Source organism: Pseudophryne corroboree, chromosome 5, assembly GCF_028390025.1.
Source record: "Pseudophryne corroboree isolate aPseCor3 chromosome 5, aPseCor3.hap2, whole genome shotgun sequence".
In the NCBI taxonomy this organism is placed as follows: Eukaryota; Metazoa; Chordata; class Amphibia; order Anura; family Myobatrachidae; genus Pseudophryne; species Pseudophryne corroboree.
Window position 1 is genome coordinate 409113180 of NC_086448.1, and position 288358 is coordinate 409401537.

At 44.0% G+C, this 288358-nt stretch overlaps 2 protein-coding genes and 2 long non-coding RNA genes across 7 annotated transcripts in view; 1 reads left to right on the forward strand and 3 right to left on the reverse strand.

The window, feature by feature from the left end:
- Positions 1-1516: 1516 nt before the first annotated feature.
- On the forward strand, positions 1517-103880 carry CFAP90 (cilia and flagella associated protein 90). Of its 2 annotated transcripts, none has more exons than XM_063922766.1 (3): positions 1517-1734; positions 94870-94986; positions 103559-103880. In XM_063922766.1, exons 1-3 carry the CDS (start codon positions 1585-1587, stop codon positions 103736-103738), a joined length of 447 nt encoding a protein of 148 aa, XP_063778836.1. In that variant the 5' UTR covers positions 1517-1584; the 3' UTR covers positions 103739-103880. The 2 variants fall into 2 exon arrangements, with proteins under 2 accessions (XP_063778836.1, XP_063778837.1); XM_063922767.1 differs by lacking the exon at positions 1517-1734 and adding an exon at positions 59793-59965.
- LOC134927795 (uncharacterized) lies at positions 70890-109072 on the reverse strand. The gene is made up of 3 exons (XR_010177731.1): positions 108937-109072; positions 94124-94215; positions 70890-71342 (listed from the first exon to the last, which is right to left on the reverse strand). It is a non-coding gene; the product is annotated as an uncharacterized LOC134927795 (long non-coding RNA).
- Positions 109073-116466: 7394 nt separating this feature from the next.
- On the reverse strand, positions 116467-171232 carry LOC134927796 (uncharacterized). Of its 3 annotated transcripts, XR_010177734.1 has the most exons (5): positions 169962-171187; positions 129390-129522; positions 129037-129205; positions 117373-117427; positions 116467-116626 (listed from the first exon to the last, which is right to left on the reverse strand). It is a non-coding gene; the product is annotated as an uncharacterized LOC134927796 (long non-coding RNA). The 3 variants fall into 3 exon arrangements; XR_010177733.1 differs by lacking the exon at positions 129390-129522 and having other exon boundaries at positions 169962-171182; XR_010177732.1 differs by lacking the exons at positions 116467-116626; positions 117373-117427; positions 129037-129205; positions 129390-129522 and adding an exon at positions 158649-159393 and having other exon boundaries at positions 169962-171232.
- A 56503-nt stretch (positions 171233-227735) lies between these two features.
- ADCY2 (adenylate cyclase 2) overlaps positions 227736-288358 on the reverse strand; it is a 1664414-nt gene continuing 1603791 nt past the window's right edge. Inside the window, exons 24-25 of the mRNA XM_063922769.1 lie at positions 271852-271976; positions 227736-228147 (exon numbers count right to left, since the gene is read on the reverse strand). Of these exons, the coding sequence (XP_063778839.1) occupies positions 227995-228147; positions 271852-271976 (278 nt within the window). The 3' untranslated portion in view covers positions 227736-227994. The remainder of the gene's footprint in view (positions 228148-271851; positions 271977-288358) is intronic.

Sequence of the window (288358 nt, forward strand, 5' to 3'; positions counted from 1 at the left end):
TGACTTTGAACACATTGGTGCCACGTGGTTTAAACGAAAATTACGAGATCACCCCCTTTATTAGGGAACGCTAGTGACCCGTGGGCTTTTCTCCTTTTTTCTCCTGCAAGCACCTAATGGTTTGTGGCTGATGACAACGTTCAGCCTGTAGCTTTGTTTAAAGCTTATAAATAATGCTTCTAACTGATGTGTATAATTCTGCTAACAACAGAAGGTGTGGATCCTTCGGATTTATTTGACCCAATAGTCTATAGAACCTGTTTGAGATACTGATTAAAAAATGGGAGAAATAATATCTGTTCATTTAAAGCTATGCGGCATGTGATAATTGTATTTTTTGTCCTTTTGTCTTGTGTGCTATATATCTACATCTCTAAATATAGGGAATATAGTCATTCTTTCATAAATTTATTCTTAATATAGATACTTCTTCAATGACTATATAAGAAAGATATATATATATATATATATACTTCGTTTTAAAATGGAGAGTGCAATATATGCCTGTCTTTACTTATAAATGGGATCTTACAGATTGTGATTTTCTCCTCATGATAGGAATAGTGATTAACTTACAAATATACAGAGACATGGAGGCGGTAGAAATGAGACATATGTGCTTCCAGGTTACTAAGGGAAACCACCATGTATGTTTGATGTGATGTTCCATTTAGCAGTCAATGAAAAATATTTTTCCTTTTTATTACGTGTTTGTTTATGATGTATTATTTTTATTGTGTTTTATATTGTTAAACAGTTTGTCTGTTTATATACTTTTATGCAGATGTTATTATTACCAGAACCCACGCACTATATATCTATGTTAAAACTGTCTTTCTGAAGCGCTTTGGAGACATAAATAGTCATTGATGATTCATACCACCTGTGTTTAATTAAGATGGGGGCTTTTAAATAGATTACTGACGTCTGACAGGCCAGCCTCCTGACGAAGTATCCACGAAACGCGTTGGGGCGGAGCCTGCCAGACGTGTGTGCTTCTGTTCCACTCGGCCTTCTTCTCCCTGTGTCCGCTGCAAGTGGCCAGACGGGTCCGGATTATCGGCGCGGTGCATGGTCCTGGCGTTCGTACACAGAGGCGGAGGTTTGCCTGGTGGATGTTTTTTATGCTCTGTGACTGGCCCAAAGTGTGGGTCTTATCTGGTACGGGAACACACTTACCTTTTACCTGTTTGTGTCTAATGATGCATGCATAAAATAAAAAATGATTTGCACTATGGGCGCATTCTCCTAAATTCTTTTTCCAGATAGATATATATATATATATATATATACAGTATATATACATTTTTTTTCTAGATGTGTTTTTAGTTTAATGAAATTACCTTAATATAAAGCAATACAAGAAAGAAAGATATTCATTTTCATAGTGAATAAGACAGCTAGACTATGTGGAGATGTTTGTTTTAAAGAGCATTCAACATTGTAATTGCCTCAGGCAGAGTTGTGCTGTGTTGGATCCTAGCAACCAGGCAACGCTTCAGTAGTTTTAGGTGCACAGGAAAGAAGGCAGTGAGATACAGAAAAGGCTTCATACACATTTGTTGCTGATCGTTAGAGCAGAACATGGAAGCAAAAGAAGAAAATGAGTTCAAAGCTGAATATTTAACAAAGAAATGTCGGCAGCCACATCTCTCCTCTCTGTCAGCATTTTCGCATGTACCGGAGGAGAGAAAGAACCCTAAAAACCTGAGTTACTTCTTTCAGCAGTGTAAGGTAAGTCACTATTCAGCTAATTTGAACTCAGATCTGTTGACAGTCACTGCTAGCGGATATATACAGTATTTTAGAATGACATAGAAACAGAGAATTTGACGGCAGATAAGAACCACTTTGCCCATCTATCTGCCCCTTTTTGTAACTTCAACCTTATTTGATCCTTAGTTCTTTGTAAGGATATTCATATGCCTATCCCAAGCATATCTAACTTAGACTCAGCCAACTCTAATTGGAGGCTATACCATCTATCCACTACCCTTTCTGTGAAGTCATTTTTCCTTAAGGTTCCCCTGAACCGCGCCCCCCACCACCCCTTCAGTCTCAGTGCATAGCCTCATGTTTCTTAGACTTCTCTTCCTTTGAAGAATGTTTCCCTCCTGGACCTTGTAAAATCCCTTGATACTGTATATTTCAGAGTTTCCATTATGTTCTTCCTTTCCCTACTCTGCTCCAAACTGTACATGTTAGGATTGTCTATTCTTTTTACATTTTTATATCAACTATGTTGTTTAAGCTTGCTGTACAGCAATTCTAAGGAAAGTTTTTTTTTGTATGCTAATATGAATGACCCCTTAGAACATGGTATTGCTTCAATCTTTCTGGGCAATATGGATGGGATAATGGTTAGCATCGTTGGCATAACTACCATAGGTGCAGGGGATGCTGCTGCTATGGGCTGCACAGGCATTCGCACACTTGCAAAGCTAAAATACAGTCCCCTGTGGGCGGCGACTATGCGTTCGCACGGCTGCAAAAAACAGCTAGCGAGTGATCAACTCGGAATGACACCCCAGGTCAAGTCACTGCAGCAGTGACTATAGTACTTTTCCTCTATTCCCCCTCCCCCTCCTCGCCTCCCGCCGGTCAGCGCTGATCTGGAGCTAGAGAGTGGAGAGAAGCAGAGCTGGCCCTAAGCAATATGATGCCCTAGGGAAGATTTTGGCTGGTGCCCCCTAGCATAAATAGGAAAAAGTGCACACATTCAGTGCACAGCCCAAAACGGGGTGTTTTCTTACTGGGAAGGGGCATTGCCACACAGCAGTGCAACTTTATTCACATTTTATCATGCGATAGTGTCCCTAATTCACGTTACATCACACAGTAGTACCACTTTACCTTATATATGTTACTCCTCACAGTAGTGCCCATATTCACATTATACCACACCATATTGCTCTTTATTCATATTAGACCACACAGTAGTGCCCTTTCTATACATTACGCCTCACAGTAGAGCACCTTATACACATAATGCCACACATTAGTAATGCATTTATACACATAATACCACACAGTAATGCCCCTTACACATATGACACACATATGACACACATTAGTAATGTTCTTATAAACCTAATGCACCTTACACAATATGCCAACCTTTATTAATGCGCTTATACCCATAATGTCTCTTATACATATGCCGCACATTATTAATGCCCTTATACACATAACTACACACAGTAATGCCCCTGCACATATGATACACATTATTAATGTTCTTATAAACATAATGCACCTTACACATTATACCAACCTTTATTAACCCCTTCGGTGGTATGCACATAAATCTTCCGGGCTAGCCACCACTTAAAACGCCCTGCTCCATCACTCGCCTCCCTGCACCTTCCCCTCCGCTTCCATGTCAATTTAAAAACACCCCCCAGGGTGTGTTTTTAAACTGAAAACTCACCACTGAAGAGGTTAATGCAGTTATACACATAATGTCCCTTACACATATGCCGCACATTATTAATGCCCTTATACACATAATGACACACAAAATGTCCTTTTCACATATATAGCACATTATTAGTGCACTTATACACATGACACACATAGTGCCCCTTACACATTTGCCGAACATTATTAATGCATTTATACACATGATACACATAATGCCCCTTACACATAAGCCAAACATTATTGCACAACCAACCCACCTGTACACAGCACTCACATGGCTGTTAACACTGTGAACTCTGCCTCACCTTGGATACAGGTGTGTCCTCATACATCTTGCCTCAATACACCATGCAACAGGAGATGCCTAGCATGAGTCAGCTGGTGCCTTTTTTGATGAAAATGCATCTTATTTGCATTACTACTGTATGTGGCAAGGATGCACAAGCAGCTTCTGTTGATTGAAATGATACGTAGCATTTTGTATGCAGATACAGCCACAGTCATAAAAACAGAGCACAGTCATGTAGCTTATCATTTTAATCAGCAGACGCTGCTTGTACCCCTAGGTGTACCAAATACCCTAGGATTTTGCTTAGTTTGCCTATGCCTAAGGCTGGCTCTGGAGAGAAGTCCCGCCTACATACCTCACAGCTGAGCTCAGCTTCTCACTGATTGTTCCTGCATGAGCTGATGCCTGGGCTGCTGCAACAAGTCTCTTCTTCTCCCACTGAGCGGCGCCACACTGAACCACAGGGAAATAGACTCAACAATCTTGCCAGTGAGTCTGGGAGGGATTACGCCTGCTACAGTACATGCACCACCACCCTGTAGCAGCCGGTGGCATTGACCATTTCAGCAATAAAACACAGTGTGCACATACATCTGGGTGAGAGGGAGAGCAGCGGTTAGGGAAACACACAGCTGCCACTGTAGCTTGTTAGGTAACCAAGTTTGGCTTTCACTGGTTTTGTGACAAGCATCCAGGCCTCTGAGCCCTGGCCTGGAATTGCAGCATCCCCTTGGCAGCAGATAATGAACTCAGTTTAAAAGGGAAGTAGAGACAGTCCGGGTGAGAGGTCTTGTGATTTCATTTAGTTTTGTAGTTTGACAGTATTTCCATATAAGGATCTGTTTATTTATATATTTAAATATAGGTGTTATTGAGCAAGGGGGACACAAGTGAATACTGTACTTAAGGAGAATGCTGAGTGGCTGCTCATAGTGCTGCTGTGTGTGCATGTGGTGCTGCATAGAGTGTGCCAGGCAAGCAACCTCAGGTCAGTGCTACCATCCCCTGTCCCAGCCCAGTGCCCCCCACCTAACCATCCCAGTGTCTCCTCCTTCTTTCCCCAATTGGCCAACTGCCCCCTGCCAGTACAGTGTTTTTCAGTCTCATTCATAGTGTCACCCTCCTTTCCCTGCCTAGTGTTTGCCCCTCCCACCTCCATTTCACTGCTCCTCTTCCCATCAAGCCCAGTATCCTCTACATATATCACCCCCTCCCCTCTCTGGACTCTTAATAATTAATGGAGGGATTGCCGGCTTTGAATATTTGCAGCCAGGCACACCATGCAGCAAGACACTTTTTGGGTTTTGTGTTTTGGTTTTGGATATGGATCTCCTTTCGTGTTTTGGATCTGGATTGGTTTTGCCAAAACTATCCTTTTGGGTTTTGGTTTTGGATCTGTCCAGGGCAATTCCCGACGTGTTTCGTCTTTACAGGCAAGACTTCATCATGGGGTGTCTTCATCAAGTCTTGCCTGTAAAGACGAAACGCGTCTGGAATTGCCCTGAACCCTCTTATGATGGACAGATAAGCTTTTAAAACTCTTGTTTTTGTACGTGTGATACCTGCTCATTTTAACCTTGGATTTATTTATGTACTAATTAAACATATGTAAAAATGATCTCTGCTATATTATTGTGGAGTGTGACATTTTGGGATTATTTCCATTAACACCCACTTAGTAGCAAAATGTTATGAGTACATATAGGTTAAAACAGTACACACTATTTGTTGTTTCTTCTCTTTTACATATCATTGTGAATACTACTGGTCTAAGGACTGAAGATTTCCACTTGAGAAAAGTGTGTGTTTTAATCTCTTCACCACCTTAAGTTCACTGTACCGTAATCTGTTCTCCCACCTATCTTTTCTGAGCATTAATAGGCACTGATTACTTTCATAACAAAAACAGAAAGGAATAAAAAATAGCGCTTGATGGAAAAAAGCAGCCTAGATATATTCTAGTGATTCCCAATCACCAATATAAAGCTAAAGAAAAATAAGTAATTGAAAATATCTTTGGCGCTACCACCTTTATGTTAGTTAATGATGGAAAAGTCTATAGGATTGTCCCATAAGTTTTCTCTGTAACTGAATTTTGATCTTGCTGTCTTCCAAATTTCTTCAGATCTTACGATTCCTTATGGATAGGTATACATATAAACAGAGGAAAGAAGAATATATAGTGTAGTATTTTTTTTTAAATAAGTTAAAATTTATTTTAGATAACACAAATGATAAAAAGCATTTAAAAAGAATTTACAAGATATACAAGAAACTAAAAACTGACCCCACACAGCGTATAAAAACAGATTTTCATAAATTCTTGACCAAACATCTAGAAAGTGGAGCAATCACAAAACAGGAATTTGACTTTCTCCTTATAGAACATCCAAAGACTCCCAGCATCTATATCCTGCCGAAGGTGCATAAGGATATATCGGCACCTCCAGGCAGACCTATAATAGCAGGTGTTGGGAGTCTTACTAGCAATCTGTCAGAGATGATAGATTGTTTTCTACAACCATTGGTCGTAAAAAATAAGTAATATATTAAAGATACGACTGATATTATCAACAAATTAGAAAACATACCTGCTTCAGATGGTACCCTTTTAGGAACTGCGTATGTAACATCATTATACACTGCCATTGAACATGAAAAAGGTATAGAGGCAGTCAGTTGGTTTTTGAACCAATCCACCATCTCGTCAAAAGTAAAAGATTTCATTATCGAAGGTATCAGATTCATACTTAAGAATAATTATTTTTTCTTTGAAGGAGAATATTATATACAACTGATGGGGACTGCCATGGGGACCAAGTTCGCGCCCAGCTACGCTAACCTCTTCATGGCGCATTGGGAAAATGCCCATGTTTGGGGAAATGTGGCTGTGGCGTCGAACTTGGTCCTCTGGCAGAGATTCATCGATGATATCATACTGCTATGGGAAGGGCCAGAAAATGACCTATTGACATTATGTCATGATTTCAATATGACTGATGCAGGCATTCATTTGACCTTTGATATCAGCAAGACAAGTATACATTTTTTGGATATTACCATCTATAAGGAAAACAACCGGCTGAACACCAAAGGGTACACGAAACCTACTGATTGCCAGCAGTATATAAATAAGGAAAGTCAACATCATCCAAACTGGATTAAAGGCATACCAAAAAGTCAATTGATACGCATAAAAAGAAACTGCAATAGCCCAGAAGAATATATTCAACAAAGTGAGGCCATGATGGACAACTTTCGGTCACAGGGCTATACAGAAGAACATCTAAGAAAAGCAAAGGAAGAAGTGGAAGCAATGAATAGAAGGGATTTATTACAAAAAAGGAAACCAAACCATCAAGAAAAGGATAGATATAATTTGGCCTTTATTACCACCTGTGGAGCCAATTATAAAAAAGTAAAATCAATCATCCGAAAACACTGGTGTATCCTTAGAAAAGACCCAGTATTGAGGGAGATAATCCCAGACAATCCCAGCAATCAGGCACACCTGTGCCACACTTTTATAAAGCTCGTTAGGGCAAGGCTCAGGGCTCCTGATGTCAACAAGTGGCCAGGTGATAGAGGGCGGGCCAGTGGGTTAGAGACAGGGAGCCTGAGATTTGTGTACATGCTGTTTGTGGACCGGTGCCTAAGGTACCCAGTAAACTTGCCGTGATAAAGACCTGTTTGCTGTGCTGTGGAAGTAAATAGACTGCTTTCCCTACACAACTTTGTCAGCATCTTGTCTGGTGGAAGGTCGCTTTGTTAGAATTGGTGCCGAACGTGGGGCCTTCTACTGGACGCACTAAGCGCAGTGGGAACCCAGTGTCTGCAGGAGCCGCCGGAGCTGTGACAGTCTCCACAGACTCTGCAAACTTCCTCTGGTCAGGTTAGTAACCAGCCAGGGTGTGTGTGTCAAGTGTTTTTTTTTCTGTTTTATTGGTTTGGGATTTGGTGGTGTATGTTAAGGGATGCGAGGTTCATATATCATGCTTCCAGCCCGTCTACCATGGGCAGAGTTGTTAAGGGCCCTAACTAATGTGGCTGCGGGGCAACAATCCCAGATGCAGCTTCTCCAAACACAAGTACAGGCTCAGCTGGAAACATTGCGCCTCATTTGTGATGAAGTGGGTCTCCTGCGACAGCATCACCAGGAGCCTAGGCCGTTGCAAAAGATGTGTCCCACAGACGATGTGGAAGCCTACCTGGGGACCTTTGAGCGTGCGGCAGCACGCCTGGGATGGCCAGAAGATAGCTGGGAGAATAAGATGGCCCAATATTTCAGGGGGATCCCCAGAAAATGTACCATGACCTCCTGGCAGTCCAAGCATCCACCTATTCGCAGCTTAAAGCTGCCATATTGGGTCTCATCGGCGTAACCAAGGCCTCCAGGACTGGCATTGGACCACGACAGAGAATTCTCAAATCCAGCTGGCTGAACTTCTAAAGATGGCAAGGTCTTGGCTTCAGCCGAAGAGGAATACGGCCTCCCAAGTGGTGGAGACCATAGCCATAGACCACTGTGTGTGTGGGTCTTAGACAGAGGCGTGCAGAGGTGGGTTCTCCAGGCTGATCCCCAATATATGGAGGACCTAGCAGCCGCAATTGAGAGATATGCTATGCTGGGAAAAATGGCTAAGCCCTTAGACTGAGATACTCGACCAGTTCAAAGACCTCGGACCCTTCTAACTCTGGAAACGGGGGCCCGGACCAATCTGGTCATCTGCTATGAGTGCAGGGAACAGGGCCACATCCGAAAGGACAGTACCAAACAGCCTGAGCCTATGGAGTGCGGAGCAGGGAAATCAGGGCAACCAGCCTACAGCTGTGTCAGAAGCAAGGGTTCATCTGTGCCCTCCCTGTTCCAGGTGACCCTCCAGATCGCAACATGGCCAGTCCAGTAGCTTGTCGATACCAGGAGTGAATTGTCAATTATCTCTATGGGGTCGGTCCCTGAATGCGCTGACAAGGTCTTACTTGCGGTTGAGGTGCTCTGTGTCCATGGTGCCACTCGTAACTACCCCAGAGTGCAGTTTCCAGTGCAACATCGGGGACAGACAATCCAGCAGGTGGCAGCCGTCACCCTGCACTCAGCCTACACTTTGATCATGGGGCGGGATTTCCCTGACCTGTTGGAACTGCTGGAGCTTCAACTCAAGGAGCTGCCTTCCTCTCCCAGCTTCGTAGCTCGAAGGTAGAGTAATTCTTCAGGAGCCGACTGTCTGTGTGGAGTCAGTATGTCTACTCTTCAAAGTGCGCCCAACATGGCTGCCCCATATGGTACACTTGTGGATGGGATGAAAAATACATGGACCTTGTGGCTTTTTGTTGGAACCCTACTCTAAACTGTAGGACTCTGAAATCACCCCCATTTTGTGTCATCTCTTCTAGGGGTGGACTATTCCACCTTGGGTAATCCTACGCTGAGCGCCCAAGATGGCTGCCGCACTTGGTACCTTGTGAGGGTGGAATACACAACCCTTGGAAGTTATTACCCAAAATGCCTACACCAATCCTGCATTATGCATTATGCTTTCTGTGTGCTCAAGGTTTTCTTTTATGTCTGTGTGGCTTATCTATTGCTGTATTACTTAAATCTTCTGTATTATGTGTATTGTTTTTGATGTCTGTAAAGCGCCTTGAGTCCTGTTGGAGAAAGAGCGCTATATAAATAAAATTATTATTATTATTATTATTATTATTAATAATTATTATTACTCCAGAAGAGCCAACCGACCCAGAGGAGGCGAGTAACAAAAGGACATTAAGAACTGTCATGCCGCTTCAGGATTTCGGATGAGACCAGCGGGAAGACCCTAACTTTGCAAATGCTTTCCAGAACATTTGTCGTTATAATGGAAAAAGTATTTTGCCCTTACCCGGGAGGAGGCAGCTCTTATGTCATAGTAGAGAAGGATTTACTATATAGGGTTGTTGAGGAATGGGGTAAGAAAGTCGAGCAGCTTATAGTGCCACGGTGCCTGGCCATTCACAGTTGTGGGGAGGACATTGGGGGAGGAGAAAACTCTGCAGAGGGTACAGCAGCAGTTTTTCTGGCCAGGAATCCGGACGTCAGTAGCAAAGTACTGTCAGGATTGTCCCACCTGCCAGCGTACCGCACCAAAGCCCCAGTACAGAGCTCCTCTCACACCTCTTCCGGTAATCTCCGTCTTCTTTGAAAGGATTGGGATGGATATTGTGGGACCGGTGGAAAAATCAGCAAGGGGACACCAGTATATCTTAGTCCTCTTTAAATATGCCAACAAGATACCCTGAAGCTATACTTCTATGGAATATGAAGACAGCAACCATTGCCAAACAACTATTGCTGATCTTCTTCCGCCTGGTCATACCCAAGGAGATTCTCACTAACCAGGGAACCCCTTTTATGTCCCGGCTGATGAGCAACTTATATCGGATGCTCGGGGTTTAAAAAATTTGCACCTCAGTGTATCATCCCTAAACTGATGTCTTGGTGGAGCGTTTTAACTGCACACTCAAGCAGATGCTCAGGAGGGCAGTCGCCCAGGACAAAAAGGATTTGTTCATCTCCTACCTTTTCAGATGTTCGCCATCCGAGAGGTTCCCCAGTCCCCTACTGGCTTTAGCCCCTTTGAACTGTTGTACGGCATACAGCCCTGGGAAATTCTGGACCTCCTAAAGGAGAGGTGGGAACAACAGTCGTCACCAGAGCCAAATATAGTACAGTTCGTCCACCAGCTCTATGAGCGGTTCCAGCAGCTAGCACCATTGGTCAGGGACCATATGACTCAGGCCCAGTCTAGACAGAAATATCATTATGACATCCTGGCTGAGAAACAGAGTTTTAACCCTGGGGACAAGGTCTTGGTCCTGGTACCCACAGTGAAGGGCAAGCTGTATGAACATTGGCAAGGGCCATATACAGTACTCGAGGCTGTGGGGCCACTAACTTATCGTGTGAGCCTACTGGAAAATAGGAAGCTTGCACAGATCTATCATATAAATCTGCTGAAGCCTTGGAAGGAAAGCTCAGAGACAGCAACTGCAAGAGTGGCCAAGATCTCATCATGTGCAGTCCCAATTGACAGATGTCTCGACGAGGTCAAGACGCGTCAAGCTCAAGACATGGTCAGGTGGAATTTAGACGTCTTTTCAATGATTCCAGGGAGGACTAAGATCATCAAGCATGACATTGTTACTCCTCCGGGGGTAGTGCTCAATCTGTGGCCATACCGGATAGCCTAGGGGTTATTGAAGAGTCCACCAGGTGGAATAACCCTATAGTGCTAGTTCCCAAGCCATCTGGAGCACTGCGGTTCTGCAACGACTTCCGCAGGCCGCAGGTTGTACCAGCTGTCTAACTTTTATGCCTATCCCATGCCACGCGTTGATGAGATAGATGATCGAGCAACTGGCCCAAAGCCAATACTTGACCACTCTTGACCTTACCAAAGGCTATTGGCAGATTCTGCTCACTGAGGCTGCCAAGGCGAAAATGACCTTTTCCACCCCAGATGGCCTATTTCAGTATCGAGTCTTGCCATTTGGTCTTCACGGGGCCAGGCCACATTCCAGCGGGCAATGAATAAGTTCCTCCAGCCCCACCGAAAGTACGCAGTGACGTACCTAGATGACATTGTTATCTTCAGTGACGACTGGGCATCTCATCTTGCCAAAGTGGAAGCCGTTTTAAAAACTCGGCACTTCCACAGCTTCAAGGCCAACCCAGAGAAGTGTGCGATAGGCATGTTGGAGGCTAAGTACTTGGGGTATGTGGTGGGCCGGGGCCAAATCTTACCACAGGTCAATAAGATGGAGGCGGTTGCTGCCTGGCCAAGGCCTGAGAGGAAGACCCAACTCAGGGCCTTCTTAGGCCTGGTGGGATATTACCACTAGTTTGTTCTGAACTTTGCCACCAGAGCAGCTCAGCTCACTGATTGCTTGAAAAAGCAAAGTTCGGACAAGCTTGTGTGGAAGTTCCAGGTACATGAGGCCTGGAAGGACTTAAACAGTGCCCTGTGGAAAGCACCAGTGTTGATAGCCCCAGACTTCGGTAAAAGGTTCATCCTGCAGACAGATGCTTCAGTAACAGGCCTCGGAGCAGTGTTGTCTCAGGAGATAGGTGAGGAAGGAGAGACCAGTCCTCTACCTTAGCAGGAAACAGCGATATGCCTCAGTAGAGCAGGATCGCCATGCTACCAAGTGGGCAATAGAGACTCTGAGGTACTATCTCCTGGGATGTGAATTCACCTTAATCACCGATCATGCTCCGCTCCAATGTATGGGCCTAAATAAGGAGACCAATGCCCGGGTAACACGGTGGTTCCTTGCCCTCCAGCCATACCGCTTCAGGGTTCAGCACAGAGCAGGAGGATTACAGGGCAACGCGGGTGCCCTTTCGATGAAGTTCCTCTCCTCAGAAGCTGTGGAGCTCTGTGTGGAGAAGCTAGTGGGGAGAGGAGGACTGGGGGAGAGACCGACCCAAAAAGGGGTACGCCTGCTGAGATTGGCAAGCAGGTATGTTCACCAAAGAAGGACTCAGCTTCACCTGTAGGCTCGAAGCTTAGGAGGGGATTGTGGCAGCCCAGTCCGGATTCTACCCCGGGTTGCAGGACAGGGCACAACAGTTCGGGTGCCCCGGCCAAATTACCTGGGTTTAGGAATGGACCAAGAGGAAGCCCCAGGGAGGTGTTGGGACACAGCAGGTTGTCATTTGGCCTTAGCATGACCGGTTTTGGGTCCCTGGAGTTTGGATGGGAGAGAGAGTGGGCGGGCACCCATCCAAGCAGGTCCGTTTCAGGTTTTGGAGCAGACAATCCCATCAATCAGGCACACCTGTGCCACACTTTTATAAAGCTCGTTAGGGCAAGGGCTCAGGGCTCCTGATACCAACTAGTGGCTAGGCAATAAAGGGCGGGCCAGTGGGTTAGAGACAGGGAGCCTGAGATTTGTTTACATGCTGTTTGTGGACCAGTGCCTGGTTAAGGTACCAAGTAAACTTGCCGTGAAAAAGACCTGTTTGCTGTGCTGTGGAAGTAAATAGACTGCATTCCCTAAACAACTGTGTCAGCATCTTATCTGGTCGAAGGTCGCTTTGTTATATATATATATATATATATATATATACAGTATAGGGATCTAGTTATGTGACCCCCTACATCCCTCCCCCTCACAATCCCGATGGTCGGCATGCCGACCAACAGGGACTATTCCCACTCGTGGATCACCGCCGGTCATGCATACCACACCCATATATATATATATAGATGTACTTATTTTTTAAACACTGATAGTGCATGTATAATATTGTACCAGACCAATTACAGCAATGTAACATACATAGTAACATAGTTAATGAGGTTGTAAAAAGACAGATTGTCCATCAAGTTTAACCTGTATTATAATTCTTAAAATTCTTAAAATATTCTGTATATAACTAATGACCCAGATGAAGTTATGTTTTTAAGTCTAACAACTGTAATTCGTGCTTTTTCTAAAATAGACTCCTTTTAAATGCTTGGATATTTCTTTCAGTTAGGAATTTATCTAATCCATTTTTAACATATTGACTGAGTCCAACATTACAACCTTCTCTGGCAGAAAATTCCAAATCCTTACTGCAATTACTGCAAAGAACCCTTTTCTTCATTGGGTGTGAAATTTTCTCTCCTCTAACCTCAGAGGATGTCCACGTGTCCTGTGTAGATATTTTTCAATAAACAAATTGCCTGATAGCTTCTTGTAATGTCCCTTTATATATTTGTAAATACAGGTTGAGTATCCCATATCCAAATATTCCGAAATACGGAATATTCCGAAATACAGACTTTTTTGAGTGAGAGTGAGATAGTGAAACCTTTGTTTTTTGATGGCTCAATGTACACAAACTTTGTTTAATACACAAAGTTATTAATAATATTGTATTAAATGACCTTCAGGCTGTGTATATAAGGTGTATATGAAACATAAATGAAATGTGTGAATGTACACACACTTTGTTTAATGCACAAAGTTATAAAAAATATTGGCTAAAATTACCTTCAGGCTGTGTGTTTAGGGTGTATATGTAACATAAATGCATTCTGTGCTTAGATTTAGGTCCCATCATCATAAGATCTCATTATGGTATCTAATTATTCCAAAATATGGAAAAATCGGATATCCAAAATACCTCTGGTCCCAAGCATTTTGGATAAGGGATACTCAACCTGTATTAATAATGTCTCCTCTTAGATGCCTCTTTTTGAGTGTAAAAATATCTAACCTAGTAAGCCTTTGCTCATAATCCAGTGCCTCTATCCCCTTAATGAATTTGGTGGCTCGCCTCTGAACCTTTTCAAGTTCCAAGATATCTTTTTTTGTAGTGTGGCACCCAGAACTGTACACAATATTCATGGTGTGGTCATATCAATAATTTATACAGTGGCAGGATTAAACGCTCATCCCTTGTCTCAATTCCTTGTTTTATACATGCTAACACCTTCTTTGCCTTCGTTGCTACACTTTAACATTGGGTACTGCTACTAAGTCTATTATCAATGAGCACCCCCAAATTTTTTTAAACTACATTTTCCCCATTTAATTTTTAGGCTGCATGATTATTTTTAGTCTGAAACTGCTTAACCTAACATTTTTCTATATTAGGCCTCATTTTTCATTTATCTGCCCAAACTTCCAGCTTAAATAAGTCATTCTGTAGAAATCAACATCCATGTCTGAATTAATTGCGCTACACAGTTTAGTATCATCTGCAAAAATTTACAGTGTTATCCAGACCTGAGTACGGACCCTTGCAGTATTCCACTGAGCACTGAGGCCCAGTCGGAAAACATCCCATTAACCGCAACTTGCTGTTTTCTGTTACCCAGTCAATTACCCAAGTACAAATAGTGTTTCCTAAGCCAAGTTCTCCTAATTTGAAAATCAGTCTTATGTGTGGCACTGTGTCTTAGGCTTTAGCAAAATCTAAATAGACCACATCCACTGCTTTTTTTTGATCAATATTATTCCTCACTTTCTTACTGAGACTGGAGGGGGGAGGTTCAGGGGAAATAGAGGAAAAATTACTTCACAGAAAGGGTAGTGGACAAGTGAAATAGCCTCCCATCAGAGGTGGTAGAGGCTAAGACAGTAGAGCAATTTAAACATGCATGGGATAGACATAAGAATATCCTTACAAAGAAATAAGGATCAAATAAGTTTTGAGATAAAAATATGGTTAAAAAAAGGGCAGGCTAGATGGGCCAAGTGGTTCTTATCTGCCGTCAAATTCTATGTTTCTATGTTAATTAAGTTAGTTTGACATGACCTGTCCCTTACAAAACCATGCTGGTTCCTATTAATAACTATTGAGGTGTCCAAGTACTACTGTATGCTATCCATTATTATACCTTTCAGTATTTTCCCCACTATAGATGTCAAACTTATCGGTCTATAGTTACCAGGATGAGTTTTAATTCCCTTTTTAAATATTGGGACTACCTCTGCCAGTGCTTTGGTATCATGCCTGATGTAATTGAATCATAGAAAATCAAATATAAAGACCTTGCTAGTTCTGAGTTAAGCTCCATAAGAACCCTTGAGTGAAGTCCATCCGGACCAGGAGATTTATTTATCCTAATTTTACTTAGTCTATCGCGGACTACTTCCTCCTTTAACCAAGTACTTAGCAACAGGATGTTATCATAGCTTTGTTGTGCACTACTCCTACCAACTGATCCTCTCTAGTAAACACTGATAAAAAAATTGTTAAATAAATCTGCTTTATCTTTGTCATCATTAATCAATGGTCCTATATTCTACTTTTTTAACCTTTTACTGTTTTTATACTTAAAAAACTTTTTAGAGTTTGTTTTACTCTCCTTGGTGATTTGCTTTTCGTTTTCTATTTTAGCTGCTTTGATTTCTTTTTTGCATATTTTTTTACACTCCTTGTAGGACTGGAATGACCCTGCCTTCCTGTCAGATTTAAATGCTTTGAAAGCATGCCTCTTTTTATCCATTTGTTCCTTAACCTTCTTATTAAACCACATTAAATCTAATACTCCTGCGTTTGCTCCCCAAGGGAATGAACTTATGAGTGTACTTTTCGAGCAACATTTTAAAAGCAACCCACATGTCAGCCATATTCTTACCATGAAACAGAATTTCCCAATCAATATCCCTTAGTGCTCATTTCAGCATGGTGAAATTTGCATTTCTAAAGTTAAAAGTCTTAGTTGGACCCTTTTAATGCTGTTTTTGAAAACTAATATCGAATGTGACCATATTGTGATCGCTATTTCCCAAGTTCTCGCTTACCTGAGTATTTGATATAATCTCCACATTATTAGTTAGTACTAGAGCCCAGTATAGTAGTGATCTTTTAGCATGTTTAAGAACCTGTTTCCCCTAGCTGTATCACCTGATTCGGTATTCCAATTTATGACCAGATAATTAAAATCCCCAATTATTAGGACATCCCCCAGTCCTGCAGCTTTTTCTATTTGCTACAAGAGTTGTAATTCATCAGTCACACTAACATCCGGTGATGTGTAGCATGTCCCTATTAGTAACTTTTTTGTATCTTTACCCCCACTAGAAATGTCAACCCATAATGACTCCACGTTATGTCCAGTCTCCTCCTAAATAACCTTCTTTAAATACGGATTTAAAAAGGGCTTTACGTAAAGACATACACCCCCTTTCTTTTGTTAGCCCTGTCTCTCCTGAAGAGAGCATATCCCTCCAAATTTGCTGCCGAGTCATGGGAATCATCCTACCATGTCTCTGTAATGCCTATGATATCATATTGATCATTTAGTGCAATTGTTTCTAATTCCCCATTTTACTTTTTACTTTTTAGGCTTCTTGAATTTGCAAGCATATACTTTAGTTTAGTTATTCCCTGGTCTTTATTTTTTATTGTTAATATTGTTTCCTTAGTTATTTGTGTTTTCCTTAACTTACCATTGCTGACTGTTTTTTCCCCCCCCCCTCGCCACTCCCATTATACCTTATAGATCCCTCCTTTCTACTCTCTCGGATTGTCCCATTAAATCTTTCTAATCCCTCCTTCCATAAACCTAGTTTAAAATCTTCTAACCATCCCTCCCCCAAGCACTGCTGCCCTCCCCACTCCTTCAGGTGCAATCCATTATGACAAAAAAGATGGGGCCTGACAAAGAAGTCTGCCCAATGTTCCAGGAAAACAAATCCCTCCTTCCTACACCAGTCTCTTAGCCACTATGTAGTGATTACACCATAGTCCTGTTCAGTAGAATATAACATATGTATAATATAATGTATTATTCAAGTGCACAGTCTGGAACTTGAGCCCTAGAGGTGGGAGTGATCCCTCAGGCAGTGGGTCCCACCGGGGGTTTACCCTATACACTTGTAGGACAGTCCGACCCTGTCTGGTTTCTTCCAACACTCCAAAAATATACAAGTAGGTTCATTTGATTACAACAAAAATTGTGTGTGTGTGTGTGTGTGCGCGTGCGTGCGTGCGTGTGTGTGTGTATGTGTGTTTGTGTGTGTGTGTGTAGATGGGCCAAGTGGTTTTTATCAGCCATCAAATTATATGTTTCTATCTTTAAGCTATGAGGTCTATTTAAGAAACCCCCGCAATTGGCAATAGCTATAGCCAGGTGTTGCTGGAAGCCTGGCACTAGTCTTTGTTGGCAAAACATGGAGAAACCTATTTAAGAAGCATTATGGTGATACAAGTACAACTACAATACTACATGGAGATAGCCTATGTTCTGTAGAGGAAAAATTGCTTTATTATATAAATTAAGCATTTTCTTATAAAGTAACAACATAAAAAAAATTGATTTCTATTTAAAAAAAAAAAAAAATTATATTATCATATTGTTCCAATACATATGCACGAAGGTCCTAAGATTGGTGAAAGATATCCGTGATATCTCCTGGATTTTCTTAGTAATGAACAGTGTCGGACTGGGGCATGAAGGGCCTGCCGGAGAAATGCAGTGGTAGGGGCCCATGCTTAAGGGTGTGGCCAGGCCACCATGGGGTGTAGCCCACCACCACCGAGTTTTGGCTAACCATTAGAGAGTACTTGGTCTGGGCCTCTTGATATGTATAGTAAACACTGCTAGTGCATGCATGATAATGTATCAGATTAATAACAGTAATGCACTGTAGAAAACACACCATAGTCCTGTGCAGTATAAAGTAACATGTATAGTGTATAATTAAAGTGCACTAGGATAGAGGGCCTAATTCAGATCTGATCGCAGCAGCAAATTTGTTAGCTAATGGGAAAAACCATGTGAACTGCAGGGGGAGGGGCAGATATAACATGTGGAGAGAGAGTTAGATGTGGGTGGGTTATATTGTTTCTGTGCAGGGTAAATACTAGCTGCTTTATTTTCAAACTGCAATTTAGATTTCATTTTGAACACACCCCACCCAAATCCAGAGGCGTAACTAGGGTTTTCAGAGCCCAGGGCAAGATGAAGAGTGACGCCACCCCCCAAAAAAAACAAAAACAAAATCAACTGTGTGCCGAAAAAATGGGTGTGACCAAGCACCAGAAGGGGCATGGTCACATACAAGAAGGGGCATGGCCACTGAAAATGGGGCGTGCCAACATGACTATCACCTACCCCCTGCGTTGTCTCTCAGCATGCTACCACCTACCCCCTGTGTCATCTCTCAGCACACTATCACCTACCCCCTGCGTCGTCTCTCAGCACACTATCACCTACCCCTTGTGTTGTCTCTCAGCACACTATCACCTACCCCTTGTGTCGTCTCTCAGCACAATATCACCTCCCCCTTGTGTCGTCTCTCAGCATACTATCACCTACCCCTTGTGTCATCTCTCAGCACACTATCACCTACCCCCTGCATCGTCTCTCAGCACACTATCACCTACCCCTTGTGTTGTCTCTCAGCACACTATCACCTACCCCTTGTGTCGTCTCTCAGCACACTATCACCTCCCCCTTGTGTCGTCTCTCAGCACACTATCACCTACCCCTTGCGTCGTCTCTCAGCACACTATCACTTACCCCTTGTGTCATCTCTCAGCACACTATCACCTACCCCCTGCGTCGTCTCTCAGCACACTATCACCTACCTCTTGTGTCATCTCTCAGCACACTATCACCTACCCCAGCACACCTTCATTCAGTTTTTGCACATTACGGCAGTAGAGTTACCTATTTACACAGTACACAGGCAGAGTCCCCTTTTTACACAATACACAGGCAGAGTCCCCTTTTTACCTAGTACGCAGGCATAGTCCCCTTTTTACACAGTACACACAGAGCCAGATACACATTGCCCCACAGTGCCAGATACACAAATTCCCCAAAGTGCCAGATACATATTACCCCACAGTGCCAGATACACATTGCCTCAATGTGCAATGCAAGAGACAAATTACCAAGTAATTGGTCTGGTGCTGATTATGAGCTAGTTCTGCTAAAAGCAGCCAATGAAATAGGGATAGTTAGTCCCAATGCAAATGAATATAAAAACTGAAATAAATTAGCGCTAATAAACTGGATGTTTAAAATTACATACATTCATTACATATTCCACACAATTGATTGTTGCAACAAATATCTAAAAAAATGATGATAAGGGATGTCAGAGCACTGCTTATATTTGATTTATTAAAATCATGAACATATGAGCTGGGACTTGTAGTTCATTTTAGGAGTGCAGCCACAGTCCTGGGAAATATAGATGATGCAAAGATTATATTACCAGCTGTATTGGAGGTTGCGAGACCTCTGATGGCTTGATTATGGACTCCACTTTGTCCTAGTGAAAGCTCCGGAGAGCTGGGCATACTATTGGATTAATCTTTACAATTGGAGATAAGCCTAGAAGTCCAAACAGGGAATATTGCAACTAAGTGGACATTTGCAGTGAACCGAAGCTTTCACTAGGACAAAGTGGAGTCTATAATCAAGCCATCAGAGGTCTCGCATCTTCCAATACAGCTGCTAGGGGCAGGCAGAGCAATAGCGGGGGCAAGTGGGCATGAGGCCCTGGCCGCCGGCAGAGCCCCCCTCGGCGGGGCCTGCCAAGGTGCCCAGGGCACGTGCCCTGTTCGACCCCCCTTAGTTACGTCTCTGCCCAAATCTAATTCTCTCTACACATGTTATATCTGCCCTGCCCCTGCAGTGCACATGGTTTTGCCCATAAGCTAACTTAATTTGCTGCTGCAGTCATATCTAAATTATGTCCTGAGTCTGGAACCTGATGCCTAGAGGAGGGGGTGGACCCACAGGCAGTGAGGCCCACCGGGGGATAGCGCTGTTTCCCTGTGGGCCAGTCCGACCCTGGTAGTGAATGGTCCCTACACTTAATTTCTGCAAAAGTAGGTGACAATGTTAATTATCACCTACTTTTGTAGAAATTGTGGGATAACGAATAGACCTCCTTGTTTCAAATAGTGTGAATGGTCTTTAAGAGTTGTACCACATTGTACCTTTCCACTTAAGGTTTAAATTAAAGCGTGTAATCATTCCAATGTAAAATCATTCATTTTTAGCAGTGAAATGGCAAAGGATGTTATGTGAGCACTTTCATCAACTAATTGAACCACCTGACAGTAGCATTTTAGACAAGTATCTCAAATCACTCAAGAAGTTCCCTAAAATACAAAAGTGAACAGATCAATTGATTTCACTACTAAACAAAAAAAATCAAACAAACTTCATTCTAGCTACACCCCAAGCTCAATAGTCAAGGATGAATTATTATTATTATTATTATTCAGTCTAGACAGATACCTAGATCTCAGTGGGTCCTGCTGAGAGGGGTGGGAGCAGGTACTCTTTTCTCGGGCCTGAGCATGCTGGAGGGGACTGGGCGGTCTGGGCGGTCCTGGGCCCCACTACCCCCCTTACCTGTTGTAGACAGTGCACTTGGAGCTAAGGAGATAGAGGACATTGCTGCAGCAGTAGCCTCTCTCCCAACTGCACTGGGGAGAGAGGCAGCTACAGCAGCAGTGTTTTCTCTCTCTCTCTCTCTCTCTCTCTCTCTCTCTCTCTCTCTGCATGATGTGCGAGGGAGGAGCAATTGCACCCACTACCCCCCAGCAGCCTCTTCTGTGTCCTCACCTGGTGCCTCCCTCATGCAGTGTGTGGCTGCGACAGAAACTTTTTTTTTTAGATTTCCTATGGAGGAGGCTGGCCACACCTCCCTGCGTTGGCCATGCCCCCCTATGAATATCTGGGCCCAGCACAGGCTTGTTGGCGCGCATTCCAATTTCCTAGGGAGGGATCCGGTCAAAGTACAGACACTGGAATTTCAACACTTTTCGGAATGACGGCACCATCATACCGATATGGATCACAGTCCCGGTGCTAAGATTCCAAATGAGGGTTTGCCGGGGCTGCGGAGTGGTAAGCCTCAGTGCATACAGTGTCAGTGATAGAGATGGATGTCACTGCTGTGTACTGTATGGTGTTCCAAGGGTTGCTGTCTGTCCTATATGGTGGTCACTGGTATGCTGTCTGTACTGTATGGTAGTCACATGGATGCTGTCTCTCCTGTATTGCAGTCACATTGATGATTTTTGTACTGTATGGCAATCATGTATAAGCTCTCTTTACTATGCCGCAGTCACAGCTATAATATCTATTCTATGGTTGCTAGGGCTGTTTCTGTGTTATGGTTGAGTTTCGCCTACAGTTTCTTTGGATCTGCACACTAGAAGCACCTTCAGATATTTTTTTCCAGGGCATTTTAAGTTCCCAATCTATCCCTGATTATTTGTCTTTGTATATTATATGGTGTGTATCTGTATAACATTAATAGCATCCGGGTGCTATTAAAGTCAAATAGCAAAACACTGCTGGAAATCTATTGGTGGTTTGTACCTTGTCCTGTTCAGTGGACAGTTTTAGTGATGCCATACTGATACCTTTGGATATTTGACTTCGGCACAGCCTTCATTTCCATCTCAATAGTACAACCTCAAAGTCGAGTCCTAATTAACAGTGAGTGCAATATTTTAGGCTCATAGATTAGGTTCATGTCCATATTTTGAGGGTTGAATTCTTGGCATCCGAGAGCACCACTTGAGTATGATATGCACCAAGGGTCCCATCAGTGGCAGAACTAGAAAATGGTGGGCCCAGGTGCAACAATATGCATTGGGCCCCCTCCCATATTAAAAACAGGGAAATGGCATCACCCAAAATACAGTGTTTTGTCTCACTAACAAGGGGTGTACTCCGAATTCACAGTATGCCACAAAGTAGGGAGCCTTATACACAGTACGCCACACAGTAGAGAAGCTTATACACTGTAAACCACACAGACGAGAGCCTTATACACGTTGCACCACACAGTAGAGAGCCTTATACAGGGTACGCCACACAGTAGAGAGCCTTATACACGTTGCACCACACACTAGAGAGCCTTATACTGGGTACGCCACACACAGTAGAGAAGCTTATACATGTTACAACTAGAGATGAGTGGGTTCGGTTCTCAGAGAACCGAACCCTACCGGACCTCGTGCTCCGAGCCCGGATCTGAGTCAGGCTCGGGTTTTCCCGCCTGACTTGGAAACCAGAACGAGGCAAAACTTCAGCATCCCGCTGTCGGATTCTCGCGGGGTTTGTATTCCATATAAGGACCCGCGCGTCCGGCATTGGAGAGTATAGTGAGAGGTCGTGTCTCCATTCTCTCAGTGTCCTCAGTGTCCGTATCTTGTGCTGCATCTGTCCAGTCGCAGTGGTTGTGTCCTCTGCTGCCATATGTCCAGTGCTGTCCAGTGATGCTGTGTTGTGCTGCATCAGTTCAGTGGTGGTGTGTTGTGCTGCATCAGTCCAGTGGTGGTGTGTTGTGCTGCATCAGTCCAGTCACAGTGGTGGTGTCCTCTGCTGCCATATGTCCAGTGCTGCTGTATAATAAGTCCATTACAGTGTTGCTATGTTGTCCTGCATCAGACCAGTGGTAGTGTCCTGTGCATCAGTCAGTCCAGTGACCAGTCACAGTGGTGTCCTCTGCTGCCATACGCCCAGTGCTGCTGTATAGGATGCTGTGTTGTGCTGCATCAGTTCAGTGGTTGTGTGTTGTGCTGCATCAGTCCAGTTACAGTAGTGGTGTCCTCTGCTGCCATATGTCCAGTGCTGCTGTATAATAAGTCTCTTACAATGTTGCTGTGTTATCCTGCATCAGACCAGTGGTAGTGTCCTGTGCATCAGTCAGTATAGTGACCAGTCACAGTGGTGTCCTCTGCTACCATATGTCCAGTCCTGCTGTATAAATCCAGTCCATTGCAGTGATGCTGTGTTGTCCTGCATCAGTCCAGTGGTGGTGTCCTTGTGCTGCCGTATATGTCCAGTGGTACTGCCGTAAAATTCCAGTGATCCTGCCGTATAATTCCAGTAATCCTGCCGTATAATTCCAGTGATCCTGCCGTATAATTCCAGTAATACTGACGTATAATTCCAGTAATCCTGCCGTATAATACCAGTAATCCTGCCGTATAATACCAGTGATCCTGCCGTATAATTCCAGTAATCCTGCCATATAATTACAGTGATCCTGCCGTATAATTCCAGTAATCCTGCCATATAATTACAGTAATCCTGCCGTATAATTACAGTGGTACTGGAGTATAATTCCAGTAATCTTGCCGAATAATTACAGTAATCCTGTTGTATAATTCCAGTGATCCTGCTGTATAATTCCAGTGATCCTGCCGTATAATTCTAGTAAACCTGCCGTATAATTACAGTGATCCTGCTGTATAATTCCAGTAATCCTGCTGTATAATTCCAGTGGTATTGGCGTATAATTCCAGTAATCCTGCCATATAATTCCAGTGATCCTGCCGTATAATTCCAGTGATCCTGCCGTATAATTCCTGCCGTATAATTCCAGTGATCCTGCCGTATAATTCCAGTAATCCTGCCATATAATTCCAGTGATCCTGCCGTATAATTACAGTAATCCTGCCGTATAACTCCAGTGGTATTGGCGTATAATTCCAGTAATCCTGCCGTATAATTCCAGTGATCCTGACATATAATTCCAGTGATCCTGCCGTATAATTCCAATAATTCTGCCATATAATTCCAGTGATCCTGCCGTATAATTACAGTAATCCTGCCGTATAATTACAGTGGTACTGGTGTATAATTCCAGTAATCCTGCCGTGTTATTCCAGTAATCCTGCCGTATAATTACAGTGGTACTGGTGTATAATTCCAGTAATCCTGCCGTGTTATTCCAGTAATCCTGCCGTATAATTCCAGTGATCCTGCCATATAATTCCAGTAATTCTGCCGTATAATTCCAGTAATCCTGCTGTCTAATTACAGTGGTACTTGCGTATAATTCCAGTAATCCTGCTGTATAATTCCAGTGATCCTGCTGTATAAATTCCAGTAATCCTGCCGTCTAATTACAGTGGTACTGGCGTATGATTCCAGTAATCCTGCCGTGTAATTCCAGTAATCCTGCCGGATAATTACAATGATTCTGCCGTATAATTACAGTAATCCTGCCGTATAATTCCAGTAATCCTGCCGTCTAATTACAGAGGTACTGTCGTATAATTCCAGTAATCCTGCCGTATAATTCCAGTGATCCTGCCATATAATTCCAGTGACCCTGGCATATAATTACAGTAATCCTGCCGTATTATTACAGTGGTACTGGCGTAAAATTCCAGTGGTACTGTCGTATAATTCCAGTAATCTTGCCGAATAATTACAGTAATCCTGTTGTATAATTCCAGTGATCCTGCTGTATAATTCCAGTGATCCTGCCGTATAATTCTAGTAAACCTGCCGTATAATTACAGTGATCCTGCCGTATAATTCCAGTAATCCTGCTGTATAATTCCAGTGGTATTGTCGTATAATTCCAGTAATCCTGCCATATAATTCCAGTGATCCTGCCGTATAATTCCAGTGATCCTGCCATATAATTCCTGCCGTATAATTCCAGTGATCATGCCGTATAATTCCAGTAATTCTGCCATATAATTCCAGTGATCCTGCCGTATAATTACAGTAATCCTGCCGTATAACTCCAGTGGTATTGGCGTATAATTCCAGTAATCCTGCCGTATAATTCCAGTGATCCTGACGTATAATTCCAGTGATCCTGCCGTATAATTCCAATAATTCTGCCATATAATTCCAGTGATCCTGCCGTATAATTACAGTAATCCTGCCGTATAATTACAGTGGTACTGGTGTATAATTCCAGTAATCCTGCCATGTTATTCCAGTAATCCTGCCGTATAATTACAGTGGTACTGGTGTATAATTCCAGTAATCCTGCCGTGTTATTCCAGTAATCCTGCCGTATAATTCCAGTGATCCTGCCATATAATTCCAGTAATTCTGCCGTATAATTCCAGTAATCCTGCTGTCTAATTACAGTGGTACTGGCGTATAATTCCAGTAATCCTGCCGTATAATTCAAGTGATCCTGCTGTATAAATTCCAGTAATCCTGCCGTCTAATTACAGTGGTACTGGCGTATAATTCCAGTAATCATGCCGTGTAATTCCAGTAATCCTGCCGGATAATTACAATGATTCTGCCGTATAATTCCAGTAATCCTGCCGTATAATTCCAATAATCCTGCCGTCTAATTACAGTGGTACTGTCGTATAATTCCAGTAATCCTGCCATATAATTCCAGTGATCCTGCCATATAATTCCAGTGACCCTGGCGTATAATTACAGTAATCCTGCCGTATTATTACAGTGGTACTGGCGTAAAATTCCAGTGGTACTGTCGTATAATTCCAGTAATCCTGCCGTATAATTCCAGTAATCCAGCCGTATAATTCCAGTGATCCTGCCGTATAATTCCAGTAATCCTTCCATATAAGTACAGTGACCCTGCCATATAATTAGAGTGGTACTGGCACAATTTTCCAGTAATCCTGCTGTATAATTCCAGTAATCCTTCCGTATAATTACAGTGATCCTGCCGTATAATTACAGTGGTACTGCCATATAATTCCAGTAATCCAGCCGTATAATTCCAGTAATCCTACCATATAATTCCAGTGATCCTGCCGTATAATTCCAATGATCCTGCCGTATAATTCCAGTAATCCTGCTGTATAATTCCAGTAATCCTGCCGTATAATTCCATATAAATTCATATAATTCCGTATAAATCCAGTCCAGTCGTGCTGATATATAAGGTTAGTGGTGCTGTCTGGTGCTGTATATTATTTACTCCAAATAAAGGGGTTATTGATATTTAATCCAAATAATTTTTACAGGGTTTGCCCTGTGAGGTGTAGGGGTATGCTTTCCTATGCCGCATATTGTGTTATATAACTCCATAAAAATAATGGAGAACAAAAATTTGGAGGATAAAATAGGGAAAGATCAAGAACCACTTCCTCCTAGTGCTGAAGATGCTGCCACTAGTCATGAAATAGACAATGAAATGCCATCAACGTCGTCTGCCGAGGCCGATGCCCAATGTGATAGTAGAAGGCATGTAAAATCCAAAAAGCCAAAATTCAGTAAAAAGACCCAAAAAAAGAAATTTAAATGGTCTGAGGAGAAATGTAAACTTGCCAATATGCCATTAACAACATAGAGTGGCAAGGAAGGGCTAAGGCCCTGGCCTATGTTCATGACTAGTGGTTCAGCTTCACATGACGATGGAAGCCCTCTTCCTCCCGCTAGAAAAATGAAAAGAGTTAAGATGGAAAAAGCACAGAAAAGAACTGTGCGTTCTAAAATGGTATCACAAATCCCCAAGGAGAGTCCAAGTGTATCGGCGGATGCGATGCGTGACCTTCCCAACACAGGACGGGAAGAGGCGGCTCCTTCCACCATTTGCACGCCCCCTGCACCCACAGTCCAGTTTCTGATATTCAAATTGAAGATGTCACTGTTGAAGTACCCCTGGATGAGGATATGGGTGTTGCTGGCGCTGAGGAGGAAGTTGACGATCAGGATTCTGATGGTGATGTGGTTTATTTAAAAGTGGCACCGGGGGAGACACCTGTTGTCCATGGGATGAAGAAGCCCATTGTGATGCCTGGGCAAAATACCAAAAAAGCCAACTCTTCAGTGTGGAATTATTTCTCCACAAATCCGGACAACAGGTGTCAAGCCGTGTGTTGCCTCTGTCAATCTGTAATAAGTAGGGGTAAGGATGTTAACCACCTAGTAACATCCTCCCTTATACGTCACCTGCAGCACATTCATCAGAAGCCAGTTTCAAGTTGTGAAACTTTGGGTAAGAGCGTAAGCAGTCCACTAACACCTAAATCCATTCTTCCTCTTGTACCCAAGCTCCTGCAAGCCACACCATCAACTCCCTCCACATCAACTTCCTCCTTAGTCAGGAACGCCAGTAGTCCGGCAGGCCATGTCACTGTCAAGACTGAGAAGTCCTCTCCTAACCGGGATTCCTCCGGAGGATCCTTCAGTGGTATGCCTGCTGTTGCTGCCGCCGCTGCTGTTGTTGCTGCTGGCAGTTGATCGTCATCCCAGAGGGGAAGTCAGAAGACCACTTGTACTACTTCCAGTAAGCAATTGACTGTCAAACAGTTCTTTGTGAGGAAGATAAAATATGACTGCAGTCATCCTTTTGCAAAGTGGATAACTGAGGCCTTGACAGCTATGTTGGTGTTAGACGTGCGTCCGGTATCCGCCATTAGTTCAGTGGGACCTAGATGGGTATCAAATCCCATCTAGGTTCCACTTCTCTAGGCAGGCGATATCGAGAATGTACAGGGACGTCAGAAAAAGTGTCGCCAGTGTCCTACAAAATGCAGTTGTACCCACTGTCCACTTAACCATGGACATGTGGACAAGTGGAACAGGGCAGACTAAGGACTATAAGACTATGACAGCCCACTGGGAAGCTGTATGACCTCCCGCAGAAACAACAGCAGCGGCACCAGTAGCAGCATCTCGCAAACACCAACTCGTTCCTACGCAGGCTATGCTATGTATCACCATTTTCAGTAAGAGGCACACCGCCGACAACCTCTTACAGAAACTGAGGGACCTCATCGCACAATGGCTTACCCTACTTAGACTCTCCTGGGGATTTGTGATGTCAGACAATGCCCCCAATATTGTGTGTGTATTACATCTGGGCAAATTCCAGCACGTCCCATGTTTTGCACATACAATTAATTTGATGGTGCATAATTTTTTTTAAAATGACAGGGGAGTGCAGGAGATGCTGTCGGTGTCCCGAAAAATTGCAGGCCACTTTCGGCATTCAGCCACCGCATGCCGAAGACTGGAGCACCATCAAACACGCCTGAACCTGCCCTGCCATCACCTGAAGCAAGAGGTGGTAACGAGGTGGAATTCAACACTCTATATGCTTCAGAGGATGGAGGAGCAGCAAAAGGCGATTCAAGCCTATAAATCCACCTACGATACAGGCAAAGGAGGGGGAATGCACCTGACTCAAGCGCAGTGGAGAATGATTTCCGTCTTGTGCAAGGTTCTCCAACCTTTCGAACTTGCCACACGTGAAGTCAGTTCAGACCCTGCCACCTTGAGTCAGGTCATTCCCCTCATCAGGCTTTTGCAGAAGCAGCTGGAGAAATTGAAGGAGGAGTTAAGACAGAGTGATTCCGCAAAGTATGTGGGACTTGTGGATGGACCCCTTCATTCGCTTTGCCAGGATTCAAGGGTGGTCAATCTGTTGAAATCAGACCACTACATTTTGGCCACCGTGCTCAATCCTAGGTTTAAAGCCTACGTTGTATCTCTCTTTCCAGCAGACACAAGTCTGCAGAGGTTCAAAGACCTGCTGGTGAGAAAATTGTGAACTCAAGCGGAACGTGACCCGTCAACAGCTCATCCTTCACTTTCTCCCGCAACTGTGGTTGTGAGGAAAAGGATATCATTTCCAAGCCCCTCCGCTGGCAGTGATGCAGTGCAGTCAGGAGCGAGTGCTAACATCTGGTCCGGACTGAAGGACCTGCCAACGATTACTGACATGTCTGCTGTCACTGCATATGATTCTGTCACCATTGAAAGAATGGTGGAGGATTATATGAGTGACAGCATCCAAGTAGGCATGTCAAACAGTCCGTACGTATACTGGCAGGAAAAAGAGGCAATTTGGATGCCCTTGCACAAACTGACTTTATTTTACCTAAATTGCCCCCCCCACCCTCCAGTGTGTACTCTGAAAGAGTGTTTAGTGCAGCCGGTAACCTTGTCAGCGATCAGCGTAGGAGGTTACTTCCACAAAATGTGGAGAAGATGATGTTCATCAAAATTAATTATAAATCCCTCTCGGAAGACCTTTACCAGCAATTGCCTACAGAAAGTACACAGGGACGTGTGATGGTGGATTCCAGTGGGGACGAATTAATACTCTGTGAAGAGGAGGATGTACACAGTGAAAGGGGTGAGAAATTGGAGGATGAGGATGAGGTCGACATCTTGCCTCTGTAGAGCCAGTTTCTGCAAGGAGATATTGATTGCTTCTTTTTTGGTGGGGGCCCAAACAAACCAGTCATTTTAGCCACAGTCGTGTGGCAGACCCTGTCGCTGAAATGATTGGTTTGTTAAAGTGTGCATGTCCTGTTTATACAACATAAGGGTGTGTGGGAGTGCCCAGGGACAATTCCATCTTGCTCCTCTTTTTCTTCTTTGCATCATGTGCTGTTTGGGGACTAGTTTTTTAAAGTGCCATCCTGTCTGACACTGCCGTACAAGTCCAGGGGTACTGCCGTATAAGTCCAGGAGTTCTGACATATAAGTCCAGGTCCAAGGGTGCTGTCTTGTGCTGCATCAATTCAGTGGTGGTGTCTTGTGCTGCCATAAGTCCAGTAGTGGTGTCCTGTGCTGTATATTATTTACTCCAAATAAAAGGGGTATATACAGATGGGTCCATGTTTATCTTGGCCTTTAATAGGACTAATTGAGACTGGGCAGTCGGACCTAATCCCCTGCTGTAATGACTTAATCCCCTGCTGTATTGTTCTCTGTATTGTATTTCAGCTGAGAACAATAGATGAAGGTTTTATGTAAATAAACCATGGTATGCCTTAGAGATGAGCGGGTTCGGTTTCTTTGAATCCGAACCCGCACGAACTTCACTTTTTTTTTCACGGGTCCGAGCGACTCGGATCTTCCCGCCTTGCTCGGTTAACCCGAGCGCGCCCGAACGTCATCATGACGCTGTCGGATTCTCGCGAGACTCGGATTCTATATAAGGAGCCGCGCGTCGCCGCCATTTTCACACGTGCATTGAGATTGATAGGGAGAGGACGTGGCTGGCGTCCTCTCCATTAGAATAGATTAGAAGAGAGAGAGAGAGAGAGAGAGATTGTGCAGACAGAGTTTACCACAGTGACCAGTGCAGTTGTTGTTAAGTTAACTTTTATTTAATATATCCGTTCTCTGCTATATCCGTTCTCTGCCTGAAAAAAACGATACACAGCAGTCACACAGTGTGACTCAGTCTGTGTGCACTCAGCTCAGCCCAGTGTGCTGCACATCAATGTATAAAAGCTTATAATAATTGTGGGGGAGACTGGGGAGCACTGCAGGTTGTTATAGCAGGAGCCAGGAGTACATAATATTATATTAATTTAAAATTAAACAGTGCACACTTTTGCTGCAGGAGTGCCACTGCCAGTGTGACTAGTGGTGACCAGTGCCTGACCACCAGTATAGTAGTATATTGTTGTATACTATCTCTTTATCAACCAGTCTATATTAGCAGCAGACACAGTACAGTGCGGTAGTTCACTGCTGTGGCTACCTCTGTGTCGGCAGTCGGCACTCGGCAGGCAGTCCGTCCATCCATAATTGTATAATTATATACCACCTAACCGTGGTATTTTTTTTTCTTTCTTTATACCGTCGTCATAGTCATACTAGTTGTTACGAGTATACTACTATCTCTTTATCAACCAGTGTACAGTGCGGTAGTTCACGGCTGTGGCTACCTCTGTGTCGGCAGTCGGCAGGCAGTCCGTCCATCCATAATTGTATTATAATATATACCACCTAACCGTGGTTTTTTTTTCATTCTTTATACCGTCATAGTGTCATACTAGTTGTTACGAGTATACTACTATCTCTTTATCAACCAGTGTACAGTGCGGTAGTTCACGGCTGTGGCTACCTCTGTGTCGGCAGTCGGCAGGCAGTCCGTCCATCCATAATTGTATTATAATATATACCACCTAACCGTGGTTTTTTTTTCATTCTTTATACCGTCATAGTCAGTCATACTAGTTGTTACGAGTATACTACTATCTCTTTATCAACCAGTGTACAGTGCGGTAGTTCACGGCTGTGGCTACCTCTGTGTCGGCAGTCGGCAGGCAGTCCGTCCATCCATAATTGTATTATAATATATACCACCTAACCGTGGTTTTTTTTTCATTCTTTATACCGTCATAGTGTCATACTAGTTGTTACGAGTATACTACTATCTCTTTATCAACCAGTGTACAGTGCGGTAGTTCACGGCTGTGGCTACCTCTGTGTCGGAACTCGGCAGGCAGTCCGTCCATCCATAATTGTATTATTATAATATATACCACCTAACCGTGGTTTTTTTTTCATTCTTTATACCGTCATAGTGTCATACTAGTTGTTACGAGTATACTACTATCTCTTTATCAACCAGTGTACAGTGCGGTAGTTCACGGCTGTGGCTACCTCTGTGTCGGCAGTCGGCAGGCAGTCCGTCCATCCATAATTGTATTATAATATATACCACCTAACCGTGGTTTTTTTTTCATTCTTTATACCGTCATAGTGTCATACTAGTTGTTACGAGTATACTACTATCTCTTTATCAACCAGTGTACAGTGCGGTAGTTCACGGCTGTGGCTACCTCTGTGTCGGCAGTCGGCAGGCAGTCCGTCCATCCATAATTGTATTATAATATATACCACCTAACCGTGGTTTTTTTTTCATTCTTTATACCGTCATAGTCAGTCATACTAGTTGTTACGAGTATACTACTATCTCTTTATCAACCAGTGTACAGTGCGGTAGTTCACGGCTGTGGCTACCTCTGTGTCGGAACTCGGCAGGCAGTCCGTCCATCCATAATTGTATTACAATATATACCACCTAACCGTGGTTTTTTTTTCATTCTTTATACCGTCATAGTCAGTCATACTAGTTGTTACGAGTATACTACTATCTCTTTATCAACCAGTGTACAGTGCGGTAGTTCACGGCTGTGGCTACCTCTGTGTCGGCACTCGGCAGGCAGTCCGTCCAACCATAATTGTATTATAATATATACCACCTAACCGTGGTTTTTTTTTCATTCTTTATACCGTCGTCATACTAGTTGTTACGAGTATACTACTATCTCTTTATCAACCAGTGTACAGTGCGGTAGTTCACGGCTGTGGCTACCTCTGTGTCGGCAGTCGGCAGGCAGTCCGTCCATCCATAATTGTATTATAATATATACCACCTAACCGTGGTTTTTTTTTCATTCTTTATACCGTCATAGTCAGTCATACTAGTTGTTACGAGTATACTACTATCTCTTTATCAACCAGTGTACAGTGCGGTAGTTCACGGCTGTGGCTACCTCTGTGTCGGAACTCGGCAGGCAGTCCGTCCATCCATAATTGTATTACAATATATACCACCTAACCGTGGTTTTTTTTTCATTCTTTATACCGTCATAGTCAGTCATACTAGTTGTTACGAGTATACTACTATCTCTTTATCAACCAGTGTACAGTGCGGTAGTTCACGGCTGTGGCTACCTCTGTGTCGGAACTCGGCAGGCAGTCCGTCCATCCATAATTGTATTACAATATATACCACCTAACCGTGGTTTTTTTTTCATTCTTTATACCGTCATAGTCAGTCATACTAGTTGTTACGAGTATACTACTATCTCTTTATCAACCAGTGTACAGTGCGGTAGTTCACGGCTGTGGCTACCTCTGTGTCGGCACTCGGCAGGCAGTCCGTCCAACCATAATTGTATTATAATATATACCACCTAACCGTGGTTTTTTTTTCATTCTTTATACCGTCGTCATACTAGTTGTTACGAGTATACTACTATCTCTTTATCAACCAGTGTACAGTGCGGTAGTTCACGGCTGTGGCTACCTCTGTGTCGGCACTCGGCAGGCAGTCCGTCCATCCATAATTGTATTATATACCACCTAACCGTGGTTTTTTTATACCACCTAACCGTGGCAGTCCGTCCATAATTGTATACTAGTATCCAATCCATCCATCTCCATTGTTTACCTGAGGTGCCTTTTAGTTCTGCCTATAAAATATGGAGAACAAAAAAGTTGAGGTTCCAAAATTAGGGAAAGATCAAGATCCACTTCCACCTCGTGCTGAAGCTGCTGCCACTAGTCATGGCCGAGACGATGAAATGCCAGCAACGTCGTCTGCCAAGGCCGATGCCCAATGTCATAGTACAGAGCATGTCAAATCCAAAACACCAAATATCAGAAAAAAAAGGACTCCAAAACCTAAAATAAAATTGTCGGAGGAGAAGCGTAAACTTGCCAATATGCCATTTACCACACGGAGTGGCAAGGAACGGCTGAGGCCCTGGCCTATGTTCATGGCTAGTGGTTCAGCTTCACATGAGGATGGAAGCACTCAGCCTCTCGCTAGAAAACTGAAAAGACTCAAGCTGGCAAAAGCACCGCAAAGAACTGTGCGTTCTTTGAAATCCCAAATCCACAAGGAGAGTCCAATTGTGTCGTTTGCGATGCCTGACCTTCCCAACACTGGACGTGAAGAGCATGCGCCTTCCACTATTTGCATGCCCCCTGCAAGTGCTGGAAGGAGCACCCGCAGTCCAGTTCCTGATAGTCAGATTGAAGATGTCAGTGTTGAAGTACACCAGGATGAGGAGGATATGGGTGTTGCTGGCGCTGGGGAGGAAATTGACCAGGAGGATTCTGATGGTGAGGTGGTTTGTTTAAGTCAGGCACCCGGGGAGACACCTGTTGTCCGTGGGAGGAATATGGCCGTTGACATGCCAGGTGAAAATACCAAAAAAATCAGCTCTTCGGTGTGGAGGTATTTCACCAGAAATGCGGACAACAGGTGTCAAGCCGTGTGTTCCCTTTGTCAAGCTGTAATAAGTAGGGGTAAGGACGTTAACCACCTCGGAACATCCTCCCTTATACGTCACCTGCAGCGCATTCATAATAAGTCAGTGACAAGTTCAAAAACTTTGGGTGACAGCGGAAGCAGTCCACTGACCAGTAAATCCCTTCCTCTTGTAACCAAGCTCACGCAAACCACCCCACCAACTCCCTCAGTGTCAATTTCCTCCTTCCCCAGGAATGCCAATAGTCCTGCAGGCCATGTCACTGGCAAGTCTGACGAGTCCTCTCCTGCCTGGGATTCCTCCGATGCATCCTTGCGTGTAACGCCTACTGCTGCTGGCGCTGCTGTTGTTGCCGCTGGGAGTCGATGGTCATCCCAGAGGGGAAGTCGTAAGCCCACTTGTACTACTTCCAGTAAGCAATTGACTGTTCAACAGTCCTTTGCGAGGAAGATGAAATATCACAGCAGTCATCCTACTGCAAAGCGGATAACTGAGTCCTTGACAACTATGTTGGTGTTAGACGTGCGTCCGGTATCCGCCGTTAGTTCACAGGGAACTAGACAATTTATTGAGGCAGTGTGCCCCCGTTACCAAATACCATCTAGGTTCCACTTCTCTAGGCAGGCGATACCGAGAATGTACACGGACGTCAGAAAAAGACTCACCAGTGTCCTAAAAAATGCAGTTGTACCCAATGTCCACTTAACCACGGACATGTGGACAAGTGGAGCAGGGCAGGGTCAGGACTATATGACTGTGACAGCCCACTGGGTAGATGTATGGACTCCCGCCGCAAGAACAGCAGCGGCGGCACCAGTAGCAGCATCTCGCAAACGCCAACTCTTTCCTAGGCAGGCTACGCTTTGTATCACCGCTTTCCAGAATACGCACACAGCTGAAAACCTCTTACGGCAACTGAGGAAGATCATCGCGGAATGGCTTACCCCAATTGGACTCTCCGGTGGATTTGTGGCATCGGACAACGCCAGCAATATTGTGTGTGCATTAAATATGGGCAAATTCCAGCACGTCCCATGTTTTGCACATACCTTGAATTTGGTGGTGCAGAATTTTTTAAAAAACGACAGGGGCGTGCAAGAGATGCTGTCGGTGGCCAGAAAAATTGCGGGACACTTTCGGCGTACAGGCACCACGTACAGAAGACTGGAGCACCACCAAAAACTACTGAACCTGCCCTGCCATCATCTGAAGCAAGAAGTGGTAACGAGGTGGAATTCAACCCTCTATATGCTTCAGAGGTTGGAGGAGCAGCAAAAGGCCATTCAAGCCTATACAATTGAGCACGATATAAGAGATGGAATGCACCTGTCTCAAGTGCAGTGGAGAATGATTTCAACGTTGTGCAAGGTTCTGATGCCCTTTGAACTTGCCACACGTGAAGTCAGTTCAGACACTGCCAGCCTGAGTCAGGTCATTCCCCTCATCAGGCTTTTGCAGAAGAAGCTGGAGGCATTGAAGAAGGAGCTAACACGGAGCGATTCCGCTAGGCATGTGGGACTTGTGGATGCAGCCCTTAATTCGCTTAACAAGGATTCACGGGTGGTCAATCTGTTGAAATCAGAGCACTACATTTTGGCCACCGTGCTCGATCCTAGATTTAAAGCCTACCTTGGATCTCTCTTTCCGGCAGACACAGGTCTGCTGGGGTTGAAAGACCTGCTGGTGACAAAATTGTCAAGTCAAGCGGAACGCGACCTGTCAACATCTCCTCCTTCACATTCTCCCGCAACTGGGGGTGCGAGGAAAAGGCTCAGAATTCCGAGCCCACCCGCTGGCGGTGATGCAGGGCAGTCTGGAGCGACTGCTGATGCTGACATCTGGTCCGGACTGAAGGACCTGACAACGATTACGGACATGTCGTCTACTGTCACTGCATATGATTCTCTCAACATTGATAGAATGGTGGAGGATTATATGAGTGACCGCATCCAAGTAGGCACGTCACACAGTCCGTACTTATACTGGCAGGAAAAAGAGGCAATTTGGAGGCCCTTGCACAAACTGGCTTTATTCTACCTAAGTTGCCCTCCCACAAGTGTGTACTCCGAAAGAGTGTTTAGTGCCGCCGCTCACCTTGTCAGCAATCGGCGTACGAGGTTACATCCAGAAAATGTGGAGAAGATGATGTTCATTAAAATGAATTATAATCAATTCCTCCGCGGAGACATTGACCAGCAGCAATTGCCTCCACAAAGTACACAGGGAGCTGAGATGGTGGATTCCAGTGGGGACGAATTGATAATCTGTGAGGAGGGGGATGTACACGGTGATATATCGGAGGGTGAAGATGAGGTGGACATCTTGCCTCTGTAGAGCCAGTTTGTGCAAGGAGAGATTAATTGCTTCTTTTTTGGGGGGGGTCCAAACCAACCCGTCATATCAGTCACAGTCGTGTGGCAGACCCTGTCACTGAAATGATGGGTTGGTTAAAGTGTGCATGTCCTGTTTTGTTTATACAACATAAGGGTGGGTGGGAGGGCCCAAGGATAATTCCATCTTGCACCTCTTTTTTCTTTTCTTTTTCTTTGCATCATGTGCTGATTGGGGAGGGTTTTTTGGAAGGGACATCCTGCGTGACACTGCAGTGCCACTCCTAGATGGGCCCGGTGTTTGTGTCGGCCACTAGGGTCGCTAATCTTACTCACACAGCTACCTCATTGCGCCTCTTTTTTTCTTTGCGTCATGTGCTGTTTGGGGAGGGTTTTTTGGAAGGGACATCCTGCGTGACACTGCAGTGCCACTCCTAGATGTGCCCGGTGTTTGTGTCGGCCACTAGGGTCGCTAATCTTACTCACACAGTCAGCTACCTCATTGCGCCTCTTTTTTTCTTTGCGTCATGTGCTGTTTGGGGAGGGTTTTTTGGAAGGGCCATCCTGCGTGACACTGCAGTGCCACTCCTAGATGGGCCCGGTGTTTGTGTCGGCCACTAGGGTCGCTAATCTTACTCACACAGCTACCTAATTGCGCCTCTTTTTTTCTTTGCGTCATGTGCTGTTTGGGGAGGGTTTTTTGGAAGGGACATCCTGCGTGACACTGCAGTGCCACTCCTAGATGGGCCCGGTGTTTGTGTCGGCCACTAGGGTCGCTTATCTTACTCACACAGCGACCTCGGTGCAAATTTTAGGACAAAAATAATATTGTGAGGTGTGAGGTATTCAGAATAGACTGAAAATGAGTGTAAATTATGGTTTTTGAGGTTAATAATACTTTGGGATCAAAATGACCCCCAAATTCTATGATTTAAGCTGTTTTTTAGTGTTTTTGGAAAAAAACACCCGAATCCAAAACACACCCGAATCCGACAAAAAAAATTCGGTGAGGTTTTGCCAAAACGCGTTCGAACCCAAAACACGGCCGCGGAACCGAACCCAAAACCAAAACACAAAACCCGAAAAATTTCAGGCGCTCATCTCTAGTATGCCTAGACGCAGCAAAGAAGCCAAGATAACAGTGGATCTATCTGTACATTACTTATATTATTATCCAAATAATTTTTACAGGATTTGCCCTGTGTGGTGTAGGGGTAAGCTCACCTGTGCTGCATATTATTATAATAGCTTCAAATAAAAGGGTTATTATTATCCAAATTAATTTTACAGGCTTTGCCATGTATGTGTTTGGTTTAGGGGTACTCTATCCTGTGCCACCAATATTGTGCGTGTATTACATCTGGGCAAATTCCAGCACATTCCATGTTATTTGTGCCGCACACTTGTGTCGCTTAGCTTAGTCATACAGCTACCTCATTGCAGCTTTTTTTCATCTTTGCATGATGTGCTGTTTGAGGCCTTTTTTTTTATATCTGCCCCCCTGTCTGACACTGCAGTGCCACTCCTAGATGGGCCAATTGTTTGTGTCGGTTAGCTTAACCATGCAGCTACCTCTTTGCACCTCTTTTACTTCTTTTTCTTTGCATGACGTGCTGTTTGGGGACCAGTTTTTTTAAGTGCCATCCTGTCTGCAACTGTAGTGCCACTCCTAGATGGGCCAGGTGTTTGTGCCGCACACTTGTGTCACTTAGCTTAGTCATCCAGCTACCTCATTGCACCTCTTTTTCTTCTTTGCATGATGTGCTGTTTGGGGCCTATTTTTTAATCTGCCACCCTGTCTGCCACTGCAGTGCCACTCCTAGATCAGCCAGGTGTTTGTGCCGCACACTTATGTTGCTTAGCTTAGTCATCCAGCTACCTCATTGAACCTCTTTTTCTTCTTTGCATGATGTGCTGTTTGGGGCCTATTTTTTAATCTGCCACCCTGTCTGCCACTGCAGTGCCACTCCTAGATCGGCCAGGTGTTTGTGCCGCACACTTATGTTGCTTAGCTTAGTCATCCAGCTACCTCACTGCACCTCTTTTTCTTCTTTGCATGATGTGCTGTTTGGGGCCTATTTTTTAAAATCTGCCACCCTGTCTGCCACTGCAGTGCCACTCCTAGATGGGCCAGGTGTTTGTGCCGCACACTTATGTTGCTTTGCTTAGTCATACAGCCACGGTGCAATCGGTGCAACCTTTTGGCCTAAAAACAATGGGGGTAATTCCAAGTTGATCGCAGCAGGAATTTTTTTTAGCAGTTGGGCAAAACCATGTGCACTGCAGGGGGGGGGGGCAGATATAATATTTGCAGAGAGAGTTAGATTTGGGTGTGGTGTGTTCAATCTGCAATCTAAATTGCAGTGTAAAAATAAAGCAGCCAGTATTTACCCTGCACAGAAACAACCCACCCAAATCTAACTCTCTCTGCACGTGTTATATCTGCCACCCCCTGCAGTGCACATGGTTTTGCCCAACTGCTAAAAAAGTTCCTGCTGCGATCAACTTGGAATTACCCCCAATATTGTGAGGCGTGAGGTGTTCAGAATAGTCTGGAAATGAGTGGAAATTAATGTTAATGAGGTTAATAATACAGTAGGATCAAAAATACCCACAAATTATGTGATTTTAGCTGTTTTTATGTTTTAAAAAAAAAATCATCAAGATCTAAAACCAAAACCAAAACACGAAAGGGTGGTTTTGGCAAAACCAAGCCAAAACCAAAACGCAAGCAGGGAATTAGAACCAAAACACAAAACACGAAAAGTGCCTGCTGCACATCTCTAGTTACAACACCAATTATTGCTGGATTTTTCATCGTCTAAAAATGGTCAATTATTGGTCGTTTTTAAGGCGAATGACATTCCTCCCTATTCAATGCCTGTGCAGGATTTTTCAACTGGTCAAAAAATCCAGCACTAGTGAAAACCTTGTGGATTGGCAAATTTTCTGGTGATCCACATGTTTTGATGAATTTGCAGGCATTTTCTCCCATTTTCTCCCATGCCAAAAAAAAGTGAAAAGTCATGGGTGAAAAGGGATTCAAAAACAGGCGTAAATGCCTGTAATTGAATACCCATGGTTGAATAAGTACCATTTTTTTGTCTAGCCGAAATTTAGTACCCCCCATAATAGAGAAGCTTATACACATTACACGACACAGAAGAGAGTTTTATACACATTACACTACACAGTAGAGAGGCTTATACACATTACGCCACACAGTAGAGAGGCTTATACACGGTACGCCACACAGTAGAGAGGCTTAAACACGGTACGCCACACAGTAGACAGCCTTATACACGGTACGCCACACAGTATAGAGGCTTATATACACGGTACGGTACGCCACACAATAGAGAGCCTTATACACTGTACGCCATACAGTAGAGAGCCTTATACACAGTACGCCACACAGTAGAGAAGCTTATACACTGTACACCACACAGACGAGAGCCTTATACACGTTGCGCCACACAGTAGAGAGCCTTATACAGGGTGTGCCACACAGTAGAGAGCCTTATACACGGTACTGCACACAGTAGAGAGCCTTATACACGATACACCACACAGTAGAGAGGCTTATACACGGTACGCCACACAGTAGACAGCCTTATATATGGTATGCCACACAGTAGAGAGCCTTATACATGGTACGCCACACAGTAGAGAGCCTTATACACGATACACCACACAGTAGAGAGGCTTATACATGGTACGCCACACAGTAGACAGCCTTATATATGGTATGCCACACAGTAGAGAGCCTTATACATGGTACGCCACACAGTAGAGATGCTTATACACGGTATGCCACACAGTAGAGAGGCTTATACATGGTACGCCACACAGTAGAGAGCCTTATGCACAGTACGCTACACAGTAGAGAAGCTTATACACTGTACACCACACAGACGAGAGCCTTATAAACGTTGCACCACACAGTAGAGAGCCTTATACAGGATGTGCCACACAGTAGAGAGACTTATACACGGTACGCCACACAGTAGAGATGCTTATACACGGTACGCCACACAGTAGACAGCCTTATATATGGTATGCCCCAGTGTAGAGAGCCTTATACATGGTACGCCACACAGTAGAGAGCCTTACATATGGTACGCCACACAGTAGAGAGCCTTTTACATGGTACGACACAGTAGACAGCCTTATATATGGTATGCCACACAGTAGAGAGCCTTATACACGGTATGCCACACAGTAGAGAGGCTTATACACGGTACGCCACACAGTACAGAGCCTTATACATAGTACCCGACACAGTAGAGTGACTCACGTGTCAACATTTACAACCAGGAATGTGAGATAGATACAAGTTTAGCCAGCCTCATCGTTGCCGCGATGTGTTGGAACTGGCATACGTATCACAGCAAGCTGCATTGAACGCCGTGCTGTGGCTAGTCACAGACTCCGTTAACTCCATAGAAGTCTATGGCTTGCGTGCATCCACACACATGCGCTTCATAGACATGGGCACCCTAGTCGCGCCATCCATGCCGTGATGCATACTTATCGCGGGTTGGATGAGTGTGGCTACATCTGTAGATATGGATATACACACACACATGGTAAAACACATATATACAGACACACCTACAGAAAACACACACAACACACATAAATACAGCTAAACACAAATAGTAAAATACATATACAGTATATACAGAAACACCCACCCACCCATATCTTAACACACACACACACACACACACACACACACACACACACACACACACACACACACACACACACCTAGCAAAACACACACGTGTTTTCTTTTTCCACAAGTTCCACACTCTCCACCTCCTGGCCCTGGCAAGGCTCCTCACTGCAGGGGCTGAGTGCACTGACGTGATGTCTCCTCACTCTTCTGTACATACAAACTGCTGCCGTGCAAAATGGCAGCTCACTTTACAGCGCTGGGGGTCACAGCAGCGCACAGGATCTGGCACCCGGCAGCCCTGCAGGTGAAGCTATGACCAGCTCCCTGGACTGGCGAGTATTTTTATGGTGCGTGGGGGTCCGCGGCGCATGGAAGGGTAGTTGTGATGGGGGGGGGAGGTCAACCCTGCATCGGTGATAGCGGTGATGTCCGCGGTAGTTCACGAGAAATACCCCGATGATGCTGTGGACAGGCATGTGATAATTGATACATCCGTGCAATGTAATCAATTATTGCAGTGCAGATTTGGACTATTTTATCGCCTCATATCCACACCCTTGGATGTGGATGGTGATAAATAGGCCCCTAAATCTTTGAATTAATAAAAGTAAATCTTGTAAAAGTTTTTAAATAATGTAATAATGTCCTATTGTGGAATATTTTTTGCTTTATTCAAATGTATAGTATTAAGCCTCCGTCAGGCGCACCTCTGGGACTCCCAGGTTCAGGTGCAGTGCGCCTGACAGGCACCTGTTAGAAAATTGTCATTAGCACCTAATTAACTCAATTATAATGCTCTTAAAGTGATCAGCAGTGACCTTCATTAGGACGTACGAAGAGAGAATATTCAAAATCTGATTAAAACCCCTCATTTATTAACCTCAAAGAAAGTAAAACAAAAAATACTGAAATTTGAAGGTGCAGTGTGCCTGAGAGGCCACCCTGGACAAACCTACATATTTCCGCAAGATATCCACAACCTTTTCATTTTCAGTCATAAAATGAGCAAAATAAACAATTAATAGATGAAAATAAAAGGAACCTTCAAAAGTCAGACGAGTTTGGTCACAATGGGCCTGTGAGGCCAGGAGGGTCACTTCTGCACTCCACGCAAAACTGACTAGGGGGGTTTTGAACAGCACCTGCAGATAGGAAGGTACAAGGAGGGACAGACCCCTGCACCCCCTTGGGGCAGAGAGGGGAGCGAGAACAGCTTTGCAGCGCCTGTCAGGCGCTGCAAAGCTGTAGGACCCAAAACTGTAGGACCCTTAGTGAAGCATTTGTGCTACTAACTTACTACATATATGTGTATACTCATTAACCACTTGCCTGGCATGGTCGCATCAGATGCGAGCATGCCTACAAGTGCTCTATCCATACTTGCCTACCTGACCCTCTCCATGAGGGAGAAAATGCTCTGTTCCTGGACTTCCCTCTTAATGTATGATTGCCATCACCTGTGGTGAAACACCTTTCTTATCAATTAACTAGCTCACCACAGGTGAAGACAATCATACATTACCAGGAAAGTCCAGGAACAGAGCATTTTCTCCCTCATGGAGAGGGTCAGGTAGGCAAGTATGGCTCTATCTGACCTGGTCGCACAGGATGCGACCAGTCAGATAGAGAGTGTTGGCAGCGGCAGGGAAGGGAAACTTCCCTCCCCTGCTGCTGTCAGAGGGACCGGAAGGTCCCTCTGCCTCCCTGCACTCTCCCCTTGTTTCTGCCGTGCTGTCGATCACTGCTGATCGGTCAGCACGGCAGGATCCCCCCCCTCCAGCGGCTGCACACTATGGCAGCCGCTGGAGAGTGTAAATAAACCCTCCCTAGCTGCCCCCAGACCCCCCTGCATACCTCGAGGCTGTGCCACCTTTCAAAATGAAAGCCGCGATGTTCCGATGGTCGCAATGTTCCCAATCTATGTTTCGATGTTTGGGGGGGAAATAATTTTTTTGTAAAAAATAACATTTTCTTTTCTTTTTTTTAACTAAAATCATTTGGGATAGTGTTAAATTCATGTTCTTCACCTAATTTATTCATTAAAAAAAACGACAATTTCGGAGCGGTTTTTGGCAAAATAAATAGTCAGTTAAGTGGTTAAAGGGCAATATATTTTGTTAAGGCTTTTCCCTATCTTCCAAAGGGGCATATTTATCATGGGTGATCTTCAGGTTGCCGGCGGCCGGGCTCCCGACGACCACCATACCGGCGCCGGAATCCCGACCGCCCGACCGCCGGCATACCAACAACTTTTCTTCCTCTTGGGGATCCATGACCCCCCTGGAGGGAGAATAGATAGCATGCCACCGTGCCCACAGCGTGGCGAGCGCAGCGAGCCCGCAAGGGGCTCATTTTTGCTCACCCAGCTGTCGGTATGCCGGCGCCGGTATGCTGGTCGCCGGGAGCCCGACAGCCGGCAACCCATACTACACCCATTTATCATAAACCACATTTTAAATGCAAATTACCACACAAAATTAGTAAGAAGATTTTTGCTGGGAGATGGGCTCCAATATCACTCTGCTCTCTGTTTCGGCATCTGTGGCCTTACAACTTACTGCGCGTGCATGGCCATAGGCTACTATAGGCTATTGGGAATCAACAGCATGGCATCCTGTATAGAATCCTATGGGGGCATCTTTGCGGCCAGAAATTTAGGGGCAGTGGCAGATATAAGAAGTATCTTCTGCAATCCATCCATGGTACATCTGAGAAATCCTTAAAATTTGCGGGTACCCGCCAAAAATATGTTTTCAGGGTATAGCCCACAAATATTAATTGATAAATAGGCCTCTGTCTAGACTATGGCGCAGATGAAAGTACAGTAAAAATTATGATCTTTATCATCTTTGTTGAGTAGTCTGAGCAACGTAAAATCAAGTCTCATGAGTGTGTACAATGGCCCTCATTCCGAGTTGTTCGCTCGCTAGCTGCTTTTAGCAGCATTGCTCACGCTAAGCCGCCGCCTACTGGGAGTGAATCTTAGCTTTGCAGAATTGCGAACGAAAGATTCGCATAATTGCGAATAGAATTTTTTTTCAGTTTCTGAGTAGCTCGGGACTTACTCTGCCACTGCGATCAGTTCAGTCAGTTTCGTTCCTGGTTTGACGTCACAAACACACCCAGCGTTCGCCCAGACACTCCCCCGTTTCTCCAGCCACTCCCGCGTTTTTCCCAGAAATGGCAGCGTTTTTCCGCACACACCCATAAAACGGCCAGTTTCCGCCCAGAAACACCAACTTCCTGTCAATCACACTCCGATCACCAGAACGATGAAAAATCCTCGTTATGCCGTGAGTAAAATACCTAACTTTTGTGTAAAATAACTAAGCGCATGCGCTCTGCGAACCTTGCGCATGCGCAGTAAGTGACTAATTGCAATATAGCGAAACTCGGCAACGAGCGAACAACTCGGAATGAGGGCCAATATTAACGGATGTTGTTTAAGATTGTGAATACAGGCAAAATATAAGTACCGTATCTCCAGGATGTACAGTATGAAGGGGTAATTGCAGAAGATATCAATATTTTAATTTGCAAAAGAAACCCCTCTATGGGTGCTGCTAAATCAGGTGAAAGATGCAAAAGCGATCACATTTTACTAATTCACCAGGACTGGTTCCTATTGGAGCCCCTGTCGCAGTGTCTTCTATATCCTTTTATAAATTCTGTTGAAAAAGATTCCATATTGCCACAATTAAGAAGTCCAAAAAAAAGGTTGGGGGTGCTCTCGTCCAAATATGTGAGATGCTCCACTCCTGCTCACCTGGCATCCATTCTTCCTACTTAATGTGCATATTTGTCCGTGAGGAGTATGTTTTATTGTATATGGTTGAATACCTGCAAATGTCTGCACCATCATCATGTCTGTATTTAATTGACCTTATATGAGTTACTGTGTACCAATCATGCTGTGTTGAATAGGTTTGTGTGCTTGTGATCCTTATCCTCCCTATTGAACCTGTGCTGCATGCTCCAGGCCCTAGATTGGATTCTAAATTTCTACCTAGGCACCCTGCTCTTGGCCTTTTTCCAAGATTATTCAGCCTGTCAGTCATCATTTAGTAACGCTAGCCTGTTAGCTGTGACCTTTTTGTGTCAGCACTCTTTTGCTATTGTCCCAGGTGATTACCAGGGTTCTCACAGGTTATTTGCTGTATACTGTAGCACCAAGTCAGTTATTAGTACTGTCAGACTGTGTGCCTTTCTCTTATTAACCATACTTGCCTACTCTTCCGGAAGCTGTTGAAGAATCCAGTTAGTAACATAGAATTTGACGTCAGATAAGAACCACTTGGCCCATCTAGTCTGCCCCTTTTTTTAACCATATTTTTATCTCAAACCTTATTTGATCCTCATTTCTTTGTAAGGATATCCTTATGTCTATCCCATGCATGTTTAAATTGATCTACTGTCTTAGCCTCAACCACCTCTGATGGGAGGCTATTCCGATTGTCCACTACCATTTCTGTGAAGTAATTTTTCCTCAAATTTTGCCTGAACCTACCTCCCTCCAGTCTCAATGCATATCCTCACGTCCTTGTGTCCTATTGCTTCTCTTCATTTGAAGAATGTTTCCCTTCTGGACTTTGTTAAAACCCTTAATATATTTGAAAATTTCTATCATGCCCCCCCCTTTCCCTGCTCTGCTCCAAACTATACATATTGAGATATTTTAGTCTTTCTGTGTATGTTTTGTGATGTAGGCCATGCACCATTTTAGTTGCCCTTCTTTGTATTGTCTCTAATGTATTAATATCCTTTTGAAGATATAGCCTCCAGAATTGAACACAGTATTCTAGATGAGGTCGTACCAATAACCTATACAGTGGCATTTCTTTCTTCAGCTGATTCCTCTCCCAATGCAGCCAAGCATCTGACTAGCCTTCCTCATTTCTTTGTTACATTGCTTACCTGCCATTAAGACACTTGAAATAGTGACTCCTAGATTGATAACTTACTATCGCAATATGAGTTTCGTTATTCTTCTCTCTCTAAATGCAGATTTCATACATTTGAAACAAATCGAGCAAAATGCTTTCCAATATATTACGAGAACAACACCCTCCTTCCATCATTAAATCTCTTAAGACCCCCACCAGTACTCGTGTTACCTCAGGGAAACAGGTTTCTGAAGTCCTCCACTCATTTTATACAGAGTTGTACTCCTCTCCACAGACAGATGATGCCAACAGGTCTGCCTTTTGGAGTTCATTGCGCTTACCTCAAATTTCACATGATCTTGCGGATTCCTTGATAGCCCCAATTACATTAGAGGAAGTTTTAGCTGCCATTCGCTATCTTAAGACGGGAAAAGCACTGGGTCCTTATGGCCTCACAAATTATTTTTATAAAATGTTGGCCCCTAAAATTGCTGAATCATTGTTGTTGGTATTTAATACATTGCTGTCTGGTGATCTCACTCCATTGTATTTTAATTCTGCACTGCTTAAAGTTCTACACAGTTCTGGTCGTGATCCTGACTTCCCGGCCTCCTATAGACCGATATCCCTCTTGTACACCGATTACAAATTGTTTACCAAAATCTTATCTAACAGATTTAAGATTATTCTACCGACTATAATTCATCCTGACCACTCGGGATTTATTAGGGGGAGACATTCGGTGGTCAACATCAGGAAAGTTCTCATGGTTATGCAAGCGCTGGAGTCCTCTGGGGTGTCTCGGACAGATTTTTACACAGATAATATATTCCACTTTAGCGCTCTCCGGGTTTAACACGTCACCTTTACATACACAATTCTTCCAAAAGGCCACAACCTGTATAGTATGTGTCTCTGATGGCATATACCAATCAGAGTACACACAAAAAGAAACAAAATATTTTCACTGTATTACAACTTTCTTTTATCGTGTTTAACACTGGATTTGATTTTTTCCTTTTTAATTTTATATGTTTTTTCCTTAAACCTCCTCTTTTCCCTCTTTTAGTTTTCTTACTTTTTTTGAGAATAAAGGGCTTAACTACAGCTATTCCCTCCTCGGGGTTCTGAGATCCCAATCTAAAAAATGTTGTTGCTGCTGGTCTTTTCTCTTTAATGGTATTTCATTATCATATCTATTAGTTGTTTCTATATTATATTCCCTTCTTTGTTCATCCCTCCAGGGTTCCTTCCTAGTGTTTTCCCAACTATATGTCGTTCTCTGGTTATTTCTCCACACACTTTTCCTATTATTTTCCCTCCATTCATCCCTCCATTGTTCTCTCGGTCTTACATTATAATGAGAATTTCCCCAATTATAATTTTCTCTTCTAGATTTTCCATATCCAGAAAAATAATTTTGTCGTCTATTCTGATAGTTGGACCTATTTATTTTGTTTTCCCTTTGGGCCGTAGTCCATTGTCCTTGATATACATTTGGTTCTTCTTCACTAGGGTTTTTATCCTTCATCAATTGATTAATAGGAGTGCTAATATTTTTGTCCCTCAAATATTTTTTTTGTTTTTTTATTCTTAATTCTTTTGTATTTTTTTCGATTTTAGATATAATCTGTTTTTCTGCATTCTTAACATCCTGTTGATCTCTAAAGGGAATAATCAAACTTTCCAGATTCTTAATTTCCTCATTTAGTTTCAAGAGGTCTGATTTTCTCTCTTTCACAATTAGCTCCATTAATGATGTGGAGCAATGTTTTAAAATTTGTTCCCAATTCTTAACAAACTCTTCATTTGAGCTGTTAAAGCTGGGTACTTTAGAGATCATCAGGCCTTTCGGAACCATATGTTCTGCTAAATATTTTTCCATGGTAACAAACTCCCACCATGTGCGATTTTCTTTCAAAATAACAGTCTCTAATTTAGACAGTAAATTACATAAATCCTCATCTTCTACATTTTCAACAGCATTATATTCAAAAGTATCTTTCAAAAGATCTTTCCTTTTATCTTGATAAGTGAACATGCTTGCCGCACTAAAAACCCCTTTTAGTGAAAATAGAATACAGGAGAAATATAGAGTTTAAGAGGTTCTAGAGTGCGCAATAAAAAATCCAGAAATCAGCTCAGTGATAAATATAAATGAAGTTTCACCTACTTCACAGAATTTTCACAATTTTTACACAGATAATATATTCCACTTTAGCGCTCTCCGGGTTTAACACGTCACCTTTACATACACAATTCTTCCAAAAGGCCACAACCTGTATAGTATGTGTCTCTGATGGCATATACCAATCAGAATACACACAAAAAGAAACAAAAGGCATACAATAGTGTAGAGTCTTTTTGTCAGATGGTGGTAATTCTTATTTCAATACATCACACTCACAAAAATCCATGAGATCTTAAGCATATCGTGGTTTCTTTATATCAAAAACGGTCTGTCCCATTCCACAGAATTAATGGAGGAGGGGGAGGGCCACTTCGTCTGAGGATTCAAGCTCCTGCCACTCCAAATACCATAAAAGAAAGAAAGGCAAATAGTGCAGCAAGCCCTTACACAACACGGGTATTTATTTTAAAAAAATGCACTCACATATAGACACAAATAAAAGGCATATCACACAACGTTATTCCCGATCTTCCAAAAGACACCTCACTGGCTCACTGAGATATTTTTCAGCAGGTATAGTCAGAGTCCCGGACACTCGCGGCTTTCCTTCCAGGTGGTGAATATGGAGTCTCAGGAACCGTCAGGATATCCGTCACAATCCCGCTTAACGCGTTTCGGTTATTACCTTTCTCAAAAGCGGATTGTGTTACACTGAAAACTTCCCCTATATATACCCCCTAAAAGTCCTTTAATAAATTTCAGGTGTCTAAATTGGAATTACAATGTTTAAAAGCACCGCCGCACCTCAGCGGCTGTCACTTACGGTCACATGGTACTGCATCCTCCATCAACTTCCGGTCACCGGCATATTCATTTCCGTGCGACTCAAGATGCGTTCCATGGTACTGCATCTCCCGTCAATTTCCGGTCAGCGGCGCACTCATTTCCGTGCGGCTCGAGATGCGTTCCAGCTCAAATTATGTGATTTTCAGCCGCTACATATGCATTCTCATGCTGTTCAGATATATTTTAAGGTCCTCTAACATCATTACCGGATATGCATCTTACAGAGTCGTTTCTCTTCATATAATAATATTTGCGGGTCAGATGCGTTCCGGAAGTGATTCATAAATATAATTTTAGCAGTAAAGCATCATAAAGTGCATATAGGAGAAAAAACAAGAAACAAAGAACATATCAATAACAAATAAAATATATGTAAAATCCCTATACTAGTAATTTATAAAGTGCATTTTTTTATTTAAAAACCATTTCAACTCAAATTCCCCGTTAAGGCCATGAGGTACTAATGTCTTCAAATTAAAAATCCACTTCATTTCCGTTTTTGCCAGCCTAGTCTCAATATTTTTATTTTTCCATGTACCCTTAACCTGTTCAATACCCCAAAAGTTTTTTATTGCACATTCCTTTGAATTATGATGTTGTTTAAAGTGCATAGAAAGGGTATGTGTTTCTAAACCCTTTCGGATATTATAAATGTGTTCGCACAGCCTAGTTTTTAACATTCTTGTAGTCTTCCCCACATAAATTAGACCACATTTACATTAGTGATGAGCGGATTCGGTTTTACTCGGTTTTACTCGGTTTTACTCGGTTCTCAAAACAGCATCTTATTGGCTCTCGGATGTCACGTGTTTTGGATAGCCAATAAGATGCCGTTTTGAGAACCGAGTAAAACCGAGTAAAACCGAGTAAAACCGAACCTCGCTCATCACTAATTTACATTCAATGGCATAAACGACATTCTTCGATGTGCAAGTAATAAAATGATTTATTTTATAGCTATTCCCATTTATCTTTATTTCTCTATATTTGGATGTATTGGTTTTCACAGTTTTACAAACTAGACATGACCCACAACGATGAAAGCCCCGCACTCGGTCACTACTTCGTTTTTGTTCGCTAAGGGAACTCTTAACAAGTTTATCCTTTAATGACTTAGATTTCTTATATATAAAAGATGGCCTAGTAGGAATTTTCCCTTTTAAAATGGGATCTTGTTCTAACAATTTCCAGTTATTTTTTATAATTGTCTCTATGTCTTTATGTAGACAGCTATATTCAGAGACAAATGCCCATTCAAAATTTTCTTTTGGTTCTCTTTTAGGTTTTTCAATTAGAAGTTCATTTCTCACTAATTGGGCTGTCTTATCTTTTGCTGCTATTAATTTATGTCTTTGATAACCTTTTTCTTCAAAGCATTTTGACATTTCGGCTATTTCCACATTACACGTATGTGGATCAGAGCAATTCCGTTTTACTCTAACAAACTGGCTGAAGGGTATACCCTCCAACCAGTTGATGGAGGATGCAGTACCATGTGACCGGAAGTGACAGCCGCTGAGGTGCGGCGGTGCTTTTAAACATTGTAATTCCAATTTAGACACCTGAAATTTATTAAAGGACTTTTAGGGGGTATATATAGGGGAAGTTTTCAGTGTAACACAATCCGCTTTTGAGAAAGGTAATAACCGAAACGCGTTAAGCGGGATTGTGACGGATATCCTGACGGTTCCTGAGACTCCATATTCACCACCTGGAAGGAAAGCCGCGAGTGTCCGGGACTCTGAATATACCTGCTGAAAAATATCTCAGTGAGCCAGTGAGGTGTCTTTTGGAAGATCGGGAATAACGTTGTGTGATATGCCTTTTATTTGTGTCTATATATGTGAGTGCATTTTTTTTAAATAAATACCCGTGTTGTGTAAGGGCTTGCCGCACTATTTGCCTTTCTTTCTTTTATGGTATTTGGAGTGGCAGGAGCTTGAATCCTCAGACGAAGTGGCCCTCCCCCTCCTCCATTGATTCTGTGGAATGGGACAGACCGTTTTTGATATAAAGAAACCACGATATGCTTAAGATCTCATGGATTTTTGTGAGTGTGATGTATTGAAATAAGAATTACCACCATCTGACAAAAAGACTCTACACTATTGTATGCCTTTTGTTTCTTTTTGTGTGTTCTCTGATTGGTATATGCCATCAGAGACACATACTATACAGGTTGTGGCCTTTTGGAAGAATTGTGTATGTAAAGGTGATGTGTTAAACCCGGAGAGCGCTAAAGTGGAATATATTATCTGTGTAAAAATTGTGAAAATTCTGTGAAGTAGGTGAAACTTCATTTATATTTATCACTGAGCTGATTTCTGGATTTTTTATTGCGCACTCTAGAACCTCTTAAACTCTATATTTCTCCCGTGTCTCGGACAGATGCCATCCTATCTTTGGAAGTCGAAAAGGCTTTTGATATGGTCACATGGGAGCATCTGTTTGATACACTTCAGAGGTTCAGTACTCCGATGGCTTTTATTTCTGTTCTTAAGCTTTATATTCTGGGTCTACAACCCAAATTTTGAACAATGGTTATTTAACTCAATCCTTTTCCTTACACCGGGGAACTGGACAGGGCTGTCCTCTTTCTCCTCTTCTTTTTGCTATGTCTTTGGAGCCCCTAGCAATAAAATTACTTACTTCACCCCTTTTTTCTGGCATCTTTATAAGAGATCAGGAAGTTAAGCTGGTCCTATTTGCCGACGACATGATATTGTTTGTTTCAAATTTGTCCACATCACTGCCCGCTATTATTACAATGATATTACGATGATAGATCATTTTGGTGCCTTTGCCGGTTTCAAAGTAAACTATAGAAAGTCACAGTTCTTCCCTCTGGGACCTAATTGCGATCTACATACTTCATTTCCTTCCTCTTCTCTATTCTCAATATGTACAGTAGAACGATACTTAAGTACTTAGGTATTTTAATACCAAGATCTTTGGCCTCTCTCTATAAAATTAATATTCATCCAATACTATCTTCTCTTACCACCCTGCTTTCAAATTGGATGTTGCTCCCTTTATCACTGTCGGGTAGAATTGCCGTCATAAAAAGTATAGCATTCCGGAAATTGTCATATTTGTTACAAATGATTCCCATGTCTCTCTCCCAGAAAAACCTTAAAAAAATGTAATGTTCTTTTTTCTAAATTCATTTGGGCAGGGAAAAAACACAGAACTGCATATGGTAGATTACATATCCCAAAATCAAAGGAAGGCTTTGGTGCCCCTAATATTAGCTTCTTCTTCTTTCATTCCACTTTGTTTCGGTACATATTGGTTTACACAAGGCTCTGCATATACAAATGTTCGACTGGAGGAAAACCTTTTCTTTCCATTCTCACCTAGTGCTTTATTGCATACCCCTAGAAAATTACTTCCTTCTCATATTGCTACAAATGTCTTATTTAAGGATACATATAGGGCATGGTGCCCCATTAACAAAACTTTGGGAAGAGTCTTCTCTAGCTCTCCCTTCCTTCCATGCTGGGGGAATCCTTGTTTTACACCTGGTTTAGCTAACAGTCTCTTTGTACAGTGGAAGATGGTTGGTATTGCTGCTATTAAAAACATATCCGACCCTGGGGGCACAATACATAGTTTTGCATATTTATCAGATACGTTTCAGCTACTACCAAACAGTTCTACATGTATCTTCAGGCTAAATATTTTGCTTTTTAATTGCCTCCTGAGTTCCCCTCCACTGTCATAGCAGATACTATAATTTCTCTTATTTCTCTGGCCTCCTCCAGGGGCTATAGAATCCGCTAATTATACTCAGGTCTTATAAATGTTAAAGTTGACACTTTGTGGTCATCACCTTACACAAACTGGGCTTCTGACATTCCGGCCTTGCCTCCATTGCCTCAATTGTTATCCAATTGTGAATCCACTCTTAAACATTTGAAATCTGCAGTATTACAAGAAGTGCATCTCAAAATGATAAATAGAGCCTACATCTCCCCAGGGCAGTCGAGAGCCAGGCTGGGCCCAGGTACTTTTCAAGGGGCATGGCCTAATCACAGGAGGCGTGGCCATGCACCCTTAGAAAAAAATACTAAAAAAAATAGTATTTTAAGCATCCCCAAGGCCAAACTGCAGCCCAGTACACAGCAGAGTGAAGAGCTGCAGCTGTTGCTGCCAGTCAAAGGGGAGGGGGCCTGGGCTCTTACTGGACCCTCACTGAGCCCCTCCATCAGTCCTGGGCCCAGGTAATTTGTACCCTCTCCCTCCTCTCTCGGCACCACTGCATCTCCCCTGCACAACGTCGCTATATGGTAACTGACGAATTAGGCTGCTGCCCAAACTGGAAACTAAATAATGCTTCTTTTTATCATTGTGTCTGGGAATGCGGTGTTATTAAAAAAGTTTGGAATAAATTAATGGATTTATAAATCATGTATTTTACCCCAATCTTTTTAAACATCCTACTCCTTGTTTACTACTACATTTTATCGACTGGGACCTAGGTCCTGATAAGAAAACTATAATTCCCCTGCTAACACATATTATAACGATTGCTAGGAAAGTGATCTTGAACTAATGGATATATAGGAATATCCCAACGATCTCTGAGGTTAAATCTCTGCTTTTGATTGTTAATACTCTGAACTCCAGGCTACGCTACCTGATATCGAGCATGGCGTTCAAAGATATTATAAAAAATGGGATATATACATCCACCAATTAGATAAGATGACTCAAGCACATATACATAAATTGTTTGAATCTACCTGTTGGTATTTCTTACGTCAACTTGATTCCTTACATTCATGATACCTGTTGTTTTTTTATGTTTTGCTCAACAACAGATCTGTATTGATTGTGTGTCACCATCTTCCTCTCATACATGGTTTAGTCTTGTGTCTCCCCCCCCTCCTTGTTCTTCCTGTTCCCAGTCTCTTATCTCCGTTTTATTATTATGTTGTACAGTGTTTTGCATTATATTGAGGATTGTCTATATTTTCTGTGCAGATACTTACTGTAGATGATATTGTTCTGGAGATGCTTCCTCTGAAAATGCCGACATACCTCTATGAGATTTTTCTATGTTCTTTGCTGCATTTACTTTTTGTATGGCTAACTTTTACGTATCTGCACTACCTTATTGCACGTGTTGACATTGTACCTCATTATCAGTGATGTAAGTTTATTACACTGTATTCTTGTATTTCCACTTCAAAACTTGAAAATTAATAAATATTTTAAAAAAGAAAAGCACTGGTCCAAGTACAGATCACTGGTGTACTCCACTGGTAACTTTTCTGTCCCCCTCACCGAATTGCTTCATTTTGCCACTTTGGGGGTAGGACCACCTGCATCTCCTCTACATGCTTCTCCTGGAGAGGAGAAACTAAAAGTTGGCAAGTATGTTATGTTATTAACTCATGAGGCCTAAACTCCTCCACCCTGCTGTATATTCTTAAATTGTAAGCTCTCACAAGCAGAGATTGAATACGTAAGTCAGGCTGTAGTGCTGGCAGCTGTTGAGTGCCAGCTCCAGCACACGCCTGTGTATCTAGTCCCGCACTATTGTACGTGTAACCCATCATGATATATGATGTCAGACACTATGGGGTATACTCAATTGTAGTCGAAAACTGCCGTCTGTTTTTTTGGTCGAATCCTGATTCAACATATTCAATATTTAGCAAAAATTTTCGACAAGTCGATAAATTCGACTTGTCGAAAAGCACGTGGATCGGCGGAATAGCTGCCGATCCACGTGTTAATGTCAGAAACGGGGCCAAATCAGACAGGTTTTGGCCCCCTTTTCGACCATCTCAGTCCGACATCACAATGATGTCGGAATGAGATGGACCCAGAGGAGGGGGGGGGGGAGCCGCAGGGAGACGGGGGTCAGCCGGCGGGCATACAGGGAGATCAGCGCTACAGTAGCGCTGCAGCTGGATGTCACTCACCCGCCCGACCTCACGGCAGCTTCCACCCGGTTCCAGCACGCTGCTGGAGCTGGGTGGAAGCTGCCGTGAGGTCGGGCGGCTGAGTGACATCCTGCTGCAGCGCTACTCCGTAGTGCTGATCTCCTCTGGCTGCCGCCGGCTGTCCCCCGCGGCTCGCCCCCCCTCTCCTCCTCTGGGTCTCATCTAAATTCAACTTGAAAAAGTCGAATTTTAGATGGGATTGAATAGGGGTTGTCGGATCCATTCCGACAAATACATGTCGGAATGGATCCGACTTTAATTGAATATACCCCTCAGAGAGAGGAGCCGGGATGCGCACAAAGAAAAATTATAAACTCTTCCGGTGTACTTTATTACAGTATTTTTTTCATTTTGAATAACATCTGCATACTTCAAATTCCAATCAGGCGGTTGGGGGGAGGGGGGAATCTGGTGGCCAGTGTTGTTTTAAGTACAGTGTATAACGTCTGCCTGCTATAATCATGGATGGGGGGGTGGGGGAGGCACACACTGAATGGTGATATATCAGTATGCTCTATTTTAAGTACTATCATGTAAAAGGTGTGACCACACCTAGAGGCTGCCCTATGGAGACAGCCCTGGTGAGGCTGTAGCAGTCAGACAGTCCAGAAGGGACTGACGACCAGGTGGCTTAGATGGAGCTAAGTCAGTGAAAACTGCAGGCCAGGAGTCAGAAGTCCTTATCTGCAAGAGGCAGGGGAGACCATAAGATTTTGGAGACTTTTTAGACCTTGCACACAGACTAACTGCCCAGCATAATAAGGGGTAAAGCAGTAAGGTAGGGCCCTGCATGTGGGCTAGGTAATTAGTTTTTTCATTTTCATTTAGCTGACAATAGTTAAGCATTATTGTCATTGATTTAATCCTGGAAAGCTGCATGTGGGGGTTATATACTATTTACTGGCGGGCAGGATACCGGCTGTCAAGTTCCCGACAGCGGCATCTCGCCCACCAGAATGCCAGCAGTGGGGCGATCGCTAAGAGTTCCCTTGCGGGCTCGCTGCACTCGCCATGCTGCGGGCTCCATACGCACACGCAGGGGCGGTTCCGAGTACCTAGAAACCCCCTCTTAATGCCGACCCACCATCGCAGCTGATGAGTTTTAGTTTTAATCAGAGCCGCAGAGCAAGGCCGTAACTAGGTGTGAGCGGAAGGGACACCGGACATAACGCTGAAGGGTAGGGGGCGCTGTTAGGTACACTTGTCAGTTTTAATTGCTGTCACTTGGAGCTTACCCCCCTTTTTGAAGCCCAGCATCTCTTGACCACCCATGTCTTTGACCCTGACCCCTTCTGTCGCTAATACCTATACAACATTCATGAACTCTCCTTTATTACATTTGAAGTTGCTGACATACCAGGGATTCAAACCCATTGCCTGTGGCAGTGCAGTCAGATAATCTATTCATTGAGCTATCTGTCCTTGCAAAGAAAGGTAGATAATTCTAAGTTAGAGAATTCTATCTATTTGAAGCTTACCTTGTACTTTGTGAAAAAATGATCAGCATTGCAGCTGGGCAGATCTATGCAGTGTGTGGCTGCAAGAGATTGGATGTGTGGCTGCACACTACATAGATCTGCTCAATCGCAATGCTGATTATTTAAATAGCTCAATGAGTATGGTGTTCGATTACAATTCAACAGGTTATAGGTTTGAATCCTGGATATGGCAGTATATTGAAATGTATTATACAATAAGGGGTATTGTAACTGAATAACAACAATCTCTCAGATAAAGTGTATGACTGTGGTATAAAGAGGATTTGTGTCTAAATCCATTTTCTTGCAGTGATTTATAAATGTGTGTGTATGATGTGTATGTGTGTATGTGTATGATATATGGGCTTTCTTTGGGATCAATCTCGTCATGCCCCTTCCTCATAAGGCATGCGCCTTATGTCCCTAGTGGAAAAATGGGGGGGAGGGGCGCCAATTCTCTCTCTGGCATAATGCACCAAAAAGTCTAGTTATGGCACTGCCGCAGAGAGACTGTGAGGCTGCCGGTAGCTGACTCCATACACTGATTGAGGATGGAGGCAGGCTGGCTGAGTATAGGGGGAGTTAGCTGCAGCTTCTCCTAGGCAGTTCTCCCATGTGACAGAGCTGGGTAGCCAGGTGAGGAAGTAAATCTCTGCAGTGCACGGCAGCTGAGCACAGGTGTGTGTTTCATGTGCAGGGGGGCTCAGTTATGCTGACCGGGCAAGGCACCCACTGTCCTAGTGTTTGAGGGGGGGATATGCTATGTGTGTATATGCTGTATGTATGCATGCTATGTGTGTATATTCTATATTCTGTATGCTGTGTGTGTATATGCTGTAAGCATGTTATGTGTTTGTATATGCATGCTATGTGTGTGTTGTATATACTGTTAATTTAGTAGCAGGAGACGTATATGTATGCTATATGTATGTATCCTATGTGTGTGTATATGCTGTATGTATGCATTACATGTATAAGTTGTATGTATGTATGTATGTATGTATATATACTATAAGTGTGTGTTGTATATGCTGTGTATATGTATGCTGTGTGTGTATATGCTGTATGCATGTATGTATACTATGTGTATATGCTGTGTGTATATGCTATGTGCATATATGTTGTATGCATGCTGTGTGTGTAAATGCTTTGTGTGTATATGCTGTATGTATGTATGCTCTCTGTGTGTATGTATGCATGCATGTATGCTCTATGTGTGTTATTATTATTATTATTTTTACCAGTTATTTATATAGCGCACACATATTCCGCAGCGCTTTACAGAGAATATTTGGTCATTCACATCCGTCCCTACCCCAGTGCAGTTTACAATCTATAGTCCCTACCACATGTACACGCGCACACATTCATACTAGGATTAATTTTTGTTGGGATCCAATTAACCTACCAGTATATTTTTGGATTGTGGGAGAGAACCGGAGTACCCGGAGGAAACCCACGCAAGTACGGGGAGAATATACAAATTCCACAGAGATAGGGCCATGCAGGGAATTGAACCTATGACCTCAGTGCTGTGAGGCAGTAATGCTAATCATTACACCATCCATGCTACCCTGTATGTATGTATATGTATAGAAGTGTGTGTGTGTGTGTGTGTGTGTGTATATATATATATATATATATATGTTACACGATTACACGACATACAATACGTACATGCTTACATGTATGGAAACCCCCCCAAGAAAGTCCACCATTTGCCCCTGGGCTTGGTGGCTCGCTGTGCTCGCCACAGGTTCTATTCTCACTCTATGGGTGTTATGGACACCCATGGGATTCCGGCTGTCAGCATTGCTGGCTGTCGGGTTTCAGGTGTCAGTATCTTGCCCGCCGGGATCCCGACAGCCGGCAAATTGATTGCATCCCACATATGGGCCCTTATTGAGCACCTAGACACTGCACCACTGATTACTTTGAGATACCGAGATAATTTCCCCAGATTGCCATAGTATTCAGTCATCACTAGCTACTGTACATGATGTTTTAAACTATTCATGTATTAGGACATTTGCATAATTGCTGTGCATAGCCTTTTTAATGAGAAATGTGTTGTTTTATCTGAAACTTGATTGTCTATATATAAAATATTTTTATTTTATTTTTTATAATGTTTATGTGTATTTATAAGACACCCAGTCAAGGATACTTTTTTGCACGTTACATAGAATTTAACACCTCCAAGAGTCAGGGATCTCCATAATCCAAAAGATTTATTTATCATCTAGGTAGAAGGAATCCCAGGTAAACATATCCCTAAAGGCTGCTCTAGTGATATTATTTTTTAGGAGAAGCGCCAATATACTTTGTATACTCTGCCAATTATTCAGATTATAATTCTGCTTGTTTCTGTACTCGGTTTTCTTCTGTCATTAGTATTCAAGTTAATCAGCCTTGACAAGTCATCAATTATCAAACATATCTGCATTGCTTATGTATGTACATTACCAGTTGCATTACATTATGCAGTTTCCAGTAACCTGTGATTTCTTAGTTTGTCTGCATATCAAGTTTACCTGCACTCTTTTGCCATTGTAATTTTCCTCCATAAACCTCATCCTGTATTCATACTACATACTACATACTACAATTATGTGACTTGTGGTTTAACCAGAACCCAGGGGGTTCATAACATAGTGACCCAGCCCCAATCAGAGAATGCTGGAGAGTGTATTACCCTGCTTTCTCCCAGGCAGCCCATTATTGCAGGACTTTCTGGGGTGCTTTGGTTTCTCTTCGGTGCTTTGGTTTCTCCTCTGTGAATCCATTTTTTCTGAATTTGTCTAAAATATCTCTGCATGCTCTATTAGCACATTCTCCTGATTTCTGGTCAGAACTCCACCTGAAAATGTTCACTACCCTTCTTTGACTGTTGGAAGGAGTGCCTGCTAGTAGAGAGGGACTTCAGCTTCAGCGCCTGCCAGTTCCTGCAAGTGTGCTGTGCCACCATCTTGTCTCCATTGGTCCAAGTGCTGCCCCACCGGCACTAACCTGAGTTTTTAGCAAAAACATTAAAATTAATTACCAACAATCCATCCTTTGATTACACTAAACAACTTAGTTGGATTTAGACAAGAGAGGAAAAATCATCCTCCCTTTCCCCCAAGTCCCCTCCAGGGAGTCAGGGGTATTATGTTGGTTGGCATATGCCTGTTTTTAATTTTCTATTTCTTGGACATATCTCTGAACCACTTCTTGTGCATTATCTGTTTCATTAGTAATAAATGTACAACACAGTCTTGGAGTTCTCTTCATACATATCTAAAAGTGTCATACTCTATTTTATAGTATGTATTTGCTCCAAAGAAATCTATAAACCCCATACGCTCATATGTAAGGGGGACAAATGTCCATTCCCTTCCTTTTCCAGATCTGGGCCCATGTGAGCCCAGCATCTCTTAACTAACTGGTATCTTTGAAATCCTAGAGATTTCATGATTTTTACTTTAACTTGAATGGACACAAGATTTAGTGGCTGTGATACCACACTTCTTACATACTAAAAACTGGTATGTAACTTTGGATTGGTGGACATGCCAGTCCCTGCCCTCTCCCATGAGGGATATAGAGTATATTATGACTACAATGAGTACTGAAGTTCCCAATATAATGACCCATAGTGGCCTGTCTGGTTTAGGCCCAATTAGCCTCTGCATGTTTGTGTATTTCATTGTTCAAAGTTAACTTGGGCAAGTTTGCAGTGGGACCCAAGTCTCTCTCTCCTTAATTTTCACAGAAGTGGGCGTGGTCAGCAACACTCGATATGGACCATCAAATCTGGGCTCAAGTGACTTTCTCACGTGTCTTTCCAGATACAGCCAATCTCCTGGTTAAAGCTTGTGGGGATTCAGATCTGCTCCTGAATCTGGGAGAGAGGCAAAAACTAGAGAATACAGAGGTGTCAGTTTCTTCAGTAAGACCTTTTTTTTAACATATGCAGTCAAATTACCATATTTACACTGTAACTCTTGTGGATAATAACATCCTGTCTTAGGTATGCTATCAAACAATATTTCATAAGGTGAATAACCTGTGGTTTTACTGAATATGGTTCTACTATTAACCAGTACTAAAAATAAACACTTTAGCATCCCTTTCTGGTTTCTGTGACACACTCATTAATCTGCGGACGATACAACACATGGAATACCTGTTGTATTCCCAAATCATACATTATGTACGACAATGTTTCTTCAATGAAATGAATACCGCTATCTGATACTATAACTTCTTGTACTCCATATCTGCAAATAACTTCTGAAACTAATTTTCTAGCTATTGATTTTGCTGTAGCTTTTGCCATTGGGCAATAACTGAAACTGTCTGTGACTACCAATACATTTTTGACAGCTAAATATAGTCAATATGCAGTCTTCGAAATGGAAAATAACTTTTGGGGATTGCTCCAAGGGTTGTCTTGACCTTCTGTTCTGAATTGGACATTTCCACATATCTAGCAGGCTTGTACGAACTTGGTTGCATCTGGATAAAATTCTGGAACTATCAATCTTTTATTAACTAATTTTCCCATTTGAACCTTTCCCTGGTGTGTGAGTCCATGGCTGACTTGACACATAAGTGGATATAAGCTTTTGGGTAAGCATAACCTCTCTTCTGATTTCCATAAGCCAGTTTCTTCTTCTTGTCTGGCTCCTCTTCTCTGCCATGCTGCTTTTCCTTCAGGACCTGCTTGTTCCTCAAATTTCTTCAAATCCTGTAGATTAGGCATTTGAGGCTTTACTTCTTCTGTATCTTCTGTCTGTGTAGTGTAGATTACTACCTTCATTGGTTGTTTGGCTGCTTTCTTTTTTTCCCAGGCTACTTTCTCATTCTCTCCTACTTGGTTCTGAAGTTTAATCAGTGTAGCATAATCAGACATTTGATCTGGCACTGGAATGGTTACTGTATAGGCTTGCCTTTTCTGCTGGGGGCATTTTGCTGCCCTCTTGGCTTCAGCATCTTGCCAGATTGTTGCCTCTTGTTTCAGAATTTTAATTTCTTGTGTGTGCCTGGATCTTCATTACTGCAACATTTTCTGTGTCCCTTGCAGAGTTCTGAACTGGTGTCTGATCAGTGAAGCATGTTGTATGTCTTTGCCACTTGCCTTCTTGAAGCCTATGCTTTTCCATATCTGGCCCACACTCTTGTACTGGGATGGTAAGGATCCTGCATCCACAACTTCCTGTTCAGTGGTTACTACATATCCTGTATAAGGAGTTCCATTCTCATAGTACCTTGATCCATCCATATATAGCTCATGCTGAGCATTAGGTAGGGCTGTGTCTGTAACATACTGTATGGCAAAGTTTGAATTACTTGTTCCATTCCACACAATCATGGGCATTTTTTTTTTAATTAGAACTATCATCTTGCTCTGGACCATCCCTCTGGTCCTGCGTCCATGATGATCTGTCTGTATCTTCCTCTTATGGACCACCTTCCTGGTCCTCATCATCATCTTCTTTCTTTCTCCCTCCTTTTGAATCTTGAGATTCAACACCTTTATTTATTGATGCTGGAAAAAGGGTTGCTGGGTTGAGGGTAGTACATCTTCTGATGGTTACGTTGTTGCACTTAGCAGTGCTACTTCATACTTGGTCAGCCTTGCTGCTGACAGGTGTTTTGTTCTTGCTTGTTGAAGCTTCTTTGTACCTGCATGTGGTACCTGGATGATAAGCTCATGATTCAGCACTATATCCGTGCTCTTGTCCTCTTCTTGGACTGCTGCTGCTGCCACTGCTCTGATGCCGGTAGGTGCTCCTTGAGTAATGTTGTCAAGCTTACTTGAGTGGCGGGCCACTGGTCTTTGTCTTAGTCCATATTTCTGCGGAAGGACTCCCATGCATGGCCTCCTTCTTCTATAGTCAGGTAGTCCTAAGGCCGGAGATGAGGCAACTGCTGCTCTCAATTGTTCAATTGCTTCACTAATCTGGTGTTGTGTAGGCTGTAGACCCTCCCTCCCTTTCACTGTTGTCATACAATGCTTGCATGTAGACTGATGTTAGAGGTATCCATTTTCTGCAGTATCTTACTAGGCCCAGGAATGATCATCTGACTTGCTTGACACTAGTTGGCTTGCATCTTGGCTTGCATTATGAATTTCTTTCTCTCTTCTGTTAGATGTCGGGTACCTTAAGTATCCTAGGAAGATTACCTTTTGCTTTGCTAGCTGCAATTTCTCCTTTTGATGCTCTGCAGTCTTGTTCTTCCAAAAAAAATCAGTAAGGACACTGTCTTTTCTTGGCATCTTCTTTCAGTGGTGGTGGCAATCAGCAGGTCATGCACATACTGTATTAGCTGTGTGTCTTTTGGATAAATCACTTGGTGATGTAGCCCCTCCCTGGGGTAATCTGGTCTAGTAGTATTGCTTATTTTCTTCCACAACTGGTACTGCATGAATGAGCCAATACTAAACTTTTGTTCCAACTTTCTTCTAAACGGTTCTGTACCTCCTTTGATAAGTTGCTGGAGAACTCAACTTCTGCTGGGGTGTACTGTATTCTCGCGTGGATAAGCTTCAGTACATTATGTCCCAGCAAAGCCACTGGACATGTACTTGAGGTCAAGAACTGGACTGGTATTGGTGACTGTAGTTCTTGCATCTCTTGTCCCTTCAAGTGTTTCTGATATCATCATTTCCTGTGGTACCTCCCTCTGCTGTCTTCTGCTGGCTCCAGTATGATTAGACACAAACATTCTTCTCCAGTGGGCAAGGTGACTGGACCATGCCTTCTGTTTATTGTACTGTTGGAGATAAAAAAACCTTCTGTTGTTTCTTCTGGAGACATTATGTTCACTGGGAGGTACCTGGAGAAACCTGTACTTCATATTGGCAGAAGAAGTATCATTCATCTGTTTTCTGGTACTTCTTACGTCTTGTTCTTTAGTTCTTGATTTAACTCTGGAGCTGCTGGTGCTTCAAATCTTCTGGTCATGGCATCACCTCTGTAATCTTGCCATGAAATACTGACCACTGTCAGATGTCTTTCTTTGTCTTTTTCAAAACAGACTTTCTTTTAGTCTTCAACCTTTCATGCGACCTTCATATTGCTTCTCAACTTTTCTTTTTCCAATCACCTCTCTTTATGATCCATCTATTATCCTATATACTTTTTCCTTTCTTCACTTGCCCTACATACTTTTCCTTTCTTTACTTGCATATCTTTTCAAAATACACTGGAAAATGCGCCATGCAGCTATTGATAGTAACGATATCTTTGCCTATAACAAATATACTCTACTCCTCTCCCTTTGTGATAACCTTGTCACAAAACAAAAATTGTTTGTTATATGGGCAAATAACCCTTGGGTAACTACAGGATCATAAAAGTTTAAAACCAATGTCTGGGGTTGGAATGTCTGATTAATTTTCCCCTGCATCAAAACTGCATTACAAAACTTTTAGTATTTCAAATAATAGCAAAGGAAATGAGTACTATGCTATTGTCTTCAGCTACCTAACAGCTGAGAATTCTTTTCTAAACCAAAACTAAAATACACATTGCATATATGTAAAATGACTTTATGGAAATATATACATTTACATAAGTATGCATGATCACCCATTAATATAATTTGCAGTAGCATGTTCTATGTAGCTAAACTTGCTGCTTTATAATTATCTTTAAAACCTTATAAGACATTCAGGAATAAAGTGAGTTATTTTCCCTCATGCAACTTTTACTTACTATCATATTATCCATATTTTGCAGTCAAAAACATTTTACATCCGTATGTATGTACCTATTACAGTATGCTCTTCCACGTAGAAGCATTTTCTATACATACTGTTCCTTTTATCCTTTTTCAGCCACATTAAATTAAATTTTTAGCTTGTAGCAGTGAAACTGCAGTTCTCATTACATGTACATATTGCTGCTTCCCTGTACATATACAGTGATGTGCATGTAATATAAAAATTATAACAAAGGATTAAATATTGTTCTTTGGCCAAATTTTTACAGTGTCAGAAAAAACCCTTGTTTTATTAATCCAGTGTTTGTTTTAAATTTCCTTCATTGGTCAGCACTTCCCTTCCTATGGGAAGTTTGCCCCTTAAAAAAATTGCACCAATACCATGAGGTGCCTGTCTCTCTCTAGCACTGATCTTTAGGGGCTCACTGTTATGCGGTCCCTTTGCATAATTGATCAGTTCACCTTTGCGAAATCCTTCTGAGCCGCACCTTTACTTGTACTGCGCAGTATCGAAAACCAAAAGTCAGTGCTTCTCAGCATAAAAGATCTGCTCTTTCAAACATTACTCTTAAGTGTTTATTTATAGGGAGATCCTATACCAACAATCAAAGGGTCAAATGAAGCAAACACTCTGGATCTTAATCTTTGACACAACAAATCAAAACTTTGGGGGTAATTCCAAGTTGATCGCAGCAGGAATTTTTTTTAGCAGTTGGGCAAAACCATGTGCACTGCAGGGGAGGCAGATATAACATGTGCAGAGAGAGTTAGATTTGGGTGTGGTGTGTTCAATCTGCAATCTAATTTGCAGTGTAAAAATAAAGCAGCCAGTATTTACCCTGCACAGAAACAAAATAACCCACCCAAATCTAACTCTTTCTGCACATGTTATATCTGCCTCCCCTGCAGTGCACATGGTTTTGCCCAACTGCTAAAAAAATTCCTGCTGCGATCAACTTGGAATTACCCCCTTTGTTATTACTGACTTGACTCTACCTAGTCCACAAAGACCTCTTTAACCACTGAGTCATACGTTTTTCATATATGAATCATATTACCTTTGTCAATAATAGCTTTAACATCTTCTAACAATGTTCATTTCTTTGAATCAGCTAGAAATAAATTTTAAGTGACAAAAAGGTTTAGTATACTTTTCAATGGAAAACTGATACCGCTATTACCAAACCCTGTATGTTAAATCTTGACTGCAGTTTCCTTATATTAAAAGAGACACACAGTCCCTGGCTGTATGTGTCCCGTACACCCTGGACAGTTATATCTGAGCCTTCTTTCTATTGACTCTGACTTGCACTTAGGGCAAAGATACTCGAACTCCCTTTCCATTGATTCCATATTACTCTTATATCCTGAAACTCAATTTGACCTCAAAAGGTTACCTTATTTGTCTACAAAATATACTGGATTAAAAAAGGCTGAGTATGTGAGTGTTCAATGTCTTAACCTAATTCTATGCCATCTGGTTAAACGTTGTTTATAATCAGTAGAATTTCCTTCACTAACTATAACTCTGGGACCAAGGGGTAAGGATGACAAAGGCTTAGAACAAACCAATTGATAAATTCCTGGTATATAATTAACAGGTAACTTATCTAGACAATACGGAAATTTATCACCAACAAATTTTTCTATTATTTCTTTACTGATATGGCAACCCACAATAGCAGTAAAACCTGTTTCAATGGTACCAGCAAAACTAAAATCACTCTTTTGCAATGTACCTTTAAATTCACAATAATCGGACTCTATAGCAGGATTATACCACAGAAATATTGTCATTTAAAAATAAAACCAAATATTTCCTTGCCAAAGTGAAACTGAAATTTATGCACGTACATTATCAGAAAAAAACACAGAACAGAAACATAACAAAAATATGTACTTTTAAACAGACAAAACAGGTTCAAAAAATAACCACGTATAGCTTACCTGCCTATGGATGAACAGGCTGACAGGCAGTATACACAGACTGATAGAGTAATCAAGATGAAGATCAAGCTTTTAGATTACTCACCCCAGGGATTTTGTCAGTGTCTGCATACGGCCATCAGTCGTGTTGTCATCCACCAGCGGCAGCTGTCAGTGATCGTGGACAATAGCCCCCAAGTACTGTTAGAGATGAAACCTTCTGCCATATCAAGTTCCTTTGGTTGTCTGTTTAAATACCAGTAACCAATCGACTGGGAGACTCAATCAACACACATCACACTTGGTTATGTAGATCAGAATGAGCCCACTTTGGTTTATTGTCTAGGGGTTCTTATAGGTATATACAGGAATTTGTTACACGCCACAAAACATAAGCATAGGCGTCATTTCTCACACATTGGAAATTATGAGACATTACAATCCTTGAGAGTCAGTCTGCAGACACTGTTCCCAAAACATCACTGTCCTCAAAAACATGTTCCAGGAGATAAGCGATTAGTTTAACCTTGGTTCTCAGAGGAACTTCTTTCTAACTAATAAAATGTCAGTATTACTTACAACCTTAAAGCAAAAGCATTTCTTTATATTCAAACATATGGCTACTGTTATACAAAATGGCTGAAAACTATTCTAGCATAATGCTGTCTTTCTCAAGGTTGAACACTAATGGTCGACATGCATTAGGATGACAGGGTCAAAAGGTCAACAATCAAAAAGTCGATGGGTCAAAAGGTCGACAGTGTCAAAAGATCGACAGTCAAAAGGTCGACAGGGTCAAAAGGCCATTTTGACCATGTCAACCTTTTGACCCTGTCAACCCTTTCGACCTTCTGACTGTCGACCTTTTGACCATATCGACCTTTTGACTATTGACCTTTTACTGTAGATCTAATGACTGTCTATATTTATAATGTCTATCTTCTGTATCGGAACCGTTTTGTTTTGCTACAGGTACAAGAGGTGCCTGTTGCCATTTTGGAGGACCAAGAGATGCCCATTTTGCCAGAGTTCCAAAGGAAAAGGGGATTAAGGCATCTTGAATTCACCTTGACATAATTTTAGAAGTCTGTTTTGCTGTGTTTTCCCAGCAGTATGTTTCCTCAGCACAAAGGTAGCCAGGGCTTCTGTTGTTTGAGCTGCAGTACTGGTCTTTGCTAGAGGTGCTGCTCTTTGGATTGCACTAAGGTGTTGGGTAATGGGTGATTTAATTACCAACATGGACTACACCTGCATGCTGCCTATTTAGTCTGTCTGATCCTAGCACTCAGTGCTGGATTATTTATATTCACTGATGTTTAATGTTACCTGTTCATATTTTTTTGATCTGCTAAGCCAAGAAACCTTTCATGTTCTGCCAAGATTCCTGGATACCTGCTTCTGCTTATGTTCCTGTGAGCTACTTTGGTTGCCAAGCTAAAGGAGCTCTGACATTAATTAGGTTACCAGTCTGCTTTTGTTTTTGAGACTGTTTGCTCCTGTCATTATTATTCAAGTTTTCCAATTCATCTGCTTTGCCAAATTCATCAGCCTCGGCAATTTCATTAAATATCGAATATATCTGCATTGCTTATATACCCACATCCCCAGTATTTAGTGATGCTCTACGTGCTGGCTATGGGAGTTGTAGTTCTGAGAAGGGAGGGGGAAGTGGGGGTACTGTGATAACTGACAATACCTGTCACACCGTGCAGATGTGCAGGGTATCACACATGTGGAGCTTGTGTGGCCCACTATGGATCTGGCAGTGGCAGGGCACCAAACCCTAGGCAGCTGCATATGCTGTCTATGCCTGAGGCTGCCTCCGAGGCTATGAATTCATATTTTCATACAGCATATTTTTAAAGTGAATTTACATTTCTGCATTCTCTAAGTTCAGGCCTCGGAGAAAAGAAATAACATTTTAATTAGAAAATTGAGCCCTTCAAAATTTGGGAAACACAGTAAGACAATTTTCTTGTTTTCTTAGGCTTAAGGCCTTCCCACCACACACATTGCTGCAAAAGGAGTAGATGCTGGTAAGCCTTTTACATTCCCATTATTACAATCCAGAATGTTATTCTGGATATATATGCTACAATAAAAGCAAGCACTTCATGAATAAAAATTCCATAGATATATTTAAGTACTTTAATATTTACTTAAATACAATACTACTTGATATTTATTTACCATTAACAAAGCTGGCCTTAACCAATTTGATGCCCTACAGTATGCAAGATTTTGTCTGGGGCTCACTAGCACTGCTGCTAGTTCCACGTTTGACCCAGCACCCCCTACCAGCACAGCACCCATCACCAGGCAGCACAGATCACAGCAGCAAGATGCAGAACAGATTGAGATGGAAAACTAGCCTGGGAAATTTATGGAAGCAGCCCTAATGGGGGCAGGGTCTGCTGAGGGGGTGGGGTATGTCAGGAGGGGCAGGATCTCAATTCATAGGACCTGATTCTGAGTTGCATGCAGTTGTGGAATTCCCTGTGTATTTTGCTGCAGTCGTGTCTGCAATTTAATGCTAATGCCACTACATGGCCCTTCCCCGGTGTACATCTGTGCATCCAAATGCCCACTTTCAGTGTCTACTGACGCTGCAATCAAACTTTGTGTGTCTTTATATGCCACCATTGGTTGCACCACTGCAACTTTCGCCTGTCCTATGCTAAGTGCTGATCATCTGTCTTAGTATGTGAATGTGAATGATGCAGCATCTCTGAATGCAACCACTTTCAGCAACTCACCCATGTCTCGTCAATAACACGCTCTTACAATTGTATGTTACAGCTGTGTCTGAATAACCAACCCCCTGTAAGCGCTCGGAAAGCCCATTTCTAATACACTCTTTGGTACAATAAGGCCTAGAGCACAAGTTCCATATACTCTGCGGCTGCTGGGGGCAGTCTGGGAGTAGTAGTAGTGGGGAGCAGGGGGACAGGCTAGGAGTAGTAGTAGTGGGGAGCAGGGGGTAAGCTGGAAGTAGCAGTGGTGGCAAGAAAAGGCAGGCTGGGAGGAGTAGTGGTGGTGACCTCGAGTCTGGCCAGAAGTAGTAGTAGGAAGCAGGGGATAGGCTGGAGTAGTGGTATTGTGGATAAGGGGACAGGCTTGGATTAGTAGTGGTGGAAAGCAGGGGCAGGCTAAGAGTAATAGTGGCGGGGAGAAGAAGTTAGCAGTGTCAGTAGTGATGGGGATCAGGCAAGTAGTAGTAGTGGGAAGCAGGGGGACAGGCTGGGAGCAGTAGTGGTGGGGAGCAGGGGGCAAGCTGGAAGTAGTAGTGGTGGTCAGCAGGGAGAAGGCTGGAAGTAGTAGTGGTGTGGAGCAGGGGGCAGGCTGGGATTAGTAGTAGTGCAGATAAGGGGACAGGCTTGGAGTAGTAGTGGTAGAAAGCAGGGGGCAGGCTTGGAGTAGTAGTGGTGGGGAAAAGAATGCAGCTATGGCAGTAGAAATGGAAAGCAGGGGGCCATTGGGAGTAGTAGTGGTGAGCAAGGGGCAGGCTAGTAGTGGTAGTGTGGATAAGGGGGCAGGCTGGGAGTAGTAGTGGTGGGAAGCAGGGGGCAGGTTGGGAGTAGCAGTGATGGGGAGATGGCAGGCTGGAAGTAGTATTGGGAAGCAGGGGCTGACTGGCAGTAGTTGTGGGAAACAGGAGTCCATCTGGAAGCAATAGTGGGAGAAAGGGGTATGGCTGGGAGTGGTAGTGGTGGGAAGCAGGGTGCAGGCTGGGAGTAGTTGTGGTCAGGAGCAGAAGACAGCCTGGAACTAGTAGTGATGGGGAGAAGAAGGCAGGCTGGAAGAAGTAATGGGAAGCAGGGGACAGCTGGGAGCAATAGTAGGAAGCAGGGCAGGATGGGACTGGAAGGAAACAAGAATCTCACCTCCTTTCTTCAGTACCTGGGTCCCGGCAACCATTGCTCCCTCCATTGACAGCAGCAGCCACACACAGGAGGGACAGCTGCAGTGTGATGAAAAAACTCCCATGTCCTGCTCCTCTGGCTCCTAGGCAGCAGTGCCAGCATAACACTCTCCCCACACCGCTTGGGTCAGCTGAGCTCACCTCCTCAAGCAGACCAAGGGGACAGCGGGACTCATCTCAAAAATACATGGGGGTTGGACAAGCGGCAGAGAATTAGGAAGGGGACACAACTTGGCACTGTTGACAGAGCTATTTAAAGTCAGAGTTGGGAGCTTCTGGTTTACTGCAAGCTGTGAAGCTGAGCCGGCCCTAGGCTTGGGGTGCATACCCCATGGATTTGTAAATGCCATAGGTATTTGCATAGTTTGCATATGTCTAGGACCTGCTCTGCCCATTAACAAGATAACTAACATTTCATCACTACTATAGCTGATATATCCAGACTGGTTGACAGTCAATGTCCCAGATGCATCTCTCTGACTCCTATAAATAGGTCTTAGTAAAATGATGACCCCCACCAACTGGACCGCCCACTCCCAGATCTCCAGGAGAAAAAATAAGTAATTCATGAGGGGCTGTGAGTTGGAAGATAGATGAGAAGCTGCAATCTCTGCAAATGATTATTTTTTCCTATTGGCCTGCAAAGTCACACTTCCCTCTCTACCCATATCCTTACTTGCTTGTCCTCCCTGAATGGATGGGTTGCTCCAGAAAATCGTGTGAAACTCCTAGACCCCGGAAAGGTGCGCAAGTCCCTTGCATCCCAGATCAGCTGTTTGCAGCCACTCTGCTTCCTAATTCGGCTGCCCCTACCCGCTATACAATGTCTGTTTTATCTGCTCTGTATAGCTGGGGTGAAGCTACAATTATACAATCATGCAACCACACAACCCACCTTCGCAACTGCCACTCCCTTATGTGACAACTGGCCTGACCCCTCCAGATAAGGGGGCAGCAAAGTATGTCCATATTTTTTGGCTACTAAACCCCAAGCTAAATTGTTCTATATACCAGCCCCCTGAGGCTTAGCTGAGGCAGGGCCAGATTAAGACTTAGGGGGATCGGGACCTTGTGACCAAGGGGCCTGGGGGAGGAGGATGTATATTAGATTGTGCATTCCTACCTACATGACCCATTCCAGGAGGGACAAAATGGTCTCTACCTGGACTTCCCTCTTAATATATGATTGGCGTCACTTGTGTTGAACTATTTAATTGATAAGAAAGGTATTTCAACACAGGTGATTGCAATCATAAATTAAGAGGGAAGTCCATGTAGATAGCATTTTGTCCTTCTAGGAATGTGTCATGTTGGGAGGTATGGATTGTGTATATTATATTAAAATAAATGGTGTATATTAGATTTAAACTAAAGAGGAGGATCCAAACATTGCGATCCGAGGGGGGATCTGAGTACAGCTTGTGGGTTTTGGATTCTATCTAAGGCCTCTGTCTACATAAGGTGCTCTGTCCATGCTGTGTTCATCCAGGGGTGCTGCAGTGTTGTCCATCCAGGGGTGCTGCAGTGTTGTCTCTCAAGGGGCTAGGGCTGCTTTGACTAGGGGTACTCTGTCAATGCTGTGTCCATCCAGGGGTGCTGTGTTGTCCACCCAGGGGTGCTGCAATGTTGTATGTCCAGGGATGCTGCAGTTTTGTCCATCAAGGACTGAGGCTGCTTTTGTCCTCCAGGAGTGCTCTGTCCATGCGGTTTTCATCCAGGGGTGCTGTGTTGTCCATCCATGGGTATTCTGTCAATATAGGGGTGTGATCCAAGTTTAGAAAAAAATAAAAGCAAAAAATATATATATTTTTTTTCATTTTGTGCTATACCCCAGTGTATTATACTATTATTTTTCTGTGGCACTGCTAATCAGACCACGGTGTATCATACAAGTATTGTGTGGCACTTCAGGTGATCTGTCCCCAGGTGTGCTTTGTTGTACATAAAGGGGTGCTGTGTCTGACAAGGGGCTGCTGTGTTCATTCAGGGATGCTCAGTCAATCTAGAGGTGTAATCCCAGTGTAAAAAAAATATATATAAGCAAAAAATATAATTAAAGAAAAAAAATATATACTTTCGTGCTATACCCCAGTGTACTATACTATTATTTTTCTGTGACACTGCCGGCAGTATATTATACAGGTATTGTGTGACACTGTAGGTGGTAGTGAACTGCAGTGTAGTATTTATTCTGACTCATACACGTATTGTGTGACACTGTAGGTGGAGGTAAATCACAGTGTGATATTATTATTTCTGACTCATACATGTGTTGTGACACTGTAGGTGGTACATTTTTAGTAGAAATTGTGGTGTGTGCTGTACCTCACTTCGTTCATGTTTGTTGATAGATATGGAGGACGATCAAGTGAGAGGAGAGCAGGAAGCGCATACTAGTGCTGCAGGTTCTGTACCCAGTCATGAAGATACAAGTCTGTCAACGTCATCCCCTAAGGCCGATGCCCAAGGGCATAGAAGGCTTAAGTCAGGGCATGTAAAATCAAAGAAGCAATATAATTTTTCAGTGGTAATATAAAAAACATCAAAAGTAAAGTTAGCTACAGTGAAACTAAAAAAATGGCTATAAGCCATTTACCACACAAAGTGGCAAGGAACGGCTAAGGCCCCGGTCTTTTTTTATGCCTCTTATGATGATGTAAACTTTTCTCTCTGTAAAAATGAAAAAAAAAAAATTAAACTTGTTGAGGCACAGGAACCAACTGTGTGCTCAGAAACATCACAAATCCCTGTGGAGAGTCTAAATGTGTTCGTGGTGGCCCTGTGTGTGCCTGACCTTTCCAGTAGTGTAGTCAAAGAGGATGCTTCTTCCACCATTTGTGCGCTCGGTCAATGTGTGTTTGAGCAGCACAAGTCAACATGCTGACATAGAAATTGAGGATGCAAAAACAAAAATTGAAAACCTGACCAGTGCGCAAATAGCTGCCTGTGTGAATCGGCTGATGTGGAGCGTCACCTACACTCCAATAATACAATACAACACCACAAAGACCATTAACCTCGATTCCCTTGGCGCTCAAGATTACGGTCCAAAGGTCCTCTGACTCAAAGTGAATGTGAGTCATGCGCTCAGAACCTTAAAAGACACAAAATGACACCTCATAGGGCAATATATCCAATTCTTCTATATCAGTGCAATAGTGATAAGTGAGGACTCCTACCCCTTGGAGTGGTCTACGTTTTAGGTAGACAAAAGCCGCAGGTAATATTTCTAGTAGTACGGCCCACACTGGATACTGCATGTATTCATCCTCCAAGAGAAGAGATAATCCCAAAATAGTATAATACTGTTTTTAATAAAATATACAATAAAAGAACAGTGACAGTGATGCTAGCCTCTCACCCGGTGAGTGGTCTACTCCAATAAGGGCAGACAAATGAGCATGAGAATGGAAAGTCCAGGCGTCCCTGCAGGCTCCAAAACACACCAGGCTCGATTCAGGACCACCGCTTTCTCCCTCCCCCAACGCGTTTCGATACTTCCTGTATCTTTGTCAAGGCATGGAGGAAGTAATGACTCCTTGGGTATTTATACCTTTCATAATCATTTTGTAAAAAACCTATTTCCAGACATAGACTACTAACTCTAAAACAATCCTATAGTAAAAATGGGGCACATTCCCGTATGGGTGGTCGGTCCATGATTTCAATCTATCCCGTATCGTGGTGATTGATTAACTTCAGCCGTTTATGCCCGCGAGAACGCTGTATCGAACGTCCCTCTCACTTCCTGTTTCCGCCGGAAGTGACGTATCGTGCGTTCCACAGCGGCGGTCGATGTTTGACGGTCATTCTACTTCCTGTATATACCGGAGGTGACGTTCTCTGCGTTTCACCGGCATCTCATGTTTTCCCCAAACTTCCGCTATTCTTTAGTTCACACATGATGTCTTATACGGAGATATTTGCAGGTCATCCGTCATTCCATTGTTCCATATAGATATCTCCTTCAAAATAATGACATACATTTGTATTATCTATGCATATGAAACATGACCCTATAATGCCTTAAATAAAATGCCCAACGATATGCATAAGTTAAAATCAGAGAAACCATTTAACCTCAAAGTCTTTATTTAGACCGGAGGGAATTAAGGTCTTATATTTATAAATAAAACTCATCTCCTCTTTGGCTAACTTCGTTGTTATATCTGTTTGTCTCGGATTTAGACTCACTTTTTTTAGCCCATAAAATTTTTTAATTTTAGATACGTCACAGTCATGATCAATTTTAAAATGTGCCGACAAGGCATGGGTATCCAACCCCTTGCGGATATTTCTGAGGTGTTCACTTATTCTGGTTTTTAAGGGTCGACTAGTGCGACCAATATAAAATTTACCGCATACACACTCTATTCCATAAATTACATTTTGTGTGTGGCATGTTATGAAATCTTTAATCATAAATTGTTTTTCATTGATTGTTACATTCACAGCTTTTTTTCCAAAATTGTTTTTGACACCCCTACATCCCAGACATGATCCACATCTGTGGAACCCAGATGAGATACTGTTTTTATTAGATATTGTTGTATCATGGAAACTCCTAACTAGCTTATGTTTGAGATTGGGGGCTTTCCTAAAGATGCAAACTGGATGGTCAGGTAGTTCAGATCCTATTATGGGATCTTTTTTTAGGATCCCCCAATGCTTCCTAAAGATTTTTGTGACCTGATTATGTTGAGTTGAATAATCCGATATGGATGCCCATTTTAAATTATCCCTATCATGGGGTACCTTTTCTTTATTTGTTCTTTTTAATAGGTCCCTATGATCGATTTTTGATACTGATTCAATGGCCAGATCAATCTCTCCTTCGTTGTAGCCACTTGCTCTAAAATGAGTCTTTAATTCTTGGGCTTGTTCCATAAATTCAAGCCCAAGAATTAAAGACTCGTTTTAGAGCAAGTGGCTACAACGAAGGAGAGATTGATCTGGCCATTGAATCAGTATCAAAAATCGATCGTAGGGACCTATTAAAAAGAAGAAATAAAGAAAAGGTACCCCATGATAGGGATAATTTAAAATGGGCATTCATATCGGATTATTCAACTCAACATAATCAGGTCACAAAAATCTTTAGGAAGCATTGGGGGATCCTAAAAAAAGATCCCATAATAGGATCTGAACTACCTGACCATCCAGTTTGCATCTTTAGGAAAGCCCCCAATCTCAAACATAAGCTAGTTAGGAGTTTCCATGATACAACAATATCTAATAAAAACAGTATCTCATCTGGGTTCCACAGATGTGGATCATGTCTGGGATGTAGGGGTGTCAAAAACAATTTTGGAAAAAAAGCTGTGAATGTAACAATCAATGAAAAACAATTTATGATTAAAGATTTCATAACATGCCACACACAAAATGTAATTTATGGAATAGAGTGTGTATGCGGTAAATTTTATATTGGTCGCACTAGTCGACCCTTAAAAACCAGAATAAGTGAACACCTCAGAAATATCCGCAAGGATTGGATACCCATGCCTTGTCGGCACATTTTAAAATTGATCATGACTGTGACGTATCTAAAATTAAAAATTTTTATGGGCTAAAAAAGTGAGTCTAAATCCGAGACAAACAGATATAACAACGAAGTTAGCCAAAGAGGAGATGAGTTTTATTTATAAATATAAGACCTTAATTCCCTCCGGTCTAAATAAAGACTTTGAGGTTAAATGGTTTCTCTGATTTTAACTTATGCATATCGTTGGGCATTTTATTTAAGGCATTATAGGGTCATGTTTCATATGCATAGATAATACAAATGTATGTCATTATTTTGAAGGAGATATCTATATGGAACAATGGAATGACGGATGACCTGCAAATATCTCCGTATAAGACATCATGTGTGAACTAAAGAATAGCGGAAGTTTGGGGAAAACATGAGATGCCGGTGAAACGCAGAGAACGTCACCTCCGGTATATACAGGAAGTAGAATGACCGTCAAACATCGACCGCCGCGGTGGAACGCACGATACGTCACTTCCGGCGGAAACAGGAAGTGAGAGGGATGTTCGATACAGCGTTCTCGCGGGCATAAACGGCTGAAGTTAATCAATCACCACGATTCGGGATAGATTGAAATCATGGACCGACCACCCATACGGGAATGTGCCCCATTTTTACTATAGGATTGTTTTAGAGTTAGTAGTCTATGTCTGGAAATAGGTTTTTTACAAAATGATTATGAAAGGTATAAATACCCAAGGAGTCATTACTTCCTCCAAGCCTTGACAAAGATACAGGAAGTATCGAAACGCGTTGGGGGAGGGAGAAAGCGGTGGTCCTGACTCGAACCTGGTGTGTTTTGGAGCCTGCAGGGACGCCTGGACTTTCCATTCTCATGCTCATTTGTCTGCCCTTATTGGAGTAGACCACTCACCGGGTGAGAGGCTAGCATCACTGTCACTGTTCTTTTATTGTATATTTTATTAAAAACAGTATTATACTATTTTGGGATTATCTCTTCTCTTGGAGGATGAATACGTCCAGTATCCAGTGTGGGCTGTACTACTAGAAATATCACCTGCGGCTTTTGTCTACCTAAAACGTAGACCACTCCAAGGGGTAGGAGTCCTCACTTATCACTATTGCACTGATATAGAAGAATTGGATATATTGCCCTATGAGGTGTCATTTTGTGTCTTTTAAGGTTCTGAGCGCATGACTCACATTCACTTTGAGTCAGAGGACCTTTGGACCGTAATCTTGAGCGCCAAGGGAATCGAGGTTGATGGTCTTTGTGGTGTAGAAATTGAGGATGCTTCTGTGGAAGTGCACCAGGATGAGGAGTATATTTGTGTAGCACTAATAAGGATGTTGATGATGAGGATGTTATTTGTGTAAATCAAGCACCAGTGGAAACAGTTGTTGCCCATGATATGAAAAGCCCATTGTTATTCCGGTTAACGGTCATTAGGTCGACAAGACTTAGGTTGACAGTCATTAGGTCGACCACTACTAGGTTAATATGGTCATTAGGTTGACATGGTCATTAGGTCGACATTGTCACTGACCTAGGTTGGGGGTGTTGTGAACTCGGGGGTTCTCCCGATGGTAGGGGAGAGGAACCACAGTTGGGTCGGAACAGAGATGGCTTGATATAGGTCTTCCTCATACAGGACTCTGACAGTAAAGCTTGGTGAAAATATTAAAGGACTTTATTGGAGGAAGAGAGCAACACAATGTCACATAACAGAGAAGGAGCGTATGGAGAAATGTCCAGGAAGTACTTGTGAATGATGGTAAAAGATACTGGTGACTGAAGAATTTGAGAGCGGTGGTTAAAAGACACTGATGATTTGAAGAACTTGAGAGCGGTGGTTAAGACTCTGATGATTTGAAGAACTTGAGAGCGGTGGTTAAAGACACTGATGATTTGAAGAACTTGAGAGCGGTGGTTAAAGACACTGATGATTTGAAGAACTTGAGGGTGAGGGTTAAAGACACTGAGGACTTGTATAACTTGAGAGCGAGGGTTAAAGGCACTGAGGGCTTGTATAACTTGAGAGCGACGTTCAACCTGCAGCCCACGCTGACTCCAAGAAGCACTGGTGACTAGAGCACAGTGGAACCCAGCAGCGGCTGGGAACGCTGGAAGCTGTGCAACAACTGACACCTGGAAATGCCGGAGACACTGGGGTATGCTGCAGAGAGATCCGCCGAGAACAGAAGCACTGGCCTCCACTTCAGGGGAAAAGACGATACTCAGGCGCCGAAGCGCTGCCCGGCGTCTGCCTTTGAATCTCCCGCCTCTGCTGGATTGGCGGAACAGTCTGATGACGTCACTTGCTCCCCGCCCACGTGATGCCGGGTGTCATGGCAGCGCCCCTGCCCCGGGGAACCGCCGGGAGCCGCGCCAGCCAGGCGCCGGAGCCCGTGGACCACCGAAGGCAGAGGCCGCAACACAGACCAGCAGGCACGCAGGGGTAAGCACGGTGAACTCCGCCTATGGCGTGTGACAGTACCCCCTCCTCTAGCAGTGGGCCCCGGACACTTTCCAGGTTTTGTTGGATGTCTGGAATGGAAAAGCCGCACCAGTCGGGGAGCCATAACTTCAGTAGCCTTGACCCAGCTCCTCTCCTCGGGGCCAAAACCTTTCCACTCCACCAAATACTGTAGATTCTTGTGAAGATAACGAGAGTCAAGAATAGCTTTAATTTCAAAGTTTGTTCCAGCTTCAGACTCTGCAGAGGTTGGCCTTGGGGACTTTGAATGGAACCAGTTTAAAATAAGGGGGCGAAGGAGAGAAACATGAAAGGAGTTTGGTATCCGGAGGTGGGAAGGCAATCCCAATTTGCAGACAACCGGGTTCAGGACTTGTAACATGGGTAAGGACCAATAAACTTTGGGGCGAACTTCATAGTGGGCACCCTTAACCGGAGGTTGCGGGTGGAAAGCCATACTCTGTCACCAACCTTGTATTGGGGAGCTGGTCGACGCTTCCTATCCGCAAAGAACTTATAGCGGCCAGAAACTCTCTTGAACTCGACTCCAAATTTGGCTGAAGTGCCGAAGAATAGAGGCTGCAGCAGGAACATCCTCCAGAGGACAAATGGGTAATTCAGGAACTTGAGGATGGAACCCATAATTAATGAAAAATGGGGACTCACCAGTCAAAGAGTGGTATAGATGATTATGGGCAAACTCGGCCCATGGCAACAGTTCCACCCAATTATCTTGCGAGGGAGAAAGATAAACACGGAGAAAAGTCTCTAAATCTTGATTGACGCGTTCAGTTTGCCCATTGGTTTGTGGATGGTAAGCGGATGAAAACTTGAGTTTTATTTGTAAGGCCGTACAGAGAGCTCTCCAGAATCTTGCAGTGAATTGTACCCCCCGGTCAGAGATGATTTCCTGAGGTAAGCCGTGCAGGCGGAAATGTTCTCGGATAAATAACAAAGCCAACTTGGGAGCTGATGGTAACCCGGTCAAAGGTACAAAATGTGCCATCTTAGAGAAACGGTCGATAATTACCCAGACAGTATTGTGACCCTTGGAGAGGGGCAATTCGGTGACAAAGTCCATAGAGATATGGGTCCAAGGCCTCTGAGGAATGTACAGTGGATGCAACAACCCCGCAGGAGGCAAACGAAAAATTTTGTGCTGAGCACACTGAGGACATGAGTTGACATAATCTTGAATATCCTTCTTCATAGTGTCCCACCAGTAAGACCTTCGTAGAAACTCCCACATCTTTTGAACTCCAGGATGACCGGAAAACTTGGAAATATGAGCCCACTGCAACAACCTTGGTCGAAATTTAGCTGGCACAGACATTCTCCCTGGAGGAGGACCCAGAGTGGTGGGAGCCGCTGACATAGAAACTGGACTGAGAATCAAAGCCTTCTCAATGGAATTCTCCTCATCCGAAGCTGTTAAGGAACGGGATAAAGCATCAGCCTTGGTGTTAAAAGCCCCAGCCCGGTACTTAATAACAAACGAAAACCGAGAAAAGAAGAGCGCCCATCTAGCTTGATGGGGATTCAAGCACTGGGCCGTCTTGAGGTACAGCAAATTCTTATGATCAGTGAAAATTGTAATTAGGTGTTTAGCACCTTCCAAAAGATATCTCCATTCCTCCAAGGCAGACTTTATTGCCAAAAGCTCTTTGTCTCCAATGGTGTAATTCTGTTCCGCAGGAGAGAATTTGCGAGAATGGAAACCACATGGATGTAACTTCCCATCTGGAGCGTACTGCGAAAGCACGGCACCTATGCCTACCGTGGAAGCATCAACCTCCAGAAAGAATGGTTTTGAAAAATTTGGTTGTTGAAGTACTGGAGCGGACATAAAGGCTGCCTTTAGCTGAGTGAATGCTGCTACAGCTTCGGAGGACCAATGACTTGGGTCAGAACCCTTCTTGGTTAGGGCAGTAATAGGTGCCACGATGGTTGAGAATCCCTTTATTAATTTCCGGTAGTAATTTGCAAAACCCAGAAATCGTTGTACCGCTTTCAAGGAAAGAGGCTGAGTCCAGTCCCGGATGGCAGCGAGTTTCTCTGGATCCATACGAGGCTCCGTGACCGAAATGATGTAACCAAGAAATGGAATAGAAGGAACCTCAAAAGTACATTTGGAAATTTTGCAATCGAAGAAGTACCTCTTTGACCTGTATTCTGTGCTCTGTGAGATTTTTAGAAAATATCAGAATGTCATCCAAATATACCACTACACTTAGGTATAGCATATCCCGATAGACTTTGTTAATGAATCCCTGGAAGACGGCAGGGGCGTTGCTGAGGCCAAACGGCATTACCAGATACTCGTAATGCCCGTCCCTGTTATTGAAGGCCGTCTTCCATTCGTCCCCCTGTCGGATACGTATCAAATTATAAGCTCCCCTTAAATCAAGCTTGGTGAAAACTCGGGCTACGCGAACTCTATCAAAAAGCTCCGTAATGAGCGGCAAATGATACGTATTCTTAATGGTGACATCATTTAGACCACGATAGTCAATACATGGTCTCAGTCCTCCGTCCTTCACAAAAAAGAAACCCGCCCCCGCCGGGGAGGTAGAGGGGCGGATGAATCCTTTCTGCAGATTAGACTTGATATAGTCCGACATAGCTTGGGTCTCGGGCAGTGATAAGGGATAAGTGCGACCCCGAGGTGGCATTGTCCCCGGAATGAGCTCAATGGGGCAGTCCCAGGGTCTATGCGGTGGTAGCTGATCGGCCGCTTGCTCCGAGAACACGTCAGAAAACTCCCGTTAGACCTCCGGAATGAACCCTTCATCTGACTTGGAAGATACACGAAGCGGATAGAAGGGGGTGAGACAATTTGAATGACTAAAAGAACTCCAAGATGTTATATGTATCGTACTCCAGTCGACGTGAGGGTTGTGAAGTTTAAGCCAAGGAAGGCCAAGAACCAGATCATGGGGCATCTCACGAATCACTAGAAACTCCAGGTGTTCTTGATGCAGAGCTCCCACTTGCAGTTTGATTGGTACTGTGCAACTTGAAATCGGACCGTTAGAAATTTGGGTACCATTGATAGCAGTCAACGTAATAGGTTGTTCGACCGACCGTAGCTGAAAACCCAGATCCTGGGCACAGGAAAGGGAAATAAAATTCCCTGCAGCCCCTGAGTCCAGCAGAGCCTTAACGGGTTTGGCTATTGACTCGGAGAACAGAGACACGGAGAGTAAACAGTCCACTGGCGGAGAAGGTTTAGAAGAAACCCCTAGCTCGACTCCTCCGGAACTAGCTAGGACTGCCCGTTTCCCGGGCGAGACTTGCAAAACTTAAGAAAGTGATCCGCGGCTCCACAGTAGAGGCAGAGTCTACCCTCACGACGACGCTGACGTTCTTCTGGGGCCAGCCGAGATCGATTAATCTGCATAGGTTCATCAGGATTTGGAATAACCGTTTGCTTAGACAGAAGAGATCGGACCCTTGATCGATCTGACCGACTACGTTCACAACCTCGTTCCTGCATGCGAAGATCCACCTTTACACAGAGCGAGATCAACTGTTCTAAAGAATCCGGCAAATCTCTAGTGACCAACTCGTCTTTTAGACGATCGGAGAGCCCGTTCCGAAAGGCAGCCCGAAGAGCATCATTATTCCAGTGCAGTTCTGAGGCTATGGTCTGAAAATTAATCACATACTGTCCCACTGAACGAGAGCCTTGTCGGACACGAAGCAAGTCTGCAGAGGTAGCGGTCGTCCTGCCGGGCTCATCAAAGATCCTCCGGAATGACGTAATGAAATTGGTGTAACTAGAAACCAATGGATCAGATCGCTCCCATAACGGAGACACCCAATCCAACACTGAACCCTCAAGCAAAGAAATAATGTATGCCACCTTGGACCGATTAGTAGGAAAGTTATGTGAAAGCAGTTCAAAATGTACCTCGCACTGATTGAGAAAACCACGGCAATTCTTTGGATTCCCATTATAGCGAGAAGGAGTAGGGAGCTGAAGGCGTGACCTGGTTCCAGAGGGAGGATGGAATATTACTAGAGACAACCACTGGAGCGGGTACTGGAGCTGGGGCCGGTACTACTGAAGTCAGAGAAGTCTGAATTTGATCCAGCCGGCCAGATAATTCCTGGAGATAATGCATCACCTGGCCCTGTGCTGCTTCCTGACTTTGTACTCGAGAAATCAAGTCCTGGATGGTACTTGCCTCTGGGCTCCGATCCCCCGGGTCCATGAGGCCTGAGTATACTGTCACTGACCTAGGTTGGGGGTGTTGTGAACTCGGGGGTTCTCCCGATGGTAGGGGAGAGGAACCACAGTTGAGTCGGAACAGGGATGGCTTGATATAGGTCTTCCTCATACAGGACTCTGACAGTAAAGCTTGGTGAAAATATTAAAGGACTTTATTGCAGGAAGAGAGCCACACAATGTCACATAACAGAGAAGGAGCGTATGGAGAAATGTCCAGGAAGTACTTGTGAGTGATGGTAAAAGATACTGGTGACTGAAGAACTTGAGAGCGGTGGTTAAAAGACACTAATGATTTGAAGAACTTGAGAGCGGTGGTTAAGACTCTGATAATTTGAAGAACTTGAGAGCGGTGTTTAAAGACACTGATGATTTGAAGAACTTGAGAGCGGTGGTTAAAGACACTGATGATTTGAAGAACTTGAGAGCGGTGGTTAAAGACACTGATGATTTGAAGAACTTGAGAGCGGTGGTTAAAGACACTGATGATTTGAAGAACTTGAGAGCGGTGGTTAAAGACACTGATGATTTGAAGAACTTTGAGAGCAGTGGTTAAAGACACTGATGATTTGAAGAACTTGAGAGCGGTGGTAAAAGACACTGATGATTTGTATAACTGGAGAGCGAGGGTTAAAGACACTGAGGACTTGTATAACTTGAGGGCGAGGGTTAAAGACACTGAGGGCTTGTATAACTTGAGAGCGAGGGTTAAAGGCACTGAGGGCTTGTATAACTTAAGAGCGACGTTGAACCTGCAGCCCACGCTGACTCCAAGAAGCACTGGTGACTAGAGTGCAGTGGAACCCAGCAGCGGCTGGGAACGCTGGAAGCTGTGCAACAACTGACACCTGGAAATGCCGGAGACACTGGGGTATGCTGCAGAGAGATCCGCCGAGAACAGAAGCACTGGCCTCCACTTCAGGGGAAAAGACGATACTCAGGCGCTGAGGCGCTGCCCGGCGTCTGCCTTTGAATCTCCCGCCTCCGCTGGATTGGCGGAACAGTCTGATGACGTCACTTGCTCCCCGCCCACGTGATGCCGGGTGTCATGGGGGCGCCTCTGCCCCGGGGAACCGCCGGGAGCCGCGCCAGCCAGGCGCCGGAGCTCGTGGACCACCAAAGGTGGAGGCCGCAACACAGACCAGCAGGCACGCAGGGGTAAGCGCGGTGAACGCCGCCTATGGCGTGTGACAGACATGAACAAGGTCAACATGGAAATATGTTGACGTGTTTTTAAATTTTTTTGAACTTTTTCATACTTTACGATCCATGTGCCGAGCGCAGCGAGACACCTTGCCTGAAGCATGGCGAGCAAACATGGTGCACTAATTGGGGTTCCTCATCACTTTACGAAGAAAACGACACAAAAAAGTAAAAGAAACTCATACCGACCTTTTTCCATGTCGACCTAATGACCATGTTGACCTAGTGCATGTCAACCAATAATGGTCCTAATGACTGTCGACCTAAGTCTTGTTGACCTAATGACCCATACCCGTCATTCCTGGGTAAAAGACAAAAAAATCCTCTTATGTGTGGATTTATATCTACTTATATCCAGAAAATAATTGTCAAGCAATATGCATCCTTTGTAAAGCCATAGTAAGTAGAGGTAGGGACCTTAACCATCTAGGAACCTACTTCCTGTTAAATCACTCACAGCGCATTCATCAAATGTTTTTGACAAATTCAGAAACTTTGACAAAAAAAGTAACAACTAGTGCAGCATCACCTAGCTTCTTGCTCTCTGTTAGATCCAAGTGCCTGCAATCTCCACCACCAGCACCTTCATTGTCAATATCCTCAATCATGATTGAAAGTAGTCCTGCATCCAATTTCATAAGCATGACTGACTCCTCTCCTATCTGGCCTTCCACAGAAGGATCCTTGAGTGCTATGCCTGTTGCTGTTGCTAGTGTGAGTGGATCTTCATTACAAAAGGGGACCAGGATGACTACTTGTAGTATTTTATCAAAACAGCTGATTTATATAATCCTTTGCAAGGGAAGCAAGTATGACAGCAATCACTAAATTGCACAGCAGATTAATGACGCCATAATAGCTATGCTGGTATTAGATGTGCGTCCAGTATATGTCATTAATGCAGTCGTTTTTACACATTTAATTGAATTCCTAGTATGTACAATGAAGGTAATAAAAACTTAATTAGTGTCCTCTGAAATGCCATTGTAGTCACTGTCCACTTAACCACAAATATGTGGACAAGTAGAAAAAGGCAAACTAAAGATTACATGACTGTGACAGCCCACTGGGTAGGTGTACTGCCTTCAGCAGCACCAACAGCAGCTACAGCAGCATCTAACAAATGGCAGCTCATTCAGAGGCAGGCTACACTGTGTATAACCAGTTACACTAAGAGGCATACCACTGACAAAGTTTTAGAAAAACTCAGGCAAATCATTGCAAAATGGTTTATCCCGCTTGGACTCTCCTTGGGATTTGTGATTTCGGACAATGCTACCAATATTGTGAGAGCATTACAGCTGGATGAATTCCAAAATGTCCCCTGTTTTGCTCACACAGTTAATTTGGTGGTGCAATTTTTTTTAAATGACAGGGGTATGCAGTTGATGCTCTCTGTGGCCTGAAAAATGTCAGGACATTTTCGACAATCAGCAAGTGCATGTCGCAGATTGCAGCACCTGGAAATACTGTACTGTTGAATTTGCCTTGCCATCAACTGAAGTAAGAAGTAGTAATTAGGTGGAATTCTACCCTTTATATGCTTCAGCGGATGGAGGAGCAGCAAAAAGCCATCCAAGACTACAAAACAACCTATGACATAGGGAAAGGAGGGAGAATGTACCTTACTCAAGCATAGTGGAGAATACTTTCTGTGTTGTGCAAGCTTCTCAAACCCTTTCATATTGCCACATGTAAAGTTATTTCAGACACTACTAGCTTGAGTGAGGTAATTCCTCTTATTACACTCTTAGAAAAGCAGCTGGAGATACTGAAGGAGGAGGAGAAATAAAGTTATTCTGCTAAGCATGTTAGACTTGTAAATCAAGCTCTTCATTCGCTTCAACAGGATGCAAAGGTCGTCAATCTCTTGAAATTAGATCACTCTCTCTCTCTCTCTCTCTCTCTCTCTCTCTCTCAATATATATATATATATATATATATATATTTATTTATTTTAACCATTTATTTTTTTTGAAAAAACATCAAATGTACATGTACAAATACGAGGATTCCATTGCATCCAATACATTAAATACTGAGCCACCAAGACTGGATATCAAATAACATAAGATGTCGGTCAAGCATATAACATCCAACCATTTTTTAGATATTAAGCAAAAAACAAAGAAGGGGAAGGAAAGAGGAAAAGGTGTGTGTGTGTGTGTGTGTGTGTGTGTGTGTGTGTGTGTGTGTGTGTGTGTGTTGATGGGGGACATGAGAGATCAGATTGACTGGCTGTAAACTTAGAATCACATAAAACACATTTTACAAATGCCTGAGTTTGCTGATTTCAAGTACCTGTTCACAGATTCCAAACATAGTCACAAACAAACAAATGAGACCTCCAAAATATAAATCATTAAGGTTCTCCATGAATGTAAACCAGAACATGCTATGCAATTAAGTGCTTCAGAACTTAGGGAGAGAGATTTTATTATACGGAAACCAAGGTTCCCAAATTATATCAAACTTATCCGATCTATCAAACTTATCCGATCTATCATGCAGTGATGCGGTGATCTTCTCCATAGTAGAAATGTACCAAATTTTAACCATTACCGTGTTTAGCGGTGGGGGTTTGGGTTTTTTTCAGCATTTAGCCACTGTACATCTAGCTGCATTAAGAACACAATGAATAAGCTAATTAGCATTTTCATTAAGGCCAACAATAGGAAGACTCAATAGCGCTGACCAAGGACTAAATGAAATTAGGGTATTAAAGATGTTTCTTTTGAGGGCTTCAACTTGATTCCAAAATGTACACATTTTGTGACATTTCCACCAAATATGTGTAAAGTCACCAATTTGGCCGCATACCCTCCAAAACATAGGAGCGGATGCATGGAAGATCTTGTTCAACCTTAAAGGAACTCGATACCATCAAACTGAAAACCCACCTATTTATCAAAGCGTTCCCCTCCAATGCATAACCTAGTCCTTAGGCTGCTCCTCCATCCCCCTGCTCCATGCCTTGAACATCTCTGCTTTGCTTGCATACTACCATCAGGCTTCCTCCCGCTTGCTTGCACCTCATGTCATCTGTCTGTAGCCCCTCCCCACTAGATTGTTTCCTCTTGTTGTCAAAGCCCTCTTCTCGACACACTTCACTCGCAGCTCTCTCCTACTCAGCGACCATTTTTACCTGCTTTTTCTCCTACTGGTAAAGGCTCATCTCTATCTATGGCCGCCAGCCCCAAGTAGTACAATGATTACTCCCTTGCTACTTACATCTAAGCTGTATTAAGTTTTTAGAATTGTGGTGCTCTTTGTTACCTGTACTCTATTTTTGTTATTTATTTACTGTAATACTAAGTTTTGTCTCCCTGTATTGTCCTTTGTACGGCGATGCGAAACACTTGTGGTGCCCTATAAATAAAATGTAATAATAATAATAATAAGTATAGAGTTTATATAAATAATCCTTAATTAAGGAGGAAATAAACCTACTATGCTACATACTGCCCAATGACTTTCCACGCTTCCTCCTCCAGGGGAGGTCCCAGCTCATTCTCCTACTTGCTTTCATGTGAGAGAATACATTTCGAGTCCGAGGAACATAATAAACCATAAAGTACAGAGATACCACCCCGCCTCATTGGTGAATAAAGACACAGTTTTTCGAAGGGATTTAATTGCCGAAGGACCTTTGCCTTAGGGAGGGAATGTAAATAGGAGAAAAGTTCTAAATATAAAAAAAATGCAGTGCGATGAATTCCATATTTATTAACTAAAGAGTCTAGGGTGCACCAAGAATTACCCTCAATAAAATAAAAAAAGGTGTGATGGTAAGTGTAGCCATGAGTGTGACTTCAGAAAAAATCCCAGGGGGAAATACGGGTTGTCCCAGAATGTGGTAATAGGAGAAGGGCTTGAAGATAGGCCATAGCGTCGGATGCAAGAAAGCCACACAGAGTAGGTAAATTTAGTAGCAGGAGTACAAACCCTCATTGCCTGGTGTAATCTAGCTGAAGAAAAAAGAGAAACTAATGTAGAAACTTTGGCTTCTGCCAATGCAATTTGTATCCTAGGTAAAGTAACAGATTGTGGAAACCAAGTAAGTTCTTGACTTATATTAACTAATATTTTTAAATATCAGGTAGCCCTCTACCCCCACTTAGTGGGTTTCTGATTAAGAAATACATTTTAAGCCTAGGTGGTTTGTCTAGCCCAGGGGTGGCCAACCAGTCAGAGACAAAGAGCCAAGAAATCTTGTTAGGTACATCAAAGAGCCGACTTCGAGCCGAAGGCGCACTTGCAAAAATGGGGTGTGACCTTGTGCCTGCTAGGCCATGCCCCGGTATAAAATACATTGAAAAAGCCAGATCCAACATAAAATACAATGAAAAAGCCACTTCTACATCAAATAATTTAAAAAGCCAGATCCGCAGAAAATATATTGAAAAGCCAGATTCACATAATACACTTCAGTTCCCCCATGTGTCACTCCAGCCAGCACGCGCCTGTGTCACTCCAGCCAGCTCCCCCATGTGTATTTGGCTCCCTCAGTTCTCAGTCTACGTAGTGCTGCTTCATGTCTGGCTGGAGTGCAGTGGTTTACAGATCTCTTGTGGTCACGTGACTTTAGAGTGTTGGGAGCCACATTTGAATAAAGAAAGAGCCGCATGTGGCTCAAGAGCCACACGTTGGCCACCACTGGTCTAGCCATATAAATTTCAGTATGTCACTTTGCATCGGACTCAAAGCCTCCCTGGGAACATGCACCGATTTTGTTTGCATCAGATATGACAATCTAGGCAATACATTCATCTTTATTGTAACTATGTGGACAAGCCAAGTAATTTTCTGTGACCTCCAGGTTTGTAAATCAACTGTAATATTATTAAAGAGAGCTGGGAAATGTTTTTCACATAAAGATCCATAATGTATATGCCTAAATATTGTAGTTTCTGGGGTCGCCATGTAAACATTTTTGCTAATAAAGACCTAGTATCCTCCTCAACATGTAGGGATAGGGCTTCATATTTAAGAAAATGAATATGATATCCTGATAGACTAGAATATGAGGATAGGATCTGAAACAGATTTGGAATATATGTATGAGGGGAGGCAAGTATGAGTAGGACATCATCTGCAAATAATGATAACTTGTATTCAGTGTCCCCTATCACAATACCCCTTATATTGACATTAGCACGTATCAAGCAGGCCAAAGGCTCAATTGTCATTGCAAACATTAAGGGAGATAAGGGACAACCTTGTCTGGTACCATTGCTAATCACAAACGTGTTAGAATCTTTGCCAGTCACCCTAACTCTCGCAGTTGGATTAGAGTACAAAGCGTGAACACCCATTAGTAGGCTTCCTCCCAGGCCGAATCTATGTAGAGTAACAAACATAAAAGGCTAAAAGATCTTATCAAAAGCCTTCTCTGCATATAATGACAGTAGGATAGAGGGCGTCTTATACTTATTAATCACATGAACAAGATTAATTGTTCTCCGGATGTTATAGTTAAATAGATAAATAGTTAATGAGGTTGAAAAGAGGCAAAATGCCCATCGGGTTCAACCTGTAATCTGTCATATCTCTTGCATGTCAGCCTGGGATAAAACACACTTTGTCCACGTGAATCAGTTGTGGTAGAATCAAGTTGAATCTTAAAGCTAAGCAAAGAGTTTAATGTCATTATTGAGCAGCGAGATAGGGCGATAGCTAGAGCCAGAGGCGTCACTCACCTCTGTGACACCCAGTGCGGCAGCGAGGAGTAAAGAGGCGGGGCTTCGTGGGAATGGGCGTGGCTTAAATAGAGGGCGGAGCTTCACGAGTGGAACCCGTTTTTACACCATTGCAGGTACGCAAAGGGGGCGTGGCTTTGCGGAGGGGCGGGGCTTCGCGTACCGACACCCGTTTTTTTTTTCACTGGGGTGTGTGGGAGGTGAGGGCTGACTCTCGGGAGGTGCTGTCCCTGCAGTGCTGGCTCCTACAAAGTGACAGGAGCCGAGTGCTGCACATAATATAACAGTGCAGCACTCGGCTTCTGTCACTCTGCAGGAGCCGGCATTTTGGTGTCACCCCTCGGCGGGTGACACCCGGGAGCGGGCCGCACCCCCCGCACCCCCCTTGTGACGCCACTGGCTAGAGCATACATTTGGATCTTTCCAAGGCTTATGAATCAAAATAATATGGGCTTCCAAGGTTCGTGAGGACATGGAATCGTCCACAAGAAATCCATTAAAAAGTCTACACAAATGAGGCAATAATAAAGTGTTCAATAAGTATACCATCAGGCTCGGGAGCCTTACCCGATTTCTGAAGTTTCCTCAAGAGTAATCTCAGAACCTAACTGAGAAACTATAGAGTGACTCAGACTGGGTAACTTACATTTATCAAGAAAAGATTTAATCCTGTCATTTAGCATTGGAGATGGAGAGGCATTAACACCAGCATTATACAGTGCTTTTACAAAAAGCCTCAAATTCTTTAAGAATTTGTTCAGGATCATGAGTTAACTCCCCAATTTTAGTTTTGATAGTTAAGATATTTATAGATGATATCTGAGCCCTTAGTTTCCTTGCTAGGATTTTATCAGCTCTATCGCCTTTCTCGTAGTATAATTGATTAAGTCGCCTAAGGGATTGTTCAGTTTTATGAGATATCAGCAAATTAAGTTGGCCCCTGACTTCAATAAATCGATCCAGATCAACTGGGTCAAGAGATGTTTTATGCTTTACCTTTAGATGTAACACTTGGTCAGTTAGATCAAGTATCGCCTGGGTACGTATTTTTGCCAATTTTGAGGCGATCTGAATAAAATTACCTCTTACGACAGCTTTATGCGCCTCCCACAAGGGTCATATTGCTTATATCCAGGGTCTGATTTATATTGAAGTAATCCACTAAAATCTGAGTGGCCTGGGCTACAACATCCTTATTCTGAAGCAATGCTTCATTAAGACACCAAGAAGGAGCGGATGAGTTACGCGTTATACCCGATAAAATTAAAGATACTGGGGTGTGATCTGACCAAGATACATGGTATATAATAATCATTTGGATCTTAGGAGTCATATCACAACCCAGTATTATCATATCTATCCTAGTATATATTTCGTGGACAGGAGAGAAATAGGTGTAATCCTTTGCTAAGGAATCTTGAACCCTCCAAGAATCAAAAAATAACTGATTTTTTAGGTGTGAGTGTAGCACTTTGGAGTTCCGCTAATTAATATGAATCTGAGAATTAGGGAGTAGATGGGAATGGTCCAATCTGTGATGAATCGTATTGAAGTCCCCAGCAGATCACTATATTTTGCTGACTGTACTTGATCCTAGGTTTAAGTCGTACATTCCATCTTTCTTTTCAACAGACACAAAGCTGAAGAGATGCAAAGTGCTGTTGGTGAGCAAATTGTCAGCTCAAGCGGAACATGACACGGCACCATCTCCTCCTTCAGTTTCTCCAGCAACTTCGGCTACCAGGAAAAAACTACATTTTCCAAAGAGACCCACTGGTCATGTCGATCAGCCAGCAAAAGCTTTTGACATCTGGTCAGGACCATGATTTCATATCATACAGACACCATTCATAGAATGGTTGATGATTAGAGATAGCATCCAAATAGTCATATAAGACATTCTTTTTCACTACTGGCAGGAAAAGAGGCAATTTTGAGGCCCTTGCACAAATTGACTTTGCTTTACTTAATTTGCCCACCCTCCAGTGTGTACTCAGAAAGAATTTTCAGTGCAGCCGGGAAACTTGTCAGCAATCAGCGTAGGAGGTCACTTCCCCAAAAAGTGGAAAAGAAGATGTTCATAAAAAAAATTACAAATTCCATGAGGAAGACCTTTACTGGTAATTATATAAAAAAAAAACCCCAGAGGTGTCTGAACTGGTGGATAACAGCAGGGATTAACTAATAGTTTGTGAAGAAGAGGATGTACACACTGATGAGGGTTAGGAATCGGATGATGATGATGATGATGATGATGATGATGGTGGCGACATCTTGCTGTATAGAGCCAGTTTGTGTACGTAGAGATCATTGGCAGTTTGTTTTGTTGGGGCCTAAACAAACCAATAATTTCAGCCCCACAGGTGGCAGTCCCTGTCGCTGAAGTTATTGGTTTGATAAACTGTGCATATCCTGTTTAATATATACAACATAAGGGTGGGTGGAAGGGCCCAAGGATAATTCTATCTTGCACCTCTTTTCTTTGTATTATGCATGGAGCATTGCTGACTGTCTTCTTTTGTAGATGACAAACATTTTTATAGTTTATTAAACTGCCAACCTGTCTGCCACTGCAGTGCCATAATGTTTTCTAGATATGCCATGGTGGAAGATTAAGTACCACATGTTTGTGCTGCCCACTGTTGTCGCATGGCTTAGTCATTCAGCTACCTTGGTGCACACTTTTGGCCTAAACTGGATGAAAATAATATTGTGAGCTGTGAGGTTGTCAAAATTGACTGGAAGTGAATGTGTTTGAGGTTAATAGTACAGTAGGAACAAAAACAGGCCAACATTCTGTTATTTTAGCTGTTTTATGAGTTTTGCATAAAAATACAGATCCAAACCAAAATCCACAAGAGCAGTTATTGCAAAACCAAATACACGATGGAGATACAGATCTAAAATCCATGATTTGGGCCGGCGCACATCCCTAATTTAATAGTTAAGTATGCCTGGTTACTGTTTATAGCTCCACTCAATAGAGAGACAACAATTATATACATTTTCTTGTAGTGGAACAAAGACAATTTAAACAACCTTAAAATACACAGAATAGCAGCAACCTCTGTACTACTTACACACTGGGACAGGACTCAGGAGGACTCTCCGTGTGTGTGTCTCTCTCTAGATGGGAATGATCTCATTACATAGAACTAGATATCTGCACACTCAAACAATCAGTATTGTAATGATCTTGGGTGAATGTATATGATTCATCACCATACATTCACTTGTATGACCCCTATTTTATATTGTACACAATGTTGATTAAATTTAGGGGGTGCAGTCAACTACAGTTTATCAAGACTGTTTTAGAAGAAAAAGAAGAGGGAATTCTGTATTGTCGACGCACAGAAAAAAACTAATTCTAAAAGATAGCCTTTATTAGATATGTATTAAAATATGAATATGATTAATTCATTCCCAACTACAGTGAAACATAGAATTAAAATCACAGACAAACAGGTAAGTGAATCTAAACAAAAGATTGAAAATGTGTGAATAAAGATTTTAAAAAGCGTGTCCACGTGTGTTTGCAAGTATGTCTTAGTATTCGGGGATTACTATATTGGTACAGATACCATCAATGTTTCTACATCCATCCAATATTATTCGACTACTGTCAACATCAACAGTGTCGGTACATACATATAATGTCGACCACTAGTAGAATCTAAGATGTCTATATCTAATGTTCTGAGTTCAAAACACTTTGGGATCGTATATAATGTGAAGCTTCAAATTCCTCAATTTTGTTAATTGTGGTGACTATAAATCATCTGTAGGTATACTCACAGATCTGATTCCCTTTAGATCTATTTCTGATATATTGAGAGCCTCTCACACTGGCTGTCAATATTATTGGGGTATCTATTTATGCATGGAAACATATAGCTTCAGAGGGTATAGTATTCCCTGCTTATATAGAGAGTAACTGTCTTATACAGTGATGTTATTTATATATATGGTGTCCACCTGTGTTACACAGATTTCAAGGATACTGCTTATGTTAGGGGTATTGCAGCCCCAATTGTACTTCCCAAGCAGACCGTTTATCAATACGGTTTATTCCTTATACATCAAATATTGGCCATGGTGTCCAGCTGTATTACACAGATTTCACAGATACTGCTTATATTAGGGGTATTGCAGCCCCAGTTATACTTCCAAAGCAGGCCGTTTATCAGTACGGTTTATTCCTTATGCATCAGATATTAGCCATACCATTATAGTTGGCTACTGATGTTATTAAACTGTATAATAGTTTCAGTTTTTAAACAAGCTGATTCTCATGCATAGTACTCTCAATTAACAGTGAGGAATAGATCTTATTTACTTATATAAGTCAAGGGGTGGTCAGAAATTATCAGAAAGTGGTCAAAAGGTATAGTGACCTATATACATATTCATTAGATCCAAATTTATTAAACTCAGAATAATTTGTGTTTTATTACAGATATTTATTAGTATTTATCCTTGGATAGAGTTTTGGATTTACACTGTGCCCCAAATTCTAAGATGTCTATTGTTGTTGGTAGTTATTGCATCACAATATGTTTAATATATATTAATAAAATTTGTGAGCTTCTCATATACTGCTTTTAGCAGTAGTCACTTCAGACTATTGAGTCTGTCTATTAATATGGCAGACTTTTTTGCTACAATGTGTGGCACTTAATGTATCTTATTCAGAGCATGCAGCTGCTATGCTCCTGAATGTTGCCAATTGTTGCAATGTGATACTTTATAACATAGGCTGCTTTACTAGTACTTGCTTCAAACTGCTGTTAGGATCTGTACTATTACAGCTGCACTATTGTTCATATAGATTGCGGTAGTGTAAAAGCGCTTTAGCATTCTCATTACATAACAGGTTACTTAGGACCTGGATACCCAGTGGGGAGGAGGAGAAGGTGGGAGCCCTGGGTCACTTACAGCTCTCTCCCCCTTCTATCTCTCCTCTGGTCATGATGCTCCATCAGAATCTCATGAAACCTGAAACTCCTCATTTCTGCCTGCACTACATATTGTCCTGCTCGCATTCTGGCTGCCTACTTCAGCTGTTCCACAAGAGTGAGTTGTAGTTATGTCAATGTGCTTCGGTTGGGGGAGGCCCATGGCAGAGTGAGGCCTGTGGTACAGAATCCCCTGCGCCCCCTTTATTCTGGCATAAGATGAGGTGAACGTCTGGTAGGGTTATTTAACACTCTTGTATGAAAGATGTGGGAAAGAAGCAGGAAATTAAGATAAAATTAATTACTGTGTGAGTGATTTAGCCAGTCTATTGTTGTTAGTAATGTGAAGAGGTTAGGGGTGAGATATGCTCAGTGGTTTAAAAAGTGCATCAAAAACTGACAATTAAAAACATCTGAGGCCTTTTCTAATGATTTTCAGTATACAATAGACAATTGTTTAAAATACCCTCATCTCTGCAGTATATCAGAATATGGAGTCCTTTCCCCATCTTTTCTAGTACAGAAATATAGGTCAGATATATTGCTTCCCTGCAGTGCCTGTTAAAAAAAAAAATCCATCCAAGAATGAAAATGTTACTTAAAAGTTCTAGATTATTTCTAAATACTTCCGTATGTCACAACTTCATTTACATTTTATTTGCAATTTTCACTAATATTTCAGAAAATATATTTCTATAGAGATCAAGTCATGTTGATCAAATTGTTATGCATATTTGTGGTTGTACTATTTGTTATGTTATCATACCTCCCAACATTCTGGACCAGCAACTCAGCACTTGCATGCCCAAAGAGGAGGCATGCAAAGGGGGAGTGGGTTTGAGGAAATGTCATGATCGCGAGCCACCCATCTCGTTTTCATCAATGTGGGGGCATGTCGACTGCTCTGTGAGCTCCTGGGCATGCCCCCAGTACCTCTGTCTCACCCATGAAGAGGCAGCATCTATTCACTGCTCAGTGAGTGACAGGGGGCCTCCCATCTTCCACCCCACCATGGGACACTGTGGCCTGCTGGTGGGACAGCGGGACAGTGTCCAAAAAACAGGACAGTCACGTGAAAATCAGGACAGTTGGAAGGTATGTGTTATGTAGGTATCAAGATCTGATAATATTTAAATAAAAATTTCTGTAAGTTCAGTTAATACATAATTACTATTTGTTTCCTCTTTGTATTACAATTGTCCCTATTTATAGGAAGAATATATTCCAACGTATGACGCCATATTTAAAAGGCCACAAGATTATGATGAAAAACTCCACAGGGATGACAGGAGGTTTGCGAAGCATAACAGTTTGGATCATCATACAGAGGTACTAATATTTTATTATTAATAATTATTTCCGACTACAAGATGCCGAGATTTAAAAATAAAAACAAAGGAATGTGTGACATCAGTCCATAAGGATCAAGAGTAATTGTGGTAAGCAGGGATTAAAATTATATTAGTATATTATATAGTATATATAGTTGCTATCAACTATCCCAGTGACACAGCTGGAAAACATTAGTACATGTGATTGCCCCCATGGCTTAAATGAGTATAATAGTTTCCTACCATTCTTATGAGATGGATATCTATATGTAACATCAATGATAAATCTCGGGGTAAGAAATCAGCCCATATAGTATTTTCTCTCTTTCCCCCCTTTACATATATTCATCATACCAGAATAAATACACTGTATTACTTCTTTTCTCATTGTGATACGATTAAGGTACTAGATAGAAGAATGACACTACACTGATTCTACAGTATTTATTCTCTAAATTAATTTAGGACAATTTACAGTTTCCAGGCCAGATTCCTGCTATGCAACCTAGGTGCCCGTCTTGGGCCCGGTAAGTCTCAAGGGGCCAGTGGACGGGCCCCACAAATTCCGACCCTACTGCTGAGTGACAATAGGTGTGTGCACGGGTGGTGCCTTCTGTGCACAGGCACCCCCTAATGCCAGCGCTAGCCTACTAAATGCATGACGCCACTCACTGGGGCAAATGTATTAACCTGGAGAAGGCTTAAGAAAGTGATAAACCAGTGATACGTGCAAGGTGATAAACACAACAGCCAATCAGCTCCAATATGTAAATTGACAGTTAGGAGCTGACTGGCTGGTGCGTTTATCACCTTGCACTTAATACTGGTTTATCACTTCCTTATGCCTTCTCCTGGTTAATACATCTGCCCCACTGTGCGATGCCATCCGCTGTCAAAGTGGCAGAGGAGGAGGTGTACGGAGCAGTGCAGGGTCTGGAGACAGCGGATCAGCAGTCTGACTCTTCGTGCCCATCATCACACTCTCCCATGGTCCCGGCTCCCCACCCCCCACTCCCACTGTGATCTGTGTCTCCCGCGGTGGGCGTTAAAGATGAGGAGAAAGTGAGCAGCCCTGGTGTGCTCCCAGCCCTATCCTGTGCCACAGAGCCCGGCACTACAACGGATGGGGTTTTAACAGAGAAGGGGCGCACTCTGGCAACTCGGGGCTGACAGCATGCTGGGCCCCCTGCATCTCCTGTTTTGGCTTGCCCTCTGTAATTACCCAATACTGCCACCAGCACTCCCAATAAGAGGCAAAGAGTGGGGCCGGGGGAGAAGACTCAACACCAGCACCACTCGGTAGCCTTACAGTTAAGTACAGTTTTTTATGTCATTGTCAGATGCTTTAGTGTCCCCAACATGTAGCTTCCTGTTTGTTGTGCAACAACAAGTTCCTATATATCATGCTGGGATATGTAGTTCTCCAACAGCTGGATAGCCTTAGGTTGACCCCCGCTGTGGGTTACATGTAATGTGCTATAGATGTCAGTTCTGTAGACCATGCTGGGACTTATAGTCACACTTACATACACACTGTGTGTGCACTGCAATGGGGGCAGTGTGTGTGTGCATCTATGGGGGCAGTGTGTGCAGCTATGGGGGTAGTGTGTGTATGTGCAGTTATGGGGACAGTGTGTGTGCAGCTATGGGCAGGGCTGTCTTAACAGCAGTATAGGCCCCTGGGCAAAGCAAAGCACTGGGGCCCCTACCCATCCTCCAGTGGTAGGGGTGGGAGGTGCTATCAGTGGCAGCTTTGATATCCCGCTGGAGGTAGGGGGTGTTCTATCTTCCACTCAACATGTTGGACCTAGAGCAGTAATATCTGCTACTTACTCCTTTACTGCACAGCTGGTGGGAGATGGGGCTGGAGGGAGAACACTAAACTGTAGAAGGGTCTATTGGGCTGAATGAAGTGAATCCGGTATATGATTTACAAGGAGGTAGGGGGTGTTTAATATGTAGGGAAGCGGTGGATAGTGGAGTCGGCATAATATTCATAATTTTCCAATGGGAGGGAAGATTGCTTGACTGCAGATAGCTACAGTTCCTGGAAATACTGGAAATATATTTCTTAGGTTTCAACTAGAGAGTCCCACCTTTCAGGAGGTACAGGGGACTTGGAGATCAACGTTCAGTAGCCAGAGCAATCCACCGATGAATCTCTAAACCTATATACCAGGTGTGTGGAGCTGATATCTCTGGTTCTGGGCATAGTAGAGACAAGCTGCCAGTGTCCACCAAATGGGGAGGGTCCCAAATTTTGAAGTATACCCTCAGAAAAACTCAGTCAGACAGAACCCGAGACATCTGGTGGGGAAGAGAGGCTCGGATAGGCACCACTGCTTTGAAGTCAAATATCTCAGGTTCCCTATTGCCGATTTTTAAAAATAATTATGCTCCTGGGGTCCTTGGGTAACTGCCCATTGAGCCATATGTAAAGCCGAGTGTGCGGCTATGGGGACAGTGTGTGCGGCTATGGGGACAGCATGTGTATGTGGCTATGGGGGCAGTGTATGTGGCTATGGGGCAGAGTGTGTGGCTACTGTATGAGGACAATGTGTGTATGTGGCTATAGTGCAGAGTGTGCAGCTACTGTATGGGGACAATGTGTGTATGTGGCTATGTGGACAGTGTGTCTATGTGGCTATAGGGGCAGTGTGTATATGTGGCTATGGGGGCAGTGTGTGTATGTGGCTATGGGGACAGTGTGTGTATGTGGCTATAGGGACAGTGTGTGTATGTGGCTATGGGGACAGTGTGTGTGTGTATGTGGCTATGGGGACAGTGTGTGTATGTGGCTATGGGGAAAGTGTGTATGTGGCTATGGGGGCAGTGTGTCTATGTGGCTATGGGGGCAGTGTATGTATGTGGCTATGGGGACAGTGTGTGTATGTGGCTATGGGGAAAGTGTGTGTGTGTGGCTATGGGGGCAGTGTGTGTATGTGGCTATGGGGACAGTGTGTGTGTGTGTGTGTGTGTGTGTGTGTGTGTGTGTGTGTGTGTGGCTATGGAGGCAGTGTGTGTGTGTGTGTGTGTGTGTGGCTATGGAGGCAGTGTGTGTATGTGGCTATGGGGGTAGTGTGTGTATGTGGTTATGGGGACAGTGTGTTTATGTGGCTATGGGGACAGTGTGTCTATGTGGCTATGAGGGCAGTGTGTCTATGTGGCTATGGAGGCAGTGTGTGTATGTGGCTATGGGGGCAGTGTGTGTATGTGGTTATGGGGACAGTGTGTTTATGTGGCTATGGGGACAGTGTGTTTATGTGGCTATGAGGGCATAGTGTCTATGTGGCTATGGGGACAGTGTGTGTGTGTGTGTGTGTGTGTGTGTGGCTATGGGAGCAGTGTGTGTATGTGGCTATGGGGACAGTGTATGTGTATGTGGCTATGGGGACAGTGTGTGTATGTGGCTATGGGGAAAGTGTATATGTGGCTATGGGGGCAGTGTGTCTATGTGGCTGTGGGGGCAGTGTATGTATGTGGCTATGGGGACAGTGTTGGTATGTGGCTATGGGGAAAGTGTGTGTGTGTGTGTGTGTGTGTGTGTGTGTGTGTATGTGTGGCTATGGGGGCAGTGTGTGTATGTGGCTATGGGGACAGTGTGTGTGTGTGTGGCTATGGGGGCAGTGTGTGTATGTGGCTATGGGGACAGTGTGTGTATGTGGCTATGGGGACAGTGTGTGTATGTGGCTATGGGGACAGTGTGTGTGTGTGTGTATGTGGCTATGGGGGCAGTGTATGTATGTGGCTATGGGGACAGTGTGTGTGCGGCTATGGGGGCATTGTGTGTATGTGGCTATGGGGGCAGTGTGTGTATGTGGCTATGGGGGCAGTGTGTGTATGTGGCTATGGGGACAGTGTGTGTGTGCGGCTATGGGGGCATTGTGTGTGTATGCAGTTGACAGATGGGGGACCCAAATTAATATCTTGCTTAGGGCCCAATAAGGTCTAAATTCGTCTCTGAGTTTAACCTCATTGAATGACGACCAACATGTCATCTCTCCCTATGTATATGCTAATATGTAGATGGATGATACTAGTGATACATCTAAAAATAACCGGTCTGTTTCCATCTCTGTAGTGTCTTAGAATCTGAATTTACTAGTTACATACTTACCTTAGAAATATACATACTGTTTATTAGGCTCAATTAACGTCATGATATGAAAATAAGGACTCAATCTATACTACAATATTTAGATAGATCCATATGTTCTCCCAAATACTTACATTTATTAATAAATTGACAATTCATATTTATTCACTTGTGCACATTGGACAACACATGGTTTGACACAAATTACAGTTTTATTATTCTCACATACAATGTTTATTTCACATAGTATTCAAAGTGATTTCTATTTACATTTATTTTTATGATTATTACTGTATACCACAATTACTCAATTATCACGTTTCTCAGGCACTATATGTGTTTATTCTAATAACTTAGCACTCACAACTATTCGTGTTTAAATATTTTTCTTCACTCTTCTCTTAAAAAGCACAGGATAAAAAATGTATTAAGTTCTCACATTTAGGGGGTCATTCCGAGTTGTTCGCTCGTTATTTTTTTTCGCAACGGAGCGATTAGTCGCTAATGCGCATGCGCTATGTTCGCAGTGCGACTGCGCCAAGTAAATTTGCTATGCAGGTAGGTATTTTACTCACGGCATTATGAGGTTTTTTCTTCGTTCTGGTGATCGTAATGTGATTGACAGGAAGTGGGTGTTTCTGGGCGGAAACTGGCCGTTTTATGGGAGTGTGTGAAAAAACGCTACCGTTTCTGGGAAAAACGCGGGAGTGGCTGGAGAAACGGGGGAGTGTCTGGGCGAACGCTGGGTGTGTTTGTGACGTCAAACCAGGAACGACAAGCACTGAACTGATCGCAGATGCAGAGTAAGTGTGGAGCTACTCAGAAACTGCTAAGAAGTGTCTATTCGCAATTTTGCTAATATTTCGTTCGCAATTTTGATAAGCTAAGATTCACTCCCAGTAGGTGGCGGCTTAGTGTGTGCAAAGCTGCTAAAAGCAGCTTGCGAGCGAACAACTCGGAATGAGGGCCTTAGTTGTGCCGTTGGCTGCAAAAGCGTTTGCACACTTGCAAAGCGAAAATACACTCACCCATAGGCGGTGACTATCTGATCACAGCACAGCAAAAAGTTGCTAGTGAGCGATTAACTCAGAATGACCCCTATGGTTTTGCGCCTTAGCTAACAGATTTGCTGCTGCGATTAGATCTGAATTAGGCCCAATACTAGATAAACCCTGATGATTTAGTCCGACCATATTTAGCATAAGTACTGATGGAATTATAACTCAATTAAAAAACACAGAATCACTGGTAATTATATTTACTCAGACACCAGAAGCTACTAAGAGTCGGGTGTGTGAAGAGTCTAACCAATCCCGTTGATAGACCTATGTGCATTTAGGAATGACAACCAGGTCACTTTACCTATAACTAATTGTATTCAGATATACTATAATTGAAAATCCTATTTTGAGACATAAAGATCTAGGGACAAACCATCATCTTTGGATGTATCCAGCTCTGAGACACAGCTAGCTGTTCATGATATACAGAGCTGCATGTCCTATTAAAGGGCTGTGAGATATGAAGTTCCTTCAACTCATTTCAGTTCACATTATATTTTATAAGACATAGAATGGCTTAAAGTAGGGATTATATTAAGCCACACAGTGCAGTCTCAAATACTCATTAAGCATCATAGCATTTGATGTAACACTTGATAACTCAGACTATGAGGACAGTGATTCTGCCAGCCAATAAGTCATTATGTAGAGCGGCAGCACCTACATTACATAATTGCTATTCAATGTATAACTACACGAAGTGTCTATAGAAACAATTGTTCCTTTTACATCCTTATAGGAAGATAGATGTGATGTGTTCTGTTTACAACTAGAAACTAATCAAATCTGATCAAATGATAAGCTCCTGATTTAACAGAATTTAGATCCGTGTTAAATTATAAGCAAACTGACTAGATTGCTTAGAAATTAAGCACAAATCTTCTCTCCGTGTATATGCCCATAGCGATAGCGATGCGCGGCCCCTCCCGTCGCTATCGCTGACTCTATATTTGCTGCCCCGTACACATGGGGGAGATGTGTGCTGAGTGATCTAGCACAGACGGCTCAGCACACATCTTTCCCCTCACTCAGTGCGATGTGTGCTGAGTGGGGGAAGGGGGGGTGCGGAGGGGTGCGGGGGGGGGGGCGCTCATTTCACCCACCGGTGAACTGAGCGATCTGCTAGATTTGACATGCATGCATGCCAAATCTAGAGTCAGCGATAGCGCGCATCGCTGTCGCTATGGTTATACACACGGAGAGATCTGTGCTTGATTTCTAAGCAATCTAGTCAGATTGCTTAGAATGTAAGCACTGATCTCTCCGTGTGTAGCTCCCTGTACTCTGCAAACACTAAAGCAAGTTGTAACATTGTTTACACAATATAATGGTTAGAAACAAATGTATCTCTATTACCCAAGACACAGAGCTTGAAAATACAGGTTGCTATATTAACAGTATCCATTACTGACATTGGATACAAGATTTAAATAACCAAAGCAAAATAATAATACAGATCACACTTATAATAATGTAAAGTCTATTCACTGACCTCAATTAATTCAGTCACGTGAGAAAATGTATACATATGAAACTTACTTTATTAAAGATATACATATTAGAGCTGAATTTACATACACATATGGAGAGGGTGGGATTTTAATACAACCTTCACTCTTTATTCACGTTGTCACGTTCTTATGTTTTTAATATTTTTACAAACCAGGCAATTTTTAATATAATTATCAAAAGTTATATTTTAATACTTAACTTTTTTCCTTATTGTGCACCTCTATAAGACACCTTTATTTATTTCGAGTCATATTATATGGTACGTGGGTAACCGCGTTGTCTTTGGCAGTACTTCCGAAATTAATTCAATTTAACAGCCGTATGAAAGATACGGGGTTCGATCAATAATTTCCTCATTCTCTACCCACGTAGTTTCCAGTCCCCATTTTCCCTCTACTTTTTCATGTTATTATAGGCAAAAAAAAACAAAACATGAAACTAGAAGTCAGTAGACATCTGACATCATCCTGACATCATCCTGACAGTCCAATAGTACACACAGTAAATGGTTTTGATACACAGTAAAATTACAACCTGCAACTTAAAATTTTAATTTGATCCTGTAGATGCTTCTACAATTTTTATATTTGGACAATATTTTTTAAAATGTAAATATAGCATTATGGGCCCTATCTAGAGATGGATGCAGATCGTTGCATACGCAGCCAGATCTGTGTCCATCTCCCCACATGCTGAGGGCCGCCCAGCACATGGCAAGGTGGCCCAACATGTGTGAATACGCCTCCCGATGAATTGCGGATTCATCAGAACTAAGGATGACCCAAGCTGCGCTGTTAGGCGGTCCGACGCCATTTTTTTAATCGTAATGGTTGGTTGTGATGTCACACAGCCACCCTGAAAATGGTCCCGGCACACCCCGTTCAGCCCGGCATGCCCCCTCTACACCGCGAGGACCCCCCTAATGTCCGCCGCTGTCAATCACATTGTGGTCGCATCTATCAGGAATACGACCACAATTTGTGTGCCCACACACCAGCAATGTGCCTGCTGCACGTGCGCAGTTTGTGCAAACTGTATTAGTGGCCGGTTCTGAATTAGGCCCTATGCACAGAATCTGTTAGGCATAGCTTTTAAACAAAATTAGAATTAACCATTTCTGAACAAATGTTACAAACTGAAGAAGGTACAGTATATTTCTAGGAAAACAGAGCAGCAAAGGCTACTTTGTGCCGCTGAAGATGTGATCTCTCATCCTAAGCTTCTTTTGTCTAGGTAAATGTAAAAATGTGTCCTTATAGTATATTGACCACCGGGATCCAGTCTGGAGGTCAATTGACTGCCTCCCTGTTAGATTTTTATAATACATTATTACCATTGTTACTATGGAGTATATTCAATTGCTGTCGGGTCCTTTCCAACGGAAAGGACCCGACAGCTCTCTATTCAATGCTGGGACAAACCCAACAGGTTTGGCCTGTTCCTGACAGTGTCAATCCGACTTCTTTTAAAGTCGGATTGACATTGTTGGAAACTGGGCTAAAACCTGTCGGAACTGGCCCCGCTTCCGACAATAAACGCGGCTCGGCAACTGAAGCCAACGATCTGCGAGTATTCCAACAGCATTCCGACAAGTCAGATTTCCCGACTTGTTGGAAAAACTGAGCCCGGATTGCATAGGTCGGAACCCCTTCCGACCTATTCCAGTCGGAAACTGTCGTCTTTCCGATAAGACGGCATTTTCCGACTCTAATTGAATATACCCCTATATGTCACAAAATTATAGACTGCTTTATTTTATGAAACAACATTAATTCTAAGTATATTTTTACCCAATACATTAATTGTCTAAAAAAAATAAAATTATTTTTTAAAATGCTGTCAAAATGTGAACTTGTGTCACAATAACATTCTGACATAACAAATTGTTATATTCTTTGTAGGAAATATCTCGTCCCGTGCCAGTACTGAGCTCTTCCATATATGGACGACATCTTCAGCACCACATAGATAAAGTGAATAGAGATCATGTTAGAATTGGGTTGGTACGCTTGGACTTCTACCGCAAGAATGGAATAAGTAAATCTGTGGATGAAGGCTACGGTTCCGTAGTTCCATCATGAGGCTACTGAGAAGTAAACTCATTCGGCATTGCATAAATGTGAATTAAGTTTTGTAAACATAACATTAGCCTTTTTGGAGAATGACTGATTTTCTATGCAGGGCACAATCTTCAGATGAATAAAGAAGTTATCAAATTAGTAATTCTTTGTTTTTTTACAAGACTATGGTGTTAAAACTATGTAGTACAGTGGGGTAATTAATGGCGGTGCAGAATGAGCATTGTACCGGGGTCTGCCACAATCAAGGGGCTCACAGCTAGCCCACCAGCATTATAATGAGTCACACATATTCCTAATACACTGCCTGCCACTGTGCTGCGGACTGTGCCTGTAGCGGCCGGAGAAGAGGAGCAGAATTTGAGACGCAGCTACAGGGGGAGGGAAGGAGGTACAAGGAGGTGGAGCAAGGGGGAATTGGCCGGGTAACCTGCATTGGCCATACCCCCTTAGCCAGTGGACCCCAGAAACAGCACCTGATACAGAGGGAGACAACAAAGACTCTTTGTTTCTGGTGGGGGAACCTGCTTTCCTCCTGCTGCCACATTGGAAAGAACTCTGCCAGCAGCTACAATTGGGAGAGCGGTCACAGGGACACAGCACACTGTAGTAGAGGTGTCAGGGTACTGAAACAGTGGCACCTGACCCCCATCGTGATGTGCCCAGCACTATCCGGGGCTGAATACAGTAATTATTTGCCACTCCAACAGTCTGCTCAGTAGCGTGGCTCAATTTCCAGCTCCTCACCTCCACTTAACACCTCCCCCATGATGTGTTATATGAAGTGGTGCAAGTTTGCGGGTACACTTGGGTACGGAGTACCCTTAAGAATTTGGCAGTGGGTATGCATTACCACCTGCCACACACTTTGCACCCATGACCACCATTACCACAATTATAATGCGCCACAAAGCAACAAGACCATGGTGCTTGGCAGCATGACGGCATCTCCCACTTTGTCAGGGATACTGGAAGCGCGGCGGTGATGTCATGACGTCACATCATGCTTCCTCCTCTGGCGGCTGTGGCTAGTGTGAAGAGAGGATCCTGATTGCACTTTTCCGCAGCGTCACTAGCTGGGAGCAGCAGTGCAGCTGTTTCAATTCACTCAGCTCATGTGACGCATCGGCACTGAGCAGCTTTTGTTCTTCCTAGGCTGGGCTGCTGGGCATGTCTCTGGCTTCACTGTGTGGGGTAATTAATTTATAATATAATGTGGACACTACTATATATTTCTATTATTATGGGGGTATTACTATATATTTCTATTGTAATGTAGACACTACTATATATTTCTATTATTATAAGGGCAATACTATATATATTTTCCTGTTATAATGGAGACATTGCTATATATTGTTATTAAATTGGGGGCATTGCTATATATATTGTTATATATATATATATATTTATTATACTGGGGGCATTACTATATATTCTATTATACTGGCGGTATCACTATATATTTCTGTTGTGCTGGAGGCATTACTATATATTTCTAGCCTTGCCTCCAGAGTGCAAAGAAAGTGGTCTCTGTCATGTGGCCACACCGCTAGTGTCCTGTAGCCACTCACACTAGTGACATGTGGCCATGCCCCCTAACAACACATGTTACGCCCATTTTTCGGCACTCAGTACCACTTAGAAAATATTTCTACTTGCACCACTGGTTATGTGTGCACTAGTGTGAGCTGTTGCCTGAAACCAACCAGCCTCCAACCCCCACCCTAAGCAGTGAGTTCTCCTTTAACCAGTCTCCAACCCCCCCCCCCCCCCCCCCCAACTGTGTTGACTGCTTTAGCCAGCTTCCAACTCCTCATCCCTGGCCCGCCAGTATGCACTACAACATTCATCCACCCCTAAATTATGCACTCCTCTACTCAGCCCGCAACCCCCTCTTCATAGTGAGTACCCCTGTAGCCAGGCTTCAGATACCCTCAATAGTGTGCACTGCTGTAGCCAGCCTCAAAACTCATCAATAGTGTGTACCCACGTAGCCAGGCTCCAGACACTCTCAATGACATGCACCACTGTAACCAGCCCCCATAGTGTGTACCCCTGTAGCCAGGCACTAACCACTCCCCATAGTGTGCACCCTCTAGCCAGCCATCAAACTCCCCTCATACTGCGTACCCCTTTAGCCAGCCTCCGGCCATCCCTATAGTGCGCACCCCTGTAGCCAGGCTCCAAACCCCCCTCTCTGAAGTGTGCACCCCTGTGGCCAGCCTCCAGCTACTGCTCTGGAGAATGCAGCACTGTAGCTAGCCTCCCCTCCCAGAAGTGTACACCTCTGTGCCAGCCTCCAAACCCCCCTACCCGTAGTATGCACCTATGCAGTCATGACGTCACATTGTGCAGCAGCATATTTGTTGACACACACTGAGGGTAATTCCGAGTTGATCGCAGCTGCAAATTTGTTAGCAAATGGGCAATACCATGTGCACTGCAGGTGTGGCGAATATAACGTTTGCAGAGAGAGTTAGATTTGTGTGGGATATTTTGTTTCTGTGCAGGGTAAATACTGGCTGCTTTATTTTTACACTGCAATTTAGATTTCAGTTTGAACACACCCCACCCAAATTTAACTCTCTCTTCACATGTTATATCTGCCCCCCTTGCAGTGCACATGGTTTTGCCCAACTGCTAACAAATTTGCTGCTGCAATCAACTCTGAATTAGACCCACTGGCCACTGGTGCGAGGAGCCGAGGATGTGTGGGCAGTGTTATAGCTTTTATAACATGGATGGCATGAGATCTGGATGTTGTTAGACATACAGTAGTTACTGCGGAGACCGACGGCAGCCAAAAGAATCAGGGCAGCTACAGCCAGGAATAGACTGCAGCCAGGTAAATACCTAGCTGCCTTCTCCTTCTCTGACTGGGTATAGTACACTGTGGATAAGTTACAGCTCTCACTCTCTCTCTTTCTTTCTCTGTACCATTTACACTTTTCCTTTCCTCCTGTCCCTTTCTGCCATCTCTTGCTATTCCTCCTCTTTCTCACGTCTCTCCTATTTCTCTCTCTCCCATCTCCCCCTATTCATCCCCATTTCCTACTCTCTCCCTTCTACCCTGGATCCTCTTCTTCCTTCTCCCCCTATTCTGCCTCTCTCTCCCTTGTCTTCTCCTGTTCCTCCTCCTCTTTCTCTCCCGTCTCCCTCTATTACTCCTCTCACTCACTGTCATCTCCCCTCTATTCCTCCTCTCTCCATATTCCTCCTCTCTCTCTCATATATCCCTCTATTCTTCCTCTCTCTCTCTCTCTCTCTCTCCTGATTCCCCCTATTTCACCTCTTTCCATATTGCTCCTTTCAATCTCTTGTTTCCCTCATTCCTCCTCTCTCTCTCCCATCTCCCCCTACTCCTCTCTCTCTCCCGTCTCCCCCTAGTTCTCTCTCTCCCATCTTCCTCTATTTATCCTCTTGCTCTCTGCCATCTCCCTCTATTCATCTCTCTCCTGTCTCCCCCAATTCCTCCTCTATCCAGTTCTTAAAGTGGTCCTAGAGAGGTTGTGGAACTCACCCCTTCCCCAGCACCCTTCACGGTGCCTACTAAATAAAGGGACTGCCACAAAAGGGGGCGTGGTCTCAAAAAGAAAGGGATGCCATCACACAGTAGTATCCCCAATTCAAATTATGCTGCAAAGTAGCACAATTATATTCACACAAAGTAGGGCCCCTTTTACACAATGTCCACATTAGTGCCCCTTATACACAATGCCCATGGTAGTAGTGCCACTAATACTCATACTGCCCACTGCAGTAGTACCTCTTGTACAATGCCCACAGCAGTAGTGCTCTTTATGCAATGCCCACTGTAGTGGTAGTGCCCCTTATGCAATGCCCAAAGTGGAAGTGCCCCTTATGCAGAGCCCATAGTTGTGGTTCCCCTTATACAGTGCCCCTTATGCCCCCAGGAGTGATGCCCCTTATGCAGTGCCCCTATTAGTAGTGCCTCCAGTAGTAATGCCCCCTGTAGTAGTGCCCCCAGTACTAATGCCCCCTGTAGTACTGCCCCTTACACACAAAACAACCCCACAATACTTACCTTAAGCCCCACTTGCTGCTGTCTGTCTGGCCGCCTGCTCCTTGGAACTATGGGAGAGATGTCATGATGCCTCTCCCATAGTGCACACTGTAGGAGCTGGAAGCTGGAGCTCAAGAATTAACTGTCTCTGATTGCCACTGTGGGGAAGGAGCCAGGAGCTGGCTGGTAACAAAATCTCAGCGGGTGCCTGGCATCTCCCTGCTGCGCTAGCTGACAATCTGGGGTAGGTGGGCCGGAAGAGGCGGGACTGGTTTAGTCTCCAAATGGAACTGACAGCTCATTTTATTCCCTGCCTCTATCCATATTCCTCCTCGCTTTCTCTAATATCCTCAGATTCCTCCTCTCTCTCATGTCTCCATCTATTCCCCTGCTATCCATATTTCTAGGAACACAAAGAGTCCCTAATTTGGAGTTGGGGGAGGCCCAAAGCATTTTATTGCACCTGGGCCCACCACTCACTAGTTCCGCCACTGATGTAGTAATCATTTTTTCTTTACAATTCATGTGGAATAGCTTGTGAGCGAGAGAGACCAACAACACAAAGTCTTCCTGGAGTACTCTTTTATTTAAGTCAGAGAAGGATAAATAATGACACATTAAAATCTAACTTTTAATATATTTTATTAAAGATTATATAGATGATTTAAAAGTAGGAACCCTTTGGTCCCAAATATATTGTGTGTATAAACTGGTAAATTTGTAGTTATGAAAGAGTTCAAATACTCAGAATACAGGTGAAAATTTATGAATAATGACTCCTATCAATAGTCAAGATTGTGTACCATATTTTAGCATTTAAGGAGTCTAGACATTCACCAAGACGCTGTTTCCCTGTTTCATAAATCCTAATTCCCTTGATCCAGTCAGAATTATTATTCAGAATGGGAGTTGAAGCCATAAACCAATCTCTCCTTAGAAAAGATGAGATCTCAGAGAGGCACCGTAAATTTTTGGGTATCCGGTCTCTAGGTCGACCACACTTAGGTTGACATGCATTAGGTCGATCACTATTGGTCGACATGCATTAGGTCGACATGGTTACTAGGTTTACATGTTCTAGGTCAACATGAGTTTTCTCACAATTTTTTAAATCATTTGAACTTTTTCATACTTTACGATCCACGTGGACTACAATAGGGAATGGTAACCTTACCTGAAGCATGGCGAGCAAAGCGAGTGAGCCATGTGAGAGGACGCAGTGCACTAATTGGGGTTCCCGGTCACTCTACAAAGAAAACAACACCCAAAAAATTAAAAATACTCACATCGACCTTTTTCACATCGACCTTGCTCATATCGACCTAATGCTTGTGTCGACCTATTTTAGGTGTCAACTTAGTTACTGTCAACCTAGATACTGTCAAAGTAAATGTGGTCAACCCTATGATCCACACCCAAATTTTTTATAAATTCCATTTTGTTTATATCACAACACAATTATTTTATGTTTGACAGCGCCTATTATCTTCAGCGTATTGGAACGGCCATTGGGACATGGTTTGCCCCCAGTTTTGCGAACCTCTGTGATGGAGGAGGAACATATATGGGGTTCGGATCTGGTGGCAGACCTGGTCCTCTATGGCTGTTATATAGACGACCTTTTCTTTATCTGAGATGGGGATGCCAATTCCATTAATGAATTTGTTACTAGTTTAAACAATAACAAATTTAATTTAACCTTCACTAGCACTTATCACCCCTCGACGATCAACTTTTTGGATATAACCCAGGAGGTCTGAAATGGGGAGATTACGTCATACACGTATAAAATAAGAAGTAGATGCAAACACATATATTGACTATTGTAACATAGTCAGTGAGGTTGAAAAAAGAATAGTATTCTATCGAATTCAACCTGAATTATATTGTATTCCCTATTCTATTCAGGTTAAAGGCTATATCCTCGTATATCTTTTTCCATTAGAAATTTATCTAACCCATTTTTAATTGCATTGACTGATTCCACCATTACAACCTTCTCTGGCAGTGTATTCCATATTCGTATTGCCCTTACAGTGAAGAATTCCTTCCTGCGCTGTGTATGGAATTTCCTCTCCTCAAGCCTTAGTGGGAGTCGCGCATTTTGTGTAGAGGTCTCTTAGTAAACAAATCACCTGATAACTCCGCATATTGCCACTTTATATATTTGTAAATATTAATCATATCTCCTCTTAGTCATCTCATTCCTAGTGTAAATATATCTAACCTAGAAAGCTTCTCCTCATAGTCCAGTGTCTCCAACCCCTTAATCAATTTGGTAGCTCGCCTCTGAACCTTTTCAAGTATGTCTCTTTTATAGTGTGGTGCCCAGAACTGTACACAATACTCAAGATGCGGCCGTACCATCGATTTGTGCAGTGGCAGGATTACTCTCATCCCTTGTCTCAATTCCCCTTTTAATGCATGCTAACAGCTTATTTGCCTTTGTTGCTACCCTTTGACATTGTGTGTTGCTACTAAATCTACTATCAATGAACACCCCCCAAATCCTTTTCTAATACAGTTTCCTCTATATTTCCCCCATTTCATTGATTGGTTTCATGTTTATTCTTAGTCCCAAAGTGCATAACTTTACATTTTTACACATTAAACCTCATACTTCATTTTGTTGCCCAAAACTTCCAGTTTAAATAAATCATTCTGAAGAGACTCCAGATCTGACATGATTACCCTACATATATTTTAGTATTGTCTACTAAATTGATTAGTATTGAGCTACTAAATTGATTAAAGGCCTAGAAGGACTGGACTATAAGGAAAGACTTACTAGGCTGAATATGTATACACTAGAAAAGAGGAGCCTAAGAGGAGATACTATTAATATCTTCAAATATGTAAAGGGACATCACAAAGAGTTATCAGAGGAATTATTTATTAAAAGAACACAGTTTAGGACACGTGGGCACTCGCTGCGACTGGAGGAGAGAAAGTTCCGAACTCAACGTAGGAAAGGGTTCTTCACTGTTAGGGCAATCAGGATATGGAATTCCCTGCCAGGGAAGGTGGTAATGGCAGACTCTGTAATTGGATTTAAAAAAGGAATGGATAAATTTCTGAATGAAAATGATATCCAAGGTTATAATACTTAAAATATCAACGTGGTTAATCTGGGGGTAACATGAGTTATAGTAGCTAACTAGACATAAAACATTATTCAGCAAGTATGTAGAATCATCACAATTTAAAACAGGTTGAACACGATGGGCAATTTGCCTCTATTCAACCTCAAATACAATGTTACTATGTATGTCTGCAAAAATTGACACTGTGCTTTTTAGTCCTTCTCCTAGATCATTTATAAATATATTAAACAATAGTGACCCCAGCACAGAACCCTGCAGTATTCGAACATAAAGGGGAAGGGAAATAGGGTATGCTCTGCACCAGCTAAATAATTGATAATGTCTAGTTGAAAAAGAAGACCCCAATTAATATCCATCAGTAAATAATTCCCTTATAGCTGGATGTTCGGGGGTGCAGCCAGAGACAATTAGATTGTACAACAAAGAAGGTAGAGGAAAGAATGTCTCTTTGTTGGCGCACGTGAGATAATATTAAAATGTAACTTTTATTAGATACATTAAAATAGTCCAAACACGAAATAGAACAGTGCAATATGTCAAATATTACAAAACGGTACACAAACCACACATAGTGAATAAAGTACTTAATAAAGTGAATTTTAAAACTAAGGCTCACTACCTGTGTTGTGTCTTTTATTTTTCTGTTTGATTGTATCTTATTACGGATCCGAATGCTCTGGGATAGCTATCTAGTGCTCCAAATATAATATATTGGTGAAACTATGGTCAGTCTATTAGATTGAGTATCTAAATAGTTGTCCTATCAATATCCAGAGATTATAATGCTAAGAGCTGAATTATAACTGAGCAGAGTCATCAAATATTCTGCAATATTAAGTTAATGTATGTAGTTCAATCATTCATAAAGATAATTTGTCCTCATAGCATTAAATAGTACACAACAATGTCCAGTGTTTTGCTGAGTATTGAATAATCACAGCAAAATATTATTCAAAATTATTCTATTGCTCCATGTTATGAATTAATACTCATACAGTGAGCGCATAATGGGGGTAATTCCAAGTTGATCGCAGCAGGATTTTTGATAGCAACTGGGCAAAACCATGTGCACTGCAGGGGAGGTAGATATAACATGTGCAGAAAGAGTTAGATTTGGGTGGGTTATTTTATTTCTGTGCAGGGTAAATACTGGCTGCTTTATTTTTACACTGCAAATTAGATTGCAGATTGAACACACCACACCCAAATCTGACTCTCTCTGCACATGTTATATCTGCCTCCCCTGCACTGCACATGGTTTTGCCCAATTGCTAACAAAAAACCTGCTGCGATCAACTTGGAATTACCCCCAATGACCGTGCTACTAATATCTAGGGATAATATCTATTGTAGCAACATTAAGTTCGTCACATCTTGCCTCTATTACTGGCATCTGTAAAAAATGAGAATGTGTGATTGTAACTTCCTTTATTGCAGATAGAAACAAATGTATCTTTCAGCAGATGGTTGTACTGCTTGCAAGTGCATACATTGTAGCTATTGAAATGAGGTCACTGAGTCTATCCCCAATTCCTGAGTATGATAAATAGGGTGCTTGTCCACTGCTAGTAACTAAGTAAAGATATAAATATGTGTATATCATGTATTAACTAGCTCTTTTATTAATTAGTAGGTGCTGCAGCTTTTAGAATTCACACTCTGAAATATTTACATTAATTATTCGCATTCATCATATTCACTGATGCTTGTAATGCTAGTATCTTTATATGTTGCTTATTATGGCAACCTTAAATTATTCATATATTGCCTTTATAATCAGCAGCTGTATATAGTGAGAGTATAAAACTATAACTCCATCTATTACAAATAGATTTAAATATAATCTTGGCAAAGGGCTATATTATTCACAATTATATACAGTATAATTATTGAAATAGGGGTCACCATATTCATATGCAGTGGGGTAAGGCTGCCAATATACACAATCATATAGATATAAGTATGATGTGTTAATATATGTGCAGTGATCGGTTCACACATTAATTTTCAAAGGGAACATTCTGTTATTCCAGCACTCTGAGTTCAGTGTGTGATTTCAGCAGTATTATATAGCAGCAGCATATATAATAAGTGCTATGGCTGTTAGGTTGTCCCTCTGCAGTAGTTTATGTATGCACATTAATCACATTCTCATACAATGAGGTAAAGTTGCTAGTATATACAGCTGAATGAATATTAGTATATTGTAGTAGAATGTGCAGTAATCAGCTCTCTCATATAAATTGTCAGGGGAAACACTGAGTAGCTTCAGCATATAAAACCTAATGTCTCCTATCAACAGTGTTTACACAGCAGCATTCATATAATCTAATCATATCAGATCCGTTTATCAATCTTTTATATCTAATACATTGGTGCATTAATAAGACCAGGTAGCGGCCATAGCGCCGCTGACACATGTTTCGTCTTTTGGACTTTCTCTAGGCTAATCCTGCGGTATTCCACTGATTACTTTAGCCCAGGTGGAAAACATCCTATTAATCTCCACTCACTGTTCTCTGTTATCAAGCCAATTACTCACCCATGTACTGTACAAATAATGTCTCCTATACCAAGCTCCCTTAATTTGAAAATCATCCTCCTGTGAGGCACTGTGTCAAAAGCTTTTGCAAAATCCAGGTAAACCACATCTACTGCATTACCCTGGTTGATATTGTCAGTTACTATCTCATAGAAGCTAATCAAATTAGTTTGGCATGAGCTATTTCTAACAAAACCATGCTGGTTCTTATTAATAGCATGGGAGTTCTCCAAGTAATCCTGTATGCTGTCCCTTAGTATACTTTCCAATAGTTTCCTCACTATTGATGTCAGACTAACCAGTCTGTAGTTACCAAGATGAAGTTTAATACCCTTTTTAAATATTGAGACTGCATCCGCTATATGCCAGTCTTTTGGTACCATACCTGATGTAAGTGAATCAGTGAAAATCAGATACAGTGACTCTGCTATTTCAACATTTAGCTCCATCAGAACTAGGATGTATGCCTTTATTAGTCTTAATTTTTTTTAATCACCCATGGACTACTTCCTCAAACAGGTAAGTATCAAGCAACGAGCCTTTATCATTACTATTATTATTGTTACTCACTATTCCCACAATCCGAACCTCTCTTTGTGATGAAAAATATTGTTCAATCCTTCAGCTTTTTCTTTGTAGTAATTTATCAAGAATCCCAGTTCTCTTTTTAATGGTCCTATATTCTCTTTTTTTTATCCTCTAACCATTTATGTACTTAAATATTTTTTTAGGGTTAGTTTTACTCTCCTTAGCAATTTGGTTTTTGTTTAATTTTAGCTGCTCTGACTTCCTTTTTGTATTTTTTGTTACATTTCTTGTAGTACTGGATGACTCCGCCTTCCCGTCTGATTTGAAAGCTTTGAATGCTTACCTCTTTTTATCCATTTCTTCCTTTACTTTTTTTTGTTTGTTAACCACATTGGTTTGAATTTAATACTATTATTTGCCCAAGGGGGTGCACTTATGGGTATATTTGTCCAGCATTATTTTAAAAACATCCCACATTTCAGCAGTGTTCTTTACCTGAAACAAAGTTCCCCAATCTATGTCTTTTAGTGCGTGTTTCAGCATGTTAAAATTTGCTTTTTTAAAGTTAAGCATCTTAGTTGTACCCTTAGAGTGCTGCTTTTGAATGCCAATGTGGAATGTGATCATATTTTGATCACTGTTACCCAAGGTCTTGCCTACTGTGGTATTCGCTATTATCTCCACGTTGTTTGCGACAGGTAGTTACATTCAGCATATTTAAGAACCTTTTACCCCTAGCTGTATTACATGATTCGCTGGCCCAATTTAGGTCTGGATAATTAAAGTCCCCAATGATTAGGACCTCCACCATTCCTGTAGCTTACTAGCAACCATCACAAAAATTGTCTGTCAAGCATTCAACTTATACAAATGTGCAAAATCAAGCATAACTGTTCCTCCCAGACAAAATTTAAGGAACAAGTAGACCAACTATGTGAGGCATTTGAGGAGAAAGGCTATCCAAATAAACTGATTTTGGAGGCCAAAACTAATGTTCAAACCATTGATAGTGATTCCATTCTTTCGGTACCTTCCCATAAACATAAAAAGATAGGGGTAATTTGAACAACTTTGATGCCTCTATGGTCTTTTCAGCAAAGTGTAATAATTCTGCAGGTGAGGTTACTAAAATCCTAAAAAATAATTACCCTCTGCTATGATTATAGTACCCTATATGAGTACACTGATAATACAGCAGCTCCTTTATGGATGGAGAGAGTACCCCTGAACACAGCAGCCCAGGACACAGGTACCCCTTTAGCAGACCCACTCCTCTGATGGACAAAAACAGCACCCCAGGACAGACACCGCAGTGACATGTCTGTTCACTACAACCTCCACAGCCAGAGTAAAATAACATGATAACTGGGGGCCTTATATATAACCCAAAACCTGCGAGAATCCACAGTGTGAGGATGAGGTTTACCTCGATTTTGGATCCGAGTCAGATGGGAAAAACCTATCCAGACTGGGATACTGGCTCGGATTGTAATGTCTAGCTCTCGGAGAACCGGATGTGTTCATCTCTAGTAACAGACATTGCAGGTTAGACACAGTGTGGGTCGGCTATAGTGTGTGTTGGATACAGTGTGGCTGTGTTGGCAGTGCCAGGGTGCCTGTGGTGTCCTCCGTGCAAGGGTGCTGGTGGTGTTGGCTGTGTTAGGGTGCCGGTGGTGTTGGCAGTGCCGGTGGTGTTGGCTGTGTTAGGGTGCCGGTGGTGTTGACGGTGTCCTCTATGCAGGGGAAGTGGATGTGTCTGCAGCGTGGGAGTGCCTGTGGTGTCCTCTGTGCTGGGGTGCGCATAGTGTTCACAGTGCAGGGGTGTCAGCAGTGTCCTCAGTCCTTGGGTGCTAGCTGTGTCGGCTGTGCAGGGGTGCCGTGGTGAGGGCAGTGTGGTGGTGCCATTGGTATCATCTGTGCTGGAGTGCCAGCTTTGTCAGCAGTACAGGGGTGCCGACAGGGTCCTCTGTATGGGGGTGCTGGCGGTGTTTGTAGTACACAGTGATGGTTGTGTCTTCTGTGCGAGGGTAACGGTGGTGTTGGCACGGCAGTGTTCTCAGTTGGAGAGATTGGTGGGGACCGGTATCTTTAATGCTGTGCATATTGAACTCTATGGGCAAGCACTATTTGGCTGAGAGCTGTGACAGTTGGCTTTCTCATCCAATCAGCGGTCAGAACATTCAATTCAATGGGACTGCTGTCCAAGGCAAAACCTCAAGATCCATCAGTAGGCAGTGTGGCTCGGATCACCTTGGATCCCCTATGTTCAGGTGAGTCCGATTCTCAGGAAACCGGACCAGCTCATCTCTAATTTGTTCACCTTCGTTGGGCCAGTTCTTCCTATTCAATTTCGATCTCTAACGTAGAAGTAGGTTGGGTGCAATGTTAAGCATCTTGTTCAAACATATCAAACTAGAGTATTTTCCAGTTTTGGATGGGGAGTACACATGGTGAAAACAGTGCCCCAAATGACCAAAGTAATTACATTTGGCATCAAATGATTTTTATGTTGTTATGTTTTAATGTTTCCTTTTTTTATAGCAATGAAGCATCAAGAATGTTGACTATGCATTTTATTACTTGTTAGCAATACTTGCATTTTAAAGATACACCAAGACATCACATCTCCTCATTGCCATTCTCGTTCCCTCCCTAGTTCCTGGTCACATCTCCTTCAGTGCTGATGGATTCTTAAAGATATAATACCTCATGTTACTGCTACTTAATAATGCACATAAACTATACATATAAGTCATTACATCTAGAGGTAATAATAATAATAATAATAATAATAATAATTATATATATATATATATATATATATATATATATATATATATATATATATATATTTATTTATTTATTTGTGCTACAGCCCAGTGCACTATACCGTTATTTTTCTGAGGCACTGCCATTCTGAACACAGTGTAATAATAATCATACACATATTGTGACACTGTAGGAATGTGGAACCCCAACTGTAGGTAGTCAATCCCCAGGGGTGCTTTATTGTACATAAGGGGTGCTGTGTCTAAAGGCCCGTACACACTGGTCGATGTATCGGCCGTTCTCTTGAACGGCCGATACATCGCGGGACCGTCGGCCAGTGTGTACGGGCGATACGTCTGTGAACTCCGTCGTTCACAGACGTATCGCGTCGGCCGCGCAGCACAGCCGACAGCCAATATATCTAACGATATATTGGCACGTCGCTGTGTGTGTACGGGGCGGTCGGCCGACCGCCCGTACACATTCTGCGGCGGCCGGCGGTGATTGACAGGTGAACTGGGCGGGCGCGAGCGCCCGCCCGCCCAGTTCATGACGTCAGTCCCCCGACGGATCGGGCTGTGTGTATGCACAGCACACTGCCCGATCCGTACATAGATATATCTGCAGATCAATTGATCTGCAGATATATCTAATAGTGTGTACCCACCTTAACAAGGGACTGCTCTGTCCATCCAGTGGTGCTCCATCAGTCTAGGGAGGCTCTGCAAAAACAGCAAAATACTGTATGTAATTTAAAAAAATATATAAATATTTATTTTTTTGCTCTACCTCAGTGTACTATACAGTCAGACTGCAGTGTAATAATTAATAATACATGTATTGTGGCACTGTAGGTGGTACACAAACTGAAGGTGGTCCATCTCCAATGGAGCTTTGTTGTACATAAAGGGCTGCTATGTCTGACAAGGGGCTGCTGTGTCCATCCATGGGTGCTCTGTCAATCTAGGAGTGCTTTGCCCCAGTGTAAAAAAATAAATTAAAATAAATAATTAAAAAAAAAAATATATTTTTATTTTTGTGCTATAGACCAGTGTACTATACTATTATTTTTCTGTGACACTGCTGGTCAGACCACAGTGTATAGTCATACATGTATTGACAGTATAGGTAGGTGGTCTGTCCCCAGGGATGCTTTGTTGTACATAAAGGGGTGCTGTGTTGTCCATCAAGGGGCTGCTGTGTCCAACAAGGGGCTGCTGTGTCTGTCTGTCAAGGGGCTATTGTGTCTGTCCACTAACTCTGCTCCAGTGTAAAATTAAAATAATAAAATCTGTAACCCAATTTTTTTATTTTCATAAGTACTGTGACACTGCCAGTCAGACTGCAGTGTAATATTCTCTCTCATACATGTATTGTGTGATACAGTAGGAGAAAGTGAACCACGGTGTTATATGATTATTTCTGACTCATACATGTATTATATGACACTATAGGTGGAAGTGAACCGCAGTGTTAAATTATTATTTCTGACTCATACACATATTTTGACACTGTAGTTGGTCATTTTTTTTGTACAAATTGTGGTGTGTGATCAGAGGCATAAGTTCATACCAGGTGCCCGGAGGCGATATAAACAGTGGTGCCCCCCCCCCCCCCACACACACACACACACACAGCATCTGTGACTCCCATATACTACCGACAGCATTACTGACCCCCATATTCCAGAAACAGCATTTGTCGCTGCCATATGCTATATCCCTCAATATAATAAAAAAAAAAACTTGGGAGCCTGGAGCATCGGGCCAAACACATCAAGGTGCGCCGGACACATTATAATGTGATATATATATATATATATACATACACACACACACACACACACACACACACACACACACACACACACACACACACATATATCTCAATACACACATACCAATACACACATATTATGTATATATAAGTATGTATATATATAGATAGATATCTCTCATAAATATATATATATATACATATACACAGTATATATATATATATATATATATACACAAGCTATATATACCCACATGTGCCAGGGAGTACTTTTGTGTATAACATTCAGTACTTTGCTAGGATGTTACTGGGAGCCAATCCACCGCTATGTAGCTCGGAGAGTGAAGACCTGAGGAGGTAAGGGGCTGGCAAAATCCTTATAACCTCAGAAAGAAAAGGCTGAGCTGTAGATCCGTGCGTGCAGACCCCAGACTGACCCTAGGATCAGACAGGACACACGCGCTAGCAATGACTCCATTCAGAGATCTGAGCTCCCGGCCAGCAACATTCAGTTCCTGCTCCCAGCAACCCAACACACGCGCTCAGCGGCGCTGATAGCAGCGCTGAAGAGGGAGCCTCCCAGCCACAATAGCAAAACCCCCCTCCCCTCTGTCACATGGGCCAATGCTCTGTTAAGGCTCGCGACGGAGGGGTTCAACACACGGCCTCCCGGGTCTCTGCTGTCACACAACTGCAGCAGCGGCAGGTATGCTACCGCTCACTGCAGAAGTGTCCTGCTCCTCTGTGCCCCCCTGGTGGCTAACGCCCGGCGGCAAAAGGCTCCATTGCCTCCGGGAGTTACGCCACTGTGTGTGATGTACCCCACTTCGTTCATGTTTGTGGCTAGATATAGAGAACGAACAATTGAGAAGATTGCAGGAGGCACATACTAATGCCACAGCTGCTGCCACCAGTCATGATGATACAAGTCCGTCAACGTTATCTACTATGGTCGATGCCCAAAGGCGCATAAAGATGGCCGCTACACTGTTAATACCATGGATGTCTACAATAAAATGTCCGCCGCTACCTGAAAACTACTACTCTCTACAGTCCTGCTCTTCAAGCCCGCGACGGGCGCATGCTCAGTAACGGACTGGAAGTTGGGCGGAAGTCACGGACGCGCCTGTATACCGGAAGAGGGGCGGAAGTACCGCTCTGGCCGCCCGTACAACACCAAGCACTGTATTTTAAGCTCCAAGGAGCAATCGTTTTTTTACACTGGCATTGTGAATGATACTCATTACATAAGTTACCATTTAGTGTTTTCAACCTGTTTTTTAAGCGCAGTTTGGTAACAGCTAATTCCCAAACAGGAAGTGATGTCACAATTGATCCCTGATTGTTATCCCTATATATAGTCAGCTAGTCCCATTCTACCCCAGCCCTGTGATGAAGTCCAAGTGACGAAACGCGTTAGAAGACCTGTACTTACCTCATACTCAGATAAGGATAATCTGTTTTACTTGATCTTACTGTAGTTTTTATACATTCATTTTAAGTGCTTTTAGTTCAGCTGTGATTGTATTGTTGTCCCATTTTATATATATGTCCTTTTTCATGTCTCATTTTTATGGTAATAAATAGTTTATTATAATATCGGCAATTTTTATTTTATTAATTGACACCTTGACCGCTATTTATCCCTCATCCCCCCATTTCTCATATATATATATATATATATATATATCTATATATCCATAGACAATGTCCCATTAAGGCTTCTTAATGCAGCCATTGCGCATTCGCACCCCACAAACTAATTCAGACTGCGATCGCTGCAGTCTGAATTATCCCGTGTTTCTTTGTCAACCCCCATCAATGCTGCTTAGTCTTCCCTCTATCCACACACCCCCATCCACAATGCTCTGTCTTCTCCCTCCAATCAACAACACTCTTACCTCATCCGAGCAGCTTTGTCTTCCGCTCAGACCTTCAGTTGCATAGACTGCATGTGTGTATTCCAATGAGCACACAAATCTGTGAATTAGCAGCTCCACCATTGTGTGAGTGACAGCAATCTCACTCTGTGAGAGTGCTGAATCTGCACTTACCCACAGGCTGTGATGGCATACCATATCTGTATTGCGCAAGGAACACGTCCATTAAGGCGTCAGCCTTAATGATCGGAATTTCATTGCTTTTTGGAGTTTGAGTGGAAGAGTTACAACAGGTTTCTGAAATTTCGATCATGTCTAAGAAGCCTTAATGGGACATGTGAAACAGTAAGTTTTTTTGTCTATGGAATTTCATAGCTTTTTTAAAATTTATTTTTTAAATTCAGAAATGTAAAAATTTCACTGTAAGAATAAACATTTAATTTTTTAAATGTTTAATGAAAATGTTCGTATAACATCACTGTTCTGTGCAAAATGCAAAAATAATTTTATTTACCAAACAGAATTGATATTCTTTTAACTTTGGTCAAAATACTTTGCTGCCTTTGTGGATGATGCAGGGAGGGGGTAGGCGGCAGCAGCCTATGACTGAGGCTGGAGGCATGTGTGAAATGCATTGCGTGTACGTGTGAGGTGCCGTGTGTGTACGTGTGTGTGTGTCAGGTGCCGTGCTTGTGTATAATATATATATATATATATTATACACGTGTGTTTGTCAGGTGCTGCATGTATATAATGTGTGTGTTTCAGGTGCCGCGCGTATATATGTGTGTTTGTCAGGTGCCGCGCGTATATATGTGTGTGTTTCAGTTGCCGCGCGTATATATGTGTGTGTTTCAGGTGCCGCGCGTATATATGTGTGTGTTTCAGGAGGCGTGCGTATATATGTGTGTGTCAGGTGCCGCGCGTGTACGTACACGTGTGTCAGGTGCCGCGCGTGTACGTACACGTGTGTCAGGTGCCGCGCGTGTACGTACACGTGTGTCAGGTGCCGCGCGTGTACGTACACGTGTGTCAGGTGCCGCGCGTGTACGTACACGTGTGTCAGGTGCCGCGCGTGTACGTACACGTGTGTCAGGTGCCACTCGTGTACGTACACATGTCAGGTGCCGCGCGTGTACGTACACGTGTGTAAGGTGTCGCACGTGTACGTACACGTGTGTCAGGTGTCGCACGTGTACGTACACGTGTGTCAGGTGTCGCGCGTGTACGTACACGTGTGTAAGGTGTCGCACGTGTACGTACACGTGTGTCAGGTGTCGCGCGTGTACGTATATGTGTGTCAGGTGTCGCACGTGTATGTACACGTGTGTGTGTGTCAGGTGTCGCGTGTACGTTCACGCGTGTCAGGTGTCACATGTGTCAGGTGTCGCGCGTATATATGTGTGTGTCAGGTGTCGCGCGTGTACATACACGTGTGTGTCAGGTGTCACGTGTGTGTGTGTGTCAGGTGTCGCGCGTGTATGTACACGTGTGTGTGTGTCAGGTGTCACGTGTGTACGTACACGTGTGTGTCAGGTGTCGTGTGTGAACGACACATGTGGGTCAGGTGTCACACGTGTGTGACAGGTGTTACACGTGTAAGTACACGCGTGTGTGTGTCTAGGGTCACACGTGTACGTACACGCATGTGTGTGTCTAGTGTCAAAAGTGTACGTACACAAGTGTGTGTGTAAGGTGTCACGCGTGTACGTACGCAAGTGTGTGTGTCAGGTGTCGCGCGCGTACGTACGCGTGTGTCAAGTGTCGTGTGTGTCAGGTGCCGCGCGTGTACCTACACGTGTGTGTCAGGTGTCGCGCGTGTACGTACAGGTGTGTGTGTGTCAGGTGTCGCGCGTGTACGTACACGTGTGTGTCAGGTGTCGTGCGTGTACGTACGCGTGTGTCAGGTGCCGCGCGCATACCTACGCGTGTGTGTCAGGTGTCGCGCGTGTCGAAAAAAAGCAAGAATAGAGGATTGCGCTCGTTTGCCTTTTCTAATCAATTAAAGCTGCTAGGAGTATATATGAGGATATCCACAATCCCCACAAAGATACTGATAGAAAGAAAAAAAGAAGATTTCTCCCAGCGCTAATATAATTAGGTATATAATAATTCTTAGTGGCAGTATAGGCTCAAGCAATAATATTCATAAAATCAATGAAAGTTAAAATATAATGTTTTATTAACACATGAAAAAACATGAAAAAACACTTTTCCAAGGATATACTTTTCCCTAAAGTGATCCTAATACCGGTATACACAAAACAAATACACACAACAATTAACATATAAGAATACCAGTGATACGCTAAAATAGCGATTTATTCACTGGATGAGAGTTCATATCCCTCAGGTGAAAGTAGGCATATATATGTATGGTAACTGTATAAATAGGAATTCCTTAGGTGAATGCAGGTATATATATGCAGTAGCTGTATCACAGTCCCTTATCATATAAGGAATAAGTCCAGAAATCTTGATTGATGTCAGCTAATTGCTATAAAGTCCTTTCAGAGTGGAAATCAGCACATTGGGCCAAAATCCTGAACTCCTAAGCAAAAAATGTCCAGAAGTGTATAAGGCACTTACTTCAAAATAGCAGGATAGTTACTAGAACGGGTGTCTGCCGGCAGACATATCCAATAGCTCCGCAATCAACTAGTTTCACTTGACACCGCAGGCTTCCTCAGGATGGCTGAGCTATACCAACACCCCGTTCTTATATCCTATCCTGTGTGTTCGTTGTCATGGTGACTAATTTCTTTCTTTTGCGCATGCGTGTATAACCCGACGCTCCGTTCACGTCCTCCGTCTATAAGTTTCTCGTTGTTATGGAGACCGTGCGTACTGACGTGTCTCACTCCGTTTCCTTCCTCTCACTGGAGCGCATCTGTTGTCAGGGCAACCACGTCTCCGTCTACGTCTTCTGTTTGTTGGTTGTCATGGGAACCGGACGTCATTATGTGTGTTAACTTCACTTCTCCCTCGGTCTGCTCCTCATACAGGGCTCTTTTGTCATGAAAGACAGCACTTATTTGAGTTTTAAATCCTCTCCTTCATATGCATATTCCTGTAGTATCATGCATAGTGAGATTTATTTCTTATGTGTACATATATACTCCATATTAGTTTGCCATGATTTTAGTTGCTCCTATTTATCTAGAGGAGCAATTACACACAATGAACTCCAAGTGTATGATGTGTTATTGTACACTAATAGTTGAACACAAAACACAGAACACACACACACACACACACGGACAGTGATTTAAACCCCTGGGATTTTTAAAAATGATAAAATGATCAAAAATGATAAAAAAAAGGGGGGGGGGGCAGGGGGGGATATATAATATAAGACCTAATAATCTATCTATAGTAAAATCATCCTATATCCCATAAAATCTCAACCCTTTGGTCCTATTCTATTCTTTTAGGAAAGGCAGAAGGTCCCATTCTATATTTAGATCCTTAGGTATTAAAGTTTCCAGTTCAAAAATGGTTCTTGCTTCTTCTTTTAGGAGTGTGTTATCCCAATCCCCTCCTCTCCATGATTTTTCTATTAGTTTGATTCCAATGAACTCTAATCCTGTAGGGTCACTATTGTGCATCTTCATAAAATGTTCAGGGATACTATGATTTTCTTTATTGGTCCTGATATTATTTAGATGCTCATTGATCCTAATATATAGACTTCGGAAAGTTTTTCCTACATATTGTAGCCCGCATGGGCATGTCACCAGGTAAATCACACCTTTTGAATTGCATGTGATTTTATCTTTTATGCTGTATTCTTTACCTGTACTCCTGGACGTATATTTATCTACACATTTTGTCGTAATCTTTTTAGTTTTCTTACATACGATACAGTTGTTGCATTTGTAAAACCCAGACTTCATTTCTTTCAGCCAGGTTTCTCCTCTTCTGTTATTGTTTTTATAGTAACTCCTGACCAAGCTTGTTTTTAAATTTGGTGCTCTTTTGTATATAATTTTTGGTTTTGTAGGCAAAATTTCTTTAAGATCATCATCTGCAGTGAGGATGTGCCAATGTTTATAAATACTCTCTTCTAGAAGTTTTCGTTGACTAGAATAACCTGTTAAGAACATAACCTCCTGTTTCTTCTTTGTATTTTTATCTTTATATTGAAGGAGGTTCGTTCTATCTACCTTCTCCACCTCGTTTTTACTTTTTTCAAGATCACCCCTGATATAGTGTTTCTCCTCGAATTGCTCCATCAGAACCTGCACTTGTGTATCGTAGTCCTCCTTTTTGGAACAGTTCCTTCTTAGTCTTTTCATCTGACCTTTTGGGACATTGGATAGCCATTTGGGGTGGTGGTTACTTTTAAAATTCAAGAAACTATTACAGTCTACATCTTTTCTATATGTTTTGGTTTCAATCTTATTTCCTTCAATAAAGATGGTTAAATCCAGAAAGTTGATATTGGTGTCACTCGCTTCATATGTGAATTCCAGATTGTATGAATTATCATTAATAGTCTTAATGAACTGTTCTAAGCTTTCTTTCGTACCCCTCCAAATGATGAGCACATCGTCTATATATCTTGCCCATAGGGCAAGATATGGAAGATATATGTTATTGTTCCATATATATTCGTTTTCCCACTGGGCAAGAAAGAGATTCGCATATGAGGGTGCAAAATTTGTACCCATAGCGGTCCCTTGAATTTGTTTATAGTAATTGCCCCCATACCAGAAGAAATTGTGTTCGAGTGTGAATTTGATGCCCCCCATGATGAACTCAATTTGATCCTTCTTCATCTCAGATTCGGTCATGATGATTTTCTCAACATTTTTCATTCCTTGATCGTGTTGAATGGATGTATATAAAGACTTCACATCGCACGTGGCTAATAGGCAGTTTTCTTCCCATGTTATTCCATTTAGAATGTCCAGAATATGTACAGTGTCTTTGATATAGCTTCGTTGGGTGTTGACCAGTTTTTTCAAGAAGACATCAATGTAACAGGACAATTGTGAGGTTAGTGACTGGATCCCCGCAACAATCGGTCTTCCTGGGGGAACTTTTTTATCCTTGTGGATTTTGGGTAGATGATAAAACACTGCCACTTTAGGGTATTCAGGATATATGTATTTAAATTCCTCTTTGCTGAGAATACCTTTGATCAATGCTTCTTTTAAAATCTTCTCCAACTTCACCTTATACTCCTCCATTGGTTTTTTTTGTAGTTTTTGATAGGTATGGGTGTCTGTAAGCAACTTGACACACTCTGCATCATATTTATCCTTGTCTAAAATGACAATCCCCCCCCTTTGTCCGCTTCTTTGATGACAATTTTGTCATTTTCTTTGAGATTCTTCAATGCTTTCTTTTCTTTAATGCTTAAATTCCATTTTCCTGCTGTTGTAACTTTTTCTGGAATTTCTTTAATGTCATCTTCTACCAACTTGTCGCGCGTGTACCTAAGCGTGTGTGTCAGGTGTCGCGCGTGTACCTACGCGTGTGCGTCAGGTGTCGCGCGTGTACCTACGAGTGTGTATCAGGTGTCGCGCGTGTACTTACGCGTGTGTGTCAGGTATCGTGCGCGTACCTACGCGTGTGTGTCAGGTGTCGCGCGCGTACCTACGCGTGTGTGTCAGGTGTCGCGCGTGTACCTACGCGTGTGTGACATGTGTCGCGCGCGTACCTACGCGTGTGTGTCAGGTGTCGCGCGCGTACCTACGCGTGTGTGTCAAGTGTCGCGTGCGTACCTACGCGTGTGTGCCAGGTGTCGCGCACGTACGTATGCGTGTGTGCCAGGTGTCGCGGACGTACGCGTGCCTGCCAGGTGTCACGCGCGTACGTACGCATGTGTGTCAGGTGTCACGTGCATACGTACGCGTGTGTGCCAGGTATTGCGCGTGTTCGTACGCGTGTGTGCCAGGTGTCGCGCGTGTTCGTACGTGTGTGTGCCTGGTGTCGCGCATGTTCGTACGCGTGTGTGTCAGGTGTAGCGCGTGTTCGTATGCGTGTGTGTAAGGTGTCGCGCGTGTACGTACGCGTGTGTGTAAGGTGTCGCGCGTGTTCGTATGCATGTGTGTAAGGTGTCGCGCGTGTACGTACGCGTGTGTGTCAGGTGTCGCGCGTGTACGTACGCGTGAGTGTCAGGTGTCGCGCGTGTACGTATGCGTGTGTGTCAGGTGTCACGCGTGTTTGTACGCATGTGTGTCACGCGCGACACCTGACACACACGTGTAGGTACACGCGCGACACCTGACACACACGTCTTGGTACACGCGCAACACCTGACACACACGTGTTGGCACACGCACGACATTTGACACACACGTGTTGGCACACGCGCGACACCTGACACACACGTGTAGGTACAGGCGCGACACCTGACACACACGTGTAGGTACACGCGCGACACCTGACACACACGTGTAGGTACACGCGCGACACCTGACACACGTGTAGGTAAACGCGCGACACCTGACACACACGAGTACGTACACGCGCGGCACCTGACACACACTTGTAGGTACGCGCGCGGCACCTGACACACACGTGTACAGACATGCGCGACACCTTACACACATGCGTACATACACTCGCGACACCTGACACACACACTTGTGTGTGCGTGTGTCAGGTGTCGCGCGTGAACGTACACGTGTGTGTCAGGTGTCGCACGTGTGTCAGGTGTCACACGTACGTACGTACACGCGTGTGTGTGTCTAGGGTCACACGTGTACGTACATGCGGGTGTGTGTGTCTAGTGTCACGCGTGTACGTACACATGTGTGTGTGTGTAAGGTGTCGCGCGTGTACGTACACAAGTGTGTGTGTGTCAGGTGTCGCACGTGTACGTACGCGTGTCAGGTGTCACACGTGTACGTACGCGTGTGTCAGGTGTCGCGCGTGTCTGTACACGTGTGTGTCAGGAGCCGTGCGCGTACCTACACGTGTGTGTCAGGTGCCGCGTGCGTACCTAAACGTGTGTGTCAGGTGTCGCGCGCGCGTGTGTGTCAGGTGTCGCACGCGCGTGTGTGTGTGTCAGGTGTTGCGCGTGTGTGTCAGGTGTCGCGCGTGTACCTACACGTGTGTGTCAGGTGTCGCTCCTGTGTGACAGGTGCCACACGTGTAAGTACACGCGTGTGTGTGTCTAGGGTCACAAGTGTACGTACACGCATGTGTGTGTAAGGTGTCACGCGTGTACGTACACAAGTGTGTGTGTCAGGTGTCGCGCGTGTACGTACGCGTGTGTAAGGTGTCGCGCGTGTCTGTACACGTGTGTGTCAGGTGTCGCGCGCGTACCTACACGTGTGTGTCAGGTGTCGCGCGCGTACCTACATGTCTGTGTCAGGTGTCGCGCACGTACCTACACGTGTGTGTCAGGTGTCGCACATGGGGACTATACGGGGGAGGTGACACGCAGAGCACAGGGCACTGTATGGGAGGTGACACTCAGGGCTCAGAGTACTGTACAGGGGGGGTGACATGCAGGGCGCAGGGGACAGTACAGGAGGAAAGGAACACGCAGTGTGAAGGGGACTGTACTAAAGGGGGTGACACAGAGCGCAAGTGACTGTACTGAAGGGGTTGACACGCAGGGTGCTGACTGTACAGGGGTGGGCGACATGAAGGGCGCAACGGACTGTACGGTGGAGGTGACACACATAGGGCGCAGGGGAATGTACCAGAGGAAAGGGACACGCAGGGCACAGGACTGGGTGAAAGCGACATGCAGGGGACTGTACGGGGGCGACAGGCAGGGTACAGAGTACTGTATGGGTGGGGGGACAACACACAGGGTAGTGTACGGGGGTAGAGTGACATTCAGGACACAGAGGACTGTACATGTAAGGGGGGGGTGTGGCACGCAGGGAACAGTGCAGGGGAAAACGACGTGCAGGGCACAGGACATGGAGAAAGCAACATGCAGGGTGCAGAGGACTGTACTGAAAAGGGGGCCACGCTGGCTGCAGGGAACTGTGTAGGGGGGGACGACACGCAGGGAGCAGGGGACTGTATGGGGAGCGACACCTAGGGTGCAAGGAACTGTATGGGGGGCAACACACAGGGCACAGGGGTAGCCAACACGTAGAGGGCTGTATGGCGAGGCAACACATAGGGACTGTACGAAGGAGCGTAACGCAGGGCGCAGGGGACTTTATGTGGGTAGCGACACGCAAGGAGCAGGGGATTGTACAGAGGATGACACACAGGGAGCAGAGGACTTAATGGGGGCGACATGCAGGGGACTGTACGGGGAGGTGACATGCAGGGCGCAGGGGAGAGTACTGGAGGAAAGCGACATGCAGGGCGCAGAGGTCAGTACCAGGGGAAAGGGACACGCAGGGCGAAGAGGGCGACATGTAGGACGCAGGGGACTGTACTGAAGGGGACGAAACACAGAGCACAGGGGACCGTAGAGGAGGGCGCAGGGGACTGTATGGGGGGCAGCATGCAGGGTGCAAGGGACTGTACTGGGGGGGGTGACATGCAGGGGACTGTACGGGACAACACGCAGGGCATAGGGGACTGTATGGGGAGGTGACACACAGGGCACTGTATGGGTGGGGGAGACGCGCAGGGGACTACCAGGGAGAGCGACATGCAGGAGACTGTTTGGGGGTGCCATACACATGGGGGAGGGGATGACACACAGGGTGCAGGGGGCGATTTGTAACAATCTGGGCAGCACTCACCTGGTGAGAAGGAGCAGGAACAGGCATGGAGGAGTACACCGATGGTCATTCCCTCTTTAGAGTGATCCCAGGAGCGCCCTGTCACCGGCTCTGCTGTAAGCGTTCTTCGACGACTCCTGTCAGCATGCACTGCTTGTATGACTGCAGATCAGTGGTTCTCCTCACACCCCTATATAAAAAATGTTTTATTTATATATATATATATATATATATATATATAAAATCAAATGTGTTTCAGGCGGCACTCACGGCTTGAAGAGAGAACCACAGGAATCAACCTGAACGTGTCAACGTTTCAAAGTTTATAATAAAACTTTTTCGTCAGGACAAGATACATACAAACAGTGACTCACCTATATACCCCGCAGGTCTGTCCGTGGCGGGCCGCGGCCGGCGTCCCGGCTCAGTGAAATGACGTCATCGCTGGTTGCCCGCCTGCAGCGCGTCACGGAGATTCCCAACTGAGGGCAATCAAAAGTGAACAACCTAGAAAGAAAAACCCAAGTGAAAAACAAAATACAATGCATGTGACATGAACATCAACATTAAATAAATGCTGTCACACTGTGCACATTAGAGCATAATGATAACCAATTTGATACAGTACAGTAATATATCATCAAAATTGCGCCTGTAAGGCGGAGATAAAACCAAACGTTGTATACACCTTTCTTTCGGTGTCTATATAAAATAGAGGTCTATCATAAGCTACTAGTGTCACATCACCTGTAAAAAAAACCTCTACAGTATGTGAGCTGACCTACCTATACAGAACAAGTGCTATCTGCATTTGGGAAAAAGAGAATTATTTGTAATATCTCAAAGGACGACATTGCCATCAAAATCAGATGAACCTCAATTGTAACTCACAAACTAAAGTGCAACTGTTATAGGAAACATGAAAGGCCAGAGTGTTCATTCAACCCCCGGGGAGACAAAGTATCAAGGTGAAAAATCCACCTAGCTTCAGCTTTTAACAATAGTAAGCCACGATTACCACCTCGTATCAGTGGGGGGATGTGATCAATGATACAATGTTTCAACACTGCTAATGAGTGCCTGGCATTAAGGAAGCGCCGTGCAACCGGTTGGTCGCTATGACCTGTGGCTAATGCTGCTCTAATGGACACGCGGTGTCCCGCCATTCTTTCCTTGAATGCACATTCGGTCTTCCCCACATAGTGGAGACCGCAAGGGCAGCTTAATAAATAAACCACAAATTTGGTTGAACACGTTACCCGATGTTTAATTTTAAACCGCTTCCCTGTGTATGGGTGGCAAAAGGTGTCCCCAGGAATCATATGGCTGCAGGTGGTACATCCTAAGCACATGAAACATCCGGGTTTGGATGGATTTAAAAAAAATGTCATAGTGGCACTATGTTTCAACGGAAATTGTACATTGGTTTTAACCAAGTGGTCACGGAGATTTTTTTCCCGTTTGTATGCGGGCATAAGACGGGTGTTTGACAATGAGGATAGGTGTTTGTCTGATTGGATGATCGGCCAAATTTTTTTACTGTTGTTAATGGCCTTGCTCTGGGTGTTGAACTTGTTCACCCAAATAAGTCTTTCTTTGGCAGGCTTTTTATTAGATGGACACAACGTTGCATTACGTGGTATCCCTAACACTTTACGTTTAGTGGCCCTTAATTCATGCAATGGATATCCCCTAGCGAGGAATTTAGAAACTAAATGATCCAAAGTGGATTCAATTTTATTCTCATCGCTAACGATCCGTCTGGCGCGTAGCATCAAAGAATAAGGAAGTCCCTTCCGTAAGGGTACTGGATGATGACTAGAGGCCAAAAGTATATTGTTCCTGTCAGTAGGTTTGACAAACAGGTCTGTAACAATTTTACGATCAACAATCTCAATATGGACATCTAATAATCAACCATTCTTGAATGGATATTATATGTGAATTTTACCGGCGAGGGAGACAGGTTATGGTCAGATAAAATTTTCTCCAATGATTCTTGTGATCCTGTCCAAAACAGCAATAAATCATCTATATAACGAAAATAAACCAACATTTTTGAACTAATCTCAGTTTTTGAAAAAAAATAAATCATCTTCTACCTGAAGCATAAAAGCATTTGCAAAAGATGGTGAAACGTTGCTCCCCATGGAGCAACCCTGGAGCTGTAAATAATAATTGCCATTAAACAGAAAATAATTACGTTGTAATGTAAGTTGTAGCAGTTGTAAGAATAACTCAACATCAGGTCCCTCATAATTGGTATTGTCGATAATGAGAGATCTCACCGCCTGTAACCCCTCTGTATGAGGGATGCAGGTGTAGAGATTACACACATCGATCGTAGCCAATAAACAGCCTTCAGGTACAAGATCCATAGCACATAAGCTGTTAAGTAATGTGGTACTGTCCTTTAAACATGTCGTTCTTGCCTGGATGCTTGGTTGTAACCAATAGTCCAGATATATGGAAATGTTCTGGAATAACGACCCCCGTGCTGATATAATGGGGCGGGCTGGAGGGAACAAACTGTCCTTATGTGGGAAGTGAATATAAGATGGGTGTTATTGGAAATGAAGTGATTAATGCATCATATGCTGTTTTGTGAAGCCTGTTCTCCTCTAAGGCAACTTTCAAAATGGTATCAAGTTCTTCTTTGAACTGAATCGTGGGGTCCGAAGAGAGTTTTAAATAGGTACTTGTATCTGCAAGTAACCGGTAAAGTTCTCTAATGTAATCTGAAGTGTTTTGGACCACTATGGCCCCGCCCTTGTCCGCCGGACGAATCACCACATCCTCATATTTGGACATCTGTATGAGGGCTTCCCACTCTGTTTTGGAAAGATTAGAATATACTCCATAATTGCCTTTAGTACTCTTGACTACTTGATGGTCAACTGTCGTGCAGAATGTTTTGATCGCCTGATTTTGAGATGGCGGATCAAATTTAGACTTGCTTTTTAACATCGGTGGAATCACCAAGGTCGCCTTTTCAGTAGATAGCTGCGCATTAAAGTGTTCTCTGAGTTTTAGCTGCCGTTCCAATTTAAAACGTTCTACCTGCTATTCAAATGGGTTTAATTTGTTAGTAGGGACAAAGTTAAGACCTAAGGAAAGAATCTTATTTTCCACAGGTGAAAACACACGATCCGAGAGGTTAAAAACTATTTCCGTTTGGCATACAGACGCTTCTTTGCGTTTTTCCCTTTGCCCTTGGCCGCCCCTCTTTGAGTAGCGCCGTCCGGATCTGCGATTTGTGCTCTGGTGAGAACGCAACACTCAGGGCACAGGGGACTGTACTGAAGGGGGCAACAAGCAAGCAGGGGACTGGACGGGGGCGGCACGCAGGCACGGGACTGGACGGGGGATCGACTCTCAGGGGATCAGTACTAAATCCCGCTGGATGGGAGCCCGGCGGTCGAAATACTGACGCCGGAATCCCGAACACAGAATCCCGACAGGGGTGGCGAGCGGAGCCGGACACACAGCGGGAGGAGGGAGGAGTGGCCGGACACACAGTGGCGGGGAGGTTGGCCGGGCACACAACGGGAGAGATGGGGAGGGAGGGGAGGGGGGCCGGACACACAGCGGCAGGGGGCGGTGGCCGGACACACAACGGGAGAGGAGATGAGGGAGGGGGTGGCCGGACATCTCTTTAGAGTATCCCCTTAATTGATGTTTTAATTGGTAAATTAGTAGTAAGGGGATACTCTAAAGAGATGTTATTACAGACTAAAGAAAGAGTCTTAAAGATAGACCGCACCTCACTGCTAAAAAAAAAAAAAAAAATTAAAGAGAGAAGCAAAAAGATACCCATAGTCAATCGGTTTAATACACAAGCAAGAGAGGTAAACTCGATTATTAAGGATAATTGGCATGTTATCAAATCAGATCCACAATTACCATTTAAAGATGCGGACCCTATGCCATGTTATACATGTGGACAAAACCTTAGAGATCTATTAGTACATGCAGACATAGGCAATTGTGACCAGGATAAACCAACACATTTTCTTTCTAAGAAAAGCTTTGGTTGTTTCAAATGCGGTTGTACAACTTGTAGTTTCCTAATACCGGGGGATTCTTTTTACCATCCCCACACAGGTAAAAAATTCACAATACGTCACCATCTTACCTGTAATTCTAGTTATGTGGTTTATCAAATAATCTGCCCCTGTGGTCTTTCGTATATAGGAAAGACCCAGGGAAGATTTAAAGACCGCATGGCGATGCATAGGTCTGCTATTAGGGCTGCACTGGCAAGCGATAAAAAATCGGAGCAGCCAGTGGCCCGTCACTTTGCAGATTTAAAACATTCTATTGCAAGCATACGATATCGCATGATCGATTGGGTTAAGAAACCAATTAGAGGTGGGGACCGGAATCGGTTATTGTTACAACCAGAGGTTCAATGGATCCATCGTTTAGATGTGTTAGCCCCTCGGGGGTTAAATGAATATCTGAGCTATAGTTGTTTTGGACAAAAGTTTTCTTAAATGTATATGGAGCTTATACATGTTGGATAGATGTCTTGTTACATTATTATAAGCATGATTATATTTTTTAGAACCGTTGTTACATGTTTACTTGTTGCTATGGTGATGGGTGTCACTTGAAAATGAGGTCATCAAGGTCCGCCGGAAAGGAGGAGGTTTACCTCGGCTCCAGGTGCAGCATGAATCACGGGTGTATAGGTATATAAGGTATGTAATTTGCTTTTTTGAACTTTATAAACCTGACGATAGTGCTTGCGCGCACTGAAACGTTGTTTAAATTCAACTGGTTTCCAGAGTCTTTGTTTCAGCAAGCTGAGTGCCGCACGGTGGTAAATATATTATTGTACAAGCAGTACATGTGAGGGCACCAGCGCAGCAGTTTATTTATCGAGGAGTGCCGGACCGATGCTTTATTTATATATATATATATATATATATATATATATACAGGTTGAGTATCCCATATCCAAATATTCCGAAATACGGAATATTCCGAAATACAGACTTTTTTGAGTGAGAGTGAGATAGTGAAATCTTTGTTTTCTGTGGCTCAATGTACTCAAACTTTGTTTAATACACAAAGTTATTAAAAATATTGTATTAAATGAACTTCAGGCTGTGTGTATAAGGTGTATATGAAACATAAATGAATTGTGTGAATGTACACACACTTTTTTTAGTGCACAAAGTTATTAAAAATATTGGCTAAAATTACCTTCAAACTGTGTGTATAAGGTGTGTATGAAACATAAATGCATTCTGTGCTTAGACATGGGTCCCATCGCCATGATATCTCATTATGGTATGCAATTATTCCAAAATACGGAAAAATCCGATATCCAAAATACCTCTGGTCCCAAGCGTTTTGGATAAGGGATACTCAACCTGTATATATATATATATATATATATACAGTGGGGCAAAAAAGTATGTGGACAGTCACCGATTGTGCTAGTTGACCCACTTAAAAAGATGAGAGAGGTCTGTAATTTCCATCATAGGTACACTTCAACTGTGAGAGACAGAATCTGAAACCCCCCCCCCAGGAAATCACATTGTATGATTTTTAAACAATTTACTTGTATATTCTTGCGGAAAATACATTTTTGGACACCTACCAAGCAGCAAGATTTCTGGCTCTCACAGACTTGTTACTTAAGAAGCTCTTCTATCCTCCACTCGTTACCTGTATTAATGGCACCTGTTTGATCTGGTTATCTCTATAAAAGACACCTGTCCACACCCTTAAACTGTCCAAACTGCTACCTCTCCACCATGGCCAAGACCAGAGAGCTGTCTAAGGACACCAGGAACAAAATTGTAGAGCTGCACAGGCTGGGATGAGCTACTCGACAATAGGCTAGAAGCTTGGTGAGAAGAGATCAACTGTTGGCGCAATTATTAAAAAATGGAAGAATTACAAGATCACTGACAATCTCCCTCGACCTGGGGCTCCATGTAAGATCTCACCTCGTGGGGTATCAATGATCTTGAGAACGGTGAGGAATCAGCCCAGAACTACACACAGGGACCTGGTCAATGACCTCAAGAGAGCTGGAACCACAATCACAAAGGTTACCATTAGTAACACAGTACATTGTCATGGATTGAAATCCTGCAGCACCCGAAAGGTCCCTCTGCTTAAGCCATAACATGTCCATGCCCGTCTAAAGTTTGCGAGTAACCATCTCGATGATCCAGAGGAGGATTAGGAGAATGTAATGTGGTCAGATGAGAGCAAAAGCGAACTTTTTGGTATAAACTCCACTCGTCGTGTTTGGAGGGAGAAGAATGATGAATGGCATCCCAAGAACACCATACCCACTGTGAAGCATGGGGGTGGAAGCATCATGCTTTGGGGCTGCTTTTCTGCAAAGGGGACAGGACAACTGATCCATATTAAGGAGCGGATGAATTGGGCCATGTATTGTGAGATTTTGGGCAAAAACCTCCTTCCCTCAGTAAGAGCATTGAAGATGGAACGTTGCTGGGTCTTCCAGCATGACAATGACCCGAAACACACCGCCCGGGCAACTAAGGAGTGGCTCCGTAAGAAGCATTTCAAGGTCCTGGAGTGGCCTAGCCAGTCTCCAGACCTCAACCCAATAGAAAATCTGTGGAGGGAGTTGAAAGTCTGTGTTGCCCAGCAACAGCCCCAAAACAGGACAGATCGAGAGAAGATCTGCATGGAAGAGTGGGCCAAAATACCTGCTACAGTGTGTGGAAACCTGGTCAAGAACTACAGGAAACGTTTGACCTCTGTAATTGCCAACCGAGGTTATATTACAAAGTACTGAGTTAAACATTTTGATTTTCCAAATATCTATTTTCCACAAGAATATACAAATAAATTGTTTCAAAATCATACAATGTGATTTCCTAGGTTTTTTTTTTCAGATTCTGTCTCTCGCAGTTGAAGTGTTCCTATGATGGAAATTACAGACCTCTCTCATCTTTTTAAGTGGGTCAACTTGCACAATCGGTGGCTGGCCAAATACTTTTTTGCCCCACTGTATGTATAAATATATATATATATATATATATATATATATATATACCAAATGTATATCCAGACCATTGATCCAGAATAGAGGGCACTCACCAGTCCAGCTTCAATAAAAAAGTTTTATTGGTACATCAGAATCAACTCATAGTGTTGAAGCTGGACTGGTGAGTGCCCTCTATTCTGGATCTATGGTCTGGATATACATTTGGTATATGTGGATGTCCGTATTTGGGCTTTCTTGAGGAGCACCCCGATGGTGACTATTAACTGCTGTGAGTGCGGACATTACAAATCGATATATATATATATATATATATATATATGGAAAAAGAGATAATACTGCGCCACTTGTGTTGATACCAATGATAAATAACCATAAATATATAATATAACCTTATATATACAATAGTACTGACACTCCCTAGGACCTATAGGGCGTCTGCTTGCCCCCCAAAAAACAGGGATGGTGGTTCCCTGTAACATGAATTTAGTAACACACACTGAATACATTCATTGTTATTGTAAATAAAACAATAATGGAACAACATCATGTCTTAGCTGGAATGTTTAAAATTAACAGGAAAGTGAGCAATATATAGTAACATAGTAACATAGTATCTAAGGTTGAAAAAAGACAATTGTCCATCGAGTTCAACCTATTTGTGGTCTCCTATGCACGATTATTTTGTATAAATTTTGACTGAAGTTGATGACTGCCGTTACGTTTTACCCCTCTTTTTAATAATAACCATAGTGCGTGACTATGCCCCGAAACCCTGGATATCCTTATCCATTAGGAATTTATCTAACCCATTCTTAAAGGTGTTGACTGAGTCGGCCATTACAACTCCCTCAGGCAGGGAATTCCAAACACGTATCGTCCTTACCGTAAAAAAGCCTTTACGCCGTATTGTGCGGAATCTCTCCTCTAACCTGAGCGAGTGTCCACGAGTTCTCTGTGTTGATCTAACCAAAAACAGGTCCTGCGCAAGATCTGTATATTGTCCCCTTATATATTTGTAAATGTTGATCATGTTCCCTCTTAATCTCCTCTTTTCCAGTGTAAACATGTCTAGTCTTGCAAGCCTTTCCTCATATTCCAGCGTCTCCATTCGCTTAATTAGTTTGGTCGCCTGCCTTTGAACCTTTTCTAGCTCCAGGATATCCTTTTTGTAGTAAGGTGCCCAGAATTGTACACAGTATTCAAGGTGTGGCCTTACAAGTTAGTTATATAACGGGAGTATAATACTCTCGTCCCTAGCATCAATTCCCAGTTTTATGCATGCTAATATCTTATTAGCCTTCTTTGCTGCAGTCCTACTTTGGGTACTACTGCTTAGTTTGCTATCTATGAGGACACCTAAGTCCTTTTCCAGTACAGAATCCCCTAATTTTACCCCATTTAGTAGGTAGGTGTTATTTTTGTTCTTGTTACCACAGTGCATTACCTTATACTTGTCTGTATTGAAGCGCATTCTCCATTTTGCTGCCCAAGCTTCTAATTTAACTAAGTCGTTCTGAAGCGACTCAGCATCCCCCTCCACATTTATAACTTTACACAATTTGGTATCATCTGCAAAAATTGACACCATGCTCTCTAGACCTTCTGTTAGGTCGTTAATGAAAATATTGAACAACAGTGGTCCTAATACTGAGCCTTGTGGCACACCACTTAGCACTTCAGTCCAAGTTGAAAAAGATCCATTAACCACAACGCGCTGCTCCCTATTATCTAACCAGTTTTTGACCCAAGTGCATATTCTGCTTCCTAGCCCTGATTCTTGTAGCTTGTAGATAAGTCTCATGTGTGGTACAGTGTCAAATGCTTTGGCAAAATCTAAAAAGATTACATCCACCTCTTTACCCTGATCTAGGTTTGCGCTTACTGTTTCATAAAAGCCAAGTAAGTTGGTTTGACAGGATCTGTCCTTCATAAACCCATGTTGATTCCTTTTAATGACCTTATTGACTTCAAGGAACTTCTGAATACTATCTCTTAGAATACCTTCCAATACTTTCCCCACTATAGATGTAAGACTAACTGGTCTATAATTACCTGGTTCAGCTTTACTTCCCTTTTTGAATATAGGCACTACTTCCGCTATATGCTAGTCTTTGGGAACCATACCTGATATTACTGAATCCTTAAAGATCAAAAATAGCGGTTTTGCAAGTTCAGAGTGAAGCTCTATTAGAACCCTTGGGTGAATACCATCGGAACCTGGTGATTTATTAATCTTTAAATGTTTTAATCGGTCACAGACTACTTCCTCGCTTAAATAAGTACCTATCAGTGGGATATTCTCATTATTGAGATTATGTGTTAGTCCCTGAATTGGGTCCTCTCTAGTAAACACTGTTGAAAAAAACTAATTTAGTGTGTACGCAATGTCATTACCATTTTTGCTTAAGACTCCCAACTTGTCTTTTAAAGGGCCTACACTCTCCTTCTTTAATCTCTTGCTATTAATGTATTGAAAGAATTTTTGGGGGATTCGCTTTGCTTTCCTTTGCTAGTAGTTTTTCAGTTTCTACTTTAGCCGCTCTTATTTCCTTTTTGCAAATTTTGTTACATTCCTTATAGTGCTGAAATGACTCTGCTTCCCCGTCAGATTTGTATTTTTTAAATGCTCGCCTTTTCTTGCCCATAAATTCCTTTATCTTTTTGTTAAGCCACATCAGTTTATGATTTTTATTCCTTTTTTTGCTGCTCGTAGGAATAAATTTGAGTGTATTTTTAGCTAGCAGGAATTTTAGTACCTCCCATTTCTCCGTAGTATTTTTTCCTAAAAACAAACCTTCCCATTCAATATCCCTGAAAAATATCCTCATCTTTTCAAAATTCGCTTTGCTAAAGTTTAGAGTCCTAGTTGAGCCAGTATAGGGCTGTTTATGAAAACTGATATTGAATGTGACCATATTGTGGTCGCTGTTTCCTATGGGTTCCCCTACTATAATACCTGATACCAAATCCCCATTGTTTGTTAATACCAGGTCTAAGATTGCATTGTACCTAGTTGGTTCCTCAATTAGTTGAACTAAGTAGTTATCATATGTGTTTAAAAACATATTGCCCCTAGCAGTATCACATGAATCGTTTTTCCAGTTTATCTCTGGATAGTTAAAATCTCCCATCACTACTATGTCTCCTACTCCTGCTGCTCTTTCAATTTGCTTTAGTAACAATTCCTCATCAGATACGTTGATACCAGGCGGCCTATAGCATACACCCAATACTAACTTTTTTATTCCTTTTTCCCCACATGCAATTTCTACCCATAATGTCTTGACAGTGTCAACAGTCCCCTCCTGAATATCTTCCCGTATATCAGGTTTTAAAAATGGCTTTATGTAAAGACACACCCCTCCACCCTTTTAATTTAGTCTATCTCTCCTAAACAGTGTATAGCCCTCTAGATTGACTGTCCAATCATGAGATTCGTCCCACCAAGTTTCAGTAATGCCTATAATATCATACTGTTTGCTTGCTGCAAGTATTTCTAGTTCGCCCTTCTACCAGTAATGTTTCTAGCCTTTACATACATACAACTAAGATAAGTATTTTCCCTTGCGTTAGGGACATCTTTCACCTTGTGTAGCAATGATGACCTGTAATCGTCATTGGTTAGCGCTTTGGTAAAATCTCTTTTAGTACCCATGTTACTAACCTTACCGCCTGCTCTTACCCTCCCCCCAACTTCTCCCCATTTCGTTTACTACCGCCATCCCCACTATTCTCACTGCATGACCCGTAGTTTCTAACTAAACCCTCCCCCCAGGCTCCTAGTTTAAAATCTCCTCCAACCTTCTAACCATCCTTCCCCCCAGCACCGCTGCCCCCTCCTCAGTAAGGTGCAATCAGTCAGGACAAAAGAGATGGCACCTGACTGAGAAGTCCGCCCAGTGTTCCAGGAACACAAACCCCTCTTTCCTGCACCAATCCCTAAGCCACACATTTACCTCCCTAATTTCCCTCTGCCTCCCTGGACTAGCGCGTGGTATGGGTAATATTTCTGAGAATATTACCTTAGATGTCCTTGCCTTAAGTTTCTTTCCTAAGTCCCTATAGTCTTTCTTAAGGACATCCCACCTTCCGCTAACTTTGTATCAGGTATGGTTCCCAAAGACTGGTGTATAGCGGAAGTAGTGCCTATATTCAAAAAGGGAAGTAAAGCTGAACCAGGTAATTATAGACCAGTTAGTCTTACATCTATAGTGGGGAAAGTATTGGAAGGTATTCTAAGAGATAGTATTCCGAAGTTCCTTGAAGTCAATAAGGTCATTAAGGTCACCAAGACCGCCGGGTCTTTCCCAGCCCCTCCCAACAATTTATCTACCCGGTCCGCGATGTGCCGTACCCGAGCACCCGGGAGACAACAGACTGTACGGCGATCACGGTCCCGGTAGCAGATTGCCCTATCTGCCTTCCTGATGATAGAATCCCCTACCACCACCATCTGACTAGGTACCTCACTATCTTTTATCCCAACTGCGCCAGAGGGACCGCTCCTCTGGATGCTAGAGGGAGCAGTCTCCTCCGGCACCGTCATTTCTTTACTATCGTCCTCCGATTCCTCGTCCAGTTGGGCAAATTTGTTCGGGTTTGATAGTTCGGAGATGTCGAGCCTCCCCCTTTTTTTCTTCCTTCTAACTGTGACCCAGCTGGCTACCTGATCATCATCCTATTCTACCAGTGACCCCTCCCACAACTCCTCCACCATTCTGTCTAAACTTCGCTCGAGATTGTGAATCTCCCTCAGTTGCGTAACGGTTTGCTCTAGATCAGTTACCTGGGCTTCCAGGGCAACCGTTCGCACACACCTCGTGCAGATGTAATCACACTGGCGCGTTAGCTCCAGGGGTGCATACATCTTGCACGATATGCACTGAGTGAGGTCCCCAATCACAGCTCCTCCCATATTGTTTGTAAGGTCTAACTCCCTGTTACTCTCAAAGAAAAAGAAGCAAAAAGAAAAAGTAGAAGACAAACAATCTCACTTATACAATAATTAATCTGGCTTATACTTATCTATCTTTGTGCGGTTCTTGGTCCTTCACTTTTATGCAGCCGTAGTACTCTCTCCTGCGGCACTGATAATCCATTTAGCAGTTGCAGTTGTTCCAGCTCACTGCACCTTCTTTTCACTCGGCTTACAGCTCCTTTTGCTGTTACCAACTCACATACACTTACAAATCCAAGCAACACTTTAAAATACAAGCCCTTACAATGAGCCAAAGCCCTTACAATGAAAGGGAAATATAGATGCTGGAGGTTTACATCCAATTCTTAGTAAAACATACCTTGATTTTTAATAAAGCCTACGTATGTTGGTGTACATCTTAGGGGAGATTCTAAGATTGATTAACAATCAGAAGGACAGACTTTTTATTTACAGCAATAACCAATGCTCCTTATTGGAATGATATCTCCATAATTCATTTAGGGGTCTATTCATGAAGCAGTGAAAAGTGTGAAGAAGTGAGCATGTGTAGAAGTTGCTCATGGCAACCAATCTGCTGCGCCATACAATTGTACAGTATGCAAATTATTAATGTTACTTAAATGCTGATTGGTTGCCATGGGCAACTTCTCCACTGGCTCACTTCTCCACACTTTTCACTGCTTCATGAACAGACCCCTTAGAACCAGTTTAGTCCATTAGAGGACAAGTCTCTTACCCAGACTTCTAATTGGGCCTGCAACCTTGGGTATAGGTTCAGACGTAGAGTATATAGTTCTTTTGTAATAAACTAGTGATCTATCAAGATGGGATGTAGTTATGTGGCTGGCGGCCAGGTCCCTCTACATCCTGAATGCTTACAATACCGACATTCAGTATGCAGACTAGCAGGGACTATTCCCACTTGTGGGTGTCCACGACACCCATCGGGTGGGAATAGAACCTGTAGCTTGCTGCGCTCGCCAACAAGACCGCAAGGGGCTTATTGCACTCGCCCCCACACCGGCATACTGCCGCCAGGATCTCACCGTTGGTATGCTGAACGCCGGTCTCCTGGGAGTATTATTCACCCAGAACCCCCAGCGTATTCTTTTAGATCTATGGTATTCCGATAAGAACTGACCATGGAGCATAAGTTCAGTCTCTATCCTATATTCACAATCAGGCCATACTCACATCTTCCAAGGGGATTTCAACTGCTGGGGTGTCCACACAATACCCAATAGGGGTATTCAAACATAGAAAAACAAACATGGGGGCACTCTCCAGACTATTGTAGCAGATTAAATAGTGATTTTAATTTTGATTAAGGCATACTCAACTTATTGTCCTAAACATTTTCGGTCCTACCAGGAAATCTCCTTGGAAGATGTGAGTGTGGCCTAATTGTGAATATTTATGAAAGTGGATCCCGTTATTTAGAACTATTTTCTGGTCTGACACCCATCCATGCCTTTGAATTAAAAATATTTTTTTCTTTTCCCCCCTTTCCAGTCAGTTTGAGTTGGTCTACCTTGTGGTGAAACATATGGTTTTAACTTTTACAATTTCGTTTTGGAAGTGTATTGGTCCTTTTTCCACTTACTGTTTTATATCTTCATGTGTTGTGTTTTTGTCTATCACATTTTGTCACAATCACCATCATTTACCCTATGGGATTGTGATCTTTTATTATTTTATTATTATTATTATTATTATTATTAGCAGTTATTTATATAGTGCTCACATATTCCGCAGAGCTTTACAGAAAATATTTGGCCATTCACATCAGTCCCTGCCCCAGTGGAGCTTACAATCTATATCCCCTATCACATGTACACACAGACACATTCACGCTAGTGTTAATTTTGTTGGGAGCCAATTAACCTACCAATATATTTTTGGATTGTGGGAGGAAACCGGAGTACCCGGAGGAGACCCACGCAAGTACGGGGAGAATATATAAACTTTCTTTGCAACTAAATTTTAGTGTGACATCTCACTCTTTGTAGAACTGTGATCGTGTAGACACTAGAGGTATCAGCGCTCTTGAGTGTTGAATAAGCTGTCGGTAGTGAAGTGGAATCGACAGTACATATGTCTCAGGGTGGTATTGTAGGCTTTCATGAAGGGCTCTTGTCTCTAGTTGAAAATGAGGTGGTGTCACTCACTGATGATGATGCAGAAAAAGTGTGTTTTAATCACTTTGAGTTCACCAGTTTACCTGTGGAGAAGTCAGTGGATCTATATAAATAGAATTTTGTGATTAAAGAGTAGAGAAACTGAATTTTTGGTCAGTTCTTATCAGAATACCATATATGTAAAAGAATATCCCAGGGGTTCTGGGTGAATAATGCTCCCACCATTGGTAGAACGAATGCTGCATTTTGCAGTAAGTGGTGTGGAGTTCTCAATAAATTTTCTTTAGATCTCATTCTATTGGTAATAGAGGAGGTAGGCAATGAGTTGGTTAAAATTTGTGACAAAATTACTAAGTTAGAAAAAGCCCATCTTCCGTCTCTAAAAAATTATAAGTCTGATACTGTAAGTGGTGCAAAAAATTACAGTCTCAATTAGACACATTTAGAGATGATCTGGTGACTTTAAGGTGGAAGAAACTACAGGCAGTCAATCATTATCATACTACTAACTAGGTATATAGCTGGTTATTCGGTAATGCGGGTAATATCAAGCGCTTAAGTTCGTTCAGGACCTTTAGATCCAGAGTTCCTTATACAGCTGATTCATCTACAGTATGTCACAGTCAGCATCTGATTCTGAAACATTTGCCCCACTCCCCCCAAGTTTTTTAGGCCAAGGAACCAAGGTACCCCTAAAGGCCCGTACACACTGGTCGATATATCGGCCATTCTCTTGAACGGCCGATATATCGCGGGTCCTTCGGCAAGTGTGTACGGCCGATACATCTGTGAACTCTGTCGTTCACAGACGTATCGCGTCGGCAGGGCCGAAACTAGGATTTTTGTCACCCGGGGCAAGGTAGTCATTTGACCCCCCCCCCCCCCCGCAAAAAAAATAAAATTCTTTTATAATAAATAAATAAAAATAATAAAAAAAAAATTAAAATAAATAAATAAATGAATACAAATATTTGCGGCAGGAAAAAGTGTCCCCATTTTACACATTGCGGCAGACAGGTGACCCCATTTTACACATTGCGGCAGGAAAAAGTGTTCCCATTTTACACATTGCGGCTGGCACGTGTCCCCATTTTACACAGTACGCTGGCAAGTGTCCCCATTTTACACATTGCGGCAGGAAAGTGTCCCCATTTTACACATTGCGGCAGGAAAAAGTGTCACCATTTTACACATTGCGGCAGGAAAAAGTGTCCCCATTTTACACATTGCGGCAGGCACAGGTCCCCATTTTACACATTGCGGCAGGAAAAAGTGTCCCCATTTTACACATTGCGGCAGGCACAGGTCCCCATTTTACACAGTACGCTGGCAAGTGTCCCCATTTTACACATTGCGGCAAGCACAGGTCCCCATTTTACACAGTACGCTGGCAAGTGTCCCCATTTTACACATTGCGGCAGGCACAGGTCCCCATTTTACACAGTACGCTGGCAAGTGTCCCCATTTTACACATTGCGGCAGGAAAAAGCGTCCCCATTTTACACATTGCGGCAGGCACAGGTCCCCATTTTACACATTGCGGCAGGTGGTGGAGGGAGAAAGAGAGAGAGAGAGAGAGGAAGGGAGAGGGGCTGACTTACATTTGAAGCGGTTCTCGCCGCTCTTCAGCCGCCTCTCCCTCCTCGTCCTGTCTGCGCGGCTCCCCCTTCTCCCTCCTCCGGCGGGGTTTCGTGGAATGACGCGTTTGCGCCGTGACGTCACGACGCAATCGCGTCATTCCGCGAAACCCCCCCCCCGAGCTGTGCACTCGGGAGAAGGGGGTTTCAAAGTCTATAAAAGTGCCGCGGCGGGTGTTAGGGGGTCTCGGCGCCCCCTCCAATCCGGCGCCCAGATCGCCTGCCCCCCTAGCCCCCCCCTAGTTTCGGCCCTGGCGTCGGCCGCGCAGCACAGCCGACGGGCAATATCGATATATTGGCGCGTCACTGTGTGTGTACGGGGCGGTCGGCCGACCGCCCGCACACATGCTGCGGCGGCCGGCGGTGATTGACAGCTGAACTGGGCGGGCGTGTGTACACGCCCGCCCAGTTCATGACGTCAGTCCCCGACGGATCGGGCAGTGTGTATGCACAACACACTGCCCGATCCATCCATAGATATATCTGCAGATCAATTGATCTGCAGATATATCTATTAGTGTGTACCCACCTTTAGTGGCATCCCTAGAGACCACATAGGCCCCACCAGAGGTGAGAAAGGCACAAGGAGAAGGGGACTGAGGAGAAGGAGTTGAGTAATATATTTAACTTTTCTGATCATATCCTCACTACAGGAGAAATTAGTGAGGATATGATGAAAGGGTTGTCCCTATGAGTAAAGGGTTGTCTTTTGTGCCCACTTTTAGACATGAGGAGTTCAACCTAGCTGTTGATCATTTTAAATTTGGCAGGAAAATTCGCCTAAAGGAATATTTTATGGATAAGTCTATCAACACTCTACGTGATGTGATTAACACATCTATATTAACTAAACCACAAACTAACAATGCTAGTGTACATACTTTTTTCAAAATGAAAGACCAGGATTTTAACGCTGACACCTCTAATACTCAATTCAGCAATTTGACACCTGATCAGAGACAGGCTCTCGATCCTTATGTGACAATGTGAAGACTGTCATCTGCCTTGCAGTAAGGGCAGGGCAATTGCTATACAGAACTCTACTGATGAGGACAGGAAGATCAGACAACAACTTGCTGATACCTCTACTTACACTAGATGTTTTTCTAATCCTATGCCTATGATTAAGAGGAAGGGGGACATTTTAGTTGACCTGGCTGTGAGTAACGGTTGGCTGACTGATCAGATATTGCATTTTTTGAAAGTTGATTATCCAGTTTATCCTCTGATTTATACCTGCCGAAAGTTCCTAAGACTTTATTTGACCCCTCTGGCAGGCCAGTCATCTCTGTCAGGGGGTCACTACCACAGTCTTTGGCTGTATTTGTGGATAGCCTCCTTCAGGAATGAATCCCTGTCATACCTAGCTACTTCAAAGACACAGGTGATTTTTTTGAAAAATTCATAGTGATGGGCGATATCCCTGAAAGGGTGCTACTAGGGACACTTGAGGCTAAATGTACAGTAATAGGGTGTGATTTCGGAAAAAGTGCGATTTTTACAGCAAATTTGCACATTTTCTGAAAATCGCAACTGTAATAGGTTTTTTTTGGGTCAAAATTGCAAGTTTTTTTAACATATACCAAAAATTGCAAGTGCAAAATCGCATTCCAGATGTTTTCCTATTGAAAACAATTAAAACTGCAAATGTAATAGGGTGCAATTTGTAGAATCCTTACCAAAAATTGCAAACAAATAGACCAGGTTGCCATTGGCGATTTTGAAGGTAAACATCATAAAAAAACACATCTGACACAAATTTTCACAGGAAAAACCCCTAATCTCCAATTAACAACCTATATATATGGCTGGTGAGGTGACACACTGGGACACAGAAACACGTGGTGACCAGAAGCGGAAGTAACTTGTGCAGACACAGATGGAGCTGGGAACAAGGGGCAAAGAGACGTGAGTGGGGAGCCGGGATCGAGGTGCGGCGGAGCCAGAATGTGAGCCGGGACAGATCCGGAATTCCCTAAAGCATGGCTGTGTGAGGGACGGTGGTACTGGGAGACTGAGCCTGAACTGCAGCAGCCTTCATCAGCAGGTTGACCCACAGAAAAGAGAAGGAAAGAGGTTCCGCAGGAGAGGGCCTCCACAGATATGTATTAGCTGGACTACCTACTTTGCTTTATTGTGTAAGTTAAATGTTTTCTTTTCTCTCTCCAATTGTCCTTGATTGACTGTATTACCAATTACTATTCTATTGTGATTTTTGTTTCTCTTCACAGCTAGGCCATAGTGCAGTTTCGTATTGCATAGTTTGTATTATTTTTCTGAGGCTAACAGGGAGTTAGAGTTTTCAAACATTATGGGTGGGGCCATGATTAGGAATCTCACTCAGTGAGTGTCATGCAAGATGTATGTACACCTGGAGCAACCGTCCCAGTGTGAATACATTTGCGTGAGGTGTGTGCTGGAAACCCAGGTAACTGATCTAGAGAAAGCCGTCACAAGACTAAGAGATATTCACAATCTCAAGCAAGGCTTAGTTAGAATTGTTTAGGAGTTGTAGGGGGATTCACCGGTAGATGAGGACGAAAAGGTAGCCAGCTGGGTCACAGTTAGAAGGAAGAAGAAAAAGAGGGGGAGACAGGACATCTCTGAACTTCCAAACCCCAACAAATTTGCCTGATTGGATGAAATTTCTGTGGATGGCAGTGAAGAAATGATGGAGCTGGAGGAGACTGTTCTCTCTAGCAACCAGAGGAGCGGTCCCTCCGGCACAGATGGGATAAAAGAAAGAGAGGTACCTAGTCAGATGGTGGTGGTAGGGGATTCTATTATCAGGAAGACAGACAGTGCAATCTGCAACCGGGACCGTGATTGCTATACAGTCTGTTGTTTCTCGGGTGCACAGGTATGACACATTGTGGACCAGGTAGAAAGATTGTTGAGAGGGGCTGGGAACAACCCGGCTGTCTTGGTGCACGTTGACACCAATGACAGTTAGTGGCAGGTGGGATGTCCTTAAGAAAGATTATAGGGACTTAGGCCAGAAACTTAAGGGAAGGACATCTAGGGTAATATTCTCCAAAATATTCCCTGTGCTACACGCTAGCCCAGGGAGACAGAGGGAGATTAGGGAGGTAAATGTGTTGCTTGGAGACTGGTGTAGGAAAGAGTTGTTTGTGTTCCTAGAACACTGGGCAGACTTCTCAGTCAGATGTCATCTTTTTTGTTGCAATGGGTTGCACCTGAAAGAGGAGGGGTCAGTAGTGCTGGGGGGAAGAATGGTTAGAAGGCTGGAGGATATTTTAAACTAGGTGCCTAGGGGGAGGGTATAGCTAGAAATTTCAGGTCAAGCAGTGAGAATAATAAAGATGGAGGTAGTGAGCTGAATGTGTGTGGAGAAGGGCTGGGGGGAGGGGGAAGAACAGCCGGCATGGGTATTGCCAAGGGTATTACAAAAACACTTATTTATGATGAATGCGGATCACCAATAATAAGAAAATTATGTTCCTACCATAAGAGCGAACACTTCTCTTAACTGTATGTATGTAAATGCTAGAAGCCTTACAGGAAAAAAGGGTGAACTAGAAATCCTTGCAGCAAATAAACTGTATGATATTATAGGTATTACTGAAACTTGATGGGACAAATTTCATGATTGGACAGTTAATCTGGAGAGTTAAATGCTGTTCAGGAGAGACAGATTAAATACATGAGGTGGAGAGCTTTGTCTATATGTAAAGCCGCTTTTAAAACCTGACATACCGGAAGACATTCGCTAGGGGACTGTAAAAACTGTGGAGACTTTATGGGTAGAAATTGCATTCGGGGGAAGGGGTACTAAAAATCTACTAATAGGGATATGCTACAAGCCATCTGATATTAATTTGTCTGATAAAGAAGTGTTACAGAAGCAAATCGAAAAAGCAGCAAGAGTAGGAGAAGTAATAGTGATGGGAGATTTTAACTATTCAGAGATTAATTGGACAAATTTTTCATGTAATACGGCTAGGGGTAATAGGTTTTTAAACACATTAAATGATCACTACTTACTTCAACTTATCGAGGAACCAACTAGGTACCATGCAATTTTAGACCTGGTATTAACAAACAATGGGAATATGATATCAAATATTAAAATAGGGGAGCCCATGGGAAACAGCAACCACAATATGGTCACTTTCAATATCAGTTTTCACAAGCAGCCCTATATAGGCTCAACTAGGACTCTAAACTTTAGCAAAGCCAACTTGCCATGATGAGGGAAGCTTTAAGGGACATTGCCTGGGAAATTTTGTTTCTAGGTAAGAATACTAGAGATTTGGAAGGTATTAAAAGCATTGCTTGCTAATTATACTTGTAAATTCATTCCCATGGGCAGCAAACAAAGGAGTATTAATTCCAAACCAATGTGACTTAACAAAAAGATTAAGAAACTAATGACCAAAAAGAGGCGAGCATTCAAAAAGTATAAATCAGACAGGAAGACAGTGTCATTTCAATACTATAAGGATTGCAACAAAATATGCAAAAAAGAAATCAGGGCATCTAAAATAGAAATGGAAAAGCTAATAAGAAAAGAAGGTAAATCAAACTCCAAAAAGTTTTTGGAATACATGAACAGCAAAAGATTAAAGAAAGAGATTATAAGCCCTTTAAAAGGCAAGTTGGGCATCCTAATCAAAGACGATAATGACATAGTGAAAAAATTAAATGAGTTTTTTTATCATCTGTATTCTCTAGAAAGGACCAGATGGAGGGATTAACGCATAATTCCAGCAATGATAATGTCCCACTACTAAATGCTCATTTAAGTAAGGAAGTAGTCTGTGACCGATTTAAAAAAATTAAGATTAATAAATCACCTGGTCCCAACGGAATTCACCCAAGGGTTCTCATGGAGCTACACTCTGAACTAGCAAAGGCCCCTGTATTTGATTGTCACTGACTCACTTATATCAGGCATGGTTCCCAAAGACTGGCGTATAGCGGAAGTCGTGCTGTTATTCAAAAAGGGAAAAAAAACTGAACCAGATAATTACAGACCACTAAGTCTTACATCTATAGTGGGGAAAGTACTGGAAGTTATTTTTTGGGATAGAATACAGGAGTTCATTGAAGCCAATAAGGTTATTAATAGGAACCAACATGGATTTGTGAAGGATAGATCATGTCAAACTAACCTAATAGGCTTTTATGAAACAGTTAGTGTGAACCTAGATCAGGAAAAAGAGGTGGATGTAATCTTTTAGACTTTGCCAAAGCATTTGATACGGTGCCTCACATGAGACTTATCTATAAATGACAAGAACTGGTACTAAGTGGGGTGCCACAAGTGTCTGTACTTGGACCACTTTTGTTCAACATTTTCATACATGACATTAAAGTAGGTCTAGAGAGCATGGTGTAAATTTTTGCAGATGATTCCTAACTGTGTAAGGTTATAAACTCGGAGGGGGATACTGAGTTTCTTCAGAAAGATTTAAACTGGAAGCATGGGCAGCAAAATGGAGAATGCGGTTCAACATAGACAAATGTAAATTAATGTACTTCAGTAGCAAGAACAATAATACTACCTACATACTAAATGGGGAAAAACTAGTGGATTCTGTACTGGAAAAAGATTAAGGTGTTCACATAGATAACAAACTTAGCTGCAGTATCTAAACTAGGAATGCAGCAAACAAGGTATTAGCATGCATAAAGTGGGGAATTGATGCACAGGATGAGAATGTTATACTCCCATAATATAAATCCCTAGTGAATTATGGGCACCATACCACGAAAAGGATAACCTGGAACTAGAAAAAGTTCAGAGACGGTTGACCAAATTGATTAATGGGATGAAGATGCTTGAATACGAGGATAGGCTTGATAGGCTAGGCATGTTTACACTGGAAAAAAGATTAAGAGGGGACATGAGTAACATTTACAAATATAAAAGTGGTCAATACACAGAGCTAATAGGGGATTTGTTTTGGTAAAATCATCACAAAGGACACTGGGACACCTGCTTAGGTTAGCGGAGAGGAGATTTCGCACACAGAGACGGAAAGGTTTCTTCACAGTAAGGACAATATGTGTTTGGAATTCACTGCCTGAGAAAGTAGTAATGGCGGACTCATTCATTGCTTTTAAGAATGGGCTAGATAAATTCCTATCGGATAAGGATATACAGGGTTATGCTGGCTAAATCAAGCACATAGTATAGTAAAAAAAAAAAAAGGATTAGACATAATGGCTAAACATTCAGCACAGTTAAAATTCAGTCTTAAAAATATTACAGTGATCACTAATAGGTTGAACTCGATGACCAAATTGTCTTTTTTCAACCACAGAAGCTATGTTACTATGTAACTATACACCTTAATCAATGACACCTGTGAGGGTATTTGCAATGGAGTTCATGCAGTCTGGGTTGGAGTTGTATGTGAGTGGTTTGACCTGCATTGCAGAGCTGCGCAGGAGGATGTGGCAGAACCCGAACCAGGCCCATCTTATGCTACATGCTCCAAGTACCAACAGGGCAAGGGTGGACCTGGACTCCCTCTCAGATCAGGAAGTGGTTAGTCTTTTTAGGCTCCACCGCACAAACCTCCTAAACTTATATGAGCAGGTGAGAGATGATTTGGAGCCTTTGGCTGGTAGCAACTATGCAGTGTCTGGACTGCATACATTAATATGTGCCCTGTACGTTTTTGCCACAGGCTCATTTCAGTCTGAGCACTACACAATCCACTTTCTCAAGGTATTTAACTCAAGTGTTGGGTGCCTTTAAGAAACTGTGGTGAACATACAGTATGTCTCATTCCCAAGTTGTGAGTCTGAGTGGCAGGACCTGAAGGTAGCGTTCTGTAGGCTCTCAGCATTACCAAATGTGCTGGGAGCCATAGATTGCACCCACATTGGGATACGAGCACCGCACTTCAGGGGGTATGTCTATGTAAATAGACATGGCTACCACTCCCTCAAAGTGCAGGTGGTCTGTGATGCTAACCTGCGTATTCTCAGTGTGGTTGCATGTTACCCCGTGTCTTGCCATGATGCCTATATCCTGCACCATGTATCCCTGTGGGAGAAGTACCAAGGAGGAGACATGTCAGAGGGATGGTTAATTGGTAGGTAGCATTTGCATAATACATGAACATGTATTAATGTTCAAGGTTTGTCTGTTATATAACCTCCATATATAATTTGTGTTTGTACTGCAAAACACACTATGTTGTTGCACATTTATCACCTATACCTGTGTATTTTTTAAATGGTATCCCTATATTAAAACCCATGACAGTAGTATGTAAACATATTTGCAACAATTTAGAATGTTCATTTAGCTTTAAATGGACCCTGACACGAGTGTACTACATGAGTTGTGGTTATTTTTTGTTATAAACACTTCATTTTGACCTATTTTTACCATATTTCTTTAACAGGTGATTCAGGATATGGGTGTCAAACTTGACTCATGACACCTCTGTTGAGGCCACATGGACATTCACAGCACTGATACAATGAAGCACACATTGGGACCCGCAATGTCATCGAGCAGACCTTTGGTGTGCTGAAGATCAGGTTCCACTGTTTGGACTGGTCGGCTGGCATCCTGCTTTATCATCCCTATAAAGTGGGAGAGATAGTCCAGTCATGCTGCATGCTCCGCAACATTGCCTTAGGCCAAGGCTCTGGTGATCTAGGTGACTTTGCAGCAGTTGTGTATGAGCCTGACCTTATACCATCTGAGGGTGTGGTTAATACACAGAGGGAGAATGAGGTACGGCAAAGATTGATTCGCCAGCATTTTTCAGGTGAGTTTTTTTTCCCTTTCACATTCAAAAAACCCTCAAACAAATAACATTTCACATAGAATTTAACTGAATTTGCATTTTCTCTCAACTAAGGGGTTTGAGGGCCACCCTTGTGAAATGCAACTATAAATATGAAACTCCTACTTCAAAAAGTTATGGCAAGTGATATGACAAATGACACAAAGCATATAATATATTTGTGGGTTTTAATTTTCTTTGCTAAAAGATATATTTTTTCAATAAACAATTTTATTAAAGTTTAGAAAAGTTTACAAAGAAAGGAATCACATTCACACTGATAATAAGAAACACAAAAATAATTATTGGTAAGCTAAGTGATTACAAATAGATCCACTGGAAGGGGTAGGAAAACTTCCTTAAAGCATATAATTCTACCAGCCATGAAAAGGCACATACTGAAGTGCAGTGGGAATAGGGGGAAAAAAGGGGGAGTGAAGAAAGGGGGAGAACGAGACAAAAAAAAAAAAAAAATAGAAAAAAAAAAAAAAAGGCAGCTCTGACATGTCATGAGATCCAAAACAATTTCCCTATTAAACAGAGCTTCAGTATGAACAGCAGAAATCTATAGGAACATTCAATATGGGTCATGAGGGAGTACCTACCACTGGTAATCAGCAATCAATCCTTAATACATCATGAACATACTACAAGAAGGGTAATACCTTTAAGGGTTCGTATCAATTCGTCTAACTAGGTACCATGAAGTGGACTCAAATAATTTATAAATATGCGTTTGCACATCTGAATCAAGACCATCTATATATCTTCCCCATTTTTTAACAAATCTCTTAACCCCAGATTCAATATCCAGAAGCAAGGCTCCCCTTTCGAAGTATAATACTCGTAAAACCATATTTTTAACTGCCATCAGAGAGGGGGTAGCTTTTTTAATCCAGTGAGTGAGGATTTGCTTCTTAGCAATTGTTAGTATAACCGAAATCAAACAACAGAAGTTTGCCTCCCGGGTCAAAAATGTCTCTTATGGCCGAAATCCCCTTATCTTTCCAGGTAAGAAAATGTGAATTTTCAAGCCCAGGGGTAAAACATTGGTTACCACAGAACATCTTATAGGAAGATATGTTTGAGCATCTGCCTAATTTAGCATGTGAGGACTGCCATACAAGATATGTATGACAGAATAGAACGTTAGTCTTATACTCACAGGGGAGCTGTTGTTTAGGTGTATGTAGCAGTGCTGCTGGAGAAAAAGGATGGAAAATAGCAAGTTCAAGTGCAGAATTTGTAAATATGGACCTGCCCCAAAGCCAGTCTGTGATATAATGGAACATTGCTGCTCTGCTAAACATAATTATATCTGGAATCCCTAAACCACCCTCATCTCGGAGCAATTGAAGTCTGGCAAATGTTATTCTAGATCTCTTACCTGCCCACAGAAATGAAGTAAAACATCTATTGACAAAAAGAACATCCCTTCAGAGGAGAGCAATTGGAAGCATAAGCAAGAGGTATGATCATTTATGAAACACTACTCTTTTAACAACCTCCGCCCTTCCCAAAAGCGACAATGGCAAGGTCTCCCAGTCTTTAATTATTTTGGCTAATTTGGATATTAAAGGGCTGAAATTTACAGAATATACATTTGAGAGAGACATGGGGATATGTACCCCCAAATATTTAAGACTGTTCTGTACTATAGGAAAGCAAGCCAATACTTGATGAGAAGAGAAAAAAAGAGAGATCTTCTGACAGTGGGAGGAGTTCAGATTTTGAGATATTCATTCTATAACCCACAAAGGATCCAAATTTCTCAATTAGGAACACTATTTTGGGTATAGAAACTACAGGATTTGATATAAACAAAAGTATATCATCTGCATATAATGATAATTTAACCATGACATTATTAATTTTAATTCCAGTAAATATAGTAGAATTTCATAAAGACACTGCAAGGGGTTCCAGTGCCAGCACAAAAAACAGGGGAGATAAGGGGCATCCCTGGCATGTACCACTCTGAATGAAAAAAGGAGGAGAGAGCATACCATTACTTAACACTTGGGTAGAGGAAGTCTTATAGATACGAGTGATCAAGGAAACAAAGTCATCAGGGGCTCCGAACCTCCGGAGTGTTTCAAAGAGATGATCCCAAGTGACAAACGGGGGAGTGCCTTGGCAAACGCTGGGTGTGTTTGTGACGTCAAACCAGGAACGAAACTGACTGAACTGATTGCAGTTGCAGAGTAAGTGTCGAGCTACTCAGAAACTGCTAAGAAAATTCTATTTGCAATTTTGCGAATCTTTCGTTCGCAATTCTGCTAAGCTAAGATACACTCCCAGAGGGCGGCGGCTTAGCGTGTGCAATGCTGCTAAAAGCAGCTAGCGAGCGAACAACTCGGAATGAGGGCCATTGTGCACAACACTAGGAACTATAAGTTTCAGCCTATCGGAAATAATTTTTGTGAACAATTTATAATCCGTGTTCAGGAGCGATATCGGGTGATAAGAGCTAAGGAGTTCAGGGTCACGCCCAGGCTTTGGGATAACTTTTATAACTGCAGAATTAAAATATTGTGGTAAAGAGTCGCCTTTTAAAAAGGCATTAAATAATCTAGAGAGAGGCTCAACAAGCTAAGGGGGAAAAAAATCTTATAATAGTCGTTGGATAGGCCATCCGGGCAAGGAGACTGCCCAGTCTTAAATCCAGCTATCACTCCAGAAACCTCCTCTACTGTTATGGGTGTTAGCAGAGAAACTCTTTGCTCCACAGACATTTGGGGCAAGTCAATACTATACCAAAAATGGAATTTGTTCACTTGATCAATAACAGGCTCAGAATAAAGCATAGAATAGAAGGATTGTAACACAGTTATCTGCGCAGAGGTACATACCTTAGTACCCTCAGTGGCAAGCAAAGATTGTATGAGCACCTGAGGGTGTTTACCTTTTAATAATCTAGATAAAAGCTTGCCGGACTTGTTCCCATAGCTGTAAATGCTACAATCCTTGGAAAAGGAATATTTGTCTTCCAGCTGAGTAAGTAAAGTATCAAACATTGTTTTCAGTTTAAGATATTCCATCCTGGAGGAAGGAGTAGGGGAAAATTTAAATTCTTGGAAGGAGTGGTTAAGGGCTGATTGGACTTCTAGATACATTGCATTTAAATTTGAATCCCTTTTTTTTGCTCTAGGACAGTATATGGCCTTTAAGAATCGATTTAGACGCTTGCCAATATAAAGCAAGGTCACCGACCATAGTCTCTCCATTGTATGAGTGATATTCCAACCAGGCAGCATCTGGGGCAGAGCGAAATTTAATAGAATTTCCCAAATGAGTGGGGAAATGCCAGGAGCAAAAAAAAGGGCTTTTTTACGATGTGAGAACCAATCTTATCCAACAAAAAGCAAGGTCTGAGATACATATATCTTCTATTTTTGAATCTGCCACTTTTGAAAAGAGGGATTCAGATAGTAAAAGATAATCAATTCGCGATAGTGTGTGATGTGCTGCAGAGAGGCAAGTGTAGTCCCTTCCCAAGGGGTAGCAAGTGCGCCAAACATCCACTAATGATAACTGAGAACAGATATGGGGAATGCCTATCCTCGGCAAAGATGAGCGAGAACGTGTGTGTGTGTGTGTGTGTGTGGGTGTTATCCATTAATGGGGAAACAACCGTATTAAAATTCCCGCTTAAAATTACAGGTATATCAGTGTAGCTGAGCAATTGAGTAATAATGTGTGAGTAAAATGGCTTAGAATAGTTATTGGGAGCATATCTATTGCATAACAAAAACCTGGAATTAGCTAGTGTAACATCCGCTATTACATATCTGCATTATGCATCATCCAAAATAGTGTGTACAGAAATCAGGACAGATTGTTTAATCAAAATAATGACATCACGGGTCTTTGAAGAAAAGGAAGAAAAGGCCACCACAGACCAACCCAGAGTATTTAGTTTAACCACTTCTTTAGGCATGAGGTGGGATTCCTGAATGAAGGCAACATCAACCCTCTTTTTTAGAAGATAAATAAAAATCATCTTACATTTAACTGGAGAGTTGATGCCCCCCACATTCCAGGTACCTATCGTCAAACTAGACATCCTGCAAGACAGTAAAGTACATAGAGACCCATAATACACATAAAATGAACATCCAGGGATATATGCATTGGACTTCTGAGATATAAAATAAAATAAAAAAATAGAACCTTATTGAAACCAAAGGCGGATACAAGACGAGTAGGGAGTGACACTTGAGGAGAAATGAGGGTGGGGGTGGGGGTGAGAAAAAGAGTAAACAGCAACTTATAAAAGGAAGAGGACAATTTGGAGGGAAGGGGTCCTAAGTAGCATAGCAACCAGAAACAACCGGTTTGAACAAGCACAGATGTTGTATAAACAAGAGCATAAAAATGTCAGCATTAGAAATTAACAAATGCAATAAGGGAGTCATTCTCAGTCACCCCCAGCAACATATGAAAACACTGAAAAACATAACAATGTAAAAATAATAAAACAATAGAGCACACAGAGCAGTAACAAGTGAACAAAAAGAAGTATATCTCCGCCAACTGTAAATAAAGGGTCAAGGGGAGACGTTTGGTTACGTGGCAGTCCATAGCAACAAATGACTGTCAGGCATCAGAATCCTGGGGTTAAATTGAGAATAACAACTACAACAACCCCTATAAGAGCATCCAGGGAAACAGCTCGGGAAATGGTATCAAGCCACAGGGGAACACTCAGTCATGCGGATCCTGAATATTATCAGCCTGGGAGGAGTGTTCGACAGCTTCATTAGTTTCAGAAATGTAATCTTCTGCATCAGCCACAGTGTTAAAGTCTTTGAATGAAGAACCCACAAAGAGATGAAGTCTAGCAGGAAACAGCAAAGCAATTATTTTGTTTGCCCGGACCAGACAAGAGCATAGGGGAGAGAATTTGCGTCATGCGCGGGATACCTCTGCTGAATAATCCTGAAAGATGGCTAACCGGGTGCTCTCCCATTGTAAATTCCTATGTTTCCTAGAAGCCATCCAGATCGCCCCCATGTGGACAAAGTTCAAGCATTTAAAAATAACCACACATGGGGTAAATTTACTAAGATGGGAGTTCTATTTAAGATGGGATGTTGCCCATGGCAACCAATCAGATTCTACTTCTCATTTATCTAGCACCTTCTAGAAGATAATACCTGAAATCTGATTGGTTGCTATTGATAACATCCCATCTCAAATAGAAATCCCATCTTAGTAAATTTACCCCATGGTCTGCTATTAGGTAAAGTGCGAGGAGGCCCAAGCCTATGGGCTTTCTCAACAACTAAGCTAACGCATTCCTCCTCAATATGCATTAAATCAAGCAGAGATATTTGCATGAAATTAACCAGTTCAGGACCTTTCAAAGATTCTGGGAGCCTCAGCACTCAAAGATTCGATCTTCTGGATCTATTTTCAAGAGCATCGATTTTATTAGTAAGTTGATAATGGTATTTTTGTAAAACATAATTCGTGCTTGAGGTCCTTAACGTCCTGGAAGGTCTTCCCTAACCTGTGTTCATTAGTAATAACAGTCTTAGACAATTGCTTGAGCTGTGATTTAAGGTCTCTTACTACTTACTGCATTTTGGAAGCATGTGCCTCCATGATAGGCTCCATTACATCTTTGACAGCCCACACTACATCTGAATAAATCACTGGAGAGTCAGGGGAGCAGTCAGACCCACCTGAGTGTTTCTCTTGCGGTGTATAAGCCTGTTTATCACTGCCAGCAGCTTGCAGGTTTTTTGTGAGCTGGATGCAGTGGCCATCTTGGATTCTCGAGGCCGCTTTTCAGACCTTGATCTTTGCACTTTTGGGGGCATGGATGAGGACAGAAACTTGTCCATTAAGTGCCCAGCTCTCTCCCCGAGATCCGGTGAACAAATGGTGGAGATGCGGTGTGGGATGGGGGCTCTGTGCGCCCCCGTTGCCATGGGTGCAGGAGAGCTGCAGTGATCAGCGTCTCCTCACATGGGCGCCGGAACCTGAATTTCTAAAAGATATATTTTAACTTTCAAGTAAAACATGTGTCCATAAAGAATATGTATGAATTTGGCTACGTACCCTCATGTATTTAGTGTAATGTATGAAATATATTGTAACCATATATTTTAACTAAAAGAAACAAAGAAGTGGTTAACACAACTTTACTTTGTAAATAATGTTTAACAAGTCATATTATTCAGAAATATGGTTTAATTTTTTAGCCCTTAAGACATGTATTTTTTTGTGCCAACATTCTTTAATAAAAAAATGTGTTACTACTCTGCTAGGCCACGACCTTTGCCTTGGCCTTTAACTCCTCCTCGTGTGCGTACACTATGTTGGGTTGGGGTGGGGTGGTTGGAGACACAGTCACAGAGGTGGAGGCCAGCCTACTGGCACTTGAAACTGAGTGTCATTGGACACTTGGTTGTGGTGTAATCATGTGCCTTTGTAGTGCAAGCATTGTATCTGTTTGCACTTTTATGGCTTCAGTTTGGGCGCGAATCACCTCTGTTAGGGTTCTAAGTGCCTGAGTTAGCTCAAACATCCGTAGGTCAATGTTGTTGTCCATTTGGGTGCGTGTGCCCTTTGCAACTCGGCATGAAGTGGCAATTTTGTGCAACTGGTGTACCATGCCTTGTTGGTGTTTTGTTTGTGTCTCCATAAAATCAAACTGTTTGTTGCAGAAGGCATCTAGTGACAGGGCAAGCTCATCAGCAGTTGGAATATGTCTTCGTGGTAGGTCATGTGAGGGTGTGTCCTGCTGCCTTCTCTCTGATGTGGTTAAGTTGTTCTTCAGGCTGCAATGGATCTAGTGGCTCCAAGATAATTTCAGTCATGTCTGCAGGAACAACATCAGGCCCTTGTGTTTCTGCAACCAGATATGATGGGCCTACAATGACAATGAAAGTGGTAACTGTATCACAAACTTTTTTTTAGGCTAAACCAAAAATGACAACTGATTAATATCCTTGTAGCCTTAACAATGCTTATGCATAGTTGTTCAAACTACACACTTTATAAGTTGGACAAATTTTGAGGAAAAACCCTTTAATTCCAAAAAAGTGGCAGGAAGTATCTTAGGGATGTGTGTCGGTAACAAAACACACTTTAGCTCAATTATTAAGTTAGTACCACACACTGATGTTACAGCTTACCTACAATACGTCAATGTGTTTTCGTAGTGTACTAACAAACAAAGTTAAGGGGTGTGTGGCCTGACAGGCAAAAGAGGAAAAGAAGTGTGCGGGCTGAGCTCCCACAGCTTTAGGTCTAAATAGACTAATACTTCTCAACTGTGGGGTGTACTTGCTATACACCTGCCATCCCTAGCAGTTTTAGGATGCTAGGTAAGCCTCCTGTGACCCGGGACCCTTTCCTGCTCCTTTTCCGGACCTCGGCCTACCTGCCCCTCTGAATCCAGGAGCTGGAGTTTGGAGGGTGGCTGGGACAGACTTCCGTGAGCCGCAGACAGGAAATGGAGACCCGGCTGCTGACATAGCCCTACTACAGCGGCATTCACTCGCTACTGAGACCTGCGGTGCCTGGCTCCTGATCACTGGCCAGCGGGAGAGTGGTAAATAAACCCATCTGTGTGTGGTTGTGGCTGCCTGGAGGAGCTCCATGTCTGCAGAAATGGCTCCCGGCGGCCATTTTGGAGTGACGCTCCCTCTCAGCTGGATCAAGGGGGAAGACTGTTGGGTGCCTGGTGCAGGGCAAGATTGTGTCACTAGCTGATCTGTGACTTGTCTGTGCTCTCCCTGTAGACCCTCCTACCTTATAGTGTACACTGCTGGCTGCTAACCATGGAGGAGGGTAAGTTCCTTATATTGCCTACACGTGTCTGCTATTTACCATACAGAGCGACCTTTCATTAAGGAACTGTGTTACTATGCTACTCGCTCTTGTTTTAAAGTGACCAGTCTACTTTTGCTATATGTGCAGAATCTCCTCCTCTGACACACTTCCAAGTTGCATTTTACAATCCTATTCTCATCCTATTCTGTAAAACCTATAGCAGATTACTGGGATGGAATAATTGAGCCTGGCTCTCCCTCTAGTGGCCCGTTGAGAGAATTGTATGCCTTCTACGATTGATTTTACAAATCAGCTCATATAGAAGATTTTTCCAGCTTTGCTTATATCTCTCACATTTGTTATCACCATTGGAAATGTTGAGCTGCTACAGCTTTGCCCGCTGATTTGTCCTGTGTGATTAAGACTGACTGCCCTCTGACAGGTCTTCATGCCGCAGAATTTGCAGGTTCCTGCGATGATCTGAAGTTACTTGCGTCCATGCAGTGACACTTATTAAATAATTAAGCACTAATTTTGTCAATTGTACCATCTGAGCTGGCTTTCAAATAACTCTACTCTGTTCTAGTTTTGCCTCTATATCAACATGCCGGTCAAACGGGAGTCAAAAGCACCACGACTTCCAGTGCCAGTACAGTTCCCTAAGACTGTCAACATGGCCCAAAAGTCCTCCACCTCACCATCAATGAGATATTCAACCCCTTCCACCTTGTTTAATTCTACAGCCCCTGCCGCATCTTCTAGCATGGATATGGACATTGATTCGCAAGCTCCTCTGACCACACAATCCATTCTCAAGATGTTCACTGCCTTTAGGTCTGATATTCTTTCCGGTCTGGAGTCCTCTATTCAAACTCTCAGAACTGACTTGGTTGGGATAGCAGGGTGTATGGAACACTTAGAGGACAAGATGCAGGACTTGGTGTCATCACATAATGACCTCCTTATAGCTCATTCTGAGCTTCAGACAGAGATGACCACAATGCAAGATAAAATTGCAGATCTTGAGGACAAATAATCTTAAAATTAGAGGCATTCCTGATTCTGTGACCCCTGTGGAGTTGAAAGCCTATGTAACCAAACTCTTCCAGAAACTGATCCAATCAGTGACATCCCAAGATCTAATAGTGGACCGCGTTCACTGCCTTCCCAAGCCGAGGGGAGGTTACGCCTCTAACTATCCTAGAGATACATTACTAAGAGTCCCCTTTTTTCACGACAAGGAGGACATCTTGAAAGCTACCAGACAAGGTGAAGGTACAGATACTTTGGGATGTCTTCAAATTTACCCATACCTTTCACAATACACTTTAGCAAAACATCGAGCTTTACAAACTGTTACAGCTGCTCTCCACGACAATAACATTAATCACAGATGGGGATACCCTGTTAAGCTCATCATCAGGAACGATTCCTCCTCATATGTGATCTCAACTCTGAATGCTGGAATTAAACTTTTGGCGGATTGGGACATCACAGTACGCCAATCTAAGTCTAGATCTTCCTCCCAGCCTCTGGCAGAATGAAGTGATGTCTTGATATCCTTTAATATTGCTTGACTTTCCACATGGACTTATGCCTGGTCAATACATTGAGTTTATTTTTTTTTTGTTAGTCTGTAGCCACTAGTTGACCTAATGATTATGGTCCCTATACTGCAGTTCGGTTATTACTCAGGGACCAGTCGCATTACAGATAATTTCTATTCCAATATATGTGCTTAAGTTTACAGCTCTACAGTTTATTGTATGTGTTACTGCATGGGGGCACCCTGCCTTGGCCACCCCCAAATGTGTTTTGTTTTGTTGCCCTGTTTTTTTTTTAGGAGACATTCACTGTAGCCCTAACTTTAGGGCTAATTCAGTTTTTTCTTTTTCTTTTTTTTCCTTTTCTGTTTTTCTTTTCCTATTCTATACTCATGCCTTTCCTTTCATTGTGCTTCTTGTTATTCCACCCCCCTCCTTGGAGTACAGATATGAGGTTTGACGTATCTCTCCCTGAATATCGGGACTATTGACACTTCATGGTTTAGTTTTATTCCGTAAATGTCCATGATTTGAACTCCCCTAATAAGAGATGATTGGCTTGAGAGACCTTCCATAAAGAAAGGTGAAAGTGGTAGCCCTTCAAGAAGCCCACTTCTCTTTGATTGCCACTCCCCTCTTTGTATAATTCTCACTACCCTATGAGTTATTTAGCAAATGGGCCTTTTAAAAGACACGGTGTGGCAATTCTATTTAAAAATTCTGTCCACTTTGAGTTGTCTCATCAAACCTCAGATAAGGATGGTCATTATTTGATCTTAGTAGGGAAGTTGGAGGATAAATAAATAACGATAATGTCTTTGTATGCCCCAAACTCCCAGCAAATTACTTTTCTGAGGAAACTATTTGAAACTTTGCATAAAGTTCAGAAGGGCCACTTAGTTATTATGGGCGATTTTAATTTGGTCTCTGATGGGAAAATTGATAAAGCTCCATCCTTTAAGAACTACGAAACTAGGCTGTCCATAAAAGCTGCAACTTTTATTTGTGGAGTTCGATCTCTATGATGTTTGGCGTATCCGCTCTCCCACTGTGAAAGACTATACTTTCTTTTCTCATATACATAACCTCTATTCTCATATTTATTTGATTTTATTGGATTGCAACATACTCGTAAATCTACTATTAGCCCGGTAGTTTGGTCTGATCCTGTGGCAGAAACCTGGTCATGGGACTGCTATAGCTCAAAAATCCCTCCACGCCCATGGCGATTTCCAGAGTACTTATTAACTTCCCCTGAAGCACTTATGTCTATCACTGATACTGTGTCTTCTTATCTAGCCACAAACTCCCCTTCTGACACCTCTGTACCCACCTATTGGTGTGCCTTGAAGGCTGTCCTGCAAGGTTCAGTTATCCAGGTAGGGGCCAGATTGCGAAGACAATATCTTAACAGTCTGATCTGGAAGAGAGACTACTCCAAGTATCTTTGAATAGAGCCCAACCTACTCGCTCTTTGAAATGTGAATTAGTCTCAATTTGTAATCAACCTTATGCATTGTTCCTAAATCGCATGAATCACACGTATGCTAAAATGCAACAAAAGTTTTATTCCTTAGATAACAAAGCGGGTAAATTCCTAGCATGTAGGCTTAGATTGAGACAGAACGAAACAAATGTGCTTCACCTGCACTACCATGCACATAAGCAGCTTAAAAACACTAATTGAGCTCGCCCTTAAAAACCGCTATATCACATTAAAACCAAAACATAAGAGATAGTGTTCTCATTGCTGTGCCAGAGAATTTCCAAATGATTGTGCATTGTCCGGCAGTCACAAGTGCCCGGATTCTGACTTTTGGAAAAACATTTTGATTCGGGTTCACAACCGTAAACACTGAAAGGTTTCTTTAACAACTCAGATGAAATCAATGCAGCAAGCCCATCACTGGAAATACACTTACATTTATATCCTCTCTCGCATTCCCATAAAGGTATCTTTCAGCAACAATCCAGATAATCCCACATTTCTTTAATGTCCAAAAACAATATTAAATATTGTTGCAAAGTTAAAAACTGACAAAATCACACCATGAAAGAAGACCCATAAGCAACATGGAAAAAGATGTCCCGGTCAATCCGGCTGCAGACATGGACTGGATGAAAATGCAGCAGCAGCCTCAGATGTTCCCGGCTTCTCGGTCTATCTGGTCTGGTCAGTGGGGGCAATAGCTAAAACACGTTTCAAGGGTTTTCCCTCTTCATCAGATAGTCGACTGACGAAGAGGGAAAACCCTTGAAACACATTATAGCTATTGCTGCCACTGACCAGACCCGAGAAGCCGGGAACATCTGAGGCCGCTGCCGCGATTTCATCCAGTCCGTGTCTGCAGCTGGATTGACCGGCGCATCTTATTCCATGTTGCTTATGGGTCTCCTTTCATGGTGTGATTTTTGTCAGTTTTTTTTTTTTACTTTGCAACAATATTAAATATTGTTTTTGGACATTAAAGAAGTGTGGGATTATCAGGATCGTTGCTGAAAGATACCTTTATGGGAATGCGAGAGAGGATATAAATGTAAGTGTATTTCCAGTGATGGGCTTGCTGCATTGATTTCATCTGAGTTGTTAAAGAAACCTTTCAGTGTCTACGGGTGTGAACCCGAATCTAAGTGTTTTTCCAAAAGTTAGAATCTGGGCACTTGTGACTGCCAGACAAGGGCCCTCATTCCGAGTTGATCGCTAGCTGCTTTCGGTCACAGCACGGCGATTAGTTGAAAAAAGCATCATTTCTGCGCATGCGTATGGGCCGCAGTACGCATGCGCAAAGTACATTCACACAAAACTATGCAGTTTTACACAAGGGCGAGCGACGCTTTTCTGTCGCTCTGTTGATCGGTGAGTGATTGACAGGAAGTGGGTGTTTCTAGGAGGTAACTGCCCGTTTTCAGGGAGTGTGCTAAAAAATGCAGGCGTGACAGGTAAAAACGCAGGCATGCCTGGGGAAACGGGGGAGTGGCTGGCCGAACACAGGGCGTGTTTGTGACGTCAAAGCAGGAACTAAACTGACTGAAGTGATCGCAAGGTAGGAGTAGGTTTGTAGCTGCTCAGAAACTGCGTGAAAATTTTTACGAGCAGTTCTGCTAACCTTTCGTTCGCACTTCTGCTAAGCTAAGATACACTCCCAGAGGGCGGCGGCCTAGCGTTTGCACTGCTGCTAAAAGCAACTAGCGAGCGATCAATTCGGAATGAGGGCCAATGCACGATCATTTGGAAATTCTCTGGCACAGCGCTGAGAACACTATCTCTTTTGTTTTGGTTTTAGATTGAGACAGACTAGGAACAGAATTAAAATGTACAATCCTCCGAGGGGAATTTGGTACACAACCCGCAAGATATTGCTGTGGCTTTTGCCCGCTATTATGAGAAATTATATAATTTACAGTCTGACCCTTCTTTAATTCAACCTAATTCTTCTATAATCTCTTCCTTTTTAAACAACATACACCTCCCTAGACTTCCATCTGCAGCTCTAGATGTTTTAAATTCAGAATGGAACGATGAGGAAATTAAAACAGTCATTGCCTCATTGCCAATGGGTAAGTTCCCGGGACCTGACAATTTTACCAATTCATTTTACAAAAAATTTGCTTCTGACCTGACACTTTCTCTTACTAGCCTTTATAGATATGCCACTGACCGTGAGTCACTGCCCACGGAAATGCTACAAGCTCGGATCATTACTATTCACAAACAGGTTAAGGACTCTTCATTGTGCCCAAACTACAGGCCCACAGTACTCCTTAACACGGATTTAAAAATGTATTCTAAGCTCATAGCTAATAGATTGTCTCCTCTTATTCGCCAGCTCGTGCATCTTGACCAAGTAAGCTTTGTGAGGGTCAGACAAGTTTCTGATAATACAAGAAGAGTATTTGATTTGGCGGAATACCTCAAAAAAGTGGGGAGGGAAGATGTTTTTCTCTCTTTAGACACTGAGAAAGCGTTCGACCGCCTACACTGGGGATTCCGTAAAGAGGTATTATTGAAGGCAGGTTTACAAGTGTAACCCTCCTTAGTGGGATCTTTCTTTAGGGTTACTAAGTAATCAACTCTTATGTAGTGCCTCCACCCAAATTTATGATAGATAGTGGTATATTGTGAATGGGTAAATTTGGGAAAAACCCAGTAACTATCTTTGTTTTTTTAATTTTTTTTTTTTTTTTATATTTCAGTTACCAAAGTACCTGGTATTTCTCTGATACTCTCCTATAATCCCTACAATAGGTAAGTAATCACCACTCAATAGATGGGTTGTTTTTTTTTTTTTAATGTAATTATATATATTCTATTACTTATGCATCCACATGACAAAATTAGTATACTTATCCTACATACCATAAATAACGATACAATAAATATATATTATCTCTGTGTACAGATTTAAAACTTAAGACCATTTTACATTGAAGGTATCTACATTACTCCTCTATGTAATATTAATACATTACATCATATTACAATTAATTATACATAACGGTCACTATTACAGTCTCTGTTGAAGTCTTTATATCTGTTCAATAAATTTATATATATGCATATATATTTATATGTACTTTCTAATCTGAGTGATACCGGTAGATCCTAGGTATATGGAATATATATATATATATATAAATATATATATATATTCAACTGTGCAGGTGGTTTTCCTCCAACTATAGTTAATATCCTTGTCACATATAGCAAAGGCTGAGTGTATCACAGTACCACTAGAATAATCCAGACTATGGGGTATATTTACTAAAATTCGTATTTTTCCGTTTGAGGTCAAAGTTCAATCACGATTGACATTGAAAGTGTAAAATTGCAACTTTTTTAATTTTGTACGACTAATTTACTAAGCTGTCGTATTCTGCACTTTCGGATTTACCGATGTCGATGTCATTCGTTTTTTTAGGCAGTGTTTTACGTGAGTGACTTGTAAAACACTGCCGACTTTAATACAATGAATCTCGGCCGGATCTGAGAGATCCGTGCTGGGCTTCATTGTGCACCTTTTTAAAAAATAAAATCAGTGTTAAAATCCCCAAAAAAATTGCGTGGGGTCCCCCCTCCTAAGCCAAACCAGCCTCGGGCTCTTTGAGCCGGTCCTGGTTGCAAAAATATGGGGAAAAAAATGTCAGGGGTTCCCCCATATTTAAACAACCAGCACCGGGCTCTGCGCCTGGTTCCAAAAATACGGGGGACAAAAAGCGTTGGGGTCCCCCGTATTTCTGAAACCAGCACCGGGCTCCACTAGCCAGATACATAATGCCACAGCCGGGGGACACTTTTATATAGGTCCAGGCGGCCCTGGCATTACATAACCAACTAGTCACCCCTGGCCGGGGTACCCTGGAGGAGTGGGGACCCCTTCAATCAAGGGGTCCCCCCCCTCCAGCCACCCAAGGACCAGGGGTGAAGCCCGAGGCTGTCCCCCCCATCCAAGGGCTGCAGATGGGAGGCTGATAGCCGTTTTGTAAAAAAATGAATATTGTTTTTAGTAGCAGTACTACAAGTCCCAGCAAGCCTCCCCCGCAAGCTGGTACTTGGAGAACCACAAGTACCAGCATGCGGAGGAAAACCGGGCCCGCTGGTACCTGTAGTACTACTACTAAAAAAATACCCCAATAAAAACACAAGACACACACCTTGAAAGTAAAACTTTAAGGCATACATCCACACCTCCATATACACATACTTACCTATGTTCACACAAGGGTCGGTCCTCTTCTCCATGTAGAATCCATGGGGTACCTGTTGGAAAAATTATACTCACAAAATCCAGTGTAGATGGCTCCTCTTGTAATACATTTGAAATCCAGGTACTTGGCAAAATAACAAAACGGACACCCGACCACGCACTGAAAGGGGCCCCATGTTTTCACATGGGACCCCTTTCCCCGAATGCCAGAAACCCCCTCTGACTTATGTCTAAGAGGGTTCCATCAGCCAATCAGGGAGCGCCACATTGTGGCACCCTCCTGATTGGCTGTGTGCTCCTGTACTGTATGATAGGCAGCACACGGCAGTGTTACAATGTAGCGCCTATGCGCTCCATTGTAACCAATGGTGGGAACTTTGTGGTCAGCGGTTGACCGAAAGTAACCTCACCGCTGACCACAAAGTTCCTACCATTGGTTACAATGGAGCGCATAGGCGCTACATTGTAACACTGCCGTGTGCTGCCTGTCATACAGTACAGGACCACACAGCCAATCAGGAGGGTGCCACAATGTGGCGCTCCCTGATTGGCTGATGGAACCCTCTTAGACATAAGTCAGAGGGTTTTCTGGCATTCGGGGAAAGGGGTCCCATGTGAAAACATGGGGCCCCTTTCAGTGCGTGGTCGGGTGTCCGTTTTGTTATTTTGCCAAGTACCAGGATTACAAATGGATTACAAGAGGAGCCATCTACACTGGATTTTGTGAGTATAATTTTTTCAACAGGTACACCATGGATTCTACATGGAGAAGAGGACTGACCCTCGTGTGAACATAGGTAAGTATGTGTATATGGAGGTGTGGATGTATGCATTAAAGTTTTACTTTCAAGGTGTGTGTCTTATGTTTTTATTGGGGTATTTTTTTTAGTAGTAGTACTACAGGTACCAGCGGGCCCGGTTTTCCTCCGCATGCTGGTACTTGTGGTTCTCCAAGTACCAGCTTGCGGGGAGGCTTGCTGGGACTTGTAGTACTGCTACTAAAAACAATATTAATTTTTTACAAAATGGCTATCAGCCTCCCATCCGCAGCCCTTGGATGGGGGGGACAGCCTCGGGCTTCACCCCTGGTCCTTGGGTGGCTGGAGGGGGGGACCCCTTGATTGAAGGGGTCCCCACTCCTCCAGGGTACCCCAGCCAGGGGTGACTAGTTGGTTATGTAATGCCAGGGCCGCCGGGACCTATATAAAAGTGTCCCCCGGCTGTGGCATTATGTATCTGGCTAGTGGAGCCCGGTGCTGGTTTCAGAAATACGGGGGACCCCTACGCTTTTTGTACCCCGTATTTTTGGAACCAGGACCAGGCGCAGAGCCCGGTGCTGGCTGTTTAAATATGGGGGAACCCCTATCATTTCCCCCCCCCCCATATTTTTGCAACCAGGACCGGCTCAAAGAGCCCGAGGCTGGTTTTGCTTAGGAGGGGGGACCCCACGCAATTTTTTTTCATAAAAATAACACTTTCCCATCCCCTTCCCACTGATAAACATGCACGGATCTCATGGATCTGTGCATGCCTATCCAAACACGGGATAAAAAAGCAGGTCTGTTTTTTTTTAGCACTTTTTCACGAATTGTATTTCAGCACGGCAGTGTTTGGCTATTGTCGGCAGTGTTTGTGATTTGCACTTTTTAGTAAATTACCGATTTCTACCAAATTGCAGGCGTATTTGACCGATGGTGTATTGATTCGTAATTTTTTCCTAGAACTTCCAAAATATTACGAATGCCCTCATCACTGCCGAGATTTTTGCTTAGTAAATTCTCGACATGACACTTTGAAGAAAAAACGTCATCTCGGTCAAAATCGGGACCTTAGTAAATATACCCCTATGTATCACATTTAAGAGAGTATTACTTGTTTCACTGGCTTCCTGCTTGCTTTACCAAGTTGTTATTGTATCCAAATAGAAACTTGTTTAGTAGCAGTGTATCAAAAAACCAAAGAGGACAGTTCAAATTCTCCCCACTAGATGTCGCTGACACTGAACTTAGCAATCTATATCCTTGATAGCTATGCTGGATATAAGGGTATATATCTATATATCTATATATCTATATAGATTTGTTATTCCTTTGTAGTAAGGACATAAATTTTAAAGTAGCCTTTACTGTAATAGGAATACTCCTTACCCAGCCGCTAAGTTATAGATAGTCTGATCTCTTAATTTGCTTCTAATATTTTTCACTTTTGTGAGGTAGGTATCCGCAAAAGATTAAACAAAATAAGTGCTTTTGAGATGTTATAAGTAACTTAACCTCCAGTCTTGTGGCTTGTCTAATAATTTAGCAAATCTCTCCTATAATAATAACACAGAGAGAGTCACAGTACCATAAAGGAGAGACTGGGTGTAATGTGAGTGACTAACAATTGCGTGCAATTGGAGGTATATCACAGACCTTAGCTGTCTTCACAATGGGCTCCTGCTCATTGCCTCTATACTTCAATAGTGGCCACACCCCCGTGTAGTCTCATTGGTGAGCAGTTGAAAGTTTTCTAGAGGCTTGAGGTTAATGGGTGGTGCTTGGTGGTCAGTGGATGGGTCACTGTCCATAAAGTAAGCAGACTGTATCAATGGCTGTGCGGCCCTGACCGGAGGGTTTTGAGAGCAGGATCTAACATGTCGGCCCCTTGGAACTGTAGTGTTTAGCTGCGCTGGTCAGGGGCACTGAGTGTTGAATGAGCACTGGTGGGAGAAGTTCTGTATACGGCCTCTATGCTTGGCTGTTTAACATGAGCGGCACTGGCAGGCGGAGTTTAGCAGCGGAGCCGCTTATGCCAGGTGGAGCTTAGGAGGCAGCCTCGATGTTATATAAGTTACTATGAGGCAGCGCCGGCAGGCGGAGATATAGACGGAAGGGGCGCCGCCGGGTGGAGCTTGATAAACGGCCCCTAATTTGTGCCAGCTAGTCTGGGCGGCTCCGGCAGGCAGAGATAAAGTTAGAGGAGGCGCAGCCGGGCGGAGCTGGGGAAACGGCCTCTAGGCAGAACCAGTTACTCTAGGCGGCTTCGGCAGGCGGAGATAAAGTCGGAGGAGGCGCGGCCGGGCGGAGCTGGGGAAGCAGCCTCTAGGCAGAGCCAGTTACTCTAGGCGGTTCCGGCAGGAGGAGATAAAGTCGGAGGAGGCACGGCTGGGCGGAGCTGGGGAGGCGGCCTATGTACGGTGGTGTATACAGAGAAGACTTGTGGGTGCCGCACTGTCAGCGGAGGCTGCAGCAGTGGGGCGGCGCTGGATACAGGCACTCTGTAGGTGGGTGATCTTACCAAAGATGTACCACTTCTGGGTGTTGTCTCCCGATGCGCTCGCCTTCCCCGTTTCCTGTCTGGATGGTCTCTTCACTCCCGGCGGCTCCGCTCTTCACTTCCTCTCCCCCAGCTGCCTCCGATGCAGCTCCGTGCTTATTCTGGTCGCCGCTTGCTTTCAATCTTCGGGTGCTTTCCTCCGGACTGAGGCTCCTTCCTCTCCCCTGCTCCTGCTGAATGTTTACAGCACAGCTCTTTTGAAGCAGAGCAGGGAGAGAGAGAAGTCACACTCACCAAAGGGCACCAGTGTGTTCAAACTGCGCTGTGATCCCCTTTTTATACTAGTCTTTGGGGGTCTCGTGGGCAGGCTTTTCCCGCTCAGTTCGCGGGACACCCCTCGTTTGTACAGTCTCGTGCTCCACCTACTATGTACTGAGTCAAAAGGATTACAGGGCTCGTGGCTGGTAGTCGCGAGACAAGGGCCTTTCCCTCTCCACACTAAAAACTACTGAGCCCATGTGGAACTATGACATTTTATAATATTTTCCTCATTAGCAGCACTATATATATTTATATATTTACTTAGTCAGGGAAATGGTCTTTATCATAAAGGTAGGGATTATACCCTGCCCATTCCATGTATCTATAATAACCTTTCAGGGTCACATTTTATCTATAATAACCTTTCAGGGTCACACAAGGGCCAATTTTATCTTCAATATTAGCATTATATAGCTTTCCCTCAGCCTCAGTGTTTGGTAATGGTTTCACGTACTCTCCCTTTCTAATTTCAAACGGCACCAGACAGGGATGCCCCTTATCCCCCCTTATGCATGTTCTTGCCATAGAACCTTTAGCAGCCTTTTTGAGACAATCTTCACTTTTTCTGGGAGTATGTGTGGGCTCCACTAAACAAAAACTAAGTCTCTTTGCAGAAAACGTTCTTGTCTTCATTACTGATCCTGACACTTCGTTCTCAGTACTTCAAGAGGTGATTAAATGCTATAGTGAAGCTTCTTACTATAAACTCAATACATCTAAAACAGAAGCTTTGCCATTTAATCTTAGCCCTCAAAAACTGACCAGACTTAAATCCAAATATAAATATAATTGGAAAAAAGATTACATACTTTACCTTATATTGCCTAGTGTCTATACCTCCCAACTGTCCCAATTTTCGCGGGATAGTCCCATTTTTTGGGGACTGTCCCGCTGTCCCACCCGCGGGCCGCAGTGTCCCGCGGTGGGGGGGGGGGGCCAGTTGGGAGTCTCTGTCTCTCGCTGCCCTGCAGAGCAGCGGTGAATAGACGCTGTGCGCATGCGCACAGCGTCTATTCACTGGAGACAGAGGGAGAGGGAGCATGCCAGCGGCTCACAGAGCGCTGGGCATGCCCCCTCCCGCAAAGCCACGCCTCCTTTTCGTAGGCCACACCCCCTTTTCAGGAGCTTCGCCGCGCGTGTGTCCCTCTTACTGCAAGGGCAAAGTTGGGAGGTGTGAGTGTCTGTTATTTACCACACAGAGCGACCTTTCATTAAGGAACTGTGTTACTATGCTACTCGCTCTCGTTTTAAAGTGATCTTAACCCTGATAAACTGACCAGACTTAAATCCCAATATAAACACAATTGTAAATAAGATTACATACTTTACCTTGGTATCAATATCCCCAACACATTGTCCACGATAGCAAATACTCACAAATAGATCAGCTCCTAAAAAGATGGGGGCGTCTGGAGGTATCGTGGCTCGGCAGGGTAGCAGCTTATAAAATGACAATCCTCCCAAAATTGATGTACCTATTTCTCACAAGCCCTAATTTAGTTCCGCAGGAGTTTATTAGCCAAGTCCATTCAGTGATACTTTGGTATATTTGGAAGAATAAACCTCTACGTATAGCTTATAGACACCTAGGGGTAAATTTACTAAGATGGGAGTTCTATTTAAGATGGGATCTTACCCATAGCAACCAATCAGATTCTACTTCTCATTTATCTAGCACCTTCTAGAATATAATACCTGGAATCTGATTGGCTGCTATGGGCAACATCCCATCTTAAATAGAACTCCCATCTTAGTAAATTTACCCCCTAATGAGAGCTAGGAAACAAGGGTGGTTGGAAGTACCTGACTGGAGGTCGTATTAAATTACATGCCTAGTAGCACAAGCGATTGGTCTCTTTTGGAGGGTATGAAGCAGTGGGTAGATTTAGAGAAAGACTTATACCCTATTTTAATCTTTTAGACCTACTTTGGATTACAGTTCAACAGAGACCTTCTCCACAAAATATTCCTCGTACTATCTTACTTAGACTCTCTCAAAGCATGGGACGTTATGGTAACTTCTTCAGAAGCTCTTTCTCTACCTTCCCGTAAATTATCCTTAGAAGCTCTTTCCAGATTGATCCAAGATTTAAATGTTTCTTAATGGTTGCTCTGTGGTATCACTACCATTGCCGATCTAGTTGATGGATTTACCATTACCCCCTTTCCCACACTACAAAGCTAATTTCATTTTCCACATACTGAGATATTTACATATAACTTCATAACACATTGGATTTCTAGTTTGATAAAAATCCTCAGGGCCACTACTGCTCCTTCCTCCTAATATACTATCGAAACTGTTATCTGGTAATGGTAAAGGTTCCATTAGATTTTAGTATACTATAATTCAAGACGTTCTGTTACAAGACAAAACTCCAGCTCAATTGCAGTGGGAAACAGATTTGGGTTGCACGTTTACGCGGCAACAATGTGAGCCAATTTACCTTGCTACGCATGCTGGTATCCGGTTTCTAGGTCGACCACACTTAGGGCAACAATGTCTAGGTCTACTGCTATGGTCAACAGTAAGTAGGTCGACATGGTTTCTAGGTCAACAGGGACTCTAGGTCGACATGTTCTAGGTCAACATGACAAAAAGTCATCATGAGTTTTTCACATTGTTTTTTTCATTTTTTGAACTTTTTCAAACTTTACAATGCATGTAGACTACAATTGGGAATGGTTACCTACAGAGTGAAGCGAGTCATGCGAGGGGACACTGTGCACTAATTGGGGTTCCCGGTCACTGCATGGAGAAAACGACACCAAAAAAGTGAAAAAACTCATGTCGACCTTCTGTTATGTCAACCTAGTACATGTCGACCTAGAATCACTGTTGACCTAGAAACCATGTTGACCTACTTACTGTTGACCAATAGTGGTCGACCTAGACACTGTCGACCTAAGTCTGGTCAACCCTACATGCCACACTGCACATGCTATATCTAAATGCAATAACCACAAAGAAATGCATTTCAATCTCCTGAATAGATTGTATTTTATGCCAGCCAAACTACACAAAATCTGGCCTAGCCACTCAAAGTATTGTTGGAGGAATTGTTCAGAGATTGGATATATTTTCAATGAATTTTGGATATACCCTAACAGCTCTGGAGTGATGTGTTTGCTTTTGCTTCTAAACTATTTAAAGTCACTCTCCAAGAGTCTCCATTATTGGCTCTTTTCTACGTTTTCCCGACAGACTTCACCCATTTCAATTGCTATGTGTTGGGTCATAACATCATAGCCTCTAGGACCGCAATAGCCCAAATCTAGAAAAGTCCTTAAAATGATCCATAAAACCCACCAGGCCCTTGTGATGGAGACCCAAGGTTTACCCTACACGTTTAATGCAAAATCCTATTGAGTCAGGTGGTATAGCTAGCATGAATATTCACGTACCAGAGAAGGAGCCAATTCTTTGCTTGAATTAGATGATTAATTAGCTATTGGTAATCAAGATGTTGCTATCTACTTTTTTCCTCTATTGCTGTTTCTTATATTATTGTGTAAACTGGTCTATATATTACAGCTGACCATTATGTTTGTGTATACTCTATTGTATGCTATGTGATTACTTTGCATGACTCCCCCCCCCCTTTTTTATTTCTGTACCCTTACCCTTTCCGTATACATGGAACAAAACTGTAATAAAAATTATTGATGGAAAAAACAAACAATGTTAAACAGTTACTTTGCAATGATTTGTTGTATGTGCTGACTCATTCTAATAATGGCTTACAGTTGTGCTCATAAGTTTACATACCCTAGCAGAATTTGTGATTTTTGTTGGTCTACCTGACTGTGATTTGGTTTCCACAGAATCCCTCATTTTCCACTTCTTAATTAGAGTTTGAACACTGCTGATTGGCATTCTCAATTGCTTGGATATCTTTTTATAGCCCTTTCCTGTTTTATACAGTTCAATTACTTTTTCCCGCAGATCCTTTGACAATTCTTTTGCTTTCCCCATGACTCAGAATCCAGACATGTCAGTGCAGCACTGGATGAAAGATGCAAGGGTCTTTCAGGAGTCCTGAAACTCACTGACCTTTTATACACACACACACTGATTACAAGCAAACAGATCACAGGTGAGGATGGTTACCTTTAGTAGCCATTCAAACCCGTTTGTGTCAACTTGTATGCATGTTATCAGGCCAAAATCTCCAGGGTATGTAAACTTTTGATCAGGGTCATTTGGGTAGTTTCTGTTGTCATTATGATTTAAAAAGAGTAAACACAGTTGTTTGACAATAAATGGCTTCACCCAACCACTAACCATGAGTGAAAGAAAAGTTTGTGAGTTATCATTCATATTCTCTGACAAATGGCCAGAAAATCACAAATTCTGCTAGGGTATGTAAACTTATGAGCACAACTGTATTTTAGTATTTTAGGAATCTCACCTGGCACATCCTGATGGGCACATGGACGTGTTCTCTTCTGTGGACCTTTGCCCTGTCTTTGTTGTGGAGCTGAACATTCAACAAGAAAATACAAAATTTAGAAACAGTGTGTTAACTACAATTTTTTTTACAAACAAAAAACATGACATAGCATGCAACATGAATGAAAAAAAATATTTGTCAATAAACTACTGTTTAAACTTATTTGTTCACATTCTATGAACATGTATTTTACAGTGTGAACCGTTACTGCAGAAACATCTTGCTGAAAGTAATATTTTTTAAACCACACATTTGCTCCTCTTGCACATTAGTGTGGATAATCCTCATGGCTATAGCTGCTGTGGCACAACACATACCAGCTTGTCCTTAAATTGTTATATTTCTCCTTAGCCTGACAAAGTATCAGTATGCTGAGTTGTGTTGTTCTCCAGCAGCAGAAGCTGCTTACTACTCACGCCTGGCATTACAGAAACATAAAGCATAATGACTAAATGACACACACATGTAAGGTTATTACATTTATATGTACTCACCAGAACGCTGTGGGGAGGCAGAGGAATCCGGATCAAGCACATGCACCCCAGGTAACACTTCTGGAGGAATTACTTGCTTCAGCTCTTCCTCAAATGTTGTGTAACTTGTCACTATCCTGCACCCACACCCTGTCCTGCGTGCTTCCTTCAACTCTGATGCCATTTTCAGCTTCAGGATCCGCTTAATATCACTGAAGCGCTTCTTCACATTGTAAACAGTGCACTTGCACGAACTGACTGCATTACCTGAGTCAGTTATAGTCTGCCACATTGCCTTCTTCCTTGAGAGGGTTGTATTGTAAGCATACTCACTTAGGAGCTGGGGGAAGACAGTCACCATGGCTCTCACCATTGCACAATTCTCGTAGGAGAACCTAATATTGTGCCCACTGGGAGTTTTCCAAAACATAGAAGTTGGTTGCTCCTCTACCTCTTCCTCCTCCTCCTCATGCAACTGTGACTCCTGCACCTCCTCCATATCACCCTGCATCAAGTCTCCTCCTGCTCCCTATAGCCTGCCTGGGAAACTCCTCCTCCTCCACCATCCTCTGCTGAGCAACAGCTCTACTTCTCCCTGCCATGCTGCACAAAAAAATAACCAACACTCTCACTCTGACTATACAATACCTCCTCTCCTGCTCAAAGCACCTCACACCCTATTAAAAGACAAAATGGTGGGTGTGGGGTTTATAAAGGGTGTGGAGTTTTGGGGTCAAATTGGTGTTAGTCTTACGAACCAGTACAGTCCCAATGTATCTCAAATTCCGGTTCGTCAAAAAATTGCATCTTTTTCTTTACTAAAATTTGCACCTTTTCCTTACTAAAAATTGCATATGGATGGCGTTTTTCAACTAAAAACTGGAATCTATTACATTTTGCGATTTTTTTTTTTTAGCAAAAATCACATTTTAAAGTTGCAAGTTGATGCGATTTTTAGTAAGCCTAAAAATCGCACCCTATTACATTTAGCCTTTGATGTTTCATCTTTGTATACAATTATACCACACACGTTGGGCATGGAAGCAGTAAGAAAGCTCATGAGCTCCTCTGGTGGCTCAACACTGCTGGTTGAATGTATTTTCAAGATACTTAAGGTGATATTAGTGAATAACCATTTTATGTATCGGAAGAGTACTTCATCCAATGCTCAGGCATGGCAATGGGCTCTAATGTGGCCCCTGCCACATTACCCATGCAGGTATTTTTATGCATCACTACGAACTAGTCCACCAATATTTTATCTATCTATGGCACCAAAATTATATATTATAAACATTTTATAGATTATATTTTTTGTTGTGAGATGGCACTGAGAAGGAGTTTACTTTGATATTGGATGATCTCAATAGAATAGAGTCAACGGTGTGCTTTATGGGAAATTTTAGTTTGGAGTCCATTAATTTTCTTGATGTGAAAGATTTTCGGGATAATTGAAGGTTGGGCACCACTCTCTTTAGGAAGGAAACTGACCATTATACCACCCTGCATGTATCAAGCAATCACCTGCCAAGCCAGAAAGCCAGCCTCACCATATCACAATTTATGTGCATATTGTGCAACAATACAAACTGGATCCTGCCTGATGGACAGATCTTGGATATTAAAAATTGTTCACTCAGGGTGAACAGTAGCAGTGTGCTCAGGTGCCTTTCTGAATAGTAATATAGATACACCAGCAAAGTTGTCAGCTCTCCAAGTCAGTCATCACAATAAAATAGACACCAGCATACCTTTATACTGTAGCACACCTAGAGTACTCCCTCACATCTCAGCAGGTCCCAATGGAGATGCTTTGGCGCAGTGGTGTGCCGATATATATAAAAGACACACAAACGCCTCATTCACTTAAAAACACACACACACAAACACCTCTTCCACTTAAACACACACACAAATGCCTCTTCCACTTAAAAACACACAAACGCATCTTAAACTTAAATACACAAATGCTTCTTCCACTTAAAAACACACAAATGCCCCTCACTTAAAAACACACAAATGCCTCTTTCACTTAAAAACACACAAACACCTCTTTCCCTTAAACACACACAAAAATGCATCTTTCCCTTAAACACACACACAAACACATCTTTCACTTAAACACACACACACACACACACACACACACACACACACACACACACCTCTTTCACTTAAAACACACACACAAATGCCTCTTTCACTTAAAACACACACACACACACACACACACACACACAAATGCCTCTTTCACTTAAACACACACACACACACACACACACACACACACACACACACACACATGCCTCTCTCACTTAAACACACACAAATGCCTCTTTCACTTAAACACAAATGCCTCTTTCACTTAAATACACACACATATACGCAAATGACTCTTTCACTTACATACACAATCACTTACATACACACACAAACACATCTTTCACTTAAACACACACACAAATGCCTTTCACTTAAACACACACAAACGCCTCTTTAACTTAAAAACACACAAACACCTCTTTCACTTAAACACACAAATGCCTCTTTCACTTAAACACACACACACAAATTACTTTCACTTAAATACACACACAAATGCCTCTTCCACTTAAAAACACACAAACGCATCTTAAACTTAAATACACAAATGCTTCTTCCACTTAAAAACACACAAATGCCCCTCACTTAAAAACACACAAATGCCTCTTTCACTTAAAAACACACAAACACCTCTTTCCCTTAAACACACACAAAAATGCATCTTTCCCTTAAACACACACACAAACACATCTTTCACTTAAACACACACACACACACACACACACACACACACACACACACACACACACACACACACACCTCTTTCACTTAAAACACACACACAAATGCCTCTTTCACTTAAAACACACACACACACAAATGTCTCTTTCACTTAAACACACACACACACACACACACACACACACACACACACACATGCCTCTCTCACTTAAACACACACAAATGCCTCTTTCACTTAAACACAAATGCCTCTTTCACTTAAATACACACACATATACGCAAATGACTCTTTCACTTAAATACACACACAAACACATCTTTCACTTAAACACACACACAAATGCCTTTCACTTAAACACACACAAACGCCTCTTTAACTTAAAAACACACAAACACCTCTTTCACTTAAACACACAAATGCCTCTTTCACTTAAACACACACACACACAAATGACTTTCACTTAAATACACACACAAATGCCTCTTCAACTTATACATGCGCACAAATGCCTCTTTTACTTAAATACGCACACAAATGCCTCTTTCACTTTAAAACACACAAACGCCTCACTTAAAAACACATAAAATGCCTCTTTCACTTAAACACACACAAACACCTCTTTAACTTAAACATGCACAAACGCCTCTTTCACTTAAACACACACACAAATGTCTCTTTCACTTTAAAACACACGAACACCTCTTTAACTTAAAAACACTCACAAATGCCTCTTTCACTTAAACACACAAACACCTCTCACACACATGCCTCTCACTTTCACCTGCCTCTTTCACTTAAACAAACAACACACACACACACACACACACACACACACACACACACACACACACACAGACTTTCACTTAAATACACACACAAATGCCTCTTCAACTTATACATGCACACAAATGCCTCTTTTACTTAAACACGCACACAAATGCCTCTTTCACTTTAAAACACACAAACGCCTCACTTAAAAACACATAAAATGCCTCTTTCACTTAAACACACACAAACACCTCTTTAACTTAAACATGCACAAACGCCTCTTTCACTTAAACACACACACAAATGTCTCTTTCACTTAAAACACACAAACACCTCTTTAACTTAAAAACACTCACAAATGAGGCATTTCACTTAAACACACAAACACCTCTCACACACACACACACATGCTTCTCACTTTCACCTGCCTCTTTCACTTAAACACACACATGCCTCTCACTTACACACACACACACACACACACACACACACACACACGCATCTTTCTTTTAAACACACATGCCTCTCACTTACACACATATGCCTCTCACTTACACACACACATGCCTCTCACACATACCTCTTACACACACACAGACACACACACATGCCTCCTTCACTTAAAACACACACAAATGCCTCTCACTTACACACAGACACACACATACACATGACTCACTTACACACACACACACACACACACACACACACACACCTCTCACTTACACCCACACGCACACACAACACACACACACACACACACACACACACACACACATGCCTCCTTCACTTAAACACACACAAAAACACACACAAACACCTCACTTCAAAACATGCACACATAAAACAGTGCTGCCAACATTTATTAAAGACCCACCAGCACCCTCCTCCAACTACACCCCCCCCCCCACACACACAATGCAGCTTAAGGCAAGTGCTGCCAGTGCCTACCTGTGACTATCAGCCAAATGAGGAGGCAGCTTCCGTGTCACTGACACAGCTCCTCTGCAGTGACCGATTGTCAGGCAGTGGGAGACAATGGAGGAGATGTGCCCCCTTGATGTTAGGAGCCCAGCAGAGCCAACTCCACTGCCTCCCACAGTTCTGCCACTGATTGTGCCACTGTTGACTATATCTGTCAAATATAATTTCCTCGTCTGCTCGCTGTGCTTACTGTCACATCTATAATGCACACGAGGTAAATCCCATAAAGAATTGTTTCCTTAAGAGGGGGTACAAGAAGAGAACTATTGAGGACTGTCATGTTTAGGCACTTGCCAGATTAGTGACAAACTTGAGAAAGTAAGACGCATGATCTTTGTCACACAGATTGTTGTATTTTTTATGTGGGCAGAGATGATATTCCACTCTACTAATTTAAAAAGTGTATCACATTACAGCATGAGTGAAGTTGAAGTTTATGGATGGTGTTAGGTGCCGCGGTCCGCGGTGCCGCTCGGTCTGCTTCCGAGCGACGCTCACGGCCGCCGCACCTCCCTCCCTGCCCGCCCGGTGCCTAGCAACGCCAGGACGCCATGCGTACTGTAGCCGCCGGGTCCCTGGCAACGCTAGGACGCCGGGCGTCCTCAGCCGCTGGGTCCATAGCAACGGGGACGCCATTGGCGGACCGCGTTCCCCGTTGCCAGATAGGATTGATTAGTTGCTCGTGCAGCAGGGCAGCTGCACTGCAACTAGTAATTAGGGTCTGGGGGCTGGTCTTGCTGGCCCTCCTGTCATTGGCCAGCAGGGTCTTTTTATGGGAGCCAGCACACTGCAGCCTCGCCGGTGATAGCTTCCTGTATGCTGTTCCTGCCTTGCAACGTCTGTTCCTGGTCAGCTGTATCTGGTCGATCCTGCTCCCTGTGCTCCTGAGTTCTGGAGTTCTGAAGCCGGTCCTGGGAATCCTTCCTGTCCAAGTGAACCTGTTGCGGTCATCTGGGGGTTCTCGCTTGTTGGGGTTCTCTCCCGGTTTCGTGAGTAGCGGCTTCTGCCGCATGTTGCAGCCTAGGCCACTTAGTCGTTGTTTTACTTTTGTATTGGTGGTTTTTGCGGAGGTTTCCGCTTTTCATTGTCCTCCCCGGAACTCGGCGGTGCCGTGTGGGGGAGTGGACAGTGGTATCTTTTGTTGTTCTTTTCCTTTGGCGGCGTGCCGCACATATATTTAGTTTTAGGGTAGTTAGTAGCCCCTAGCTTCTGTTTGCTTTAGTTAGAGGTCCCCTTGTTATTATCCTGTCTCGGTTCACGCCTTGTCTCACTCTAAGACCTGGGGGCATCGGAGTTGGGCAGACCTAATCCGCCCTTCAAACGCGGCTGCCGTGGGCCCAAGAAACCATAGTCACTCAGGCGTGAACGGACCACACGGGTAAAACAACGGAGGTAGGGTGCTAGGGGCTATTCCAGTACCATCCCTTATTTCAGCGTCACGTCCTGGTGCTCTGGACTTTCTACACAAACATCTCTCCAGTTCTTAACATCAGGAACGTAACAGATGGTTATTCAATGTGTGAGCCTGTCTTAACAGCAATTAGACAGGCTATTATATAACACAGTTGATATTTATTTATTTATTTATTTGCTATGCCTGCTGACGACAGATGGTCATGTATATTGTACAGTGCATAGAAGAGTGGGCATTAATAAGAAAAACACTCCTTCAAAAAGTAGCAGTAAGGAAAGATACTCCTTTGCTAATAATGGAGTTAGTCCATATACAGTAGATCTATTATTGCTGATATATAATGAGACTGTCCTGTTATAAAGTGTATTTATTGTTACTATACCTGCTGATGCTGACTATATGTCATGTCAATTACGCAGAAAATTGGAGAATTCTTACTTTCTTATTGGTGGTACTATTGTGCCCAGTGGTGTAAGTTCACCCCAGTCGCGCGGAGGCATGATAAATGTTGGTCCCCCCCTACATATACACACACCATATGTAGCTATCCGGCACTCAGGGTGAACAGTAGCAGTGTGCTCAGGTGCCTTTCTGAATAGTAATATAGATACTCCAGCAAAGTTGTCAGCTCTCCAAGTCAGTCATCACAATAAAATAGACACCAGCATACCTTTATACTGTATCACACCTAGAGTACTCCCTCACATCTCAGCAGGTCCCAATGGAGATGCTTTGGCGTAGTGGTGTGCCGATCAGAGGCGTAGCTAGGGTTTTCGGAGCCCAGGGCAAGATGGAATATGGCGCCCCCCCAAAAAAACAACAAAAAAAACAAAAACACACAAAAAGAAGAATGTGCGCGCGCGCCAAAAAATGGGCGTGGCCACACTCCAGAAGGGGTGTGGTCACGCTCCAGAAGTGGTGTGGCCACTGAAAATGGCCCACAGTGCCAGATACAATGCCCCACAGTGCCGGATATATTGCCCCACAGTGCCAGATACATTGCCCCACAGTGCCAGATACATGCCCCACTCAGTGCCAGATACATGTGCCAGTTACATTGCCCCACAGTGCCAGTTACATTGCCCCACAGTGCCAGTTACATTGCCCCACAGTGCCAGTTACATTGCCGCACTGTGCCAGATACATGCCCCACTCAGTGCCAGATACATGTACCAGTTACATTGCCCCACAGTGCCAGTTACATTGCCCCACAGTGCCAGATACATGCCCCACTGTGCCAGATACATGCCCCACAGTGCCAGTTACATTGCCCCACAGTGCCGGATACATTGCCCCACAGTGCCGGATACATTGCCCCACAGTGCCAGATACATGCCCCACAGTGCCAGTTACATTGCCCCACAGTGCCAGTTACATTGCCCCACAGTGCCAGTTACATGCCCCACAGTGCCAGATACATGCCCCACAGTGCCAGATACATGCCCCACAGTGCCAGTTACATGCCCCACAGTGCCAGGACCCACTCAGTGCCAGTTACATGCCGCATTTGGTGCCAGATACATGCTCCACTGTGCCGCTACCGCCCCCCCCCGGTTACTCACCGGCCGCTTGTTGATATGTGAGGGGAGGAAAGCGCAGCGCCCCTCCTTCCCCTCACCGCTCCAGGTCTCCGGCGGCTGTCTGGCACTGGTTCGCTAGCCAATCAGAGCTCGCGGACCGGCAGCCAATCAGGAGCCGGTCCGTAAGCTCTGATTGGCTAATGCCGGAGACCGGACATAGCAGCGCTGCTGGCAGCGGCGGTGAGGGGAGGGAGAGACGTTGCGCTCTCCTCCCCTCACATTTCGGGACAACGGGGGCGAGTGGGGCAGGATGCCCTGGCCGGCGGCGGCGCCCTCTCTCCTGGGCCTGCCAAGGCGCCCACTCGCCCTACCCTAGATACACCACTGGGTGCACCCCCCCATGTAAGATAGGGGCAGTGTGCGCCATAGGCGTGCCAAAAATATATAGTAGCGCCACTACACCAGGTAGTGCCCCTTTTACACATTATGGCAGACTGCGTCCCCCTTTTACACATTACGGCAGAGTCCCCTTTTTACACATTACGGCAGACAGCATCCCCTTTTTACACATTGTGGCAGACAGCGTCAGCACTCACCCGGCTGAAGGTAACAGTCCACCTAGGCTGCGCAGGTTCCTCAGACACTGTAGACACTCCACATATACAGGAGTATGGGTGAGCCGGGGAGGCAGCAGGAGCAGCCACAGTAGGAGCTGGGAGCAGCAGCTGCGGAGGACCGGAGGTGTAATGTTCAGGTCACATGCGCGGCTTCTGGCCTCACACCATCACTGCGGAGTTGAGAAAGAATACCGCCCGTCCCTGCCGCCGGCTTACTTCCGCCGCTACCACCATGGTGAGTGATCATCAACAGTGGCTAGCGAGTTGTCCCCGGTCAGCAGCGAGAGCTGATGAGGGACTGCTCGACGGCGGCGGCGCCGTGACCATGGAGGGCAGAGCTCCGGCGGTGGTGTTCGCATGGGGCGAGTGGGCCGTGCAGGTGCCGGTGGCGCCCCCCTCTGCTGGGGCTGCCACGGCGCCCAGGGCATGCACCCTGCTCGCCCCATGCTAGTTACGCCTCTGGTGCCGATATATATAAAAAAACACACAAACGCCTCATTCACTTAAAAACACACACAAACACCTCTTCCACTTAAACACACACACAAATGCCTCTTCCGCTTAAAAACACACAAACGCATCTTAAACTTAAATACACAAATGCTTCTTCCACTTAAAAACACACAAATGCCTCTTTCACTTAAAAACACACAAACACCTCTTTCCCTTAAACACACACAAAAATACATCTTTCCCTTAAACACACACACAAACACATTTTTCACTTAAACACACACACAAATGCCTCTTTCACTTAAAACACACACACACACACACACACACACACACACACACACACACACACGCCTCTTTCACTTAAACACACACACACACACACACACACACACACACACACACACACACACACACACACACACACACACGCACACACACACACACATGCCTCTCTCACTTAAACACACACAAATGCCTCTTTCACTTAAACACACAAATGCCTTTTTCACTTAAACACACACACACATACACAAATGACTCTCACTTAAATACACACACAAACACATCTTTCACTTAAACACACACACAAATGCCTTTTTCACTTAAAACACACACACAAATGCCTCTTTCACTTAAACACACACAAACGCCTCTTTAACTTAAAAACACACAAACGCCTCTTTAACTTAAAAACACACAAACGCCTCTTTCACTTAAACACACAAATGCCTCTTTCACTTAAACACATACACACACAAATGACTTTCACTTAAATACACACACAAATGCCTCTTTTACTTAAATACACACAAAAATGCCTCTTTCACTTAAACACACACAAATGCCTCTTCAACTTATACATGCACACAAATGCCTCTTTTACTTAAACACGCACACAAATGCCTATTTCACTTTAAAGCACACAAACGCGTCTCACTTAAAAACACATAACATGCCTCTTTCACTTAAACACACGCAAACACCTCTTTAACTTAAACATGCACAAACGCCTCTTTCACTTAAACACACACACAAATGCCTCTTTCACTTTAAAACACAGAAACACCTCTTTAACTTAAAAACACTCACAAAGGCCTCTTTCACTTAAACACACAAACACCTCTCACACACACGCCTCTCACTTTCACCTGCCTCTTTCACTTAAACACACACACACATACATGCCTCTCACTTACACACACACACACACACACACACACACACACACACACGCATCATTCTTTTAAACACACATGCCTCTCACTTACACACATATGCCTCTCACTTACACATACATGCCTCTCACACATACCTCTTACACACACACAGACACACAGATAAAAACACACACACACACACACACACACAAATGCCTCTTTTACTTAAACACGCACACAAATGCCTATTTCACTTTAAAACACACAAACGCCTCTCACTTAAAAACACATAACATGCCTCTTTCACTTAAACACACGCAAACACCTCTTTAACTTAAACATGCACAAACGCCTCTTTCACTTAAACACACACACAAATGCCTCTTTCACTTTAAAACACAGAAACACCTCTTTAACTTAAAAACACTCACAAATGCCTCTTTCACTTAAACACACAAACACCTCTCACACACACGCCTCTCACTTTCACCTGCCTCTTTCACTTAAACACACACAAACACCTCTTTAACTTAAACATGCACAAAAGCCTCTTTCACTTAAACACACACACAAATGCCTCTTTCACTTTAAAACACAGAAACACCTCTTTAACTTAAAAACACTCACAAATGCCTCTTTCACTTAAACACACAAACACCTCTCACACACACGCCTCTCACTTTCACCTGCCTCTTTCACTTAAACACACACACATACATGCCTCTCACTTACACACACACACACACACACACACACACACACACACACACACACACACACACACACACACACACATCTTTCTTTTAAACACACATGCCTCTCACTTACACACATATGCCTCTCACTTACACATACATGCCTCTCACACATACCTCTTACACACACACACACACACACACACACACACACACACACACACAGACACACACACACACACACACACACACACACACATGCCTCCTTCACTTAAAACACACACAAATGCCTCTCACTTACACACACAGACACACATACACATGACTCACACACACACAAACACACACACACCTCTCACTTACACCCACACGCACACACAAACTCACACACATATGCCTCCTTCACTTAAACACACACAAAAACACCTCACTTCAAAACATGCACACATAAAACACAGTGCTGCCAACATTTATTAAAGACCCACCAGCACCCTCCTCCAACTACACCCCCCCCACACACACACACACATTGCAGTTTGAGGCAAGTGCTGCCAGTGCCTACCTGTGACTATCAGCCAAATGAGGAGGCAGCTTCCGTGTCACTGACACAGCTCCTCTGCAGTGACCGATTGTCAGGCAGTGGGAGACAATGGAGGAGATGTGCCCCCTTGATGTTAGGAGCCCAGCAGAGCCAACTCCACTGCCTCCCACAGTTCTGCCACTGATTGTGCCACTGTTGACTATATCTGTCAAATATAATTTCCTCGTCTGCTCGCTGTGCTTACTGTCACATCTATAATTCACACGAGGTAAATCCCATATAGATCATACATATAACTATTGCTGTGTTTATATTGAACATCAATATTTATTCACTTCCAACTGTCTCATGACTGAGGTAAACTTGGGCTGTAAAGAAAGAGAGCAGTGTATACTTGTACCCAGAGACGGATTTACCACAAGACAAACATGGTGGCTGCTTAGGGCCCTGTGGGTCCCAGGAGGCCCTGTGGGTCCATGGGGGGGCCAGCCAATAAGGCTGTATGGAGGGCACTTCCGGCAGAACATGTCAGCCATAAAAAATGTCAGAGCACTGGGCTGGCTGAATACTCGCAGCAGACTGTGATTAGACAGCTGTTGGATGCCAGCTCCAGCACATGCCGGTGTATCCAGTCCAGCAGTGTTGTAAGCCTCGATCACTCATATACAATGCAGTTAGTGGGGTAAATTTACTAAGATGGAAGTTCTATGTAAGATGGGATGTTGTCCATAGCAACCAATCAGATTCTACTTTTCTTTTATCTAGCACCTTCTAAAATATAATACCTGGAATCTGATTGGTTACTATGGGCAGCATCCCATCTTAAATAGAACTCTCATCTTAGTAAATTTACCCCAGTGAGTGAGGGTGTAATAATGGGGTATGGTGACCTGCTAAATTCAGTGAGGGGAGCATTGATCTAAAATGCAATAACTGAGTGGTGTAATAATGGAAGTTAGAGGCATTGGGACATGGTACAATCAGTGAAGTGGAAGTAATATATTGTAATAGAATATAAGGTGAAATAGCAACAAATAATGTAAGAGGAATAAAGCAGGAATGAAAAATAATTAAAATATAGTTCTATTATTGTTCTATATAGTTCTATTTATTGTTTGAGGGAGGGGGCCCCTAAATCAGTATATTAGGGCCCGTGAGGTCTAAATCCACCTCTGCTTGTATCTATCTTCTCTCTTAGTGATGCTATGTCTGGTGCATCTCTATTGCAATTACCGTGTGGATAAACTGATCTGCTAACTTAAATATTACATTGAATGTTTGGAACAAAATGTACAGTATGCCCCTATGATGATGTAAATCAAATTGACTGCAGCTATGTAACTGAAAAACTCTTTAATATTATGCTCAAAAGACATTCATAACTATTGCTGCTGTTATTGCTGCAAATATTCCTCTTACTCAGCTGGAAAAAAGTACATTCATATATTGTGTATCAATGTGTGCTAGGACAAGTGAACCTTGCAACATAAGTAGCATTTATCTCCTCTGAGAAGACAAGGTGATTATTATGGGTGTGGGGGCCCAAGAAGTTGTTGTACGGGGCCCAGGATTTCTCTTGGCAGCCCTGGTAATAATCATGCTGTAATAGCTTTTAGAGACAGTGCATAGTGCGCGTATTGTAGGAGACAATAAGCACATGTTTCACAACCAGCTTCATCAGGAAACTTTTGTTTGAGTCCTCTCTTTTATTAGATGGCTATGTGAACTGTATGAAACCTGAACTCCAGACGGCAGCATTAACGCTCACTGTGTAATGTAACAATATACAGTAAACTATATTTAGTGAACTTGTAAGCATCATAATTGTTAGATGCGCACCAAGCAAAGTAACAATTCCAGGCCCTATGGTAAATCTGAGCAGAAGCCGTTTTCCAGGCCTTCAACATGATTTGAATGACTGCCTCAGAAATTCTTTTGGACCTCAAGACAGCAGCTTCAAGAGCCACACCGTCAAAGCCAACCAGGCTAAATCCTGATATACACAAGAACCCTGAATGAGGAGATCTTGGCACTGTGGAAGTAGAAGGGGATTGTCACGATCCGGGTATCTGGACGCCATTACTTACCCTTCAGATGCCTCCTAAGGCTGGCTCAGCGTTCCAGGACCGGATCCCGCTGTTCCTGAGTTTCCACATGCAGAATGTCAGAGTGGTGATTTCATCAGCCGCGGCCTCCGCTGTGCCCGCGTGGTTAAATGTGCGCTTGTCAGTCTGGCGTCTCCTGTCTCCTGTGGCCGGCGTCGCCATTACTGTTTCAATTCTCACATGGATTACAAACCAAACTTCCCTCCAAGTGTCTGCATGGGCGCAGCCATCTTGGATTTTGTCATCTGATTATTTCCACCAATCTGCTGTCTGTATTGTTGATTTGCATAATTGCCTAGCCAACCCCTTCCTTGCTGCAGGTATAAGTATGCTGTGCCTGAGCAAGGAAGGCGTCAGTGCTTTGGTTGTCTAACCTAGTTCCAGTTTGTCTCTCTCCTGTGGTTGTCTTCCAGGTTCCAGCTCCTGTCTCCAGACTTCTGCTATAGAGACCCGCACCAGCATTCCATCTGCGGTGTAGCCTGACTCTCCGATCCATTCTGGACTCACCTGTTTCCAGCTCAAACAATCACCTGCTTCCTGCCCAGCTTCCAGCAGTGTACAGCTTCTCTTAAAGGGCCGGTGTCCTTTCTGCAGTTTACCACTCTCCACCGGTATTATTATTTCACCGCTCTCAAACAATCACCTGCTTCCAGCCCAGCTTCCAGCAGTGTACAGCTTCTCTTAAAGGTCCGGTGTCCTTTTCTGCAGTTTACCACTCTCCACCGGTATTATTATTTCACCGCTCTCAAACTCCAAACTTCATTATTATTTCATCGCTCTCAAGTTCGTTTATTATTTAACTGGTTCCAGCCAGTATCCACTCCGTACCAACAACAGTCTGGTTCCAGCCAGTATCCACAGCAGCCGTTTTACCTTCAGCAGCCCAGCCTTTCCTGGAACATCAGCTGGTACGATCCTGGGTTCTCTCCATTGCTACAGTCAGGCCTGGTAAGGACTTTCCAACTAGAAGATTATAAGAACTGTCTCACACTACCAGTGCCTGTGGCCCTTGCCACCCTGTAGTACCCAGGAATTGTATTTATCCTCTGTTGACTTTTATGTTTCCTTTTACTGCTGCTGTGTTACGGAGTTTGTCATAATAAACATCATTGACTTTTATCCTGGTTGTCGTGGTCACGCCTTCGGGCAGTTATTCTACATGTTACTTACATGTCTAGGGGTCTGATACAACCTCCCAGGTTCTGTTACATTTCAGCCCCTACAACTGAGGCTGCCTCCCGTCAGCTCAGGCCCTCTGTTGTGACAGTAAGCACTGACCTAATGAATCCAGCCGGAGACCAGGATCAAGCGGCCTGGCCGATGCAAGAACTGGCAGCCCGACTTGAACATCAGGAGGCTGCACAGGGCCACATCATCCGCTGTCTCCAGGATCTCTCTACACGGCTGGATGAGATTCAAACGACCCTCCGTGGACCTGGCACGTCCGGTGCGTCCACTACAGTGACACCAGCTGTAACCCCACCCACCTTACCCATTTCCAGTCCACATCTTCATCTTCCAACGCCAGCAAAATTTGATGGATCTCCAAGGTTCTGCAGGGGATTTCTCAATCAATGTGAAATCCACTTTGAGCTTCTACCTGGCAATTTCTTCAGTGACCGTACCAAAATTGCCTATATCATCTCCCTTCTCAGTGGCTCAGCCCTTGACTGGGCATCACCTTTATGGGAGAAGTCTGATCCCCTGCTATCCTCCTATACTGACTTTGTAGCTACATTCAGGCGCATCTTCGACGAGCCAGGCCGGATAACATCTGCTTCATCTGAGATTCTCCGTTTACGCCAGGGAACACGTACTGTGGGACAGTATCTTATACAGTTTAAAATCCTGGCATCCGAACTGGCATGGAACGACGAGGCCCTGTATGCTGCATTCTGGCATGGCTTATCAGAATGCATCAAGGATGAGTTAGCTACCAGAGACTTGCCCTCTAAGTTGGATGAGCTAATTTCTCTTTGCACGAAGGTTGATCTACGTTTCAGAGAGAGAGCAACCGAGCGAGGAAGATCATCTACTCCTAAATCTTCTGCTCCTCCTCCTCGTCAACCATCTCCATCCAAGGATGAGCCTATGCAAATTAGTCGTTCCCGTCTATCTCCCGCTGAGCGCCGAAGACGTCTCTCTGAGTCTCTCTGTCTCTACTGTGCAGCTCCGTCGCACACTATCAATGCCTGTCCCAAACGTCCGGGAAACTCCAGATCCTAGCTCGCCAAGGAGAGGGCCGGCTAGGAGTAATGATCTCCTCTCCATCTCCTCATGACTGTAACCTCCCAGTGTCGCTCCAAATTGCTCAACGTTACAGGAACGTCATTGCCCTCCTTGATTCCGGAGCAGCTGGGAATTTCATAACCGAAGCTTATGTTAAACGGTGGTCCCTACCCACCGAGAGACTGTCCTCGTCCATCTCTTTGACTGCCGTGGATGGCAGCAAGATTTTTGACGCAGTCATTTCCTTAAGGACTCTTCCAGTTCGTCTGAGAGTGGGAGTTCTTCATTCTGAGTATATTTCTTTTTCAGTGATTCCAAGAGCCACACATCCAGTGGTTTTAGGCCTTCCATGGCTCCGTCTCCACAACCCATCAATTGACTGGACGACTACGCAAATACTGGCATGGGGTCCCTCCTGTGCTGAGACTTGTTTAGCCAAAGTTCTTCCTGTTTGTTCTTCCTTCCCCAGGTCATCTGATGTTCCGCCTCCTCCATATCAAGACTTCACGGACGTGTTCAGTAAAGCCTCTGCTGATATCCTTCCTCCTCATAGAGAATGGGACTGCCCAATCGACCTCATTCCAGGGAAGGTTCCACCGCGAGGCCGAACTTATCCGTTGTCTCTGCCTGAGACACACTCCATGGAAGAGTACATCAAAGAGAACCTGGCGAAGGGTTTCATCCGACCATCTTCTTCTCCAGCCGGCGCAGGCTTCTTCTTCGTTAAGAAGAAAGACGGTGGTCTGCGTCCGTGCATCGACTACAGAGGTCTGAACGACATTACCGTCAAGAACCGATACCCTTTACCCCTGATTACCGAGCTCTTTGATAGAGTTAGTGGTGCAACTATTTTCACAAAGCTGGACTTGAGGGGTGCCTACAATCTCATCCGAATCCGTGAGGGTGACGAGTGGAAGACCGCCTTTAACACCCGTGACGGACATTATGAGTACCTCGTCATGCCCTTCGGATTGAGCAACGCTCCAGCAGTCTTCCAGCACTTCGTGAATGAGATTTTCAGGGACATCTTGTACCGCCATGTCGTGGTTTATCTAGACGACATCCTCATCTTTGCTAATAATCTCGAAGATCATCGTTTCTGGGTAAAAGAGGTTCTTTCCCGTCTCCGTGTCAATCACCTCTATTGTAAATTGGAGAAGTGTGTGTTTGAAGTTAAAACCATTCCGTTTCTAGGTTACATTGTGTCCGGTTACGGACTAGAGATGGATCCTGAGAAACTCCAAGCAATCCAGAATTGGCCTATACCCTTAAGCCTCAAAGGGGTCCAGAGGTTCTTAGGGTTCGCCAATTATTATAGAAAATTTATACGAGACTTTTCCACCATTGTGGCGCCTATCACTGCATTAACCAAGAAAGGTGCTAATCCGTCCAAGTGGTCCGAGGAAGCTACACAGGCCTTTCACCTTCTGAAGCAACGGTTCATCTCTGCACCAGTTCTGAAACAGCCCGACACCGACTCTCCTTTTATCTTAGAGGTAGATGCCTCCTCCGTTGGAGTAGGAGCAGTGTTATCCCAGAGGGCCAAAGATGGACATCTACATCCTTGCAGTTTCTTCTCCCGGAAGTTCTCCCCAGCTGAGCGCAACTATGCCATTGGCGATCAGGAGTTGCTAGCCATCAAGCTCGCTCTGGAGGAGTGGAGATACCTGTTGGAGGGAGCTTCCCACTCAATCACCATACTTACCGACCACAAAAATCTTTTATATCTCAAAGGCGCACAATGTCTGAATCCTCGTCAGGCCAGATGGGCACTTTTCTTCTCTAGGTTTGACTTTAAACTCCAGTTCTGTCCGGGTTCTCAGAATCGTAAGGCCGATGCCCTTTCCCACTCATGGGAGCAAGAAAATGAGTCCGAGTCTGCAGACAAGCATCCTATTATTAATCCGTTGGCATTCTCCACGGTAGGGATGGACTCTACGCCTCCACCAGGGAAAAGTTTTGTTAAGCCAGTTCTAAGGAAGAAGCTCATGCATTGGGCCCATGCTTCCCGTTTTGCTGGACATACAGGCATTCAGAAAACCCTTGAATTTATTTCTAGGTCCTACTGGTGGCCAACTCTGAAGAAGGACGTTATGGAATTTATTGCCTCCTGCCCAAAGTGTGCCCAACACAAAGTCTCCCGCCAGTCGCCTGCGGGGCAACTGGTTCCATTATCTGTTCCCCGTCGACCTTGGACCCATTTGTCGATGGACTTTGTTTCCGATCTACCTATCTGCAACAAGTTTAATACCATCTGGGTGGTAGTTGACCGGTTCACCAAGATGGCACATTTCATCCCTCTCACCGGTCTTCCGTCAGCTTCCAAGTTGGCTCAAGTGTTTATACAAGAGATCTTCCGACTTCACGGTCTTCCTGAAGAGATCATCTCGGATCGTGGAGTACAATTTGTAGCCAAATTTTGGCGAAGTTTGTGTCAAGCCCTCCAAGTCAAGTTAAAGTTTTCCACGGCTTACCATCCTCAGACCAATGGTCAAACCGAGAGGGTGAATCAGGACTTGGAGGCCTTCCTCCGTATATATGTGTCTTCCTCTCAAGATGACTGGGTTCAACTCCTTCCTTGGGCCGAGTTCAGCCACAACAATCAATACCATTCCTCATCTTCTTCTACACCATTCTTCATTAATTATGGATTCCACCCTAAAGTTCCAGAATTCCAACCGCTTCCCGCAACTTCTGTTCCAGCAGTGGATGTCACCTTGCGTCAGTTTTCAAATAACTGGAGGAACGTCCGCGCAGCCCTGCTTAAAGCCTCATTCAGGTATAAGAAGTTTGCCGATAGAAAGCGTAGAGCGGTTCCTGCTCTCAAGGTGGGTGATCGTGTGTGGCTGTCCACGAAGAATTTGAGGTTGAGAGTTGCCAGCATGAAATTTGCACCTCGCTACATCGGACCCTTCAAGATTGAACAAGTCATCAATCCTGTTGCCTACAGGTTACAGTTACCATCCTTCTTGAAAATACCCAGGACATTTCATGTTTCTTTGTTGAAACCGCTGATCCTGAATCGGTTTCATTCCGCACTTCCTCCAGCTCCCAAAGTTCAGACTCAACGGGGAGTCGAGTACGAGGTGGCCAAGATTTTGGACTCGCGTTTCCGTTACGGTCAGTTACAATACCTCATTGACTGGAAGGGCTATGGTCCTGAAGAACGCTCTTGGACCAATGCCTCAGACGTCCATGCTCCTGCCTTGGTCCGAAATTTCCACGCAAAGTTTCCTTTAAAGCCTAAGAAGTGTCCTGGGGCCACTCCTAAAGGGGGGGGGTGCTGTCACGATCCGGGTATCTGGACGCCATTACTTACCCTTCAGATGCCTCCTAAGGCTGGCTCAGCGTTCCAGGACCGGATCCCGCTGTTCCTGAGTTTCCACATGCAGAATGTCAGAGTGGTGATTTCATCAGCCGCGGCCTCCGCTGTGCCCGCGTGGTTAAATGTGCGCTTGTCAGTCTGGCGTCTCCTGTCTCCTGTGGCCGGCGTCGCCATTACTGTTTCAATTCTCACATGGATTACAAACCAAACTTCCCTCCAAGTGTCTGCATGGGCGCAGCCATCTTGGATTTTGTCATCTGATTATTTCCACCAATCTGCTGTCTGTATTGTTGATTTGCATAATTGCCTAGCCAACCCCTTCCTTGCTGCAGGTATAAGTATGCTGTGCCTGAGCAAGGAAGGCGTCAGTGCTTTGGTTGTCTAACCTAGTTCCAGTTTGTCTCTCTCCTGTGGTTGTCTTCCAGGTTCCAGCTCCTGTCTCCAGACTTCTGCTATAGAGACCCGCACCAGCATTCCATCTGCGGTGTAGCCTGACTCTCCGATCCATTCTGGACTCACCTGTTTCCAGCTCAAACAATCACCTGCTTCCAGCCCAGCTTCCAGCAGTGTACAGCTTCTCTTAAAGGGCCGGTGTCCTTTCTGCAGTTTACCACTCTCCACCGGTATTATTATTTCACCGCTCTCAAACAATCACCTGCTTCCAGCCCAGCTTCCAGCAGTGTACAGCTTCTCTTAAAGGGCCGGTGTCCTTTTCTGCAGTTTACCACTCTCCACCGGTATTATTATTTCACCGCTCTCAAACTCCAAACTTCATTATTATTTCATCGCTCTCAAGTTCGTTTATTATTTAACTGGTTCCAGCCAGTATCCACTCCGTACCAACAACAGTCTGGTTCCAGCCAGTATCCACAGCAGCCGTTTTACCTTCAGCAGCCCAGCCTTTCCTGGAACATCAGCTGGTACGATCCTGGGTTCTCTCCATTGCTACAGTCAGGCCTGGTAAGGACTTTCCAACTAGAAGATTATAAGAACTGTCTCACACTACCAGTGCCTGTGGCCCTTGCCACCCTGTAGTACCCAGGAATTGTATTTATCCTCTGTTGACTTTTATGTTTCCTTTTACTGCTGCTGTGTTACGGAGTTTGTCATAATAAACATCATTGACTTTTATCCTGGTTGTCGTGGTCACGCCTTCGGGCAGTTATTCTACATGTTACTTACATGTCTAGGGGTCTGATACAACCTCCCAGGTTCTGTTACATCTCAGCCCCTACAACTGAGGCTGCCTCCCGTCAGCTCAGGCCCTCTGTTGTGACAGGGATGCTCTATCGAGAGACCCTGTAGGTCTGAGAACCAATGCCATCTGGGCCACGCGGGAGTGATCAGAAGTAGGATTCCTCCTTCTTGCTTGAACTTCCTTATTACTCTGGGCCAGAGTGACACCGGAGGGAACACGTATGGCAGCTGAAAGTTCCATGGAATTGCCAGTGCATCCACGAATGCTGCTTGAGGATCCCTTGTCCTTGCTCCGAAGACCGGAACCTTGTGATTGTGTCGAGATGCCATCAGGTCCACATCTGGAAGGCCCCACCTGTCCACAAGAAGTTGAAACACTTCTGGATGGAGGCTCCACTCTCCAGCATGTACGTCCTGATGACTGAGAAAGCCTGCTTCCAAATTTAGGACCTCCAGAATGAATACTGCCGAAATGGCTGGCAGATGACATTCCGCCCACTGAAGAATCCATGATACTTCCCTCATTGCCATGCGGCTTTGAGTGACACCTTGATGATTGATGTATGCCACCATGGTGGCATTGTCCGACTGTACTTGAACAGGTCTGTGCTGTTTTAAATGCTGGGCCAAGTTCAATGAGTTGAACACTGCCCGCAACTCTAGAATGTTTATCGGGAGGAGAGACTCCTCCTTGGTCCACCGACCCTGAAGGGAGTGTTGTTCCAACACCACGCCCAAGACTCTCAGACTGGCATCCATTGTCAGAAGGATCAAGTTGGAGATCCAGAAGGGACAACCCTTGCTCAATCATTGGTCCTGAAGCCACCAGCTCAGTGACAGATGGACCTCCGGAGACAAGGAGATCATTTGGGACCTGATCCAGTGAGGCAGGCCATCCCACTTGGCAAGAATCAGCTTCTAAAGAGGGCGGGAATGGAAATGAACATCCACCATGTCGAAAGCTGACACCATGAGACCTAGCACTTGCATCACCGAATGTATCGACACTTGCGGATGAGATAGGAAGCATCGAATTCTGTCCTGAAGCTTCAGGACTTTTTCCTGAGATAAGAACAACCGCTGGTTGTGAGTGTCCAACAACGCCCCCAGGTGCACCATGCTCTGAGCAGGGACAAGGGAAGATTTCTTCCAGTTGATGAGCCAGCCGTCATTACCGCCATGACCATGGTGTAGACTTGCAGAGCAATGGTCAAACCAAAAGGTAATCCCCGAAACTGGTAATGGAGGTTGCCAACCGCAAACCCCAGGTATTGCTGATGCGACATTGCAATAGGAATATGCAGGTAAGCATCCTGTATGTCCAAGGAGACCATATAATCCCCAGGTTCCAAGGCCAGTACAATTACTCTGGCCTTGGAACCTGGGGCGGCCTGCCCCGTCATGCGGCAGGCTTGTCAGTCTTGGAAGCAGCCCAGGCCCATTTGGGTTTGGGCTATGTAGGTTTGGAAGTGTGATCCTGTTTCGGGTACGCCTGACCCTTTGCTTTCCCTGAAGGATGAAAGCAGCGAAAGGAAGTACTCTTAGCCTTCCCTGTACTGCCACAGTGTCCACGCCAGCGCATGTGGCCCGCCTCCCACTGGCAGTGCCGGATCGCGATTTCCCATGGGTCCTGCCTGGGGGACCCTCTTACCTCCTCCCTGTGTGCTGCCACGCGATCCAGGAAGGCAGCGGTGGTGTGTGTGACTGACAAAGAAGAAGCGGAGCCTTCGCTGTAGGTCCCTGGCAACCAGGGCGTGGGAGTGTACAGCGCCACTGGGGGAGGCAATGGAGCTGCAGCAGGAGATGTCTGACTGACATCTAACACTTACAGTGCCTCTGCTGCAGCCCTTGAAGTCTTCATTTTTCACTTTGAAAAGCTCTTCTCAGTGCTGCTGGAGCAGCCCCCCTGTTGTATACCGCCCTGCACTGCATGGCACCAACTACAAAACTGAGCTCCTGTGCACAGAGGCAGAGTTATAGAGGAGGCAGCGCTATGCATTCTGGGAACAGTCAAAGCTTTTAGCCTGTTGGTGCCTCAGATCAAGATCCTACTCTACACCCCAATGTCATTCCCTGTGGAGCCCAGTGTACCCTGCTGCAGAAATATTAATGTTTAATATAAGCACAGCAATAGTTGATCTATAGTATGATCTATATGGGATTTACCTTGTCTGCATTATAGATGTGACAGTAAGGACCACAGTCAGCAGGTGAGGAAATTATATATGACAGATATAGTCAACAGTGGCACATTAGTCCCACCAATAAGAAAGTAAGAATTCTCCACTATCACTCTGTTGTTGAATTTTCTAAAACCTCCGTAATAGACATGGCATATAGGGGGAGATTCAAATGTTTAAAAAGTCAGTTGGGAGTCTGTTTTTTCCTATCTAATAGACAGGAAAAAACAGACACCCAACCAACTTTTCAAACATTTGAATTCCCCCCATAGTCAGCATCAGCAGGTACAGTAACGATAAATAAAATAAGATTTTACTCACCGGTAAATCTATTTCTCGTAGTCCGTAGTGGATGCTGGGAACTCCGAAAGGACCATGGGGGTAGCGGCTCCGCAGGAGACTGGGCACAACTAAAAGAAAGCTTTTAGACTACCTGGTGTGCACTGGCTCCTCCCACTATGACCCTCCTCCAAGCCTCAGTTAGGATACTGTACCCGGAAGAGCTGACACAATAAGGAAGGATTTTGAATCCCGGGTAAGACTCATACCAGCCACACCAATCACACCGTATAACTCATGATACCATATCCAGTTAACAGTATGAAACATAACTGAGCCTCTCAACAGATGGCTCATAACAATAACCCTTTAGTTAACAATAACTATATACAAGTATTGCAGACAATCCGCACTTGGGATGGGCGCCCAGCATCCACTACGGACTACGAGAAATAGATTTACCGGTGAGTAAAATCTTATTTTCTCTAACGTCCTAGTGGATGCTGGGAACTCCGAAAGGACCATGGGGATTATACCAAAGCTCCCAAACGGGCGGGAGAGTGCGGATGACTCTGCAGCACCGAATGAGAGAACTCAAGGTCCTCCTCAGCCAGGGTATAAAATTTGTAGAATTTAGCAAACGTGTTTTCCCCTGACCAAGTTGCAGCTCGGCAAAGTTGTAAAGCCGAGACCCCTCGGGCAGCCGCCCAAGATGAGCCCACTTTCCTCGTGGAATGGGCTTTTACTGATTTAGGATGCGGCAATCCAGCCGCAGAATGCTCCAGCTGAATTGTGCTACAAATTCAGCGAGCAATAGTCTGCTTAGAAGCAGGAGCACCTATTTTGTTGGGTGCCTACAGGATAAAAAGCGAGTCAGTTTTCCTGACTCCAGCCGTCCTGGAAATATAATTTTTTAAGGCCCTGACTACCTCCAGTAACTTGGAATCTTCCAAGTCCCTAGTAGCCGCAGGCACCACAATAGGTTGGTTCAAGTGAAAAGCTCAATTCTGCCCTATCCATATGGAAAATCAGATAAGGGCTTTTACATGACAAAGCCGCCCATTCTGACACACGGCTGGCCGAAGCCAAGGCCAATAACATGACCACTTTCCACGTGAGATATTTCAAATCCACAGTTTTAAGTGGCTCAAACCAATGTGATTTTAGGAAACTCAAAACCACGTTGAGATCCCAAGGTGCCACAGGAGGCACAAAAGGGGGCTGAATATGCAGCACTCCCTTCACAAGTGTCTGAACTCCAGGCAGTGAAGCCAGTTCTTTCTGGAAGAAAATCGACAGAGCCGAAATCTGGACCTTAATGGAACCCAAGTTTAGGCCCATAGTCACTCCTGACTGTAGGAAGTGCAGAAAACGACCCAGCTGAAATTCCTCTGTTGGGGCCTTCCTGGCCTCACACCACGCAACATATTTTCGCCAAATACGGTGATAATGGTTTGCGGTTACTTCTTTCCTGGCTTCTATCAGCGTAGGAATGACTTCCTCCGGAATGCCCTTTTCCTTTAGGATCCGGAATTCAACCGCCATGCCGTCAAACGCAGCCGCGGTAAGTCTTGGAACAGACAGGGCCCCTGCTGTAGCAGATCCTGTCTGAGCGGTAGAGGCCATGGGTCCTCTGATATCATTTCTTGAAGTTCTGGGTACCAAGCTCTTCTTGGCCCATCCGGAACCACGAGTATCGTTCTTACTCCTCGTTTTCTTATTATTCTCAGTACCTTTGGTATGAGAGGCAGAGGAGGGAATACATAAACCGACTGGTACACCAACGGTGTCACTAGAGCGTCCACAGCTATTGCCTGAGGGTCCCTTGACCTGGCGCAATATCTAGTTTTTTGTTTAGGCGGGACGCCATCATGTCCACCTGTGGCCTTTCCCAACGGTTTACCAACAGTTGGCAGACTTCTGGATGAAGTCCCCACTCTCCCGGGTGTAGGTCGCTCCCGGAATGAACACCGCTGACAGTGCTAAGACGTGATTTTCCGCCCATCGGAGAATCCTTGTGGCTTCTGCCATCGCCATCCTGCTTCTTGTGCCGCCCTGTCGGTTTACATGGGCGACTGCCGTGATGTTGTCTGATTGGATCAGTACCGGCTGGTTTTGAAGCAGAAGCCTTGCCAGACTTAGGGCATTGTAAATGGCCCTCAGTTCCAGAATATTTATGTGTAGGGACGACTCCTGACTTGACCAAAGTCCTTGGAAATTTCTTCCCTGTGTGACTGCCCCCCAGCCTCGAAGGCTGGCATCCGTGGTTACCAGGACCCAGTCCTGTATGCCGAATCTGCGGCCCTCTTGAAGATGAGCACTCTGCAGCCACCACAGTAGAGATACCCTGGTCCTTGGAGACAGGGTTATCAGCCGATGCATCTGAAGATGCGATCCCGACCACTTGTCCAAGAGGTCCCACTGAAAGGTTCTTGCATGGAACCTGCCGAATGGAATTTTGCTTCGTAAGAAGCTACCATTTTTCCCAGGACTCGTGTGCAGTGATGCACCGATACATGTTTTGGTTTCAGGAGGTCTCTGACTAGAGATGACAGCTCCTTGGCTTTCTCCTGCGGGAGAAACACTTTTTTCTGTTCTGTGTCCAGAACCATCCCCAGGAACAGTAGGCGTGTGGTAGGAACCAGCTGTGACTTTGGAATGTATAGAATCCATCCGTGCTGTTGTAGCACTTCCCGAGATAGTGCTACTCCGACCAACAACTGATCCTTGGACCTCGCCTTTATAAGGAGATCGTCCAAGTACGGGATAATTAAAACTCCCTTTTTCGAAGGAGTATCATCATTTCTGCCATTACCTTGGTAAAGACCCTCGGTACCGTGGACAGTCCAAACGGCAGTGTTTGGAATTGGTAATGGCAATCCTGTACCACAAATCTGAGGTACTCCTGGTGAGGATGGTAAATGGGGACATGTAGGTAAGCCTCCTTGATGTCCAGGGATACCATGTAATCCCCCTCCTCCAGGCTTGCAATAACCGCCCTGAGCGATTCCATCTTGAACTTGATTTTTTTAAGTATGTGTTTAAGGATTTCAAATTTAAAATGGGTCTCACCGAACCGTCCGGTTTCGGTACCACAAACAGTGTGGAATAGTAACCCCGTCCTTGTTGAAGTAGGGGCACCTTGACTATCACCTGCTGGGAATACAGCTTGTGAATTGCCTCTAGCACAGCCTCCCTGCCTGAGGGAGTTGTCGGCAAGGCAGATTTGAGGAAACGGCGGGGGGGGGGGGGGGGAGATGCCTCGAATTCCAGCTTGTACCCCTGAGATACTACTTGAAGGATCCAGGGATCCACCTGTGAGCGAGCCCACTGATCGCTGAAATTTTTGAGGTGGCCCCCCACCATACCTGGCTACGCCTGTGGAGCCCCCGCGTCATGCGGTGGACTCAGAGGAAGCGGGGGAAGAATTTTGATTCTGGGAACTGGCTGACTGGTGCAGCTTTTTCCCTCTTCCCTCGTCTCTGTGCAGAAAGGAAGCGCCTTTTACCCGCTTGCTTTTCTGAAGCTGAAAGGACTGTACCTGATAATACAGTGCTTTCTTAGGCTGTGAGGAAACCTGAGGTAAAATTTTTTTCTTCTTAGCTGTTGCTGTGGATACGAGGTCCCAGAGACCATCCCCAAACAATTCCTCACCCTTATAAGGCTCTATGTGCCTTTTAAAGTCAGCATCACCTGTCCAGTGTCGGGTCTCTAATACCCTCCTGACAGAATGGACATTGCATTAATTCTGGATGCCTGCCGGCAAAATATCCCTCTGTGCATCCCTCATATATAAGACGACGTCTTATGTTCGCAAAATAGTATCCCTGTTTGACAGGGTTACAGACCACGCTGCAGCAGCACTATCTGCAGGTCTCAATCTAGTACCTGAGTGTGTAAATACAGACTTCAGGATAGCCTCCTGCTTTTTATCAGCAGGTACCTTCAAAGTGGCCGTATCCTAAGACGGCAGTGCCACCTTTGTTGACAAACGTGTGAGCGCCTTATCCACCCTAGGGGATATCTCCCAGCGTAACTTATCCTCTGGCGGGAAAGGGTACGCCATCAGTAACTTTTTAGAAATGACCAGTTTCTTATCGGGGGAACCCACGCTTTTTCACACTTCATTCACTCATTTGATGGGGGAACAAAACACTGCCTGCTTTTTCTCCCCAAACATAAAACCCTTTTTTAGTGGTACTTGGGTTAATGTCAGAAATGTGTAACACATTTTTTATTGCCGGGATCATGTAACGGATGTTCCTAGTGGATTGTGTATATGTCTCAACCTCGTCGACACTGGAGTCAGACTCCGTGTCGACATATGTGTCTGCCATCTGAGGGAGAGGGCGTTTTTGAGCCCCTGATGGCCTTTGAGACGCCTGGGCAGGCGCGGGCTGAGAAGCCGGCTGTCCCATAGCTGTTACGTCATCCAGCCTTTTATGTAAGGAGTTGACACTGTCGGTTTATACCTTTCACCTATCCATCCACTCTGGTGTCGGCCCCACAGGGGGCGACATCACATTTATTGGCATCTGCTCTGCCATCACATAAGCCTCCTCATCAAACGTGTCGACACAGCCGTACCGACACACCGCACACTCACAGGGAATGCTCTGACTGAGGACAGGACCCCACACAGCCCTTTGGGGAGACAGAGAGAGAGTATGCCAGCACACACCAGAGCGCTATATAATTTAGGGATTAACACTATATTGAGTGAATTTTTCCCAATAGCTGCTTGTATATACAATATTGCGCCTAAATTTAGTGCCCCCCCCTCTCTTTTTAACCCTTTGAGCCTTGTAAACTACAGGGGAGAGCCTGGGGAGCTGTCTTCCAGCTGCACTGTGAAGAGAAAATGGCGCCAGTGTGCTGAGGGAGATAGCACCGCCCCTTTTTCACGGACTTTTCTCCCACTTTTTTATGGATTCTGGTAGGGGTATTTATCACATATATAGCCTCTGGGGCTATATATTGTGATATATTTGCCAGCCAAGGTGTTTTTATTGCTGCTCAGGGCGCCCCCCCCCCGCGCCCTGCACCCTCAGTGACCGGAGTGTGAAGTGTGCATGAGGAGCAATGGCGCACAGCTGCAGTGCTGTGCGCTACCTTGGTGAAGACTGATGTCTTCTGCCGCCGATTTTCCGGACCTCTTCTTGCTTCTGGCTCTGTAAGGGGGACGGCGGCGCGGCTCCGGGAACGAACACCAAGGCCAGTTCCATGCGGTCGATCCCTCTGGAGCTAATGGTGTCCAGTAGCCTAAGAAGCCCAAGCTAGCTGCAAGCAGGTAGGTTCGCTTCTTCTCCCCTTAGTCCCTCGATGCAGTGAGCCTGTTGCCAGCAGGTCTCACTGTAAAATAAAAAACCTAAAATAAACTTTCTAGGAGCTCAGGAGAGCCCCTAGTGTGCATCCAGCTCGTCCGGGCACATAAATCTAACTGAGGCTTGGAGGAGGGTCATAGTGGGAGGAGCCAGTGCACACCAGGTAGTCTAAAAGCTTTCTTTTAGTTGTGCCCAGTCTCCTGCGGAGCCGCTACCCCCATGGTCCTTTCGGAGTTCCCAGCATCCACTAGGACGTTAGAGAAACTACAGTATATAACAGGACAGTCTCATCACGTATCAGCAATAATAGATCTATATGGACTTACTCTATTACTAGCAAAGGAGTATCTTTCTTTACTGATACTTTTGTAAGGAGTGTTTTTCTTATTAATAACCACCCTTCTATGCACTGTACCATAGACATGACCATCTGTCATTATCAGAAGGCATAGTAAATAAATAAATATCAACTGTGTTATATAATAGCCTGTCTTATTGCTGTTAAGACAGGCTCACATTGAATAACCATCCATAAACTCCAACTTTACTCATACTGTAATGTGATACACTTTTTAAATTAGTAGAGGGAAATATCGTCTCTGCCCACATAAAAAATACAACAATACATATTTATATACTTATATGTAAAATAAAAACATTTAAAACCCATTCTTGACCTAGGCCCCAATTTTCCTCACAGCTGGTTCTATATTATCCAGTACGGCATGGATGTCACACTTATACAATCACTCTATGAATGATAGAGAGTGCTATAATAAGAACAAAACATAGGAACATAATATTGTGATTTATTGCATATACAGTTTTTGAAGAAATATTAATCTGAAGACAGTAGAGCACGTATTTTATATTTCACTTTATTATTTTTTCACATTATCAAATGTATGTATGTCCCATATAACTGTCGAAGTCAAAAATATTACATAAAGAGAGCATACAAACTCTACACACATATAAGTCGCTATACTTGCAAATATGCGCAGCGAGCACAGCAATATATGGTAACACATGCATTTACACGGACATGCCACAGAGATGGATTCGACACTTATTTCATATAGTACATAATTATAATAATATCAAGCGCCAGACATCATGATGATTTAAACTTATCTAATGAATTAATGTCATGAATGTGTATTATTTGAACGAAACAAGATAGACCTGTCATATTTACTATTAAAACAACCAGATTAATGTGTAGATTCAGTTGATACTTGTTATTAAGTTGTAGGACATTGCAGCGGATAATTATGATTGAATGTGTAAAAGCTAAAATCACTTTTATTAGAACAATAGATATACCAAACAGGTGGTGGACAGGAAACTCAGGCCAGCCCCTTTGTACGTCCCCAAGGCTGAACCTGTTCAGCATATACAAAGAAACTAGTGACTCATCATGAATGAGAGAGAGTCCCCTCCCCCAGAAACTAGTTAACACATTTTGCTGATCACACAGGAAGGTAGTTCCTGTTTTGGTCTCAGATTTGCTGTAAGGTCTCAGAGGAAGATGGAGTCCCAGCATTACATTACAGAGAGAGAGTGATATGGAAAGACGAATTTATATAACTTAAGGATAATGGTATTGTATCGCTGGCATATAGCTGTATGTAACTGTATGTAATTGTATGTTTTAACTGCTTACTGTGTGAGTGTAACCATGTAACTATAGGTATACTGTACTTTGTAATATATATTGAATCCATATCCTTTTTAATAACAAATATATACATCAATGAGCTTTGGAACTCAGATAATGTGTGGGTGCATTGTTTTCTATTATGGGATACAGTGTTTTGCGATGTACAGCGCACTTTTATCGTATATGGTAATATATATTAGAGCGGGCATTTTAAATATTTGTGAGAAATCAATTTGGCATTCTTATAACAAAGCAGATGATTTTTAATAATATATAATAAAATTTGTATTTTACACAAATTTCTTGTGCGCCAACAAAAAAGACAACTCTTTTTTTCTCTTCTCCTTATTAGTCCAATACAAAAGTTGTCTAGGGCAGCACCCAAGATGGTATAAATTGAACATTGTCATCTGTATAAACAAATGGGGTTTTCCATAACCTATAACTAATAATATCTACTAGTGCAGAAGCTTTTCCTTTCCTCCACTTTTTAGTATATGACAGTGCAGCATTGAGGCAAAGTGATGTAATGTGTGAGTTGTTTGGCACCCTTTTTTGAGTACTAGTGGGTATAAAGGGAGCCAGGTAGGCAATGCCAGCCTTGCTGCTGGATCACTATGGGGTGTGCTGGTTGAGAAATTGTGCCGTAGCGACTCCTGATGAATGTCCTGCTGGGACCAAAAATGTTTGGGACAAAGGGCCTGATTCAGATCTGATTGCTGCTGTGTGTTTTCGCACAGTGGGCGATCAGGTAATAACTGCGCATGCATATGGACCACAATGTGCACGCGCGTCAGCCAACAACAATGGGCATCGCTGGTCAGCGACAGGATGGTGTGAAAATTTCATTTGCATGGGTGTTCGCAAGGTGATTGACAGGAAGAGGCTGATGTGGGTGGTAACTGACCGTTTACTGTGAGTGTCCAGAAAAACGCAGATGTTCCCAAGCGTTTTCATAGAGGGTGTCTGACGTCAGCTCCGGTCCCGATCAGCCTGTTCTGATCGCACTGTTGGAGTAAGTCCTGGGCTGTGCAGTGACTGCACGCATTGGATTTTTGCTGCGTACACATTTGATCGCACACTTGCAAATCGAATTTACAATCTCCCTTCAGCAGCGAGTATCTGATCGCAGGACAGCAAAGTTAACAGCCCAGCGATCAGGTCTGAATCACCCCCAATAAGCTGAGTATGCCTTAATCAAAATAGAAATTGCTTTTTAATCTGCTATAAGAGTCTGGAGAGTGCCCCCTCGTGTGTTTTTCTATGTATGTGTGTTAACACATACAGTACGTGCATACACTTGATGCCCATTTTTCCATCATAGTTTTATTTTGTAGAAAGTCATTGCCACTTGCTTGTGTGTCCCCCAAGATGAAAATTGCCAGCCAGTTCCTGCACCTAACACTTTCTGCCACCCCAATGCTTATTGTATGGAAGAAGAAGAAGAAGAAGAAGAAGAAGAAGAAGAAGAAGAAGAAGAAGAAGAAGAAGAAGAAGAAGAAGAAGAAGAAATAATAATAATAATAATAATAATAATAATAATATATGGGCTAGATAAACACACAAAGGTGCCACTAAAGGATACTCTCCAAAGATTCATTTTTCTGCCTCCCTGAGGTGTGATCTAAGACGATGTCCAGGTGCAGCTTAGTCATTAATGAAGTTTACAACTGGGATCTGGTGAATCACATTCTGGCTCAGGGGGTGCACAGATGGATCTTACTTTCTCATCCTGGAGTGTGAGTATGGTCATATTCAAGTTTGGTTTATTACAGTATGTACTGTCTGAGCATGGGGTAGTGCACTGCCTCATCTGATCTCCTATTCACAAAAAAAAAAATGTAAATAAATAGAGAATCACAGTGCTGTGAGAATTTACTGTTAACAGACAAATCCTTCTCCTGGTGTTAAGGCATGCCAGTATGCAAGACAAAACAGAAGGAACCACCATGAGTTTATCTTACTTCAGCACAGAAATAGATTCAGTGGTAGACAAAGTTCAAACTCTACACTATGCTAGAAAAATATCTGGCATGCCTAAAGGGTGTAAAGCCCTTATTTAGTCTGCACAACTTCACTTGGAGGGGACCATAATGTCAGTCAACACTTTGCTGGTAAGTATTTGGTAAGTCTTGAAGACTTGGGTAAATATGTTATTAACTCAGCTCAGTTCCATGAAATTCAACAGAACACACTAAGTACATTTTATTACACTGGGATTTGTCTGTGAAGTCCTTCTTTACTGTGAAAGCTTGGAAGTAGTTATCAAACAACAGTAACTTGTAATAGATATAATATACATACAAATCTTACACGTCAGTACTACACTTACTCATAGGTATTAACAATTATAACATGGCTTGTGCATAAATATACATATGAACCTCTACTCTAGGATCAATAGGGCAAGTTCCTTGAATTTTGTTAAATATCCTTGTTGCTTTGTATAAGAGTCTATATAAACTATATATACTGTATACTGTATATACATATATATTTATAACTGTTTACAAATAGTCTGGGTGAGATCTAGTTCACTTGTGTTAGGAAAAGAGGCTCTAAATTGAATGGAATAATGGTTAAGTGAGATTCATTTAATTTACTTTGCTGTCCTCCAGAGTAACAGTTACTTATACAGCAAACAGGTTTTTGCAGGTTACATTTGATGTTATATTAGTAATCTTAACTAATTCACGCTGTTACTTTGTAAGCTGTAGAAATCACAGCTATTAGAGGGTTTAACCTTTCTTAGCAGGGTAGGGAATACTTTTGCCCACAGTTTTACGACAAAAACTGATTCCACTGCATGTACAGTATGTATTGCAAGGTTAAATTATATCAGTCTCATCCTCAACTGCTTGCTTGTTTGTGCAAGGTGCAGTGTGACTTTTAAGATCTGACCCTCTGTTGGTTTCATGTCTACTTCTCCTCCTTGCCTTCCATGTCACCTAGGGTCTGACTTTCATACTTGTGCAGCAGCTGCTTTCAGCAACCTGGTCCCCCTGACTGACTGATTGACTGACACTGCTAAAGGCTGTCAATCTAAAAGTCGGAGCTGCCTCCTGTTGCGCATCTGTGTGGAATGGGATTCATGTCAGCCCTTCTCCAGCCGACCAGCAATGATATCTCTGACCACTGCTCCAAACAGGCTCCTTACCAAAGCCACCAGGATTGCCCCCTAAAGAGAGCAACCATTCGGCTTAAGGCACAACATCACCATGTACACCTGTCAATGGAGATCTGAGACGATCTTAAAACTGTCAGGCTTTGGCGCAGGAGTTCAGTAGGGTATATACATTGTGTTCTGATGCGATAATCAAAGGGTATTGCATGCAATTAACAACCAGCATGCATAGTCCCCTCCAGCAGCGGCTCATCAGGCACCTAGCCCTGGTTTGCATTTCAAATAACATTGCATTCACATCATGATACGTCCCAGGAGTAGACTATCATATACCTGACACCTTGTCTAGATGGAATAAATTATACCAAAGAATTAACACTGATAGTGCAGTAAATCAGTGAAGAATGCCCACCTCATGTTTGGCAGACAACAAGCTGACATCAAAGGACTCACAATTACAGCAAATACTGTAAGTATAACAGCCTGGAAAGTGTGGCTTTATTTCCTAGTGGTGAACCCAACTAAAGACAGCAATGAGGCAACAGTATATTAGATTACAGTACATTTCAGGTCCTGCAAAGATTGTCATGGCAGGTGACCTTGCAGGTATTTCCCTTTTCATGGAACTAAAAGGTAAGAAAGATATAAGCAAGGGTTTTAATAGCTCAGTGGTGCTGAAGGGTTGGGGAAGATGTCAATCCATGGAAGAGGATAAAAGAAGACCTATAGGGGATTTTCGGTTCCGGGTTGATGGCGTGAGGCAGCAGATCCCGGAGCTCCACCACAACCAGCCTTTACCTCCTTCTTATGGCCCTATTCGGCCTCCAATTGCCCTGTGCTGCTTTCCCCACTCCCGCAATCACTATGGATTGCTTTGTCACACCCGCGGCTGGAGCACAGCCGCAGCGCCAAGAAAAACGCAGCATGGCGGGGACGATAGAACCAGAGGTAGAACCAGACCCTGTCTCCCCTGCTCCCAAGAAGGTAGCTGCTGTGACACTACCCCCACCGGAGCGCTCACCTGATGCTCCAGTCGCGTAGTGGACGCGATCTGTTTCACCATGACTCCCCTCCTCACTCAGGCTGTCTAAGACATAACACTACAGCTGCAGCACCTCCAACAGCGTGTGTCTCACACTGAAAATCAGTTGGGAGCTGCCATGCATGATGTTGATGAGCTGCATCAGTCTGTGAAAACACTAACTTCTGACAATTACCATATATGGAATAAACTCGACGACATCGTAAACAAAGCAAAATAAATGTAAATTTGTGAACCCCTGTTGGCGCCCTGGAAGCTGCCCGCAGTGTGATTCACCACAGTTGAATCTCACCAATAATTCAAAAGTTACACAGATTTAAAACAAAGAATGTGTGGGACTCAAACAATTACAGGCGCTATAATGTTAACAAAATTGAAGGAAATAGAGGAATATTCTCAAAAGAAACCGCTATGTGTTTGAATTTGCCTCCTTTTCTGTAAGTGAGGTATGCTTATCCTTCTTTGCCAAAAAGGGTTCATCAGATTGTTTTGCCTGTTATAGTGGTGGATGAAAGATACCTTTATAGGTTTATACCGTTTATGTGAAAAGTGAGTTGGGGTACGCTCCCTTAGTGAAGGAGATATAATTAATGTATGTGTGAATTTTGACAGCAATTATAAAGAGTGACATATGGTTGAAAACGATATCACACATATATATATATATATATATTTTTTTTTTTCTTTTCACGGCGATACCCTCACGAGAGGAAAAGACATCTGGCTTGAGAAAGTAGGGAGCTATCAACGAAAGAAACCTTGATACGCTTGAGTCAGCCTCCTTTTATTGTGAGTGAGGTACGCTTATCCTTCCTGGTTAAAAGGGTTCATCACCAGAGTGAGTCCGTCAAACACAGTGGTGGATAAAAGATACCTTTATGAGTTTAACCTATTTTGCGGAAAAGTGAGTTGGGGTACGCCTCTTCGGTGAAACAATTATTATCCTCACTGCTTGAAAGTGTATAACAACAAGAGAGACTCATGTACTGTTAAGACTTTATTACACATTTATACAATTCTTTCTGTCCATGGTAACATCCATACGAGAGGAAGTAACGTCTTGTTGAAGAAAACCAGAACTCTATCTACCTAGTAGAGTGGAATTCATCTGAGGAACATACTGTGAAGTATCAATTTTGTTAACATTATGCGCCTGTAATTGTTTGAGTCCCACACATTCTTTGTTTGACATCGTAAACAGGTTGCGTAGAAATAACATCAGCCTTGTGGGACTCCCTGAATCAAACGTCCGGCACTTGCTCATTTTGCTCTGACTAACCTCTTGGGGATCAAACAGGAATGTTGTGATCTGGTGATCGAGAGGGTACATCGGGTAGGTCCTGCCCCTACCCCCAACAAGCCTCGCCAGAGGGTTCCGCTGTTCCCCTGTTTAAATTATCTTCACAAAACTGCATTTTGGTCTGCATCCCGTTGTGTCAAGAACCTTCAATGGGAAGGCCATAAACTTTTCATTTTCCAGGACTACTCCGTGGAATTGACTAGAGCCCGGAAAGCCTTTTCCCCGGTTTGCCCACAACTATTTGCTGAGGGCCGCAAGTTTGGCTTGTTATACCCAGCCCGTTTACGTGTGTACGATGGCACCTCATATAAAGATTTCATTTCTCCTGCGGATGCTCAGGATTATCTGAGAGATCTTCCTAAGCCCTCGGACTCCGACATCAGTGACCCTCCAACCACCTCTGCTACCTAAAGGTTTTTTTCTGTTTGGTCTGCTGACCACCACTGATATTCCTTTAACTGTCACCATGCATGCTCTATATTTCAGTTTTTCATTAATTTTTTGTATTTTCCCATGTTATATGGAGATATCTATTGTTTTTTCTACGTTTATGTTTAGCATTGATGACTGCGGCCTTCTACTGTCATGTACCTGACTCTGTGGCTGCTCCATTATGCATGTTCTAATTGTGTGGTTTTCTTATCACCTTATTGTTATTATCACTACAGTCGTTAATTATTTGGTTCTTTTTCACTTGCCGTTTACATGTCTATCACTGCTACCTCCCGCTCTCTCCTTTTATGCAGGGCAATGGCATATTTCCTTTCCCATCTATGCTTGGGTGGGAATGGGCGGAGCTCCTTCCTCACACTCCACTACTGGATTGGTGCATTAATGTCGTTTATTTACTCAGTTATGCTTGAACTCATTTTATGAAGTTTTGAGTCCTTTTATCTTGTCATTTTTACACTGATTGGACCACTGATTCTCTGGACTCTTTTTGTGCACTTGACACTCTATGTTCTTTGTCTGTCTCCCTCTTCCCTCTCCTTCCCCTCTTTCCCTACCCCTCTTCCTTCTACCTCATTGTGGTATTCTATGTTTACTGTATATGACATTTTCATCTATGCTACACGTCTCCTTTCTCGCTGCAGCATGCCTAACCTGACGATAGATTCGTGGAATGTGGGTGGGTTTAACTCACCTGCAAAACGTAGGAAGATTCTCATTTATCTTAACAAGCAAAATGTTAATGTTGCATTTTTGAAGGAATCCCATTTAATAACTGAAGAAATAGCTAAATTGAATACTCTTGGTTGGTCTGTCCTGGGCTCCAGTTCCTATAACTCCAAATCCAGAGGCGTAGTCATACTTATTAAGAGACACATTCCCTATGATTATTTGATTGTCCGCTCTGACACAACAGGTAGAACTGTTTTAATATCCCTTAAGGTGCATGGACAGCCTCTGACACTTTGTAATATTTATGCACCCTCTATTTATACTAAGCATTTTCTTACGTCATTGATTGCTTTGTTGAGCCCACACCTTTCTTCCCCTATTATTATGTGTGGGGACTTCAATTTGGTATCCTCTCTTCTCTTAGGCAGATCCTCTACACCTCCTAGATGTATGACACTCCCCAAACTTGGTAGCGGACAAACTTTTATTAATCGATGTCTGGAGGGCCCTCCACCCCACAGACAGAGAATATACTTGTTTGTCCTCAGCCCATCATACCATGTCTAGAATTGACTATATATTTGTTTCTCATTCCCTGTTCCCTTGTGTGGTAGATGCTCACATTTCACCGATTTTTTTGCCTGATCATGCCCTTGTGACGTCCTCTATTCAGATTATAGATGCGTAAGATTCCCCCAGATTGTGGAAATGTCCCTGTTATCTTTCTAAATCCCTTAAATTCCGTAATAGACTCGAAGCGGCCTGGGAGACATTCGCCTTAGATAATGCTTCACTTGCAGACTCTGACCCACTGCTCTTTTGGTTATCTGCCAAATCTGTTCTACGAGGTGAAATAATCTCGTATGTTGCCAGTTCTAACAAAAAATATACAGCCCGATATCTGGAATTTCAATCTGCCCTGACGTCAGCCTTTCAGTAGTTCAAATCTAACCCAAATGATCATACGAAACATGATTATCTTCTGGCAAAAACACATTTTGATTAATTTATACAGACAATGGGGGATAAATATATGTTCAATGTCAATTATCGATTTCATAAATTCGGTAACAAAACTGGTAAATTATTGTCAAACTGCTCGAGGTTCACACCTTCCCTTGACCATACGCCCATTATTGACCCCGGCAGGTACTTTAACCCAGACTAATGCTGATTTCTCTGAAGTCATGTGCTCTTTTTATTCGGACCTCTATACTTCCACTGCTCAGACTTCCCCCCTGCCTGATTCTCCCACTACGTTTACATCTCCCAGCTCCTGGGACACTCTACCAAACCCTACTCTCTCCCCAGACATTTGCCAATCCCTTACAACCCCAATTACTCTAGAAGAAATCTGCGCTGTTATTGCTCACTTCAAATGTAATAAGGTCCTGGGACCAGATGGTTTCTCTGCCAATTTCTATAAGTTACTTTTGCCCAAAATTGAGGCTCCCTGATGCATGCTCTTAGTTTTTTACTTTCATCTGGGACTCTCCCTATACATTTTAATACAGCTATTATCAATGTTCTCCCGAAACCTGGCAGAGATCTCACCCTGCCGGGATCCTATCATCCCATTTCCTTACTAAACCTATATTATAAATTACTGACCAAAATACTAGCTGACTGTGTGAAAATTCTCCTACCCCATATTATACACCCCAACCAAACGGGCTTCATTTGGGGTAGACACTCCAAAGTCAATGTTCGACGTGTCCTGTCCGTTCAAGCCTCCTCTACCTCAAAACAGACAGCTTTTATCCTTTCCCTCAACGCTGAGAAGGCATTTGATCTGGTTGAATAGTCCCACTTGTTTCACTCCCTAGCTTGTTTTGGTTTCCCCACTGCTTTTATTGACTGGATTAGGTTATTATATCTCCACCCACAAACCCAGGTTTCTTGTGATGGCTTTCTGTCCACCCCTTTTACTATTGGTAAGGGTACCCGGCAAGGATGCCCGTTATCCCCATTGTTATTTGCCATTGCCCTGGAACCATTGGCCATAGCCCATGCATCCACATTGTTCAAGGGGATTCGGATTGGTGAAATTGAACTCAAGGTGGCCTTGCTCACCGACGATATGCTCCTTTTCATATCTGACCCTGAAGCCTCTATTTCAGAGATTCTCCATTTGATTTATTCGTTTGGAGCCACAGCAGGTTACCGTATCAATGTCACCAAATCTGAATTACTACGCTTGGGGACCCCCCATGCCATTCCTCCCCGTGTAACTTCAACATTTCCTATCTTGGAATTCAAATCCCGTCGGACCTTTCCACTCTGTATGACGTAAATTTTACACCTATGCTTGCCAATTTTACTGCTTCACTAGAATCCTGGAAACTTTTGCCCCTCTCTATTTTGGGTCGTGTGGCTGTTCTACAAAGTGTGATATTTCCACGGTTATATTACCTCATGCAGATGTTGCCTATTGGCCACTCTACAAAAGATTTACTTTACCTCCATAAAATTCTATCCAAATTTCTTTGGAAGGGAAGAGAAAACCTCTAATCGCTTTTGAGAAAATAGCTGCACCATGCACTGCTGGTGGTATTGGCTTACCTGACTTTTCCTCTTACTCCTTGTCTGCGCTTTTCCATTGTGCTGCTGATTGGCTGACAGATGGACATTCTTTCATAGACCCTGCCCTAGATAAAGCGTTGTTCTATCCATTTTCTTCCAGTGCTCTTTTACACTCCAACCCGAAAACTATCCCTCAACATATTTTACATTCCCTGCTATTTCATGACATTTACTATTCCTGGCTCAAGCTGAATAAAAAAATTCACAGGATTCATATGTTTACACTAAGTATTCCTCTCTGGGGTAATCCTGCGTTCCCCCCTCTCTTACCAATTCTGCCTTCAAACCCTGGAGAGACAAGGGTTTGTCTCACTCATCCAAGGTCTTTAATCCTGGTGGGAGGATTCTCTTTTTCTCTCATCTTAGTGATAAATATGATATTCCGCAAACACATTTTTATATGTACTTACAAATCCATCACTACCTCTCCACACTGCTTCATTCTCTTGGTCGATCCTCCATCTCCCCTGGGGCCTCTGATCCATTACAGTCGGTGATTTCGTTGTGTGAGCGCATACCATTTCACACTAGACTGATTTATAACCTCCTTACTAGCCTTCCCTCAGATTCCAGATGGTGTTAATTGTTATTGCAATGGCATAGAGACATCCCCTCCCTCACAGACCGCTCTGTCTTCAGTAAACACTACTGCTCCACCATGAAAATGTTATCCTCTGCCTATCTACAAGAAGTACATCTCCGTATGTTACAGAGGGCATATGTTCCCCAAATACAACATGCACGTTACAAATCTTCGATTACGGGTGAATGCCCCAAATGCCATTACCATTCTGCGACCTTTTACCACAATGTTTGGGAATGTGGCCACATTCGAAAGTTTTGGCATAAGGTCCTCTCATTTATCAACACCCTCATCCATACCCATGTCTCTCCTGACCATATGGCATGTCTATTTGCAAATTTTTCCCATTGGGACCTGGGTGTAGACAAACCTAAAGTTATACAATTTTTTACTATATTGGTCACAGTCTCTAAGAAAGTACTCCTCACATATTGGATTTCCAGGTCAAAACCTACAATGCTGGAAGTACATAGGAAAATGCTACAAATATTATAATATGACCGAAGGACTGCTTTTACGAACATAGAAACTGGTGTTATAAAATTTTACAACCAATGGGAATTGTATATTCACTCACTCACACTTTCCACTCAATCTCAAATATCCATAGTCTTTGAGAAGACTGAATGGTATCTTCTAAGGCAGAACTCATTAAGGTCTTAAATGCTATAGATTATTGTCTGATTGCTTGGAGTGACTGGTTCATCTCTTCTCGGCTTCAGATTCTATTTCTTGACTTATTATTTTTTGTTGATTTATTGTCTACTAAGAATGTTTCCATGTTCTATACAGGTATCTCATATGCGTTGACCTTGTGGTCTTACATTTTTGTGCTGGTTACCTTTTTGTACCTGTCATTTTCTTATGCTGATAAAATTTCAATAAAAACAGATAAAAAAAAAAAAGACCTATAGACTCACAAATGGTAACAAATGTGATGAGTGCAATCAGCAGATTTGCTAGTGGCACCTTCAAGATGCCCTCTTTCTAACAGCTTTTTACTTCATTTATGTTGGCAACTTTAAGTTGAGAAAACTTACAGTTTGTTGTAAGATAATGGGCTAGATGCATCATCGCTTGGAAAGTGATAAAATGGAGTGTGAAAAAGCATCAGCCAATCAGCTCCTAACTGACATTTTTCAAACACAGCCTGTGACATTGCAATAAGGACCTGATTGGCTGGTACTTTTTCACTCTACATTTTATCACTTTCCAAGCGATGATGCATCTAGCCCAATGTGAGGATCAGGGAGATATTTTGTAGAAGACACAGGTCCATAATGTATCAAGTGAGCAGAGGCCAGTGGTTTACACTAATGAGGAGATATGTCCACTCTGACTAGCATTATGTTATGCAGCCCAGACACATATACGATGGCATACATGGTTACCACACAAAAATGGTGCTATATTAACAGAGTTTCAGTTACTCTCAGTGTTCAGGAAATGCATTTCCCATTTGGGGCAGTATATAAAGAACTTCAGTTCACAGTCCTTCAGTATTGGAGCAGAAACTAAGGCTGCTAATGAAGGGTTACATTCTGCATAATAAAGGCATTGGGAGATCTCACGGGAAACTCAGTTGCAAACTAAATATAATTAAATTACATTATTAACAATGTAAAGCGCAACGGAATTTGCTGCACTATATAAGAAACTGTTAATAAATAAATAAATAAATAAATAATAAATGTGATGGGAATATGATCTATCCTCTGGGGCTGTGTTGTGATTGGGCACCCTTACTGTGATTGCGTGCCTTATGACGGGCAGAAGACACCTATATTGGTGTGTGATAACTGTGCCGGTGTGAGCAGCTAAGCTGTTCCTGGTTGTGATGCAGGCCCCTGATTGGGATCATGTACACTTCTCCCAAACTTACTATCTTGGCAACATATGCCCAAACTTAGACAATTCACCCAGCTAGTGAGGAAAGGGTGACTGAGAACTGACTTCATGATCAATAGGATTGGAGAACCCAATCCGTTGGATTAGGTGGGCACCTGTGGAGAGGGTGAGTAGGAGTACCAACGCCAATTACCAAGTTTGAATAGTATATCTGCATTTTCTGTTCCTATGCTGCCAACTTTTAGATACATTAGACCTGGGAAATAAACAGATATGGGTCACACTCATCACGGTTTTGGGTGTGGAGGGGTTTACCTCTGTAGGGGAAAGTGTTTTCCTCAAGTCGCATAAATCATTAGCCTATCAACTGGCTAATTCAGCATGAGGTTTTATAATCCCCTTCATTAGCTGCAAACCTCAAGTGGGGATGCATTAATGCCAGGGCACATAGGGACATTGGATTTTTGTTTTACCAGGGCATAATTATGTTACTGACATGTTCCTCCTATTTCAGATTCATGGTGCAAGCCTGGAGACATGTGGTTTGTGGGCCATTCAATCATCTTCTGGTCCAAACAATTTGTCAGGGATCATAAGTTGAGCAGTGAATGGGACAAGCAGGGTCAAATTATTTTAAAGAGCGGAATGAATGTCACAACCCGGTCCAGTTTTCCCTGCCGCTGGGTCACTTACCCCTCCTGCCGCATGTGGATTTGCTCCATCACAAGGTAACCGTGTCTGCTGTCACTTACAAGACATACAGGCTTCAGTATTTCCCGGCCTGTTAGGCCACAAGGCACATCAAAGCCTGACCTAGAGTACTACTGTGCCAAGTCCCAATTACCTGACCATGGTTCAGCCAATCATTAGCCAGTCTGATTTCTCTGTACTTTGCTCAGCCTATCCCAGCTAGCCAAGGGGTATATGTTCCGATTACTGGCTCTCAGTCCTCGCCAGTTTATTGTCAGAACTCTGGTATTTTGAGAACCCAAGTTTGAATCTATGTGTGGTCCTGTAGTAGGCACATTGGAGGTCATTCCGAGTTGCTCGTAGCTGTGCTAAATTTAGCACAGCTTCGATCGTAAACTCAGACATGCGGGGGGACGCCCAGCACAGGGCTAGTCAACCCCGCATGTCAGTGCCGCCCCCCCCCCCCCCGAACAAATACAAAAGCATCGCACAGCGGCGATGCCTTTGTATTTGAGGAGTAACTCCCGGCCAGCGCAGCTCCTGCGGCTGGCCGAAAGATGCTCGTCGCTCCCGCTGGCCGCCACGGCCCGCCCCCCCCAACGGTCCGGCCACGCCTGCATTGACTGGACCGCTCCCCGTAAATGGCGGCTTAACGCCGCCGCTCAGCCCCCTCCCACCTTGCGACCGCCTCTGTCTCAGAGGCGATCGCTAGGTAACGAAAGCTGCCATGCGCCGGCACACAGCGGCGCCGGCGCATGCGCAGTTCCGACCCGATCGCTGCGCTGCGACAAACTGCAGCGAGCGATCGGGTCGGATGACCCCCATAGTGCAGGAAACTGTGGACATAGGTATGTCTTGCACATGAGGAACAATGAAAGATGATATGATCTTTAGGAATATTTATTGAAAATTTGCATGGTAGAAATATTGCAATTGGATTAAACTTGAAACAGTCTAGGTTTGACCACAGTCTGTGCTTAGAAAATAACTGGAACAGATGACAGCATGAAGACATATAAACTTGAACAGGACTGGAATTGGGATTTGGTTGGAAGCTATTTAAATTAAACTGGACTGGAGAGACAATGAAAACTGGAGAGGCAGCTGGAACTGGAGTCAGCCTGGAAGCTAATAAACGTAACCGGAGTGGAACCAGAGAGACATCTGGAACTGGAGTCAGCCTGGAAGCTGATAAACTTAACTGACTGGAACAGGAGAGACAGCTGGAACTGCAGTACACACAAGTAGAGACTGGATGTATTGCTCTGGGACTGAAATTGCAACACACTATAGAACACACTGGAGAGGTAATGTAGCTACTGGAATCACAGTACATGTGCAAGTACTTGATGCTGGAAACACTGAGCTTGCAATGCTGCTGGAATCACAATATAGGTGCAAATACTTAGAGCTGAAAACACTGAGCTGGCAATGCTGAATCACAGTACTGGTAATACTGCTGGATCGCTGGTAATGAATAAGACAACAGTAATATGAGGTGAATATACTGGAGTCTAAGCCTGAACACAGCTGAGGCAGAGATGATGTTCTGGCCGATTTGCTTGGGCTCTGTCTAGCCCTTTTATCCCCCTTGCTGGTTATCCATTGGAGAGCTGAGTCATGTGACTAACCAATGCTTGTGGTTGGAGGACTTGCGATCAGCTGATCTATAGCAACACAGTCATGCCCGTACACCGGAGATGGTGGGAATACATCGGGGTACATGGTGTATGGAAAGCGGTATACATACTGGAAAGTTTCTGCACATTGCAGTTAATCATGGAACATTTTGACAGGCTGAGGATATGACCTCCGGAAGCTAGCGCATCAGAGCACTGGTAAGTGACGTGATGCAAAATGCAGATTCCTGACATCGATTGTCTAGCTCAGCTCTAGCTTAATGAAGTTAACTGTGCTTGCATTCCATTTCCCTGAAAGTGCTGTTTCTTCCCAAAGTACTGCACAGTATCGTTATCCAGCTCTACACCTGTGCATGCATTTCCTCTGCAGGGACGTGCGGTGAGCTAAATGGCTCAGGAGGCACTGGCTAACCCCAAAGCCAGAAATCCATGCAATATATGAGCCAATGGGTGCATCTGGGCATTATACACAGGTGCAGCAGTATAAACTCCTGGAAATCTGGTAAGTTTTGATCAGAGATGTGCTGAAAAGATAAGCAGGTGAGGCACTGCCTCACCTGCCATAGACTTTTTACTCCAGAGTTTGGGCTATAAAAATTATTAGAATAATGCAAAGAAGATATTTCTAACAAATTATTAGTATTTTTAATTTACTTTATTCAGTCAGTCAAAACTCTGGTTTAAACGTAAGTATGACAGGAAAGGCTCTGCCTCACCTGCCTCACCCGACCGCACGTCACTGTTGCTATGGCTGCACAGGTAATCTAATCAGCCAGCACCTGAGATTCCTGGTGTCAGCCAGCACCTGAGATTCAGCCAGCACCTGAGATTCCTGGTGTCAGCCAGCACCTGAGATTCCAGCCTGGATCCACTTCGGTTATTTACAAACTACCATCCTGTTTGGTGTACAGTGTCTCAAGAGTGTTTCCTAATCCAAAGCTACAGTGACCGTCCAGTTCTGAACCTGGTAACCAAGCTGCGCCACTCCACTATACTGGACTGCAGTTACAAGTAAGTACATTACTGTATCAGTACATTACTGTATCATCCCAGTGTTAGCCTCGTTACTACTATCACACTCTTCACTGCCTCATATATCATCCATTCGCCAACACCGAAAACCTTGGTGGTCTAGTGGTCACGATCCGGCATTTTCCTGCCAAGACCCGGGTTGGATTCCCAGCCAGGGGATGATATTCAACCTTGCTTTTAATGTCTAGAGGTCTCCTCAGGCCTGCCAGCTCACTTATACACCTCCAAGTACTTGCACAGACTTTTCCAGACTCCAGATTCACAAACAAATACCAGCCTGACAGTATAAACTGGGCATATGGATCTGGCTGAAGGAATTCATCTATCTGCGGACCTCCTAAATAATATTTCAGGATGTCTGGAGGCTGTCACACTGCATACAAGAAATCTCTACTCGCCAAGATGAATTTCTGACTACTGCTATAGGACCAGGGGTTCTTACCCATCCTGTACCATATGCTGCTTATGTGCCCAGGCTTCACCTTCCCACGCCTGATAGATTTGATGGAAACCCCAAGTTATGCCGGAGTTTTTTAGTTTACTCTACAACCTGCCAACTTTCCTTTGGATAAATCCAAAGTTGCATATATTGTTTCCCTGCTATTCGGTCCAGCCCTGGATTATGTATCACCTTTGTGGGAAAGATCTGACCCATTGCTGTTTGCCTATACTGACTTTATTGCCACTTTTGTAAGATATTTGATGAGCCCGGAAGATCTATGTCAGCATCTAAAGACATTTTACGTTTATGCCAGGACACTAAAACCATGGGTCAGTATGTGGTACAGTTCCAGACGATAGCATCGGAATTACAGTGGAATGAAGAAGCCCTCGTAGCTACATTCTGGCATGGACTATCAGAAGATATGAAAGATGTGTTGGTAACTTGTGACCATCCTTCCAAGTTTGCAGATCTAATTTCCCTATGCACTAAAGTGGACTTATGCCTCCGAGAATGTTACTGTGAGGAAAATACACTAAAGGTTCCTTCAGTATCATCTCCTGTGAAAATCACTGCCGATGAGGAATTCATGCGAGTTGGCAGATCCCACCTCCCTCCAGAGGAGCATCAGAGGTGACCTCAAACAAATCTGTGTTTGTATTGTAGTTAAGCTAGACATATGATCTCCTCCTGTACCAAACGACCGGGAAAAACGGTCGCTCATGATTCCTTAGGAAGGAAAGAGATTAGTAGTATTACATCCCTCTCAACAGTCAGACTCTGTGTTTCCAGTGATTCTTGTTGTTGCTAACAAACATAACTTCCTGTCTGCTCTCCTGGGCTCTGGTGCTTCTGGAAATTTCATATTTCAAAGTTATGTTACCAAGCACTACATAGCCACTGTGACACTGACTCATCCAGTGTCACTGTCAGCTATGGATGGCAGTTTGATCCCACATGGATACATCACCCAGTACACTTCGATAGTTGAACTTCAGTTGGGGGCATTACATTCTGAAGAAATATCTTTTCTGGTCATCCCTAAAGCCACTCATTCCAAAGTACTCAGGTTTTCCTGGCTTCAGAAACATAATTCCCTAATTGAGTGGTCTACCATGCACATTTTGTCTTGGGGTAAAAACTGTTCCAGTGTCTGTTTGAAACAAGTGGTACCTGTTCGGTCATCAGATACTACCATTGCTGAGAAATTACCAACTCAGTACCACTTGTATATTGACGTTTTTTTGGCAAACAAGGGTCTGATACTTTGCCTCCTCATAGAAAATGAGATTTCCCCATAGACCTGGTCCCTGGAAAATCACCTTCCAGGGGTTGTACATATCCACTATCTGTACCAGAGACAAAGTCCATGACCGGTTACATCCAAGAGAACTTGAAGAAAGGGTTCATCCGTCCTTCATCATCTCGTGCCGGTGCAGGGTTTTTCTTTGTCAAAAAAAAGAGGCCGGACTCCGACCCTGTATTGACTACAGAGGGCTCAATGAGATCACTGTCAAAAACCGCTATCCTCTGCCTTTAATCATGGAGCTCTTTGACAGGGTGAAAGGGTCTACTATCTTCACAAAACTTGACTTGAGGGGTGCCTACAATCTGATTCGCATTCGCCAGGGTGATGAATGGAAAACAGCATTTTTATACGAGAGATGGGCACTATGACTACCTGGCCATGCCCTTTGGTCTGAGTAATGCCCTAGCAGTGTTTAAACATTTTGTGAATGAGATATTTCATGACCTTCTGTACCATTCTGTTGTTGTCTACTTAGATGACATTCTCATATTCTCCAGTGACCTTGTTTCACATCGCAACCAAGTAAAAGAGGTCCTCCGCAGACTTCGTGAAAATAACTTATACATTAAACTTTAAATATTTATTTTCGAGGTACCAGATATTCCTTTTCTTGGATACATCATTTCATGTGCCGGCTTCAAGATGGATCCTGAAAAAGTTCAAACGGTACTCTTCTGGTCTGAGCCTAATTCCCTGAAAGCCATTTAGAGATATCTGGGCTGTCAATTATTATCGAAAGTTTATCAAGAGGTTCTCTATATTAGTAGCTCTTATCCCTACTTTGACTCGAAAGGGAGCCAATCCAACACAGTGGTCTCCAGAAGCAATAGCAGCATTTCAGTTATTTAAACAGTCCTTTATTTCAGCTCTGGTACTCAGCCAGACGGATGTTACTCAACCATTTATCCTTGAGGTGGATACATCCTCAGAAGGAGTAGGGGCAGTTCTTTCACAGAGACTCGAGGAAAAACTGCATCCCTGTGGATTCTTTTCAAAGAAATTTCTGTCTGCTGAGAGGAACTACCCCATTGGTGAGAAAAAACTATCAGCCATTAAATGAGCCTTTGAGGAATTGCGTTACTGCTGGAGGAAACTTGCTTTCCAATTTCGGTATTCACAGACCACAAGAATTTTCTCTGTCTCAAAACTACCCAGTGTCTCAAGCCCAGACAAGCCCGGTGGGCACTATTTTTCTCTCGGTTTGATTTTAACATTTTATATCGTCCAGGATTCCGTAACTGTAAGGCTGATGCCTTATCCCGCTCTATGGTTCCAAAAGGCGAATCGGATGGAGATGAACAGTATCCGCTGCTAAATCCTACTGTATTTGCTTCTAGTGATGTGGCCAGACCTCCTCCTGGTAAAAAATTTGTCACTCCTGACCTTTGCAGGCGACTTTTACTATGGCCCCATGCCTCCAAGTTCTCTGGCCATGCTGGAGATAGAAAGATTTTGGAATTTGTCAAAAGATTCTATTGGTGGCCTTCCTTACATTCTGATGTCCAGAAATTTTTTGTCATCTTGTCCTCAGTGTGCTCAGCATAAGGTCTCTCGTCAATCTCCAGTTGGTCTCTTGCAATCATTATCCATACAACTACAACCTTGGACCCATATTTCAATGGATTTCATTACTGATCTCCCCCCCTCCAAGGGATTTACCACTATCTGGGTTGTAGTTGACCATTTTTCAAAAATGGTACACTTTGTACCTCTGACTGGACTGCCATCAGCTACTCGCCTCTCTCAGCTTTTCATCTCTGAAATATTTCACCTTCACGGACTGCCCAAAGAGATTGTGTCCGACAGGTGATCCCAATTTGTCGCCCCCTTTTGGCGAGTTCTCTGTTCACCATTACAAATTAAAGTTCTCCATGGCGTATTACCCGCAATCTAACAGACAGACTGAGATGGTTAATCAGTGTTTAGAGACTTTACTCCATATGTATATATCATCCTCCCAGGATGACTGGACAGATTTCCTACCATGGGTCGAGTTCGCCCATAACAACTCCTATCTTACTTCCTCTGAGACCACTCCTTTCTACACCGTGTATGAGCAGCATCCTCGTGTTTCCAGTATTTGATGTAACAGCTGCCAAAGCAATTCTCCTATATTTTGCAAACATCTGGAAGGAGGTTCATGGTACACTTAAAATTTTTTTCGCTACATTACAAGATTTTTGCCGATAGAAGGAGGAGGGCTATTCCTCACCTTAAGGTAGGTGATCAAGTTTGGTTATCCACACGCAATATCGGACTTTGGGTACCATCAATTAAATTTGCACCTCACTTCATCGGTCCATTTCCTATCATTAAAGTCATCAATCCAGTGGCTTACCATTTACAACTGCCTCTATCACTTCAAATTCCCAACTCTTTTCATGTGTCGCTTCTCAAAGCCCTTATACTCAATAGGTTTCAGACTTCTCTTCCCAAGACTCCACCTGTTAAAACTCAGCAAGGGGTAGAATTTGAAGATAAGGCATCATTGACTCTCGTTGTTGTTATGGGAAACTCCAATATCTGATCCATTAGAAGGGGTACGGTCCTGAGAGGTGCTGGGTAAATTCTGAAGATGTTAATGCTCCTCGTCTCATCTCCAACTTTTATACAAAGTACCCATGAAAACTAAGGATATGTCCTGAGGCCACTCCTCAAGGGGGTGGGGGGTACTGTCACAACCCGGTCCAGTTTGCCCTGCCGCTGGGTCACTTACCTCTCCTGCCACATGCGGACCACTCCATCACACGGTACCAGTGTCTGCTGTCACTTACAAGACATACAGGCTTCAGTATTTCCCGGCCTGCTAGGCCACAAACCAGTGCTAGGGTACTGCTGTCCCATGTCCCAATCACCTGACTGTGGTTTTGCCAATCATTAGCCAGTCTTATTTCTCTGCACCATCTGATTCTGCTCAGCCTATCCCAGCTAGCCAAGGGATATATGTTCAGGTTACTGACTCTCAGTCCTCGCCAGTTCATTGTCTAGCTCAGCTCTAGCTGAGTAAAGTTAACTGTGCTCCCTTGCATTCCGTTTCCCTAAAGGTGCATTTTCTTCCGACAGTACTGCACAGTATCGTTATCCAGCTCTACACCTGTGCATGCCTTTCCTCTGGCTGCACAGGTAATCTTATCAAGCTCCTTACTCCTGGTGCCAGCCAGCACCTAAGATTTCACCCTGCTCCGGTTATTCACAAACTACCATGATGTTTGGTGTACAGTTTGCATCCAGTCCAGTCATCTCAAGAGTGTTTCCTGATCAGATCTACAGCGACAATCAAGTTCTGAACCTGGTAACCATGCTGCTAAGATCAGCAACTCCACTATACTGGACTGCAGTTACAAGTAAGGAGAGTGTTTTACATCATTACTGTATCATCCCAGTGTTAGACTTGTTACTACTATCACACTCTTCACTGCCTCATATATCACCCATTCACCAACACCAAAACCCTTGGTGGTCTAGTGGTCACAAATCGGCATTTTCCTGCCGAGACCTGGGTTCGATTTCCGGCAAAGGGGATGATATTCGACTTTACCTTTAATGTCTAGAGGTCTCCAGCTTACTAATACACCTCCAAGTACTTGCATAGACTTTTCCCGACTCCAGATTCACAAACAAATACCAGACTAACAATGAACTGGGAACAATTAAAGTCAGCACTCTTCACAGCAGGTAGGAAGTATGGGACACCAAACAAGAGATGAATTCACCAAGGGGGTAATGATTTAGGCAGAAGGACATTCAGGAACCTAGTTAAAACAATGGAAGCATATTTGCATCAATTTAAAGCCCAGTGTACATTATCCACATAGTTTGGTTGAATTTCATCCTAAAGATATATTGGCATGTAAGGTTAGGTGTAGCCATCATAAAGCAGGAAGGAAAGTCAATAACTTAATGAAGAACTGAATGCATGACCTAGGGAGTGAGATAATACATTACCCACAACTGAATCCTAGAATGGAATACCTATATAGAGCAGATTTCATGCATTTGTCTGAGCTTGGGTTGTCTTTGTTAGTTGAAGACTTGCTACAGGGGACAGAATAGTAGGAGGCTATTTAATGGCAGGCTAGGTCCTAGCTGTGGTGGGAAACACAATTGAAAACTATACATAACAAAATGACATTGTTAACAGTGTTAATGGGAGAATAATATTTCCTCTGGGGCTGTGTAGTGATTTGGCACACTCAACGGAATGGCTTGCCTCATGCTGGGCAGAAGACATCTATGATGGTGTATAACATCTGTGCCAGGTGTGGGCAGTGCTGCTGCTAGTAATGACATGGCCCCATTGTTTGAAGGCAGATCGTGAAGGCGCATACTCTCAAGCTGACCATCGCAGGGGCATTGGTTTCAAAATTAGACCATCACCCCAGTAGTGAGAGAGAAGTGACTGAGATCTGATTTCACGATCATTAGGATTGGAGAACGCAGTCCTCAAATTGGGTGGGCACATTAGTGGCCACCTGTGGATGTTGTGGGTAGGAGCACCCACCCCAATTACCAAATTTGAATAGTATGTTTGCAATTGTATTTTCCAGGGCCATAAAAATTGTGTAAGTGATCATTAAAATTTGGACCTTCTTCTACCAGCCATGGTGTGTTGTGTTTTACCCAAACAGGTTCAGATGGGTCATTTGAAAGAAAATGAAAAGGTTCAAAAGGAGCGCAGGCTTAAGAGAAGCCTTCATAGTTAATCAGCTTATAAGCATTCTATTAGCCAATATGAGCTAAGTGTCTGTGTTCGCTGAGTGCAATACTCCCCTCCAAACTTTGTCTGTTCCTATTCCTGGCTGAGCTCTGTTAACAATACAGAACAACACATTACTGACTTAATGTTTTAAAGCAACAATTCTAAATATGTTTTGTATTCTTTAAATAGTTATTTAAGCAACATTTAAGTATGCATCTTCATAGCTACCCCAACAGTTATTTGGACTGATTTGGAAACGTATGTAAACTTGATGGTTTATGTACAATTCCGGTGGTGGGTTGGCTGCACATTCCTTGCAGTGCCCCCAAGCTGCAGCCTGATTGAAAGGCAGCCAGTGTTTGGATGTGGGGGTGGGCGGGACTAGGCAGCGTTATAAAAAATGGGGGGCACCCCCATTTTTTGGGACTGTCGGGGCCAGGGTCTGCATTTTTGGATGCAAATTTTCTGGGCTCAGCAGTGTAAACAGCTTGGTCCTTCTGCATAACCTGAGGGATACTCACACAAGTGATCTGATGCTGCATCTTCAGATGCAGCAGCGGATCATACACGCATGCAGGAAGCATCTATGTACACAAGATGCCTCCTGCTGCTCTTGTATATTTTGATACAGCAGCTGTGTCCAAAGATGCAGCTGCTGTACGAACTGCGGCCATCTCTAAATGAGGACCATTATGAATATAAAAACCCTCTCAGTGGTAGGCAAGTCAGTAATGCACATATGTCATGTGAAATCAGAGGGTGGAGTAAGATCAGGTAATTATAAATACTGCAATTACTAAAATTCTTCCTATAGCCTGACACAATCATTTGTGTTACCGAAATACACAATCCTTTTGTTTCATTGAAATGATGCTTTAAGGTTGCTTTAATTTAACCTTGCATGTATGTTGCATTTCATGCAAGGTTATAACAAAACAATTTTAATGATGTCTGTTATGGCGTATTATTAAATATAGTTTTCTGACAAAATAAAAATAATCAATGTTATATTTTTAAACAAAGTACATATACATGTTTAATTAATTAGATAATTTAGCAAAATACAGTGGTAAATAAACATACTGTATGACACTTCAGTACAAAACAGGGCCTAAGATAGTATCTGATAAAGTAATCAGTAATTGGGTGCTCCTAATGTAAGAATCATAATGAGATGTAAAAATGAAACACATCCACGTTGTATGAATTATGGTTAACTTATTGGCTAATGCTGCATCTTTAATGTCAGACTATTGTTGATGATATAAGATTGTTATTTTCCAAAATTTCAGAATGCCACATTGCTCTGTGACACTGATCTTGTCATTTCAGTATGTACAAAATATGTTTTCAATTCTCCTTTTCCTTTAACATTAATTATTCCCCGACAAGTGCAAATGTATCCTAGAGCTACCAATACATTGCTTGTTTCTTCTGTAACCTAAAAGAGAAACAAAAATGAAATAAATAAATAAATAAATAAATAAATAATTCACCTAGTTCACATATTGTAATCTAATCTGCTATTAAATTATCATAAGGATCAATCAGTTATGTTTTTGTTATTCATCATTCATTTGATTAGTTTATTAAACCATGACACTTGACAATAACAGTTTGTTGAAGATCCCTAGAAAAAAGTTGATAATGCAATCAACTTCCACTGTTTCACTTTATTAAGAAATGACATAGCATAATTTTGTTAAAACTATTTGTCATAACAATATGTCTAAATAACATCATTATAATGACTGTGAAGGGTATTGGTAGGGCTTGTATAATATCTTGTGTGTCTTTGACAAGCAGTCAAATAAAATATGTTTTAAAAGCAAGCAATACATTTTTATGGTTGAACACAAACAAAAGGATTTTTACATCATAAAAATTCTATCACAAATGATATCAAACTATATGATTGTGGGCTGCACCAGATTAAGGTCCACATAGGACTGGAGGTAAAAGTTATGAAGGGCCTATTGTGTGCCATCGCAGGGCATTTGATCAGCGCCACAGACAAGTTTTCCCTGTGTGGGTGCGGTGATGTGGTGGCATACTACATCACTACACATCCTCCCCACATTACATCTTCACTATAGTACAGTACATCCCAGCACTATTTCACTCCTACACTACATCTCCACACTATAGCCCTGCAGTACATCACTATGCTACTTCCTCACACTGCATTCCTGCAGGGGGACATGTACTAAGCGGTGATAAAAGTGGAGAAGTGAGCCAGTGGAGAAGTTGACAACCAATCAGCATTGACGTAACATTTATAATTTGCATACTATAAACATATACAGAGAAGCTGTATCACTTTTATCACTGCTTAGTACATGTAAATCTACCATCCCAAACTTCCTCACCACACTACGCAACTATCACTATGCAACCTCCACATGCTATATCACTGCACTACATTTCTGCACTATGGGCTTACTTCAGACTGGAACGCTGCTGTAGCAGTGTACACAGTCTGATGCCTGGTGAAGTGTGCGCACTCGCAGAAGCTGCACTGCATATGTGCACATAGCGCGATTGCCTCTGCCTGATTGACAGGCAGAGGTGGTTTCAGGGCAGGAGGGGGCACGTCGGCGACGTTGCGGTGGCATTAAGGGGTGCGGTCCGTATAACGCAGATGTGTACGGACTGTTTGCATGATTTCACACACAGCCGCTGCGACCCTAAACACTGTGGGTAGCAGTCTGCCTTCACAGCTAGCGTAGGCAGAGGGCTACTTTACAGATGCAAAAGCATTGCCGCCATGCAAAGCTTTCTCATGTCTGCGGGGGGGAGCTGGATCCGACATGCGCGGCAGACTAGTCCTGTGCTCGGCGTCCCCCCGCATGTCAGAGTTATTGATGGTAAATATGCATTTTTTTGCACATATACGATCAAGTCTGAATTAGGCCCAATATCGCTTCACTACCTTCCCACACTACATCCCAGCACTATATGTAGCCAAACTACCTCCAAACACTGCATCCATGTTACCTACTTACACTACATCCCTGCCCTATATCCCTGAACAGGTGTGCTATGCATGACCACCGGTCAGCATACCTCCGTTGGGATCCAGGCAGCGGAATGCCGGTGGGGGAGGGCGAGTGCAACAAGCAGTTGCCACAGGTTCTATTCCCACTCTATGGAGGTCGTGGACACCCATGCATGCGCAGTGGTCTCTGCTTCCTATTACTGCGACTACTGCGCATGCATGACTCACTGACAGGGGGAGCGCAGTGCTGAACAACCGCTGTGGAGGGATCAGTGGCCGCTGCGGTGATTATGGCAGACCGCAGTGACGACCAGTGTGATGCGGAAACTACAGGGAGCGTTAGAGAGCTCCGGGCAGCAGGAGGAAAACAACTAACGCGGAGTAAACACCGGGAGCGCAGAGATAACCCTAATACCGCAGCGGGAGAGTTTAGTACATCCCGCCCTATATCTCTGCACAATGGGGGTCATTCTGAGTTGATCGTAGCTGTGTTAAATTTAGCACAGCTATGATCATCTTCCCTGCCATGTGGGGGGACGCCCAGCACAGGGCTAGTCCACCCCGCATGTCAGTCCGGGCCCCCCCCCCCCCCCGCCCCCGCACAAATACAAAAGCATTGCACAGCGTCGATGCCTTTGTATTTGAGGAGCAACTCACGGCCAGCGCAGCTCCTGTGGCTGGCCGGGAGTTAATTGTCGCTGCCACTGGCCGCAGCGGCTGTGTGACACGTCATGCAGCCGCGGCAGCCCCCCCCCACCCCAACGGTCCGGCCACGCCTGCGTTGACCGGACCGCTCCCCCTAAACGGCGGCTTAACGCCACCATTCAGCCCCCTCCCACCCAGCGATCGCCTCTGTCTCAGAGGCGATCGCTAGGCAACGATTGCTGCGCTGCGACAAACTGCAGCGAGCAATCGGGTCGGAATGACCCCCAATATCCCTACCACACACATTACATAGCTATGCCACCTCCCCACACTACATCCCCGCACTATATTACTGCACTACCACCCCACACTACCAGTAGGATGTACTTAAGGGAAAATGCTGTAAAAATACTGTTTTCTGTGTTCTTACTGCATTTTCATAAGTACTACTGTCTGTTTTCAGTGCAGGGGGTAATGCCAGCTTTTGCTGGCATTATCCTATAGAAAAGTGAGTTTAGTGTGGATCTGAAGCGCTCCCTACCCTTTGCTGCCTGGGGTCTGACAATTGGGATTTCCATATATCCCAATGGGGTCAGTTAAGCAGTGTTGGTTGGTGTTAGACCACTGGTCAAAATGAAATTACAACATGTAAAGCAAACTATAACTTTATATTGAATTTGAAAACAGATAAAAATTGACAAAATACATAATAGATAAAAACGATATGCATTAATGTACACCCATATAGATGAAGTTGCACAAAAAAGTCAATGAGTCTCTATACTGTTCATTGAAAACATACCCGGTGTATGGGTGTAGTAGGATATGCCGGTGACCAGCATACCGTCGCCGGAAGCCCAACCGCCGGCATACCAACAGCGTGGCAAGTGCAAATGAGCCCCTTGCGGGCTCGCTGGGCTCAACCAGCTGTGCTCGCCACACTGCGGGCACGGTGCTATTTATTCTCTTTCCAGGGGGGTAGTGGACCCCCAAGAGGGAGAAATAGTGTCGGTAAGCCGGCTGTCGGGATTCCGGCGCCGGTATACTGTGTGCCGGGATCCCGACAGCCGGCAACCTGAAGACCACCCCGGTGTATGTATGTGGAGCCACAAAGGTGTAAAAGCGGGGTGTGTCCAAAAGACACCATGCTGGGCACCAGAGCTTTTCACCGGTAAATCCAAATGGTTCTTCCTAGGACAAGAGTCACTCTTTGTATGATGAGGTGCCGCAACCACGTTTCAAGCTATATGCTATTTATCAACCCTATAGAAGCCTTTGGGCTTCTTTCCGCTACCAGCCTGAGGGATTCAATTAGATCCCACGTGTATCTCTGGACGGGGTGCCTCCTCCGTCCATAGCTCCATCCATAGGGAGGCATCCAGCAATGCCGGTGGAATGTCCTGCAGCAGCCGCCCTCCTCCTCTGGCCCCACCGGGCAGCATCAGCACTGTGTACACCAGCAGCAGCAGCAGCAGCCACAGCTGCCAATTCCTCCGGCCACATAGTTACAGGTACCTCCTCTGCACTGGTTTGTGGAGCCTGTGTTGACAGCAGCGGGGGTGGAACCGGCATCTGTGTCCCTCCTCTCCCCGGAGCCACGGCTTCACTAACCTGCCTTCTTCCTCCCGCAGGACTGACATTGCAAAGGACAGTATCAATGCGGTAAGTGTCAGGATGTACCACAATTGCTTGGTACATCCCGCCCTCCATCACTACGCTATATCCCCTAACTACACCTCACCACTATACTATACTACCTGCCCACACTACATCTAAGCACTATATCCCTGCACTAACTTTCCACACTACATCACTACACTGTCTCTCTCACACTGTATAACTGCACTACCTCCCCACAATACATCACTATACACAACACTGCTCTGCCTCCCACACTACGTTTCTCTGTGTCTTTGCACTGGTTTATGCGTGCAGAGCAGCTCCGGAGAAGTTTAGAATGATGCAGTCCAGGCAGCATAGGGAGTAAGTAGGGGTGGGCCTGAGCATGGGGATGGGAGGAACTACTCTGGATGTCTGCTTACTCACTACAGTGCATCAGTCAATGGGCTCACATGACTGTTCTCATTGCACAATCTGTAACTCCCTCCTGAGAACCCTGGACCACTGGTGACTGTCACTCTGTGCCCATGTAAAGCTCCGGTTAATCAGTCTTTTTGTTGAGCAGCTCCCCAAAATTTCCCCAACCATAAAACAGTGCTTCGTACCTGCAGAATACAGTGTGGGGTACAGTGCAGAATACATTGGGACACACAGTTAAATATTGAGGGGCAGATTTATTAAGCTCGGTGAAGTGATAAAGTGGAAGGTGATAAAGGACCAGCCAATCAGATATTAACTTCCATGTTACAGGCTGGGTTTGAAAACTGTCAGTTAGGAGCTGACTGGCTGGTCCTTTATCACCTTCCAATTTATCACTTCACCGAGCTTAATAAATCTGCTTCTGAGTGAGTTACAGTGTGGAACAGATACAGACTACAGTACAGGATACAGTGCAGGGCAAAAAAAGTGCGGGTTGCATACTGTGCGGGTTGGATACAGTGCAGTCAGATACAGGTGCTGTGTGGGGCACAGGGATGCAGTATGTGGGGGTATAGGAGTGTATGTACCATGAGGTACCGTGTTGAGCACAGGGAGGCAGTATGAGGAGGTATATTAGTGTATGTACCACGAGGTGCTGTGTGGAGCACAGGGAGGCAGTATGAGGGGGTATATTAGTGTATGTACCACGAGGTGCTGTGTGGAGCACAGGGAGGCAGTATGAGGAGGTATATTAGTGTATGTACCACGAGGTGCTGTGTGGAGCACAGGGAGGCAGTATGAGGAGGTATATTAGTGTATGTACCACGAGGTGCTGTGTGGAGCATAGGGAGTCAGTATGTGGGGGTATAGGAGTGTATGTACCATGAGGTGCTGTGTGGGGCACAGGGAGGCAGTATGTGAGGGTACAGGACTGTAAGTACCATGAGGTGCTGTGTGGAGCAGAGGTAGGCAATATATAGGGCTGTGACGAGATTAAACAGTAAAGGTGGGTGTACAAGGGACGATATTTTAACAAGTATTGCTGTTTTTGACCGATCAGAATGACAAATCGTTTAAAAAACTGGCATGTGTGCGCATGACAATAATGATGATGCGCACACCCGTGGGTCGCAAGCGACAGCCTCATATGTTTTCTACATGTAGGGAGATCTGGAGTTGTCACCAGCAATGCCATGCTGCCGAATGCAGCATGCCCCCACTCCCCCTTCCCACTGTTACTCATCACTGACAGCATTGGCAAGTGTTTATGCACCTGCCGATGCTGGCCTCCGCTGCTGGGTCCCATTGCTGATGATGACGCATCATATGCACATCCAGGGTCGGACTGGCCCACAGTGGAAACCATCGGTGGGCCCCACTGCCTGGGGGCCCTCCTCCTCCTCTAGTGATCAGGTTCCAGACTGTGTTCTTGAATTATACATTATACATATGTTACCTTATACTGCACAGGACTATGATGTATTCTCTACAGTGCATTGCCAATATTTATCTTGTACATTATCATGCACGCACTAGCAGTGTTTATATATTTGTCAAGAGGCCCAGCCCATGCACTCACTAATTGTTAGGCAAACCAATGTAGCAGCTGGCCACACCCCCTCTGGAGACTGACCACATCCCTAAACATGTGCCCCTACCACTGCATTCCCCAATGGGCACCTTCATACCCCAGTCAGACACTGCGCACATCGTCCCATGAGTACCCACCTGAAGACATCACCTGTCAGGTACAGAAGGCACACGTCAGATAAATAACTATGTAATGTACAGCACAGTGAAATGGACTGTACCCAGCATATAAGGGTTAACACACGCCAGGTGTGGGCGCCTCTCTCACCTTGGGGAAGGTCCCTCCCTGTGGGGGTTCTTTGTTGGTCAAACTGCCCCCGGTCCAGCATCAGGTAGAGGGAGAAGATCACCATGCAGAAGATAGTGCTGTCGAGAACCATGCTCTGCCGGCTCAGCTTGTCAGCCCCAGCACAGCTCTGCCGACGCTGCAGCATGGGTCACACCAAAAAGCTATCCCCTGACGCACACACAGTCACACCTGATATAAATTGTATTGTAGTGTGCTGTGCACTGGTGAGCAGAGAGGGGAGGACGTCGGTCTCAGGCGGTGATTGGATGAGATTGCTGCCGGCAGTGAGAGACACAGGGGGATATTCAATTACCTGCAGCGACTGCGGGTGTAAAAGTATCGCTGAGGGGGTTATCTAATCGATAAACCGGCAGGTGAAGCATAATCCCTGATAACAGCCCCGGTTTAACCCGAAAACGGGGCTGTTTCTACCGAAAACACACAGGTTTCGCTGAACCTATGTGTTTTCGGGTGAAAAATATGTTGTTTCCGGGTGAAAATGCCTGTAGCGTGTATTTTGCAATCAATTAATCTCTCACATCACATACTTGCCTTACTTTCTAATCTCGACTCTCACATACATTATTTTTCTTTCTTCTTTTCTAACATACCTTAATTACCTACTTTACTGTCTGTCTCAAGTGCATTATTATTTTCTTAAACTGCACTCAATCCTTACCTACATTCCTTTACTTTTCTCTCCCATGTTCCTTGCCTACTCTCTCCTACCTTTTCCTGCCTCAGTACAGTGTGTGACATGGCAGCAGTGCTGAGTGCTAGTTCTGCGCCCTGCATGATGTCATGCACAGGGCAGGGCTTGTAGTATGAGGAAGTGCCCAGTCACCCAGTACGAACAGCATCAGTGATACTGGCTGCGTGGGGTGCTGTCAGGGCCGGCCCAGGCACATTCCTTAGGACCAGCCACGCTGGGCACCGACTCCAAAGGGCAGCCATCAGCCAGCCGCAATTGCTCCTCCTCCTTGCTGCATGGCGTTTCCACAGCAGAATGCATGGGTCTGCTGCCCATGGCGGGTGATGGACAGTGCCCTCATGGATCTCTATCTTACCACCTGGGTGTTTCCTCTGCGGGATGCCTGGAGTTACTGCCAGCAGTCGGCGCTGGATGGTGCCCCCCTACATTGAAGCCCAACAAGAGATCACCTGAAGCCAAAAGACTCTGTGCAGGGATCGTAGAAGCTGTTCCACACTGTGGTCTGCAGTGGGTGCCCCTTCCCCCCTGCTCCCAAAATGATTGCCGACTGACTAGCTGGCCCCATCATGACGAACAGAGATGTTATACCACCACCCCCGGAGACTGGACGGAGGGGTAGGAGAGGCGCGGGCTGCACTTTTCTCTCCTCTGACACACACAGCAGCAGCAGGTCCCTGGCAGTGGGAGTACAGAGCAACAGCAGAGGCCGGCGGCAGTGGTAAGCAACACTACTGGTGCATCTGGCACTGTGGGGGCATCTGTGTATCTGACACTACTGGGAGCATATTATGTGTATCTGGCACTCTGGGGGCATCTGTGTATCTGGCACTACTGGGAGCATATTATGTGTATCTGGCACTGTGGGGGCATCTGTGTATCTGGCACTACTGGGAGCATATTATATGTATCTGGCACTGTAGGGACATATAATATGTATCTGGCACTACGGGGGCATATAATGTGTATCTGGCACTGTGGGGGCATATGTGCATCTGGCACTGCACTACTGGAGGCATATGTGTATTTGGCACTGCAATACTGGGGTTATTATGTGTATCTGGCACTGTGGAGGCATATTATGTGTATCTGGCACTGCACTACTTGGGTTATTATGTGTATATAGCACTTTACTAGGGTCATTATGTGTATCTGGCACTCTACTGGAATGTTATGTGTATCTGACACTATACTGGGGACATTATGTGTAAGGAACACTACTGTGGTCGTTATGTGTAAGGCTGCTAATTGTATATGTAAAAATAAGATTTTACTCACCGGTAAATCTATTTCTCGTAGTCCGTAGTGGATGCTGGGACTCCGTAAGTACCATGGGGAATAGCGGCTCCGCAGGAGACTGGGCACAACTAAAGAAAGCTTTAGGACTACCTGGTGTGCACTGGCTCCTCCCCCTATGACCCTCCTCCAGACGTCAGTTAGGATACTGTGCCCGGAAGAGCTGACACAATAAGGAAGGATTTGGAATCCCGGGTAAGACTCATACCAGCCACACCAATCACACCGTACAACTCGTGATATTATACCCAGTTAACAGTATGACAACAACGGAGCCTCTGCACAGATGGCTCTCAACAATAACCCTTTTGTTAACAATAACTATGTACAAGTATTGCAGACAATCCGCACTTGGGATGGGCGCCCAGCATCCACTACGGACTACGAGAAATAGATTTACCGGTGAGTAAAATCTTATTTTCTCTGACGTCCTAAGTGGATGCTGGGACTCCGTAAGGACCATGGGGATTATACCAAAGCTCCCAAACGGGCGGGAGAGTGCGGATGACTCTGCAGCACCGAATGAGCGAACTCCAGGTCCTCCTCAGCCAGGGTGTCAAACTTGTAAAATCTTGCAAATGTGTTTGACCCCGACCAAGTAGCAGCTCGGCAAAGTTGTAAAGCCGAGACCCCTCGGGCAGCCGCCCAAGAAGAGCCCACCTTCCTCGTGGAATGGGCTTTTACTGATCTAGGATGCGGCAGTCCCGCCGCAGAATGTGCAAGCTGAATTGTGCTACATATCCAGCGAGCAATAGTCTGCTTTGAAGCAGGAGCACCATCTTGTTTGGTGCGTAGAGGATAAACAGCGAGTCAGTTTTCCTGACTCCAGCCGTTCTGGAAACATAAATTTTAAGGGCCCTGACTACATCCAGCAACTTGGAATCCTCCAAGTCCCGAGTAGCCGCAGGCACCACAATAGGTTGGTTCAAATGAAACGCTGAAACCACCTTAGGCAGAAATTGGGGACGAGTCCTCAATTCCGCCCTATCCATATGGAAAATCAGATAAGGGCTTTTACATGACAAAGCCGCCAACTCTGACACACACCTGGCCGAAGCCAGGGCCAATAGCATGACCACTTTCCACGTGAGATATTTTAACTCCACGGTTTTAAGTGGCTCAAACCAATGCGATTTAAGGAAATCCAACACCACGTTGAGATCCCAAGGTGCCACTGGAGGCACAAAAGGAGGCTGAATATGCAGCACTCCTTTAACAAAAGTCTGAACTTCCGGCAGGGAAGCCAGTTCTTTTTGGAAGAAAATCGACAGAGCCGAAATCTGGACCTTAATGGACCCCAATTTGAGGCCCATAGTCACCCCTGACTGTAGGAAGTGCAGGAATCGACCCAGTTGAAATTCCTCGGGGGCCTTCCTGGCCTCACACCAAGCAACATATTTTCGCCATATGCGGTGATAATGTTTTGCGGTCACGTCCTTCCTGGCTTTGATCAGCGTAGGAATGACTTCCTCCGGAATGACTTCCTCCGGAATGCCCTTTTCCTTCAGGATCCGGTGTTCAACCGCCATGCCGTCAAACGCAGCCGCGGTAAGTCTTGGAACAGACAAGGCCCCTGCTGCAGCAGGTCTTGTCTGAGCGGTAGAGGCCATGGGTCCTCTGAGATCATTTCTTGAAGTTCTGGGTACCAAGCTCTTCTTGGCCAATCCGGAACAATGATTATAGTTCTTACTCTTCTCCTTCTTATTATCCTCAGCACCCTTGGTATGAGAGGAAGAGGAGGAAACACATAAACCGACCGGTACAACCACGGTGTCACTAGAGCGTCCACCGCTATCGCCTGAGGGTCCCTTGACCTGGCGCAATAGTTTTCTAGCTTTTTGTTGAGGCGGGACGCCATCATGTCCACCTGTGGCCATTCCCATCGGTTTGTAATCAGCCGGAAGACTTCTGGATGAAGTCCCCACTCTCCCGGGTGGAGGTCGTGTCTGCTGAGGAAGTCTGCTTCCCAGTTGTCCACTCCCGGAATAAACACTTCCGACAGTGCTAACACGTGATTTCCCATCGGAGAATCCTCGTGGCTTCTGCCATCGCCATCCTGCTTCTCGTGCCGCCCTGTCGGTTTACATGGGCAACCGCTGTGATGTTGTCTGACTGAATCAGTACTGGCTGACTTTGAAGCAGGGGTCTTGCCTGACTTAGGGCATTGTAATTGGCTCTTAGTTCCAGAATATTTACGTGTAGGGACATTTCCTGGCTTGACCATAGTCCCTGGAAATTTCTTCCCTGTGTGACTGCTCCCCAGCCTCGAAGGCTGGCGTCCGTGGTTACCAGGACCCAGTCCTGTATGCTGAATCTGCGGCGCTCCAGAAGATGAGCACTCTGCAGCCTCCACAGTAGAGACACCCTGGTCCTTGCAGACAGGGTTATCCTCTTATGCATCTGAAGATGCGATCCGGACCACTTGTCCAACAGATCCCACTGAAAGATCCGTGCATGGAACCTTCCGAACGGAATTGCTTCGTAAGAAGCTACCATCTTTCCCAGGACTTGCGTGCAGTGGTGCACCGACACCTGTTTTGGTCTTAGGAGGTCTCTGACTAGAGATGACAACTCCTTGTCCTTCTCCTCCGGGAGAAACACCCTTTTCTGTTCTGTGTTCAGAACCATCCCCAGGAACAATAGACGTGTTGCAGGAACCAGCTGCGACTTTGGAATATTCAGGATCCAGCCGTGCTGTTGTAGCACCTGCCGAGCAAGTGCTACTCCGATCAACAACTGTTCCTTGGACCTCGCCTTTATCAGGAGATCGTCCAATACGGGATAATTATAACTCCCTTTTTTCGCAGGAGTATCATCATCTCGGCCATTACCTTGGTAAACACCCTCGGTTCCGTGGACAGACCAAACGGCAGCGTCTGGAATTGGTAATGACAGTCTTGTATCACAAATCTGAGGTACTCCTGGTGAGGAGAGTAAATGGGGACATGCAGGTAAGCATCCTTGATGTCCAGTGATACCATGTAATCCCCTTCCTCCAGGCTTGAGATAACCGCCCTGAGCGATTCCATCTTGAACTTGAACCGTTTTATATACGTGTTCAAAGATTTTAAATTTAAAATGGGTCTCACCGAACCATCCGGTTTTGGTACCACAAACATTGTGGAATAGTAACCCCTTCCTTGTTGAAGGAGGGGTACCTTGACTATCACCTGCTGCGAATACAGCTTGTGAATTGCCTCTATCACAGCCTCCCTGTCCAAGGGAGACGTTGGCAAGGTAGATTTTAGGAAACGGCGAGGGGGAGACGTCTCGAATTTCAGCTTGTATCCCTGAGACACTACTTGTAGAATCCAGGGATCCACCTGTGAGCAAGCCCACTGATCACTGAAGCACTTGAGACGTGCCCCCACCGCACCTGGCTCCGCCAGTGGAGCCCCAGCGTCATGCTGTGGACTTAGCGGAAGCGGGGGAAGACTTTTGTTCCTGGGAACTGGCTGTATTTTGCAGCTTTTTCCCTCTACCTCTGGGCAGAAAGGACGCGCCTTTAACCCGCTTGCCTTTCTGGGGCCGAAAGGACTGTACCTGATAATACGGTGCTTTCTTTTGCTGTGAGGGGACATGGGGTAAAAATGCTGATTTTCCAGCTGTCGCTGTGGAAACTAGGTCCGAGAGACCATCCCCAAATAACTCCTCACCCTTGTAAGGCAAAACTTCCATGTGCCTTTTAGAATCTGCATCCCCTGTCCACTGCCGGGTCCATAAACCCCTTCTGGCAGAAATGGACAGTGCATTTATTCTAGATGCCAGCCGGCAAATATCCCTCTGTGCATCTCTCATATACAGAACCGCGTCTTTTATATGCTCTATGGCAGGGGTGGCCAACCAGTCAGAGACAAAGAGCCAAGAAATCTTGTTAGGTACATCAAAGAGCCGACTTCGAGCCGAAGGCGCACTTGCAAAAATGGGGTGTGACCTTGTGCCTGCTAGGCCATGCCCCGGTATAAAATACATTGAAAAAGCCAGATCCAACATAAAATACAATGAAAAAGCCACTTCTACATCAAATAATTTAAAAAGCCAGATCCGCAGAAAATATATTGAAAAGCCAGATTCACATAATACACTTCAGTTCCCCCATGTGTCACTCCAGCCAGCACGCGCCTGTGTCACTCCAGCCAGCTCCCCCATGTGTATTTGGCTCCCTCAGTTCTCAGTCTACGTAGTGCTGCTTCATGTCTGGCTGGAGTGCAGTGGTTTACAGATCTCTTGTGGTCACGTGACTTTAGAGTGTTGGGAGCCACATTTGAATAAAGAAAGAGCCGCATGTGGCTCAAGAGCCACACGTTGGCCACCACTGCTCTATGGTTAGCAATATAGTGTCCCTGTCTAAGGTATCAATATTTTCTGACAGGGAATCTGACCACGCAGCTGCAGCACTGCACATCCATGCTGAAGCAATAGCTGGTCGCAGTATAATGCCTGAGTGTGTATAAACAGACTTCAGGATAGCCTCCTGCTTTCTATCGGCAAGTTCCTTGAGGGCGGCCGTGTCCGGAGACGGCAGTGCCACCTTCTTTGATAGTCGTGTGAGCGCTTTATCCACCCTAGGGGGTGTCTCACAGCGTAACCTGTCCTCTGGCGGGAAAGGGTACGCCATTAGTAACTTTTTATCAGGGGAAGCCCACGCTTCTTCACACACTTCATTTAATTTATCAGATGGGGGAAAAACCACTGGTAGTTTTTTCTCCCCAAACATTATACCCTTTTTTGTGGTACCTGGGGTAACATCAGAAATGTGCAAGACATTTTTCATTGCCGCAATCATATAACGGGTGGCTCTATTGGAATGTACAGTAGTCTCCTCGTCGTCGACACTGGAGTCGGTATCCGTGTCGACGTCTGTGTCTGCCATCTGAGGTAGCGGGCGTTCTAGAGCCCCTGATGGCTTTTGAGACGCATGGGCAGGCACGAGCTGAGAAGCCGGCTGTCCCACATCTGTTATGTCATCAAATCTCTTATGTAAAGAGTCGACACTGTCACGTAATTCCTTCCACATTACCATCCATTCAGGTGTCGGCCCCGCAGGGGGTGACATCACATTTATCGGCACCTGCTCCGCCTCCACATAAGCCTCCTCATCAAACATGTCGACACAGCCGTACCAACACACCGCACACACACAGGAAATGCTCTGACTGAGGACAGGACCCCACAAAAGCCCTTTGGGGAGACAGAGGGAGAGTATGCCAGCACACACCAGAGCGCTATATAACACAGGGATTAACACTATAACTGAGTGATTTTTCCCCTATAGCTACTTATATATATGTAATACTGCGCCTAAATTTAGTGCCCCCCCTCTCTTTTTAACCCTTTGAGCCTGAAAACTACAGGGGAGAGCCTGGGGAGCTGTCTTCCAGCTGCACTGTGAAGAGAAAATGGCGCCAGTGTGCTGAGGGAGATAGCCCCGCCCCTATTTCAACTGACTTTCTCCCGCTTTTACTGGTTCTCTGGCAGGGGTATTTTTACACCTATATAGCCTTCCTAACTATATATGGTGTAGATTTGCCAGCCAAGGTATATTATATTGCTGCTCAGGGCGCCCCCCCCAGCGCCCTGCACCCATCAGTGACCGGAGTGTGAGGTGTGCATGAGGAGCAATGGCGCACAGCTGCAGTGCTGTGCGCTACCTTGTTGAAGACCGAAGTCTTCTGCCGCCGATTTTCCGGACCAACTTCTTGCTTCTGGCTCTGTAAGGGGGACTGCGGCGCGGCTCCGGGACCGGACGATCGAGGTCGGGCCCTGTGTTCGATCCCTCTGGAGCTAATGGTGTCCAGTAGCCTAAGAAGCCCAAGCTAGCTGCAAGCAGGTAGGTTCGCTTCTTCTCCCCTTAGTCCCTCGTAGCAGTGAGTCTGTTGCCAGCAGATCTCACTGAAAATAAAAAACCTAAACTATTACTTTCTTTCTAGGAGCTCAGGAGAGCCTCCTAGTGTGCATCCAGCTCGGCCGGGCACAAGATTCTAACTGACGTCTGGAGGAGGGTCATAGGGGGAGGAGCCAGTGCACACCAGGTAGTCCTAAAGCTTTCTTTAGTTGTGCCCAGTCTCCTGCGGAGCCGCTATTCCCCATGGTCCTTACGGAGTCCCAGCATCCACTTAGGACGTCAGAGAAAGAGGGGGTGAAAATATATATATATATATATATATATATATGCAAGCAAGCCAGCTGGACGGCACTCACGGAGACTGGATATATTCAACAAACAGACAGCTGAAGCTGGTGGGCAGTCAACGTTTCAGAATTTTACTTCTTTTTTCAAGAAGTAAAATTCTGAAACGTTGACTGCCCACCAGCTTCAGCTGTCTGTTTGTTGAATATATCCAGTCTCCGTGAGTGCCGTCCAGCTGGCTTGCTTGCATATATGGTGTGTCCAGGTCGGGCACCGGAGCGTGTTGTGGTTTTCAGTGAGGTGGAGTGCCGAACATCCTTGGTCTTTATATATATATATATATATATATATATATATATATTTACAGTTTGATGATGTAAAGTTGTGAGGCCACGTCCACTTTCCCAGGAGGGCGCGTGGGGGGAAGGGGCACTTCAAAATTTTTCACTCAGGGTGTTAGTAGGCCTGGAGCCTGGCCTGGGTGCTGTTACTGAATGCTGCCTGATTGGAGCTGAGCTCCAATTGCGACAGCCGCCCAGTTGAGGTGTGAGTACAGTCCACTGTGGGGACAACACAATGCAGCCAGTGTTTTTTTCCTCTCAACACTGGCTGCATTGCAGGGGAGCTTGTGGGTCTATTTGCAATGGGGGGCCTGGAGCTGCAGCTCCATCCACCCCATTGTTAATCTGGCCCTGATTGTGGGCCTGATTTAGAGGTGGATGCAAATCTCATTGTGACAGCATCTGGAAAAAAAATGCTAATGCTGACGCTACTGGAATTTGTACAGAGACACCCACTGGCTGCATCTTTAATCTGCTGCTTGTATGCAACGGATATGCTGAATAAATAATGCACAGAATACATACCAATCTGTCAGGACCCTTCTCTTGTATTATAGTCATGGCCAGATTATCCACAAGCAACACTGGGTGCGTGTTGCTTGTGGATAATCTGGCCATGACTATAATACAAGAGAAGGCTAACTGTTATCTATTATACACATAACATTGAAATTTATGTGAATTTTTCTAGCCAACTTGTTGTGGCCAAATAAAATACAACTGAGAGCAATGGCTACTTCTAGTCTCCATGCTGTGTAAGTTTAATTTAGAGGTGAGCGGGCTCGGTTTTCCCACCTGATCTTCTGAGATCCAAGGGAATCTGAGCACTGGCTCGGGTTCTCCCACCTTGCTCGGATTCCAAATCGAGGCAAAACTTCATCATCTCGGCATCAGATTCTCGCAGATTTTGGATTCTATATGTGTCTGCAGCAGTGATTAAGCATCATTAAACAGCAACAGCTGTGTGCTCTGATGGTCTCCAGCGCAGGCTTAGTTGATCTATCTGTGTGTCCACTGTGTTCATACACTCCAGTGGCTGAGCTGACCTATCTTTGGGGGTCATTTCGACCCGATCGCACGCTGCACTTTTCCGGGTCGGAACTGCGCATGCGCTGCGGCTGCAATGCACAGGCGTGTCATTGCCCAGCGACGAGTCCTACGAAGAAAGTGTTTGCAGCGGCTAACGCATGAAGATTAACAGGCAGGAGGCGGATCCGGGTGTAAACTGACCGTTTTTGGGGAGTGGTGATCCAAACGCAGGCGTATCGAGGTGTTTGGAGGGCGGATGTCTGACATCAGTTTCGGGACCTGACAGGCTGAAGTGATCGCAGTGGGTAAGTAAGTCAGGATCTACTCCTAAACTGCACAAAATGTTTTTGCATAGCTCGGCTGCACAAGCGATCGCAGCCTTGCTATGCAAATAAACACTCCCCCATAGGCGGCGACTATCTGATCGCACGGCAGCTAAAAACAGCTACCGTGCAATCGACTCGGAATGCGGGCCTTTTTGTCCACTGTGTTCATACACTCCAGTGGCTGAGCTGACCTATCTTTGAGTCCACTGTGTCCATTCACTCCAGTGGCTGAGCTGACCTATCTGTGTCCACTGTGTCCATTCAATCCATTCGCAGACCTGACCTATCTATGTCCACTCCACACTGTGTCCATTAACTCCAAAAGAGGATCTGACCTATCTGTGTCCAAACTACACTCCAGTGTTGCTTAGTGTTATTATTGGGCGAGCTAGATTACAGTATAGACAGTTAGCAAGTCATTGTTTATAATTTTGTGCATGAATTTAATTGCCTAAGTGTGTCACACTGGTGCTGTACTGTGACTTTGCAGGCTGTACCCCACTTTGTTGACATAAATAAAGTGCATTATTGACATAATAATATAAGCAGTTTGACTTGCTGCTTTTGTTATCATTTTCAAAAAAGAAATAATTGCTCTTCTTTTATACAAGCTGTGTGTGCTGTAAGCCACTGCACCTTTGCTGACATAATATATAAGCACATTTTTTGAAATAATAATTTAAGTGTGTGACTCGCTGCTTTTGTTGTCATTAAAAAAATTGTTTATTTTTATACAAGCTGTGTGCACTGTCACTGTGCCTTTGTTGACATAATACCTATAAGCACCTTTGTTGACATAATATATATAAGCGCCGTTGTTGACATAATTATATAAACACTATGACACCGCTTTCTGTTATTTTCAAAAAAAGTCAAAAAGAGATGGTCTTTTTTATTGTACAACCTGTGGGTTCTGTATCCTATCCCAATGAGACTATGTTCACATAAATATAAGCGGTGGGAATCCCCACTGTATGAGTTGTCATTTGCAAAGAAAGTATAAAATAATTGCTATTTTTTTTATTGTACAACTTGTGTATGTTGAGTTAGATATGGATAATTATCAGTTGAGAGAAGAGCAGAAGCAGCAACCAACTGCTAGAACTGCAGCTGCTGCCAGTCACGATAGTACATCTAAAAAGGTGGTCAAGGGGCAGAAAGTTTTGAAAAAGGCACATGAAATCAAAATCTTTCACAATGTTTAAAAAAAAGGGTAGAGGTGTCACCTTAAAAAGCGACAAATCAGTGTCCCCCCCAAAAAAAGAACAATATGGCTCAAACTGTGTGTTCACAAATTCCTGATAAGAGTCTTGGGGTGTCCACATTAACTATATGTGATTCTAACATTTCTCACACTGTCCTCATAGAGAAGCCTCTTTCACCTCCTTCCACCATTTCTGCACCATCTGCACATATGCACAATTCAAATGTTAAATGTAAGGATGCTGTCACATTGGAAGTTCTGATTACCTTTAATGAACAAGTTTAGTATTTTTATAAGATTTTAATTGGTTTATTCATATACAATTTGTCATCCGAGCAGGAATTTTTCAATATTTACTCATTGGAGCTTGCTCATTGTGAGAAGCTTGCATTCTAAAGTGAAGTTGGCTTTTTAAGTGACTTGTGAGTTTGAAACAGAAGCAAGTGAGTTAGAATACAGAAAAAGGTGAGCTGTGGATGTAGGGGGTCATTCCGAGTTGATCGCTCGCTGCCAATTTTCGCAGTGCAGCGATCAGGTGAAAAAACTGCATTTCTGCACATGCATATGCCCCGCAATGCGCACGCACGACGTACAGGTACAAAGCTCTTTGTGGTTGTGCTCAGATTCTAGCAAAGTTTTCCTTAGGGGACATTACTGGGTGTCAACTGACCATTTTCAGGGAGTGTTTGCAAAAACGCAGGCGTGCCTGAAAAAATGCAGGCGTGGCTGGGCATTCACTGGGCAGGTGTATGATGTCAAACACGGACACAAATAGGCTGAAGTGATCGCAAACGCTGAGTAGGTTCAGAGCTACTCTGAAACTGCACAAACTGTTTTTGCAGAGCTCGGCTGCACATGCGTTCGCACTTCTGCTAAGCTAAAATACACTCCCCAGTGGGCAGTGGCATAGCGCTTGCACGGCTGCTAAAAATTGCTAGCGAGCGATCAACTCAGAATGACCCCCTCAATGCATTGTGAAGATTCAGCTGCTGTCCAATCTGTAAGAAATGTTCTCTGCTGAAGGAGGAGATAGCTGAACAGCATGCTGAGATATGTAGGAAGTCTGTGTCCTTGAGGCTACCACTACCTCAGAGAGCCACCTGAAGACGTTCTGCCTGGATTATGGTGGGCTCTCAAAGGCAGAGATTTCCAGAGGGACACAGATACCTCCTACAAGCTGTGAAACTGCAAAACCCATATGCTATTCTTGCATGGCTGGAAGATACAACTAATAGAGGCACTACAGAGCAATAGGAAATGGGGACTTCTTCTAACTATAGGAACAGGAAAAGGAACAGGAAACTTGCATCTCCAAAATGGACTGCACTTCTCTTGGGAGATTCCATTATTAGAGGAATACATCTGGGAAATGCAAATGAAGTAGAGAAACAAGTATGGTGCTTACCTGGAGCCACAGCTCCAAGGGATAAAGAGTGCATGCTAAGAGTTGTGAAGGCAACAAGAAAAGATGGGAAGGTGGATGTCATTGTCCACCTAGTGACAAATGTCCTGGCTAATACTGAAGTCATGGCTGTAAAAGATGAACTTAGGAAGTTAGGGACTGCTCTGAAGCAGGTGTAAACCACTAACTTTTTCAGAAGTATTGCCAGTACACAGAGGGGAAGAAACTTCAATGTTTGGCTAAGGACATGGTGCAACGAGGAGAGGTTTTTTTATTTATAGGTCATAGTCACACCATCTGGCAAGATAGGAGCTTATACAAAAGTGATGGCCTGCACCCACCTTCAAGGGAAACAAGAATAGTATCTGAACAGTTTGGATGCTTTATCAAGAACTACTTAAACTAGCAGAGGGGGCAGTGATCCAAATAGGAATAAAGCAATCTGCTCCCCCAACCCAGAGGTATTGTTTCTGCAGGCAAAGGGAATAGGAAGCCTATCCACAACAACAGAAGATAATTCAGATTAAAGCCAAATAAACATAGGAAGAGATATGAACATAGCTAGGAACAGGAAAAACACAAACAACACTCTAAAAGCTATGTGTGCAAATGCTAGGAGTTTAGGAAATTAAATCCCAGAACCAATTGCAATAATTCAAGGGATAATTTAGATATTGTGGCTATGACAGAGTCATGGTGAAATTAAAATCATGACTGGGACATAGCTTTTCCGGGATATACTTTATTTAGGAAGGACAGAATGAGAAGAATCGGAGGAGGGGTAGCAATATATGTAAAAAAATAATATAAATACTACCTTAATACAAAGTATTAAAGAAAAAATGGAGGCCCTTTGGTGACCATAGAAACAGGTGAGAAGTCAATTATTTGTAGTGGGGTGATATACAGGCCACCAGGTCAGGAAGAGGAACTGGACAAGAACCTATAGAAGGACATCACTAAAATGGCATTAAAAGAAGAAGTAATAATCATGGGAGACTTTAATCTTCCTGATATAAACTTGGAGGTGTCTGTTGCAAGTTCCATTAGAAGTAGGGACATTTTGAATTCTTTGCAGGGAGTATCCCTCCACCAATTGGTGTGGGAGCCCACTCAGAAAGACAGAATATTAGTCTTAAGACTTACAAATGGAGACAGAATATCTGACGTAAAAGTGGGTGAAAACTTGGCATCCAGTGATCATCCAGCAGTATGGTTCAGCATAAAGACAGGACTCATTCCATAAAAAAAATAAAGGTGTTACATTTTAGGAAGGCTGATTTTATAGGGATGGGAAAATGTGTAAGCGATTCTTTGGCAGAGTGGAGGAACTTGGAAGCAGTACAGAAGAGGTGGGAGACATTAAAAAGTGCAATATTAAACACAAGGAAAAGGAAGCCAGTGTGGTTTGCGAAAGAAGTAGCAAGTATGGTGAAAGCAAAAAAGATGGCTTTAAGGAAATATAAGCAGACGCAAAATAATGAAGACAAAGATAAATATCTTGTTAGACAGAAGGAGACTAACAAGGTAATCAGATGTGCAAAGGCAGAAGCTGAGGAGAAAATGGCCCAGTTAGTGGGTAAAGGAGGCAAAACTTTTTTTTTAGGTATATAAGGGAAAAGAGAAAAACAAATGGCGAATAATACGACTAAAGACTATTACAATGTAATAGTGGATCATCTTAATAATTATTTTTGCTCAGTAATCATTACTGAAAGAGAGGGGAAGGGGCCACAGTTAAGTTGCAAGGATATTTAGAAAAATGAACAAGTACATTTACAGAGGAGAAGGTCCTAATAGAAAAGCTGAAAGTGGATAAATACCTATATGAAAAAATCCAGTTTCCTTAAGTGGTAATATCTCTGCTTATTATGCTGTGTTTGACCTTTATTGCAATATGTTCATGATGTTGTAACTTTTTATAAAATTTTAGTGTCTGTATAAATAAATACTGTTACATTTTTTTTTAACCATATCCAGTTATCAGCGCTGTTTTATATTCTTTAGCCTTTCATCAGTAGTAGGGAAATTGATGGAAACATTCTTAAAATAAAGAGTTGTAGATTATCTCAAATCCAGCATTTTACAGGATCCCAAACAGCATGGATTCACTAGGGAGAGATCATGTTAAACAAACATTGTTGACTGTTTTGACTGTGTGACTAAAGTAATAGATACATGTGGAGCCGTAGATATAGCTTATCTAGACTTAGTAAGGCTTTTGGCACAGTGCCACATCGCAGACTGCTAAATAAATTCACAAGCTTGAGATTAGATACTAAAGTGGTTGAATGAATACGATTTGGTTGCAGGATAGAAAACAGAGAGTTGTAGTAAATGGAGTGCATTCACAGATGGGGAATGTTACCAGTGAAGTACCCCAGGGCTCTGTACTTGGATCAGTGCTTTTTAATATCTTTATTGGTGACATTGCAAATAGCATTAAAGGGAAAGTATGCCTTTTTGCAGTTGAGACAAAGGTATGCAACAGAGTAGACACACCAGGAGGGGTAAAACAAATGACCAAGGATCTAGGTTGACTAGAGCAATGGTCAAGAACATGGCAATTACATTTTAATGCCATAAAAATGCAAAATCATGCACTTGGGTCTCAAAAATCCTCAAGCTAGATATAGTATTAATGGCACTATACTGGAAACCACTGAGGAGGAAAGGGATCTGGGAGTCACTATTTCAGGTGACTTAAAGGCAAGTAAGCAATGAGGAAGGCTAGTCAGATGCTTGGTTGCATTGGGAGAGGAATCAGCAGCAGAAAGAAAGAAATAATAATGCTAATGTATAAGTCATTGGTACGGGAACTAAAATGGTGCATGGTCTACATCACAAAACAGCCAGAAAGACTAAAAAAAAAATCACAATATTTATAGTTTGGAGCAGAGAAGGGGGGACGTGATAGAAACTTTCAAATATATCAAGGGTTTTAACAAAGTCCAGAAGAGAAACATTCTTCAAATGAAAAGTTTTAGAACACAAGGGCAAGCACCGAAACTGGAAGGAGGTAGTTTCAGAGGAAATTTGAGGAAAAATGACTTCACAGAAAGAGTAGTGGACAAGTGTAATAGTCTCCCATCAGAGGTGGTAGAGGATAAGACAGTAGAGCAGTTTAAACATGCATGGGACAGACATAAGGATATCCTTAAAAAGAAATAAGGATGAAATAAGGTTTGAGGTAAAAATATGGCAAAAAATGAGGTTAACTAGATGGGCCAAGTGGTTCCTGTCTGCCGTCACATTCTATGTATGTTTCTATCTATGTGTTCTCCATTGTGTATTTGAACTAATTACCTGTAGTTGAACTGTATTACCCCTTTTTATTAGTGATGTGCACCGGACATTTTTCAGGTTTTGTGTTTTGGTTTTGGATTCGGTTCCGCGGCCGTGTTTTGGATTCGGACGCGTTTTGGCAAAACCTCACCAAATTTTTTTTGTCGGATTCGGATGTGTTTTAGATTCGGGTGTTTTTTACAAAAAACCCTAAAAAACAGCTTAAATCATAGAATTTGGGGGTCATTTTGAACCCATAGTTTTATTAACCTCAATAACCATAATTTCCACTCATTTCCAGTCTATTCTGAACACCTCACAATATTATTTTTAGTCCTAAAATTTGCACCGAGGTCGCTGGATGGCTAAGCTAAGCAACACAAGTGGCCGACACAAACACGTGGCCCATCTAGGAGTTGCACTGCATTGTCAGGCAGGATGGCACTTCAAAAAAATAGTCCCCAAACAGCACATGATGCAAAGAAAAAAAGAGGCGCACCAAGGTCGCTGTGTGACTAAGCTAAGCGACACAAGTGGCCGACACAAACACCTGGCCCATCTAGGAGTGGCACTGCAGTGTCAGGCAGGATGGCACTTCAAAAAAATTGTCCCCAAACAGCACATGATGCAAAGAAAAAAAGAGGTGCACCAAGGTCGCTGTGTGACTAAGCTAAGCGACACAAGTGGCCGACACAAACACCTGGCCCATCTAGGAGTAGCACTGCAGTGTCAGGAAGGATGGCACTTCAAAAAAATTGTTCCCAAACAGCACATGATGCAAAGAAAAATGAAAGAAAAAAGAGGTGCAAGATGGAATTGTCCTTGGGCCCTCCCACCCACCCTTATGTTGTATAAACAGGACATGCACACTTTAACGAACCCATCATTTCAGCGACAGGGTCTGCCACACGACTGTGACTGAAATGACTGGTTGGTTTGGGCCCCCACCAAAAAAAGAAGCAATCAATCTCTCCTTGCACAAACTGGCTCTACAGAGGCAAGATGTCCACCTCATCATCATCCTCCGATTCCTCACCCCTTTCACTGTGTACATCCCCCTCCTCACAGATTATTAATTTGTCCCCACTGGAATCCACCATCTCAGGTCCCTGTGTACTTTGTGGAGGCAATTGCTGCTGGTGAATGTCTCCACGGAGGAATTGATTATAATTCATTTTGATGAACATTATCTTCTCCACATTTTCTGGAAGTAACCTCGTACGCCGATTGCTGACAAGGTGAGCGGCTGCACTAAACACTCTTTCGGAGTACACACTGGAGGGAGGGCAACTTAGGTAGAATAAAGCCAGTTTGTGCAAGGGCCTCCAAATTGCCTCTTTTTCCTGCCAGTATACGTACGGACTGTCTGACGTGCCTACTTGGATGCGGTCACTCATATAATCTTCCACCATTCTTTCAATGGTGAGAGAATCATATGAAGTGACAGTAGACGACATGTCAGTAATCGTTGGCAGGTCCTTCAGTCCGGACCAGATGTCAGCACTCGCTCCAGACTGCCCTGCATCACCGCCAGTGGGTGGGCTCGGAATTCATAGCCTTTTCCTCGCACCCCCAGTTGCGGGAGAATGTGAAGGAGGAGATGTTGACGGGTCACGTTCCGCTTGACTTGACAATTTTCTCACCAGCAGGTCTTTGAACCTCTGCAGACTTGTGTCTGCCGGAAAGAGAGATACAACGTAGGTTTTAAATCTAGGATCGAGCACGGTGGCCAAAATGTAGTGCTTTGATTTCAACAGATTGACCACCCGTGAATCCTGGTTAAGCGAATTAAGGGCTCCATCCACAAGTCCCACATGCCTAGCGGAATCACTCTGTTTTAGCTCCTCCTTCAATGTCTCCAGCATCTTCTGCAAAAGCCTGATGAGGGGAATGACCTGAATCAGGCTGGCAGTGTCTGAACTGACTTCACGTGTGGCAAGTTCAAAGGGTTGCAGAACCTTGCACAACGTTGAAATCATTCTCCACTGCGCTTGAGTCAGGTGCATTCCCCCTCCTTTGCCTATATCGTGGCCAGATGTATAGGCTTGAATGGCCTTTTGCTGCTCCTCCATCCTCTGAAGCATATAGAGGGTTGAATTCCACCTCGTTACCACCTCTTGCTTCAGATGATGGCAGGGCAGGTTCAGTATTGTTTGGTGGTGCTCCAGTCTTCTGTACGCGGTGGCTCTATGCCGAAAGTGGCCCGCAATTCTTCGGGCCACCGACAGCATCTCTTGCACGCCCCTGTCGTTTTTTTAAATAATTCTGCACCACCAAATTTAATGTATGTGCAAAACATGGGACGTGCTGGAATTTGCCCAGATGTAATGCACGCACAATATTGCTGGCGTTGTCCGATGTCACAAATCCCCAGGAGAGTCCAATTGGGGTAAGCCATTCTGCGATGATCTTCCTCAGTTTCCGTAAGAGGTTGTCAGCTGTGTGCCTCTTCTGGAAAGCGGTGATACAAAGCGTAGCCTGCCTAGGAACGAGTTGGCGTTTGCGAGATGCTGCTACTGGTGCCGCCGCTGCTGTTCTTGCTGCGGGAGGCAATACATCTACCCAGTGGGCTGTCACAGTCATATAGTCCTGAGTCTGCCCTGCTCCACTTGTCCACATGTCCGTGGTTAAGTGGACATTGGGTACAACTGCATTTTTTAGGACACTGGTGAGTCTTTTTCTGAGGTCTGTGTACATTTTCGGTATCGCCTGCCTAGAGAAATGGAACCTAGATGGTATTTGGTACCGGGGACACAGTACCTCAATCAAGTCTCTAGTTGCCTCTGAATTAATGGTGGATACCGGAACCACGTTTCTCACCGCCCAGGCTGCCAACGCCTGAGTTATCTGCTTTGCAGCAGGATGACTGCTGTGATATTTCATCTTCCTCGCAAAGGACTGTTGGACAGTCAATTGCTTACTGGAAGTAGTACAAGTGGTGTTCCGACTTCCCCTCTGGGATGACGATCGACTCCCAGCAGCTACAACAGCAGCGCCAGCAGCAGTAGGCGTTACACTCAAGGATGCATCGGAGGAATCCCAGGCAGGAGAGGACTCGTCAGACTTGCCAGTGACATGGCCTGCAGGACTATTGGCTTTCCTGGGTAAGGACGAAATTGACACTGAGGGAGTTGGTGGTGTGGTTTGCAGGAGCTTGGTTACAAGAGGAAGGGATTTAGTGGTCAGTGGACTGCTTCCGCTGTCACCCAAAGTTTTTGAACTTGTCACTGACTTATGATGAATGCGCTGCAGGTGACGTATAAGGGAGGATGTTCCGAGGTGGGTAACGTCCTTACCCCTACTTATTACAGCTTGACAAAGGCAACACACGGCTTGACACCTGTTGTCCGCATTTGTGTTGAAATAATTCCACACCGAAGAGCTGATTTTTTTTGTATTTTGACCAGGCATGTCAATGGCCATATTCGTCCCACGGACAACAGGTGTCTCCCCGGGTGCCTGACTTAAACAAACCACCTCACCATCAGAATCCTCCTTGTCAATTTCCTCCCCAGCGCCAGCAACACCCATATCCTCATCCTGGTGTACTTCAACAGTGACATCTTCAATTTGACTATCAGGAACTGGACTGCGGGTGCTCCTTCCAGCACTTGCAGGGGGCGTGCAAATGGTGGAAGGCGCAAGCTCTTCCCGTCCAGTGTTGGGAAGGTCAGGCATCGCAACCAACACAATTGGACTCTCCTTGGGTATTTGTGATTTAGAAAAACGCACAGTTCTTTGCTGTGCTTTTGCCAGCTTAAGTCTTTTAATTTTTCTAGCGAGAGGATGAGTGCTTCCATCCTCATGTGAAGCTGAACCACTAGCCATGAACATAGGCCAGGGCCTCAGCCGTTCCTTGCCACTCCGTGTCGTAAATGGCATATTGGCAAGTTTACGCTTCTCCTCAGACGCTTTTAATTTTGATTTTTGGGTCATTTTACTGAACTTTTGTTTTTTGGATTTTACATGCTCTGTACTATGACATTGGGCATCGGCCTTGGCAGACGACGTTGATGGCATTTCATCGTCTCGGCCATGACTAGTGGCAGCAGCTTCAGCACGAGGTAGAAGTGGATCTTGATCTTTCCCTATTTTAACCTCCACATTTTTGTTCTCCATTTTTTAATGTGTGGAATTTTATGCCAGTAACTATCAATAGCAATGGCCTACTACTATATATACTGCGCTCAACTGAAATGCACCACAGGTATGGATGGATAGTATACTTGACGACGCAGAGGTAGGTAGAGCAGTGGCCTTCCGTACCGTACTGCTATATATACTGGTGGTCACTGTCAGCAATCTGCAAAACTAAAATGCACCACAGGTATAGAATGTAGATGGATAGTATACTTAATGACGACACAGAGGTAGGTACAGCAGTGGCCTTCTGTACCGTACTGCTATATATAGTATACTGGTGGTCACTGTGTCAGCAAACTGCAAAACTAAAATGCACCACAGGTATAGAATGTAGATGGATAGTATACTTAATGACGACACAGAGGTAGGTACAGCAGTGGCCTTCCGTACCGTACTGCTATATATAGTATACTGGTGGTCACTGTGTCAGCAAACTGCAAAACTAAAATGCACCACAGGTATAGAATGTAAATGGATAGTATACTTAAGGACGACACAGAGGTAGGTACAGCAGTGGCCTTCCGTACTGCTATATATAGTATGCTGGTGGTCACTGTGTCAGCAAACTGCAAAACTAAAATGCACCACAGGTATAGAATGTAGATGGATAGTATACTTAATGACGACACAGAGGTAGGTACAGCAGTGGCCTTCCGTACCGTACTGCTATATATAGTATACTGGTGGTCACTGTGTCAGCAAACTGCAAAACTAAAATGCACCACAGGTATAGAATGTAGATGGATAGTATACTTAATGACGACACAGAGGTAGGTACAGCAGTGGCCTTCCGTACCGTACTGCTATATATAGTATACTGGTGGTCACTGTGTCAGCAAACTGCAAAACTAAAATGCACCACAGGTATAGAATGTAGATGGATAGTATACTTAATGACGACACAGAGGTAGGTACAGCAGTGGCCTTCCATACCGTACTGCTATATATAGTATACTGGTGGTCACTGTGTCAGCAAACTGCAAAACTAAAATGCATCACAGGTATAGAATGTAGATGGATAGTATACTTAATGACGACACAGAGGTAGGTACAGCAGTGGCCTTCCGTACCGTACTGCTATATATACTGGTGGTCACTGTGTCAGCAAACTGCACAACTGAAATGCACCACAGGTATAGAATCTAGATGGATAGTATACTTAATGACGACACAGAGGTAGGTACAGCAGTGGCCTACTGTACCGTAATGCTATATATTATATACTGGTGGTCACTGGTCAGCAAAACTCTGCACTGTACTCCTCCTATATAATATTATACTGGTGGTCCCCAGTCCCCACAATAAAGCAGCAGACTGAGCACAGATATGGAGTGTTTTTCAGGCAGACAACGTATACTGGTGGTCACTGTCAGCAAAACTCTGCACTGTACTCCTGCTATATAATACAGCTGCTCCCCAGTCCCCACAATTAAGCAGTGTGAGCACAGATATATGCAGCACACTGAGCACAGATATGGAGCGTTTTTTTCAGGCAGAGAACGGATAACTGGTGGTCACTGATCAGCAAAACTCTGCACTGTACTCCTCCTATATTATACAGCTGCTCCCCAGCCCTCCCCACAATTAAGCAATAGTGCACAATCAAGTTCAACAATAACGGAGAGGACGCCAGCCACGTCCTCTCCCTAACATTTCCAATGCACGAGTGAAAATGGCGGCGACGCGCGGCTGCTTATATAGAATACGAATCTCGCGAGAATCCGACAGCGGGATGATGACGTTCGGGCGCGCTCGGGTTAACCGAGCCATACGGGAGAATCCGAGTATGCCTCGGACCCGTGTAAAAAGGGTGAAGTTCGGGGGGGTCCGAGAAACTGAACCCGCTCATCACTACTTTTTATTATTGATTAAATCTTTTTAAATCAATACATTTTTTCAATGTGGATACATTGGTTTTTAACTATGTTATTTAGTGATCTAACTACAGTACAGAGGGTTTACTATTGCCTATGATAATACTGTAGTCTCAAATGAATCAAACTATTTACAGCCATGTAACTACCCTCTCCTCTAATTGACAGTGATAGATAGAGAATAGCATATATTTATTGCCCCAGGTGTTGCTTAGAAAGTACAGTGGGGATCGAAAGTTTGGGCACCCCAGGCAAAAATTCATTTTAATGTGCAAAAAGAAGCCAAGGAAAGATGGAAAAATCTCCAAAAGGCATCAAATTACAGATTAGACATTCTTATAACATGTCAAAAAAAGTTTGATTTTATTTCCATCATTTACACTTTCAAAAGAACAGAAAACAAAAAATGGCGTCTGCAAAAGTTTGGGCACCCTGCAGAGAGGGAATGATCTCTCAGATTTCTACTAGGGTGGCTCATACTGAGACTGAAACTCAGGTTTTAAAGAATTCTATGGCAGTTTGGTCAGGCTCTGTCACTATTCCTTCTAAATCCCCTAGCATAAACCCAAAGAAACATGCACTTGCATAGATTATGCAAGCCAACACGAATACCGATTCTGACACGGCAGACGGTGATGGGGATGTGCTGAGGGGGTGGGGGGGGGGGGGCATCCCTTGCAAAGGGGGTGCAGCTCATGATTGAGGCCATTAGGGATGTGTTAATCATTACTGACACACCATCTGAGCAGGTTGAGGAGGCTTACTTCACAGACAATAAGAAAGCCTCGATAACCTTCCCTGCGTCTAAAGAATTAAACGCTCTATTTGAAAAATCCTGGGAAAACCCGGAGAAAAAATTCCAGATCCCAAAAAGGATTTTGGTTGCTTTTCCATTCTCTGAGGATAGAAAAAAATGGGAAAAGACACCAATAGTTGACGCATCTGTCTCCAGACTGTAAAAAAGGTGGTTTTACCTATCCCTGGATCTACTGCATTAAAAGAACCGGCTGATCGTAAAATTGACACTACGCTCAAATCCAGTGCCGTAACTAGACATTTTAGCGCTGTGTGCAAGAAACGGCATTGGTGCCCCCCTTTATGTAAAATAGGAGCAGCGCGTGCCATAGGCGTGCGCAAAAATATATAGGGGCGTGGCTTCATGGGGAAGGGGTGTGGCCACAAAATAATACCAATTCATATTATGGTGCACAGTAGTCTCCATTATTCAAATTATGCCGCACAGTAGCGCCACTACACCAGGTAGAGCCCCTTTTACACATTACGCCAGACAGAGTCCCCCTTTTTACACATTACGGCAGCCAGTCCCCCTTTTTACACATTACGGCAGACAGCATCCCCTTTTTACACATTACGCCAGACAACATCCCTTTATTACACATTACGGCAGACAGCGTCCCCTTATTACACATTACGGCAGACAGAGTCCCCCATTTTATACATTATGGCAGACAGTGTCCCCTTTTTACACATTACGGCAGACAGAGTCAGCTTTTTACACATTACTGCAGACAGAGCCCCCTTTTTACACATTACGGCAGACAGCGTCCCCTTTTTACACATTACGGCAGACAGCGTCCCCTTTTTGCACATTACCGCAGACAGCGTCCCCTATTTACACATTACGGCAGACAGCATCCCCTTTTTACACATTACGGCAGACAGCGTCCCTTTATTACACATTACAGCAGACAGCGTCCCCTTATTACACATTACGGTAGACAGCTTCCCCCTTTTCACACATTATGGAAGACAGCGTTCCCTTTTTACACAATACGGCAGACAGCGTCCCCTTTTTACACATTACGGCAGACAGCGTCCCCCTTTTTGCACATTATGGCAGACAGCATCCCCCTTTTTACACATTACAGAAGACAGTCCCCCTTTTTGCACATTACGGCAGACAGCGTCCCCCTTTTTACACATTACGGCAGACAGCGTCCCCTTTTTACACATTATGGCAAACAGCGTCTCCTTTTTACACATTACAGCAGACAGCGTCCACCCTTTTTACATATTATGGAAGACAGTACCCTTTTTACACATTACGGCAGACAGCATCCCCTTTTTACACATTGCGGCAGACAGACAGAATAGATAGATAGACAGACAGACAGACAGAGACTATACATACTGTCTCCGCTGGCTCAGGCAGTCAGGCTCCTCTGTGCAGCTGTTGGCAGATCCTGGGCAGGCTGGGAAGGAAGAGGAAGAAGGGGGACTCAGGAGCTGCAGCAGCGCACTGTAATTGGTGGCGGTGCTGCTGCAGCTGTCCCTCTCCTTCCACATTGGCTGGTCGTCACCGCTCTGAATACTAAGATGAGGGAAGCGCATCCCAGCATTCACAGCGCCGGCGGCCAGCCTATGTGGAAGGAAAGGGACACCTGCAGCGGTGCCGCCACCAATTACAGTATGCTGCTGCGGCTCCCGAGTCCCCCTTCCTCCTCCTTCTTCTCACCTGACCCTGGAGCTGCTCCTCTCTTCGATCCGGCACACACAGGCGGCTTGTAATGAGTCAGGTTGACTCATTACAATGCTGCTGACTTTAGGGAATGTGGGCAGTTGCGCGCTCAGGACGACCGCGTTGTCTGCCAGCAGGGGCGTCAGAACGTTTTTTGGTTGGAGGGGGCAAGATAAAATCTCAGTTTGGCGCCCCTAGCTCCTGGCCACCTTAGGCACTTTAAGTCTCTTGCTTCTGTATGGAACTCTATGGAGCAGCTGGGAGTTGCTCCTTGTACACATTACACCTGTTAGAGCCCCTTATACACATTATGCCAGGTAGAACCCACTACATACATTATGCCTGGTAGAACCCATTATAGACATTGCGCCTGGTAGAGCCACTTGTACACATTATGCCTGGTAGAGCCCCTATACACATTACACCTGGTAGAGACCATTATACACCTTACATCTGGTAGAGCCCATTACACGTTACACATTACACTTGGTAGAGCCCATTACACATGTTACACAATACGCCTGGTAGAGCCCATTACACATTTTACACATTACACCTGGTAGAGCCCATTACATATGTTACACAATACGCCTGGTAGAGCCCATTACACATGTTACACAATACGCCTGGTAGAGCCCATTACACATGTTGCACAATACGCCTGGTAGAGACCATTATACACAATATGCCTGGTAGAGCCCATTACACATGTTACACATTACGCCTGGTAGAGCCCATTATACACAATACGCCTGGTAGAGCCCATTACACATGTTACACAATACGCCTTGTAGAGCCAGTTATACACATTATGCCTGGTAGAGCCCATTATACACAATACGCCTGGTAGAGCCCATTACACATGTTACACAATATGCCTGGTAGAGCCCATTACACATGTTACACATTACACCTGGTAGAGCCCATTACACATGTTACACATTACGCCTGGTAGAGCCCATTACACATGTTACACATTACACCTGGTAGAGCCCATTATACACAATACGCCTGGTAGAGCCCATTACACATGTGACACATTACGCCTGGTAGAGCCCATTACACATGTTACACATTACGCCTGGTAGAGCCCATTATACACAATACGCCTGGTAGAGCCCATTACACATGTTACACAATACGCCTGGTAGAGCCCATTACACATGTTACACATTACGCCTGGTAGAGCCCATTATACACAATACGCCTGGTAGAGCCGATTACACGTTACACATTACGCCTGGTAGAGCCCATTACACATGTTACACATTACGCCTGGTAGAGCCCATTATATACAATACGCCTGGTAGAGCCCATTACACATGTTACACATTACACCTGGTAGAGCCCATTATACACAATACGCCTGGTAGAGCCCATTACACATGTTACACATTACGCCTGGTAGAGCCCATTACACATGTTACACATTACGCCTGGTAGAGCCCATTACACATGTTGCACAATACGCCTGGTAGAGACCATTATACACAATATGCCTGGTAGAGCCCATTACACATGTTACACAATACGCCTTGTAGAGCCCATTACACACATTACGCCTGGTAGAGCCCATTATACACAATACGCCTGGTAGAGCCCATTACACATGTTACACAATACGCCTGGTAGAGCCCATTACACGTTACACATTATGCCTCATAGAGCCTATTATGCACATCTGAAAGGTAGAGCGCCTCCTCCTCCTTAGTGCTACTCTCCCTACTCCTTCCCCACAGCCAGCAGCTATGCTGCTGTTACCTCTGCTGTTACGCGCAGCATGTCTCCGCAGAGCGCAGACACTGTAGGCTTAGGAGGCAGGGGGTGGAGCACACGGGGAAGTAGTGCCGGATTAAGTCCATTGGGTCCCGGGCACTTCAGACAGTAGGGCCCCTAATAAAGAGCAGGCAGATTAATTATATACACACATACATACATACAGTATGCGTTCAGGGTCCCGGCAGCCGTAATACCGACACCGAAGTCCTGCCAGCTGCAAGAATACCGACACTGGAATCCCAAAGAGATCAGGATCCAGACGAAGATATAGTATCCCGACAGCCAGGATCCCGAAGGTAAGTATGAACTTCTGGGTTAGGTTTAGCGTGCGGGAGCGGGTATTAAGTTTAGGCACACTCCAGAGGGGTTAGGGTTAGGCTGCAGGGTGGGGAAGGTTAGGGCTAGCCTGCAGAGAAGGGGGTTTAGGGTTAGGCACTATTGGGGGAGGGTTGGGTTTAGGCTGCGGGAAGGGGAGGGGGGTTAGGTTTAGGCACCACCGGGGGGAGGTTAGGGTTAGGCACCAATAGGGGAGGTTAGGGTTAGGCTGCAGACAGCAAGGGTTAGGGGGTATGGGAGGGTGGTTAAGGTACCCTGTGCACCCCTGTCTGCATTGCCGCGATTGGGATGCCGGCATCGGTATACTGATTGCCGGCGTCCCGACCCCCGGCCTTTCACACTGAACCCATATTATCTATCTATCTATCTATCTATCTATCTATCTATCTATCTATCTATCTATCTATCTATCTATCTATCCACATATATATCTTCATATGTACGTGTGTGTATATATATATATATATATATATATATACACACACACACACATATATCTGTATACTGTATATACATATATATATATACATATATAATACTGTCAGCCTTACTTTTAATTGCTCTTTTTATGGCTCACCAAGCAGCACACGCACCCAATCACTGCTGGATCCTGGCTCTAGAATCCACATGCTGCCTTCCCTGCAGCCTGCGCGCTCAGCCAATAGCTGAGCGGCAGGCTGCTTCATTCATACATTATTGGACAGCTGAGCCGTCGCTCAGCTGTCCTGTCTGTGCTCTCCGCTGCCTGCGGCTAGCCGCCCGTTGCTGCAGTGGGGACGGAAGCGCAAACCCCGCCCGCTCCTTAATCTGGCACTGTGGGGAAGGCAGCTTCAGCGCTGCCCACCGCGTAAAGTTATATTACAGCAGCGCAGGTAGCGCTGAAGCTGGCCGCTGTGGCTGCACAGGCGTGCGGCGGGTCCGGATGGGTTGGCGCCTCTCTCATGTTTTGGGGGGAGCGAGCTGCCCCCTTGCCCCCCCATTCCGACGCCCCTGTGTGCCAGGCACACCTGGCACACAAGTAGTTACGGCCCTGGCAGGAACCCTGCAAAGGAGGAACTATGGGGAGGCAAGATGCTTCTTCATTGGTTCTCATGGGACTATCTGCCATCCAGACAACATTAACATTAAGCAGAGAAAAATGTAAACTTTTCATAAATGGTGCATTTACAACACCTACAGAGAATGCCGTGGGCGCGGCATATACAGTGCATCTGGAAAGTATTCACAGCGCTTCACTTTTCTCTTACGTCCTAGAGGATGCTGGGGTCCATTTAGTACCATGGGGTATAGAAGGGTCCACTAGGAGCTAAGGGCACTTCAAGAATTTGATAGTGTGGGCTGGCTCCTCCCTCTTTGCCCCTCCTACCAGACTCAGTTTAGAAAATGTGCCCAGAGGAGCCGGCCACGCTGAAGGAAGCTCCTGAAGAGTTTTCTGCATTTATTTTATATGTTTGTTATTTTCAGGCAGGTCTGGTTGGCACCAGCCTGCCTGTTTCGTGGGACTCAGGGGAGGGAACAGCCCAACCTCTTGAAGGGTTATTGGTCCCGTTCCCCACTGACAGGACACTGAGCTCCTCAGGGGACTATTCGCAAGCCCAACCACGTCGAGCATACATTCCCGCAGCACGCCACAACTTCTAACAGAGCCAGAAGAATGAAGAGTGTTGAGTACTGAGCCAGCGTCCCGGTTAGTGGGGCGCCGGCCATTTTGGCGGCATGAGGGTATGGAGATGCACGGCTTCTAAATGGGGTGGAATGCACCTCCAGACACAGTACACAACTGCGTCTCAGTACACTGTACACGGTACCTATACTGGCAATACAACCTTAAAACGTTTTCTGTCCATTTTAAGCACCATATTCCTCAGCGAGTATAAAAAAAGCAGGAAGACCGCGCACCATTTAAGGGGCGGAGCTTCATTATGAGAGGATCCAGCAGCTCACCAGAGCCATTTTCCCTCTGCAGTGGACACAGACGCTGACTGACAGGGACCGCCAAGCTTCTCCAGTGTGACTCCAAATTACCTCAACGGTACCAGGGGGTCATAGCAGGGGGGAAGCAATTACTAGTGTACTAAGTCAGGGTACTTAGTCTGCGACCCGGCTAAGCTTGGCATTAGTGGTAAGGGTGCGGTGGGGGATGGCTCCAAACAACTCTGTGTCTCCCTGAATGGCTCTTTGTGGGTTAATTGTGCTTAACTTTTTCCTGTGTGTGTGTGTGCGCTGTCACATTTACATTATGTCAGGCAAAGGGTGTGTATATTGTACAGCGGAGTGTTCCTCTTCACCAGGGGGCTCACTACTGGGTACTCAGGGTTCACAGAATAGCGGGGCTGAACCAGGGTGGGTTAATTCTCTGAAAGGAATGATCTCCACTCTTTCTACAAAATTGTCCCGCAATGAGAAGAAACGCAATACTTAAAACAGACTGTGGATGAGTTTTTGAGCAGAGACTCAGTCCCCAAAACAGCGTCTCAATCCCCTCCCAGTTGTCCACAAAAGCGATCTCTGGCCCATATCCTGCAGCCTGACTCTGACACTGAAGGGTCAGACTTGGAGGAGGGTGAGGTAGACTTGGAGGGGGGTGGGGGATGTAGCTCTGTCACAGGGAATAGAGGCTCTCATAGAAGCTATCAGAGATGTTCTGCATATTCCTGATAAGGTGTCAGAGGAATGTGAGGAATCTTATTTTAATGTAAAAGAGAAGTTCTCAGTCACTTTTCCTGTGTCAAAGGAATTATATACCCTGTTTGAAGAACCGTGGGTTAATCCTGATAAGAAATTTCAGATCCCTAAAAGGTTACTCTCATCATTTCTCTTTCCTCTGGAGGATAGGTAAAAAATGGGAAAATCCACCGATAGTGGACACATCAGTCTCTAGGCTGTCACGAAAAATTGTATTGCCCGTCTCTGGTGCAGCCTCCCTAAAGACACGGCTGATCGTAAAATTGAGACTACACTCAAATCATTGTACACAGCTGCTGGAGTGGCCCAAAGACCCTCTATTGCATGTGCGTGGATCACAAAAGCCATTGCAAAATGGTCAGGTAACCTAATTGAGGGATTAGATTCCTTGGCTAGGGGGGATGTTGTTTTACTCCTGCAGCATATACAGGACTCTGCAAACTTTATGGTGGAAGCCATAAAAGTGATATGCTTGCTTAACGCACGCACCACCGCTATGGCAGTGTCGACACGCAGGGGCTTGTGGCTACACCAGTGGACTGCTGACACGGACACCAGGAAAGGCGTGGAAGGCCTACCATTCACAGGAGAGGTATTGTTTGGAGATGAACTAGACAAATGGATCTCCACAGCCATTGCGGGTAAGTCTACGTATCTTTCTTCTGCAGCTCCCCCAACCAAGATGACTTATTCAGTTTCTAAGTTACTGTCCTTTTGGACGGCCAAATCCAGAGGTACTTCTACGTCCTCCAGCGGCGCAAGAGATAAACTGCGCAAGCCAGCAACTGCATGTGCTCAGGAACAGAGCTCAGGCTCTGCTTCCTCAAAGACTTCAGCATGACGGTGGACCTCAATGCCTGGAAGGCTGTCATGTGGGAGCCCGACTACAGTTCTTCAGTCAGAGCTGGTCAAGTTCGTGCCAGGATCCCTGGGTCATAGATCTTATTTCCCAGGGCTACAGACTGGAGTTCCAAAAGCTCCCACCTCCTAGATTCTTCAAATCAGGCATACCAGTTTCACAAGAGGCAAGTATAACTTTACAGTATGCCATCCAAAAACTGGTACTGACTCAGGTCATTGTTCCAGTTCCACCTCATCTGTTCAACAAGGGGTACTATTCCAACTTGTTCGTACTACCGAAACTGGACGGTTCGGTAAGACTGATTCTGAACCTCAAGTCTTTGAACATGTACTTACGAGTGTTCAAATTCAAGATAGAATCTCGGACTGCGGTAATCTCAGGTCTCTGGATATCAAGGATGCGTACCTTCACATTCCGATCTGGCCGCCTCATCAGACTTATCTACGATTTGCACTGCAGGACTGTAACTATCAGTTCCAGGCCCTGCCCTTTGGTCTCTCCACGGCACCGAGGGTGTTCACCAAGGTGATGGCAGAGATGAGGTTTCTACTCCGCAAACATGGAGTGAACATAATTCCGTATCTGGACGATATCCTGATAAAAGCACCATCCTGGGAAAGGCTGCTGGACAGCATTGGTCTCTCAACCAAACTCCTCCAAGATCACGGGTGGATTCTGAACCTTCCGAATTCTCACCTAGAGCCAACAAGGATGCTCCCATTCCTGGGAATGATATTGGACACAAAGTGTTCCTTCCTTTGGGAAAGGCATTGGTGATCCAGTCGATGATTCGGGACGTCCTGAAGCCAACCCGGGTGTCGGTGCATCTGTGCATTCACCTTTTGGGGAAAATGGTGGCCTCTTATGAGGCTCTTCAATACGGAAGGTTTCACACAAGACCCTTCCAGCCCGATCTGTTGGAAAAATGGTCCGGATCGCATCTTCTCATGCACCAGAGGATCCGTATGTCGCCAAATGCCAGGATCTCCCTTCTGTCGGAGGCGCGGAATTTAGAACTGGATTCTGTTAACCACATACGCAAGCCTCAGAGGTTGGAAAGCAGTCACTCAGGGGGTGCAGTTTCAAGGAGATGGTCAAGTCACAAAGTCGTCCTTCCAATCAACATTCTGGAACTCAGGGCCATATACAACGCCCTTCTGCAGGCCTCACATCTTCTTCAAGATCAGGCCATTCAGGTCCAGTCGGACAATTTAACGGTAGTGACGTACATAAATTGACAAGGTGGAAAGAAAAGCAGAGCAGAAATGTCAGAGGTGTCAAGATTTCTCCTCTGTGCAGAAAAAAACGCTGCGGCATTGTCAGCGGTCTTCATTCTGGGAGTAGACAACTGGGAAGCAGGCTTCTTCAGCAGACACAACCTGCACCCGGGGGAGTGGGGCCTTCACCCCGAAGTGTTCAGGTGCTTGACAAGTCGATGGGGATATCCACAGATCATCATGATGACCTCTCGGCTCAACAAGAAGCTCAAGCGGTATTGTTCCAGGTTGAGAGACCCACAGGCGGTGGCAGTAGATGCCCTGATGACTCTAGGGGTCTATCAGATGGTGTACGTGTTTCCTCCACTTCCTCTGATCCCAAGAATTCTAAAGAGAATAAAAAGGGAAAAGGTTAAAGCAATACTCATTGCTCCGGACTGGCCAAGAAGGGCCTGGTATGCGGACCTTCTGGAGATGCTCCTCAAAAATCCGTGGCCTCTTCCTCTTTGCGAGGATCTCTCTTAGGTCCAGACGTTCTTGAAAGGTGTTCTGCACATTCAACCTCCCTTTGTGCCTCCCACGGCACCTTGGGATCTCAACGTGGTGCTACAGTTCCTCCAATCGGACTGGTTTGAACTTTTAGAGGAGGTGGACGTAAAATATCTTACGTGGATGACTTGGCTTCAGCAAGACGTGTGTCGGAGTTGGGGGGTTTGGCTCATAAATGTCCCTATTTACCTTTCCATGAGGACAGAGCTGAACTCAGAACTCGTCAGCAATTTCTTCCTAAGGTGGTGTCTGCGTTTCACATCAATCAACCTATTGTGGTTCCAGTTGTCACCGACACTTCTGCTACTTCAAAGACTTTGGGTATTGTGAGGGCTTTGAAGGTGTAGGTGAAGAGAACAGCTTGTCACAGAAAAACGGACTCGCTGTTTGTTCTTTCTGATCCCAATAAAATTAGGTGTCCTGCTTCAAAGCAGTCTATTGCACGCTGGATCATGCTTGCTATCCAGCATGCTTATTCCATGGCAGGTCTGCCATGTCCAAAATCTATACATGCCCACTCTACTAGGTCGGTGGGATCTTCCTGAGTGGCTGCCTAGGGTGTCTCAGCTTTACAGCTCTGCCGAGCAGCTACTTGGTCAGGTTTGAACACATTTGCAAAGTTTTACAAGTTCGATACTTTGGCCTCTGAGGACCTTCAGTTTGGTCAATCAGTTCTGCAGGAACCTCATCACTCTCCCACCCGGTTTGGGAGCTTTGGTAGATCCCCATGGCCCTAAATGGACCCCAGTATCCTCTAGGACGTAAGACAAAATAGGATTTTAATTACCTACCGGTAAATCCTTTTCTTGTAGTCCGTGGAGGATACTGGGTGTCCGCCCAGTGCTTCGTTCTTCCTGTACTGTTACTTGGTGAAGTAATGTTGGTTCAGCCATTGCTGTTCTTTTTTCAAGTTTGGTTAGCATGGCTTTCCTCTTGTTGTGTGTGCTGGTTTGGAATCTCACCACTATCCTTACCTATCCTTCTCTCAAAGTATGTCCGTCTCCTCAGGCAGTTTCCTAGACTGAGTCTGGTAGGATGGGCATAGAGGGAGGAGCCAGCCCACACTATCAAATTCTTAAAGAGCCTATGGCTCCTAGTGGACCTGTCTGCATTCCATGGTACTGAATGGACCCCAGTACCCTCTACGGACTACGAGAAAAGGATTTATCGGTAAGTAATTAAAATCCTATTTTTACTAGAGATGAGCGGATTCGGTTTTACTCGGATTTACTCGGTTCTCAAAACGGCATCTGATTGGCTATCCAAAACACGTGACATCCGTGAGCCAATAAGATGCCGTTTTGAGAACCGAGTAAATCCGAGTAAAACCGAATCCGCTCATCTCTAATTTTTACACATTTTGCTATGTTACAGTCTTAATCCAAAAAGGAATAAAATAATTTTTTCCCTTCAAATTCTACACACAATACCCCATAATGACAACGTGATTTTTTTTTGTGCAAATTTAAAAAAAAAATAAAAACTAGGAAATCACATGTACATAAGTATTCACAGCCTTTTTTCAATACTTTGTTGATGCACCTTTGGCAGCAATTACAGCCTCAAGTCTTTTTGAATATGATACCACAAGCTTGGCACACCTATCTTTGGGCAGTTTTGCCTATTTCTCTTTCCATTCCATTCCCACTCTAGCACCTCTCAAACTCCATCAGGTTGGATGGGAAGCATCGGTGCACAGCCATTTTCAGATCTCTCCAGAGATGTTCAATCGGATTCTAGTCTGGGCACTGGCTGGGACACTCAAGAACATTCACAGAGTTGTCCTGAAGCCACTCCTTTGATATCTTGGCTGTGTGCTTAGGGTCGTTGTCCTGCTGAAAGATGAACTGTTGCCCCAGTCTGAGGTCAAGAGCACTCTGGAGCAGGTTTTCGTCCAGAAATGCTGCATTCATCTTTCCCTCTATCCTGACTAGTCTACCAGATCCTGCTGCTGAAAAACATACCCACAGCATGATGCTGTCATTACCATACTTCCCTGTAGGAATGGTATTGGCCTGGTGTTGAGCTGTACCTGGTTTCCTCCAAACAAGACGTCGTCATTCACACCAGTGAGCAGTGAGTTCAATCTTTGTCTCATCAGACCAGAGAATTTTGTTTCTCATGGTCTGAGAGTCCCTCAGGTGCATTTTGGAAACTCAAGGTGGGCTGCCATGTGCTTATTACTAAGGAGTGGATTCCGTCTTGCCACTCTACCATACAGGCCTGATTGGTGGATTGCTGCAGAGATGGTTGCCCTTCTGAAAGGTTCTCCTCTCTCCACAGAGGAATGCTGTAGCACTGACAGAGTGACCATCGGGTTCTTGGTCACCTCCCTGACTAGTGCCCTTCTCTCCCGGTCGCTCAGTTTAGATGCCCGGCCAGCTCTAGGAAGAGTACTGGTGGTTCCTTAATTCTTCCATTTACGGATGATGGAGGCCACTGTGCTCATTGGGATCTTCAAATATTTTTCTGTACCCTTCCTCAGATTTGTGCATCGAGACAATCCTGTCTCAGAGGTCTACAAACAATTATTTTGACTTCATGCTTGGTTTGTGCTCAGACATGCACTCTCAACTGTGGGACCTTATATAGACAGGTGTGTGCCTATTCAAATCATGGGGGTAATTCCAAGTTGATCACAGCAGGAAATTTTTTAGCAGTTGGGCAAAACCATGTGCACTGCAGGGGGGGGGGGGCAGATATAACATTTGCAGAGAGAGTTAGATTTAGGTGGGTTATTTTGTTTCTGTGCAGGGTAAATATTGGCTGCTTTATTTTTACACTGCAATTTAGATTGCAGATTGAACACACCACACCCAAATCTATCTCTCTCTGCACATGTTATATCTGCCTCCCCTGCAGTGCACATGGTTTTGCCCAACTGCTAACAAAGGGGGTAATTCCAAGTTGATCGCAGCAGGATTTTTTTTAGCAGTTGGGGAAAACCATGTGCAATCGCATGGGGCACCCGCTGCAGCACTGACTGTGGCTACCTGGCTTACCCCTCTCCCTCTCTCCGAGTACCCAGCTCGGGGGGCGGAGTTTCGTGGAATGACGCAGCAGCGTCGTGACGTCACAACGTAACCACGTCATCCCTCGAAACTCCGCCCCCCTGAGCGGAGTACTGAGGAGACGGGGGAGCCAAGCGACGAAGAGGAAGAGGCAGCCGGCGCGAGGAGCGACTGGTGAGGCGGGCCGAAGAACGGGAATCGGCTCTTTAAGTATTCTCTTTCTTTCTCTCTCTCTCTAAAATGGAGACACCTGCCGTAATGTGTAAAAAGTGTACACTTGTCTGCCGTAATGTGTAAAAAGGGAACACTTGCCTGCCGTAATGTATAAAATGGGGACTCTTGCCTGCCGTAATGTATAAAATGGGGACTCTTGCCTGCCGTAATGTGTAAAAAGGGGACTCTTGCCTGCCATAATGTATAAAATGGGGACTGTTGCCTTCTGTAATGTATAAAATGAGGACTCTTGCCTGCCATAATGTGTAAAAAGGGGACTCTTGCCTGCCGTAATGTGTAAAATGGGGACTCTTGTCTGCCGTAATGTATAAAAAGGGGACTCTTGCCTGCCGTAATGTATAAAATGGGGACTCTTGCCTGTCATAATGTGTAAAATGGGGACTCTTGCCTGCCGTAATGTGGAAAATGGGGATTCTTGCCTGCCGTAATGTATAAAAAGGGGACTCTGCCTGCCGTAATGTGGGGATTTAATGTATCAAGAGCATTGCAGTGTTTGGCATAATATGGTGCAGGGGGCATTACTTAATATGATAGATTGGTGCAGGGTCAAATACTGGGGTGTGAGGTAGTCTTTTCAAATGAGGCCACGCCCACCAAGATGAGGTCACGCACATTAAATTGAGGCCAAGCCCCCTTGCCGGGAGCGCATGTGCAAGGTTTTTCTTTTATCTAAAGGGGGGGGGGGGGGGGTTGCATTTTTTGTTTATGTCATGGGGAGGCGCATTTTTAAATCTCGCACTGGGAGCCAAATTGGCTAGAAACAGCCCTGCCTGCGGGCTGTGCCATTCCTTCCCGCACTCCCAGATTGGCCCGCAAGCCTGCCGCCTGCTCCGGGCTGTAGCCGGCTCAGCGTTGGCTGCCCAGGAGAGTCCTGAGGAGAGGATCGGCCGTGGTCATGGGACAGCCCAACCATCAGTATTCCAACTAAAACAGTGCAGCACAGGTGGGGATGGGATCTGGGCATCCTGCATGGAAGGAGGGGATTCTGCACATCACAAGGTGTAGTGGATTCTGGACAGGGGAAGGATGCTGCAAGGAAGAGGGTGGGGTGGGGGGGTGGTGGTGGTGGCTTGGTTCTGCATAGGCTACACAGGCTGTAATTCATTCACTGCTTATAGGGATCTGTGTCTTATCTGAACAGGGGACATGTGTGCCTGGCATTGAGGGCATATATGTATCTGGCACTGTGGGGGCATATGTATCTGACACTGGGTGCATATATGTATCTGGCACTGTGGGGACATGTATGTACTTTCACTGTGGGGAATATATGTATCTGACACTGCGGGGATATGTGTATCTGGCACTGGGGGCATATATATATCTGGCACTGTGGGGGCATATATGTATCTGGCACTGTGGGGGCATATATGTATCTGGCACTGTAGGGACATATGTATCTGTACTGGGGCAAATATGTATCTGGCACTGGGGGCATGTGTATTTGGCACTATGGGGGCATATATGTATCTGGCACTGTGGAGGCACCCATTTTTTGACATTTTTATATGTATGTGGCACTTTACTGGGTCATTATATGTATGTGGCACTGTACAGCTTCTGTGGGCACTTCTGTATTAGCCTAGGGCAGCTGGAACCCTTAATCAGGCGTAGCCAGAAAACTGTGGGCCCCATAGCAACATTTTGAAGGGGTCCCTGTCCCAATGCTTCTAGAGAGACACCTCTCCGCAGCAGTTGTTAATTTTATGCCCAATAATAGTGCCCTAGTTCATTTTCTAAACCATAAAAGTGCTTAATGTTGTGCCCCATAAAAGTACCGTAGTTTATTTTATGAACCATAGTTGTGCCCTAGGTCATGGCAACAAATTACCCCCAATTTACATTATGACATACAGTGTCTCCAGTTCATATTATGCCACACTATAGTGCCTCCACTTCATACTGTGCCACATTACATTATCCCAGTTCATATTATGCCACACTATAGTGCCTCCACTTCATATTGTGCCACATTACAGTGCATCAGTTCACATTATATAACATTAAAATCCCATGTTCATTTTATGCCAGATTACAATGAGCAGGTCCAGGGGCATACCTAGAAATATTGTAGGATCCAAGGCAAAAGTTTGTAAATGCCCTTATGTACCACCCAAATGTTGAAAAATGTATATAACACATGTCATTTTTGTAGGGAAAGTGGGCCCCTCTCAGCTCTGGGCCCCATAGCAGCTGCACTGCCTGCACCTATGGTAGCTATGCTCTTGATTGCATGTGCATAATCAACTATTGTAAAACCATTAATGATAATGCACAGAATAGTTGCCTACCATCAATGGTTTGTGTCACCAGCGCTATTGATGGTAACCATTAGTGGAGGCAACACTGATGGCTATCCCTAAAGGTAACATCTGAAGAACCTGTTGATCCCAGTGCTATTTTTTCTGATGGTGGTGTCTGCAGTGTATTTGCACTTTTTTTTGTAGATTTTTCATTCTTATAATCAATTCTAGAAACAGGAAGAAACAAGTAAAATAATTTTGGATAATATGTGTGGAAGCTACTATAAATCTTCTATCAACTTGTAACTTTAGATGAGTACTAAGACATTATGTCATAAAATACACTGGTTAAACCCATCTTATACTCTCCCCCAAGATATTGCATTTACATTTAAATCTAATTTAACACGTTTAAAAAAAATGATAAAATAACTTGATTCCAATCATACCTGTATTTTACCCAAAACACCAGTGCTGTCCATTCTGCTGGCAACATTTACTGTGTTTCCCCAAATGTCATACTGAGGTTTTTGTGCTCCAATGACGCCTGCTATTACTGGCCCATAATTGATACCTGTAACACATCACATGTTAACATAAGTAATTAACAAAAATAGGACTTTAATTACCTACCAGTAAATTATTTTCTCGTAGTCCGTAGATACTGGGGTTCCATTTAGTACCATGGGGTATAGACGGGTCTACTAGGAGCCATGGGCACTTTAAGAATTTGATAGTGTGGGCTGGCTCTTCCCTCTATGCCCCTCCTTCCAGACTCAGTCTAGGCAACTGTGCCTGAGGAGACGGACATACTTTGAGAGAAGGATAGATAAGGATAGTGGTGAGATTCCGAACCAGCACACACAAACAAGAGGAAAGCTATGCTAACCAAACTTGAAAAAGGAACAGCAACAGCTGAACCAAACAACAATACTTAACCAAGTATCGGTGCAGGAAGAACGAAGCACTGGGCGGGCGCCCAGTATCCTCTACAGACTACGAGAAAAGGATTTACCAGTAGGTAATTAAAATTCTATTTTCTCTTACGTCCTAGAGGATACTGGGGTTCCATTTAGTACCATGAGGAAGTACCAAAGCTCCCAAACTGGGTGGGAGAGAGCTGAGGTTCCTTCAGAACTGATTGACCAAACTGAAGGTCGTCAGAGGCCAAAGTATCGAATTTATAAAACTTAGCAAACGTGTTCGAACCTGACCAAGTAGCTGCTCGGCAGAGCTGTAAAGCCGAGACACCCCGGGTAGCCACCCAAGAAGAACCCACCGACCTAGTCGAGTGGGCCTGAACAGATTTCGGAACCGGCAAGCCTGCCACGGAATAAGCATGCTGGATAGTGTGCCTGATCCAGCGTGTAATGGACTGCTTTGAAGCAGGACACCCAATCTTATTGGGATCATAGAGAATGAACAGCGAGTCAGATTTCCTGTGACAAGCTGTCCTCTTTACATACACCTTCAAGCCCTCACAACATCCAAAGACTTTAGAGTAGCAGAGGCATCCGTAACAGTTGGAACAACAATAGGTTGGTTGATGTAAAACGTGGACACCACCTTAGGAAGGAATTGCTGATGAGTTCTGAGTTCAGCTCTGTCCTCACGGAAAATTAAGTAGGGGCTCTTGTGAGACAACGCCCCTAGCGGCGACACACGTCTTTCTGAAGCCAAGGCCAAAAGTGTGACTGTCTTCCACGTAAGATATTTAGCATCGACCTCCTGTAATGGTTCAAACCAGTCCGACTGGAGGAACTGCAGCACCAAATTGAGATTCCCAAGGTGCCGTAGGAGGCACAAAGGGAGGTTGGAACACCTTTCAAGAAAGTCTTGACTTCAGGAAGAGAAGCCAATTGTTTCTGAAAGAAAATGGACAAGGCCGAAATCTGGACTTTTATTGAGCACAGACATAGGCCCACATCTATACCCAACTGCAGAAAAAGCAGGAAGCCTCCCAGATGAAAATCCCCTGCAGAGTAGAATTCTTGATACCTCTGACATTGCTGCTCTGCTTTTCATTCCGCCCTGTCGGTTTATGTACGTTACTGCCGTCACATTGTCCGACTAGACCTCAGTGGCCTGATCTTGAAGAAGATATGAGGCCTGCAGAAGGGTGTTGAATATAGCCCTGAGTTCCAGAATGTTGATTGGAAGGACGACTTCCTGACTTGACCATCTTCCTTGAAAATGCACCCCCTGGGTGACTGCTCCCCAACCTCTAAGGCTTGCGTATGTGGTTAGCAGAATCCAATTTTGAATCCTGAACCGTCAGCCCTCGATCAGGTGAGAAGTCTGGAGCCACCACAAAAGGGAGATTCTGGCCTTTGGCAACAGACGGATCCTCTGGTGCATGTGAAGATGTGATCCAGACCATTTGTCCAACAGATCGAGAGTTGTGCATGAAGAGCCTCGTACGAGGCCACCATTTTTCCCAGAAGGCGAATGCATAGGTGCACTGATGTCTGGGTTGGCTTCAGGACATCCCGAACCATCGACTGGATTACCAATGCCTTTTTCAACAGAAGAAAAACATTCTGCGACTGTGTGTCCAGTTTCATTCCCAGAAATGGGACCCTCTGAGTTGGCTCTATGTGAGATTTTGGAAGATTCAGAATCCAGCCATAATCCAGGAGTAGTTGGGTTGTGAGTCCAATGCTGTGCAACAACCTCTCCCTGGATGGAGCCTTTATCAGAAGATCATCCAGGTACGGAATTATGTTCACTCCCTGCTTACGAAGGAGAAACATCATCTCTGCCATCACCTTGGTGAACACCCTCAGTGCCGTGGAGAGACCAAAAGGTAGGGCCTGGAACTGGTAGTGACAGTCCTGCAGTGTAAACCGCAGATAAGCCTGGTGAGGTGGCCAGATCGGAATGTGAAGGTACAGATCCTTGATATCCAGAGACACTAGGGATTCCCCCTCCTCCAGACCTGAGATCACTGCTCTCAGAGACTCCATCTTGAACTTGAACACTCGTAAGTACGGGTTCAATGATTTTAGATTCAGAAACGGCCTTACCGAACCGTCCGGTTTCGGTACTACAAACAAGTTGGAATAGTACCCTTTGTTTTGGAGATGAGGTGGAACTGGAACAATGACCTGCATTTTTTTTTAACAGTTTTTGAATAGCATTCTGAAAGGTTATACTTGCCTCCTGTGGAACTGGTAAGCCTGATCTGAAGAATCTGTGAGGTGGGAGTTCTTGAAACTCCAGTCTGTAACCCTGGAAAATAAGATCTATGTCCCAGGGATCCTGGCATGATGTTGTCCAGATGTGACTGAAATTTTTTAGTCGGGCTCCCACCTGCCAGTCTTCCAGGCATCGCGGTCCACCATCATGCTGAATGCTTTGTGGAAGCAGAGCTGGAGCTCTGTTCCTGAGAACCGGCAGTTGCTGGTTTGCGTTGTTTACCTCAAGCGCCTCTGTTGGCTGTAAAAGATCCTCTGGCTTTGCCCTTAAACTTGGCAGTCCGAAAGGACTGTAGTGTAGGTCCTGAGTAGGTCTTCCTAGTTGGGGGAGCTGCAGAAGGAAGATATGTAGACTTACCTGCAGTAGCTTCGGAGATACATTTGTCTAGTTTCTCTCTAAATAAGGCCTCTCCTGTGAAGGGTATGCCTTCCACGCCTTTCCTGGAGTCCGTGTCCGCAGTCCACTTGCATAACCATAAGCCCCTGCATGCTGACACTGCAATAGCGGTGGTGCGTGCATTAGGCAAACCCACATCTTTTAAGGCTTCCACCATAAAGTTTGCAGAGTCCTGTATATGTTGCAGGAGTAAAACAATCTCCCCCTTAGATAAGGAATCCAACCCCTCACTTAGGTTACCTGACCATCTAGTAATGGCTTTAGTAATCCACACACATGCTATAGTGGGTCTCTGTGCCACCCCAGCAGCCGTGTACAAGGATTTGAGTGTAGTCTCAATCTTGCGATCAGCCGTTTCTTTAGGGAGGCTGCAACAGAGACAGGCAACACTATTTTCTGTGACAACCTGGATACTGATGCATCCACTATCGGTGGATTTTCCCATTTTTTCCTATCCTCCGATGGAAAAGGAAAAGATGAGAGTAACCTTCTAGGGATCTGAAATTTCTTATCAGGATTAACCCCCGCTTCCTCAAACAGGGTATACTCTGACACAGGAAAAGTGACTGAGGATTTCTTTTTTACATTAAAATAAGATTCCTCACACTCCTCTGCCACTTTATCAGGAATTTTCAGAACGTCTCTGATAGCTTCTATAAGAGCCTCTATTCCCTGTGACAGAGCAGCGTCCCCCCCTTCTGAATCCACCTCCCCCTCCTCCATGTCTGACCCCTCAGCGTCCGAGTCAGACTGCAGGATATGGGCCAGAGATCGCTTTTGTGGACAAATGGCAGGGGACTCAGTCTCTATTCATAATCTCATCAACAGACTGTCTTAAGTATTGCGTCTCTTTCTCATGGCGGGACAATTTGTTAGATATATTGGGAATCATTCCTTTAATAGAATTCAGCCATGCTGGTTCAGCCCCGCTAGCCTGAGAAGGTACACTACACTGAGTACATTGTAGTGAGCTCGCTGGGGAAGAGGAACACTCTGACGTACATGAAACACACTCTTTGCCTGACATATTGTAAATGTGACAGCACACACACACAGGAAAGGTTAAAAGCACAATTAACACACAAAGAGCCCTTACAGGGAGACACAGAGATATTTTGGAGCCAGCACACAGCGCCCTTATTGTTAATGCCAAGCTTAGCCGGGTCTCAGACTAAGTACCCAGATTGGGGACTTAGTACACAAATAATAGCTCCCCCCTGCTATGACCCCCTGGTACTGCTGAGGTAATCTGGAGTCACACTGGAGGAGCTGCGCGTCCCTGTCAGTCACCGTCTGTGTCCACTGCAGGGGGAAAATGGCACTGGTGAGCTGCTGGATTCTCTCATAGTGAAGCCCCGCCCCTTCAATGGCGCGCGGTCTTCCTGCTTTTTTTTATACTGGCTTAGGTAATTTTGTGCTTAAAATGGAACCAGATCCGTTTTAAGGCTTTGTTTGCCAGTGTGGGTACTGTGTACAGTGTACTGAGACGCAGTTGTGTATAGAATCTGGAGACGCAATCCACCCCGGTGAGAAGCCGTGCGTCTCCGAACCCTCATGCTGCCATAATGGCCGGCAACCCACTAACCGGGACGCCGGCTGAGTGCTCACCACTCTTCATTCTTCTGGCTCTTTTAGTGGCGTGCTGCGGGAATTTACGCTCGCCGTTGTGGGGCTTGTGAGTAGTTCCCTCAGAAGCTAGTGTCCTGTCAGCGGGGAACGGGACCATTAACCCTTCAAGAGGTTGGGCCATTCCCCCTCTAAGTCCCACAAAGCAGGCAGGCTGGTGCCATCCAGACCTGCCTGAAAATAACAAACAAAAATAAATGCAGAAAACTCTTCAGGTGCTTCCTTCAGCGTGACCGGCTCCTCCGGCACATTTTCTAAACTGAGTCTGGTAGGAGGGTCATAGAGGGAGGAACCAGCCCACACTATCAAATTCTTGAAGTGCCCATGGCTCCTAGTGGACCCTTCTATACCCCATGGTACTAAATGGAACCCCAGTATCCTCTAGGCCATAACAAAAATAAAAATAAATGCCTTCATTTACATGTGAAGCAATAGATAGAGCTCGGTTGCTTCACTATGTCCCACTTATTACAAACGGTCAACATTTGTACATCATTTAGTGAACCAGTTAACTGGTCGAATTCAATTAGCCCCGAAAATACCGACATTTTGGGGTGTTTTCGGAGGCTTTGCTTTAACTACTACTTTCATTTTCATATTCTCCAACCTATGCAATTGTAAGCAAGGTTCTGGCTTGTGATTCCGAAAACCGACCAATCCAGCCAAAGAGGGCGGAATCTTTTTAATTTCATGCACTTTTTCCGCACTACATCAGGGCTTTTCAGGCGGCATCAAGACACCATTTTGATTGACCTGCAGTGTGTACATAGTAGTGTGCAGTGCTTCAATCAATTTGGATTGCTGCTGTGTGAAGTGAACCCAGGTGAACAGACACTGAGCAAAGCTTACATCCAGCTAGGACAGCGTAAGGATAGATTGGACCCATTTCTTATCTTTTAGGTAAGTACCATTGAGTAACTTTGAAGTGAATTGTGGCTACAGGTGTCTGTGTGGGTGTTTGTGTGGTGCTGTTTGGAAATGGGGGTGTACGCTATGTGCATGGGTGGTGGGGACATGGCTGTGGCATTACAGGTGGATGCATGGGAGGGGAGGTGTACAGTGTGTGCAAAGTTTCTTTTGTGGGTGTTTGTGTGGTGCTGGGATGCAGTGGCGGATTTACCGCTAGGCAACATAGGCGGTTGCCTAGGGCCTGGTGGGTCCCAAGGGCCCGTAGACAGGCAGAGGCTCGGGTCTGCTGCTGCTGCTGAGGGGGAAATTGTCCACCTTTGCAACATGGCTGAAGCTGCAGCACAGTGAATGCACTGCATGCGCACCACTTCCTGGTTCCTGTCTGCCGCGACCACGCCGGCAGGATGCTCCCAGTACACAGGAGGAGGAGCACTACAGGGCGGCGGTGGAGTGATCTGGCGATATTCTGGACATGACCAGTGGAGCCAGCCAGTTCTCTAATCATATATAACATACAGATGGGTCCACGTTTATCTTGACTTTTAATAGGATTAATTGAGACTGGGTAGTCGGACTTAATCCCCTGCTGTAATTACTTAATCCCCTGCTGTATTGTTCTCTGTATTGTATTGCAGCTGAGAACAATAGATGAAGGGTTTATGTTAATAGATCATGTTGTGCCTTGACGCAGCAAACTTGTCAAGATAACCGTGGACCCATCTGTATGACAATAAAATGTAAATAACAATATATAGATATATAATGAAGCACTGCCCAACTCAGGATTCAATTAAAAAGAAAAAAACATTTATTACATACAATACACCATATAACATATAATACAACATGACACAGCCGGTAATTAAAATTCTAAAACCACATTGAATTTGTACCAGTCACTGGGATAATAACAGTGTGTACACCCAAGCATCACAACAGAGTGTCATTCAATTGATAGTATATCACCTATACTTGTCTTATCTATATCTTTCAATGCCTTTTTCAGAAATCGCTTACTGACTGGACAATCAATTAATTAATAATCCAATTAGAGAATAATACATCATATTTACTTAGACATTAGAATAAACACGCGGACACACCTTTTTTTAATCTTAAAATCACCTTTATTACATCCTATTGCACTTTTATGTTTTGTTGATGTCATATTTTAACCTCTATGTTTCGCCTATACTCATAGTCTGTGTGTAACCATTTTCACACTAATTTTAAGTAAATATAAATAAAAGTTACATTTTAAATTAACATAGGTGGATGTGATAACCAGGTCTAATCCTCCTCTTGTGCACCGATAATACAGCCCTTTTCTTCTTTTCTTCTTGCGCAGCAAACTTGTCAAGATAACCGTGGACCCATCTGTATGACAATAAAATGTAAATAACAATATATAGATATATAATGAAGCACTGCCCAACTCCGGATTTAATTAAAAAGAAAAAACATTTATTACATACAATACACCATATAACATATAATACAACACGACACAGCCGGTAATTAAAATTCTAAAACCACATTGAATTTGTACCAGTCACTCCGGAGTTAAGTATTAGATGCTTTTAGCAAGGTGTTAATAATGCAATGCAAAGCACATTAGTCTTTGTCATTCCAGCAAGCCAGGGTTCAAAATTATTGAATGCAAAACTTTGCGTGTCTTCAGACCAGGATGATCTTTTAAATGCCAGGTGACGTCTCACCTTTTCAATCACGCTCCGGTCCTCATGCTGCAAGTGTTAAGGGATTCCTTAGCAAGCTTCCTAGTCGCAGGTAGTGCTCTCTTACGCGTTTCTCTGCCTGTTGTAATGTCAGCAGCTTCCACAGAAGGATAGTTCTCTTATCATCCGCATTCCGCACATCCCTGTCTCCCCACTCCCAGCCAACCGCAGACAGAGGAGGACCAGTGGAGCTACACCACACAGCATCCCAGCAGCCGTCACCAGAGGAAGAGGAGCCAGACAGGTTCTGCAGCAACACTGTGTGCATAGAACTGAGTAACCCCCAGTGCGCCCAACGCACCTGTCAGCTTGTCCGAGGAAAAACCGCACCGGCCAGCCACACTGTCCTCCCGCTCTGTGGGTAAGTGGGGTCCAGGGCAGCCTCACTTGCCCATCATTTTGAAAGTCACCTCATTGTTCCTATGAGGGGGCCCTCATATATGTATGGTGTGTGTGTTTATATACAGCACTCCAATACAAGTATAATCAGTGGTGCAGGATTAAAAAAGATAATAATATCACCACTAAACCATAGTCATACACTGAGATGGCAGCAGTAGCAGCCTTGCTTCCGCTGTCATGGTGTATGACTATGATTTAATCCTGATTATTGTAATATACCCTTCTACTAAATGTGAGTGCTTATTTTTACTGAGTGGTGATATTTACAGTATTATCTTTTGAACCCTACACCACTGATTACATCTGCTTGTGTCTGCATGTAACTTTCGAGTGCTGCCTTCCATTTTCTGCATGTTGGATCCTTGCCGGGGGTACCTAGGAGGGCACCTGGTACTGTATACGTGGATATATCTGGGATTTGATAACCACTTGTCTTGACCTCTGCACACCCGGAGTGTGTGTGTGACTGCCTAGCTGACCTGGGAGAGTCTCCTGTTATCCTGAAGGTCAGTTTCTGAAGGGTCTACTACCTCTGCTTCCCAGAAAATGCTGGCATAGAGAATTAGGAAGGATGACCCCATTTTACTCATCACTGCATCCAGAGCCGGCCCTAGCCAATATGATGCCCTAGGCAAGATTTTGGCTGGTGCCCCCTAGCACCACCACTGGTTCCGCCTCTGACCTTGCACCTCTTTCTCAGCACCATCACCCCTCATCCATAGCAGTCCTTATTTTGGGGTTTGTACCCCCTATATTTTAAATAGGAACAGTTTGCACATTTGGTGCACAGCCCAAAAAGGGGTGTGTTTTTGCTGGCAAGGGGCATGGCCACACAATAGTAACCCCAATTCCAATTACGCCACACAGTACTGCAACTTTATTCACATTTGATCATGCGATAGTGTCCATAATTCATATTACATCCCACAGTAGTATCACTTTACCTTATAAACGTTACTCCTCACAGTAGAGCCCCTTATTCACATTACATCACACTGAATTGCTCCTTATTCACATTACACCACACCCTATTGCTCTTTATTCACATTAGATGACACAGTAGTGCCCTTTCTATACGCAACACCACATAGTAGAGCACATTATACACATAATGCCACACAGTAATGCCCCTTACACATATGAGACACATTATTAATGACCTTAAAAACAAAATGCGCCTTACACATTATGACAACCTTTATTAATGCCCTTTTACACGTAATGTCCCTTACACATATGCCGCGCACTATTAATGCCCTTATACACATAATGACACACATAGTGCCCCCTACACATTTGCTGCACATTATTAGTGCCCCTATACACATAATGACACACATACAGTAGTACCCTGTTACACATATGCTGCACATTATTAATGCCCTTATACACATAATGACACACATAGTGCCCCTTACACATTTTCTGCACATTATTAATGCCCTTATACACATAATGACACACATAGTGCCCCCTACACATTTTCTGCACATTATTAGTGCCCCTATACACATAATGACACACATACAGTAGTACCCTGTTACACATATGCCGCACATTATTAATGCCCTTATACACATAATGACACACATAGTGCTCCTTACACATATGTTGCACATTATTAATGCATTTTTACATGACACACATAATGCTCATTACACATATTCCAAACACTACTGCACAAACAGAAACAAAAAAAGGCCTACTTCGGCTAGAAATATATATTCAGGAAAGAAAACAATAGAGCCACCTACAAGAGAGAGAGAAAAGACCAATAAGAAAAGCAACACACACACTGTCAGCACTCCCACACCATGCCACCCAGGGACAGGTCACTTACCTGCTCAGAAAATAAATTGAAACTTTGGTCCCAAACAGAAACAAAAAAAGGCCTACTTCAGCTAGAAATATATATTCAGAAAAGAAAACAATAGAGCCACCTACAAGACAGAGAAAAGGCCAATAAGAAAAGCAACACACACACACTGTCAGCACTGGAACGGGCACACTGCAAATTACATGTAACATAACTATTAGATACTACATGTAAACACAGATAATAAAATAAACATTAAACACCATACAAAATGAACAAATTATAAACCACTACAAAGGAGCATTGCACACGCATACATACTCTGTTTTGTAATATACTAGCAAATTTTTTTTTAAAGTTGTGTTAAATACGCCAACCGCAACACAACAGTAAGAAATGTGCAAGCTAACAAACGCACATTTTTATGCAATATACTGCAATAAAAACTCACTCAGAAATGTGCTATGCACCACGTCCACCTTGCTTCTGTCTTGCTTCAGTATTTTTCACCATACACCCACTCACACAGGCTGCATACAAGGCGTTTAAATAGCCAGTACAACAATTACTGGACCTATTTGCATAATTGACACCTGTGCGAATTACCGCACTGGAAATCACACGCAGCTATAAATCGCAAGACAGCTGTGCAAACACACATGCCACCAGCAACATGGCTACACGTGAGCAGATGGCAGCAGAGATAGACATGGTGCAGCAGCAGATGTCCGCATTGACAGCTAGGCGTCTAGCGCTGTAGAGACAGATGCTGCAAGCTGCCAGTGCGGATGTGGAAATAGCAGGACCCAGTACTGTTGAAACCCCATCTTCTGATACACAGGAGTTAGGTGTGAATACCCTGCCAGACATAAATACTGGGGAAACTGAGGGTGATTCTGGACTACCGTCTCAAACCCAAAGTACACAAGCAGCTAGTGAAGAGGAAGATGGTGAGGAGGGACAGGACGATAGCTCACAGGCTACATCCAAAAAACAAAGAAGACAGCCCGCCTTCACTAAGAGGGAGCTACGTGTTTTGGTCACACAGGCCATGGAAAAAATTCATAGAGGCATCAAAAACATGGGTGCTGCAACCAAAGATCGAATCTGGGGGACATCACTGATTCTGTTAATGAAGTCGGCTCAATTGTCCGCACCTCACAGGAAGTTAGAAGACGGTAAGTGTATATTGACACACCATTTTCTGCCCTAATTATTATTACAAACTTTGCTAAATGTGATGTTGCCTATAGCAACCAAATACATAACATGAGTACTATCAATAAAAACAGGTATTCATAACTTTTATGTCCCTTACCCCTAATTCTACTCACATATGTAGTTGGGCCGACTTCAAATCCCGCCTGAAGGGCAAGAGGTCTGCGGAGTGGAATGTCTCAAGGGCAACAGGGGGAGGTCTAGCTGCCACTGTGGAGTACACAGATCTTGAGGAGCTGGCGATGGACTGTGTGAGCAACGAGGAGGCGGGTGGGGTGTCTCATATGGACATGGACCTGCCTGAAATAGTTAATCTACATGACTTGCCAGGTAAGTTTACACACATATTCCTAAAAATCTAATTTAGTGGTTCCAAAAGTCTAATGTTGATTTTTTCTTCCCTTTTTCCACTCATTCTTCTGTTTGCTTTTAACATAACACAGCACAGGTGGGTGAGCAGGTAGAGTCAGAGGAGGGTTATGTGGCTGAGGTGGGGGGACCTAGTATCTCTGCCAGTGTGGGACCACATATTCCATCGGTCCAGATTCCAACTGGCCCCCCCACCCAACCCTCTGCTATCCCGGACATCGTGTCTCAAATTGCCAGGTATGGTGAGAGCTTGAATGCTTTTCAGGACAGGATGATCCAGGAGGTAAGCCAGATACCTGTCCGGCTCACTGAGCACAGAACCAGTATGGAGCAAGGTGTAGCTCAACTCTGCCAAGGTCTGGCAGAGATCAGGCAGGGCCAAGAGCAACTCGCCTCCTCGTTCCAACATATTGCCAATTCCATTCTGCAAGGGCTCCAGGACATCGCTGGCTGCCTTTACCACAGTGGCAGAGAGAGAACCACATCTGCTCCCTCCCCTCCCTCTGCCCAGGAAGAACATCCCACTGGGCAGGGCCCTCGAAGGTCACTTTGCAGACCAAGCTGTGAAGAACAACATCAGGCGGGGAAAAAGAAGAGAAAGTGATGTCTCTCCAGATGCCCAGCACCCATGTTTGACATGTTGCCTCTATGGGGTTTTTTTTTGGCTTGTGTGGCCAGAATGTACAACTCCCTCATGGTGAAAGGGGGTTGTGTTCTTTTTGGATTTGTAGCCTGTGAGTTATTTTCCTGTACACTTGAGCCATCTTCCTCTTCCTAGCGTGCTGTGTATGTTAGGGTTGGTGTATTGGGTCCAGAATCGACCTCAGATCCCCCAAAAGTATCGTCTGGCTGGGGGTTCACAACATATACTTAGTAAATATTATACTTCATATTTTGCCAGTAGATGGGGTTACCATAGTACTGGGTTCTGCTATGTCAAAATTGCCACTGGCAGCTGCTTGTTGCTATGTCCATCTTTGTATGTGATGCTCATTTGTAGCCATGTTGTGTTGCTGCTTTACTTTATTTATTGAAGTAAAAAAAAAAATGAAAACACTTGTTTGTGTGTTTTATTAAAGGTTATGCAATCTTGAAATCTGTGCCCTGTAAACTTTAACATGGCATATTTACATTTGTGGAACAAGGGAACAATCAGAATATTCTTACAAACATTGAATATTATAATGTAAAAAATGTATGCCTTGCACAACACTTAACTGGGCATATAAAACAAAAAAAACTTGGAATTGAACTTGGGTTACTAGGGGCAACATGGCATAGTATTAGATATGGACACATGTTCCAACAAAAAAAAAAAAGTGTTATTAAGTAACATTGGGGGTCATTCCGAGTTGTTCGCTCGCAAGCTGCTTTTAGCAGCTTTGCACACGCTAAGCCGCCGCCTACTGGGAGTGAATCTTAGCTTATCAAAATTGCGAACGAAAGATTCGCAATATTGCGAAAAGACTTCTCTGTGCAGTTTCTGAGTAGCTCGAGACTTACTCTGCCAGTGCGATCAGTTCAGTGCTTGTCGTTCCTGGTTTGACGTCACAAACACACCCAGCGTTCGCCCAGACACTCCTCCGTTTCTCCGGCCACTCCCGCGTTTTTCCCAGAAACTGTAGCGTTTTTTCACACACACCCATAAAATGGCCAGTTTCCGCCCAGAAACACCCACTTCCTGTCAATCACATTACGATCACCAGAACGAAGAAAAAACCTCGTAATGCCGTGAGTAAAATACCTAACTGCATAGCAAATTTACTTGGCGCAGTCGCACTGCGGACATTGCGCATGCGCATTAGCGACTAATCGCTCCGTTGCGAGAAAAAAATAACGAGCGAACAACTCGGAATGACCCCCATTAAGTGTAGGCTGCATTATGTCGCTCATGTTATTTGGTATGTATAAAGGAATATGTCTATGTCGAGAACATTCAGCTGATGTAGTTTATAAGTTGGTTTATTCACACTTGATTAGATTGCAAAGTATTCAGCAAATAATTTAAACATGCAGTTAACATCAAAGTATTTTACCAAATAATTAAAAGACAGTGCATTATTTGTGAGTGTGTCAGATTTAGACCTGGTAAATGTACATTTGTTATGTGGGCATACAATTGCTGTTTGGAGTCATTTGTAACTGCAGTGTTTGGCAAGTAATTGCTGAACAGGTGAATTCATTTGCTAATTAATTGCTAAATAGGGCAGACACACTTGTAACAATACTTCGCAAGTGCTGAGTAGCTGCAGACTTACTCCTCAGCTGCGTTAAGATAGCGAACATTTGTTGTGTACTTTTTATCATCAGATACGCATTTCTGCTCAAAACACGCCTGCTGCCGGTTGCATACTCCCACACTAGCCGCCCACTTTCACGCCCATTTCGTTTGATAGCGAAGCCGAGCCTCTGCCACGCCTCCATCACTCCCTGTTTTCGGGGGATGTAGTACGAGCTGATTTTCAGTTAGTAATTTTGCACAAGCGTCTTATCGCTCCCTTTGCGCACGCGCATTTCTGCTTTTGCACATGCGCAGTTTGCGATTTTTTGTCGTTTGCGATGCGATGAACTGCTGCGATCAACTCGGAATGAGGGCCATTGTCAGGTACAGTACTTTTACACATACATAGGTATACCTACACATCACTTTGCACACTGTCAGGCACTTTTACACATACATAGGTATACCTACACATCACTTTGCACTCTGTCAGGCACTTTTACACATACAAAGGTATACCTACACATCACTTAACACACCGTCGGGCAGACCTTTACAGTTTCTTAAAATGAAAAAAACACATTTTCTGATTTAAGGATTCAACACAGCAAGAGGAGCATTCTGTGAAAGAAAATCTTTTCCAAGAACAAAAGGAATCCTGAAAGAAAGCTCAATGTGGAGCTAGGTTCAAAGATTCTGAGAACTCTGCCATGAAAGTGTAATGCTGGCCATACATCAGGACCATATCTTTCCAACCAGCCAACTAGTTGGCTGGTTGTAAAGATAATCAGGCAGTGTGTGGGAGCAAACGATTATCAGCCGTTTGCTCCCACACGCTAAAAAACGGCCAGAAACGGTCTGTCCAACTAGTTGGGAAAATCAAACCTGTTTGATTTTCCCAACTCATCGTTCAGGTGTAGGGGGAACTGAACGATAAGTAGGCGGACACCTACTTCTTCATCGGAATCCCTGTCAGACGCAGCGGCTGAGCGGGAGGAGAGAATTCAGTGCCCCTGCTGCACTGGCGCACCTCAACAGTGTTCACCGCCTGCAGCAGCTGTGTCCCCCTGCCTGCACCCCTGTCAGAGGTCACCCGGCACCTACCCTACAAACCCCTGCATTACCAAACCCAGCAGTGGTGTTCCCCTACCCGGACCCCATCAGCAGCGGACACCCGGCAGCTGTCACCCCGCCCGCGATCACCATCCGCAGCAGTGATCCCCTGTCCGCGCCCCATCAGCAGCGGACACCCGGCGCCTGTCACCCCGCCCGCGATCACCAGCCGCAGGAGTGATCCCCTGTCCGCACCCCATCAGCAGCGGACACCCGGCGCTGCTGCATGTCAGCCTTCCCACCAGGCTGCAGCATATACCCCATTAGAGGTCACAAGCAAACAAACAAGCTGCCCCTGTCAACCCGGCAGCGGCAGCTGTATATACACATGGTATTAGACACACACTGGCATGCACGCACAGACACACTGTGACACGCACACACACTGTGACACGCACGCACACTCACTGTGACACGCACACACTGACACGCACGTGCACACACTGACACGCACGTGCACACATACTGTGACACGCACGCACACATACTGTGACACGCACGCACACACACTGTGACACGCACGCACACACACTGTGACACGCACGCACACACACTGTGACACGCACGCACACTTTTGACACGCACACACTGACACGCACGCACACACACTGACATGCACGCACACTGTGACACGCACACACTGACATGCACGTGCACACACATACTGTGGCACGCACACATACTGTGACAGGCACGCACACACACTGTGACACGCACGCACGGGGTCACGGGGGTGTCTCTGCATTCGTGGAAAGGGGTCCCATGTGTAAACATGGGACCCCTTTCAGTCCGTTTGGTCCGGGTGTTCGGTTTGTTGTTTTGCCAAGTACGTGGATTATACTCTGGACCTTGGATCAGGTGAGTATAATTATCTTTTATTTTCAGGTACCCGTGGATTCTACTTGGAGAAGAGGACCGACTGCTTCGTGTCAACATAGGTAAGTATGTGTGTGTCGACATGTGTGAAATAAAGTTTTACTGTCACGGTGTGTGTCTCCTGTTTTTATTTGGGTATTTTTTTGCCATTAGAACTACAGGTACCAGCGGGCCCGTTTTTCTCCCACATACTGGTACTTGTGGTTCTCCAAGTACCAGCTTGCGGGGGAGGCTTGCTGGGACTTGTAGTACTACTGGAAAAAACAATATTCTTTCAATTTTCTCAAGGCTATCAGCCCCCCATCCGCAGCCTTTGGATGGGGGGGACAGCCTCGGGCTTTACCACTGGCCCTTGGGTGGCTGGGGGGGGGACCCCTTGATTGAAGGGGTCCCCACTCCCCCAGGGTACCCCGTCCAGGGGTGACTAGTTGGATATTTAATGCCACGGCCGCAGGGCACTGTATAAAAGTGACCCCCGGCTGTGGCATTATCTGTCCAGCTAGTGGAGCCCGATGTTGGTGTAAAAAATATGGGGGACCCCTACTCTTTTTGTCTCCCGTATTTTTTGCACCAGCACCAGGCGCAGAGCCCGGTGCTGGTTTTAAAAATACGGGGGATCCCCTGTCCGTTTCCCCCCGGATTTTTAGAACCAGGATCGGCTCGAAGAGCCCGAGGCTGGTTATGCTTTGGAGGGGGGACCCCACGCAATTTTTTTTTGGGTTTTCCCCATTCCATTTAAAAAAAATTAATAATAATATAATAATCTTTTTAAAAATATATAAATAATACTTGTGCCTCCAAAAAAGACAAACCAACTACCTAATCCCTTCTAATATAAATAGATATGCTATTACCCAAAAAAACCAAACCCAAAAAACATGTTTTTAAATTTTTTTATTAGATTCCGCCACCAAAGTGTGGCGGATTGAAAATGACGAATTTACTGTCTAAAAGCACTGTTGTCGAATTTACAAACTTCAATTGAATATACTTTTGTCGAAATGCCGCATTTGTACCATTGCAGAAAATCCAGAGTAGCTGATTCTGCTACATATATGTTGCAACTCAGTCTGTGC

Bases quoted from the DNA above. Each gene is read 5' to 3' on its own strand.
- CFAP90 (XM_063922766.1), top strand. From the start codon at position 1,585: ATGGAAGCAAAAGAAGAAAATGAGTTCAAAGCTGAATATTTAACAAAG. The intron at 1,735-94,869 runs GTAAGTCACTAT...CCCTATTTATAG, and splicing joins ACTTCTTTCAGCAGTGTAAG to GAAGAATATATTCCAACGTA. The intron at 94,987-103,558 runs GTACTAATATTT...TATTCTTTGTAG, and splicing joins GTTTGGATCATCATACAGAG to GAAATATCTCGTCCCGTGCC.